The sequence below is a fragment of the Bos taurus genome, chromosome 6, assembly GCF_002263795.3.
Source record: "Bos taurus isolate L1 Dominette 01449 registration number 42190680 breed Hereford chromosome 6, ARS-UCD2.0, whole genome shotgun sequence".
Classification (NCBI taxonomy): domain Eukaryota; kingdom Metazoa; phylum Chordata; class Mammalia; order Artiodactyla; family Bovidae; genus Bos; species Bos taurus.
The window spans coordinates 29905552-30193909 of NC_037333.1; the positions used below are offsets into that span (position 1 = coordinate 29905552).

The window sequence follows — 288358 nt, forward strand, 5'->3', positions numbered from 1 at the left end:
GTTGATAAAGCCAGAATTAATTTAACTTATATTTCAAATTTCATACTTGAAAAAACACCATGGATTCTTCTGCTTTTCATTTCAAAACACAAAAATTAATATTGGTAGAAAAAGTCATTGGAATTAGTTTACTTTCCTACTTACCAAGGGAACAATTCGATATATCAGTGATACACTAGGGGGAAAAAAGTCAAGACACCTCTAAAGATTACTACAGTCTACTAAAATACCTTAAACAAACAACGCTATTTTTGAGCAAGTGTGTCTACTCAACTACAGCACCAGTTGTATCCTTTACAAGCAAAAGAAACAAAAAAAAAGAGAGAAAAATAAAAACAAACTTAAGTATATTGGAACTAGAGCACAAATGTGACAATTTAGAACACAAAGATGAAAACCTAATTTGGAACCCAGTTATTAAACAGAAAACTTTGTCCTTTGAAACATGGATGCATTAGAGAACATGTCAGTCAATTCATGGAGCTGGCACAGAAGTCATTTTCTTTGGGAGCTGAAGAGAAATTGACAAATTATACTCTGGGAATTCTCAACTGTGTTATTTTTCTCCCTGAGGTCGGTGATCTGTGCTTTTCTCACATGGAAATGTTTTCTTCTTTTACATTAAGCAAACGTTCCGAGCTTTATTATATATGATTAACAGTTACAGACACAGGAAAAAAATTCCTTCTTGGCAAACCTTCATTTAATAAGGGCCGCCCCAGTGTTTTGCCACTAGTGCCAATCACTAAACACACCTTACTTTCCCCCAACTTTGCGTTTAAGGTGTGGAAGCCAATCTTTCTTATTAATCATTGATACAATCTTGCCACCTACTCAGTCAGCTTCTAAATCATGGACTAAGAAGTTCAGTGATACACTACTACAGACAAATAGTTGGCTCTAAATTCTGTTCTTCATAAAATGAGCAGCCAAGCCAATCAGACACTCGCCACATTAAAAACACTGTCCATATCTCCTTAGAATGATTAACATACACTACTTTTGACTTTGGGAGGGAAAGGTGCTCTTTCACAAACTTTTGGATTTGGTGCTTCCTGAGTTAAATGCTCTCATTCATAAACACAACACAAACTGTATCAGTCTTGGGATTTCTGTGGGGTAGCCCTGTGTCCTGGTCCCTTTCCTCTTTAAAATTTTAAATGCTGCAAAGGAACCATTTTCCTTCTGAGGCTCCCACACCGGGGATGAAACCTCCTCTGCAGAATTTTGGCACCTTATTAATTAGTGGTTATGAGTGGGAGCTGCTCTCTCTCACCAACTCCTATTCTGCCATCAGTCAAGTGTGATTCTGTAATAAATTCCCATGAAGCAAACTATTTCTGGTAATTCTCCCTAATTAACACCAGGCCCACTAATAATACATCAGGTCCTATGTGTTTCTGATATAACCAAGATCTTGTCTGAGAGGACTCAAAAAGGGAAACCGCCAACCTAAATTAAGCTTTTCTGGCAAAAAAAGATTTTATATGTAGTTCTGTAAGAAAACCTTTGATAATCTTATATGGGGGACATTTTGAGCAGAAAACACGGAACGACAGGGAGGCTTGTTCTGATTTGAGCACTGAATGGGGATTTATTGTGAACACACACTGTTGAGTCTTAAGCCTATAAATCTTGTACTGGATTACTGTTTCTTAACGAAGGAATGACAGATCTCTTATTTTGTCGGTGTATTTTAATGTGCAATGACGTGACTGATAGAAACCAAACAGCAGCTATTAAAATGTCACATGCAGACTTGATGCCCTTATAAGTTTGGCTTCTGCAGTTTAATATACTGTGAGCAAATAGACTTGAATTTGTCTTTTATTTCCAATATATAGCCTGCAATAGAAACATTCCTCTCAACTTTATACAGTTGGAAAAAAATCTTAAAGCAATAAACAAACAAGGAATAGGTAAGCCGACCTAGTTACAGAAAAGTTAGTTAATGAGATCAGGATGAGTTAAGAATGAAGTAATGTACCCTGGCCAATGAAAGACATGAAAATGCAGATGACTGATGTTGTTTGAATATATGACACAGTATAATGTTTGATATGACAGGTTATTCCAATAAATTACCTCAACAATAAATTTAAAACTTTTAAAAATTACTTGGCTGTGTCGGGTCCTCGTTGCAGCATGTGGGATCTCTGTTGCATTATGTGCCATCCTTTGTTGCGGGGCGTGGACTCTCTAGTTGTGGCACGAGGACTACAGAGTGTGTGGGCCTCAGCAGTTGTGGCACGGGGACCTACTTGTGTCACACGGGCTCTGGTGGTTGCAGCATGTGGGCTCTCCAGTTGTGGCACATGGACTCCAAAGTGTGTGGGCTCAGTTGTTGTTGTTTGCAGGCTTAGTTGCTCGGCTTGTGGGATTTTAGTTCCCCAACCAGGGAGTAAACCCATGTCTCCTGCATTACAAGGCGAGTTCTTAACCACTGGACCACCAAGGAAGTCCCAACAGTAAGTATTTTTTAAAAGAAAGACAATAGAGTTTACTTATCTATTCATACCATTTATTGTGTACATGCTACATGCAAAGCATAAATATGGATTAAAATAAAATAATTGTGACAATATTTTCAAATATATTATGTTTCCGGGACATTCTGATAGGCAAATACCATAAAGGAGGGATTCTCCTGAGAATCAGCCTATCCCATGAACATTATTTTTTCCCTTGATGACTTAATAGAAACCTCTTGTCCCCCAAAAAGAAAAACCAAGAGAACTTGTTTGTATCACTGCAGCCATTTATTTATTATGTGCACATTAAGGTTTATATACTGATTATATTTCTCATGTGGTTTTTAATTAGAAAATGTATCCAAAAGCAAAATAGCATGGACATATACAAACTGAAAAATGCACAGAAACAGAAGGTAGAGACTAATGCATACGGTAAATGATATATTGAGAATCCAAACCCATAACCTTAAAACATCTGGGGGTTGAAGGAGGACAAACTGAAGACACATCAAATTGTGTAAAATCAGTGTGTTTTCCCTTCCCTTATGTCTGAAAAGCCTCTCCTTTCAATAGCAATAACTAAACCCCAAATATCACCAAAATGTTAACATAACTCTAGATTCACACTTGAACAGGGAAGAGTATTTTCTATAGTAACAGTCCTTGAAAACGGTACCACGGATACTGTTTTTGTTATAATCATTTTTAAACATAATGCTGTTTTGAAGATTTAAACTCTAATTTCTGCTTGTCTTTTGCACAGTGACGAATGATCAGGTTTTAATTTTAGTTGCTAACTATAACGTGAATCAATAGGAAATACGAATGCGACAAGCACATGTAGAGGGCATTATTTTTAGACAGCTTCTTCAGTGAGCAACATTTTGTCCTTGTAGACATGCTGAACATTTAGAAACTGGGGAACCAAGTAGGGGATGTTTTAGAATCATATACTGTGATTTTAATCTGTATTATTCTAAGCATAACATTCCAAAATATACATCGAGAGAGATTAAAAGTAATGCTCTACAATAAGGAGGTAACAATTCAAAAATGCTACTGACATGGAATATTTATAATCAGAAAAATAAATATTCTGGGAGCTCACCAAAAGAATAAAGTGCTCTGCCAGTTATTAAAAGATTAATGCTGGTGTATTAAATATGGCATTCCCCACTATAAAATACAGAGATTCTTCTGGGTTATAGTCAGTACTTATTTCACAGGATTAACTGTTTTAAAAATAGACAGAAGAAGGCTTTGCCATAGAAGCAAAGGACAAAAGACAGGACAAAGCCATAGACAAAATCATGTTAGGAAGTGACATTATTCTTTTAGGGATAAAATTTAGAGAAATGCAACATTATGCTCCATGAATAATATGCAGAAAGCAAAGTGTAATTAAAAACAAAATCCTTAATATAACTTTATAAGAAATCCAGATCAAATAAAATTCTTTGAACAAAATACCCAAATGCCATTCCAATGCTGCTGACTTATCAAATATCTGGGCATATAATCTGTAAAGTGAAGTCGCTCAGTCATGTCCGACTCTTAGCAACCTCATGGGCTGTAGCCTGCCAGGCCCCTTTGTCCATGAGGTTTTCCAGGGAAGAATACAGGAGTGGGTTGCCATTTCCTTCTCCAGGGGATCTTCTGGATCTGAGTCTAGGGATGCAAGTCTCCTGCACTGCAGGCAGACTCTTTACTATGTAGAAGCAAAACTAAAAAACAACAAAAAAATCTCTACCACACTAAAACAAAACCATCACCTTATTTTATGTCATGTAAAGCCAAGGACTGACATTAAGATACATGACAATGCAGCGTGTCTTCTATGGGTGGTTTCAGCAGCAATTGGAAATATGGCACGATTCAGTTCCAGCTTTTAAAACACAACAGAAAAAGCTCCCTGCGTCCCTACAAGATGCAGGGGAAGGGGACAGTTCTGGGTTGCCGTTGGTGAAGCATTCAGTTTGCTACTCTGTGTCATACTTCTCATTCTTTTTATTCCCAGTTAATTACTATCTGCATATAATGTAAGTCTGCTAGACCATGAATTGGCAGCTTTCAGGACAGATACCTTGAACAGTTCTTAGGGAGGTTAAACAAATATTGTAGCCTAACACCCTGCTCTCTAACAAACACGCACACAATGGAAGCGAAGTCTCAAGTGATGGATGAGTCAGGCAGGGGGTGGGGCTCAGTCTCAACTATAAAAGCACCCTTCCCCAAACAAATCCAAGTGATAACTTAGTGTGATCATGGGCTTTTGTCCATTCTGGAAACAAACAAAAAAACTATCAAATGCCATAATCTCTTTTCTCACTGGGCAAATATCAACAGGATTCACGATCTTACCACAATTATTTCTGTCTTCACATGGTATCTACATAATTTTTTTCCCTAAAATGAAGAAAACAAAGAACAGGCTGGTCTGAGTAATTAATCATGTTCCTCTCTATACTATCAAACCTCTGTGAACAAAAGCTTCCCAAACTTCATGATTACTTTTAGAAGTGGTTCATTTATTATTGAGAAAGAACTACCAAAAGAAAAAAAAAAATCTAAATTTTTATCATATTCCCAAACCAATATTTTTCTAATGTAGAACTGAACAACAACAAAAAAATTATTCTGCAAAGAGAACTTTCAAACCTTCATCAGTCAATAGTATAAAGCGAACTGATCAAATTGACTCACTGTCTAAAAAGGGGGAATTTTAAAAAATTTCTGATCCAATCTTGTGATTCACCATCGCTCCCAACCACATTCTTTTCTATTTATTCTCTTTAAAGAAAGGGACAACTTTCAGAGTCCAAAGTTATTCAACAAGTTCTTTACCTCAGCATAAGGGAAGGGAAAAAAAATAGTTTGACTGACATAGGTGGTGAAACATACACAATTAATAGAAAATGGTCATATTCTAATAAAAGGCAAAAAACTGAAATTTATAAGCTATGTGGTGGCTTTTTTGGGGTGGAGGGAAACCAGACAAAAATATAACACCTCCTATTGGCAAGACATGTTTTGATCAAAATCTCATTGGCCTTTCCTATTGGAATCATGAACTGTAAAGACAAAAAAAGGTATACAGTTTAAAAAAACCTGACACCTACTACTGATAAACTTCTCTGTTTAAACTCCTATTTACTGTTTTAAAGATAAATGCTATTTTTTTTTTAAGAAAAACACAATATTTCATTTAAGTGTAAGGCATTTCATTGTCTTTTTATAGATTTACTCAAAACTGCCTAACAAGGAAAGTTTAGTTATTTTAGCATAGAAGTTGAAGGTTTTTATTCTAAAATTTAATTCTTCACTAATTTATTCTAAGATGTATTTAATAGTCAACCAGGAAATTGATTTTTATAAAAGTTACTTTATGGGCAGAAAATACAGGGAAAAAAATAATAATAAACACCAAACTGTTTCTTTACTTTATGAAGCCAAATATTTCCTCATAGACTTGGTTTTCAAAGCTTGGAATTTATCCCCTGAGGGCCACTATTATTTTTCAAAACTTCATATAAATATTAAATCTAAAATTTAATTGGTAATTTAAATTCTCCTCTTTCTCTTCAAATTTCTTCTCTTCCCCTGGACAGTTGACTTTTAAAAATTCACAGAATGAGCATGTTTCTTGCAAAGTGGCTTGTCCTTCTTAGAGAAAAAGGTCTGACCTTCCAAACTTTCACAACACACCTGAAAAAGAAGCATTATTTGAGAGAATGTCATTATCTTATCAAGTATGCCTAAAAAGGGGAAATGATAGTATGACAAAACACTTCAGTTGGTTGTATCAGACCTTCTAACATTTCACGATTACTGTAACATTCCATGTCATCTTTCAGAAGCAATGAAGAATGACTTTTCTCTGGAATGCATTTTAGTTTATTTAAACTTATTGATCATTATTTTTCTTAATTGGGAATGAATATTTGGCCATAGTGAAAAAATTAACACATAAAGTGGTCACGTTAAATGTAATTTCTATTCTCAAATTCTTATCAATGTTTTAAACCTGCCTCCTGTTGTAGAGACCTAAGGCATTAAGAAAAACAAACCCAAAAAATCCAACACAGGTGTTTTGACACACATTCCTAGGTCCCTAAATATACAGGCACAGAAAACCCGAGTGTGCTATGCTTTGTCACTTCAATCATGTCTGATTCTTTGCAACCCCATGGACTGTAGCCCGCCAGGCCCATGGATTGTAGCCCGCCAGGCTCCTCTTCCATGGGGTTTCTTCAGGCAAGAATACTGGAGTGGGTTTCCATTTCCTTCTCCAGGGCACTTTCCCAACCCAGAGATCGAACCCAGGTCTCCTGCATTGCAGGCAGATTCTTTACTGTCTGAGCCACCAGAGAATACCTGAGAGTTCTTTTTAATTCATTTCTATGTCTCTTTTCTTGTTTGTTTCTTATTAAGCAAACTGTAGTCCACATCTGGCTGCATCCTGGATGTTATACTGTCAGTTAGCTATTCACATTTATGTCTTCTTATCTTTCCCACTGTCTTTGCTAATTTTAATGCTCCTGAGTGGGCTTCCCGGAGAAGGCAATGGCACCCCACTCCAGTTCTCTTGCCTGGAAAATCCCATGGACGGAGGAGCCTGGTAGGCTGCAGTCCATGGGGTTGCTAAGAGTTGGACACAACTGAGTGACTTCACTTTGACTTTTCACTTTCATGCATTGGAGAAGGAAATGGCAACCCACTCCAGTGTTCTTGCCTGGAGAATCCCAGGGGCGGGGGAGTCTGGTGGGCTGCCGTCTATGGGGTCGCACAGAGTCGGACACGACTGAAGTGACTTAGCAGTAGCAGAGTGGGTTTCCAGGTGGCTTGGTGGTAAAGAATCCGCCTGCTAATGCAGGAGATGCGAGTTTGGTCCCTGAATCTGAAATACCCCCTGGAGAAGGAAATGGCAACCCACTCCAGTATTTTTGCCTGGAAAATCCCTTGGACAAAGGAGCCTGGCAGGTTACAGTCCATGGGGTTGCAAAGAGTCAGACATGACTGAGCAACTAAAAACAACAACAACAATGCTCCTGAGCAGATCGGCCAGAGGACAGGAGGAGGCACATCTGCTAAAATTGCTGCTTTTTACAGATTTTATGACATCTAAGAGATGGATGAAGTAAACAAGACAGGGTTCAATAGTAACGTTTAGGGAAATTATGTGACTTCAATTAACTAGTCATTTCCCCCTTCATACAATGTTATTAAAAACTATTAAAAATATTAAATATAATTTTTAAAAATCAACCATCTGAATAGAGTACCTTTATTAAATATTTACTTCTAAATTTAAAAAATACATATCTGAGGTTAAAGTTAACTCTGAATCAATCTTCATCAATAACAATAAAACCAAAAATACTATAATATGAAATGAGACAGGTAAATATATTACTACAAGTTTATTTTAGTCTCAAAAAGAAAAGAATATTCATAGACTATTGCTAAGGAAGGAGATGGATCAACATATAGTTTACTTCCAGTATTGAGTCAATAACAGATATTTATAAAAGTTTACCTCTATTTTAAGAACTACCTGTTTTCATAAATTACTAAAGACACTCCAATAAAACATAGTTTAAAAAACGTAACAGAATCTTACTGTTTTTAAGAAATTCATATCTTCTCCTTATAAACAAAAATGTATTAAGACTGTTTCTCTAAAGGCGTAAGCATCTTATTCTGTGCCAAACAATTTTGAAAAGTACAAAAAATTTTAATGAACTTGACTTTCCAAACCACTGTAAAACATTTCTAGGTTTGAGGGACTGATAGATATAAAAACTGTTATTTCCATTTAGTGCTCAGGCTAGAACTGGCCATACTGTGCTCCTCTGAATGGGAAACAGGAGTTTACTTACTGAGCATACAAAACAAGTGTCATGCCAGGTATAGCCCAGAGCTTCCAGGAACATGTCGCCAGCTTCTATGGGAAATTCACATCCACGGCATATAGTACCAAAGAGGGCATAATAATCTGTATTGGGGCAGGGGTGGGGCAGAGGTAATTGAAACATGACAAAGATGTAGAATGAGAGCTTTCAGAGAACAGCAACAAAATGAGAATTAAATGAGATGATAAAGATACAGTTACTAGTAACAGAAAAATTTTCAGATGGCATAACACCTGACCTAAGCATTAGGTGTAGTTTATTTCAGTTTACCCTTGGAAAACGTTATATATACAACTTAACATTCTTTATTATGTTTTTCCATATGTTACTTCTCAGTTCTGTCCAACTTATTTAAGGCCCAAATGTATATGAACATCACTGTTCTCTGATAAGTTATCAATAGACATGATTGTTTCAATAAAAGAGAACGTCCAATAACTAGAAACAATAAGACTAATGAACATAAATCATGAAAAACGTATGAAAAAACCTTCTTTCCCGCAACCCCACTATTAGCAAATTTCACAGCACATCTACTTGGTAAGGAAGAGAAAAAAGTCACAGGAAACCTTCTTGAATAAATGCTGTGACTGAGTTTCTAGCTGAACTGTATCACAACAATATTAGCCACTTTTTCTTCTGCTATCTTTTCCTTCCCATTTTACGACTTCATGCTAAAAATCCTTATCCAGAGAACACCTCTTACTTGACACGGAGTTATAAAGTATTAATGTCTTCCTTCTGAAGAAAGCCGTTTTGACAAGATGTTTATCATGACTAAATTAGAACTTATTGGCAATTTTCTTTTATGCAGCTACTCTTACTATGTGTTTTCACTCATGGTTCACTCTTTGACACTTCTAATCCCATCTGGGCTAGAGGAGAAAGTAGGCTGCCATCTGCACCCTTCTCAGCAATCCTCAATACTCCTTGGTGCCATCTGCTCTGCACACACCCATAGAGTCCTACTGTGTGCTGGGTGCTGGTCTAGGCACTGGTTAGAGGCACAATGGTGGCGAAGATAGATGCGGCTGTTCTTCACATGGGGATTATATTCTCACTGGGATCAGGATGCCATCATTTATTATGTTTTAAAAATAAATGATAGCAAACAACTTCAGATTGTGATTGGAGTGATGCAATAAAGAATAACTGGGGGAGGTGTTTAACACTATATTACAGAGGGGTTAGGAAAGACCTCCATGAGGAGATAATACCTGAGCTGAGACTTGAAAATAAAAGAGGGGGAGGAACCATTTCAGAAAACCTGGGAAAGAAAATTCCAGTCAAAAGAGACAAGTACAAAAGCCTTGAGGCAGGATGGATCTCAGTAGGTTCAGAAACAACACAGGGGCCAGGTATGGCTAAGAATCCAGTGACATTCTCTAGAACCCAAACAATCAGGTGGAGGAGACGGGGTTGGCAAAGCCGGCCTCAGGTGGGAATACAGTTTTCCCTCTAGTGGAAGCCATGAAGTATCAACCACAATCCGATCCACATTCAAAAAAATATTACTACAGCTATCTGAGGGTTGGGGGAAAGAAGATAAACCATTTTAGCTGGCAATTATAATGCCCAGGCAAAGGGTAAGAGAGAACTGGATTTAGTGGGGACAGTTGAGGTGAGAGAAATGAGTCAATTCAATATCCACTGGGGATAGAACTGTTAGAATTTATTAATTAGATTGGGCAAAGAAGGGTCAAGTCGTGGTCAACAGCCTCAAATTAGAAGCTCACTGCTTCTTTAACTTGAGTATTGTGGAATATTCCCTTCATCCAGTACCACCCTTTGAACTGCAAGGTAGAACAACAATAAAACCCCATGGGGGAATGCAGTGGTACTAAGTGGAGGCATAATAAGGGGAAAATATTTTATTTTTTTGAAAGATGTATGTGTTATAGTAATATCTAAGTAAGAATAACATTAATAAATAAGTGCTATGAAAGCTCACTTACAGCCTTTGGGAAGGAAAAGGAAGTGTTTAGAGTTTAGGTAACAGCACAAATGCAGTAGATTGGCATTAATATTTAGAGCTTGTTTTCTTAAAAATAATCTCACCAAGGGAGCAAACCATGATTACCTTCCCATTCAGTAAAATTAACAAACGATTCCAATTTGCTGTCAAGGCAGTTGCCTTCAAGAGCGTATCAATATCCTATTCAAAAGCTGGACACTTCTCATGTTTATAATCACTCAAAATTCACTAGTGGAGTGTAGAAGAAGGCTTTAAGCTATACAATTTCATATGATTTATATCCATAACTTATAGGAGGTTCAAGAAAAATAGTCTAAGTAACTGCCTACATATGCACTTTTCTTAATGAAATTGGTAATATCTGATTTTGACAAGGTCTATAAAAATTTTATACACTTTTTGCTATATATTTACAGTAACATCAAGTGCTCCTCAAATCTTTAGCAAAACTATACTATTTTGCTTAGCATTTCCTTTCAAATTGATAGCAATATAGGGGTTTTACCTTCACTTACAACTTAAGAAACTACGGGCTTAAAGATCTTACCAGTCTCACAGTAGGGCTCACCGTCCTCCAAGTGAAAAACATTATTACGAATAGGCTTTCCACAGGCCACACACACAAAACAGGAAACGTGCCAAGTTTGTTTCAAAGCATTGATGACTTCCTGTTACAGAAAGGTAATTGGATGTAAAGAAAGATGGTACGTATTTTACCAGCTGTACCAATACAGTCCTTTTAAATTGACCCCAAAGTAGACACACGTGCTTTGTTTTTACCTAAGCTTTTCATCTAAGGAACTGGAGATATTTAAGGACAGACTCACAGATCATCTAAACTGATGCACTATATAAAATATACATTTTTCATCAATAAACTTAAAGAATGATTAGTGTTATTTAAACATATAAATGTGGTGAATAAAAGCAAGTCTTTCATAAGCGTTTGCTACACTACGTTTGCTGCTGCTGCTGCTGCTAAGTCGCTTCAGTCGCGTCCAACTCTGGGTGACCCCATAGACAGCAGCCTACCCGGCTCTCCCGTCCCTGGGATTCTCCAGGCAAACACACTGGAGTGGGTTGCCATTTCCTTCTCCAATGCATGAAAGTGAAAAGTGAAAGTGAAGTCGCTTAGTCGTGTCGGACCCTCAGCGACCCCATAGACTGAAGCCTACCAGGCTCCTCTGTCTATGGGATTTTCCAGGCAAGAGTACTGGAGTGGGGTGCCATTGCCTTGTCCGTGCTACACTACTGCTTTTCCTCAAAGGGTGTCAGGAAACGTTAACTTGTAATGGTTTCACAATATTATCTTGAAAATGTCATTAAGGAAGGGCAAAACATTTAAAAACTAAAACAAACCTATACATTGTCCCATGTTGGAAGCAACAACTTAATCAACTTAATCCAATCATGTTTAACATGCTTAGGATTTTGAAAATCAGCTATGACTATACTAAGCACATACTGAAATGAGTGTCTAAAATTTGAACCATAGAGCATGGATTCTAGTGAACAACAGCCCTATGGTTATATATACCAAATATCAAAGACTTGGACCAGATTTTAATTAGTAAAAGAAAGTTTGAGAATTTTGCTTTGCAAAGAATCATTTCTTTGAATTGAGAGAAAGAGATGGAGCTATTAGAAATCATTTTTGAAGAGTAGTTAGTAATACAGGAACTTACTCTTTCCATAATAATTATCACAAAAACGGGATGCTATAAGTAAAGTATGGTTACAGTTCTGTAAATGAATTACTTATCAGGAGCAAACTGGAAAAAAACACATCCTACAGGTTAAGAGGATCTATCTGGGACTGATAAATACATAGGTCATTTTAATTTTATTCTTTACATTTTTGTATTTTTTAATTGCTGTGGTGTGAAATATTTTCTAATAAAAAACTCAAAATGATACCGCGAAGTCATTAGCCATAGAAAATGCCCCAGTTCACTACAGAAGAACAATGGGAAAAAACAGCAGTTATCTAGACCCAAAGAGATCACAATGAGCATGGACAACAAGTGAAACATTCAACCAAATAATAACCAAGGCTTCTAGCATCTACTCAACTTTATATTCTGAGACAGATTACTATCCCATCTTTAACAGGTTCAGTTCAGTTCAGTCCCTCAGTTGTGTGCGACTCTTTGCAACCCATGGACTGCAGCATGCCAGGCTTCCCTGTCCATCACCAACTCCTGGAACTTGCTCAAACTCATGTCCATCAAGTCAGTGATGCCATCCAACCATCTCATCCTCTGTCGTCCCCTTCTCCTCCTGCCTTCAATCTTTCCCAGCATCAGGGTCTTCTCTAAGGAGTCAGTTTTTCGCATTGGGTGGCCAAAGTATTAGAGTTTCAGCTTCAACATCAGTCCTTCCAATGAATATTCAGGACTGATTTCCTTTCACATTGACTGATTTCATCTCCTTGTAGTCCATGGGACTCTCAAGATTCTTCTCCAACATCACAGTTCAAAAGCATCAATTCTTAGGTGCTCAGCTTTCTTTATAGTCCAACTCTCACATTCATACATGACCACTGGAAAAACTATAGCCTTGACTAGACAGACCTTTGTTGTCAAAGTAATGTCTCTGCTTTTTAATAAGCTGTCTAGGTTGATCATAACTTTCCTTCCAAGGAGTAAGCGTCTTTTAATTTCATGGCTGCAGTCACCATCTGCAGTGATTTTGGAGCCCAGAAAAATAAAGTCAGCCACTGTTTCCCCATCTATTTTCCATGAAGTGATGGGACGAGATGCCATGATCTTCGTTTTCTGAATGTTGAGCTTTAACCCAACTTTTTCACTCTCCTTTTTCACTTTCATCAAGAGGCTCTTTAGTTCTTCTTTGCTTTCTGCCATAAGGGTGGTGTCGTCTGCATATATGAGGTTATTGATTATTTCTCCCGGCAATCTTGATTCCAGCTTGTGCTTCCTTTAGCCCAGCGTTTCTCATGATGTACTCTGCATATAAGTTAAATAAGCAGGGTGACAATATACAGCCTTGACGTACTCCTTTTCCTATTTGGAACCAGTCTGTTGTTCCATGTCCAGTTCTAACTGTTGCTTTCTGACCTGCATAAAGGTGTCTCAAGAGGCAGACCATAACGTAAGACTATCAAACAACTAAAACACAATCCAGAAAACGTGTCCCTTTAGTACAGTTCTGGTGCATGTCTAAAGCAACGAGCTGAAGATTTCATTTCTTAGAACCTCATTTGGTGCTAAAACTCTTACTTGATTTTGTTTTATTAATTATTCTAGAATCCATAGAACACTTTTATATACTAAAACAGTATTAATGTAGTCTACTTATTGTCATTTGAAAAGGAATAGCCTGAATTATCCTCCTGTTTTCCTCTCTACATATTGTACAAATTAATAATACAGAAATATTTCACATAGTATATTTATAATTTTAAAGTGTCTTGAAAGTTTTAGACTCATTTAAAGATGTATTCTAAAATTTGTTGCTGTTGTCCATTCGATAAGTTGTGTCCAACTCTTTGTAACACCATGAACTATAGCACACCAGGCTTCCCTATCCTTCACTATCTCCCGGAGTTTGCTCAAACTCATGTCTGTTGAGTCAGTGATGCCATCCAACCATCTCATCCTCTGCTGTCCTCTTCTCCTCCTGCCCTCAACCTTTCCCAGCATCAGGGTCTTTTCTAATGAGTCAATTCTTCACGTTAGGTGGCCAAAGTATTGGAGCTTCAGCTTCAGCATCAGTCCTTCCAATGAATACTCAGGGTTGATTTCCTTCAGGATTAACTGGTTTGATCTCCTTGCTGGCCAAGGAATTCTCAAGAGTCTTTCCAGCACCACAATTCAAAAGCATCAATTCTTTGGCGCTCAGACTTCTTTGTGCTCCAACTCTCACATCTGTACATGATTGCCATAGCTTTGGCTATAGGGACCTTGGTCAGTAAAGTGTTTTTTCTGCTTTTTAATTTGCTGCCAAGTTTGTCATAGCTTTTATTTCCAAGCGGCAAGCATCTTTCAATTTCATGACTACAGTCAGTATCCACAGTGATTTTCGAACCCAAGAAAATAAAATCTATTGCTGTTTCATACTCTCTTCTCTCAATGGGAATGAATTAGAGCTTCATTATTACACTGTCATATTGGGAATATTAGAACTCAGCAATGTAATTTCCAAATTTTGTATGAGTTGTATGTAGGTGTTTTGTATGAGTCCAGTCACCTTGGCTACTTCTACAGTAAAACTTCAACTGCTGGTCACCCATAGGAAATGCCTTACCCTTACTTCACAACTGCAAATTGGGTATTCCAGAATAGAAAATTCATTCATTCATCATTATTTACTATGTATCCGAATCCTAAATTACTACCTTTTTGTAAAAAAAAAAAAAAGGTGTGGTTTGATTATTTTTCTATCACATGTATACCCTCATAAACCTGAGGTTATATTTTTAAACATTAAATGAATTCAAGAAAAATGTATCACTTATAAGCCTCATGTTTTATACATTTCACGAAATCTGTGTCCCGTGCTTGAACCCTGACAAATGGGGAAATGCTGCTCTTATAAAAGCGATGGAATTTAATTTAAAACAGTGAAGGTGTCAGTTCTGAGAACTCAGATGTGTGTGGTCCTGTGCGACCTCTTCATTCCTGAGCAAACAGGGTCCCGTTGAGGCAGCACACCCACAGTAAATTATTTTTTCCCCACAGTGGCTAGACTTTCACCAGACAACCCAGCACTCAGTAAGACAAAACCAAAGACAACTTAACCCCATGAGTCCAATATACTTCTACAGAGGTCTATTTAGTTTTGCTTTACAAAAATAAATAGTGATGAAAGCAGAGAGGGGATCAAGCAAGAAAAAAATAAAAAGTAAAAATGATGGAAGGGTTTCATACCAAAAAATTGTTCTGCTTTAAAACTCACTCAGAGTGAAAAGGTTTCCAATACTCACTCCAAGGATCTTCCTTTGGCATCGACCACATTCGGGAGCAAAGAATTTCTCATAGCAGAGCTCACAATACAGGGCTCCCTGTTCCTCTACAAATCCAATGTAGGCCATCGTATTTTTGCAGTGAGCACAGTTAAATTCTTCTGGGTGCCAAGATTTCCCCAATGCCACTAGGAATGGTCCCCTGCCAAAAGAAAAGAGATCAAGTTGGCTCTGGAATAAAAGTTTCTAGTTAGCCTGAATAGGAACTCTTATTTGCAATGTCCAAACAATTAAATACTTGCTCAATTCTCCTTCTCAAGGACTTAACACGTGGGTGCTGGCGGTTTACACAGAACTCTCTGTGCACTGAAGTCAAAAGGACAGGTGAGAGGAATAAGCACTTAAGGAACTCCTTCAAGAAAGGCCCTGGTTTTCTGTCTTCAAGGGATCTAGTAATTAGGTTTTTTGAGCTGCAATGACTGAGTGTGTCATGATAACAACTGATAATGAGAATATTAACTGTGACAGAAAAAGAAGTAACCAGGAAAACATATATACGTTAGGCAGAAATGAGAGCTTGAGATTTCTATAAAATAAACAAAAATTTTAAAATCTCAATTTGTAATGTCAGTGTCTTAAAAACAGTAACAATTATTACTGGGAAAAAAAACCATTCTAGTCAATTTCTCTTCCCCATACATTGTTTCATATACTTATTTCACAACTTTATTAAACATATCAAATCCTCACCCTCCGAAATGACTACAGAAATTATAAACTGGATATTAGAGGTGACTTAAAGCTACTTAGAAAGGTTTTATTTAATTCAAACATGACTGATTTTTAATGCACATTTGTATCAAGGTAAAAAAATGTTTGTAAAGAGATTTCTTTTCCATTAAATACTATACAGCCATGAACTGATAAGATGGGTTTCGTTTGCCTGACAAGAATCCATTATGAAGCTTTATCTAGCCATGAAGCCTGTGGAGATTAACTATTCTAGGTTCTGCAACACACTTTTCAGTAGCTACATCACACTAATTTTTATTTATAGAGTGGCTTTACCTCCAAGGCACTTTTACACTTATCTAATTTGTCCATGCAACATTCCTGTGAGACAGACCAGGACAGTTATTATGAACTCAGTTTAACAGATGGAGAAGCTGAGATATAGAATGTTCAAAGATAATGACATATATCATAAAATCATTGACTGAATCAAGGCCAGAGGCTGAACTTCCTGATTTCTATTACACTGCTCTAGTCAACTGATATTCTGCCTCTCATTATATTACCATCAATTATCATCACTGAGCGACCACAGGGTAACTAATTCTCAGTAAGCATTGGATATTCCACCTTTAGGCAGACAATTAATGGGAAAAGTCACAGCAATGAGCATCATTTTTTAGCCTTTGGCAATAACCTTTGTATTCAGTAACCATCTCCTGCTGGGAAATTCTTTGCAAATATATTGTTTTCTCCGAACCAGCACCTAATTCTGAGAATCAAGCAAGTTGAAAGGCTTTTGATGAATGATTAAAATGTGTTCTGCGGGGTGTAAGAAAGTAACTTTTACCCTGTGTGTGTGCTTAGTCGCTCAGTTGTGTTGACTCTTTGTGACCTCATGGATTATAGCCAACCAGACCACTGTCACGGGATTCTTCAGGCAAGAATACTGGGAGTGGACTGCCATTCCCTTCTCCAGGGGATCTTCCTGACCCAGAGATCGAACGTGGGTCTCCTGCATAGCAGGTGGATTCTTTACCATCCAAGCCACCAGGGAAGCCCCATTTTTTACCCTACTTTTTGTTAGTGAAGGGAAGTTGCTCAGTCGTGTCTGACTCTTTGCAACCCTAACTCTTTGCGACCCCATGGACTGCAACCTTCTAGGCTCCTCAGTCCATGGAATTTTCCAGGCAAAATTACTGGAGTGGGTTGCCACTTCCTTTTCCAGGGGATCTTCCCGACCCAGGGACTGAACCCAGGTCTCCGGCGTTGCAGGCAGACGCTTTACCATCTGAGCCTTGTTTTGTATTGCTATTATGATGCCATTTTGCATAAGCAGCTTTCACCATTTGAGAAAAGTAGTTTATTATTGTTATTATTTTTAAACTTTAGGGTATCATTTTTGTTACCACTAGTAAGGAATGCCTTTTGTTAATTAATTCTCACCAGAAAATAAAAGATCTATAGATCACTTACAATGTAACAATATGGCACTTTTGGTATGCTTTCCCTCTATTTTCAACTGGTTTATAAACAGTCCTACTTAACCCTTCATTCATTTTCTCAATATATATCTGGCAAGTAGTTTACCTTCAAAGATAAGCTTGAGTCACAAGCTCAAAGGACAAGCACAAAGCGACAGAGTTTTAGGAGTGCGCTGCACTTTTCACCAGGTGGGTGTCTTCTTATGTTCGTCTGAAAAATCTGCCACGCTAAATTGACTATGACCATAACACGGCAGGAGAGGATGGTGGAACTTCAAGGTTTTATGCTACCATTTGTCTGGACATTAAAGCAGATTCAAACCTATTTACTATGTAGTATCTATCAGGCACGTCTTCAGCTCATCCAGAAGGGTGGATGGCCCCTTGAGGCCAGTATCCTTATTGTATCTTTATCCGATTCCTCAGTTTGCAAAATAAGTCAGTTCAATTTCGATTTCCACTTTCTGTTGAAGCGTAAGTATTAGTATGCACTTGAAAGAAAGTTTTCATCTTGAAACAAGCCTATCAGTGCTACCAATTATTTAACAAACTTCACCCGAGGGGGTAAGAAAAAAGACATTTGAGAACAGCCGATTGAGGAACATACAATCTCTTTTCTAGACTTTCTAAGATATGTACTGAGATCACCTCAGACCAGCAAACAACTCCATTCTGTGAATTTGAGCAGACTGGGCCACAAAAGAGTTTGAAATGCAGTATTTGGAGGCAATCTAAAACATGACAGAATGATCTCTGTTCGTTTCCAAGGCAAACCATTCAATATCACAGTAATCCACGTCTATGTCCAAGTAACGCTGAAGAAGCTGAAGTTGAACGGTTCTATGAAGACCTACAAGACCTTTTAGAACTAACACCCAAAAAACATGTCCTTTTCATTATAGGGGACTGGAATGCAAAAGTAGGAAGTCAAGAAACACCTGGAGTAACAGGCAAATTTGGCCTTGGAGTATGGAATGAAGCAGGGCAAAGGCTAATAGAATTTTGCCAAGAAAACGCACTGGTCATAGCAAACACCCTCTTCCAACAACACAAGAGAAGACTCTACACATGGACATCACCAGATGGTCAACACCGAAATCAGATTGATTATATTCTCTGCAGCCAAAGATGGATAAGCTCTAGGCAGTCAGCAAAATCAAGACCAGGAGCTGACTGTGGCTCAGATCATGAGCTCCTTATTGCCAAATTCAGACTTAAAATGAAGAAAGTAGGGAAAACCACTGGGCCATTCAGGTATGACCTAAATCAAATCCTTTATGATTATACAGTGAAAGTGAGAAATAGATTTAAGGGACTAGATCTGATAGAGTGCTTGATGAACTATGGACTGAGGTTCGTGACACTGTACAGGAGACAGGGATCAAGACCATCCCCATGGAAAAGAAATGCAAAAAAGCAAAATGGCTGTCTGGGGAGGCCTTACAAATAGCTGTGAAAAGAAGAGAAGCAAAAAGCAAAGGAGAAAAGGAAAGATATAAGCATCTGAATGCAGAGTTCCAAAGAATAGCAAGAAGAGATAAGAAAGCCTTCCTCAGCGATCAATGCAAAGAAAAGGAGGAAAACAACAGAAACGGAAACACTAGAGATCTCTTCAAGAAAATTAGAGACACCAAGGGAACATTTCATTCAAAGATGGGCACAATAAAGGACAGAAATGGTATGGACCTAACAGAAGCAGAAGATATTAAGAAGAGGTGGCAAGAATACACAGAAGAACTGTACAAAAAAGATCTTCACGACCAAGATAATCACAATGGTGTGATCACTCATCTAGAGCCAGACATCCTGGAATGTGAAGTCAAGTGGGCCTTAGAAACCATCACTACGAACAAAGCTAGTGGAGGTGACGGAATTCCAGTTGAGCTATTCCAAATCCTGAAAGATGATGCTGTGAAAGTGCTGCACTCAATATGCCAGCAAATTTGGAAAACTCAGCAGTGGTCATGGTACTGGAAAAGGTCAGTTTTCATTCCAATCCCAAACAAAGGCAATGCCAAAGAATGCTCAAACTACCACACAATTGCACTCATCTCACACGCTAGTAAAGTAATGCGCAAAATTCTCTCAGCCAGGCTTCAGCAATATGTGAACCGTGAACTTCCAGATGTTCAAGCTGGTTTTAGAAAAGGCAGAGGGACCAGAGATCAAATTGCCAACATCCACTGGATCATCGAAAAAGCAAGAGAGTTCCAGAAAAACATCTATTTCTGCTTTATGGACTATGCCAAAGCCTTTGACTGTGTGGATCATAATAAACTGTGGAAAATTCTGAAAGACCACTTGACCTGCCTCTTGAGAAATCTGTATGCAGGTCAGGAAGCAACAGTTAGAACTGGACATGGAACAACAGACTGGTTCCAAATAGGAAAAGGAGTATGTCAAGGCTGTATATTGTCACCTTGCTTATTTAACTTATATGCAGAGTACATCATGAGAAAGGCTGGGCTGGAAGAAGCACAAGCTGGAATCAAGATTTCAGGGAGAAATATCAATAACCTCAGACATGCAGATGACACAACCTTATGGCAGAAAGTGAAGAAGAACTAAAGAGACTCTTGATGAAAGTGAAAGAGGAGAGTGAAAAAGTTGGCTTAAAGCTCAACATTGAGAAAACGAAGATCATGGCATCTGGTCCCATCACTTCATGGGAAATAGATGGGGAAACAGTGGAAACAGTGTCAGACTTTATTTTTGGGGGCTCCAAAATCACTGCAGATGGTGACTGCAGCCATGAAATTAAAAGATGCTTACTCCTTGGAAGGAAGGTTATGACCAACCTAGATAGCATATTCAAAAGCAGAGACATTACTTTGCCAACAAAGGTCCATCTAGTCAAGGCTATGGTTCTTCCAGTAGTCATGTATGGATGCGAGAGTTGGACTGCACAGAAAACTGAGTGCCGAAGAATTGATGCTTTTGAACTGTGGTACTGGAGAAGACTCTTGAGAGTCCCTTGGACTGCAAGGAGATCCAACCAGTCCATTCTAAAGGAGATCAGCCCTGGGTGTTCTTTGGAAGGAATGATGCTAAAGCTGAAACTCCAATATTTTGGCCACCTCATGCAAAGAGTTGACTCATTGGAAAAGACTCTGATGCTGGGAGGGATTGAGGGCAGGAGGAAAAGGGGACGACAGAGGATGAGATGGCTGGATGGTATCACCAACTCGATGGACTTAAGTTAGAGTGAACTCCAGGAGTTGGTGATAGACAGGGAGGCCTGGCATACTCCGATTCATGGGGTCACAAGGAGTCGGACGTGACTGAGCGACTGTAGTGCACTGAACTGAACTGGGCCTGGTCCCCTGCACAGGATGGTTCTGTAACGATGGGCGCTGTGTGTGACACCTTCAGTCTTCACTGACACTGGGAGAGGAGACAGCCCCACAAAGTCTACTCCCACTCTTCCTGGAAGCAGCTGTGCAAAGTGCTGCTTATAGATGATACAGGGCCATTTTTACATGGACTCCTTGGAGAAATTCCTTTCAAGGTTTTGTAACAAGAACAATTTTGCTTCTTCTGAGCAAGAGATTTATTTTTTATCTCACTAAACATTAATTTGAAAAATTTACTTTTTTTGGTCAACTGCCACGCTAATGGTAAAGAACCCACCTGCCAAGGCAGGAGACGTTAAAAGACACAGGTTCAATCCCTGAGTCGGGAAGATCCCCTGGAGAAGGGCGGAGCGACTCTTTCCAGTATTCATGCCTGGAGAATCCCATGGATAGAGCAGCCTGGTGGGCTACAGTCCACAGGGTCATAAAGAGTTAGACAGGACTGAAGCGACTTAGCACAGGAGGCTCACAGCCAAATTCTAACCACAGGCAAAGATGTACGTATGTCATTACTATCCAGATTCAATGACAAACTTCTTTTCACTCTTCATTTTTAATAGCCTCATCCATGATTTTCATTCTTCTTTTGCTTTCTTTTGTATATTTCATAACGTTTTCTTACATTTCAGCTATTCTTAAAGAGTCGTTTCGAAAGCCTTCTGGGATAGAGTCCACTATAAATAAACAGTCCATCAAAAGGGCCATCTTAAGGTATTTACTTAAGTTTCTTTATCAAATCTGAATAGTGAATGATCTTAACGACACTAGAGAAAATCCTTCCGCACCTTTAAAAATTGAGTTGACAGTGACCCTGCTCCTGCCACACCTCCATTCTAATATGGACAGGCTCCTATAGATTCTCCTTGGCTAAGCTGAAAGAGCATCTTCCCTGTCAGTGCCCTTGAAGTTATGTATAAATAAGAAAATTTCTTACATATAACAAAGTCCACTCTTCTCTGTTTCAGCAGAAACTAATTTAACAAATTTATTAACACAGGATTAACACTGAATATATTCTTCTTGTCCTAGGTAGGACTGGGTTTCCATCTGGGAACTGGAACGAAAGGCTTAGCTAACTGTGCAGTGGAATGAAGGATTCGGTTCCCTCTCAGAGTCCTCTGCCACCGTGAGCCTCACTGAATGCCTGCTGACTGACAAGGGAAGGGAGGGGACTCAGGGGCAGCACTGACTGAGAGAGAAGAGCTGTGCTGTGTTCGTCTTCTTGGTGTGATATTTATGCCAAAAAAAGGAAGCAAAGGTAGGTAAGAATCCAGAGAAAAAGAACAGCTTAGTCAGAAAGATGAAAGGAACTGTAAATTTCAACAGGTACAAGCTAGTTGGGATATGGGTTGAATACAAACGCTTCTTTTTTTGTTTACCACAACAGGTATCATCTCATACAGATACAAAATTAAAGAAATAGGAAAAAAAATTCTTCCTTGTGATGAGAACTCAGGATTTACTCTCTTAACAACTTTCACATGTAACCCATGTGCTAAATTGCTCAGTTGTGTCCAACACTTTGTGACCCTATGGACTGTAGCCCACCAGTTTCCTCTGTCCATGGAATTCTCCAGGCAAGAATACTGGAGTGGGTTGCCATTTCCTTCTCCAGGAGATCTTCCTGACCCAGGGATTGAACCCACATCTGCACTGGTAGATGATTACTACTGAGCCACTAGGGAAGCCCACCTTACCATTAGCTAACACTTGGTAAGCTTTCAACGTATATTTGTTGTATAAAAGTACTGCTTTATAAGTAGACTACTGAACTTTATTGCTGGCAATTTCTTTCAATTAAAAGTAACTGGCTGTTGAAGCTAGATAATACCCATCTCTCCTCTTTGCATCAAAAGGTTCTGGATGTATCTCTGTTAAGACTTACTACACTCATACAGCTGTTGCTTTGCCTGTCTAGTATAACTGTATTCATTTGCTAGAACTACCTTAAAAAAGCACCACAGATGGGGTGGCTTAAACAACAGGAATAATTTTCTCAATTTTGGAAGTTAGAAGTCTAAACTTAAGATGCTGGCAGGGTTCATTTCTTCTAAGGCTTCTCTCTTTGGCTTCTAGATGGCCGTCTTCACCTGGTCTTCCTTCTGTGTATGTCTGTGTCCTAACCTCTTCTTATTAAGAACATCGGTGATACTGGATTAGGACCCATTCTAATGACCCCATTTTACCTCTTAAAGACCCTATCTCCAAATACAGTCTGAAATACTGGGGGTTAGGATTTCAACATATGAATTTGGGAAGGGACTCAACTCAGTTTATAAGAGCAACCTCCTTAAAGAAAGGGAGTATGTCTTTGATTTCTGTATCACTGGTATCTACAGGAAGTGGCACATAAAATACTCAGTGAGCACTGTGTATAGAATGACTATATTTCCACATTAGATGAGAAACTGGAAAAGTAAACCCCTCACTCCCTGGGTCATCTCTATGAGTCTAAGAATGTATGTACATGGTACAAAGTCATTTGGAGGGGAAGTAAGAACTTGTAACTCTTCAATCTGTTATTTATTCACTTCTTTCTCACTCACCCACTCTAACATTATGAAAAAGAGTACACTGCCACATACTTAAGATATGGCAGGTCTGCTTAAGTTGTTTCTTTTTTCCTGATTTATACAGCAGTATATATGGTTACATGTATATGTAGTCACAATATTTATATATATTATAATACATGAACCGTGAATTTCCAGATGTTCAAGCTGGTTTTAGAAAAGGCAGAGGGACCAGAGATCAAATTGCCAACATCCACTGGATCATCAAAAAAGCAACAGAGTTCCAGAAAAACATCTATTTCTGCTTTATTGACTATGCCAAAGCCTTTAACTGTGTGGATCACAATAAACTGTGGAAAATTCTGAAAGAGATGGGAATACCAGACCACCTGACCTGCCTCTTGAGAAACCTAAATGCAGGTCAGGAAGCAACAGTTAGCCCTGGACATGGAACAACAGACTGGTTCCAAATAGGAAAAGGAGTACGTCAAGGCTGTATACTGTCACCCTCCTTATTTAACTCATATGCAGAGTACATCACGAGAAAGGCTGGGCTGGAAGAAGCACAAGCTGGAATCAAGATTGCTGGGAGAAATATCAATAATATCAGATATGCATATGACACCATTCTTATGGCAGAAAGTGAAGAGGAATTAAAGAGCCTCTTGATGAAAGTGAAAGAGGAGAGTGAAAAAGTTGGCTTAAAGCTCAACATTCAGAAAACGAAGATCATGGCATCCGGTCCCATCACTTCATGGGAAATAGATGGGGAAACAGTGGAAATAGTGGCTGACAATTTTGGGGGGCTCCAAAATCACTGCAGATGGTGACTGCAGCCATGAAATTAAAAGATGCTTATCCCTTGGGAGGAAAGTTATGACCAACCTAGATAGCATATTCAAAAGCAGAGCATTACTTTGACAACAAAGGTCTGTCTAATCAAGGCTATAGTTTTTCCAGTAGTTATGTATGGATATGAGAGTTGGCTGAGTACCTAATAATTAATGCTTTTGAAATGTGGTGTCGGAGAAGACTCTTGAGAGTCTCTTGGACTGCAAGGAGATCCAACCAGTCCATCCTAAAGGAGATCAGTCCTGGATGTTCATTGGAAGGACTGATGTTGAAGCTGAAACTGCAATACTTTGGCCACTTGATGCGAAGAGCTTAATATTTTGAAAAGACCCTGATGCTAGGAAAGATTGAGGGCGGGAGGAGAAAGGGGACAACAGAGGATGAGATGGTTGGATGGCATCACCAACTCAATGGACATGAGTCTGGGTAAACTCTGGGAGTTGGTGATGGACAGGGAGGCCTGGTGTGCTGCAGTTCATGAGGTCGCAGAGAGTCAGACACAACTGAGCGACTGAACTGAAACAGAAATGCATTAATATATCTTGGTATGTATTTTAAAGACATTCATTTAAGTTCTATAGTTCTTAGTTATCATAATATAATACTATAACATTTTCCTAAGTAGTGCAAGTTAAAAGCATGAATATAAAGTTACACAGATCTGGGCTCAAATGCAGGTTTTACCATTTACTATCTATGTAACGTCAGGAAATATGTAAGCTTTCTGTGCCTTGGTTTTCTCATCTGTGAAACTGAGGCAATTATAATAACTGCCTTACAAGGTTATGAGAATTTAATAAGAATTCAAGTAAAATGATAATACAGTATTTGGCAGATGCTAAGAATATATTAAGGGCTTCCTGGGTGGCTCAGTAGTAAAGAATCCGCCTATCAATGCAGGAGATGCAGAAGATGTGGGTTTAATCCCTGGGTTGAGAAGATTCCCTAGAGTAGGAAATGGCAACCTGCTCCAGTATTCTTGCCTGGAAAATTCCATGAACAGCAGAGCCTAGCAGGCTACAGTCCAAAGGGTTGCATACAACTGAATGACTAAGCATGCACTCAAGAATACATAAAACAATTATTATCCAAAAACAGGATAAGAACAGCACCATAATATCACATAAATGCTGAACATTTTGTTCTTCCCATTTTCCCCCTATAATAGGTCTGAAATCTTGGTCTCTTCCTTGATCATAACATCTATGTCTTTGCTGTTTCCATAAATTGAGGAACTAACACATTAAGTCAAGAAGTCTTTTATTTTCAAGTAAAATCTTAACCAGAAGGGAAAATAAATAAAACCTATTAATTATGGAGTTCTCAGAGATAGAAATGGATGCTAAGGCAAAAACTTTTCTGGCTTCTCTCCAGGGTAACTGAGATGGCCCTCCTTATGAGAAAAGTTTGAAAACAAGTAAGAAACAAATCAATACTGTAAAAATGTTCTCTGCCATCGGAAGAAACAATGAGTTGTTTCAATGTGATTTTCTGGTGCTGGACTGTAAGCAAAGATGGGACAATAGCATCATGGCTCCTTGTTTTTTTAAAGCATTCCATATCAAGGAAGAAATTCAAGCACCATGAAACCCTTATTTCTTTTATCAAAATGCTGAGCAGCTAAATGTGAATGGTCTATTTAACTCCATATAATACAAGTAGATTTTTAATGTCACTAGATATAACACTCCAAAAATAAGCTAGTATTTTCATAAGCCTATTCTACCAGAGAAATTAAATATGGCTTTGGCTGTACTAGTATTCTGATTTTCTGTTCTATTGTATCAACACTCCAAATAGTTAATCTGTTCACCTGTATGAATCAAAAAACGGTACTTCTATCATAAATGGATTGGAAATGTTCTAGAGCAAACTTAATCAGATCTTCAGTAGAATTTCCCAAAATGTAACAATCTATCCATCTGTAAGAAGCAACTAGCTAATCAAAGTTTTGGTTAAGTTCAGTTCAGTCTCTCAGTCGTGTCTGACTCTTTGCAACCCCATGAACCACAGCACGCCAGGCCTCCTTGTCCATCACCAACTGTCAGAGTCTACCCAAACCCGTGTCCGTTGAGTCAGTCATGTCATCCAACCATCTCATCCTCTGTCGTCCCATTCTTCTCAGGCCCTCAATCTTTCCCAGCATCAAATGAGTCAGCTTTTCAAATGACTTTTCAAATGAGTCAGCTCTTTGCATCACGTGGCCAAAGAATTGGAGTTTCAGCTTCAACATCAGTCCTTCCAATGAACACCCAGGACTGATCTCCTTTAGGATGGACTAGTTGGATCTCTTTGCAGTCCAAGGGACTCTCAAGAGTCTTCTCCAACACCACAGTTCAAAAGCATCAATTCTTCGGTGCTCAGCTTTCTTCACAGTCCAACTCTCACATCCATACATGACCATTGAAAAAATCATAGCCTTCACTAGATGGACCTTTGTTGACAAAGTAATGTCTCTGCTTTTTAATATGCTGTCTCAGGTTGGTCATAACTTTCCTTCCAAGGAGTAAGCGCGTCTTTTAATTTCATGGCTGCAATCACCATCTGCAGTGATTCTGGAGCCCTCCAAAATAAAGTCAGCCACTATTCCCACTGTCTCCCAATCTACTTGCCATGAAATAATACAATTTAGGAAAAAATTCATAATCTTTCCCAGATTCAAAAAAACAAAAAATACTAATATTAGATGAAAATGATCTATGGAGTTTTAAGCTAAAAATATGTTCAATAAGAGATAATCAGTTCAGTACTAATATCAGAGATCCAGGTTTCTGAAACTGTCCAAATTTTTTTCTAAGAAAACAATAAAACATAAAATTTGCCTTAGTTTGTGTTTACTTAAAAATATTTTTGAAAATTTGAAACATTTAGAAAATAAATATTAAAAAATATAAATTATAAAAACATAATATAAATGACACTGAGGAAAACAAATAAAACAAATTTAAATTACAAATAATCTTAAACTACCAGGTTGCAATATTCTATACTGTAAGTGTCAAGCCTGCAACTGCAGCCGGTTTCTAAAACAGGTGTCCAAGAGAATGTCACTTAATCTGATGTCTCCTAGGTTTGGTAAGTGATACTGACACTGCAGCCAAGAAGTGGAAAATCTTCTCTGCCTAGGTCTCTGAACTGACCACACTCTATTCAAGCTGCTTCAGCATTTGCACACCAAGCAAATATGCTATGTTAATTATTGTAATAGGATCTTGACATGAGCTAATCCCTGTTCCTATTAACTTCTCTAGTAAATGAAGCTCTAATGCTTAACTGATAACAAGTGCTGGGATAATCCAGAGCAATATAAAATTTAACAGATGAGGGGGCAATAAGTGATGGCCATTCATGTTTTTAATATAATATTTATTTTACTTGGCAGAAGATAGTGCATAACACCACATTCTGGTGTAGCATTAAAAACTGAAACCAAGGCAGTCAGGGGTGGGGAAGGTAATTTCTATTTTGATCTTCATATTTTCTCCATACTAAGTTTTTCAGATGTGCTGGCAGTGGTGATCATAGGATATTACAGAATTTGATGATCAGACAACAAGAATCAGAAACTGATATGGTTTCACATTTTGTTAACCCATCCAGTACTTATTTGCTTACAACAGCACACTAACAGCATTGACTCCTATCTCCATAAAAGGTGTTTTTATCTAAATCATGTTATCCTCATATACCAGTCTAGGAAACCAAAGTATCATAATTTATAGAAACAATGTTACAAGTCAAAACTTATTTTTACTAACATTAACTCTAAAAACATAACCCTACATAGAGTTAGTAATTTAAAACACTGTTTCATTTATTGAGAAAAAGCAGTAGCACACTAGATTCTATACTAGTTTAAATATTTCTGTAAGACCCATTGATAGTAGTACTTAAAAAAAAAAAAGACTGTAACCACGATACTAAGACCAAATGATGAGTGGGTCTAGAGTCATGCATGATCTGTTCAGGTTAGACATTCACCAAATGCCTTTAGTGTGTCAGATATTACACTAGACTTCAAAAACCACTACAGATTTCCTCCTTCTCACCACAACCATTATTACTCCTGCCACGGCTGCTGGTTAATTCTCATACAACAGGTACTCACTGTGGAAAATACAAACTAATTGAAAAATAACAGCTTATAAAATAGCATGTTATGATTCCATTTCTAGAAAACAATATCTGTCCTTGTGTGTTTGTGTGTAAGTGTGTTTTAAACTATGAACTAAAATACTAATAGTGGGTATCCTGGGAGGTGTAATTATATATTAATTTTTATTTTTGCTTTCTGTTTTCCTATAGTTTGGAAATGTCACAATGAATGTGGACTACCTTTAAGAGGCAAAAGCTACTTTAAAAAAAAAAATCACATACTCTGTGTTGTGTTCTTGACACATTTATTATTTAATAGTGGGTTAAGGGGAAAGGTATTTATATTTGGTTCTTAAATAAGATATTGAGACTCCCTGAGCTCCATTTTAAGTAGTAACTAGAAACATTACCCTAAGCAATAATTATGTAAGAAAAGAGGGGAAAATGCAAGTAAGTCTAAACCTTATTCAACTTTAGAGACACTGTTGTTTCAACTATTACAAAACAGAGTAAATTAAAAACAAGGAGAGAGCTTGAGCAGTCATTTCAAGTAATTATCTGTTATGGCCAGCAAGCAACTCACAGAGGCAGCAAGGTCCTTTGGTCAGATCCCTGTATTAACATTCACACCTAAACCTCATAACATTTTAAAAGTCACTTGTTCAGAAACGCTGAGATTTAATAAGTGCTAGTGTAGTACACTCACTTAAGAGCTTAGCCTTTTCTGCTTTTTGGAATTTAAGAAACAATAAAATACATTTGGATCAAAAATATTTTAAAGAAGCATGCTATGACCTAATCCAAAAAGCAAAGCATTTATGAATAGATCCGAAGGTAATTATATCTTTTAAGACTTAGTGTGAAAATGCAATCTTTTCTCTAGGGCTCAAAGTTCTTTGTTTTACATCATTAGTTACTTTTCATCTAAATAAGAGTCCTCACTTTTCTAATTTGTGAAATAATGAAGTTCTTTGGGGCCCCTTTGAGTCTTCATATTTCATTATTCTCTGAAATGCCACATTAATCATTATTTTTCTTAGCTCTGATAGTAATTAATAACTGACTAAATTGGTATTTTTAGTTATATTTTCACAGAGCCCAGTATTACTTTTCATTAAAATAGGTTCTAACAAATATATCTAATTTATCTACCTCCATAATATTACACAGAAATAAATATTCTCATTAATAAAATTTCTAAAATTTCAAAATATTAAAAAAAAAAAAAACATTGGGACTAAGCCTTTTCAATAAGAACTTTAAATCAAATGACCAACCTGATAACCTGGTTGCAGTGGGCACACATCGGAGTTCTTTTCCCTGCGGGAATATGCTCGGCCCTTTGCACCAAAGTGTCCTCGTCACTGGGCTGAGGCTGCCCTCTGGCTGAGTTGGCTGGTGCCACGGCTCCTGTGGATGGCCCACTGCTTACGACTCTTCCAGTGGAAGGTGCTAGGAGTTAAAACAAGGGAATCAGAATGAGAATAAACCAAATATAAGCTTTTCCTAATAACCAAATGATAACATTGCATGCATGCATGCTCAGTCATCTCGGACTCAGTGACCCCATGGACTGTAGCCTGCCAGGCTCCTCTGTCCATGGAACTTTTCAAGCAAGAATACTGGAGTGAGTTACCATTTCCTCCTCCAGGGGATCTTCCCAACCCAGGGATCAAATCCATAGTCTCTTCAGTCTCCTGCACTGGGAGGCAGATTCTTTACCACTAGCGCTACCTGGGAAGCTCCTCCCCTCCTCAAAAAAAAAACTTCACTTTAAAAAATAATCTATCCACTCACTTCTTCACTCATTCACTCACACTTTATGGAGAGATTATGGATCAAATGCTGGACTGAAACTACAGAGTTAAGTAGAAAAATTCAAAGACTGTAATCCAGTGAAAGAGTTATGATAGACGATGGGAGAGAATGTTTTCCAGAGGAGATGTGGTTAATACTGAATATGGATGGTGAAGTATTTCTAGTCATCCAGATGTCTCTGCTAACCATTAATTATATTTAACTCAAAATGTATCAGAGGTACATTACAGATGCCAACGAACTCCCTATATTCTCTCCTGTCCTGTACTGCCTAAGAATACTGTGAAATTGGTCACCAGTCATATAAGGGAGATAACAAAAGAATCATCCTAGGGCTTTCCTCTCCCTCACCTGTGGTTATAATGGGCTCTGCTGATTCTTCATTCCTGGTTCCTGATTTCGCCCCCTCATATCTATCCCTGCAATACTGTCCTGGTTTATGTACTCAAGGCCTCCCACCGGGACTAACCACCAAATGTCTTATCCTCCTGCTGCCACTGGGGACTGAAATCTTACTTGATCAGAACTCTGCATAAATCATTCCAAGGATCTTCCTCTTCTTCCAAGCTTCTAAGCGCCACATATAGGTCCCTCCAGTGGTCTCCACCTTCCCCGCAGCCTCACTTGTCACCATCCTCTGCCTTTCTCTTTACTACAGTGAATACCAGACTGCCTCACTGTCCCTGTGAGGCATCTGTCCACTCACAGCCTGTCCTCACTCTCATCTCTACTTTCCCCTGGTCACCTAGCAACCACTACTCAGTACAATGCAACCCAGGAGTCAACTGCTCTAAAGTCTTCCCCAACTACCTCTCCCCACAATCCAGATTCATGTCTCTTTTCCATGTTCCCATAATTTTCTGTGAATGACTTTACAGAGGATGCCCCCTGAGGGCAGGAACTAGGTTTTATTCCTCGCCCCAGCAACTAACACAATGTCTAGAATAAATGAATGCATAAACTGGAATCAATACATAAATGAACAACTGCAACAAATGTAAAGGATTAAAACCAACAGAAGGCCTGTTCTTCACCCTCAGGCAATTAAAACATGGTGGAAGAGAAAAGGCTTATAAATTCTAATGGTTTAAAAGGAACAATTATTAAGAAAGCGTATAAATAATACAAACTAACAGGATGTGTGTATGTGTATACAGTTATATATGCATGTGTGTATATCAACAGGATTCACATTAAAGGTGTGGTTAGAATTGGATAAACTTAATTAGGATAATTGAAAGACTAATTCTTCCTCATGAAAATAAAGCCTATTTGCAATGATGTGCAATTTCAGATCCAGAAAGTCAGCGTTTATAAACACCTAACACATCTCCTCCAGTGCTCTGCCTGGCACCTGAGCTGTGAAATGGCATTTTATAGGTTGGGAGCTCAACTAGTATCCATGTTTCAAGGGATTCAACTGAACTAGGAACATGTTTTAGACTCACACTTTCTCTTACAGAATGGGAAAGAAAATTACTGTAATACCCATACTGTCTATGTTCTTCCTTGTTTCCTAACTTACACTTTCTCTTACAGAAATGGGGGAAAGTTACTGCAATATCCATACTGTAATCCATACTGTGGAAAGAATATCCTTTCTTCCTGTTCTCTCACAACTCTCCTTCAGTTTCTATATGCAGGCCTGACTGCTCTAGGAGAAATGCAGATAAGCATTTTCAAAGCCAAATCGTGTTCTTGTCATTGGCTTCAAGATACACAACACAGGTTTCATCTGCTATGATGCGTTACCAGCTCATCCTGAGAAATCGAGGTGTCTGAATTCTCCCACTTACTCAGGAATGGTCCTCTGGCTCCTCTATCCCTGTCAGTTCCCAGACCCTACCAGCTGGTCCACTGGAAATATGTTCAAGGTCTGTTCATTAATCCAAACCCATGCTTTGACATTTGAGTCCTGGGCTTCCCTGCTGGCCCAGATGGTAAAGAATCTACCTACAACGTGGGATACCTGGGTTTGATTCCTGGGTTGGGAAGATCCCCTGGAGAAGAGCATGGCAACCCACTCCAATATTCTTGCCTGGAGAATCCCTTGGATTGAGGAGCCTGGTGGGCTACAGTCCATGGGGTCACAAAGAGTTAGACATGACAGCGACTAACACTTGAATCCCTCAAGTCTGGACAATTATACATCTCCTAACCAGTCTGTCTGCTGCCATCTCTCTTTTCAACCTAATCTGCTAGATTATTTTTCCAAAAACACTACTCTGCTCATGTTTTCTTGCTTACAAAGCTTTCATAACCCCTCCCTGCAAGCTACATGCACCACTCACAGTCTAGTCCCTCCACGAGTTCATGCCAGTCTTCTTTACAATCTTGTCTTTCATGCTCAGCCAAATACCCACTATTATCAACAAACTCAATTATCTTTATTTAACATTTAACTTGTGCCATCCTTACCTGAGGGCACTACTCTCAAATCCTTATAACAGCCCTATGATGTAGGCATGATCAATACCATGTTTTCACTCTAGCTGAGGCAAAGAGAGGTTAAGAAACCAGCCTAACATCACACAGCAAATAAAGGGCAACCCTAAAGCAGGCAGTCTGGTTCCAGAATCTGTGCTCTTAAACACTGTGCAATTGTCTGCTCATTGTCCCTTCCCTGAATGTGCTGTGCTGGGCCCTGCTTCTATGACCCGTGCCCAGTGAAATGTCCCTTTCTCCACAGCTGTTCATGGTTTTCCCATTCTGCAAGGCTCATAGAAATTCTGTTTTCTTCCCCATTATTCCCTGACCATCCTAGCCAGAAGTGTTCTCTCGTCCCTCTTAACGTATTTAACACGCCCATCTATGTAATATATTTGCTATTTATCAATATCCTATAATATTTTCTCCTTCCTATGTCAATGATAAACTCGGTGAAATGAGAACTTTCTACTAACTTCTTTCTAACATTACCAGAAAACTGCCTTAAAAACAGAAGGTAAAAAATTAATATTTAATCAAGTAAACTTAAGGGAGGGTTCCAAATCACTTTCATTTTGCCTTTTTAAAGACCAGGATTGAGATAGTTTTAAAATGTGGATTAGGTTCAGGATTTCAAACAGTGGGAAAGTTACCAATTGAAAAATCTCAAAATCAGACCTCAAAGTGAGTCAAACCCTTTCATCTACCACATGCCTTTATTTTATCACATTATCTATGCATAAGCCCTAAAGTACTGAGTCACTGAGGCATTTTTAGCAATAAAAGAGTGTAGTAATTTTCCATCGGTCATTGTAAAATGGGACATAATCCATCTGGGCCATGCCTCAGGGAGAAGATACACGGAGAAACTAAGTTATTTAACATGAGAAGCCATTTCTGAATACGAAACATGTGATTGTGTCTTAAACACATATAAAGAGGCTCTAAGCTCACAGCTGTACCTTCCTTGGGAAGAAAAGCCTTGCTTTTTGTTACTGCTCCATTTTAGCCACTTGGGATGAGACATAAATTCTCACACCTCTGTTTGTTGCTGTGTTGCTAGTGCATTGGCCCGCACACAGAGCTACACAAGCTTATTAATTACCAAGCCCCAAACATTCCCAAGGAACAGTTATTTCCCATATGAATAAAGTGATGTTTCATTTCTTCAGACTGAATTTCTCACTACTCCAGCAAGAAGTAGGCAACTTTTGAGGCATCAAGTACCAAGCCCCTGGCCTCTGCTCATCCGGCTTACTGGGGAGAGGAAAGTGTGAGAAGGTGAGGTTTTGGAAAAGGAGAAGCACCACAAATGAGTCCATCTTCCTTTAAAATTCTGTAGAAAACTGCACTGCTACACAGACAAAAACAGTCTTCCATGAGGAGTGCAGAGACCAAAATATCTCAAATTTATTGACCCTGCCATAAAAATCAATTTTATGTAGGAAAAAATATACATCTCTTTAGGGATAGCAGTTTAAAGATCTCAATCTACTGATCTGTAATAAAACCAGATTTTTCTTTTAAGTTCTAATAAAAGTATTAAATGGGAGCTCTGAATTAGCTCCATTTCATAATCTAGAAATGTAAGTCACAAAAATATAAGTGACTTAAACTGAATAATGAGTGAGTCACAATGAGAACATTAAAAGGAGGTTAGTTTTTGACTCAAGCTTTCCTTTTTAACCTTAATCTTGAATGACTTCCATTAAATTAGGCTTGTTTTGTGGCTGATCTCTACCCAATGGAACCAAGTTTAAAAGTTAATTTTTTTCTTTTGTATCAAAAACATTTCAGCACCATAAAACTCATCTAGAAATTTAAAGCCAGTAGCTATTCTCCAAACTAACAATGTTAATGAGATGTCTTTTATTAATTTTAGAGTGCTTACTTATGAGTTTTCTAAAGGTTTGGAATGAAATACATTCTAAGCTTTTATTTTCAGCACTATGATAGTCAAGCCTAAGATTACAAAGACTAACATTAAATAAGTTAATGTAAAGTAATTGGAAAACCCAGCAGCACACTAGAATATTTTCTCAGTATTTAATATGTAAATTGTCAAATTAATCAAGTAAAGTATAACTAATGCACAAAATGTTAAGTTCTTCATTTTTAAAATATCTGTCATAGTCATATATCTGAGTATTCTAAGGGGCAATACTTTTTAAAAAAGCAAATAAACTGACTTACTAATCATGAGTCTTACTTTACTGCAAAGAAATTAAGTCATCTCTTTTGGACTACAGATAATAAATTGGAGATAAAGAATTTTAAAAAATTGAACCACGTAATATTAATTTAGTAGAAAACACCTCCTGTTATTGGGGAAATCTCTGTGATATATCATTTGGAAAGATAAAGTGAAAACTCTTTACTCTAGAAAGATCTTAACTGCATTCTTCCCCAAGCAGATGATTCAAGTTTGAATTATTTAGCAAATCAGTTAAGTTTTAAGCACTCTTATCCTGAGTTTTAATTTTCTTTTCTAACCATTGCAAGGTCCTAACCAAGTGATTTTTCAAGTTGATCCAAGTAAATCCTCAGTAATGGGGCACATAAGAATATAACTGGGGATTTGTATAATATTATAAAAGACTATGCAATATATATGGAATTAGAAATTATCTAATTATTTACTATGTGGTTCAAATATGCCTAAGCTCACTAAAAGGCAGTTGTTTATATAAAAAGAGTTTCTGGAGAGAAAACACAGATTAAGACCTTCAGAACTCCAGGTAGTTCAATGTGTGAATTCTCTGAAAACAGATGTTTTCCAACTGTAATAAGATAGGTTATATGACATTTTTGCTTTCTATCTCTGTTAAAAAAAAAAGCTGTTAGCTCTAAACCAATATTCTTAAAAACAAAGAGTAGTGAAGATTATAATGTACACATTAAATACCTGGCCAGGCTGTACCTGAAAAAACATGAAATTCATCTGTTAATTCCTCTGGTTCAAGTCAAATCATTCAACTACCAGTAAAATCTTATTACTGGCATCTATTAGGTGAAAAAATACTATATTATGTCAGACTTTATTTGGAAACTTAACCTAAGTCAACTGGGGCTGGGGGACAATATCCCCCCAAACAAACAGACGTTGCTATTGTCTTTCAAGGTAGGTTTCTCTTACTAAACATAGTGCTTTCAAACTGCTGAACATATCATTCAATAGGAGAGCAAGCTGGTGTTGAAAGATGAACTGCCCACAATATAAGAAATACATAACCTAACTTCTTACCACATCCAGAGTATGTCCCGGTTCAAGAGGTCATTATCTCTTCTTTGGCTTATTGCAGCAATGGCCTAAGCTCTTGCTCTGTCCTTCCCAAGACATGGAAGCCAAGAAAAACTAAACTGGCTCATCTCAAGCTACTCCTCTGATCCAACAACTCACCTCTAGCTCAAAACTGAAACCAAAGCTCCTACAGACTCTGACTCCAGCCACCTCTCTGGCCCAATCCGCCATGCTTCCTTTGCTCACTAGCCACAGGGCACACTGTCTTCCTACAGTTCAGTTCAGTTGCTCTGTCATGTCCAACTCTTTGCGACCCCATGAACTGCAGCACACCAGGCCTCCCCGTCCATTACCAACTCCTGGAGTCCACTCAAACTCATGTCCATTCGAGTTGATGATGCCATCCAACTGTCTTATCCTTTGTTACCCGCTTCTCCTGCCCTCAATCTTTCCCAGCATCAGGGTCTTTTCAAAAGAGTCAGCTCTTCGCATCAGGTGGCCAAAGTATTGGAGTTTCAGCTTCAACATCAGTCCTTCCAATGAACACCAGGACTGATCTCCTTTAGGATGGACTGGTTGGATCTCCTTACTATCTCCTGTCTTACTTAGTATTTCTCTAAATGGCCAGTATGCTTCTGATTCAGGCCCTTTGTAGTTTCTATTCCCTCTGCCTAGAAATATTTTCCCCAGATGTTTCCATGGCTTCCTCCCTCATTTCCTTCCTGTCCTCTGCTCAGAGGTCATTTTACCAATGTGGCTCTTTCTGATCACCCTATATAAAGGAGCAACCCTCTCCCTTCAAACCAGCATTCCCATACTCCCTAACCGGTTTATCATCCCCATCTAATGAATTTATATTCTTCTTATTGCTTTTTATTAACTCTCTCTCCATACCTTGAGGCCAGAGATGCTGTCTAATTTATTCACTGCTGTATCTCTAGCACCTAGAACAGTTCCTGGCATTTTGCTTAACAAATCTTTGTTTCAAGAATGACTCCAGCACCAAAATTATTGTCTTCCCATGGAAAGGAAACAGATTCCTTAGAGAAACTACTGTTTCTAGGATTGGGACAAAAAAGTCAACATGGAAAGTCTAGAATATTTGTCAGAAAGCCAAAACGCTAGCAAAGAACTAGAGTTGTATCAAGTGACTTGAAGCAGATGAGACCTTCTGAGTATTAATAATAACTACAAAGACTGAAATACTTCAAATAAATTTACATGCACTCACAATGGTTTTGTAATTTAAAAAACCACATTGATCACCTTTAGAGGATGCTAAGGAAAAATTCATTTATTTGAAAAACCTGTAAAATTTAGTAAAGAGGAAAAAAATCAAGCTTTATAATTTATTACCTGATAGCCAATCATGTTTCAACTAGATCTCATTCATTCCTCTGCTGTCTCTGAACTATTTGAAGCAAATTCAAGATCAATCCTTTATTTCATAATATTTCAATATCACTTTTAGAGTACTTTTTTAAAAAATCTACCCAATAATACCATTATCACATCTAAAATAAAACAAAAATTTCCTTAACCTCCCCAAATGATCAATTTTCAATTTACTTCTGATTATCCTCTATAGTTTCCTCTCACTGCTGCAACATATGACTAAACATGTACTGGCTTAAACACAGCACAGGTGCACTATTTTACAGTTCTCCTCCATGGATATTACCAGGCCAGATTCAAGGCGTTGGCAGGACTGTTCCTTCCTAAAAGCTCTAGGGAAAATCCATTTCCTTGCTTTTACCATCTTTTAGAGCTGTCCAAATTCCATGGTTCAGGGCCCTCTTATACCATCTTAAAACCAGCAGATTGAGTCCTTCTCACACTACAGCACTCTAGATTTTCTCTTTGCTTCCCTCTTCCACTTTTAAAGGTCCTGGTGATTACGATGGGCCCACCAGGATAATTATTTTATTTTGAGCTCAGCTAATGAACAATTGTAATTCCATCAGCATCCCAAATTCCCCTGTGACATGAAATATAACATATTCACAGGTTTTGGATATTAGGACATGGACATCTTTGTGGGGACATTATTCTACTTACCACATATACCCTAACACAGTATTAATCAAGATCCAAATAAGAAAGGTCCACATACTACATTTGGTGTCTCTTAAATTTTTTAGTTTATAATCTCTTCCAACTCCCTACTCCTTGCAAAATACCTATAGAAGAAACTAAGTCTCCAGTTATATGTTCGTGTGTGTATTTGAACTTTTTCTATAGTAAAAAGCTAAAGAAAAGTTTTATACCTATTAAACTGAATCGTTTATTTACAAAAACAATATAAGGTATTATTATTACTACTTGATGGATCAGTAATACAAAACTCAGAAAGGGTAAGTGATCTGTCTGAAGACATTCCCTGTGATTCAGATGGTAAAGAATCCACCTGCAATGCAGCAGACCCAGGTTTGATCCCTGGGTCGGGAAGATAGCCTGGAGAAGGGAATGGCTACCCACTCCAGTATTCTTGCTTGGAGAATTCCACGGACAGAGGAACTTAGTAAATGGGATCACTTGAAGAGTCAGGCGCAACTGATTGACTAACACTTTTCTTTCATGCATAGCAATAAAATGAAGCAAATGTTTTTTGAATTTAACTATTATGTATCAAATAATGCACTAGGCTTCACTGCTACAAACAAGACAGACATGATTTCTGCCCTCTCTGAGTTTAAAGGTTATAGACCAGAAGAACTGATTCATTTGAAAAGACCCTGATGCTGGGAAAGATTGAAGGCGGGAGGAGAAGGGGACAACAGAGGATGAGATGGCTGGATGGCATCACCGACTCAATGGACATGAGTTCGAGTAAACTCTGGGAGTTGGTGATGGACAGGGAGGCCTGGTGTGCTGCAGTGCATGGGGTCACAGAGAGTCAGAAACAACTGAGCAACTGAACTGAACAGACCAGAAATCAGTCAGTTATGTTATAGTGGGGTCAGTGCTAGAATGATGGAAAGATAATGAGTTTAACTATAGATATTCAGCCAGTCACAAGTGCACACTGACAGCCTACAGTGTAGCAGGCACTACATTACATGAAGGTACCCAGTTGGAGGATAAAACATATTTCGTCCTTTCTTTCATAGAGCTAAGGACTTCCTTTTTTGTTTGTTTTTGAGTTGGAGGTTCTTGTGGTTTATCTAAGTATAGACAGTCTACTGAATGTATGAACTCAGGAAAAAGATCTGATCTAGAATTATTCAAGAGTTATCAGCATATTGATGGCAACTGAGGCTGTGGGAATTAATGAGATTGTTCAGGGAAAGAGTAGCATGAAATAGAAGCGCTCTTAAGGTATAAGACAAATAACAGAAATACTCTGGGGACAGAGAGAGAGGCAGGAGAAGAACCAGGAGAGTACATCATGGAAGCCAAAGAAGCAGAGTAGAGAATATACGGGATCCAAAATCATTTCTATATAACTCCAGAGCCTATGACCCTAAGCATTCATTCATCAAATATTTACTACATGCTTCCTGTGTGCCAAGCTCTTTGCCAGGCACTACCTTGACCCATGAAAATATGAAAGCAGATCTTCTCGAATGCATCTCAACCTGGAAGTACTAACTTCTACACCAGTTGAGAAGAAGGGGCCAGTGATAACTGAGGTGATTAATTTCTGCTATTTTAATTTCCTTAATAAGCCTGCTAGGGTAAATTTTGGAATAATGTATGAAAGCATTATTTTTTATTTGCCCTGCTACACTTCACATCTTAGATTATCACTTTTAAGCCCTTCATGTATTCTGTAAAAGATATATTTCCTACAGAGATGTAACTTTCTTTCCTTCCACCTGGCTGCACATTCTTTCCAGCCATTATAATTAATGGCTTCAAAGTTCTTGAAATATAACATATGGATATAAAGCTAGATTCTTCATGTTTTGAGAAATATTTCAGAGAATTTATATAAGCTGCTTCAGAAAGGGAAATATAATTATAAATCTACCGCTTTCTCTAAGGACAAAGAAGCTTGAAGCATTAAGTGCTGAATCCATTTTTGTGCAAACTCTACTGATGTAAGTATTTCAACTACTGCATCTGAATTAAAACAACAGAGAAAGTCATGGTGGTCAATCTGCAAATAACCATAAAATATGTTTAAGTATCCTATAATATTTCATTCTCAGTGAGTCAGAAATAAGGCTGATACCAAGAATATTAATATTATCCCTCAAAAGAAAAAAGACAAATGTTTACAGCTTGGATAAGACAGAGAGAAGTCATATGTGAGGTTTATGGTGTGAAAAACAACTGGCTCTTCCACAAGGGGTAATCCTGTTATAAACACTGAGGCTAATGTTGTCCTCATATAAATAACTGGGCTACATCAAAGTGACACTCTGGCTCTCTTGAGGAGATGAAGTATTGTAATTCAACATCTCAGAAAATGTGTCCACAAAGGTATGGTAGAAATTTTACACATACTAAATTGAGTAGCAGCGACAGTAACGCACTTGCATATTATCATAGAAGGCAAACGCGTTCTTTTCTGTCCCTTCCCCAACCGCCTCAAACAGATGGTGGCCATGAGAAATGTAGAATCTGTGCGTTTTGTCTGTCAAGCCCCTTATGTTGAAAGCATAAACAACAGCCTACTCTTCATAATCCAGGCATGAAATCATATCCAGTAGAAATAGAAAAGGTTTAAAGTTGAGCCAAGATCTAGGATCAGAGGAAAGTACATTCTAGAGAGGTTTGCACAACTTTTATTAAGTGAAATCAAACATTTTTTTAATTCAATGATTAAAAGCAAAATTGGACAGATTAAACTATTATCATTTCCCTAAGCAGTGGAGAATGTTGGTATGTATGTCATAAAGAATTGGAACAGGTGCGCCCAAGGCTAAGTATCAAATATTTCTGCAACTTCAGGAGGTTAGTTTCTTCCATTAGCAACCAGCCTTTCAACTCTTAAGAACCCAGATTAAACTGGATCTCAAGTGTCTTAATTAAAGTGAGTGTGGGGACTTGAATTAGATTTTCTCTTCTTTTTTAGTTTTTGAATCACACATCATCAAAATTTGAGATATACAGACTTGCCTTTTTCTCCCTACTAACCTTACATTGAAAACTTCTATTTGGTTAAAGCTGCAAGTAAAACAAACCCAGTCTGTAACTTGCAGATAAAAATAAGATAAGATAAAATATAAAATACTGCAGATGAAATATGTTTTCCCAACAAATTATTTATCACTTATAGAGGTTCTAAATAATCTCAATACCACTGCTCTAATTTCAAAGTTTTGAAGACAAGCTCAAGCTATATATAATCTTGGATGCTTAATGTGCTTCATCCTGAAGGGGGTAGAGGGGTGGATAAAGAAAAAGAACAAAATCAGATAAAATATTTTAAAAAAACAAACACAAATCTGAAGCCTGATTCATGACCTCAGGATACTAAAGAGGATCACTGTTAAACTCATTCAGACCTCTGTAAGCTACAGATTTATCTAAAATATTAAATTTGTAGATTTTCGTTCATATTTGAATGAGAAAACCATAAGGACATATCTTAAAATTATTTGTACTCACATTATATCTGGAGTTCTCACATGTTATTTCCAAAGTAATGTGAAATCCAAATGAGCATGGGTTTCACCATTTTCCCACCAACTTTCATCTATGTACATATGTGAGAAAGCAACCTAGTCTCAGAAATCAAGGAGAAAGCTACCTAGGATTTGAGTGATTATATAAATAGAATTCTTTTAAGGTTGGCAACAACTGAAGCAGAAAGGGAAAGAAAATTTAATTGAAAAAGACATCATAGAGAATTTGTAGTAGTAATAGAAATGTAAGGAGTATCCCAGCTTTTAGTTTCAGATAAATTGTATTCATCATTAGAGACATGTTTGGTATTGTTTGACATGGGGAACTCTTCTTAAAGTCATTAGATCTCTAAAATAAACAAAACCTCATTTCATTATCCAAATTTATGTTTGAATTTCATATCATTTAAAAGCAGAGAACACGATAGGCTATTTTATCCTGGAGGAAACAGTATCTCGAGCACAATGTCTAATGTTAAGGTACACTTGGGATCCTTGTTTTTTAAACTTTTAGTTGTATGAACTTAGAAATGCCAGCACTTTGGGTCTTAGTTTCTTCATTTGTAAAACAGCAAAAATAACAACTAACTCAAAGTGTGAGAGAGTTAAACAAAGTAGTCTAAGTAAAGTGTTTTACTTATAGATCCTTGAATGTGTAAGAAATGCTTCATTAATGTGATTTTTATACTCTGACATAAGGTCCTAACATGCTTAAAAAAATAAAGTATACACTCATTCAGCAGCTACCTGCTGAGCACATTCAATGGTTTAGACCTAGGAACTCTTCTGGTACGAAAGATACACCCAAGAAAAAGAAACTGGTGCCCAAAAGAAGTAACCTGCTTCTTACGGGAGATGGTCACAAGCAAAGTGAACAGAGCGCCTTAGGATTAGGGCCTCTCAAAGCTGCTCATGACCCCCAACAAAGTTTGTATCTGCTATGCAGAATTATCCAGCATAGTCTTGGGCCATATAGTTTATTTTGCAACTACTCAATTCTATAACTGGAACATGATAGGAGCCACGGACATGTAAATGAATGAGCATGTCTGTGCTCCAATAAAACTATTTACAAAGACAGGTGGTGGGCCGGATGTGGTCAGTGGCCATAGCTTGCCATCTCCTGGTTTAAACCATATGCATTAATTAATAAGAAGTAATAATTCTTTTTAAAAATATTACTGAAGTATAATTGATTTACAATGTTGTTAATTTCTTCTGTACAGCAAAATTATACATATATATATACATTCCACTCCATTACATTTATCACAGGATACAACAGTGGGACCTTGTTGCTTATCCATTTTACATATACTAGTTTGCATCTGCTAATCCCAAACTCCCAATCGTTCCTTCTCCCACTCTCAGCCCCCACTGGTAACCAAAGTCTGATTTCTGTATCTGTGAGGCTGTTGTTTCCTAGGTAAGTTCATTAGTGTCATATTTTAGACTCCACATATAGTGATGTCATATGTATTTGTCTTTTCCTTTCTGACTTAGGAAACAGTAATTCTTTGTGAAAAGCATATGTGAATAAATCCAGGTATCTTCCCTTATTAAAGATGTAATATTTTAATCTCAGGATGAGAGGAAATGGGAAAAAAGAACCTTCACCACAGTGTACTTGAAACAGCACTGGGAAGCCTCCAACATGGAAATAAATTTCAATAAAAGAACACTTAAAAGAAAAGAAAGAGGGCAGTGTATGGCTGCTACTTTTATTTTTTCCTATATGAAAGCATGTGTATACCTATGACTGATTCATGTCGATGTTTAGCAGAAACCAAAAAAATTCTATAAACCAATTATCCATCAATAAAAAATAAATTTAAAAAACATAATTCTAAACAAAAATGTATCTGTTACATAGAGCATATTTACATGCTTCACACTGTGGTTTTGACAAAGGACAGCTCCAGTAGGCCTTTACGGCAGTGGACTGTTTAATGACGTCAAAATGTAGGGGAGCAGATGGCAATAAAGCATTATTAGAAGAGATGAAACATACGCAACTGGTAGCAGTTTACTTATTCATATCAAAATTTAAAAATGGAACCAATAAATCTATCCATCTTAGCTAAGTAAATCTAGTTATCTCGATTTATTACTGCAGCGTAAAGCCCACAATGAAATTTGGGATGGTTGAAAAAACAGTAATTTCCTTTCTCACTCCTATCTCCTTTAGACTTCAAGTAAAATATAGAATTTATATCCACTTATAACTGAGATGCACATCATTCAGTTTTTGATCTAATCAGATCTCACAAATACATTCAAGTCTTCCTTGGAAAAAAAAAAAACATCAGATCTCCCCAAAGCTCTGTCCATAGTGAATAAAGAAACTTTTCTTTTAAATTGCTAAAATGTTGCATAAAGCAAAGGCAGGGTATGATAAAGGGTCAGGTTAACTAGAATCCTAGCTAAATTTTTTGAAATGAAGTGGAGAGGCAATGAAAATGTTACTGGAAACAGATCTTAGTAATTGCTAGTTACCTACTTTATCCACTCAATGCAGGGCAAGAATCCTTTCTAGACTATCCCTAAGAGAGTTCAGTTCACTTCAGCTCAGTCCCTCAGTCGTGTCCAACTCTTTGCAACCCCATGAACTGCAGCACGCCAGGCCTCCCTGTCCATCACCAACTCCTGGAGTTCACCCAAACTCATGTCCATCAAGTCAGTGATGCCATCCAGCCATCTCATCCTCTGTCGTCCCCTTCTCCTCCTGCCCTCGATCCCTCCCAGCATCAGGGTCTTTTCCAATGAGTCAACTCTTCGCATGAGGTGGCCAAAGTATTAGAGTTTCAGCTTTAGCATCAGTCCTTCCAAAGAACACCTAGTTCTCCCTAAATATAGTCACTGATGTTATCTTGTGATACAGAGAATTGAATTAAATCAAAATAACTAGGTTCAAATCACTACAGGACTCTGAACAATTCTTTCAACATTTCTCAGACTCTGTCACCTCACTGGGAAAATAATGGCCCATTAAAAATTTAATGACATTCTATTACTATAATCTTGAATAAAAAGATACTTTTAAAGCTGAAAGTATTATAAAAACATAATTATTACTATTCATATTAATCAATGATACCCACCCATTTTACTATTGAAAGAGGACGTTGCTCCCCTTTGAGTCTACCAACTATACTCTTGAGTTCCAAAAGGCTGATGGGGATGATGAATACTCCCCATCACTCCCCAGGATGTGACAGAAGCTAAAAGTAACTAAATATTCATTTTGAAAGCAAGTTTGTGTCTCTTTCCCTTTTCATTTGACTAAATTTACTGTGTCACTAAAAGATATTCTAATGAATATCTTTTTCAATTGATAGCTTACTCTCACTGTATTTCTTCAAAACATAATCCATATTTTTAAAAAGAACCACCAATTTTTACATCTCATTGTCAATTATAAGCCTTGCCTTTACTACATGTATTAAAATTGCTTCATAAAGAGAAAAGCAACTCACTAGTAAAAAGTCTATATACATATTACAGCTATCTCCAGCTTTTAGAAAGTTTGTTTTAACATCACTTTACTTTTATGGAAGACCTGCACTGGTACCCATTTTCACTAACCCAACAGAAATCCAACTTTTCACTTTTTCAAAAAAAGGCAAACTCTTCGCTTTACACGATTTTGACTTGACAAAAGGTTTCACAAGAACCTCTGCTTTTGGACAGGAGAAAACTAAATTTGGTGCATGTAAAGGGAATGATGCTATGAGCAGAACACAGGGAGGCACCTGTTCAATTAGCACAATGTCTGATGTGCTATGTGCTAAGTCACTTCAGTTGTGTCTGACTCTATGGACTGCAGTCTGCCAGGCTCCTCTGTCCATGGGATTTTCCAGGCAAGAATACTGGAGCTGGTTGCCATTTCCTTCTCCAGGGGATCTTCCCAACCCAGGGACTGAGCCAGCGTCTCCTGCTTGGCAGACAGATTCTTTACCCCTGAGCCACCAGGGAAGCCCAGTGTATTGAGTACTTTATCATAATAGTCACTAAACACCTTTACTTTCCTCTGTAGAATGTCTGTCTCCACTGGACACATTTAATGATTAAAAAAAAAAAAAGAATGAAATCCAATAATTCCTTGCCAACATCAGGGAACAGAAGAATAAACAGGGAGTTGTGTTTAATTAAAGCACGAATGGGGCATTATTCTAAAATGCTATACGAACTACTAATGAAAACAGAAAAAGGAAAATTTCAGCACAGCCAGACAACACGAACCACTGTGAAAGAAAGCATAGCAAAGTTTTTAATTTTCAATGGCTGTATAAAATAAGGTGACATTGCTTTCTATAGAAAATGGTGATTAGAGTATTAGCCAAGACTGTATATTTCAATGATTTTTTAATAAATTACAATTTATTTATTAAAAACATCAAAATGTTAATACATTGAAGTTTTATTACAAATGCTCTCAAGATCAACACATTTTTAAAGTGTGAAAGAAGGAAAAAACCTGTATGAAAAATAATTGAAAAGCCTATTTATGGAGTTAAAGCTTTCTGAACCACATACAAATAATAACATGAGTATTTAATTTTTGATCAGTGGGACTCTATAGAATTTTTCTTCTATAAAGAAGAAAAATGGCTATCTTGGAAGAAACCCCTTTTCCAGTTTATAATGTTTATCTCCCTGACAACATGTAGTACAAGAGCTTCCTACAAAGGTAAACAATGCCGTGAAGATCATGCCAAAGTCATCAATCTCATATTTGCAACTATAAATAAACAAAAAACACCCAATGTTTAGAAAATGCTGATTTAGGGGAAGTCAATGCACTCACCTGAGGAAATGCTACAAAAATAGACTCGCTATACTATGAAAGTTAACTCTAACTTATTTCTCAAGTACAATACAACATGTAACTATACACATAACATAAAGACATATTCACCCAAATTTTTGTGCTGTAGTCTGACTTAGAACAAAGTAGTCTCTTCAAGCTGAGTACAATTCCCTACCAGGGTTTTAACTGAGGATATATGAATATTCTATAAAGAATAAAGCTTCTTATGGGAGCACTGGTTAGAACTTACCTCCCAGGCAGGTTTACATGTAAGTACTCTACATTCTCTTGCTGTTGGAATTCTCTGGGTTTATACTGCCAAAGCTCAGGGTGATATTCATTATCACCACCCCTACACTGGATTACCTCAACAACCTCTCATAGTCTCTAAGATTCCAGTCTTAATCTCTACATTGAGGTCCTAATAATCTTTTAAACACATTAACACTATCATGATCTCTTAATAATGCAAATCTGATTAGTTATTTTCCAACTTACAAATCTAGTAACAGCTTTCTTGAGGCATTAGTCTGCACTTTTTTACTTTCAAAGCCCTTTCTGATTGGCCCCCCACTAACCCATCCAACTTTCCTCCCCGGCCACTGTACTGTCCTAGAAGTACTGAGCTACTTGTCCTTCTTCCAAGATGCCAAGTCCTCTGAGAGCTTTGGCATATGTTGTTCCCTCTCTAACTTGGCCACTTCCTAAAAATATTCAACGGGCATCGACTCATATGATCTTACTTTAGGTACAAACATGAACACTGTGTTCTTGCATAAAATATGACTCCAGTATAAACAAACATATATTCCCTTAGGACCGTGTCTCTGGAACTTTATTGGTCTCTTTTTCCCCTTTACATCAATCTAGACCTCCAAATCTTCTGACCTGGATCTTATAATCAGATTTCACTCTTTGGATCTTGTTTTTTGTGTTTGTTTGTTTGTTTGTTTTTTTTAATGGATTTCTGTTACTGGTATTTTGCATTGAAGTTAATTCATCCACAGTGACATGGTGGGTGAATACCTCTAATATTTCCTCTGCACTCCAATGCTTGGTACCCTATATGCCATAAATTTCTAAATTTTTTGACTAAAAATTCCTAATACACAGCTATAGATCTATTACACTTTTTTAATCACTGGAAAATAATAACAGAGTACTAATTACAGGACTGGAAAAGGTCAGTTTTCATTCCAATCCCAAAGAAAGGCAATGCCAAAGAATGCTCAAACTATTGCACAATTGCACTTCTCTCACATGCTAGTAAAGTAATGCTCAAAATTCTCCAAGCCAGGCTTCAGCAATATGTGAACCGTGAACTTCCAGATGTTCAAGCTGGTTTTAGAAAAGGCAGAGGGGCCAGAGATCAAATTGCCAACATCCGCTGGATCATCGAAAAAGCAAGAGAGTTTCAGAAAAACATCTGTTTCTGCTTTACTGACCGACTATGCCAAAGCCTTTGACTGTGTGGATCACAAGAAACTGTGGAAAATTCTTCAAGAGATGGGAATGCCAGACCACCTGACCTGCCTCTTGAGAAATCTGTATGCAGGTCAGGAAGCAAGAGTTAGAACTGGACATGGAACAACAGACTGGTTCCAAATAGGAAAAGGAGTACGTCAAGGCTGTATATTGTCACCCTGTTTATTTAACTTATATGCAGAGTACATCATGAGAAATGCTGGACTGGAAGAAACACAAGCTGGAATCAAGATTGCCAGGAGAAATATCAATAACCTCAGATATGCAGATGACACCACCCTTATGGCAGAAAGTGAAGAGGAATTCAAAAGCCTCTTGATGAAGGTGAAAGAGGAGAGTGAAAAAGTTGGCTTAAAGCTCAACATTCAGAAAACGAAGATCATGGCAACCGGTCCCATCACTTCATGGGAAATAGATGGGGAAACAGTGGAAACAGTGTCAGACTTTATTTTTTTGGGCTCCAAAATCACTGCAGATGGTGACTGCAGCCATGAAATTAAAAGACGCTTACTCCTTGGAAGAAAAGTTATGACCAACCTAGATAGCATATTGAAAAGCAAACATTACTTTGCCAACAAAGGTCCGTCTAGTCAAGGCTATGGTTTTTCCTGTGGTCATGTATGGATGTGAGAGTTGGACTGTGAAGAAGGCTGAGCGCTGAAGAATTGATGCTTTTGAACTGTGGTGTTGGAGAAGACTCTTGAGAGTCCCTTGGACTGCAAGGAGATCCAACCAGTCCATTCTGAAGGAGACCAGCCCTGGGATTTCTTTGAAAGGAATGATGCTAGAGCTGAAACTCCAATACTTTGGCCACCTCATGCGAAGAGTTGACTCCTTGGAAAAGACTCTGATGCTGGGAGGGACTGGGGGCAGGAGGAGAAGAGGACGACAGAGGATGAGATGGCTGGATGGCATCACTGACTTGATGGACATGAATCTGAGTGAACTCTGGGAGTTGGTGATGGACAGGGAGGCTTGGCGTGCTGCGATTCTTGGGGTTGCAAAGAGTCGGACACGACTGAATGACTGAACTGAACTGAACTGAATTACAGTATCATTTATGTTCAAAACTTTGAAGCTTTCTGGAAGTCTAAAGCTACAAGGGCAATGGAGCGCCTTCTCCTTTGTGGATATGTGCAGTGTTTACTGGCAGCCTATGGCAGACAGCACGTCCACCTTTGTTCAAGGACCGTTGAGGGAATTTCAAGTCTGTTAGGAGGAAAGAATAGGTTCCCTGGTAGCTCAGGTGGTAAAGAATCTGCCTGCGATGCAGGAGACCTGGGTTGATCCCTGGGTCAGGAAGATCCCGTGCAGAAGGAAATGGCAACCCACTCCAGTATTCCTGCCTACAGAACCCCATGGACAGAGGAGCCTGGCAGGCTACAGTCCATGGGATTGCAAAGAGTAGACACGACTGAGCGACTAACACCCACCAGGAGGAAAGAACAATGTCTGGAGAATCCCTCACATCATAAGATGATGTCTAAAATAAGACAAAAGAACCTGTCCGCCACTCATCACTCACTGACATTTACTGAGGGCCTAGAAACGGTGCGTGCCAGCTACTGGTTTTGTGCTGTAAAACAAAGATTAGTAAGACCCAATCCCTGTCCTTTAGGGGATCTAAAAATGATGATAAAATACACATATGCAAATAATCAAAATAAACATGATGAATGCTATAATAAAGCCATAATCAAAATTTTGTAGAACACAGAGAAAGAATAGGCAACTATTTCCAGGGTTCAACAAAGGTTCACAAAGGAAAGGACACCTGGTCTTAAAGAGTGAAGAAAAGTTTTTCAGGGATAAAAGGGTAGGGAAGCATTTCAAATAAAAAGAGCCTCTTGTACAAAGCACTGAGGTATGTGTCCAAGGAACAGGATGAACTCATGAACTTGAGTGTGACTGGACTGGAGGGGCCATGAGGAACAATATTACATACTGGGGCTGGAGGCGAGGCTGGCACGAGGTGTGAGAGGACTGTAAGCCCTGGTAAGAAGCCAAACATTTAGTGGGTGGCAGAGCTCCCAAAACATTTTTAAGCAAGGAAGTCACGTGAGGAGAAGTGTTTTACTAGATGGTAACAGCGTAAGTTTTAAATACTATCATTAAAAGTAATAAAAGGCTAAAAACTTACCCTTTCTCGAGTGCCCTCTATGTACCAAACACTTCCATATATATCATTGGAACTTCCCAACAATGCTACAGGGGACCTTTTTAGACTCTTCTTTTAATAGATAAAGAAACCAAAGCCCCAGAATTCTCTACCTGGGGAATATCTCTGGTCTTGTGAAATTCCTACAGCAGAGGGCAGGAACTCCTATGCTTCAGGGCCCTCCCGTCAATAAACAGTGATGAACAATGGCCCAATCTAAGAAATTACGGTTTATATTCTAAGGAACTGGTCATTCTCATTTTGCAAATAATTGAAGTTAGAAAACTGATGTGCATCCAACATTTAGTCCTAAGACTGGATTTGTGAAAAAACATCTGACTGTATTTGGTAAGACAGTAAGATTATATATATATATATATATACACACACACACACACACACACACACACACACACACATACACTTGCATCAAATGAATTAATTTACCTAATCTGGTATCTATTCCCTGCAGGAGTAAATGGCAACCCACTCCAGTATTCTTGCCTAGAAAATCCCATGGACAAAGGAGCCTAGTGGGCTACAGTCCCCAGGGTTGCAAGGAGTCAGACACGACTGAGCAACTCAGGACACAATCTGGTATTTATAACCTACACAGAATCTAGAAAAAATATTACACAGCAAATTAGGGCACTTACATAAACACAAGAACATATTTTTAAACTTACACCATTACCTTTATGAAGGTTTTAAGAATATCTATCTAACTACTTATGAATACACAATATGAAGGTTTTGAGCATTAAAATACCTATTAGACATACAAATACATGCATGTATTAAAATATTAGTGTAAAAAGTACAAATCTTCAATTCTGAAAAATATCAAGAATCTCATCTTTTATATATTTTTATAGATCAATAAACAGTTCTAAAGGGACTACTGCATCTGAATTCTGGAAGTATACCAACGTACAGGGCAAGCAGGCAGCAGTATTGCTAGCTTACATAAAAACTCAACCATGGGTTCACCTTTCTTTTGTATCTTGATATTTTCACGCAGACTATGAACTCTTTAACATTTTGCATCCTAAAATATTTATTTCTTTGTCAGTCATTGGCAAGCTTGTGTATGTATGGTGATGTATGTTAAAGAATATGCCTGAGAAAACGGAGAAGACCCAGTCTAAACCATAATGCTGTTCCATACACACCTAGTTCCTATTTATCCACTGGACAGAAGAGCCTGGTGGGTTACAGTCCTTGGGGTCAAAAAGAGTTAAACGTGACTCAGCGAACAACACCTATGGACTTCCTTGGTGGCTCAGAGGGAAAAGAATCTGCCTGCAATGCAGAAGATCCAGGTTCGATTCCTGGGTGATCCCTGGAGAAGGGAATGGCTACCCATTCCAGTAATCTTGCCTGGAGAATTCCATGGACAGAGGAGCCTGGCAGGCTACAGTATATGAGGTAGTAAAGAGTCAGACACGACTGAGCAACTAACACTTAATGCTTTACTGTCTTCCTGAAAGACTTCTGGATAACACAGGCTATATTATACCACCAGTGCAATGATCTAAGATTTAAAGTCAGAATGTTAATGGAGGTAGTATTATAGAAACCCATGACGGGTTCAGAATACACTAGTAAGGCTTAAGATTTCAATTACCCTTTCAATGCAATCTTTTTTCTTCTTTTTGGCTATCATTTCAAACCTCATGACTAAAATACTTCTTTAAATAAATGACTTTCAAACTTTTTCTAAACTATAAAAAAATAAGAAATACACTTTTCCTGTTGTACACTTTATCTGCTGATCCAAAATATATGTTTGTATATAATTATGTACATACATATACACATACATACATATATATGTAAACTAAAACCACATTTTCATAACATGATACCTACCCATAATATGTTAAAATACTTCATATAGTAAAATATTCTCAATTTTTCTATTCTATTTCCTTTTTTAATGAAAATACTGGCTATGATCCATTAAACTGTCTCATTATCAACTAAATGGGCCACAGACTGCATTTTAGTGATTCTGATCCCATCCTTCCTACCCCACTGTAGGAATTATTTTAAAATGACATCACTGGTGATAGGAACTCTTTGGTGATGGTGGGAGGGCAGGGGGATTAAAAAATCTTTTTTTCCTCTTTTCTTAACCCACACTAGAGCACAGCTGTGAACTATCAAGAAAAAGACACCTGAAGTTCTCCGTGTGAGAGAAGCAATGCCACCTGCCAATGCTCTATCTGAGTCCAAAGGAGTGCAGTGACTTGCCTCTGCAGCTTTTGCAACCTTTGGTGGAAACTGTCCTTTTCACAGGTCAGTTGTGAAGAACATTAAGAATACATCATGCGACAACTTTTGTTGTTCAATCACCTAGTCGTGTCCAACTCTTTGCGACCCCATGGACTGCGGCACGCCAGGCCTCCCTGTCCCTCACCATCTCCCAGAACTTGTCCAAGTTCACGTTCACTGAATCGGTAATGCCACCCAGCCATCTCATCCTCTTATGCCCTCTTCTCCTTCTGCCCTCAATCTATTCCAGCATCAGGGACTTTTCCAATGAGTCAACTGTTCGCATCAGATGACCAAAATACTGGAGCTTCAGCATCAGTCCTTCCAGTGAATATTTAGGGTTGATCTCCCTTAAGATTGACTGGCTTGATCTCCTTGCTGTCCAAGGGACTTTCAGGAGTCTTCTCCAGCACCACAGTTCAAAGGCATCAATTCTTTGGCATTCTGCCTTTTTTACAGTCCAGCTCTCATAACCATAACGATACCACTGGGAAGACCATAGCCTTGACTATACGGACCTTAGTTGGCAGAGTAATGTCTCTGCTTTTCAACACACTGTCTAGGCTTGCCACCCCTTTCCTGCCAAGAAGCAACTGTCTTCTGATTTCATGGCTGCAGTCACTGTCCGCAGTGATTTTAGAGCCCAAGAAGAGGAAATCTCTACTTCCTCCTTTTACCCTTCTATTTGCCATGCAGCAATGGGGCAGGATGCCATGATCTTAGTTTTTTTAATATTAGTTTTAAGCCGGCTCTTTCACTCTCCTCCTTCACCCTCAACAAGAGTAGAGTGGTATCATCTGCATATCTGAGGCTGTTGATATTTCTCCTACCTATCTTGATTTCTTCTTGTAACTTATCCAGCCCAGCATTTCTCACAATGTGCTCAGCATATAGGTTAAACAAACAGGGTGACAGCAGACAGCCCTGTCGTACTCCTTTCTTGATCTCGAACCAATCAGTTGTTCCATACAGGGTTCCAACTGTTGCTTCTTGACCTGCATACAGGTTTCTCAGGAGACGGGTAAGAGGGTCTGGTATTCCCATCTCTCTAAGAGCTTTCCAGTTTGTCATGATCCACACAGTCAAATGTGACAGTTAAAACCTTCTAAATCAAAAGAACAAATGGGAAACATTTGCATAAGGAAGTCCTTCAAACTATTTATGAGAGACTAAGAGTAGATCCTGAGGTATTGTTTTACTTTGTTTGAAATACGGTATACTGTTAGAGTAGAATAAAAGAACTTGAGTGGCTAGGAATTTTGTATTTATTTTACAATTTTTACAAAGTAACATAAAATAAGTAATTTTAACATAACATAAACTCACTAAGTGCCAGTATAGTACCTAGAGCAAGATAAACAGCAGGAGTTCTGCAAATATTTTCTGATTTAAGCATCAAGATGTAATTCAACTAACACTTCACAATGGCAAAACATACTTCCTTTTAATAATAATTAATGCTTTATACTATATAACATACAGTTTTCTATCCTGTTATAGTTTTGCTCAGATTAAATTCAGCTACACCTTCTGTAAAAGGGTTAATATTTTAAATACTAACCATGTGAATCATGATTATATTTATTTGCCTGTTTTGATTATTAAATTATATTAGAATGAGAGAAAAAAAGGATTCTATCGCCCTCTTGTGGTAATTTTGCTGTAGTGTATCCTCCAAGAGTTTGACATCAATTGGAAGTTTTCTTTTTATTCTAACAGGCTGAGTAGTATTTTGCCCACAGTTTCTGATTTTCCAAAAGCGGTACACATAGCTTCCTGAGCTTCACAGCATGTATACTCTGTACCCTCCTTTCAGTTCTACCTCTGAAATTTAGTCTTTTCCTTGCTCTTTTAGGAAACATTCTCCTGTTTGCTTCCAATGACTATACCCCCCAAATTTTTTGTGAAAGTTACTTTTTGTATTCTAATCATATATAAAATAAATACAGCAATTCTTCATTGTCATAAATAAGTTCTAAATAAGTGGAAATAATTAAAAATGTGTAGGGCCCTTGGACTGCAAGGAGATCCAACCAGTCCATTCTAAACAAGATCAGCCCTGGCTGTTCATTGGAGGGACTGATGCTAAAGCTGAAACTCTAGTACTTTGGCCACCTCATGCAAAGAATTGACTCATTGGAAAAGATCCTGATGCTGGGAGGGATTGGGGGCAGGAGGAGAAGGAGATGACAGAGGATGAAATGGCTGGATGGCATCACCGACTTAATGGACATGAGTCTGAGTGAACTCCGGGAGTTGGTGATGGACAGAGAGGCCTGGTGTACTGTGATTCATGGGGTCGCAAAGAGTCGAACATGACTGAGCGACTGAACTGAACTGAACTGAGGGCTGAGGTGTCAGCATTTTTTCCAAGAAAATAGGTCTTGCTAATGATATTATTCTAAATCTTTTAAGTTTTCAAAAGTAATAAAATAGTCTTTTGTTTCAAATAGTCTCAATCAGGGGATCTCTTGGCAGTCAAGTGGTTAGGACCCTGCACTTCCACTGTAGTGGGCACAGGTTTGATGCCTGGTTGGGGAACTAAGATCCTACCCGCTGAGCAGCTCAGTCAAATTAAAAAAAAATTTTTTTAATTAAGATAATAATAATAAACAAGCAAACAAAATAGCCCAGGTCATGTGTAATGGCCTTTCCTCTTTCTTCCACACAATGCTTTTAGCTTTAAAAATGAGTAATGGTAATTCAAAAACATGAAAATGACACTATGAAATAAATTTTAACTATATAAATAATTAGTAATTTACTAAAGATAATTTACTTACAGTATATGAAGTTAGCGTTAATATATTTAAATGTTATGGAAAATACGAAACACAAAGATGGATTCCTAATTAACTAAAAATTCATTCTTTCCACTCTTATCAACTAAAAAAAAAATAATAAATGACCTATTTTTATATAGAAAGTTATAAAGTTATCATATTTTCCAAAGCAGCCCCTTGTATATTCAATTAATACCCATCCCAAAACTGATGAAGGAAGACTAGAAATATACAAGGGATAAGTTAAAAAAGTGTCTTCTTTGCAGAAGAACCTGAACTTTCAAAAGCAAATTAACATGGCAAGTCTCAGTAACTGAAGAAGTTTTAGTAAAACCAGAGCAGTTACAAAGTGTGAGCAGCAGGAGATGAGACTGAAAAGTTAGCAGAGGTCAGAGGGAAAAGGTCTTAATGATTAGTGAAGGAAGGGGGAAACAGTCCAGCCTGTGCAGCAGGAGAGTAACATGGGCAAATGAGTTTTAGAAATATCCCTTGCAGTAAGGAGGACAGACTTCCAGGCTGAGAAGGAGATGGGGAAATTAGTTAGGAGTTGTCTGCAAAGACCAGGGCCTGAACCAAGGCAGTTGCTGAGACCACAAAGAGAAGAAAAGAAATTTGAGAAATACTAAGTAAGAGATGGAATCATTACGTGTTAGTAACTGTGAGAGCGTGGGAATGGAGTCTCAAGCTTTCACTCTCGCTCTGGTGCCTGGTTATCATCCCCAGAGACAGGTAGGGTATTCTCAGACACATAGCGTTGGAGGTACCACTTGGAGGTCAACAAGGTTGAGGGTGAGAAGTGAAGTGAAAGTCACTTGGTCAAGTCAGACTCTTTGTGACCTCCAAGGACTATACAGTCCATGTGATTCTCTAGGCCAGAATGCTGGAGTGGGTAGCCTTTCCCTTCTCCAGGGGATCTTCCCAACCCAGGGATCAATCCCAGGTCTCCTGCATTGCAGGTGGACCCTTTACCAACTGAGCCACAAGGGAAGCTCAAGAATACTGGAGTGGGTAGCCTGTCCCTTCTCCAGCAGATCTTCCTGACCCAGGAATCGAACCAGGGTCTCTGACACTGCAGGCAGATTCTTCCCTATCAGGGAAGCCTGATAGGAAGTAAATTACCAGTGGCTGGGTAGTAAAGGGAATCTTGATGACATATCTGCTGCTGCTAAGTCGCTTCAGTTGTGTCCGACTCTGTGCAACCCCACAGACGGCAGCCCACCAGGCTCCCCCATCCCTGGGATTCTCCAGGCAAGATTTATCTATAGAAGTGAATGTAAAGTCAGGTTTCCAGATGGAGCCCAAAGACGGGAAGTAAAAGACTCTTTCTTTCTTCAATAACTGATGGCAGCAAGTGTATCTGTCCCTGTTATTCTGTGTATATGATCAAAACCAGGATGTTGTATGTCCAAGGCTAATCTTCAAACAACATAGTTTGTTAATAAGACCCCAAATTTACAATTCAACCCATGCTTCTTGGGTAATCTGGAAAACCAGGAAATGCTCTCAATTCTATAATTATAAATAGCAAGTAGCAGCTGTGTCACACACACACAGAATGTTAATCAGACACTTCAGAGGAAAAAATAGCTGCAACTACTCTTCCCGGTCTTTTGTAAATCTCAGATGATTGAGAAGGGTTTCAGCAGTGAATTCTAGCTGAAATATATCCCAGAACACATTTTCATAGTTACATTTAAATGTAAAAAAGCAAGAGATTTATCTGGCGAAGTACCTGCTTGGCTGGGCCGTTGCCAGCTTGGTGACTTGATCCCACTGGACCCCAGAGGCTTGAAGGCAGCAGCAGTGGTGAGTCCGGCTACCCCTGGTCTGGCCAAGCCTGGGCTTCCCGGCCTCTCGGGGGAGCTCCAAGCTGCACCTGCTGATGGGGCAGACTGCAGAGAAGACTCCTGGGCATTGCTGGAGAGAAAAGGAGGAGACGTTTTTGGTAAAGTGATAGTAATCTAACTTAGTAGTGATTTGTCCTTTTCTCAGCCTATTAAATCTCTAAGAAAAACAAAAATATTGATTAATTGATATTTTAAAGAAAACTCTAATACCATGACAGGGGACTGACTCTCTTTAAAACAGAAAAAAGAAAAGGAAAGGAAAACAATTGGGTTGCATTTGTTCAATCTTTGGAAATTCCCTTTAAAAGGTCTACTCTGAGAAATTGTTGTTTTTGTCGTTTAGTTGCTAAGCCATGTCTGACTCTTTTGCAACTCTGTTTACTATAACCCAGACTCCTCTGTCCACGGGATTATCCAAGCAAGAGAACTGGAGTGGGTTGCCATTTCCTTCTCCAGGGGATCTTCCTGGCCCAGGAATCAAACCACCTCTTCTGCATTGGCAGGCAAATTCTCTACCACTGAGCCACCAGGGAAGCCCAAACCTGAGAAATTAGGCACTGGAAAAGTTACACAGCCAATTCTTTTAAATAAGCAGCTAATTTCCTCTATCTCAACATTCCAGAAGGGTCATGTAGAATACAACAATTAATTATTGGAGAGTCCTTGATTATCTGTGAAATGGCAGACGCGGCTTTTTCTTTACCACATTCTTGTGGTATCTCATGGACTAAGTTTCCCTGACATCTCACCAGTCACTCATTTCACTCACACACTCACTCAGTTACTCATTCATTCAGTAAATACTTAAGCACCTACTATAACACATGCCAGACACTGTGTTACATAGTGGAAAACAGGAGACAAAATCTGCAGCCTAACACAGCATCCAGTGTTCAGTGTTCATGATACAAGAAAACAAGAGACAAGTCTGCCACTGTCCTCTCTCAATCAGAGCTATTTGCTTAACAGGAGGTCTTATTTACACTGGTTCCAGTTTGATATAGAAGATGATATGGTTTTATTACCCCAGTCATTTGTTATTTATACTTACATATCATCATTAAAAAAATAATTCTAGGTAGTCCAAATTCTAAAGTAGGCACTTCTGGAATGATGTAATACTATAAACAGTTTCTCTCAAATGAAGTATAATAAAAATGGTAACAATGACCACAAGAATACTTCCTAGTGGCTTGTCAACAGAAACTGAGCTACCACTTCCTAAATAATTCTATGCACAGAAACTCAATTCCTTCAATACCTGAAATCAACAGCTAGACAAAATAAATACCCTTAGTTATACTCTTAGGCTGAAGTTTCAACTGTAATCATGCCCACCATATTACTGTAAATGACTGTATTACCTAATTTCCCCAATGCCTCTTGAACCCTGCACAGCCTAACAGAGCGGGCTGACACTACCTACCCTTAGGAAGGCTGCTGCAAGGCTGCCCTGTGACTGGCTTTTGGGAACTTGGCTGGTAAACAGTTCCCTACAGTCATATAAAAGTTTCTCTAAAAGACAAAGAGTGCTCACTGCACCTAAACTTTATCAACAGTGTGGTTTATGATAAACACCTGCTGTCCTTCTGCAAGCTGGAGACTGGGTACGAATGAGGCACAGCATGCCTACGTGATGAGCCCCAACGAAACCCGTCTCAGGAACTTAGTTTCTAAAGAGCTTCTCTGGTAGAGAACACTTTGCATGTCTTGTAACTCCTTGCCATAGGCATCCACACATCACGGGTGACCTCACGAGGAGGTTTGGAAACTACAGCCTCCTTTCTTCTCGACTTGGCCCCATGCACCTTTCTCCGTGCTGATTCTGCTTTGTAATCTTTCACTGGAATGACTCTCAATCATGAGCACTACTAGAGACTATAAGTTCTGCTAAGTCCTCCCAGGAGTCATCCAAACCTGATGGTGGGTTTAGGGCACTTGTGACAACAGGTAGTTTTGAAGAACCACATTAGAGCTATTTTAACTACCTTGAAATACTATTCCCTATTATTGTTCCCTCACATTCAAGTGTAGCAGAGCTATCATCTTCTTCTATCATTTCTAATGAGTTTAATGAAAACTCAAATCTGCTTGATGTTAAAAAAATATGAAAAACTTAAGCAGTTTAATAATTTTATCATAAATAAAAAGTGAAAGACAGTTTACCTAATGGCCATGCTGAACACAATTATCAGCAAAGACACAATAAAGAATATTAATGGAAACCAAATTTAAGCATTAAGTACCTTTTAAAAGATTTGTGATGGACAAATTATTTTATTTTACAAAAACTCTAATTCAAAAAGATACACACACCCCAGTGTTTATAGCAGCACTATTTATAATAGCCAAAACATGGAAGCAACCTAAGTGTCCATCAACAGAATGGATTCCCATGGATAAAGAAGATGTGGCACATATATACAATGGAATATTACTCAGCCATAAAAAGAATGAAATAATGCCATTTACAGCAACAAGGATAAACCTAGAAATTATATACTGAGTCACACAGAGAAAGACAAATATCATATGCCATCACTCACATGTGGAATCTAAAAAAAAAAATACAAATGAACTTATTTACAAGACAAATATCATATGCCATCACTCACGTGTGGAATCTAAAAAAAAAAAAAAATACAAATGAACTTATTTACAAGACAGAAGTAGACTCACAGATATAGAAAACAAACTTGTGGGTTACCAAAGGGGAAAGGGGGCATAAATCAGCAATTTGGGATTAACAGATACATACTACTGTATATAAAACAGATAAACAAAGGCCTACTGTATAGCAGGGAACTATACTCAGTATCTTGTAATAACCTATAATGGAACTTCAAGAATATGAAAAATATTGTTGACTTACAATGTTTCAGGCATACAGTAAAGCAATTCACTTATATTGTATACCTGAAACACTGTGATTCAGTTTAGTTCAGTCGCTCAGTCGTGTCCGACTCTTTGCGATCCAATGAACTGCAGCACGCCGGGCCTCCCTGTCCTGTCCATCACCAACTCCCAGAGTCTACCCAAATTCATGTCCATTGAGTCGGTGGTACCATTCAACCACCTCAACCTCTGTCATCCCTTTCTCCTCCCGCCCTCAATCTTTTCCAGTGTCAGGGTCTTTTCAAATGAGTCAGCTCTTTGCATCAGGTGGCCAAAGTATTGGAGTTTCGGCTTCAACATCAGTCCTTCCAATGAACACCCAGGACTGATCTCCTTTAGAATGGACTGGTTGGATCTCCTTGCAGTCCAAAGGACTCTCAAGAGTCTTCTCCAACACCACAGTTCAAAAGCATCAATTCTTCGGTGCTCAGCCTTCTTTATAGTCCAATTCTCACATCCATACATGACCACTGGAAAAACCACAGCCTTGACTAGATGGACCTTTGCTGACAAAGTAATGTCTCTGCTTTTCAATATGCTGTTTAGGTTGGTCATAACTTTTCTCCCAAAGAGTAAGCGTCTTTTAATTTCATGGCTGCAATCACCATCTGCAGTGATTTTGGAGCCCAGAAAAATAAGTTAAATAAGCAGGGTGACAATATACAGCCTTGACGTACTCTTTTTCCTATTCGGAACCAGTCTGTTGTTCCATGTCCAGTTCTAACATTTGCTTCCCGACCTGCATACAGGTTTCTCAAGAGGCAGGTCAGGTGGTCTGGTATTCCTATCTCTTTCAGAATTTTCCACAGTTTATTGTGATCCACACAGTCAAAGGCTTTGGTGTAGTCAATAAAGCAGAAATAGATGTTTTTCTGGAACTCTCTTGCTTTTTTGATGACCCAGCAGATGTTGGCAATTTGATCTCTGGTTCCTCTGCCTTTTCTAAAACCAGGTTGAACATCTGGAAGTTCACAGTTCACGTATTGCTGAAGCCTGGCTTGGAGAATTTTGAGCATTACTTTACTAGCATGACTCAACCTACTTCAAAAAAATGCTACTGTTATTCCAAGGTTATTGCTAGGATTAAATGAAATACAATGAGATAACACATGTAACACACATCAAGTACTGAACACACTGCTGAGCACAGAGTGTATGTTCCAGAAATGCTACATCCTGTAATATGTAGCTCAGACATCTAGAGATAAGCACATTTAGCAAATAAACATCCTTCATCTGCACTAGTAATTCTGCTTCTAAATGTAGTTTGTAGATAGTTCTGATCCAGGATTTTGAGGTCAGGTATAATCTCATCTCCTCAACTCAGTTTTAAATGACACACAGTATCTCATAAGCAAAAAATGTTTTCATAATTTTTGTAACCTTTGTACACAGTTCTGTATATATTTTCTTCCAAAGACTCTGAGATGTTTAAATCTTTAATAGTACTCTTTAGATACAAAGGGTGTGCAGATTATAAAGAATTTTAAAAATCTAAGTTATAAGCAAGGGAGTTTTATTTATATCAGGATTGATCAGCAGAGCTGAAAAATCTCTAGGGGAATAGATCTCTATTAACTTAAAATATTTAATGTATTAATGGGAGAAAATTAAGTTTTATCTAGACAATCATGTTGAAATATATGATGTCCAAGCCCCTAAAAATCAAACATCTTTTTTTCCCTAATTTTTAACTATTACTTATTACTTAAAGAAATATATGAACATTATGTAAAGATTAAAAAATTAATAAAGCCATTGGGTATATAATTCTATATTTGGGGAAAATGCTATCAATAATCACTAACAGCAAAATATTTCAAACTAATGACTAACATTAATATAATAGTCATGAACACTTAGATTGGTATATTCTAAAATCACAACTCATATACATATTTTTCTAAACTTAAATGGTGTAAGGTATACCTAAATTCTAAACAAATTAAACTTCTTTCTAAAGATGCTGTTTCGTATTTCAAAACCTTAAAATGGAGAAAAATGTATACTGATAGACCAAAGGTTTCAAAACTGAGCTAATGAGGACAAAAGAAAAAGGAAGAAAAGTTAATTTTCAGTGTCAGCAATCTGATTTATCTTAAATTTATATTCTTTCCCCACATTCATGTAACTATTGTAACAAATAAATTTCAGCTGCAGATGGGGAAGAATTGGAAATTTCTAGTCTATTTTCAAAAGAGAATCTCTGCTCAAAGAATAATCTTGAGGTAACTTTTATTCTAATTTTCATAATTATATGTTTAAATTTTTTAAAAGCCAATTGTACATCACAGATTTAAACATCAATGTTTAAACTAAGCAGTTGTTAGCTAAACTCTTACAAAAATTGATATAGGAATACACACATTCTGAAGTGGTAAGAAAGGAGTATTTCTGGAATATCATAATTATAAGTATTCTTATAGAATGCTATTAAGAATTCTTAATTCTTTAAGAACTTTATAAAAGGATTGAGACATATAGAGCAATCATGAGTCTCCTTTGTTTCAGAATTCTGTTTACAAGAAAATTTTTTGTATTTTCCTAAGCAAAATTCTTAAACTTTTTGTATTAAAATTCAACTTGTTAAATATAAATACTATAATGACGACACATCTTGTATTGTACTACACTTTATTATAATTTTAAAGATTTGTTGCTGTTTAGTTGCTCACTTGTGTCTGACCCTTTGCCACTCCAGGGACTGCAGCATGCCAGGCTTCCCTGTCCTTCACCATCTCCCGGAGCTTGCTCAAACTCATGTCCACTGAGTTGGTGATGCCATCCAACCATCTCATCCTCTGTCCTCTCCTTCTCCTCCTGTCTTCAATCTTTCCCAGCATCAGGGTCTTTTCCAATGAGTCAGCTCTTCGCATCAGGTGCCCAAAGTGTTGGAGCTTCAGCTTTAGCATCAGTCCTTCCAATGAATATTCAGGATTGATTTCCTTCAGGACTGACTGGTTTGATTTCCTTCCAGTCCAAGGGACTCTCAAGAGTCTTCTCCAACACCACAGTTCAAAAGCATCAATCCTTCGGCGTTCAGCCTTCTTTATGGTCCAACTCTCACATCCATACATGACTATTGGAAAAGCCATAGCTTTGACTATACAGACCTCTGTTTTAATTTTAAAGATTACTGTTAAACAAAAGCAAAAATCAGAGATAAAATACCTCTGACATTATCCCAACTGCTCTTTCTAGTACACGTCTCATTGAAGTGGCAAGGTCTCTTCAGGAAACCCTGCACTCTTGCTTTGCAGAATGCCAGCTAGCTTACCTTCTCAAGAACCATTTTCCTTCTCTGGATATCAAACATATTTAGATTGTGTCTACAACTGTTAATAAAAAGTAATGAAAATTACTACTAACACTTCCTTTAGAAGTAGGTCCATGGATAAACAGTCAGTTCATAACTTCAGGCATATTTAAATAAAAAAAAAAGTTCATTTAAACAATAAGGAGACTAATTTGAAAGGAAATCAGGGATGCATTTTTTTAGAGTAACTTTTCCTGCTTAAAAACAGACTGACCTACCATGTAACAACTCCATACCAAAAAATTATAAAACTGTTCTCAGTTTTGCAATGATAAATGAAAAACATTAATTCTTCAAACAAGGTATATAAGGATTTTTATGTTGTTCTTTTTCTGTTAAACAGTGAGAACAAAACTTACTGGAATAAAAAATCAAAAGCTGAATGAACATGGCACAAATGGAGAAATGGGGTATTTTCTCATAACCAGTGCTTTTCCTCATTCCATCTCCATCTGATGTCAGCCAAAACATACCATAAGCCATTGAGTTAAAAATAAAGACAGAAAGAAAGCAATAGAGGATTTAGAGATTCTATTGTGTTCTCAAAGGAATTTTTATTCCAAGGGTAGTCAGCACCTGTCTTTGTATAAACTTAGCCCTAACAATGTTATATTTCTGCTCATTTAATGATCACAATTCCACAAATAATTTTGGGTATTTTTTTTTCCTTAGAGCAAAACGTACAATGATATATCTTCCCCCTGTTTAAACATCTCCCTTAAGTTATCCAGAGTTACACAGACACAGCTTATTTAAGCACTTTACTGTGCTTCATACATATTGTTTCTTTTCACAAACTGAAGGTTTGTGGCAACCTTGTATCAAGCAAGTCTATCAGGACCATTTTTCCAAATGCATGTGCTGCCCACTTTGTGTCATATTTTGGTAACCCTCACAAGATTTCAGAATTTTTCATTATTATTACATTTGTTGATAGTGATCTGTGATCAGTGATCTTTGGTATTACTACTGCAAAAAGATTATGACTCTCTGAAGGTTCCGATAATGGTCAGCATCTTTAAGCAATAACGTAGTTTTAAATTAAGGTATATACATTAATTTTTTAGACATAATGCTATTGTACACTTAACGGAATACAATATAGGGTAAATATAATTTTTATATGCACTGGAAAACAAAAAAATGTGTGACTTGCTTTATTGCACTATTTACTTTATGGCAGTGGTTTGGAACCAAACCTGTAATATCTCCAAGGGATGTCTGTAACTAAGTTTATTGAGTGCATCCATAACACTGTGGGTAGGACACAAACATATGATCAACAGGCAGCCTGTGTCACATCAGGCTTTTACGAATTACAGTCATACTCTCTGCCATTAATTTTATGTTCTTTCAGAAATAATATAGTCATTTCATTAAGATTATACCTTTAGGAAACATTTGGGATTTTTTATTTTTACATTATACCTAATAATTTTTGGCATAATTGTTAAGTCTGGGAGAAAAATTCATTTTTGCATTTCAGCATTTCCCAAATATGGTGAAAATTAAGTTGTCTGCCAAAGTAAAACTCTCATATCTAAGAACAATAAGATAGCAGCCAATCAAAAGCAATTATTATTCTTTTTCATTTTTTTGAAAAGTATAAAGGTATGTCTTATTAAACAATTCTTCTCATATAGCAATATCCATGCAATAAAAAACAGGGTCCTATTTCATACCAAATATCAAGTGTGCTAATAAGAGATGTCACAAAGGATTAAAAGTCAAGTTAATAATCATACAAAATAATGTGCTCATGCATTATTGCTGCATTGAAATTACAGTTAATTTAAAACTGGACACAAATCAGCTCTAGGATTTTCTCATTTGGGCTGTTAATGCAGTGTTTCAGTGTCAGAGAAAGTAGTACCTTTCACAGCAAGCCCCCCTTGTGACATCCACTCCCCCCGTACCTGGTTTTCTTAACATGAACAGAGCCAGTTGATTTCCTCAAGGGCTGGAGATAAGAAAAAGCTAAAGGCTTGGATACAGGGCTGATGCAAAGTGCATCCAGGAGTGAGTGATATTTTTCAGGACTGGAGAGCCTGGTGAGCATTCAGAAAGAGTTTTAAGTCGAAAAATCACACTACCGATAGCAGGAAGTATGTAGTTTTTATAGTTTGTGATTTGAAAACATTCCCAAAGCGGGGGGGGGGGGGGGGGGACAGAAACAGAACAAAGCAGCAGAAAGAGGATGAAGTGTCTACTATGTTATTCTACTCATTAATACAGAATTGAGTAAATTCTCATCAAAGTTGATTAAGGCAATCTTTTGGAAAGCATCAAAAGCTATAAAAACTACTAGAAATTATGTAAAAACAAAACCTTACAACAATAAAAAGGTTTACTCTTTCTACAGGATGAATGGACATTAGAATAGTTAGGCTTTAGATCAACTTCAAACATACCCAGCTTGTGGGAGAAGGTAAAACCAACAGAAACCTAAAATACCTATTTATGCTTGATTCTGTTTCACAAAAATGATAAAAACTCAAAAGTCAATAGGCACACAACATGCAACAATCCACGTAACTGAGAAGTATCACAGATAAATGGTGGTGATGGAAAGAGATAAAAGGATTATTTTAGGAAAAATCAGTAATACACTCTGTGGGATATAGCCACAACCTAGAAAAAATGTCCCCAATACAATTAAGATCTCCTAACAGGGCTGTGGCCGATTCACACGGGAATGCTGTCTCAGAGGTGAGTTGTAAGACAGTGAAAAGCGCTGGGTTCACATCAGATGCACACCGTACATGGAGTTCTACCTGGTTCTCGCAGCAAGAACAGCAGACACAGTAGCGGCTGCGCTGCTCAGAACGGCAGCACTGTATCTAGCAGGAGAAGACAAGGTAGACAAGTTTCGAGAAGCTTCCAAAGAACTTGTTGCCACATTTCTCGTGGAGCTGCTTAAATTGGTCAGCAGAAAAACAGAGAAGAGGAACAAAAAGGAAAGTGAGAAGGGTAGCATAATAAAGATAAGATAGCAACCATGCCATGTTAATATTTAGACTTTTAAAGGTGTGACATGTCACAAGCGTAAAAGGAGCTCAGATCCTTTATTTACTGTTACTATGATTTCTCTCAGAAATTAAAATCTGATATGTAATCCTCCATAAAACTGGTTTAAATACTATACAAACATTTTTGAATGTTTTTAAGCTCACAGTCTCTAATCCTACTTAAAGCGAAATCAGTATCATATGACAATACACATTTGAAGACTGATTTCTCAACAACTTCCTTTCTTTTTCTTTGTCAACAACTAAGTAGAAAATAAATCCAAACATGAAGTGTGACTTTTAGTAAGCAGAAAAAGAAGGAAGGTTACACCAACTTTTCCAAAAAGTTTCTATGTAACGAGAATGTAGAGATGATATACACCTTAGAGATGATATACACCCAGAGCCTGACATTTTAATGAGACTCGAGTTTTCAAGAGAAGCAGGTACAATCGCCTGCTTATTCAGAAGCTACAATACATATTAATACAGACAAGAAATAACCTTTAAATATTAAGAGTAAAACTATTTCGGGAGGGCAAACACCTTTGCAGAAATAAACAGTAGTTACAGTGAATATGACCAAAAAGACCACCTTCTCTAATGATGCTCTGTATTTCTATTTTCAGTTAGCTCTGTAAAGATTCAAATATGCTGCTATGAAATTTTACCTTCAAAATTCGAATTATTTAAACTAATGGTTTCCTTTGGTCTTTTAGAAAAGGTCATATACCTAGATAGGAATTAACATTCCATCATTAGGACTGTAATGACTTTCAAATCTGGTGGCTGCTGTTCCTTAGTTTCTCAGTCGTGTCTGATTCTTTGCAACCCTATGGACTGTATGTAGCCCTTCAGGCTCCTCTGTCCATGGTGATTCTACACGCAAGAATACTGGAGTGGGTTGCCATGCCCTTCTCTCAAATCTGGTTATCAAGCTGGAATTGAGAACTTCTTTTTTTTATTAGGTAAAAAGAAAGTTTAAAATGCATGGGATGAAATCTATGTCTCTCTTCTTTAATTATGCATATAAGTTCTTAATGAATAGCCTCACTATACTATGATTGCCTTTTCCAAAATTGGTGACAATGGCCACCTCTAACACAACATAATTATGTACCAAACTCAACTCGAGCGAATAAGAGCTCAGATGCCCAAAACTGTGAGGGTTGATATAAGTCTCTTCTCCCTGTCTCCTCTTCTCCCTTCTAGAAGAATTTGATAATTCATTATTCCTAGTTCCACTGGCTCTAATTTTACAAAATATTAGAAGACAAACTAAGAAAACCGTGGTAAGTCATTTATCTATTATATATATATGCATACACAGAGAGAGAATTGCTTAAGTATAATTTTTGATAAGTCTATAATTTAATTGAACTGTGTAGATATGTTTTAACTGTTGTGAATGGCTAGAAAAGAAAAAATGGGGTCTGAGAAAAAGAAAAGAAAAATGTGATAAGCAGCAGAGGAATATGAGTGTCATAAGTGGAAGAATAAAGTTACCAACTGACTCAACTTTGAGTTTTTCAATTACTCTGCATCTTTGGGACAATGGCTTCTATTTCAGGGAAATAATGGCAAATAATGACAAGACACTTAAGTCTACAAAAAAGTCATCTAAAAAAATCAATCAGCTAAATTATCCTTCTTCTATAAGAAGAAAAGGAAATTATAATGAATTTCTTTCATCATATTGTACCACAATTAATAGTATAAAAGATTGAGTATGAGCAGAGTCCTTCAAAATCTTAGGAAAATTAACCTCAATACATTTAGAATATATCTGGGCACCTAGAACATAAAATTTCTATCAGTTCTTTTTTAGATGGGAATGCTCTAATTCAATAGACTTATGACAAACTCAAGAAAGATGACTTTCCAAATCACACTGAATAGAGAAAAGGCACAGATTTCCTGACTCTAAATTAGAACTCAGAATCAAAACAAAAAATGAAAAATTTAAAAGTAGTGTAAAGCAGTGTTCCACCAAGGCTGAGTGCCAAGCTCTGTCTATATATTAATGTCAGTTCTGTAATCTATGATCAGCTTTTCCTTTTTATTAATACTCAAACAGTTTTAGTACCTATCACCACCAGCATTAAAATTTAGACAGACAAGAGGAAAAAAACTCTACCTAGAATATGTAGTTACTTTAGAAACTGTGGCTACTTGGCCACCAATATGTAAAACCTGAGCAGTTGTAGGTGGGTGAGGTCCAGTCTGAGGTAGGTCTTCCAGAGAACTGTCAAACCTGAGTTTTCAGAAGTAAAATAAACAAGGCAGAGGAAATATTAATGAAAAGAACAGACTTTAATCATGTATACCACCTTAAAAGCACATTGGTTCCATTTTGGAATACCGCTAGATTTTTTTTTAAACTTTATATCTGCAGAAGGTTAAAACTAACACCAAACACCCTCACAATCACCAAATATAGGCCGTTTTTTAACATAGCAACTTTTATGTGATAAACTGTCATGCTTACAGGGGGAAGAAAGGTGGGTGGGAATTTCCATCACTGACTATGTATTTTGCATGCTTCAGAGAAACTTAAGCTCCAAGAAATTAATTAAGTTGCCCAATATCATATCATATCATATACCTCGTAAGGCTCAGATGGATGTTGAACCAAGTCTGTATATACTCTTTCCAAAACCTTATGCTTTCCAGCATCCTGTGGGGCTGAAGAGCACAATACACAAAAGTAACTAGGAATTTCCCTTTAAGTCAGAATAATTATTTGCAGATCTGAAATAACATGGATGTCGTTTACCTTGATGTAAAGAAACTATTTCATCTAATCAGAAACAAACATTTGCAAGCAATTGTGTTGTTTGAATAGGATGCATTTTGTTTTCTTGATGTCTCTACCATTTTTTCTTTTGAATGTCAGAATTAAATTTAAGAGTTATTACCAGGTAAAGAGAAGATGAAAAAATTCGGTGTGAGGTCTGAAAGAAGAAAGCACCAAGTGTAACACTTTGGGGGAAAAAAATAAACAGGAAAAACAAAAAATTATTCATTTTTTTAAAAGCCTGTGGAAAAAAGTAGAATGGGTCAGTCATGTCAATTGATTTTCAAATGGAAAATGTAACACTAAGATAAAAATAGAAGAGGTTATATTCCCATTTTTTATTTAGTACTGGTCATATCTTTACCAGAGTGTTGGAAAAAAGTGTAGATAACTTAAGAAAAATGTCAAGGTAGAAGTAAACATCATTTAAGAGGCAGAGGAAAAAAAAAGTTGGACAAATAAGAAAATAAGCGCTGTAACAGGAGTCAGCAAACCCCAGCTCCCAGGTCAAAGTCAGCCTGCCTCCTATCTTCACGTGGCCTGGGAACTAATAATGGCTTTCATATCTTTAAATGATTTAAAAAATAAAAAAGACTATTTCACAACACGTAAAATCTATATGAAATTCAAATGTCAGCATCTATGAATAAGTTTTCTAGAACACAGCCAGGTTCAGTCACTTACATAATGTCTATGGCTACTTCCATAAAACATGGAGAGCTGGGTAGCTGCAACAGACCCAAGTGACTCACAAAATCTAGTATATTTACTATCTCATTTCTTACAGAAAAAGTTTGTTGACCCCCTGCCACAGAGAATAATGTCTCCACACAGCTACCGGAGTGAACTTTTAAAAACATAAATCTGATCCTGTCTGGTTCTTGGATGCTGCCAGCACTGCTCCATGGATAGCTGTACTCCTGGGCTCCCCACTCACCAGCCTTTCTCACAGAGCTTTCTCTCTGTCTGGCTTGCTCCCGTCCAGGGGTCTTCCACCTCTTCTTAAACAGGCCAAACTTCTTCCCACCTCAAGGCCACTGTGCAGCTATTCCATGTCACTTTCTATACCCAGCTGTCTGCCACACCTTTATCACACTAATTCTTAAGTATCCTTCTGGCCTCAATTTAAATGTCACCTCCTCAGGGAGGTCTCCCTAATTTCCCAAACTGCCAAAATGCTGCCTGTGTCATATGGTTTTATACCACCTTGTACTTTTTCTTCACGTAATTTGTTACTATATTAATTATACAATTTATGTGGTTATTTGTTTGAATCTGGACTCCCTCACTAGACTAGAAGCTCCCTGAGGTCAGGGACAGTTACGTTCACTGGTATAAGTAAAACAAAGCACTTACAACATAGAAAACAACAAACAAGTATTTGTTGAATAAATGCATTGGAGAAATTTATTGTTTTCAAGTACAAACTCACTATGTGCACATTATTTTTCCACAGAATATATCTTGTACCTTCTGGAGACTGTTTCCCAATTCAGGTGAAACAGGTATTACTGTTTAAGAACTGTTCTTTGATACAAGAACAACCTCAAAGAAATGACTAGAACGCCAAAAAAAAAAAACCTTTCAAAATGTCCTTTAAAACATAAAGAATTATCAATATCCTAGAAAAAATAAAATATTATTAATACCTATATATTGATACATAATGTATATATTACATAGTATGTAATATATATCAATACCTATATATTAATATATAATACATAATGAAGACAGGTAATAAAAAAAGAGTGAATTGAAGGAGTTGAGTTTTCCAACACCTCCACAAACTCTGTTGACTGGAAAAATGAATACCATTTGAAAATAAAGTTCATATAACTCATAAAATACCCTTTAAAGCCAGATTTCTAAGTTTCCAAACAAATGTACTCAGGAGGTTTCCCATGTGTCATACACACTGATTATCTATTCCTTTGCTTAGCCAATGTCTGAAGATAATAGACTTAAGAAAATTTTAAACTATCTCATTTAGTATGGGGTACAGACATCAATATCTATTCTCATTCTGTCATTCCCCAATACATATTCTTTTTTGGGTTGGAAGAAGCTTTAATTAATAGCACCTCTGAAGCAGCAAGACTTTCGGCTCGGTCTGTTACTTAAGTCACTTTTCATTTCTCACTGGAGACAGGTATGAGCACTTCCCAGATATGGCTGGAGAGCTGGGCTTGCAGACTTTTGGCTTGCTTTTCTCAGGGAAAATGAACAAAGAGCTATTTGTGCATTATCTTTCTTTGCAATTGTGCCTTTCTTTGTATAATCTCTGTACTGGGCCTTTCTACGCTTTTCAATGGGGACCCATGTAAACCGTCTGCTCAGGCAAAGCAGGAGTGAGGATGCCCATCTCATTAACTTATCAACCTGACCATACCTGTAGGAGCAGCCAGAGGAACTCTATCCACCAGTCCTGGCAACTCTCAAATTGCTAATTCCTTATGCTGTAGACTCTAGCTCCTCCCCTTTTCTCAGCGGCCTCAATCAATCTCTGGCCTCAGTCAATTTCTCTCACATTTTCTACTTGCCCCCTACAGGCTTTGCATCCCCATTCAAAAATGCTATGCTGCTGCTACTGCTGCTAAGTCGCTTCAGTCGTGTCTGACTCTGTGCGACCACATAGGTGGCAGCCCACCAGGCTCCCCCGTCCCTGGGATTCTCCAGGCAAGAACACTGGAGTGGGTTGCCATTTCCTTCTCCAATGCATGAAAGTGAAAAGTGAAAGTGAAATCGCTCAGTCATGTCCAACTCTTAGTGACCCCATGGACTGCAGCCTACCAGGCTTTATTTATGGTGGTTTAGTCGCTGTCGTGTCCGACTCTTTGAGACTACACAGGTTGTTACCCACCAGGCTTCTATGTCCATGGGATTTTCCAGGCAAGAGTACTGGAGTGGGGTGCCATTGCCTTCTCCACAAAAATGCTATAGTTTCTCTTAAAACAACAATAACAACAAAAACACCTTCACCTTCTATTTCCCCCATGTACCTTTTAACATCCAAACACTATGAAGTAAGTTTACTTACATAATCTCCGTTTCCTCAGCTGCCAGCCCCTCTTCCACTGCCTCAAGTGGGCTCACTCTCCAACCTCCAGAAAACCATATTCTTGCTGAGGTCCCAAATGACCTCTCTGTGGCTAAATTCAATTGACAATTTGCATTCCTCGCTTTCTTTTTATTGTGGTTAAAAAAAAAAAAAAAAACATAAGATTTACTGTCCTAACTATGATAGAAAATAATCTGAAAAAGAATAACTTGAATCACTTTGCTGTACACCTGAAACACAACACTGTAAGTCAACTACACTTCAATTGTAAAAAAAAAAAAAAATTACCATCTTCACCATTTGTAAGTGTATAGTTTAGTAATGTTAAAATGTTTCATTACTAACATTTAGTAATGTTAGCAATGTTTACTAATGCTTCCCTGGTGGCTCAGAGGTTAAAGCGTCTTGCCTGCAATGCAAGAGACCCGGGTTCGATCTCTGGGTTGGGAAGATCCCTGGAGAAGGAAATGGCAACCCACTCCAGTATTCTTGCCTGGAGAATCCCTTGGATTGAGGAGCCTGGTGGCCTACAGTCCACGGGATCGCAGAGAGTCAGACACGACTGAGCAACCTCACTTCTTCACTTTAGAAATGTTAGGTACAGCTACTGTTGTGAAACAGATTTCCAGAGCTCCATGGCTTTTTTATCTTATAAATCTGAAACTATGTATCGATTAAATAACAACTTCCCTTTCCCCAATCCCGCTAGCTCCTGGTAACCACCATTCTATTTCTGTTTCTGTGAATTTGACCACTGTAGATACCTCACACAGCTGGAATCATACATTCTTGTCTTTTGGGGTGCATTCCTAATTTAGTCTCATCATAGGATCCAACTGACCACTTCTCTTCCGTCTTCTGTGCTCCGACCTTATCTAATACACTTACCTGTTTTTAGTACTATTTCACTAGTGATTTCTGGTGGAAGGATGTTAAAATGCACCTCAGTTACAAAGTATCAAAATGTTAATTTGGCTCATCCATATTTTAATGGAATGACATCCAAACTATATAAGAATAAATTCTTCACAAAGACTAACCTTGAAAAAGAATACAGAAACTTTCCTTTGCAGTATGAAAACTTTCAGTCTCCAAACACAGATTTCAATCCTCCTCACTCTCCACATGAGTGTCACAAAATAATCAGACAGAATGATTTATTAATCCCGACATGGCAGGTTTTCATTAAGAAAAAAAAATCAGAAACCTTTTATAGCAGGTAAAAGAGGAAAATGACAATAAATTGTTGCTAGTATATTCAGTCTTCTACAAAGCAAGCATTCACAGAATACTGTGAAAGCAGAAAATGGAAAAAAAAAGTGAGCTATGCCAACATTGTAGCTGCATTCTGTACTTTTGGGGTTCACTGGAGGAGCAAAGTTATTTATTTTAGCCAAGGAAACTGTCTGTCATCAGGAAAAATGGGAATCTTCTGCCGGCTTCCCAACAACAAATATGCATTCATCTGTAATTATGATTTCCCCTCTGGTAAGTTAAATTAACAAAACCTCAGGTGGAAATTTCTGACGCCCTTAATCACAAGCTAAATGTATTAATTTCAACTGCCTTTGGTTTTTTTTTTATCAGCCTAAAAACATTATTTGAGCCTGTTAATTCTACATTTATTATAATTTCATCTTGAAGATAATTTAAAAATAAGCAAATAGGGAATCCTTGATTTGCACATGGAAGGGCTGAGGGGACTGACTGTCAGAAGCTAAAAGAAGATTATGAAATAAAGAATAACATGATCCAAAATGAGGTTTGATTTTTTGTGAGAGCAAATAAAAGAAACTGGGTCAAAGAAATTTTACTTGGAGCTTTGTACTTCACCGAAACAAGGAAAAGAAGGAAATACAAATGGAGACCTTGAAAGAACTGGAACTTATTTGCATGGGGAAAGAATTTGTTCTTTGTTGTTTTATCTCATTCTCTCTCTCTCTCTTTTTAATGGGGTTTAGTTGCTTTACAATGTTGTAGTAGTTTCTGCTGTACAGCCAAGTGAATCAGCTATGTGTATATTCATACCCCTCCTTTTTGGATTTCCTTCCCATTTACGTCACCACAGAGTATGAAGCAAAGCTTTCTTCAGCACCTTTCAAATTCTGCCTTAGCTTTCATGCATTTCTCTGATCTTCCTTTTCTGTAATGGATGCTACATTATTAAATGTCCAGTCTTAGTATTATATGAACTCTTTTTGTTGTGTTCAGTTACCCAGTCGCGTCTGACTCTTTGTGACCCCATGGACAGCAGCATGCCAGGCCTTCCTGTCCTTTACCATATCCCGGAGTCTGCCCAAGTTCATGTCCATTGCATCAGTGATGCCATTGAGCCATCTCATCCTCTGACACCCTCTTTTTCTTCTGCCCTCAATCTTTCCCGGCATCAGGGACTTTTCCAATGAGTCGGCTGTTAGCATCAGATAACCAAAATACTGGAGCTTCAGCTTCAGCACCAGTCCTTCCAACAAGTATTCAGGGTTGATTTCCCTTAAGATTAACTGGTTTGATCTCCTTCCTTTCCAAGAGATTTTCAGGAGTCTTCTCCAGCACCACAGTTCCAAGGCATCAATTCTCTGACATTCTGCCTTCTTGATGGTACAGCTCTCATAATCATACCTGACCACTGGGAAGACCATAGCCTTGATTTTACAGACCTTAGTTGGCAGAGTAATGTCTCTGCTTTCCAACACGCTGTTATATTTGTTTTAGCTTTCCTGCCAAGAAGCAATCATCTTCTGATTTCATGGCTGCAGTCACCATCCGCAGTGATTTTAGAGTCCAGGAAGAGGAAATGTCACTACTTCCACCTTTCCCCCTTCTATTTGCCAGGAAGTAATGGGGCCAGATGCCGTGATGTTAGGTTTTTTAATATTTAGTTTTGAGCTGGCTCTTTCACTCTCCTCCTTCACCCTCATCAAGAGGCTCTTTAGTTCTTCTTCGCTTTCTGCCATTTGAATAGCATCATCGCATGTCTGAGGTTGTGGCTGTTTCTCCCGTGTATCTTGATTCCAGTATGTAACTCATCCAGCCCAGCATTTCTCATGATGTGCTCAGTGTATAGGTTAAACAAACAGGGTGACAGCAGACAGCCCTGTCGTACTCTTTTCTCCATCTTGAACCAATCATTTGTTCTATAAAGGGTTCTAACTGTTGCTTCTTGACCCGTATACAGGTTTCTCAGGAGACAAGTAAGGTGGTCTGGTATTTCCATCTCTTTATGAGCTTTCCCCAGTTTGTTATGATCCACACAGTCAAAAACTTTAGCGTAATCGATGAAACAAGAAATAGCTGTTTTTCTGGAATTCCTTGCTTTCTCTATGATCCAGCGCATGTCGGCAATTTGATCTCTGGTTTCTCTTCCTTTTCTAAACCCAACTTGGACAACTGGAAGTTCTTGGTTTGCATAATGCTGAAGCCTAGCATGCAAGATCTTAAGCATGACCTTACTAGCATGGCAGATAAGTGCGACTGTCCGATGCTTAGCACATTCTTTAGTACTACCTTTCTTGGGAACTGGGAAGAGGATTAACCTTTTCCAGTCCTGTGGCCACTGCTGGGTCTCCGGGATTTGCTGACATATTGAATGCAACACGTTGACAGCACTATTCTTTAGGATTTTGAAGTCTTTAGTTATCTATATTTCTTGATCTCTTTAGAGAAAATATAGCATGGGGTCTAAAGATAACATAGATAAAGAATGAGTATATATTTATACTGTGTCTATAAAAATACCAATATAATATAAAGATTTTAAGGTATAATACCAACTTGAAAATCACTTGTAATTATTCCTGATAAAAGTCCATCTCCCTCACTAACAGCAGGGTACTTTGCACTAACCTTAGCTCCTCTCACTGCACATCATCAATGTCATCACTGAATCATTTCTATTAGTGATTTCAATGATTTCTACCATATAGTTAGGAACAGTTTCTTGTATGGGGCAAAAATCTGCCATTTTGTAGTGGTAATGTAATCCTAATATTATAAAAAGAATTTATGATGAAAGTATTTTTCCAAATTCAGATTAAAATAATGTATTATTCGATAGTATTGAGTCAATCTGTTATCTATTTGAAAATATAAATAAATCTTTCTGAATGCCATGTTGAACAGCCACCCAGTGTGAGTCCTTGGAAAAGCCAGGTATCCTGGGAAAGTCACTATACCGCCCCATGTCCAGCGAGAATGTTCTTCCAGCATTAGAGAACAGAAGCCACTGGCCACGTGCTCTCTGGCTAAATATTCTGGATCATACATCCTGAGCTCTCCCATTCAACCATTCATTGCATCCATTCATTCATTCAACAACAGAATCTTATTTGAAGTCCCATTTCACACCGTGCATGCTGCCCACTGTAATTTCCGGTTCTCATGGAATTTATGGTCTAAAGTCCACTTTTCTGCAACAGACCCCAAGGATCAAGTCCATCGTACTTCCCATCTCTATTTATCTGCCACAAATACTACCCATTGAGTCATCCATCCATCATCTTCTGAACTCTTATTTCTTTACTGTTTTATGTCTCTTGGTCTGATCCATTTCCCATATCTCTCAGACCTCACAAACCCTCTGCCATTCTAGATCTTCCTTGCTGTCCCTCAGAGGTCCCTTTTTTCTCACACTGCTAAGTTTATAAACCTAGAGATGGAGCAAGTGTCCTTCTCCTTACTTTTTACACCATCAATCATCTTTGATCCTGCAATATGCTGAGTGCTTCGGGGCCTGGGTCATTAGACTACACCGCTGACTCCGCACCCACTCACTGTCTGGCCTTAACCCTGCCCACTGTCGGCTTTAGCCCCGGGCTCACTGTCTTTCTCTTTACCCCATTCCAACAATCTTCCTGATGACCTCAATGTCATCATGCTGAATCACTAAATAATCAGACTGCTGCATTCTTTAACTTCTTCAGTTCAGTGATAATCCCTCTACAGTTAGGTCACAGGCCTGGAATGCCACAACCACGCACTCCGGAATTCATAACCTTTACTTTTTCATCAGCAAGTCTAACATGTCCAAAATCTATATTTAAAATACCCTTTTCCCCAACTCATTCCTCTACATTTTGACTCCCTTAGCTTTTTCACTGTACTGAGTTGATTTGTCAATTTCACTGACTTTTACCAACTGAATTAATGCTTACCAAATTCACTGACTCAGCAATTTTCCATTATCTATCAACAACCCCCCTTATTTCTAAACTCCTGCCAGTTCTTCCTCTAAAATATAAACCAGTTCAAGTCTCTACAGCTCTATTAGAACTTTCATGGCCTGAGTGACTATCATCTCTTGACTGAATGAAGAAAATACACAGAACTAGCCTTCTGTTTTCATTATTTCTCCTTTATAATTAAGTTTCCATAGTATTCAGAATGATCTTTTAAAAAACTGACATCAGATGTTACTCCCATGATTAAAATCCTATATTTGGTTTCTTATTTGTGATAAGAATCTAAATCCCTTAATGTTATACACAAGGCAATAAATGCTCTGGCATTTATTTACTCAGTTGCTTATCAATCTCCACAGCCATCTATGAGGCCTGAGACTAAGGGAGAGTGTTTGTGGAAGAAGATGGAGCTATGGATTTTAGTCAAGGAACTAGCTCATATTATCCGCTAAAAACAAGCACTTATATAATTGCCTCTGACCCAAAGACCACTCAAATGTCCCATGATTTTTCAGTTGATTTTGTTGGGGTTAGCTATATAACTGTCAAAGACTAAACATAATAAACATTAAACATAATATGCTCATGAGAGTTTACTAGCACAGAACAGAACTATTACTTGCTTATAATTTTAGAGGCCATGTGACGTGACAAACTCATATTGGGTTCATTTTCCTCCAAAATCCCTAGTTTTTCAGATATTTGTTTTTGATAACTTTATCCCACTCCTCCCAATATGTTCAAGAGGAGCAAATGATTTGATCTAAACTGCACATAACCATATCAAATTTCTTTCCTTCCTTTAAAAAAAAAACAAAAAACTAGATTTGGTCCATTTTCCTACATGTCAATATATTATTGAGGAGGATCTGGTATGAAACATACTTGCTATACCTTCCTGCTTCATATTAGCTACAAATTAAGGCAGTCAGCCGTAGAAGGGGTCTTCATCCAAGCCACTGACTCATCTCCAAACAATGTCCTTTCATTAAACTCCTTCAACCTGTTATGAATCTACTTGATAATCATTAGCCTCATTTTATCATTAAATTCAAGACGATCATAAAAGCTTTTGATAACTGTTAAAATTAAGATCTCCCCCAATCTATCCAAAATGGGTTAATTGGGTGTGATCTGTTTCTTCAGAACTTAATTCTGGGTCACAGCAATCCTGCCCTCCTCGTCTCAGTGCTCACTAGATGGTTGTTAAGAATGCTTTCGAGGCCTTTTTTTTCATGTGACCTCAAGCTCAAACTAATTTATAGTTTAGAAGCAGACCTTTTTCCTTTTTAAAACCTAGCACCATATTTTCTGTTACCAGTGTTCTACTTTCTTCTCCATCCTCCAGACTTTAAAAAAAAAATTATATTACTTAGCAAATCCATAAGTTCTCTAAATACTTAGTCTTTTTCTCTCAGTGATTTATAGCCTATTTGTTGTTCAGTCACTCAGTCGTGTCCAACTCTTTGTAACCCCAAGGACTATAGCATGCCAGGCTTCCCTGTCCTTCACCATCTCCCGGAGTTTGCTCAAACTCATATCCATTGAGTCAGTGATACCATCCAACCATCTCATCCTCTGTCATCCCCTTCTCCTCCTGCCTTCAATCTTTCCCAGCATCAGGGTCTTTTCTAATCAATCAGTTCTTCGCATGAGGTAGCCGAAGTATTGGAGCTTTAGCTTCAGCATCAGTCCTTCCAATGAATATTCAGGACTGATTTCCTTTAGGATGAACTGGTTGGATCTCCTTGCTGTCCAAGGGACTTTTAAGAGTCTTCTCCAACACCACACCACAGTTTAAAAGCATCAATTCTTTGGCGCTCTGCCTTTCTTATGGTCCAACTCTCACATGATACATGACTACTGGAAAAATCATAGCTTTGACTAGACAGACCTTTGTCAGTAAAGTAATGTCTCTGTTTTTTGATACGCTGTTAGGTTTGTCACAGCTTTTCTTCCAAGGAGCAAATGACTTTTTACCCTTCATGACTGCATTCACTATCTGCAGTGATTTTGGAGCCCAAGAAAAGAAAGTCTGTCCCTGTTTCCATTGTCTCCCCATCTATATGCCATGAAGTGATGGTGCCATGACCTTAGTTTTTTGAATACTGAGTTTTAAGCCCATTTTAGGGATTAGGGAGTACCTTAAGAAAAACTTCCTACCTGGGCTTCAATCTTCTCCAGAACATAAACAAACATAAACTTCTTCGGTATTTATTTCTGGGTTTGAGTGATTTTTGTTTGCCTATTAATATTTTTCAACAACCAGCATTTATTATTTTAATAATAATCCTTGACAATGTTTTATATGTATATATATATATATATATACATTAAACATTTTTTAATCTCTTAAATTAACACTGTCTGGTTGTTTTATCTTTCACATTTAAATGACTATTATGTGTATGTACATTTTCTTAACATGTTTGTGGTACTGCTTCAATATCCCTACTTGTATCACTGCTAAGAGATCTGATGATATTAACAAGAGATATTTGATTCCATTGTTGTAAGCAAAGGGTAAGTTTGAGTACACCAACTTCGCTTAAAAGTCTTGCTTCTTTGTATCAAAACTTCCAGTTTACCCATTATCTGAACAGTGACATACAACTACCTGAAGCCATTAAAATCTTTCAGAAATTTATCCTCAAACATTTTTCCTATCCTAGAATTATTAGGATATTAGAGTAATAAATATGTGAAAAGATAAAATACATATGTAACACTAACTCAAAAATTGTTGAGGTGTTGTCCTAGCTTGAACATAACTTTAAAGAAATGATTACAGACTCTTCAGAAGTATTAGATTAGATGTATTGGGAGATGAACTCATATCAAAATTGGACAAAGAAGCAGCACTCAATGTATACCTGTTAATAGATATAAAAAAGAGAAATACAACAGAGAAAATATAGACAATTAAGATTGCTCATAAGAATAATGTAACTTGAAAACAGAGTTCTTTAATTTGACTAGGAAGAAGAAAATTAAGACATACGTGAATGTTCATACCTATCATATGTTTTATGCTATACTATGCAACAAATTATTTCAATTTCCTTTTATAAAATCCCTGGTAGCTCAGCTGGTAAAGAATCTGCCTGCAATGCAGGAGACACCAGTTAGATTTCTGGGTCACGAAGATCCACTGGAGAAGGGCTAGGTTACCCATTCCAATAGTCTTGCCTGGAGAATTCCATGGCAGAGAAGCCTGGCAGGCCACAGTCCATGGGGTCACAAAGAGTTGGACACAACTGAGAGACTAACACATACCCATTCCAGTATTCTTGGGCTTCCCTGGTGGTTCAGACAGTAAAGAATCTGCTTGCAATGCGGGAGACCTAGGTTTGATCCTGGGTTGGGAAGATCCCCTGGAAAAGGGAATGGCTACCCACTCCAATATTCTGGTCTGGAGAATTCCAGGGACTGAATATGTATAGTCCATGGGGTCACAAAGAGATAGACACGACTAAGCTATTTTCACTTCACCATCATAATAAACACACCTTCACATAAAGGTAGAAAAACTTGGGGTTTTGAAACTTTCAATGCGATGGAAACATGTAAAACTGAATGGCAGTCAAAGATAGAATATTAAGTCTTCCATCATGGGGAAGACTATTATCATTACCCCTAATCTTTTTAAATTATAATTTCTTTTGAATTAAAAAAAGTAAGCTGCAGGAAGTGTCTTTAACACTGAATTTTAAGAAAATAAGTTCCTTATATTTTCTTATTTAATTCAATAAAATAATTTTGAACTATTTAAGGTTAAGAGAAAAGAATTTATTGAAACAGCATCATAATAGAAGCACTGCTAGTCTGATAAAACTTCTAAAGAACTTAGTGCACATTCTGTACTTTGAAAGTCAATGCTTGCTTATTACAAACACTGATTTTCATGAAACAACTTCATAAATATTAGTCTTCACAGTTAAATTTGGAAAAAGTATTCAAGTATTTCCATAATTATATAGAAAATTAAACAATCTGTGTGTGAAAACAGAGTACATGGAACTATGTTTCTTGCTTCAATAATATACTTTTCTCACAAGGAGCTCAAGTGTAGTAATTACTTATGTTCAATAGATGGCGACTTTTACATTATAGTCATCAAACCAGTATTTGCATGTGTGCTGTGCTGTGCTTAGTCATTCAGTCGTGTCTGACTCTTTCCAACCCCATGGACTATAGCCCGCCAGGTTCCTCTATCCATCGGATTCTCCAGGCAAGAATACTGGTGTGGCTTGCCATGCCCTCCTCCAGGGGATCTTCCTGACCCAGGGATCAAACCCAGGTCTCCCGCATTGCAGGTGGGTTCTTTACTGTCTGAGCCACCAGGGAAGCCCGTAGGACAATATAACCAACTAGTAGAAAATGAAAGGAGATAAATAAATTACAAACATCCCATATTTTGCAATAGACAATAATTACCATTTGGTTATATACCCATTTTTGAACCTGTGGTCTTTTTTTCCAGGTTAACACAATACTTTGCAGGAATGCATATGATAATATTATCAGCTAAGCAATTCTATCTGGTTATTAACGTTCCATTTTTGCTTTTAAAAATTAGACTGTGCTGTGAAAGTCTTTGTGTTCTGCGTTTTGGGACAAACCTGATTTTAACCTCATGAAAACATGTGAGATTATGAGCCAAGGAAATGATTCCTAATTTCTTTGTGTAGTTTTTAAATAATAATTTTAGGTAATTTACTCAAATGACACATGTCCTAATAAGAATATACAACAGAGTCCAGCATATTTGTGAAACAGCAATAATGAAGACATGCCCAGGTTAGCAAACTGTGTTTCTTCATTAATCTATTTCTACACTTTCACTGCTGAGGGCTGCGGTTTAATCCCTGATCAAGGAACTAAGATCCCACAAGCTGAGAGGCTAAATAAATAAATAAATTTTTAAAAATCTGTTTTATGTGGATCCTGTGAATATCTGTGAACAACCTAGAATGTTTCAAAAACTTGCTGTAAATTGAGCCTGTTTGGAAAAATGTATGTAGGTTCTGCTGTCTAAATTTTCAATGAATGTACAAAGCTGACAAGTTTCTGTTTAAGAAGTAACATCTGTTCTGATGGCCTTCAACTGAAAATCACAGGGATGTAGTTAGTACCAAGGGACAGTCTGGAAGATTTTTTCCCCCCATAACCACTTCAGTTCTGTGTAATATAACTGGTGACTGGAGTTTGAACTGTTTTCTATCTAAAGGGAGAGGCAGTCACTCTTCCCTTGGCGAGTACATTTAAGTCTTTAGAATCTGGGAAACTACATCACACATTAATTCTTCAGCATAATCTGTGAAAAATCAGAACCCATCATTACCTGAACAAGAGAGAGAGAAAAAACAAAGACTAATGAAAGTATGTTTTGGTCATGATAATTTTAGAAATCTTTTTCGCTAAACTAAAAATACTACTTGGGTGGTGGTTTGGTGGTTTAGTCGCTAAGTCGTGTCTGACTCTTGCGACCCCATGGATTGTAACCTACCCGGCTCCTTTGTCCATGGGATTCTCCAGGCAAAAATACTGGAGTGGGTTGCCACTACCTTCTCCAAGGGATCTTCCTGATCCAGGAATAGAACTTGGGTCTCCTGCACTGCAGGCAGATACTTCACTGACCGAGCTAGGAGGGAAGCCCTCAAAATACTACTTTGTACTTATTTATGTAGACCTATGAGAGTGAAAGTATTAGTCCCTCACTCTTGTTGGAAGCTTTACCACGCTATGGACTAGCCTGGCAGGCTCCTCTGTCCATGGAGTTCTCCCGGTAAGAATAATGGAGTAGGTAGCCATTCCCTTCTCCGGGGGATCTTCTATACATGCATAAAAAATTTTTAATTTTTAGAAAAATATTTTACTACATATAGTAGAAACTGAGAAAATAGTGAGTCAAGAAAAATCATCCTTTGTATGGTGCTTGACACAATGTATTTTAGGTATATGATTCTAAAAGAATTAACTTTAAATAAAATTTTCTATGGCCTTCAATAATTCTCTATTATGGTCAGCCACATATTAATATTAGCTTTCAGTACATCTGATAATATGGAGGCTGAATTTTTTTTTTAATTAGTGTTTTAGATTATACTTTTAACTTGAAACATTTCCTTCATAATGATAAAATTTCTGTTGGCTTTTCCAATCAGAGCATTAAGCATTTCACATGCCTATTTCTAACATTAGTCATGTATTGTCACCTCACAGGAGTCATGGAGTTATTCATGTTAAAACAGACCAAAACCAGAAGGGAACATGGATTAACAAACAAATGTTCATTTAATATCTTCCACAACTATTCAACAGATAATAACAAGGGAAGAGCATCTACTTTTGCCAGTTAGATTGCCCATAGCAAAACAATTCTCCTTCCGAGCAGCTTAGGTATGGCTCTCCCTTATCCTCACTATAGATATTAATTCCTTGATATTTTTATGAAGCTTTGACCTTATTCTGAATTTTCACGCAAGTAAAAGTTACGTAAAACCTGTTGCAAACAATTTCTCTAAAACTGAACAGAGAATTGGAGGAATATGCAATTATATATAATTGGTACCATTAGTTATTGCTAATTAGAGCCAAATACGGGGGTGGTGAGGAACACAAAAAGCTTGTGTTCAAGGAGCTTACACTCTAGTTATGGATATAGGACATGGAGACAAACACTTAGTATGCCGGTCAGAAAAGGACGATCACAACAGAGGTAACAACAGTACTTCAACTGGGTCTAAGTCAGTGACTCTACTTTAGAATAGCTTTTTCTAAATGCTAATTCGTCAAAATGAATATTCGTATAGAAAGGCAGCTGGTGTGTATTATGGACTGAATTGTGTCCTTCCTCTAAATTCACGTTGAAGCCCTAACACCTAATGCAACAGTATTTTTGAGACAGGGTTTATAAGGAGGTAATTAAGGTTAAATGAGGTCACGACAGTTGAGGTTCTAATCCAAGATGACTGGTCTCCTTAAAGAAACACAAGAGACAGGCACCCAGAGCTCGCGCTTTTCACTAGTCCACAGAGTAAAGGCCATGCAAGGACAAGAGACACGCTGGCCAGCTTTCAGCCGGACATGGCATGCGGCAGCAGACACCTACCCTGGAGCACCTTGGTCTCGGACTTCTAGCTTTTGAAACTGTGAGAAAATTAATTTCTGTTGTTTAAGTCATCAGGTCTGGATATTTTCTTATGGCAGCCTCAGCGGACTAAGTAGTTCACTAGAGATGACGTTTACACTGTAAACACCCACTTGCAAATAGAATTTGTTTATTTATATACAGTTGCCCTTGAACACACAAATCTGAACTGCACTGGTCCACTTACAAGTGGATTTTTTTTTTTTTTAACTAAATACATACTGTAGTACTACCCAATCTATCTTGGCTGAATCCAAGAATGCAGAACCACAGAAAAGGAGGGCTGACTGTAAAGTTATCTGTGTATTTTTTACTGTACAGGAGGTTGGCACCCCTAACTCCCTACACTGTTCAGAGAACAACTATATTTATATACTTAAATATTTATATTTACATATACATTTATGTATAAATGTCTAGGAAGAAACAGCATGCCTATTAGAATGCCTATTCCCTTCAATTTATGTTTCACTAAGACTTTTGTATTCAAGGAGCTCAAATTCTGGTTGGAGATGTAGGATATGTAGACAAATATCCATAACACAAATTAGAAAAGGAAGTGGGGTGGGGGGGCACTGTGGGTTAGAACCTGTGGCTACAGCGGCAGGTAGAATAAGATCTTGGAAGAGAAACATTTGCACTCGCCCCACTGTTCTCAGTGGCATTCCACTGGTCTTTTGGGAAGATGATGCTTGGTTCTGTGGAATTATTCACAGCACTAGAAGACACTTCTTCCCTTGGCCCCCCAGTAGCACCCTCCTGTCCTTGTGAGATCTCCATTTATCTCATACATTTCCAAAGGCCATTCAGCTGCAGTATCCCTCCCAGGAGAGAAGAATTAGAGGTAAATTTTTAAAGATGTCCCTTGTGGCTCAGCTGGTAAAGAATCTGCCTGGGCTGGTCCGAAGGTAGTGAGTTATCTCAATTGATTGTTCACAGTCAGTTACAGATCGAACTCCTCATTCTACTCTTCCCCCCTTCTCACTACTGCACTTGACTAGTCTAAAAAAAAAAAGAAAGAAAGAATCTGCCTGTAATGCAGGAGACCTGGGTTCGATCCTTGGGTTGGGAAAATTCCCTGGAGAAGGGAAGGCTACCCACTCCAGTATTCTGGCCTAGAGAACTCCATAGACCGTATAATCCATGGGGTCGCAAAGAGTCGGACACGACCAAGTGACTTTCACTTTCACACCTTAAAGACGTAAAGGAAACAGCAGAAGTGTTCAAATAAAACGTATTATGTGGCTAATACATTTGATTCTAAAATGTTCCATATGGAAAATTATAAAAAATTTATTAAGTACTGTTTATTAGTTACAAGATCTTATCACATTTATTCAGTTAATATTTTTTTGTTTTGAAGCTTATTTCACTAATTCATTCCTATAGTCCTGATTATATCTGATTACTTTCTCCTTTTTTTTTTTTTGCCAGTAAACCTGCTTTATTTCAAGGATAAAAAATAAAACACTACAAACACTAAGGTAGGAAATAAAAGTTATTTATAATAGAAATACCTTTACCTACTTATTACTCCCAGGGTATTTCTGATGCAACTGGCAAATAGACATCCTTTCCTCAAGGCAGAGAAAAGTAAACATATCTTTGTTTTGAATTCCACACGTTTCAGGCTGCCCTAAACTGATCTTTCACTAATGATTTCCCTAAATGGTGTTTGTAATATGGTCTGTGATGTAAAGAGAAGCAATGAGAAGTGTCCCAGAACGAACGATGAGAAGGTGAAGACCAGAACCACACTGAAGAGAACAGATACAAGTGAGGTTCAACCTGAGATGTAACAGAGCTAGCATGTACCCTCCAGTTCAGCCCTACCTGTGCTGCGACGGCCAGGCTTCCTTCCCACCCTCCCTCCAATCGCTTCACTGCCGGTGGGCAGCTCCAGGAAGGCTTGGAACAAGCGATGTCTGCAGCTGCAATGATGTGTGAAAACCAAGACAGTTTTTCACAGAGGACTAAGCTGTCAAAGTCATCACTAAAGTATGAACAGAGCATTATATGCCACATTTCTATACATAAAAGTTCTGTTTTTAAGTGACTTTATGTGTGTTCTGGGGCATTCTGTTCCCTACAAATACGTTACAAGATACATTAGTGTCTCCCTTTTTTCATCTTCAATAGATCTCAATGGGAAATGCATTACATTGATCAGGGCTGGCACTAAGTATGTGGAGTAAACTTTATTTAGAAAGTTGATTACCTCCCTGATTCTTCATTTCCTAATTTTACTTGAAAGTGTTCAGGTATGATAATCACCTTTAAACTTCCCATATAAAATGCTGTGGGCAAAACAAACAAACAAACAAACAAACAAAAAAATAAAATGCTATGGACAGTATTGGGAACACATTTTATTTGTCTATATGGATTAAGAGTTATGTTTTGTATCATGCTTCCCCCCTCACATACCACATTCTGGCCACACCGTTCTTTCTGTTTTGTATACTTGCTCTGCTTCCTTCCACTTTGGGGTTCTCACACTTGTTTCCTCTGTCTTGAGCACTCATCCCAAGTCAAAAAATCACCTGGCTGACACCTTTTTCCCCTTCAGGGAATGCCATTAAGGTCATCTCCTCAATGTGTACATGTGTGATAAGGCGCTCAAGTCACGTCCAACTCTTTGCCAGGCTCCCCTGTCCATCCAAACAATTTAAGTGATCCCACCCTGCCTAAACCAGATTTCCTTTATATTAACTTACTATCTTGGTAACTTAATTATCACAGATGATCTTGTTTACATATTTATCTGCTATTGACTCCTAAATCCCTAGCACAGGGTGCTATGTGCTAGGGATTCAAGTATTCAGTAACTACTCATGTGAAAGAATGAAAGTAGGCAACAAATAAATATTTAAAATTTATAATATTTTAAATATACACTGGCAACTATAACAATTGCAAAATTATTTGGGGAAATCAATTCATCCCACATTTCTGAAAAACAAAAACATGAATAAAAGAAAACTCTCTTAACATCACAACTTTTACTAAACAAGCTCTCTAGGACTGTTTTTATCTGAGTTTTCCCAAAGGGCATAAGAATGTACAAAATGAGTAGGTTTCTGTTTCCACAAATAATTGTTTTTCAAGGTATTAACAACAAAAAAAAGATTGACTATGTGGGACTCATTCTAGCTTCTGGCTGTTAAAATATTAAAAGAAAAAAATGGTGAAAATTCTTAAAAGTAACATTTCCAATTTTACATGAAAAACAAGCCTGTTGATAAAGAAAGTCTGTTGAAGAGAGGCAAACAAAAACAAGCTATAAATTAGGTCACTAGACTTACAACAATATTTTTGCAAGACGTTTTTATAATTTTTGGCTAGCTTTTAAGCTTGGAATATAAGATGTCCCAGGAGATTAACTGAGCACAGGAATTCAACCTCTGACAGGGTCAAACAGAATGTCCTTTGCGATCCTGGCTGAACATTTACCCGCATACTCATGGATCATTCCATTTATCTAAATCTATGGTTTCAATGAGACATTATTTTATTTTTAATTAGGTATGGTATTAAAACTCTAATTTTCAATGGTACCTATTTCAAGTTATATGGTTTTACATACACATGTTCTCTTTTTTTTTATTAAGGGAAAATTATTTTATTTACATAAAACTCTCTTTCTAGTAGCTCTTTCTCTAAACTCTGAAGTTTATTCTAGAAATCTGATTCTTTTAAGATACCATGTTTACTCTAGCCAAGACCATTCACTTTCACAAGAATTTTTTTTTCAAGCATCATCTCCTGAGATTAGTGAAGAATTATAGGGTATATGAAAACATGGCCTAAGAAAATATGTTTTCTTATAGAAGCCAGAGACACAGTAGCAACTGGGACTGATGTCAGAGACATAAAATCATAAGCAGTATCTGAAGAACTGATACAATTAAAAGAAAGAAAAGTACTGTAGTACAAATGAACACAGATAAATCCTAGAATTATTTTTAAAAACACATTTGGCATGCCAAATTTTAAACAGTAATCACTAACTGAAATTAATGTTAGTTTCTCCAAATTATGAGGCAGTTTCTCTACCCTACAATGACATTAAAATCAAGAATACCTGGAAAAATAAAAATGGAACCTTGATTGAAGACAAAGATGCTTCAGCAATAATTTTCACACAAAGCCTAATTCTATGTTGTGCCCCAACCTATTCTTACGTGTTTCTCACAAAAGATGTTATATAAAATAATGTAACAATGCACAGAAAAAATATGTATCTTTGTCATATTCTATGCTCACATTTTAGCAATCTCAAAAAATTAAAAAAAATATTCCAAATTAAATCAAGAGAAATATTTATTTTACCCAAGTGGTACTGTAAAGTCTAGAGAGTTTGTTACTGACTTCAAGGAAACAGAAAACAACTACAAAGCTAAGTTAAAGGCAACTTTATTACAATACTTTTCCAAACTTCAAAACGCATTCATTATTGAATTTAATCTAATATATAATACATTATATTACAAGATAGAAAGCATTTCTGGTCAGATATTTAGCGTGCATGTTATCTCCCAAAACAGAGATTCCTAGAAAGAGCAACAACGCACAATTATTTATATCACTAAGGAAACTATTTCTCTGATGTCATGTAAAGAATCATTCATATTGCAATTTATTTTATGTTCATTTACCCTGTTTTAGAAATAAAGCAAAGCTATCTTGTCTACATGTTACTAGTTAATACCTAGAAGTTGTTTATACCCTAAATGTATCCACCAGCTTAGAGATACTTCCTTTGGTAGAAAATAGGATTTTTAAACTAACCAACCAAAAGAGCACTTTATTTCCCCACTGCAAATAGAAGCAGAAATCTCTTCTTTCCTTTTTTTAGGAGCCAAATCTGGGCCTCCTGCTCTTCAGACAGCCATCCTCAATAGCTCTTCCTTTAAAACATACCCAAATTATAACAAACTCTATTTATTCTAATAAAGTCATTTCTATTTATCTTGCCTCTGTATTTGCTTACTTAGAAGCGTTTACAACCTACTCTGAACATTACATAATAATGAACTTTAAAGTAACCTTGGGAAATGTAATAAGATAAAGAAAATATTTTCCCAGTTACACAAGGACATTATTTTCACTTAAGCTTCAACCAACCAACCCAACTGCACTTACGAAAAGAATTCCTTTTCCAAGGTTACTCCCATAAAAACAATAAAAACACATGTAAATCCATTGAATCAGTCTAGCTCCTTACTGTTCTCTCTTGGTTTAACATTTGTGGGCTACCAAATAGCACAAAACATGTTCATCCTCCTCGTTTTCGAAATAGCAGGAAATGGTTAGAAAAGTATAGAAAGGTTCTATTTTTTCTTTCATAAGGCAAATTTAATACAGATTTGGCTAAGAAGTTGGAGAAAAAGAACAAGTGAATGAAAAGGTATGTGCTGCCTGCTGGGGGAGGGGGGGCAAGCCTCAGAAATCACTGTACGTTAAGAGCACGTGCTGAAACTTCATGGTGCCAGTCACGTAATTTTGTGTATTTGGGACTAAAGACGTGAAGGGGTATCTTTTCCCTGTGGAAATAAAAAGAAAAGAAAAAAGAAAAAGAGATTGATAGAAGAGTTGTAAGAAAGAGAAAGAAAAGTTTCTACATTTAGATCACCATGCAGAAAACATGCCTTCTAAAAGCTTAGTCTCACAGAGCTGTTTGATTTAATAGCAAAGATTTTAAGGGTAGAGCATTTTTAGAAATATGGAAATTAATCTATAGAGCCCTCTTGGAAACTTCAATCTTTGTTCCCCAAATGAAGCAACTGCAAGACACATGAACTCATTCACAGAGATCTGCAGTGTTAGCAAAGCACCCCCAAATATACCCTTCTGCCCACTTACTTCAATACTGAAGAAAACAGGCCGCAAACAAAAAATTCAGACATTATCAACTAAATTAAAAACCTCTAAATCGTGTATTTAAGTACCACAAAAGGCACCCAAGTTAAGCCCCTAGTTGTAAAGACAAAACGCCATACTATTCCTTTGAAAAGGTGGAAAACAAAAACAGAGACCATTCATAAAAGGAAAGCATTCAATTTACCAAAAAATGCACCACTTACTTTGCTTTCTTTGTATTATCAGCTTCAGACTCTTTCACTGAAATAAAATAAGCAATGTCCAATATCAGTTAGCTTTTTTAACTTTTACGCAATTACCTTTATCAATTAATATCAAACGGTTAAGTTACCAGAGCCACTAAAAAATTCCTATATCACTCTACTGTTATTGACTGTACTGTAGTACAGTTGTACTACAACTATTAATATTTCTATACTTTTTTAACATAACTCTTCTAGGCTGGTTACTTATTTACAGTACCACTAGGCATAATTTAAAAGCAAACTGTTTCAGGAGTATTACTATTTCCCAGTAACTGTCCAGCAGTCTAAATGCTACGCTCTGTGGCAAAAAAAAATATTCATCCAATAGAATCCCTAGCTATTTACTTACGATGTTCAGTCCCAGTGATCTGGGCAAGGATTCGGAAAGAACGAGACTGAGTCGTTCCAGTCCTCGGACGCCAGTCTTCAGTATCCTCAATCAGTCTCTTCTTGCTGGCATCGCTGTGAGTAGGTATGTGATAAAACTCGGTATTACGATCCATAATGTGTTTTCTTGGTGGGCTAGGGTGAAGAAGGAAAAAAAAAAAAGTAAATATTTTTAATTACATTAAGGCTAAAATATCCTCTCCCATATTATTTACAAGTTATACATTTAAGCCTCAATGTTCCTTTTGTATATTTTGCTTTTTTCAAGTACATGCGACATACATGTATATGCTCAGTCATGTCTTTCAGGCATACTCACATCTTTTTCTTAAAAAAAAAAAAAGCATCCTTTTAAAAAGTATACTAGGCTTTTTAAGTTTTAAAAAAAGGTACTTATATGATATCATAAAATTATAGTATAAATATCTATTCAACAGAAAGGTTACCGTTTGGGTGGGATTTTCCTTTTAATTGACAGAAGAAGGCAGCAGAAGAGAGATTTCCAACATGAAGAAAAGGAAAAGAAAAGAATAAGAAAAGAAGAAAAATAATAAGAAATTGCAAAGTCCACAGTAATTAAAATCAAACAATTCAAAATTACTTGTATTATTCATCTTCTGGCTAACAAAACAGATGTGAATTATATTCCCAAGCATGGTTAAATACCCCTATGCTGCTAAAATGTGTTGGCTTTCACAAAATTAAATGATCATTTCCTCACTAGGCCCAAGAGCCAGGAATAATTTAATTTAGTACAGGCCGAATCAGCAATTCAAAACACAATTTTGAAAAGGGTCAGAACTGTTATTTTCTATAGTATTCTCATTTATGTGTACAGATATCCCTCACCCTAAACAAAGTTAGGTGCAGGATCATCAATGTGAAGAGATGTAGTGTTACACAAATGAAATGGAAACAAACGAAATATTTATCAAAAGACCAAGATACAAATCATGGCTCTGTGACTTTTCAAATACATAATTTTGGACAAGTCAATCTCACTGAGTCTCAATTTTTTCATTTATAAAATAAAAATATGAACAAAGTAGCACTGTCTTCAGGGTTAAATGAAATAATATATATGAAAGGGATTTGCAAACTACAGAGTTCAAGAACCTTAGGTTTGCTAAGAATATTCATTTTTCTATTAAGAAAGCATAAATATTAAGGAATTTACAATGTACATTATTATAACACTTTAAGATCTAGGTAACTTTATAAATACTCCCCCTTCTCAACATCTCCAGGCAACGTAGGATAAATACTAATGAGTTTCGAGTTTCAATTCAGAAGAGAAATAGGAACCTGAGTATGGACTAGCAGACACCCAGCACAAGATCCAAGCAGAAAAAGTACCCTCAGAGTGTCAGATATGCATGGAAACACCTGTTAGATTAACTCACTGCTAGAAAATCCTACTGCTATCAGAATGCCACACGACTGCTGTCGTTTTAACAGGGATACGATCAAAACCTGTCACAGTACACATTTCTGCCCCAGTGACATGACAGAATTAACGTTAACACTAGCTGTGCGGTCAGACAATAGTTCTAAGCATAATCTTCTACTCAGTGTACATTTTATGCAAGTCATTTAACTTCTACAAGTTTCAATATTTCCCTTCTAAGAAATGGGGATTTTATCTACCTTAAAGGGTTGTTTTGAGAAATAATAAGATAGGTAAAGTAGGTAAAATGTTTCCCGGAGTAGGTAACAAAAAGTAATCACATAATGGTGTTCTTTTATGATTACAAAAAAATTATCTGCAATGCATATTCTAAGACTATAAGTCATCTAGGGCTTCCCTGATGGCTCAGATGGTAAAGAATCTGCCTGCAATGCAGGAGACCCTGGTTCCATCCCTGGGTTGGGAAGGGAATGGCTACCCATTCCAACATTCTTGCCTGGAGAATTCTGTGGACAGAAGAGCCTGGTGGGCTATGGGAATATATATATTTATGGATGTATATAAATCATCTATATATACGTAACAAAATAGTATTATATATCATACTAATAATAGCATTTTAATACTATTAATATTTAATGATTATGTTTAATAGTAATTCAAATTATTTATGATAAAATTTCAATAACCTGGAAGTGAAATACCTGAAACACCTTTTACTAATAGTGAATAAAATCTCCTAGTTCTTTTACAAATAATTTTTTAAATTAGAAAATAACATTATTTCATAAATACATTGACAGATTCCTAAACAGGCAATACTTTATCTTATGCAATTATTTGAAAAACTATTTTTAAGCTACTAAACTTACAGTTTTAAATTTCTCTATAATCAGTAAGTGTTGTTTACTCTTAAATGGTGCCAGCTGCAGGTATTTTAATCCTCTATAAAAGGTTTGGGTTATAAACATACAAAAGAAAAAAATGTCTAACTAAGACACTAAGATTAATAGAATGACACCACTTAAGAATATTTTCTAGCTACGACACACTTGGAAAAGTATACCACATCTCAGACTCTGTGACATTCACCATGGCTTACATTCTATGTCAAGTGATAGAAAGTTTCTAAACATTTACTGGCTTTGACACTCTAGACTCTTATGATTATGATTAAATAAGGGAATAATATGAGTTTTATTTTTAAAATTCATTTGGGATAGAACATACTATCAAGAGCAAGTAATTTATTTCAAAATAGACATTAAAAGTAGCAAGTTTATTCAAATTTTTAAAAAAATATTAAACCTACATCTCTGACTCCAGTATCTGCTGTCTATAATACCTATCCATCTTTCTGAAGACAAGTTTTTCCACTGCAGAAGTGTGGATTTGCTAAACACACCCACTAATTCATATGAAGTTCTCTGACATGAAAAACAAGTTTCCTAGTTTCCTCAGCATATCTGAAAATGCTAAGCAATGAGAAGAAACTGATAAAATTTGCTGATGGTGTTAAGTTGAAAGCCAGATGAAAAGTTACAGAGACAATGATGAAAATTAGAAAGAAACCAGTGATTAGGTACTTACACGGTGCCAGGGTTACTGAAGGAGGAATAATACACACAAAAAAAGATGTGACAGAAGGGAAAAGACATTGAAGTTCCCAGGATGATGGAAAACACAGATGAGGCCAAAAAAGAAGAAAAAAATGAAATAACAAAATTCAAAACACTGAATTTACATGAAAATTAAGATGCTACACCAAACATCATGCTTCAAAATAATTATGTAAAAGGCAGACAAACAAAAATGAACAAGTGTTAGTTGAAATTCTATCACATTGTTATTATTTGGTTAACAGTTTTATCTATGCTGCTTGTTTCCAAAAACACTGAAAAATAATTTGTGTATTAATGCTAGATCAAGCAATGGCACCCCACTCCAGTACTCTTGCCTGGAAAATCCCATGGACAGAGGAGCCTGGTGGGCTGCAGTCCATGAGGTCGCTAAGAGTCGGACACGACTGAGCAACTTCACTTTGACTTTTCACTTTCATGCATTGGACAAGGAAATGGCAACCCACTCCAGTGTTCTTGTCTGGAGAATCCCAGGGACGGGGGAGCCTGGTGGGCTTCCGTCTATGGGGTCGCACAGAGTCGGACACGACTGAAGCGACTTAGCAGCAGCAGCAAGCCTCAAGTTACTAATACCAAGAGAGAAAGATCTAATATTTAAAATATTTTCTTTGCTGTTGTTGTTTAGTTGCTAAGTCGTGTCTGAGTCTTTGGCAATCCCATGGACTGTAGCCTGCCAGGCTCCTCTGTCCATGGGATTTCCCAGGCAAGAATACTGGAGTCAATTGCCATTTCTTTCTCCAAGGGATTTTGCTGACCCAGGGATCAAACCTGCATCTCTTGCATTGCAGGCAGATGCTTTACCACTGAGCTACCAGGAAGCCTCGAATATTTTTTTCTAGGTTTCTATAAAATGTATTTTATCCTACAATGTGGCTAACAAAAGTCAGAGATTAAAATATAAATTAGATGTCAGATATAGAAACAGATCATTTTAAAATCACTTTAAAAATTAGAGCAGACTAAGAAAATCTGTCATTCTCACATAATATAACAAGTATATATTAACAAGTATAGTCTTCTCAGATGAATTATTCTGAACTATACATTACAAGTGAATGATACACTTTTGAAAATTTCCTCTTATTTTTTAAAATGTAGTGATTGTGATGAAAGACATATGAAGCAGTGGGTCATTAATAATGGGCTATTACTCAATTTTCATACTCTCCCCTGTTATTACCACAGCCCTCATGCACAAGCAAATCCCAGGAAGTTTAGAAGTGATTTGTAGGAACTCCAGAGTACTATATTAGCAGCAGCATAATTACTGCCCAGAAAGACATGTCTGATATATGGTAAAAGAACTAGGTTAATAACATCTAAAGAGGGAAAATAAAATTCATTCACATAGCCTATTAAGTATCGGATCATTAAAAACAAATATATTCATATTCCATTATATATAAAGAAGACAAGTATTAACTCTATACAGTTTCTCAACACATTGTTCAATCAATTCTACTACAATAAAGTTTAGTCAGAGTAAGTAAAAATTCATTATAAATATAGTAAGAAAAAGTGCCTACCACTTTGAATGCTAAGACTGTACAGTGAAGCTAAGCTGTATTTCCACATCAAAGTCAGTGTCATAAACTCAATAGAGGGCTGAGTTTTGCTGAGTGGGGGGTGAGACACAGGATTAAGTTAATCTCAGTAATTTATGGGTATTTACTCTTCTCTAAGCCTTCTTATTCAATGAAAAGTACTCTCTCCTCTGCCTTGACACTTCAAATAGCAGAGAAACAGTCCTGGAAAATAACCTCCTCTGACCAGAATAAAATCTTAGAAATATATTTGAACATTGCAAAGTTTGAGAAAGAAGGTTTATGTCAAAATGAAGTTGTGGGGGTGGAGGTATTCTATGATGTGGTGAGGGGTAAGCAGAAGAGGGTTGATTGGTTAAAGTCTAAAGATGTCAATTTTAATATGCTGAAAGGGTATTTTCATGAATTTTAAAAGTGTGTCCAAGTGGAATAGCCCATCATACAACACAGTGGCATCTGTGCCAATGGGGCAGTCAGACTGACATGGCTTTTCACCCTGACTATGCTGCCCACTCCCTCTATGCCTGGACAAGCTGCAACCCCCAGGAGCTTCTTTTCCCTCAACAGTGAACCAGACTACATTCTCTATTTTTGGATAGAGATATGTCTATCCAATGGATACTTCTCTATCTTTCAGACTTCCTATAGGGGCATATGTTTACATGCTCTTGAAAGCACTTTGATAACTATACAAATACAAATTTGTTGTTAGAATAGATCCTCCAGCTGCTCTATATAAAAAAAGCACCGTTAAACCCAACTGTAGTTTATGCACATTATTCATTCATGTAGTTTCAATTCACTCAATTTATCAAGACTATAACCATTAAAAACAAATACCAATTCAAAGTAACAGAAATAAGTTCAGGTCACAAACAGGTGACAGAGTAAGCCACACCAAAATTTGGCTTCAAAAGTCCCTAGGCTCCAATCTTGGCTCTATCACTTTCAAGCTGCATGCTTAGAAATTTAAGTAACTTCTCAAGGTCCAAAGTTTAAATGCAAATTCAATCACATACTGCAGTTAAAAACATATAGCACAGTGCATACTAATATTTAGTAATTTAATGAATATTATCCTTGAATTTTAAAAAATATGCATTTAACCTAAATGTGGTTATTTTTTCAAGTCCCATTTTCCCCCCTTACAAGTCAAATTATTACACTGGCATCTTATAACTAGTGAAAGCCTTTGTGTAATAAGAATTTAACTTTAAGTAGACAATCAATAAATCAGGGTTTGGGGATGTTTCTCTAGTGCACTGGTGTATAATATTCTTATATGACTGTAACATGTTCCTTGAAGTGAAGTGAAAGTTGCTCAGTCATGTCCAACTTTTTCCAACCCCATGGACTATACAGTCCATGGAATTCTCCAGGCCAAAATACTGGAGTGGGTAGCCTTTCCCTTCTCCAGGGGATCTTCCCAGCCCAGGGATCAAACCCAGGTCTCCCACATTGCAGGCGGATTCTTCACCAGCTGAGCCACAAGGGAAGCCCTATTCAATCAGTGAGATCATAACCATACTGGAATAAAGTTCTCTAATTTAACAATAATAATAATTATTATTATTCAATAGCTAATTCCCTCAAGTGTGTCTAAGATATTCCATATTTTCAATTCTACTCTAGAGTATGATGAGGAAATTTCAGCATATGCTCAGAATAATCATAACACAAAATTAAGTTCTTGTCTAATGTGATTTTTATCAACTTTAAAGCTAGTAATCACTAGTTTATCATCAATACCAATAGACACAAAGTTTTGACGTGGCGATTTCCAATGTCTATGCCAACTACCTGTGATACTTAACTAATTGCAAAGGTGTACAGACCTTCTATCAGCCAATGACACACAACTGCATACATAGAGTTCTACATCTTTCAGCAACACTGGCTGAAAAATCAAAAAGGTTCTTAGAGATTCTACCTGGGAAATACTGGGTTTTGATATGAATTTGGAAGTCAACTCAGTTTTATAATATAGACTATTCACTAGTGGCACATGTATTTATGCTTTCTCTTCTGTCTTTCTCGTCTAACAGTCTTGACTGCTACAGATTACCTGCAACATAACCTCTTTTAAACTGTTATACAGCAAACCCCACATATACTTCATGACGAAAGTTAAACACTACTATTTATTACCATAAAGCAATTCACCACAACATAGCGATGCAAACAAAACTTATTGAAAAGACTAAATGTGGTTATTCTAAATTACAGCTCTTTTGCAAAATTTAACTTAATTTTGCAAAAATCGGGCATTCATGCTGTTTACTCATATATAAATCACCATATTTCCTCTCCAGTAATGTAGATACTAACTTTGTCACTTTTGTTTTCTGCAAAGAGAAAAGCATTTAAAAATATTACTACCATATCATATTTTGTATCTTTCAAGGCCAGGTTCATCAAAATACCACATACGAACTGTTAGAAGAGACTGCAGTCCAATGAAATTAAAATTAATAAAGAATACATGAAAGACTTACCTCTTGAACGCAGTGGCACATTATAATGCAAGAGCATATGGAAAGGAAGAAGGTAAATTACTTAAACTACGTGATTCAAAATGGATTCCCTTCCAGTTTGGAATATAAAACTCCATTTTGCTCTAAGTAGAGTAAGTGAAAAGTGAAGCAGCTCAGTCATGTCTGTGTACATGAAATGTCCAGACCCCATGGACTGTAGCGTAACCAGGCTCCTCCCTCCATGGGATTCTCCAGGCAAGAGTACTGGTGGGGGTTGCTATTTCCTTCTCCAGGGGATCTTCTCAACCCAGGGATTGAACCGGGTCTCCCACATTGCAGGCAGACGCTTTAACCTCTGAGCCACCAGGGAAGCTGCGGCTTCCCCTCAAAGTAGAGTAAGGAGAGTAGTAAAGAAAATAGTAAGCCAAGACTACAAATTCATATATGAAGAAGGTGGACTAAAAATTTCTAAAAAGTGCCTCGTTCCATTATTATTTGTAAGAAGGAACAAGAATGCTAGCATAGTATTATTAATATTCTAAAAATATCAATAGTTGTTAGATTTCATACTATTAGGATAACTATTTCTCAGTAATGATGCATAATTCATAAGTACTCGTTGTGTCTTATGTTTATTATAAAACTACATAAATTTGAGTGGGACACCTATAAAAACTAATAGTCCTCCTGCTTTGAATAAAAACATAATCTATCCATTTAACTTTACATCCTTATAAACTCCTAAGTTTTTGGTTACTGGCAATTAGGTTTTAAAATAAAGAGTAATAAAAAGTAACAACTCTCAACTGTGAAAGACATTTGTTGCAATCATTTGTAACACTATAAAAATATGGAAAATTCAATAATCACACATTTAGTAAAAAGGCTGACAGTGATTTCAGGAAAAGAGTTTGACACCTGATGCAGGAAATATATTCATTAATACCACAAAACACCTGCTTTTCAAAATGACATCACTGACTAGTAAATAGTAAAATGTGAGATTTATTTTTTGATTTCTCTGATCTAAACGTAGTAAGAGAAACAGCAGAAAGAGCACTGCAAATTTGTCTATAGAATTTCACAAAAACCACACTTTTGTTTTCATAGTAATCAAGTTTTCATTGTGCTAACACATCGGGTCAACACCTAAAATTAAGCTACTTTTAAATGCAATCAATTTACAAATGCAAAGCAGTAACTTGCTTGTTAATGATGCAAAACATATAACAGTCCCTTTTGTCCTGAATCTTGGACAGTGCAGGACACCAGACGTGTGCTCAATAACTACATGTCAACTGACTAAGAAACCACTGTAAAGTCCCTGTAACTGTATCACTGCCTACAAAGTTGAAAATAATAAGTCATTTCAGGAATCACCAAAGCTACACCCATAAAACACAAAGTTTCAGCTTAGTGTTTTCAATATAATAGTTTTCTGTAACCTCAGTTTTGCTTTTATCTCTACAATTTTCTTTTTTTTTTAGCTTTTTTTTTTTAATTTTTATTTTATTTTTAAACTTTACAATATTGTATTAGTTTTGCCAAATATAGAAGCCTTCCTTATAAAATTTTATGAAATGTTAGGAAGGAGAAAAGATTTTAACTTAAACACTTCCTTCAAAAGAAGTATTTTTTTCCTACTGAACCTGGAATTTAATAAACAAAATAAACTTCTGCTTTTAGTCTTCCATGAGACTGCATTTGATAGGCAGCATCTGTCTTTTCAGGGGGCTTCCCAGATGGGTCAGCAGTAAAGAATCCGCCTGCAATGCAGGAGACACAGGCTCAATCCCTACATTGGGAAGATCCCCTGGAGAAGGAAATGGCAACCCTCTCCAGTTTCTTGCCTGGGAAATCCCATGGACAGAGGAGCCTGGCGGGCTACAGTCCACAGGTTTGCAAAGAGTTAGACACAATTCAGCACACACACATATGTCTTTTCAAGATATCTACTTTGATTACTCTAAAATCTATCATCTTAAAATAGACAAATCAGAAAAATGACAACCAAATGCACCTCAACACTACATACTATTTATCTTCCTCATAAGAGAGAAATAACTTTCTTTGAAAGGCACTAGTTTTCCTCAGTATATACATCAAAACTTTCAAAAGTCACCCACAACCACAAAACCACACATAGGGCCCAGGAGCTGTCCTTCCAGACTTGCTCCTGGAACCCTGCCACCTTCTTTTTCAAAGCCCCCAAGTTACCATGGGAGCAGTCCTATGAAAGCACAGCCCCTACATTACATGAATTAACATTCAGAAGGGATTATCTCAGAAAGGACCTAACTACACAATTATTTTAATTATATTTTCCTGGGACCTGACATTGGTTAAAAACAATCATGCATGCAGATTATTTCCTTTTAAAAGACACTTTTGTCACAATAAATCTGATCAAAATGACTTTACAGAAGTGACTTTGGTTTACATGATAGTCACTGGATTCCAAAAATAAAATACCCATCTATAAATGATGGCTACTGAAAACAGACTTCAATTTTTTAAAACATCTGTGCCACAAAAAAAGAGGAAAATTATAAGGAATGGATTCTCAGAAAATTATTATAACATTATATATTTAGTGTCCACTGCTTTAAATCTACTCATTTTAGAAAAATGTTTACAATGAAAATATTCTCTAATTTGCTTCTGATGTGTTTAAGCATCCGTTAATGTTACTGTCCTCTCATTACTGTCTGCTTTTAAAGACTAAATTTCAGTGTAAGTTTATCTGAAAAGAATGTGGCTTAGCCAGCTGACCTAAGCTAATGCATCATACATAGACATGAGTCAAAACTAAATTTATTTTCTGTCTTCAAAATACTTCCTAGAAAAACAGCTTCTTACAAGCTTCTCATTTCCTCTCTCTTTAGCATGAGATACATAAGCTGACACAACTGCAACCATTCTATTTCAACTTTTGGTGATTCACAAAAGAATGGAAAAATTGAGACAGAAAGATTCAAGATTTGCCTTGCATTATAAGGGCCAGCTGCTCCACGCTGTTCCAGACTTGGAGAAAAAGGGTTACAGAGTCCGTTACATGATTCATAACAGGTCAAGATGCATAATTAGGTTTGGATTAACCTATAATTGCCTTGCACAGAGTGCTGTATTGTATATAACATAAAGCTACATCACATGTTAATGAAGCAAATAAAACTTCATTTCCCTTCTCTCAGAGAACAACTGATTTTGGGGGTGGGTGGAAATTAAGTGTTGCCTGGAAATTGCCTGAAAGAAGAGTTTGATAAGAGCAGAAAGCACCCTCGGCCACCTACCCATTTTGCTGTTTACTGTCACCCTGGGATCCTCTTCTCTGTCCCTCCGCTAGCTCCTGGGCAGTCTCGGCACACACGCTGGTGACTGTGGGCTGCCGTGGGACATTAACTGCAGGTTTACCAGCGCTCAGCGCAGATGACCGCTGGTCAGCACTAACATTGGTATTAGCATGCGGTCCAGATGCAGCGAATGGGGGAGAAGTGACAGCGGCCACGGGTGGAGGGGAAGCATGTGATGAAGTGGTCGCGTGGGCTGGGGTGAAGGCAGACGATGGTGATGGGATGGATGTGACTTTTGGTGAAGACACAGAACCAAAGGGCCGCGGGGCCTTATTGTAGGCCATGTTGGTGGTGGAAGTGACTTTGGACACAGCAGGAGATGGAATGGGCACAGGTTTAACTACTTCTTTAGGTTCTCCCTATGTAAAATAAAAATAAACATACACAAAACACGGCAAAGACATGCAAAATAGATCCACTGAAAAGAACACACAGCTAGTTTGTAAAAAGACAAACACAATTATGTTAGCAGGTCAAACTTTACACGTTTCCAGATAAAAATAATGAGCTGATAAAATATTAGCATGCATGCTAACTGGTCTCAACATGCATAACACAGATGCACATACTGAGTAAATATATGTTTTTTAAAAAATGAAAGGAGTTAAAAATATTTAGGAAATAGATTAGGAAAGTTATCAAAAAGCCTAAAGGCCAACATAAGTGTCAATTTAGACATACTCCAAAAGAAAATTTTTTCAATACTCCACAGTAAACAAAACATCACTAATCAAAACATTTATTTTAAAATATCCAGAGTCTCAACTACAATTCCATCTTTTAAACACGTTTAATTACTCTCCAGAGCACAATTATTTGATTCATGCAGAAGCAGCTGGACATTTCTAATTCTTCAATCAAAAAAAAAAAGAAGGAATGTTCATTTCCATCTAATTCAGAAATGTGAACATTCTAATTACTTTGATCTCCTTAAAAATAAAACACAAAACAAATGAAACAAAATCAATCCTTTCCCTTTTCTACAGTCCACCTATTTCTCTCTCTGGAATGTTTTGAGATATCGCTAAAGATGGAATAAAATTCTTCCCTTTTCCAAAATAAATATTCAAAAGTAACATGAGGAAAAAAAAAAGATCTTAAATGTTTCTTCACAGACATCAAAGAAAAAAAAAACTAAGATCAATTCCACCTAAAATTAACAGAATTTGTGTTTGCAAACCCCTATCGCAAAGTAAGTGTGAATTTAAAAATAAACCCAGCTTAATCTTCTATGATATTCAAGAATAAGTCCTTATCATCTCAAAAGAAAAACAATCGAATTCTTTAAAAAGTACATAATGGTAGCTCTATTATGTTTAATTTAAAGGAAGAAAAAGTAATCTAATCTTACAGAAATAATAAAGCTGAGGGGGATAAAGTAACTTAATGCCTCAGGGAATCAATATGAGCAAATTCACTGAAAAGGCACGAGTAAAATTAAGGAGAAAACCCCCCAAAGCACAAAACCAGATGTAAATGAACAATGGTTTGGGACAATTTGAAGATATATATATATATAAAAATAGGGTACTTGCCAAAAACCTAATCCAAGAATACTCTGAAAATATAATTTAATATTACCAGTAAACTGTCATTAAAGATTAACTGTGACATTCATTTTTGTAACTACTTATTTAATCTGTTTAGATTATTTGAATAAAGAGGCAAATTAAAAGTGAAGGTAAGACATCTGGAAATGAGTTACCGATAATATATGACACTGGAAATACTATTTAAATAATAAGGAATAATTACATTGTTTAAATAGTAAGGAATAATTACATGATAATTCTGTTATGTGTTGATTTTCACTATCCCTCATCATCTTTAAAGAACTGTGAGGAAAAACTATATGAGATCTATAAATTGTCAGTATGGCTGCAAACAGGAATGGAAGTTAGAGTGGTTCAGGAGGGACAATCAAATATTATCCCAGTAATGCTGGATTAGAAACACACCTTTTGAACAGGAACTGGCTCAAGCTTGGGTGTAGCAGATGCTCTGAGGAAAAAACAGAAAAAGGAAGAAAACATGAATTTTTGCAAACTTATTAATGAAATTTTTATTATTATGTACCTTAACATACTAAATCATCAGAATTTATAGTTTCATAATTCATGCTTTCAATTATTCACAATCTACTAATTAGTTCATGAAACTCAAATGCTGTAAGATCTAATAACTCATACACTAAGTATTCAACAGTTCTCTACACATTTAAATGAAGAAAGACAAACATCAATCCTGTTTGCTAATTAACCCATGATTAACCTTTAAATTAAGGTTATATCCCTCACCAAAAAGGGTAAAGTAAAATAAACAAGACTTTCAGTAGTTCCTGAAACAAGTAACTGATCTCTTTGTCCAACAGTATCTGCCTTCTCTCTTACTATCCATGAATATGCCCAAAGAACATGTGGATCTTTGTGTGAAGATACTAAATAAATTCTGTTTGAACTGGCTCACTGAGTATTAATTTTGTATTTATATTTTAAGTGCAGATTAATGGATCTGTTCTGCTAAAACCAAACTGTAAGTTCTTCCACTAGGCTAAAATTTCAGTGAAGGCAATAATCATGGCCTACTTGAGTCTCTGTATCACCACGGCCTGGCATGTATTAATAACAGGTTATCAGTACTGAGCATAGAAAGAAGACAAAAAGGAAAAGAGGACAAAAATCCATGCATAAAACTATTCTCATATACAAATTCATTATTTTCAATCTATACTTTTTTGTATTATTACTGTCAGTTTGGTTAGCATGGACTAATAGTAACGATAATTGATTTGGAGCAATTATCTCTTATAATCATGACAAATAACCAAAGCAGCAGCAATCATTACCCCCATTCTTCACAGGAGGAACTTCAGAGTTAAAGTAAATTACTTCTAGAATGGAGCTAAAGCCAACCATCCTTATGTATTACAATACACTGGCTGCAGTCAAGGACAGTAAATGATTGGAGAGCTCCTAATGACTTAAAGCTATTTTCCCAGCATTAAGGGACACGACTGAGTGACTGAACTGAACTGAACTGAAGGTATACATTAAGTTTAATAATGTCAGAAGCAGTCTAACTCCTCTTATATCACACAAGCCTGAGGATACGACAGCAAGTGCAGAATTCAAGAAATGTAACCACAGTAGGTAAATAATAAGTGATAAATTTTAAGCTGCAAATCATGAGATCATTTTACTTACAGAGAAGCTAACATAGGATATTTGGTCTCTACAGTCATAACCTAGTAATGAACTCTGATCAACATTTTTAGGAGCAACTGAATTTTCCAATAACAACTAATTTGGTTAGCCAGGGCAAGCACAGCCTGAATAATTGACTAACATAATGAGAGACAACAATGGATGCTAACATTCAGTTACTGCTATGGAGAATTACACTCTGCAATTGCACAACTTTCCATGTGTGCTATCAATCAATTTCTCTTTTAGCTCATAGGCTTATTATAACAAGCAAAGGAAACAAGTTCAAGAACAGAACACTGGAATCTTTCTTTCACTGAAATTTCACAGTAAGATGCAATCACAAACGATCTACTTATTAAAACCACCCAAGACACGATTGAAATTTTGCCGTAACAGAGAGGACAGAATCCTTTTTCATCTGGACACTTAAAGGTATATGGAGCTCTTCTACTAACACAAAAACAATATAAACAAAAGATGATGTTTAACCTGAACAGAATAAAATGGTTTCCAAGAAGAATAAAATGTATATATCCCATGTCTATGAAAACAAACCCCTTAGTTTTTTCTGGGTGTTAGTTCTTACTTGAATAGCATTAGAAACAACAACAAAAACCCCAGAATGGTTAGTTTTCACTAACTTTGTAGAGTCCAACCTCTTAATCTGTTCAGAACTTAAAGAACGAGTCTTACCATATTTTATGGATTGAAAGTTCTACAAAACTATTTCTTAAAATATAGGATTCACAAAAAAATTTAAACTGAATATTTACTATCTAGCCTGCTCACCTTCTGATAAAGGCCCACAAGTACAATGACATGAAATAAGAAAAGCAGTCAAAGAAAAGTGGAAAACCTGTCCTCAAAATTCCAGGATCAAGTCCATTACACATGAAAATTACAAGCATTATGTTGTAGGTGGAAAAAAAAAGACTGGCTTATAATTAAATATCAAACGAAACAGCTGACATTATATGCAATAAAAATTAGTTATGCTGGTTTAAATACTTAAATAATTACCAAATGAATCATAGAATCATTGAAACTTAGACGGTTCCTTGAAGTGAAATGTAAGTCGCTCAGTCATGTCCAACTCTTTGCAACCCCATGGACTATACAGTCCATGGAATTCTCCAGGCTAGAATACTGGAGTGGGTAGCCTTTCCCTTCTCCAGGGGATCTTCCCGACCCAGGGATCAAACCCAGGTCTGCTGGATTGCAGGTGGATTCTTTACCAGCTGATCCACAAGGGAAGCCCAAGAATACTGGAGTGGGCAGATTATCCCTTCTCCAGAGGATCTTCCTGACCCAAGAATCGAACAGGGGTCTCCTGCATTGCAGGCAGATTCTTTATCAACTGATCTATCAAGGAAGCCTTAGAGTTACTCTATCACATGCCAATCAGATATATGTTTGACCTCTGTTTGAATATTTACAAGAGCTCACAGTTTAAGCCATGTAATTTTTGAATATTTCTGTTAAAATGGCCTTCATTTTAGTATATTATTTTTTTAATAAACAGAACAAGTCAACTTGCCCACATTAAAAATATTAGGAAAAGCATTTTTAATGCACAGAATACATATATAAAATCTGTAACATATATGAGTTACATTTTTAAAGATCAATAGAGTACATAAATCTTACATTTAAGCATGATTACACACTCTTACAACACTAAAACTATTGTGGTTTGGGAAATTTTGAAAGCATGACAAAAGAAATCTGAAAAATTAACGAATAGCAGTAACACCAGTTTTAAAAAAATCAAACTTCACTATAACAAAATAGCCAAAAAAAAGTTACAATGTCTTTTATTTTCAATAGTGTCAAGATTTTTAAACATATTAATACATAATGATTCTGAGGATACGCTGTATTTTGTTGGAAGGATGACATATTATTACAGCTCTTATGGAAAATAATTTGGCATTTATTTATAAAAAGACTTGAAGAAATCTCAGGCCTCTTGACTTATTAAATCAATTTCTTTGAGTCTATCACAAGGAACTAATCTAAAATAAGAAAATGACTTTATGGATAAATATATTCATTCCCTATATTGTATAGGAGGCAGTGATCAAGACCTTCCCCAAGAAAATGAAATGCAAAATGAAAAAATGGCCATCTGAGGAGGCCTTACAAATAGCTGAGAAAAGAAGAGAAGCAAAAGGCAAATGAGAAACAGAACACCCACTTGAATGCAGAGTTCCAAAGAATAGCAAGGAGAGATAAGAAAGCCTTCCTCAGTGATCAATGCAAAGAAATAGAGGAAAAAAACAGAATGGGAAAGACTAGAGATCTCTTCAAGAAAATCAGACATACCAAGGAAACATTTCACCAAGGAAACATTTCATGCAAACATGGGCACAATAAAGGACAGAAATGGTATAGACCTAATAGAAGCAGAAGATATTGAGAAGAGGTTGTAAGAATACACAGAAGAACTGTACAAAAAAGAACTTCATGACCCGGATAACCACAATGGTGTGATCACTCACCTAGAATGAGACACCCTGGCAAACAAAGTCAAGAAGGCCTTAGAAAGTATCTGTGGGAGAGGGAGAGGGTGGGAAGATTTGGGAGAATGGCATTGAAACATGTATAATATCATGTATGAAACGAGTTGCCAGTCCAGGTTCGATGCACGATACTAGATGCTTGGGGCTGGTGCACTGGGATGACCCAGAGGGATGGTATGGGGAGGGAGGAGGGAGGAGGGTTCAGGATGGGGAACACATGTATACCTGTGATGGATTCATTTCGGTATTTGGCAAAACTAATACAATATTGTAAAGTTTAAAAATAAAATCAAAATTAAAAAAAAAAAGTATCACTACGAACAAAGTTAGTGGAGGTGATGGAATTCCAGTTAAGCTATTTCAAATCCTAAAAGATGATGCTGTGAAAGTGCTGCACTCAATATGCCAGCAAGTTTGGAAAACTCAGTAGTGGACACAAGACGGAAAAGGTCAGTTTTCATTCCAATCCCAAAGAAAGGCAATGCCAAAGAATACTCAAACTACTGTACAATTGAACTCATCTTAGACGCTAGCAAAGAAAAGTGCAAAATTCTCCAAGCTAGGCTTCAACAGAACCTGAACCAAAAATTTCCAGATGTTAAGCTGGATTTAGAAAAGGCAGAGGAACCAAACATCAAATTGCCAACATCCGTTGGATGACTGAGAAAGCAAGAGTTCCAGAAAAACATCTACTTCTGCTTTATTGACTATGCCAAAGCCTTTGACTGTGTGGATCACAATAAACTGTGGAAAATTCTGAAAGAGATGGGAATACCAGACCACCTGACCTGCCTCCTGAGAAATATGTATGCAGGTCAGGAAGCAACAGTTAGAACTGGACATGGAACAACAGACTGGTTCCAAATTGGGAAAGGAATATGTCAAGGCTGTATATTGTCACCCTGCTTATTTAACTTATATGCAGAGTGAAAGTGAAAGTTGCTCAGTCGTATCTGACTCTTTGCAACCCCATAGACTGTACAGTCTATGGAATTCTCCAGGCCAGAATACTGGAGTGGGTAGCCTCTTCCTTCTCCAGAGGATCTTCCCAACCTAGGAATCAAACCCCGGTCTCCTGCATTGCAGGCGGATTCTTTACCAGCTGAGCCACAAGGGAAGCCCAAGAATACTGGAGTGGGTAGCCTATCCCTTCTGCAGTGGATCTTCCCGACCTAGGAATAGAACTGGGGTCTCCTGCATTGCAGGCAGATTTTTTACCAACTGAGCTATGAGGGTACATCATGGAAACGTCGGACTGGATGAACACAAGGTGGAATCAAGATTGCCAGGCGAAATATCAATAACCTCAGATATGCAGACAACACCTCCCTTATGACATAAAGCAAAGAAAAACTAAAGAGCCTCTTGATGAAAGTGAAAGAGGAGAGTGGAAAAGTTGGCTTAAAACTCAACATCCAGAAAACTAAGATAATGACATCCAGTCCCATCACTTCACGGCAAATGGATGGGAAAACAATGGAAACAGTGAGAGACTTTATTTTGGGGGCTCGAGAATCACTGCAGATGGTGACTGCAGCCAGGAAATGAAAAGACGCTTGCTCCTTGGAAGAAAAGTTATGACCAACCTAGACAGCATATTAAAAAGCAGAGACATTACTTTGCTGACAAAGGTCCATCTAGTCAAAGCTATGGTTTTTCCAGTAGTCATGTATGGATGTGAGAGTTGCACTTTAATAAAGAAAGCTGAGTGCCGAAGAATTGATGCTTTTGAACTGTGGTGTTGGAGAAGACTCTTGAGAGTCCCTTGGACTGCAAGGAGATCCACCCAGTCCATCCTAAAGGAGATCAGTCCTGAATATTCATTGGAAGGACTGATGCTGAAGCTGAAACTCCAATACTTTGGCCACCTGGTGCAAAGAACTGACTCATTGGAAAAGACCCTGATGCTGGGAAAGATTTAGGGCAGGAGGAGAAGGTGACGACAGAGGATGAGATGGATGGATGGCATCACCGATTCGATGGACATGAGTTTGAGCAAGCTCTGGGATTTGGTGATGTACAGGGAAGCCTGGCGTGCTGCACTTCATGGGGTCGCAAAGAGTCAGACATGACCGAGCAACTGTACTGAACTGAACAGTGTAACTTACAACAGTGAAAACTAGGAAACAACTAATTAAATATACAATGAGGAAGTGGCTGTTGTATAACCAAATGATGAAACACTATACAACAATTAGAATAATTTTTAGAAAGAATTCTGAATTACATGCTAACATGCTTACTTTATGATATTAAGTGAAAAAAGAAAAATATAAAATAGCATATATGGAGCATGATTAACACATGGAAAAAACTGGAAACACACCAACATTTTAGTAGAAGTTCTCTATGAATGATATGCTTTCTCCTTTCTTGTATTTTCCACATTTTATGCACTGTACATGTTCTACTTCTTATGATAAGTAAGGCTATTTCTCAAAGTAGGCTTCACAGAAAACTACTTTTCAAAACACCCTCCCCCCAAAAAAGGTTCTGTTATCAGAGAAATGTAGAAAATTTAAAGTTACATAAGCATTGTAACCATGGGACTATTCAAAGCCTTTAAATGCCTAAAGAAGAAAACACTGTGGATCATGGTTCATACCCATGAGCTTGAAATACTCATTTCTGGAACTCATGTTTAGTATATTCATTTACTTAGGAAACCTTTCTCAAGGTTGGAATTATGAAAGGGAAAAACCCTCTGAGCAATGTTATTTTAAATAAAGAGAGTAAATCTCTGTCAGTCTGAAAAGTTTTCTTAAGTCTGCTTCAGGTGGCTAAAATTAAGAGAAAGAAACATTACAATCCACAAACCCCTCAAAACCTTTTGTTATACAGCGTATCTTTCTTGACAAGCTGGTGCTTTCTTGAACGTTGTTAAGTAAGATACCCAAATACTCCGAGCATAATTTAATCAATGTTTAAGGAGAAAATCTCATTTCCTCCACCAAACTGAAATACACATTTCTCATATTCCCTGAGGAGAAAATCCTAAAAAATGAATAAGGAGATTACTTCCCCAAATTAAAATTTTTATAGTTGCCTTTCTTTCAAGAACAGTATTATTCTGAGAATCTGCTCCTTTACTTTAGAAATGTTATAGATTACATATAAGCAAACAATTTTGCAAAGACAAAGTTTTAAAAACTGATGTATAATTGCTAATAATTATTCCTACATTTTTATGTTCAAATCCTGGGAAATAAGCAATGTGTAATATATAGATCTCCCATTCAACCACAGTGATCGTCACAAGTCACTTTTGTGCAGTGTGTGTGTCTGAAACCAGCAGAGATCCTGGCAATGGCTCGGTGCCACAGACAGAACAATCCACTTATTGTTCTCTCTTCCCTTGGTGCAACACTTCTGTAGGGCAGTAAGCCATGACGGGGAGAGAGGCTAGTGCCTTGGCCCTGTACTATGCTCAGCTTGTGGAATCCAAAGAACAAAGCCCACAGTGTGGTTAGAACAATCTATGTTGAAAGCTGATTGATTTTTATAAGCACAGTATCCAAAATAAAAATCCCTGAAGCATTACAACCAGTTTCAGAACTTCTGGCTGAATGGTTGAAAGGAGTTCCAAGTTACAACATTGTATTTGAAATCACAATTTTGATGCCCTGGTTAAAATAATGTATAGGAAAAATAATACCCCAAATAATCGATAGATCTAATAAAGATTAAATCAAAGGGATCATGAAAAACTTCACTGAACACTCAATGAATTTTCTCATACTGCTGTATAAAGTAAAACTTTTTTAGCTAATAAAAATCACCAATGAATGTTCACATTAGTGTTTAAAAATAAGGAATTATGCAACAGAACTGGACTGATAAAGATTACTCACATTATTTATTATGTCTTGGTGATGCCTTCAACCATATCTAATACACTTAATTCATAAACAATCATACAGAAAAGAGAAGGAATTTCAGTTCATCTTCCGTGAGATGAGCTCTATCTAAGTTTCCCACAGCATGGCCATCTTTGGGCTCACTGACCTCAGGACCCATAAACACTAGGGCACATCATTAATCACTTTAATTGCAAAGTTGTCAATTTGCAATAACAAAGCAACTCCAGAGGGGAAAAAAGTGAGCACTCAAGTGTGTAGAGGGATGTCTCTTTAAACCATTTCCCCATATTTAATTGTACTTCTAGTTAGTCGGCTTTCCTAAAACTCAAACCTTAAACATTTAAATCACTTATGGCAATGCATCAGTGGTTTTTTTCCAAATGATTTGAGAACATATAAGGATTATTTTTTCTACAAACAAGAGTACAAAATAGCTATGTATCAGTGTGCTGTATATACAGTAGTAGTTATATATCAGGGCTTCCCAGGCAGCTCGGTGGTAAAGAGTCCACCTGCCTATAGAGGAGACACAGGTTCAATCCCTGGGTTGCAAAGATCCCCAGGAGGAGGAAATGGCAACCCCCTCTGGTATTCTTGTCTGGAAAATTTTATGGACAGAAGAGCCTGGCCAGCTACAGTCCATGGGGTTGCAAAGAATCAGATACAACTGAGCATGCACACATGCAGCATATTATTAACACAATACCTTTCAGCTTATAAAAGATTATACTCATCACATACACATGTATTCATTTTCATACACATAGTCTCAGTTTCTTTCTCTCTCTTTGCATTTTCTCTATTACCATCTGAACCACCAGGAAGCCCCTCTCTATTACTACGAGTACTAAATATAGACAGACAGAAATAATAACCCAAAGTCCAACAGACTTAGTAGAGAAAGAAGGAAAAGAGAGAAGCAATGGAATTGCTAGAAGCCCTCTGAGTACCTGGGGCCTCCTCTGCTGAGGCTTGGCTCAAGGGGCACTGAGAAATTCACAACAGGCAATTAACCACTTGATATTAATAATTACCTCTCTGTGTAAGGAAATGGCTTTTGTTGTAAAAATTCTTTTCAGGTCGTTACAAGAGTTGATGGGGCTTGAGAAGAAATCTTCAGCAACCAAGTTCTAAATCAAGCCACAAAGGAGACAGGGAGGGACTGAGGGAGTAAGGCAGGGAAGGAAAGGACTTCTACTGACCTTCCCCGACCAAATCGGTTACAGCGTTTTCAAGAAGGAATATAAGGGGCTTGTGAGAGAAAGGAGCATTAGGCTGAACTTAAAATGACAACATAATTCCCTATTATACAAACAACGAGAGGATCACGGTCAACATTACATTTATTGGGGTCTTATTAGGAGCTCCACACTAAATGAAAGGCCTTATACACAATGTATTGCTTAAGTTTCAGAAATAAAGTCTACAAATGTTAAAGAACTTGGATCACTAAAAAGTTTAATGCCAATATCTACATTATCCTTCCTCTGATATATCCATCTCACATAGCAGGAATCAGCAAATTGACAAATATTTCTTCATCTCTTGATGTGCTGCTTTATTTTCTATGGTTGAAGTTCACCAATTTAATGCTATTAAGATCTTTAGAATTGCAAACTGAATACTGATCAGTTTAAATAACTAGTTTGGATGAGAGTTTTATATATTACTTGATATCCTTCACTTGAAATCACCCTTTCATCTGCCCAGCCTTCAATAATTTTGAGCTGGAAGAGGCATATAATAAGCCAATAAATAAGAGTTTCACATAGTGATAAATGCAAAATTTCCCATTATTCTACTTGATTCTATATGGAAAAAATTTATTTTTTAACACTATATTTATTTCCACAAAAGCATTTTTATCAGGGAAGAAAGTTTTATCTGTTTATTGTGCCTCATGTCCACACTCCAAATAATCTCAGCATCATTTAAGGGGAAAAATGCACTTTTCTAACTAGTGTTTATAAAATAATTTCTATAAACAATAAAGTTGAAGAGATTATATAACATCACAGGTATGTTCAAGTTTCAATAAAAGGCTCAGTGTTCAGGATAATTATCAGTGTTCAGGATAATTCATTCTTATTAAAAATAAAATTTTTATCAAGTAAAAATACTATTTCAATAAAGGGTTTATATAATACAAGGAGGCTATTTTGTATGCCCCATTGTTAAAAAACAGCAAACTTTTCTGGAAAGGGTGAGACAGTCAATATTTTATTTATTTATTTATTTTCTAATTTTATTTTATTTTTAAACTTTACATAATTGTATTAGTTTTGCCAAATGTCAAAATGAATCCACCACAGGTATACATGTCAATATTTTAAACTTTGTGGGCCACAGGATATAGATTCAACTGCTCTGTTCTGCCGTTATAGCAAGAAAGATGATTCAGACAAAATGTAAGTGAGTATGACTGTGTTCCAACAAAACTTCATTTATAAAAACAGTAGGGGGATGGACTGTAGGCCATAGTTCGCTAACCCCTAGTTTAGATTATTTCATGGTTTTGACTATAACAAACATTCTAGGAAATAATCCTACATGACTGTGGCTCTTTTGGAGTCTAAACCTCATAATCATTTTGTATAAAGGGAAACCTCGAATTACAATTTGTTCAGACACTGACTGGCATAAGATATGAGAGTTGAGCTTCTCATTATTCTTTCTGCAAGACACCACCTTTCACTCTCTCTTAATTCCTCTACTTCAAACCTTCATACTACTTGCCACTGAATGATCCATCTAAACTACCAAACCACCTGTTCAAATAAAATTCATACCACAGGGGACTGATATTGAAGCTTGGAGAAGGGACAGGTTTAATATTCTTGGATTAAGGGTGACATTTTAAGTATTATTTTTAACTTTGCACCTCGGTTCCTTTGCTAATACAAGATAAAGTCTACTAAAGACCTCTCTCACCTTCTGCTTCTATGTATTACAAATGCAACTGTGCAAGTGATGTAATGGTGTTCATTTTTTCATTCTTAAAAAAAAAAAAAAAAAAAGGTGCCCCATGCTTTCTGTGAGAGAAGCTGAAGAGTATAATTTCCTTCTTTTCCAATTTTTCACCAAAATTCCATATTTTATTTCATATCAGACATGATTATAATACTTTTAGGACTGATATAAACAAGCAATCTGTAGCAGAGTTTCATTCACTCAAAACCTATTAGGTCTCTATCTTCCTTATGGCACAATGGTAATTACTTTTATTCAATATACCTTCTCTTCCAGCTCCAATCAAGTAGAGAAAACAAATTTTTATCAAAATAGTAAGTACTTCATTATTAATAAGAAACTAATAGGATTTGCAAAGCAAATAACCCACCTGTGAAACATTAGGAATTCCATTTATACATTTATTCCATTTAATCTTGGCTTTTTCATGACATTATTAATACCCTTAACAAATGTGCTTAAAATTCAGTAAGCCCATTTAGAGAAGGAATTCTAAAAATCTCTTAAAATTCAGTAAGAGAGAAGGAATCAATAACAAATCATATGCACACATGGATTTTCACAGACATCTAGCAATACATAAGGGTCAGATGCTGAAGAAGAGGATAAAAGCAGCATCAGTTCAGTTCAGTTCAAGAGCTCAGTTGTGTCCGACTCTTTGCAACCCCATGGACTGCAGCATGCCAGGCTTCCCTGTCCATCACCAACTCTCAGAGCTTGCTCAAACTCATGTCCATCAAATCAGTGATGCTATCCAACCATCTCATCCTCTGTCGTCCCCTTCTCCTCCCACCTTCAATCTTTCCTAGCATCAGGGTCTTTTCCAATGAGTCAATTCTTCACATCAGGTGGCCAAAGTATTGGAGTTCAGCGGCATAAGCAGGCACAGTTCATACCCTGATGTTTCTCTACCTATTTTTTTTCTTCCTTTTAGGAAAAGCTTAGGGCCTTAAAGAGACAGAGAGATCCTCTTATCTTTCATACTCAGCCTTTTCTCTCATCAAGCTCTTCATTGATAGAGGAATACTTTGAAAAACAACTGAAACACTAAATAAAGGTTGCAAGTCTGTGCCACCAACAAAATTAAAAGCTATAGTTTCTTTGTTAGCATAAGGACAGTATCCTTCCCCTATAAAACTGTTCTGAGGGTGGAATGAGGTCATGCATGTAGCACACCTAGCAGTGACTGGCACGAAGTTAGCAGTGACAGGCATTCATTTCCTACCCCTCATGCAGAAAATACGAGCCTGGATTTCTGGAAATATTCCCTTTGGATTATATACTGTTAGAGCCAAGCCAAATTATCTACCAGGGTATGTTTCAAGAGAAAACAACAACAAACTAGAAATTAATAAGAAAATATCATTTAAGTGAATACATACCAAATGCCAATAATTTCATTTTGCCCATTACATAAATTATCTCATTTATTTTTTCTAAGAAAATAATATTGTTCTCATTTTAATTACAGGAAGAAGCAACTGAACTAGGTTCAATAATTTGACCATAACTTAGAATTTTAAAATGGTAGAGCCAAGATTTGAACCCAAGATGCTTCCAGATGCTTTAAATGCAACTCCAACAGTCTGCCTTCTAGGAATAATACCAAAGTGAAAGCCACAAAAGTAACTTTGGTGAAGAACTACAGAGAGAAATGCTTTCAAACAATGAATAACTATTAATTTTCTACTAACTAAAAACTATTCTATTTTCAATCATGTTATTTACAGAATGCCATCTTTGTTTTAATTCATATAAAAACAGAAGTTACTCATAGTAAACCACACATATATGTATGGACATTAGTTAACGTACAGATACACAGAGACAGATGATATATATATATACAGATATCTATCTACCTATCTGATTCTCGACCTTTAGAAAGTACGCATTTTACAGCTTGAACAATACACACATTAAAAAAAAGTTTAAGTTCTTCAGAAGATTCCCAGTTAAGGATTTATAAACATGCAAAAACAAAGAAACAAGCACCTTCAGTCCACTCTTCCGTATTTTTCCAGAGAAAGAGGGCTATTTTTCGCATAGGAATTCTCTAAACTTCATTTCCCAGCAGGATGGAGCTGGAGGTTCCTTAATAAACATCACTAACCTGGGTGCTAAACTAAACTGGGTTTCTGATTAAAATAGCAGCTGGCTTCTGGGGCAGGGGTCATGCAGATCCCAAGATACATATCTTCTTGTGGGTCTGTGTCAAGAACCTTACATTTCTATCTCTTCTTCCTGGTGAACTTGAGAACATAAAGCACTGGCATCATAGTCCCCATCACACCTACTGACGATGATGTGCTACCAGTATCCCTGAATGAGTAAGACTGCCAGTCTGACGAGTGCCCTGTGCTGCACGTGCAAGATTACAGAAATAACTATGAGGCCTCCTTTTCAATTTGGTTTAGCTACATATATTCATGGCAAATAGATGGGGAAACAATGGAAACAGTGACAGACTTTATTTTGGGGGGCTCCAAAATCACTGCAGATGGTGACCGCAGCCCCATGAAATTAAAAGACGCTTGCTCCTTGGAAGAAAAGCTGTGACAAACCTAGACAGCATATTAAAAAGCAGAGATATTACTTTGCCAACAAACGTCTATTTAGTCAAAGCTATGGTTTTTCCAGTAGTCATGTATGGATGTGAGAGTTGGACTATAAGGCGGCTGAGTACCTAATAATTAATGCTTTTGAAATGTGGTGTCGGAGAAGACTCTTAAGAGTCTCTTGGACTGCAAAGAGATCCAACCAGTCAATTGTAAAGGAAATCAGTCCTGAATATTCATTGCAAGGACTGATGTTGAAGCTGAAACTTCAATACTTTGGCCACCTGATACAAAGAACTGACTCACTGGAAAAGACCCTGATGAAAGTAAAGATTGAAGGCAGGAGGAGAAAGGGACAACAGAGGATGAGATAGTTGGATGGCATCACCGACTTGACAGACATGAGTTTGAGCAAGCTCTGAGAGTTGGTGATGGACGAGGAAGCCTGGCATGCTGCAGTCTATGGGGTCACAAAGAGTCGGACACTACTGAGCGACTGAACATATATTCATATATTCCTAGTCACTTAGTAATACATTTTTAACAGTGTTCAATTCTTTTTGAATCAGCCTATACTTTTATAAACAAACACATACCCTTATATTATGGTCAGAACCTAACTTCTGTTTATACTACCGATCTGTTGTAATTATTATGGGCTTCTCTATTACCATAAATTACTTTAACCTAGCATCTTCTCATTTCTGACCTATATGTATTACACCTAATGTCACGTCAAGTGCAGGGCAATACCCGTGTTATATCTTTTCCTTGATTATTTCATTGATTAATTCCCCAAATATTTATTGAGCCCCTAAAGAGTAGGTTCCGTTGTAGGAGATGGCACAACAGCTATGAATAACACAGACATGATCCCTACTCTGAAGTTGCTTATGTTCTACTTGGAAGAAGCAGGCTAAACATAAACAAGCAAGGTATGTCACATGGCAATGATGTAATACAGTAGAGTAAAGCAAAACAGGGGCATGCTAAGTCACCTCGGTTGTGTTCAACTCTTTGTGACGCTATGGACTGTATCCCACCAGGCTCTCTGTCCATGGGTTTCTCCAGGCAAGAATACTGGAGTGGGTTGCCATTCCCTTCTCCAAAAACAGGGGCAGGGATACATTATTTTATATGAAGGAGCCAGAGTAGGTCTCCAGAAGATGAAATCTGAGCAGAGACCTGAAGCAGAGAATTCCAGGCAGACCGGAATATAGCAAGTGTTAAATCTTGGAGTCAGCAATGTGCCAATGGGCTGGAATGAGAGTAAAAACAGAAAGAGCAGTGAGAGAAAGCCAGAAAGCCAACTAGGAGGCAGAACACATAAGCTACTTCATACCACTATAAGGACCGTGTCTTTTTACCCCTCTAAGTCAGATGAAAACGTATTCCTAAATATAGTACTTCATTTTGTAAGAAAGCTAAATCCAAATCTCACATCAAAGAAGAGTAAATCTCAACACAATGCCAAGCAATAAAGTAGCCCATGAGTATGCTTGAACTATATGAGCTGCTACTTAAGGAAGGAGAAGAGAGAGGAACTAAAACTTGCCCCAGATCTTAAATATATAAAGACAAACAGAATACAGATGGAAAAGAACAAAATAACTAATTTGTTCTTCAAAAATCCAAAGTGTAAGATAATGCTCTTTGAGGCTCACTTCTATATGCTCTCTTGCCCTATGTTAATACTGGAGGCATAATTTTGCCACTAACTTTTTCCAGATACATCACTTTTTCTATTCTTGTCTAGGCTAAACAAATTAAATTGTGAAATTTTTCGGTAAAGTGAGTATTTTTAGGTATTTCAGTAAAATTCAAGGGGATAAGCATTCCAACATTTAGCACAGCCTTATTAGGAAAACAAAGTCAGGCTGCTGTCTCGTGGAAAGCACAGAAATGAAAACCTTTCATTCTTTATAGTCTAAACTTAGGTTTTTCCATTTATTTAACACTTAAAAAATAACTTGGGGTGGATTTAGGTTTCTTAAAAATCTGGAGTACTCAGAGTCTAGGAATTTAAAAATTAATGATCAAATGTGGCTATTTTAGTCGTAGATAAGCCAGATCTATCCTTAATAACTTTAAGATGAGCCCTAAATTTCACACTTATCAGTTCAGAAGTACAATCATCCTCATCACTGAATCTTATTAAAGTAATTCAAAGTAGTCTATATGATAATAATATCTAAATCTGAAAAAAGGAAAATTTAAAGCTGATTAAGTGTTCAAATATTTGTTCTTCTTTTAAAATTCTTATTTGTGATTAACGTCACAATTATTCTATCACAAAGAAAGGACTGGAACACAGTCAGTTGTTTCTTTTATTCCAGAAACTTTATTTCTGTTTATAGAAACTAAACTTTGTTTATAAAATAAGGATGTATTGCATATATTTCTGATTGATGATTTAATGGATATTGTTGTAAAATATACCTATATTAGAATTTCAAAGTTGTCCAGTGTTAACAAAGTTTTTTTTTTAAGCAAAGAGATTATAAAACATTGTATATTCTTTAATGCCTCTGTCATTACAGAAAGAAAATTTGAAACTCTAGCAAATTAGAAGCACATTCAGCCTATGTTACCAAAAGGTGTAATAAGCTTATTATTCTGAGACAATTCATTCTCTCCACCATGCTGTGAATCTCACATATAAAAAAATCCTCAAATAGTGCTTCTTAACAGTAAACAACTCAAAACAGATGTCTCTCATCATGCAAGTTCAACACCCAAACTGGTCTACACCTTTTAATGGGACAAATCCACTGATCAAAACCTTGAAAACTGGCAATGTCAAATTGCTACAAAAACTTGTAAATGCTTCTTCTCAATTTCAGTACGTATCCCATTGCAGACCAGGAACAAACGACCTGGCAGCAGTGTCCAGGGGCTGCAAATTGAGTAGCACCAAAGTAGACCCCTGTTTTCAAACTCTTCATCACAATACACAGTGAAAAGTATACTTTATTTCATGACCTAACTGGTACAGATCTGAACCAATAAAAACACGTAGTTTCACATGCAATCCATTGTAATATATTCTGTTGTAGTCCATTTTATTTACAAAACAAAAAAGGGGGATGGGAAATGCTGGCCCTGACTCAAACTGAATGCATATGAGCCTCAGTTTGATGAACAGTACTTTGAATCTTGACTAGGCGCAGGTCGGGGAGGGGAAGGGGAAGGAGGGCAGAGAACTCAGAAGGGTTTGGAAGCTCGATAATAAACATGATGGTTGCCTAACAGAGGCCACACAAAAATACTCATTGAACTGAAACAGCCAATTCACAAAACAATATTAGGCTAGTTTTAACTTGCAGCAAGTATTGCATTCAATAATATCCTTAAAGGCACAAAATGAACAGATGTAGCAACAACAATTAACATGAGTCTGGCTCGGACATGTCTTAAAGCTCCATCTCACCAAATTTGCTTTTGACACAATTACAATCACTGAAAAGAACAGAACTGCTGACCATAGGCTACCATATGTATTATATTGTTCCAACAACTTAAAAGCTTAACTGGATGATGAACGTTTTCCCTATTTGAAAATGTGTGAAAATTTAGAGAAGCCAAACACCAATCCTTAACTCTCAAGACAAGCAACTTGAAATGTATAGGGGTTTTTAGTGAGAGAAAAATGCATCCTCACTGTTTCCCATACACTGGCGGTAAGCACAGGGCTTCCCAGGCGGTGTCAGTGGTTAAGAACCCGTCTGCCAATTAAAGAGAGATAAGAGACATGGGTTCGACTCCTGGGTCAGGAACATCCCCTGGAGTAGGAAATGGCAACCCACTCCAGTATTCTTGCCTGGAGAATACCACGGACAGAGGAGCCTGGCAGGCTACAGTCCATAGGGTCACAGAATCAGACATGACTGAAGTGACTGAGCATGCACACACGATGTTAAGCACCACCTAAAAAATCTCTAGAGAATAGAAATAGGAGATTCCTGTCGTATTTACTTCCTCTTTTCAAAGATTGACAGAAGGACCTGAGACCTCACAAAAGATTAGAACCAATTCAGAAACAAACGCACAATGCGCTCTATCCTGTGATCCTTAGAAAATCATTTACAATAAAGCAAAATGCATTTTTGTAACTCATACCAAAGCTCCCAATTCCTTTCAAGACAACAATGCTTTTTTTCTTCCGTAACTATTCTGATATTTAATTCTTTTGGCTGCTTTTCTAAAGTGCTCTTGTTAAATACTGATCGTGAGCTTTTAGTGAAAAGGACTTTCTCTTAATTTGAGCTGTCTAACTGGAAAGGGCTGTCCAGTGGTGATGTTCACACAGGACCTGTGACACTGTTATAGGGGTCCTTTCGTAGGAGAAGATGAGGCCAATTGCCTACAAGGTGCCTTCAAGCTCAGGGGAACATCAACACCTCTGTGACACAGCTTGCATCATACAGTGTTCTTTTTCTTTCAGAAAAACTGTGTACATTAGCTAATTCTTTCATTTCTCTAAGCACTTATTACTTATAACAAGATGTGAGACTCAGGACAGATTGGCAAATAAGCCCAACATTAATACCGGCCTCAAAGACAAGCAAACTATATGTAAATTTAAAAAATTCTTAGCCTGGTCACTTTAATAAGCAATGTAGTCCCTAGAATGTCCAGTATCTCACAGAGTTGAAAGCAGATGTCCCAGAATCAAACCTTAGCATTAGTAGATATGGTAGGGAGTCCCCAGAAAGAGAATAAGGCATGGTTTTCTTGACATAAGAGAAGCCATTTTTGGCCCAAGCTGTTTTGTGATCTCAGCCTGGCCACAATGCTTGCTCTTGAAAGATCTCAGTAATTAATGATTGTAAAGGAATTAAGGGAATTCAGGAACAAATGAAAAGCTGTCAAGAAACACTAGTTCAATGATAAAACAATGTCCTAGTTCCTTCTCAAGGGATGTGAATGCTGCTGCTGCATCGCTTCAGTCGTGTCCGACTCTGTGCGATCCCATAGACGGCAGCCCACCAGGCTCCTCCATCCCTGGGATTCTCCAGGCAAGAATACTGGAGGGTTGCCATTTCCCTCTCCAATGCATGCGTGCATGCAAAGTTGCTTCAGTCTTGTCCGACTCCATGTGACCCCATAGACAGCAGCCTACCAGGCTCCTCTGTCCACAGGATTCTCCAGGCAAGAATACTGGAGTGGGCTGCCATTTCCTTCTCCAAAGTGCATAATCATCTGATAACATATCTTTGAGTTCTGCGGGAACCAGGGCCCTAACCCAGGTACAGATGCAAAACCCCAGACCGGTGAGAACCTAAGGGAGGGTGATGTGGACCTTTTCTGACCCTCGTGACTTCAGTCAACTAAAGCTTGGCAACTGCTGCCCCAATTCTATGCTGAATTCTCCTCTGTTCAGACCCCCTTCATGAATCTGCATACATGCTTAGCTTAAAAGGTCCCCGATTTTGCTGTTCAGGGAGACACTGCTTTGATAAAGATCCCCAGTGTTCTCCTTATTTGCTGCAAGTCATAAATCTTTCCTTCTCCAGATTTTTGGCTTGGTTGTGTCTTTTGGCTTGACCAAGAGGCAAACCTGGTTTTCAAGTAACACTAATTCCTCCATCCACTAGTTACTTGAACTACAACTAGTTACTTAGGCACTCTCTTTTAGTTTCTTCACATGTAAGTTAAGAATAATAACAATACTAATCCATCTTATAGGGCTTTGTGAAAACTAAAGGAAAAATGTCTATAAGATATTCAGAATAGTGCTTGCCCCACAAATCCACACTCTTATAGTGTCAGCCATGATATTTCTCATTCTCCATGATATGAAAGCCGAACATAAACTTTGTAACCTTCCAGGCTCTAGGATTTTGTAAGAGTCTAACATTAAACACAATATAGTTTTGTGAAAGCCAGTTCACAGGTCCCATTTGGGAAAATGTCCATTCTTGGCTGCCGTAAGAATGAGAAAGTATTGGGGGAGTTCTGGCAGCAATGGGAAAGAGAACTCACGTCCAAATCGTCCATAATATACAGTCATCCCTAAATCCCAGAATGAAACTAAGGTCTACTGATTTTCTAAACAATTCTTTCACCTGACAACAATGCAGGGCTTGGTGATGATACATTGGTTCTTATAAAGTTAGATGGAGGAGAAAGGTGAGGTCAGTGACTCTCCTTTTCTGCAATCCCCTTGTGCACTTCCCTGAACACAAGGTACAATCCTGAGGCTCACCACGGCAGGTGATTATGTGCACCTGCCTGCAGAGGTCATGTAAGGGACAGTGCAGGCCTTGGATACCTCTGAAATCATCACCGTGATCTGCAATGGATCGGCACAGATAAGAAACTACCACAAACCGGCCAGAGAGCATGCTCTGCTCCCAATCCCCAAGAAAAAAATCCAGCATATTAAACTTTTTCCACAAGTGCTTCCAAGTACTAAGGTTCTATGAACACAAAAATTCTGATGACACAAACACCAAAGCCAAAAAATATGTATGTTGCTGTATGTGTTCTTCCCTTTCATTTGCATCAAGGGTTACAAACCCAAAGGCCCCATCATACAGGGTGAAAAATAAATAAAAATTACAGATCAGAGTTTGCAGCTGTGTTCACGGGCCACACCCAAGGCTGTGTGTGAGCTGCATACCTCAATTAATGTTGGGATCCATATTTAAGGAAATTAAAACTTGCATTTTAATCTTTGTTCCCGTTTTGACATGCACAAAATCTAAGGGTTCGCCTACTCTCACACATGGCCTTGTTTTCAGCTGTCTGTCACATAAAATTGCAATTTAGCACCTCACCAATCTCCCATTTTCTAGGTAACCTACGCCAAAGCAGACAGGATGTATGCTTATGCTTTGGTACTCCTATGAAAACAAGATACAGCATGACTCACTGCACCTTCTAGTCGAATTATGTGTCTTAATGTTAGTTCTGAAGAAAGGAGACTAGCAGTTAAATGTGCTGGAACACTGATGCATATGGTTATAAGAACCAGTTTTTTAGAAGGCACATTCATCGAGGTAGAGCAGACTTGCACTAAAAAGAAGGTCCAGTTGAGATCGTTATAAGAAGGAGGATTAAGTGATGTCATATATGTAAACCATCTGGCACGATACCTGTAACTTGTAGCCAGCAAATAAAACAGTCTAGAATTTGTATGGCATTTCCCTGTATTTATAAAATAAATCTACTTCACCATAATTATCTGATACTTCCATAGGCAGATTCAGTGTAAGCAGTGTATCTCACTACCCTGGCACTTCAGCAGTGACTGAAATAAAAGATTCAAATGAAAAAGTTTATTATATGAAAGGAAAAGTAAAAAGCAGAAGGATTCTTCACACTAATATTCAATCCTGCTGCTGCTGCTGAGTCGCTTCAGTGACCCCATGGACAGCAGCCCACCAGGCTTCTCTGTCCACAGGATTCTCCAGGCAAGAATACTGGAGTGGGCTGCCATTTCCTTCTCCAAAGTGCATAATCATCTGATAACATATCTTTGAGTTCTACAGGAACCAGGGCCCTAACCCAGGTACGGATGCAAAACCCCAGACCGGTAAGAACCTAAGGGAGGGTGATGTGGACCTTTTCTGACCCTCATGACTTCAGTCAACTAAAGCTTGGAATGGGTTGCCATTTCCTTCTCCAATATTCAATTCTACTAGGCCACAATTCTATATCTCCTAAAAAGAAGTAACATTTAAAAAATTTATAAACACTGGAGACTAAATATATATAATGCGGCATGTTACAGAGGCATTTAATTACATATTGTGACAATTTTTTTAATGATAAAACCTGCTCACAAATTTGATAATGCTATGCCCTTTCTTAAAACTGTGTTCTCTGAATCACTATGCTATATACCCAACATTAATATAAGTCAACTGTACTTCAATTTAAAAAAACTGTGTTCCTATACCATGTGCATTTGTCAAAATAACAATTAAAGAATTATGTTAATATATGTTGATTATTTTATTAGCCAGTGTAGCAGGTCCATGATGGCGGGTACCATATCTATCTTGTTCACCTCTATATTCCTGAAGTATGTGTTGGGAGAAGGCATTATCTGTGTGTGCATACAGTCTGACTAGAGGAGCACATACCAAATATGTTTGTCTTCTTTGGATGGCACATAAGTTTCTCATTTTCTTCATCTTCCAAACGATTTTCAAGAAAGGTGTAACTATTTTAGAAATAGGAAGAAGCCACTAAATACTTTCTTAAAGAGAAAAGTGCTTGAAATAAAAGATAACAGAGAACAAAGAACACAACAGACCTAATTTGAAAGCCACTTAAACTCAAATGATTTTGTAATCTCTTAATAGAAGATACTCTAAAGGGATTACACATCATGTACCCACATAAAGAAGGAAATGGCAACCCACTCCAGTATTCTTGCCTGGAGAATCCCAGGGACGGGGAGCCTGGTGGGCTGCCGTCTATGGTGTCGCACAGAGTCGGACACGACTGAAGCGACTCAGCAGCAGCAGCAGCACCCACATAAAGGGACACAGAGAAGCAATTAACTAACTTTAAGTAATCAAATGGTGAAAACTGTATAAAGACGATAGAAAGATGCTAAGTCCAATAATAAAAGGGAAGATGAATGTCTCATCTATAGCAAAGAGAATGTGATTGTGAAGACATTATCTGTGGAGATAACCTTGTGGAACAATATAAATAAATATATAAAGTGAAAGAAGGGTGTTTTTTTTTAGAAAATTGTTTTCTGAAAATATTTTCCCATTTCCCACAAACTTACTTAATCCATTTATCCTCCAATGCCACATCTATATATACTCTCTGAAATGCTAAATGTATATATGTGTATATATATGGAAATGAAGAGCCTGAAGTCACTGGCCTAGCACACCAAGCTAATTCACAGAGCGGGAGGGCCATAGTTCACATGCGTCTTTAGCACCCACAATACCTGAAAATGGTCTCTGTGGGACACTGTTGGTGTTCTTGATACACTGTAATTGATACACTGAATTCTCCAAAACTGAGCATTTATATTCTATGAATGAAAAGACTAGATACAGATTTTTAAAAATATATTTCTAAATAATCTTCCCAAAATAATGATATTGACTAATCAGCTAGAAAAATAGAGCTAGAAGGTAAAATTCTTACCTACTGAAAGAAGTTAGTGAATAATAATTAAAACTGATGATTCAAGAGCCAGCATTTAAAGATTATTTAGAAATACAAAGGTAAATACCAAAAGAAATAATTGATTGCCTGTGATACAAGAGAACAGAGAGGTGGAGGTGCAAAACAGGGACTGCTGGAGAGTTTTTCTGTAAACAAGCCTTTTAAATTCTTATACTATTTGCATAAAACATTTTTTTAATTATTTTTTAAATTTTATTTTATTTTTAAACTACATAATTGTATTAGTTTTGCCAAATATCAAAATGAATCCCCCACAGGTATACATGTGTTCCCCATCCTGAACCCTCCTCCCTCCTCCCTCCCCATACCATCCCTCTGGGTCGTCCCAGTGCACTAGCCCCAAGCATCCAGTATCGTGCATCGAACCTGGACTGGCATCTCATTTCATACATGATATTTTACACGTTTCAATGCCATTCTCCCAAATCTCCCCACCCTCTCCCTCTCCCATAGAGTCCATAAGACTGTTCTATACATCAGTGTCTCTTTTGCTCTCTCGTACACAGGGTTATTGTTACCATCTTTCTAAATTCCATATATATGCGTTAGTATACTGTATTGGTGTTTTTCCTTCTGGCTTACTTCACTCTGTATAATAGGCTCCAGTTTCATCCACCTCATTAGAACTGATTCAAATGTTTTCTTTTTAATGGCTGAGTAATACTCCATTGTGTATATGTACCATAGCTTTCTTATCCATTCATCTGCTGATGGACATCTAGGTTGCTTCCATGTCCTGGCTATTTTTATTAAAAATAAAGTTTTAAAAATACATTTGGTGATTCAAAATGTAAAATAAGGTAGAAACATTAGGAATATTTATAAAGAGTGGATTTATGCCTAAGACTTTCAAATATCACATAAGAAAATTGTTTACTAAAAAACAAAAGAAACCCATATCTACCAACATACATACCTTCACTACATTTTCAGCTACTCTCCTTCTGCTCCAAAAGCACTAGGTAAACCAGATGACCCAAAGTTACCCAGTGCTGCCCTGGGCTTTCCAGATTCTATGACCATGTATATCACCAATGGGCCTAAAGTTTCCCTAATGGGCCTTTTTTCCTATTTACACCATATGAAATTCGAGCAATCATTGTTTAGCCCATAGCAAATATCCACTGTTTTATCAAGCAAAACTAGAGGGAAAAAAATCTTTTCCTTCTCTATGTTCTCTATTTTATTTTACTTATTTATTTTGCTTAGGGAAAACTTTATACATTAAAATGAGATTTCACCTTTAGAGAAAACTTTGTCATATTTAAGACCTTTATATCTATTTTCATTCACTTAGTCAACAAACATTCTACTGAGGTCACAAAATGCATTATGAGAAGTTAATACTGTCTCTACGTGACTCCTACTTAGAAGAGACTTGCAGAGTTAGAATTTAGTCTGTTCGAGACTTAGAGAATGAACTATGGTTACCAGGGGGGAAGGGTGGAAGAAAGGGATAGTTAAGGAGTTTGAAATCAACATGAACACACTACTATATTTAAAAGAGACAACTAACATGGACCTACTGTAAAGCACAAGGTCGCTCAATTTTATGTGGCAGCCTGGATGGAAGGGGGGTTTGGAAGAGAATGGATACACATATGTGTGTATGGTTGAGTGGTTTTGCTGTCCACCTGAAACCATCACAACATTGTCAATTAACTGGCTATCAGATCAGATCAGATCAGTCGCTCAGTCGTGTCCGACTCTTTGTGACCCCATGAATTGCAGCACGCCAGGCCTCCCTGTCCATCACCAACTCCCGGAGTTCACTCAAACTCACGTCCATCGAGTTGGTGATGCCATCCAGCCATCTCATCCCCTGTCATCCCCTTTTCCTCTTGCCCCCAATCCCTCCCAGCATCAGAGTCTTTTCCAATGAGTCAACTCTTCGCATGAGGTGGCCAAAGTACTGGAGTTTCAGCTTTAGCATCATTCCTTCCAAAGAAATCCCAGGGCTGATCTCCTTCAGAATGGACTGGTTGGATCTCCTTGCAGTCCAAGGGACTCTCAAGAGTCTTCTCCAACACCACAGTTCAAAAGCATCAATTCTTCAGCGCTCAGCCTTCTTCACAGTCCAACACTCACATCCATACATGACCACTGGAAAAACCATAGCCTTGACTAGACAAACCTTTGTTGGCAAATAATGTCCCTGCTTTTGAAATGCTATCTAGGTTGGTCATAATTTTCCTTCCAAGGAGTAAGCGTCTTCTAATTTCATGGCTGCAGTCACCATCTGTAGTGATTTTGGAGCCCAGAAAAATAAAGTCTGACACTGTTTCCACTGTTTCCCCATCTATTTCCCATGAAGTGGTGGGACCAGATGCCATGATCTTTGTTTTCTGAATGTTGAGCTTTAAGCCAACTTTTTCACTCTTCACTTTCACTTTCATCAAGAGGCTTTTGAGTTCCTCTTCACTTTCTGCCATAAGAGTGGTGTCATCTGCATATCTGAGGTTATTGATATTTCTCCCGGCAATCTTGATTCCAGCTTGTGTTTCTTCCAGTCCAGCGTTTCTCATGATGTACTCTGCATAGAAGTTAAATCAACAGGGTGACAACATACAGCCTTGACGAACTCCTTTTACTATTTGGAACCAGTCTGTTGTTCCATGTCCAGTTCTAACTGTTGCTTCCTGACCCACATACAAATTTCTCAAGAGGCAGATCAGGTGGTCTGGTATTCCCATCTCTTTCAGAATTTTCCATTAACTGGCTATACTCCAATATAAAATAAAAGGCTTAAAAAATAAAATAAAACATCATAAACCTCAAAAAAAGAATGCAGTCTGTTCTAATTTTTATTTTAAAAACAGATTCTAAGTCTCAGATATAATCCATTTCATAATAGAGCTTTAAAAACAGCTTTTAAACAATAATTTCACTTTCTCCCTATTTTTTCCCAACCACAAGAATGTTGTCCACATTTCTTCAAACAAATCTCTCAGCCACTCAACCTGACAACTTGTGGTATCTTTAAATTATACTAGAGTATATCTTACACTGTCATGGAACAGTTGCCACTAAATGGAATATATGACTTATAAAGGATACTGAGCTCCTCAGATTCTGAAAATAGTGAACTGCGATAATACATAAAAAAGAATGTCCATAGTATGTGTTTTTCACAGCAGTAAAACAAACACACATCCATGCCCATGTCATTTCAGCTAGAGAAGCATACTCTTATGAGCTAACAGGCAGCTCCTAAGGATTGCTTTAGCAAGCTTTAAAATCATTTGGTAGAGCCAAAAAACCTACCTTATTTAAGTGAACTTTACAATACCTTTGCCTATTTAATATACAAGAAATAATTGGTCCATATATTGGTAAAAAAAAAAAAAAGTCAATCAGTCCTTCTTCAGAGAATTAATGTCATTTCCTAAAGCAAAAAGAAAGGAAGCTTCTTCCACTCCTCCATATCCTCCTAGAGAACAATTTATACTGCAGCTGCACTGGAAGACTTTCCTTTCTGAGTTGACCTCAGTTGTTTTTAGTTTTTCCTTTATGGGTCATATACTGGACATAGAGACTGGTTAGGTAAACCACTACCTGGATTCCTCATGCTTATGCATATTTTAGCACCTCTTGTGTATTAAGACTCTGTTACAGGTTTGTAGGGGCTTCCCTAGTGGCTCAGTGGTAATCCACTAGCCAATGCAGAAGACATGAGTTTGATACCTGGGTTGGTAGAAGATCCCCTGGAGAAGGGTGTGGTAACCCACTCCAGTGTTCTTGCCTGGATAATCCCATGGAAAGAAGAGCCCACTGGGCTACAGTCCACGGGGTCCCAAGAGTTGGACATGACTTAGTGACTAAGCAACAACAACAGGTCTGTAGGAGATATTATGGAGCTGAATAAGAAATGAATTCTTTTTTCAAGGATCTTAACATTTACTGGGGGAGATAAATAAACACAGCATAAGGGCCAGAGGTTAACTACATGGGCTCTGGAGGGAGAGAAACTTCATTCTAGCATCAAAATCTCTGGGGATAGAACCCAGTAATCTGCCTCGAGCTTTTTAAGTTCAGTAAGTTTAATAAAGTTTCAGGACCTCAATTTTGGAAGAGCTAAGGGTTACCCTTTGATATACTGCACACTCATAAATTCACTAGGCCACCTTGAGTACAAGCAGCTCACAGGGCTCTGTGCAAACAGTAAATCCACTAGCCTTCACTCAGATTATCATTTTTTCTCTCCTTATATTTTGGCAGAATGGTTGATATGAAACAGGTACACAATAAATTTACTAAATAAATGCTAATTAATAAATGAAATAGTTTCACAGCAGGGGGGACTTGTGGATTTAACTGAGCCAGAGACAGACTAGCCAGAAAAGTCTGAGACGAGAATGACCTTTTCCAGCAGAAGCTGAGAACAATTTTTTTAAAAATTAAAATCACTTTGCAGCCTCACCGCACTTGTCTTTACATTGTGACTTACTGTAAGGCAACCTCTCCCTTCGTTCTTTAAAATTTTCTAAACTCAAGTATCTCAGCTATTTGCTCTTTCATTTGAATTTTTAAATAGGCATGTTTAAAGTTCGAGTTTCTATTCTTTCTGCTTTTGTTGGCATTTCTTCTCTTAGTCCTTTCTATATTTAATTTTATTCTGATAAGGATCTTGATTTCATAGTTCAGGTAGAATGTATTTTCAAGAAAGGTAACACATTATTTTCATGGACTTCTTTCTAGTAATTCTTGTACAAATAAAATGCCAAGATATTTTTGGTGGGTAATTTTTAATAAGAGAGGTAATTTTTAAAGTCATTAATTACAAATATCAGAACTATTCCCCTTTGCCCTTCAAATAGAAAGAACTGTTGTCAGATATGGCAGAATTTCAAAATTAGAGTTTCCAAATTCCAAACTTTGAGGGTTCCAAAATTAGATTTGTATGGAGCCACAAGTCTTCAAAGTTTAAGTCAATCTTTGGTGTCTCTGATGGACATTTTGAAGTGGACCAACGAAGCTAAAATGCCACTAAAGATAATACACCAAAGTTATTCTGAGCAGTGATAAGCTCCAGCCAAAGCCACATTGTTCCCTTCATCCTTCAGTGTGTGACAACAAATAGAGCTTAAAATGAGTTTACAAGGACAACAGCACATGTTAAATGATTGCTAACAAGTCTTTCATATTCCTTATCTTCTGTGATTTAGTCTTTATATACTAGAAAGTAATTGAAAGGTTTCTACTAAATAGATAATACATAAATCTTTCTGAAATGTTGTAGTTTTGAATCCAGAAGGTGAGAATAAAATATACTTCATATAGAAATATAATTCATATGTACTCACAGATTAGGACAAAAATGATATTTAAGATTAGAGATGTCTTAAATCAAATTTTGTAAATAAGCAAATTAATAAAATGTGTTCAGATGATAATTCTATTCAATCATTATATAATTTTATAATACTCTATTATTATAAAATTAATATGAGCATATTTGTGTATATGCCAGATACTGTATCACTGACTTCAGCAAGGAAGCATATAAATAGAAGCTTTATATTCTGCAAACCATTTTAAAGACATGAGGTACAGGTGTGTACATGCTAAGTCACTTTAGTTGTGTCCAGCTCTTTGTGACCCTATGAACTGTAGCCCACCAGGCGCCTCTGTCCATGGGGGTTCTCCAGACAAGAATACTGGAATGCCTTGCTATGCCCTCCTCCGGGGGATCTTCCTACCCCAGGGATTGAACCCGTGTCTCTTATGTCTTCTGCGTTGGCATCTGGGTTCTTTACCACTAGCACCAGTATCATTATCATTTTCCTGAAGATTTACTGAAGAATTTTAGAATCATGGTATTCTAGACTCCAAGCCTCTGATCATGCTATAATTCACCAATCTCCGTTCTCCTAACAGTTGTAAAGAACTTGGCCCAGGGATGCCTAATAAGCGGTTAAGAATAAATGAAGAAAGAAGCTGGCAAAACACCCCTTCTTCAGTAATAAAGAAGCCACTTCTGACTAACAGAGCAAGTAAATGTGGCTGGGGAAAGTGACTGCTTCATTCGTTGTGCCAAAAGAGAGGGTGTGCTTTTTGGTTTACAGCTTTTATACAATGCTGACTTCAGAGAAAAGAATCAGAAAATAGAACGGTGAGTCAAAATACAATCTAAATTTAGTAGCACAGTTAACACTTTGGCCATAGGTTATTTTTGCAGGGTGTGAGGGATGTGTATGTGTGGAGGAAGGGGTAAGTAGAGATAGGTGACAGGAGGAAGCTAAGCTGACAGTCATTTAGATTTCAGCAGTCCCTAAGAGCACCAAAATGTCACACTAAAGATGTATCTATTAAACTAAGGGTAGGATATGACAGAAGGAAACCCACCATGGCGCTGCCATTTACTAAAAGGATGGTTTCAGGCAAGTTACCTAATCCTTCTGTGCTTTACTTGGCTATATAAAGTACTGAATAAGACTACCATGTACTTCACAGGAAAGCTGCTGTGTTATATGAGTTAATATACATACATCAGTAGAACAATGATTTAGATACTATTAATTATGTGACAGGTGTTCTCATACCTGGCTCTTGTTCTGATTGTCACCACTTCCTATGTACCCAGTAGCAAGGTGGGTTCATTCAAGAACTGATCTGTCATACAGATAAAATACAAAACTCTCAGAGTATTACAAAAGGTTAATGAGCCTAATACTCAGAATTCAGTTCAAACTAGAGAATTCAGTTAGAACTTCATATAAACTTCTGTTTATAAAGAAGAAAGAGTAAAAACGCTCAAGATCTTTGTGGTATGGTCATATGTCAAAGACAGAAGATGATGCAACGTCTTCATGAAGCCTGAGGAAAACTTGGAAGCACTGGAATAAATAAAGGTCAGCTAGAATTCTTCTTCTTGTCAGGGATGGTCTCTCACACTCCATGACACAGAAGAGCAGGAGGACAAGAGAGTGCCTGCTTTCTACTCTGCTGAGTGAGAGTGAGTGAGTGAGTGAAAGTCACTCAGGCATGTCCGATTCTTTGTGACCCCATGGACTACAGTCCATGGAATTCTCCAGGACAGAATACTGGAGTGAGTGGGTAACCTTTCTCTTCTCCAGGGGATCTTCCCAACCCAGGGATCAAACCCAGGTCTCCCACATTGCAGGCAGATTCTTTACCAGCTGAGCCACAAGGGAAGCCCAAGAATACTGAAGTGGGTAGCCTATCCCTTCTCCAGCAGATCTTTCCAACCCAGGAATGGAACTGGGGTCTCCTGCACTGCAGGCAGATTCTGTACCAACTGATCTATCAGGGAAACCCTTTCTCCTCTGCTAGTCTTTTTTTTTTTTTTTTATAATAACTTTTTTTATTACAGCATGTCACTACTTACAATGGCATCTTTGGCCCCTTACAATAAATGCTGGTTATTCTGATCTCCTAGAAAAGCCAAACCTGCATTTTCTAATACAGAAATCAAGTAAATGCTATCCAGATAAACTTCAGCTCTGACACTCAGCTAGAGAGAATAACTCATATATCCAGGAGATTCAGATAGAAGTAATTTGTTATAGCCAAGACATTTTAACTGAACATTCCCAGCTCCAAATTATCATATATATAGCTTTAAACATTTTTTCTAGAGGCAGTAGTTACTTTCAAGAATAATGACTTAAATATTTTGAACTACTGAGATGCCAAATCTCTTTAAGGAACTCCAAACATTCTTATGGTTTAATCAATAAGGCATAAAAGATTTCTAGATCTGCCAAGTTGACAATAGAAGCAAACAGGGTGAATCCTTATTTCTAGTACAGTCTCCAATTATGGATCCTGATTTCTAGTACATTTTTCAATATAGAGAATGATTATTATGCATTCTCTCCCTCTAAAAGAAAAATTCAAAACTAAAGAAATATAAATATGTTAAAATATAAATTCCAACTGTCAGAGGTCATGTCCATCAAGGGCCTTTTCTGGGAATGCATACAAACAGGTAATCTAACAAGAGAAAAGAATGCATAAAATAAGATAGAAATTAAGGAGAGAGAGAGGGGAAGGAAAGAAGGAAGAAAAGAAATTAAGGAGTACAGAAGTCATGTAGCAACTAACTATATACTCTTTGGGCTTCCCTAGTGGCTCCGATGGTAAAGAATCCACCTGCAATGCAGGAAACCTGGGTTTGATTTCTAGGTCAGGAAGATCCTTTGGAGAAGTGAATGGCTAAGCATGCCAGTATTCTTACCTGGAGAATTCCATGAACAGAGGAGCCTGGTGGGCTACAGTCCATGTGGTTGCAAAGAGTCGGACACAACTGACTGACTAACACTTTCACTTCTTTAATATACTCTGTATAGAATTTCATAATATGAAACTTCAGGCATTATATTGGCCCAAACAGAGGATAGGCATGCAAATGAAGGAAAATTAACACTGCATATAGTATCCTAAACTTTAGGACAGAGAGCGGATATGCATAAAATAGATGCTTTCTGCAAATAATCACTTGTGGAAACAAAGGAGGTAGGAAATAATAAGAGTAGTCAAATAAAGCAAAACATGACTTAGAGGACAAAGTGACCATCACTATGTACTTAGTACCTTAGTTGGCTTTTTCAACTTACAGAAATCCTGCCAAGGCAATGGAACATTTAGGATTAGATAAAGTATTTGTTAGTCAGGTACTCATTTATATAAGGAAGAAACTGAGAACAGGAAGTTTGGCCAGCTGCAGGACGTCAAATCTCCGCTGGCAAGGTAACTGCATAGCAAAAAGCGGTGAGCTGAGAAAGACCAATTTATCTGTGAACTATACTGGGCTTAGAGGGAAGTGGGTGTGCCCTGAAGAAGATTAGATGAATTCCTAACATGTTTTTAACTAGAATAATGTGAGTGACTCACAGGGAGTAAACAGGCACTTCATATCTGATGTCTTTTGGTTCACCCCTTTATTTCCTGTCTTATCTTCCCTTATAAGGCTGTCACAAAAACAGCCCAATTCCTTATCTCTTCCCAAGTTGAGAACTGGGGTATATGAACTGTTTCTACTGAATCTACTAAAATATAGGCATCATACCTTAGATTTCATATTTCAGCCTTCAAAAGGGGTAAGGCAGAGTGAAAGTATCAGTCCATCTTATTTCTATCTTCCTGGTGATAAATGAAATTATTAACGTTCTCTTTTCTAGTTGCAACACCTTCTTTATTAAAAAGTCACGATAAATGGATTTCAGAAGAAAAAGCTCAGGGTCTGGAATGAATATGGGATAGCAATTCAGTGAAGCCATAAGCCTGGGCTCTCCTGGACTAAGGAACCTTAGGGTCAAACCCTTAATCAGCCACTGATGCGTAACTGTGTGCAAGTTACTCAAACTTCCATTTCAACTTTAAAAAAAAATGTACTCCTGTACACAAAGGGAAAAAATATGAAGAACAAAGGGTGCAGCAGACAGCAAAAAGACCAGGGTAAGACTAGAATCTAATAAAGACCAGACGTCTTAAAAAACTGGCATGCTAAGACACCAGATGTCAAATACATCAAGTGGGGTAATGTTGAGAGATGTGACAATAAGGATGGGAATGGGCTTTTCAGTAAAATAAAGAGTGAACAACTGAAAGATTATTTAATACCATTGTTACTCCCAGGAGCAAGAAGGGGTGTCCAAACACTGATCAGTATCCCAACAAACACTGATCTGTATCCCAATGGTACCCCTTAGTGACTCTGGTAGAAAAAATCCCTACCATCCCTACCATGTTTGCAGAAGTACAGTCAACCTACAAAACGTACCAGTGAACCACAGAGAAGGCCCTACAACCAAGCTGAGAAAGCCTGGAAGCAACTTTTAATCACTCTAAGGTAGAAGATGGTGATAAGATAAATCAGTCAGACCTCCTACCTCATGCAATCTACATAATCAGTCAACTCCCCACACATTATTCAATACTTTAAGAAGGCAAAAATGCCTTATTATATCATATACCATGTGAAATGCCAGGCTGGATGAAGCACAATTTGGAATCAAGATTGCTGGGAGAAATATCAATAACCTCAGATATGCATATGACACCACACTTATGGCAGAAAGCAAAGGAGAACTAAAGAGCCTCTTGATGAAAGTGAAAGAGAAGAATGAGAAAGTTGGCTTAAAACTCAACATTCAGAAAACTAAGGTCATGGCATCTGGTCCCATCACTTCATGGCAAATAGGTAGGAAACAACAGAAACAGTGGCAGACTATTTTAAAAGACACTAAAGACTAAATTAAAAGACACTTGCTCCTTGGAAGAAAAACTATGACCAACCTAGACAGCATATTAAAAAGCAGAGATATTACTTTCCCAACAAAGTTCCATCTAGTCAAAACTATGGTTTTTCCAGTAGTCATGTATGGATGTGAGAGTTGGACTCCAAAGAAAGCTGAGCGCCGAAGAATTGATGGTTTTGAACTGTGGTGTTGGAGAAGACTCTTGAGAGTCCCTTGGACTGCAAGGAGATCCAGCCAATCCATCCTAAAGAAAATCAGTCCTGAATATTCATTGCAAGGACTGATGTTGAAGCTGAAACTCCAACACTTTGGCCATCTGATGCAAAGAACTGACTCATTGGAAAAGATCCTGATACTGGGAAAGATTGAAGGTGGGAGGAGAAGGGGATGACACAGGAGGAGATGGTTGGATGGCATCACCAACTCAACGGATGTGAGTGTGAGCAAGCTTCGGGAGTTGGGGGGTAGACAGGAAAGCCTGGCATGATGCAGTCCATAGGGTTGCAAAATGTCGGACACGACTGAGCAGCTGAACTGAAGAAAGCAAAATGTGGTAGGCAGAAAAATGGCCCAAATGGACAATCCAAGGGTGTCCCCTGTTAACAATGTTAAATTACATGGCAATGGGAATTAAGGTACTTGTAAGGTGAAGTTTAAACTGTTCATCAGCTGACGTCAAAATAGGGAGATTACCCAGGATTATCCAGGGGGCCGGATGTAATGACAAGGGTCCTTAAATATGGAAGAGGAAGGCTGAAGAGTCAGTGCTAGATGTGAGGTGAGAGGCTCTGTAGTGTCTGCTGCCTTGAAGATGGAAATAATGGGAGCCAAAGAAAGGAGGCAACCCCCGGAAGACTGAAAACCAGAGAACAGATTCGCCCCTAGAGCCTCCAGAATCCCGGCAACCCTGCCAACACTCTGATTTCAGCTCAGGGAGACCCACTGGGACTTCTGACCTCCAGAATTGTAAGACAATACATCTGTGACTTTTTTAAGCCACGACGCTTGTGGTAGTTTGTTATAGCTGCAATAAGAAACTAATACACAAAGAAATCATTCTGAAAGACTTTTATGAAAATTTTACAGTAAACATTTTAAAGAATTGAGCTATTTAATGTCAATGTATCTAGAAAATCCAGTTATTCAGAATTAGCTATGCCTTGAGGTTTTAGGGATAACTTCAGTTTACCACTAACTATAGAAAAATGCTTCCTTAAGCTTAAAATCACTAACAGTTACTATAAAACTTTGTTATGATGCTAATTGAGATAACCACAATATAACCCAAATGCAATTTCAAATATGTTAAATCTATTACATATTTAGATTTGAAAAAGGAATGACCTATTGCCAAAAGGAATGCTAGGGTTGAATATAATTAAGTAAATATTATGTTACATATATATATTATGTATGTATAATAGATCCTAAAACATTATAGTTTAAAAAATTTTACATGCCTTATGCTTTCATACTTATTTCCATAGATTAAATTTAGCTTTATACTTCAAAAGTTACTTCAAATTATAGATGAGATGCTAAAAAAAAAATCAAGAACACCTATGTTTCAGACATTTTCTATTGATAACAGAAGTTTTCATTTATACTTAATATCAGATAAATAGTAAACACATTAATGTATTTCCTAAGAGTAAAAGTACAGAAAAACAATACACCTGGAACCTTTTCAGAGTAAACTCCAAAAGATTTCCAAATACAGGCAGATCCTGTCTCGCATTTACCACACTTCACTTTATTGTGATTTTTTTTTTTTTTTTACAAATTGAAGATTTGTCACAGCTCTGCATCCATTAAGCCCATTGGTACATTTTTCCAACAGCGTTTGCCCCTTTCAAGTCTCTGCATCACATTTTGGCAATTCTCACAATTTTCAAACTTCTTCATTATTATTATATTTGTCATGGTGATCTGTGAACTTTAATGTTACTACTATGATTCCCTGAAAGCTCAAATGACAGTTTCCATATTTTGGCAATAAAGTACTTTTTAATTAAGGTATGTACATTGCTTTCTGGACATAATGCTATTGCACACTTAACAGACCACAAAATAGTGTGAATATAAATTTTATATTCACTGAGAAATCGAAAACTTCATGTTCCTCACTTTATTGTGATACTCACTTTATTGTGGTGCTCTAGGGCCAAACTGACAGTATTTCCAAGGCATGCCTGTAGCTTTTGTTTGATATCAACTTAAAAAAGAAGTAAGTGCAAAGGGGAACTGCTACTTACATAATACTTCTCTAAGTGGAACTTCTTTTTCTACATTGCTACTTCCACCTTGAAACCATTCTGCTTTGCAAAGAAACACGGGCGTGTGCACACGGATGTGTGTACACCTATGTGAGAAGGAGCTGGTGAGCATCTTTAAACGGGCTGTGCTAGGAACAAACCATGTTCTACTCCAGGAAAAGATTAACAGCAAGAGCTGCATGAGTAATGCAGCATCATTTGGGTCAGAATTTTTAAAAACCCATCACTCCATTCAATTCTGTGATAATATACTCTTCTGGAAGCAAGCATCATAAATACCAATGGTCAAAAACTTTGCATCTGTTATTGTTTACACATATTATTATCTGCACAAAAGTGGAAAATAAATATTTACAAATACGACTCAACTGGGCCTACAACTTCACAGGGTTTTGCATTCTCTAAATAACAGTTCTATTCAAGACAGATTATGTTAAGACTACAGTCTAACAAGTTTTTATAAAATACCAAAAAACAAGACATATTTCAAAAAATGCTGTTTTCCAAAACATATATTTTTGAAAATGCCTCAGTTGTCAGGAATTTAGTAGGGTAAGACAAGACAATATTGAAAAGACTGAAAAAAGTCAGTCTTTTCATCAGAAAAATAGATTAAAAATATATCTGCACAACTGGACCTTATTATCAAGCAGGCTTATGCAACTGTGAAAAACAAGAATAAGAACAACTAGACTAGGGCTGTTTGTTTTATTCAGCATCCAGTATTCTCAATAAACATCTACTTAAAAAGGGCAATAAGTAAAAGATGGTCATGTTTCCCATCTAGGAATTGTTTAGAATTGGAACATTAAAGACTCTTAAAAAGAAACACTGACCTCCAACCTTAACAAGAATGTTTCCTTAGGAAGAAGCTAGCACTCACAAAATGCTGAGAGTACAATAATCCAATATTGTGATCTCAGGAACATTCTTTCTTAGAATTTTTCCCTTTTTGGTATGTGTGTCAGGAACAGAGTAAGAGGAACAATCTTATAAAAAAAGCATAAACAATAAAACCAAAGTGTACTGAGGGAGATGCCGCAAATAGGCAAAGCAAATATTATCTAGGCTTTTAAAAATATACCACATATGTACATGGATAATCAAAGATGCTGATGCGTTGCTTTTACTGCTGAGAGCTGGAGTTCAATCCCTGGTTGGGAAACTAAAATCTCAAAAGACACAGGGTATAGCTAAAAAAAAAATTTTTTTTAAAGCAAAATTTGTAATATAGAGAACTATTTTAAAAGTATAGCTTTTGGCCGCCTAATCTATGACAAAGGAGGCAAGAATATACAATGGAGAAAAGACCGTCTCTTCAATAAGTGGTGCTGGGAAAACTGGACAACTACATGTAAAAAAATGAAATTAGGACACTCCTTAAAACTATACACAAAAATAAACTCAAAATGGCTTAACGACCTAAAGGTAAGGCCAGGTATTATAAAACTCTTGATGACAAACGTAGGCAGAACAACTTTTTAACATAAATCACAGGAAGCTCATCTTCGATCCACTGCCTAGACTAATGAAAATAAAAATGAAAACAAATAATGGGACCTAATGAAACTTAAAAGGTTTTGCACAGCAAAGGAAACCATAAACAGAGTAAAAAGACAACCCACAGAATGGGAGAAAGTATTTGCAAACGAAGCAACTGACAACGGGTTAATCTCCAAAATATAATAACAACTCAAGCAGCTCAACATCAACAAACAACTCAATCAAAAAATGGGGGGAAGACCTAAACAGACATTTCTGCAAAGAAGACATACAGATGGCCAAAACACACATGAAAAGATGCTCAACATCACTAATTATTAGAGAAATGCAAACCAAAACTACAATGAGGTATCATCTCACTCCAGTCAGAATGACCACCATCAAAAAGTCAACAAACAATAAATGCTGAATAGGATGTGAAGAAAATGGAACCTTCCCACACTATTGGTGGGAATGTAAATTGGTATAGCTACTATCCAGAAGAGTATGCACATTCCTTAAGAAACTAAAAATAGAATTAACATGACCCAGCAATCCCATTCCTGGGCATATATCCAGGTGTTGTCGTTGTTCAGTGGCTCAGTTGTGTCAGACTCTTTGCGACCCCATGGACTGCAGCACACCAGGCTTCCCTGACCTTCACCATCTCCCAGAGCTTGCTCAAACTCATGTCCATTGAGTCAGTGATGCCATCCAACCATCTTATCCTCTGTCATCCCCTTCTCCTCCTGCCTTCTAGCTCCCTCAGCATCAGGGTCTTTTGCAATGAGTTGGCTTTTCACATCAGGTAGCCAAAGTATTGGAGTTTCAGCTTCAGCATCAGTCCTTGCGATGAATATTCAGGATTGATTTTAGGATTGACTGGTTTGATCTCCTTGCTGTCCAAGGGACTCTCAAGAGTCTTCTCCAACACCACAGTTTGGAAGCATCAATTCTTCAGTGCTCAGTCTTCTTCTTTTATCCAGAGAAAATGATAATTCCAAAAGACACATGCACCCCAATGTTCACTGCAGCACTATTTACAACAGCCAGGACATGGAAGCAACCTAAACGTCCATCAACAGGATGGATAAAGAAGATGTGGTCCATATATACGATGGAATATTATCCAATCATAAAAAAGAATGGAATAATGCCATTTACAGCAACATGGATGGACCCAGAGATAGTCCTACAGAGTGAAGTAAGTCATAAAGAGAAAAAAAATCACTTAACACATACGTGTGGAATCTAGAAAAATGGTATGGATGAACTTATCTGCAAAGCAGGAAGAGAGACACAAATGTAGAAAACAAACTTATGGTTAACAATGGGAGGAAGGGAAAAAAAAAAAACAATGGGAGGAAGGGGGAGTGGGATGAATTGGGAAATTAGGATTGATATATATATACTACTATAAAGTAGATAGCTAATGAGAATCTACTGTATACCACAGGGAACTCTACTCAACACTCTGTGGTGACCTCAATGGGAAGGAAATCTAAAAAAAGAGTGGATATATGTATAACTGATTCACTTTGCTGTACAGCAGAAACCAACACACTCTTGAAACACAGCTCTACTCCAATAAGAATTAATTTTTAAAAATCTATAAAAATAAATTTTAAAAATCATGACTTATTAAAAGAAGATTAAATAAAACATTCATATACACTGAAACTATAGTTTTTAAAAACTTATATGCTTAATGTAGGTAAACTAATTTTAATTGAAGTACAGTTGATTTGGCAATGAAATGAAATGAAATACAGTCACTCAGCTGTGTCCAACCCTGTGGACTGTAGCCCTCGGGCTCTTCTGTCCATGGAATTTCCCAGGCAAGAATACTGGAGTGGGTTCCCATTTCTTTCTCCAGGAGATCTTCCCAACCCAGGGATTGAACCCAGGTCTCTTGCATTGCAGGCAGATTCTTTACCGTTTGAGCCATGGGGAAGCCCTGATTTGGCAAACTACTTATTAAATACTGAGGTTTAATTTTTCAACTAATCTAACTACGCTACAAAATTGAAGTTCCTTATTTATGAGTAAATAAACTGAGGCTTTAAGAACTGAAGTAACTTGCTCATAGTCCTGAAGTTAGGAAGCAATGAAGTCAGGATTAGAATCTGATGTTTCTGATTGGTCTCACTGAATCAGGAAAGGTAGTCTATGCTGCTTTTGTTCTGCTGGAGTTAATCATGGCACAGTAACTCCCATCTTTTTCAAGAGAATTCATCAATGAATCTTATGCATATACAGCCCAAAATAGACACTATGCAACAAGTAGAAAAAATTGTTCCTAATTAAATAATTAAAAATTAAAAAATAATTAAAAATTTAAAATTAATTCCTAATTAAATAAAGGACTAGCTATCATACAGGTGCCTCAAAACAGACTATCTACAGACTAAGCAGAATAAATTAGCATTGACAGCTCAGTGTGGTGGTGGAAAGGCACAGCTTCTGGTCACAACAGATTAACCCCTGCTCAATCAGTGCCTCCCTGGAAAATTTGGGGAATAAGAGTATGTAACTGTAATGGATTGAATGGTGGTCCTCAAAAAGATAAGTCCATACACTAACACCCAGACCCTGTGAATGCTACGTATTGAGAAAAGGGGTCTTTTCAGATGTAATTAAGCTAAAGATCTTGCTATGAGATCACCCTGTACTACCCAAGTAGACCCTCTGCTGCTGCTGCTGCTGCTAAATCGCTTCAGTCATGTCCGACTCTGTACGACCCCAGAGACAGCAGCCCACCAGGCTCCCCCGTCCCTGGGATTCTCCAGGCAAGAACACTGGAGTGGGTTGCCATTTCCTTCTCCAATGCATGAAAGTGAGAAGTGAAAGTGAAGTCACTCAGTCGTGTCTGACTCTTAGGACCCCATGGACTGCAGCCCACCAGGCTCCTCCATCCATGGGATTTTCCAGGCAAGAGTACTGGAGTGGGGTGCCACTGCCTTCTCCGAGTAGACTCTCTATCCAACGGCAAATCTCCTGTAAGAGACAGAAAAGTAGAAGACACAGACATGCAGAGGAGGAGAGAAAATGACCATGGAGGCAGAGACTGGAGTGATGCAGCCATAAGGAATGCAAACAGCCACTTGAAGGTGGAAGAAGCAAGGAACGATTCTCCCCTGGAGCTTCCAAAGGGACTGCAGTCCTTCTGCCACTTTGATTTCAGACTCCCAGCCTCCAAAACAGTGAGAGAATACATTTCTATTGTTTTAAGCCACTCAGTTTTTGGTAATCTGTTATATCAGCTACCAGAAACCATTAAATACAGGACCAAAAAAGACTGCTGAAAAGATCTGATGAGTGAGTGTATTCAAAGCACCCTAATCTGTAAGTATACAGTAAATATTGGTGATTACTATTAATGAATGAATATATGTGAAAGATAGCTATTCTACATGCAAATATCTGTTTTGAATTTTTCCAGGGATGTTTGATGTTTTCCAGAAAAACATCACAAATTTCTTTTCTCACTGTGAAATGAATTGCCACTGTATACTTGGTACCCCAGTAAATATATGTTTTAAAATTAGCAACTGTAATCATTAAGCTCTGTTTCAAGGAAAGACAAGTAACTTTTAAATGATTTTCTCACTTATATCACTAACTTAGGCTAAAGCTAAATTTACCAGTAGGCTTGATAACATGCTATTCACTCCCAATCTATTAAATAGATGAAATAAAAGGAATCTGAATTCATTGGGAATAGACGGAATTATAAAAACAGAGTGAATGGTTTAACAAAAAAAAGGAGAACTACTCATTGCCCAACAAGTGAAATACTGCTTCAGTCAGTGTATCGACATTAAATACAATGACTTCCAACCGGAAAAGACACACAGTCACTTAAACAGCCCATGAAATGCAGTGGGCCCCCAAACCTTCCTTCACCTTCAAGGTACATGTATTACTGAAACCTCCCTTCTCTGCAGGGCCATGGCCTACAAAGACTTGGTGAACAAAATGAGAAGTAAATGTAAACCCTTTAAAAATGCAAGACCCCATTAAGACCCCAAACACTACCTCCTTGACTCCATTCACTTAGCAAGGGAATGGAGAACAGCAATCCTCTCCTCTGCCCAGGATACCTGTCACACCTGAGGACAGAGGTAAAGGGGCAGAATTTTCCTAATTCTTGGTAAAAGCTTCACCCTCGGATGAACAGTATTCAACAAATATTTCAGCACACATCATGGGCCAATGCTATACAAGGAAGGTCAGAACGTAAGTATTACAAACAAGAGAGGCCTGGCTCTGCCCTTAGGAACTTACAGTCCAGCAGCAGATAAGAATGAGGTTTTACATGAATGAGGATTTTTTTTCTCTAAGGCTAAAATACTGGGAAAGTTGGGAAGAGCTTGAGTTTGTCAGGGACAGTAAGTAGTCTATACCTCTAAAAACAGACTACATAATGGCCCTGTGAGGGGCCCGGCTCTGACTTTTGAGGTGCCAGGGAGCTGCGGATCTCGCCAGACCAGATGAAGCTCTCTCAAATCACTTGAGAAATACAAATGGAAGATGAAGTATACACATGAACATGTCTGACCAGAAGTTTGTGTCATTCTCATGGCCTCTCTCACACTGACTTGAATTACAAGTTCTGCACTTATCTGACCTGTATACAGCCGGTTAAGACAGGGACTATGTTTCTCTATTTTTTTTTTTTTCTTTTTTGTAACTGCACAGTAATTAATGTAGCCTCACACCAACTAAAAAACTGACAAATATTTGTTAAAATTATGAGTAAATAAGCATTATTAATGGGAGAGAAGAAAACCGAAACAAAAGTAACAGAATGAATCTTAAATGGGAGATAAAAGCAAGAGCAAGGAAGCAGGAAGACCGGAATCAGCAAGGCTGCTCACCAGAAACTTACCCAACCAGTTCTGGAACTTTCTGGCCTCACCATCAAAAGAATTCTCACCACTGGGCCTTCACTAGCTGCCACCTACACGTACACCTGTGAAGCAGTCTGCGACCTTGTCTCCTCCTCCCCAGGCCTCACACACACTACACACGGCCCCAGTACCTAGGCCCTGACCTCACAGTTGATTGCAGGCATAGTTCCCCTCCGTTTCCTTATATCTGACAGAAGAAGAAGAACTGCATCCATGTCTCACAGAAATCTTGACAGGAGTAAACGAATTACACATAAAGCATTTAAAAGAATGCCCTGACACACAGTATCTGCTCAGTAAGTATTGTTTTAAAACCTGTTATTCCCAAGGAACTCTTCCACAGTTTCCCATTAACTAAGAACCAAAATTCAAAATGTGATTTATGACAACTGGGAACCTTTTAGAATAATCTGAACCCTCTAACTCTATTCTGTTCCTTTCCATTAGGGGCTTCTTGAACAAAGAGGTGCATTTTTTTTTCTCTACCCAGTCCCTGATTCTAGCATAGTCATTGCTCATACATTTAACTATAGTTAAACATGCTTTCAGAAGAAAGGGAGAAAGGGAGGGAGAAAAAGAGGGTGCCTTCTCTCCCATACATCATGGCCTCAGGGGCCCCAATCTTCCCTGACATTTCTCCATACTCCATTAAAGTCTTCTTTAGCCAAAACATTCAGTCAGCAGCCTAAAGCACACATGCAGTTTTCCACACTACAGAGGAACTGGGGCTATGAATTGTATATTATATCTAGATACACATGCGTATGTACAAGTTACAGAAAAACTCGGTTCATCTTGTCACTCATTCACATCTTGCTAAAGTGTTTACAGGGCTTTTAAGGACAGCCCATCTCATTTGATTCTTGGGAAAACGAAGTTCTTTCTGCACCAACCTATAACTTGCCCCATATTCTAATCATGGAATCACTCTGAACTAGGATCTCTCTTCTCTGGGATATCCCTGCAACTCTCTCACTGCCCTCAGTCTAAACAATTCTTCCTTTTCAGAATTCAGAACTTCGGGTGATGGAACAATCCTACTCTGCTCCTTCCTGCCATGTCCAGTCATCCCACCTGTGATTGTGTGTGTGTGTGTGTGTATCGCAGGGGAGTGAGTGATAGGGTGGGGGCGGCAGCTGTGCTCTAGTATTTTTAAGGTCTCTATGTCCAGCAAAACTAACATAAACAGTTTTCTTATTTCTGTAATTCAACTGCATATGGATTATTCAAGCTTCAGACACGTATAATTCAGGGAGAACATCTGGACCCCTCAGAGTCAAGAGGAGGGATTTTAAGGCTCTAAAGAAAGAAATGCAGGAAGATGAGCAACTTAAAGAAAGTAGGAGAAAAGACAAAAGATGTTGGCTTCTTTAACAATTATGGTATTTCCTATAAACACTTTACTACTAAATCCAACATACTTCCCATACCTGGGTTAAGATACTGATGAGATAAAATCCAGCATATTTCCCACACCTGAGTTAGGATATTGATGAGATACCAGAAGAACACTGTATTGAATAGTTAGAACACAAAACAGGAGGAGGAAAGAGTAGAACCAGGTGAAAAGTGTTGGAGTGAGAAGGTTCAGGTCACAGGCTGGCCTCTGTGACCCTCCTCTGCTGTACTAATCCAATCCAGTGTCAAAGAGTGGTCACTATCGGTATTTTTTTACAGATCACAAAGAAATTTTGAAGTACAAATAGAGACAAATGGTGTAGGTAGACTAAGAAGAGCTGTGGCTGCTTCAAACTCTTAAAATGCTATGAATCTATGAAGCCTGTCTCTATACTTGAACTTAGCCATGCATTTTAATTCAACTGAAAAACTGTTCTATAGCTTTATTATTAATGCTACTTTAATTTATCCAGAGAATGTATACATTGGAGCTGCTAAAGGAATGGATGAGGTAGTATTACTGCTAGACTATTTTGTGAGCTTCTAAAAAGCAAATTTTTCAGAAAGCATTGACTACTTGCTAGTATTTTCAATGGGATTTGAAATTTACTGGAATATTAAACAAATGTCTCCATCACTGCCTGTTTCTGCACCTCCTATGGAACAAATTTAATAGCATGTGGTGTATCTGAAAAAGTAAAATGAACTTTTAGACAACGGGTACTACAATAACTATACAATTAAAAATATTTTTTAATTCCTTTGTTTAAAGAGTCTGTGACTGTAGAAAAATCATTATATTAGGAGGAAAACAGATTTGAGCTTGACTTCTGGCTTACTTACAACTTGTGTGACTTTGAAGTTTTTATTTTCCTGTAAAGTGGAGGGTTAATATCAGTATCTGCCACAATAACAGCTGTGACAATTAAACGACTAAAGTACATACAGTTCCTAGCTCAGTAACTTGCTGGAGTAAGAATTTAAAATCTCAGTTTCTTTTTTTTTTTAATATGCTTTACTTACTAAATTCTTACTATGTACGAAGAAATAAGACAGTAATTGCATACCTAGGAACTTTTTTTTAAGTGTTTGGTATTTTATTTTACTTTCTCATACTATAATGCTTTACAGTTTTCAAAAGTTTCACATATGTGATTTCACATAATCCATAACAATCCTTTTGTCATCCCCTACTGTATACTGTCGCTCTGCCTTTTCTTCTCCCACTGGTAAGCACCAGTTTCTCTCTGTATTTGTGTGCCTACTTCTTTTTTGTTTTTTTCACTAGTTCATTAGTTCATTTTTTTTTATTCCACATATAAGTTATATCATACAGTGTCTATTTCTTGGGCTTATTTAGCTTTAGCATCATGTTCTCCAAGTCCATCCATGTTGCTGCAAATGGCAAAAATTGCATTCTTTTTTTGTGACTGAGTAGTATTCCATTGTGTACATACGCTACATCTTCTTTATCCATTACCTGTAGATGGACTCTTAGGTTGGTTCCACACCCTGGCAACTGTAAATAATGCTGCTATTAACAATGGCATCCATAGCAACTTTAACACTTTTTCCATCAACTAATTCAGAAGAAAAACTATTATCTAAAGTCCTTGGAAACATAAATATTGCTATAACCAATATAATCGATTATTAAAAATAAATACTTTTCTGTATAATACAACTGTAAAAACTATATAGCAACAAAAATTACATGTACAAATCAAAAATATCGCAGTAAAGTTTGAAAGTTTCAATAAAGAAACAATTTACTTTGATCCCTCAGAGATAATTCTTTGCCTTACTAAGCGAACAAGTTTCTCATTAGAAAATGAAATCTACATAAATCTTATAGAATCTATGGAATCTGGAAAAGAGATATTTCTATTGTTCTATATTTCAATGTGTCAAAGAGATTAAAATCCAGTTTGAAAGAGGCAGTTAAATAGCTTATCTTTCATACAAAAATATTTCTCTTAGTTTTAAGAATCACTTAGTAATCAGATACATCTTCAGGATAACAAAAACATTCTGGACAAATAAATAATCCATTATTTCAAAACACAGTCTATAGAACAAAATTCCAGTAAAACAAAAGAACCTGGAAAGCCCCTTGTACTCATTGTAACAGGATGAATTACACAGGAAAAGAATGCTATAAACTTCAGCCAAAGGAGTCAAGATAAAGGCAGAGTAAATTGTAAGAGAGGTCACTGAATTCAAGATTATCATCTATGGATTTTTATTGTAGTACAGAAAGGAATTCTTACTATATTACACAATATATTAAAACTCATACATACAAAAAAATAGGTGAATGAAAGATTATTTTTATGTGCTTTAAATTTCAGACAAAGACTGCTACTAGGGAGCATAGCTGATAAAACAAATTATTGGGTCTAGCAACATTTAGAAATCTATTTATAAAGCTAGTTTACTAGAACAATACAGCCTTTGAAATACATGAAAGAAAAAGTAAGCTGCAAAGCTGAACAGAATAAATACTGTATGCTTGTGTTCTGCACAGTCCATCACTCCCATTTACTTACCAACTCATATAAAGCCTAAAGCTATTTCAGCCTTTGAGCCCTTAAATAGCAACAACAGCCACTGGAGACAGTTGGGAATGACTTGAATTTCAGTCCTTTCAAAAGCTCTCAATGCTGTGGAAGGCAATGTTTATTTGGAATTCCAAAGAGACTACTGCCATCAAAACACAAGAATGAGCAGTTAGTCTCTCTGTCTCACTAATAAAACTTTAAGAATTATTTCTAAATTTACCAGGCAAAAGTAGCAAAAAAACCATTATAATTTTAAAAGCAGCTATCTCTACAATTCACGCCAGTAACTATTTACTGAGTATCTCCTATGTCCAAGTCATGGTGATAGGCACTGGAGGGTGTAAAAAGAGAACACTATTTCTTCCCTTCAAAAGTTGGGTGTGATATTCTTGCCACTTAGGGTGCATGTTACATCTTTCTTAGCTATTTTCTTTTTACACAAGGAAGTATTATATGCTTCCTCCTTTTAAACTCTGAAATTAGCTTTTTTCTTAAAATGAAAATGAAGGTAAATGTGGTAGAATCCAATGCTGTGGAACCATGGTCTTTTTTCAATCTCCCAGAAGTCGATGTGACCAGGAGAATCGTCTCCTGTTACTCCACTCCTTCAGTGGTTCTGCTGTCTGTGTTTGTCTTTGTTTCCCTCCCCAGCCTCATGCTGTCTAAGTCTCGCCTTCCCTGTAGACGTCTCTGCTCCTCTTTCTCTACTTCCAGATGGCTTAAATGTTTCTTGACCAGTGGTTCACAATCTGTGAATCACACGCGAAGCAGCTGGAGGTAAAGGGCATGCAATTCTAAGTTTTCACAAATGATTCATGAATTTTTCTGGTACTAAACACTGTTTAAAGTCTGCTTAATCTGTTTAAATCATGTATATATTCGGATTTTTAAAGAAATGTAGATGCTTGAACATAAAATTAAAAAACCTTCCTGTTCATTTAAAACCGCAATACAATATTTAAAAACGTGCAGTTTACAATTATTACCTTAACGTGTAAGGGAAGGATTACCCAAGAAATATTTGACAATGAAAAAATAGGTCTTTATTTAAGGTTAGAAATCAGTGCCCCACTCTATTAACTCCTTGAGGGCAGGTGTGAAGACTTCCTTTCTATTCACAGTGATCAGCACTGCAAATGTTCGATTAGTATATACCAAACAGATGGATATTAAACTTTCTGTTTAAGATACAGGCATTGTGACTAGGAGCTGAACCTCTCTTCACCACCACACCCTGTGGCTATGCAAATTTATTCTATATCATAGTCTGTTTTGGTTGGTTGTTAGTTAGTCCTGTCCGACTCTTTGTGACCCCATGAAGTGTAGCCCACCGGGCTCCTCTGGCCACAGGATTCTCCAGGCACAAATACTGGAGTGGGTTGCCATTCCCTTCTCCAGGGCATCTTCCCGATCCAGGGATCGAACCCAGGTCTCCCACATTGCAGGCAGATTCTTTACCAGCTGAGCCACAAGGGAAGTCCAAGAATACTGGAGTGGGTAGCCCACTCCTTCTCCAGCAGATCTTCCCGACCAAGGAATTGAACCAGGGTTTCCTGAACTGCAGGCAGATTCTTTACCAACTGAGTTATCAGGGAAGATAACTTCCCTGTTATCTTCCCTGTTTTGAGACCTATATAAACTGCACTGAACAGAGTAGAATGTGGGAGGTTCAGACAAGGAAAGAGTCTTTCTGAGCTGGGTAATGGGGAGAATGGCAGGCCCTTCATCAATTTAAGTGGCAGGAGATGCTAATTGCTGAGAAGTATAGAGTATAGAGCTCAGTTTTGAGTCTGAGGAACCTGTGAGAACATAGTTTCAGAGACGTGACAGCAGCAGAAGCAGACGCCAGAGAGGAGAGGAAAAAGGAGAAGGTGAAAGGAGAATGGAGCCTGGGTAAAGCAGACTGGACACCTGAGCAGTCTTTGGTTCGCCCCTCTTTCTTCACATCCACACTGTTATTGTGGCTTTCAGAATTACTCTTCACAAGTTCTCATTTCTTACATTTCTCCTCTGTTTTCCATTCCAAGCCCTCAAGCAGCCATATTACTGCAACACTGCCTGATCAGTCTCCCTGTTTCTCTCTCCACCTTTTTACAAGCAGTCTCACTAAACATTATCCTGAAACTGTCACTTTTTTAAACAAAACTGCTAATATCTCAATGTCTAAAAATCTGCAAAGCACTATTCAAATCTAACTTCTATTCTTATCTCCACTGCAAAATAGCCCACGCGCTCCTCCCAAGAGATGTCTGGGGACTGGCCCCCTCTACGAGATGGCCTTCTCATCAAGGTCTTGCCCAGGATTCAGCACCTCCAGGAAGCCTTTTCATTTCAATTGGGTCTTGCCCTCTTTGAATCTATGTAGCACCTCTGTCTCTTCTTGTCTCAATGAATGTCTTAATGAATAGATACAAATTCTTTAAAGGCAGAAATCATAAATCATTCTCTTTATATCTACCCTTTATGGCTTCCGGTCATAAGGTAAATATAGAAAAGTACAATTGTCAAAAATTTAGAACACTATGAAATTTTCCAACTAAACTTAAGTAATGATAGTGTTGATGAAAACTTGGAAAATTATTTCAAGTATCATAAAAACACAGTCCAAAAGTTTGCAATTTAACTTGATTTTAATGTTACTCAGGAAATTAAAGGGAATACACATGAATTTGGTTGAGTGTCAGAAAAAAAAATTATTTTGCTTGTCTTTCTGGGTTAACTCACAATAAAAAGGAATTACATCTGCATTGTTCCTATAAGGATAACAAGAGGAATTAGCCAAATAAACAAGTCTAGGTGTATACTGATTTCTCTTCGCTGCCATAAATTATTGGTTGAGACAATTTTTTAGCCAAAGCAGTAGTTAGCTGGCACTCAGCATAATGTTTATATATCCTCATGCTTTTAAAAAGCTTTAATTACAGCTGTATGATCAAAAACCACTCACTTAACTAAAGAATCCTTTCTTCTAACACTTGGCATCATCATCTTTCTGACTTTCGAAGATAACTACTTACCCGACTGCCCTCTCATTTTCTCCCTATTTCCCTCTAGTCACACCCATTTTGTTGCTAAGAAACAAAATAAATATGACCTCCTGGAAGTAACCTTACAATGGGTACTGTATTAATAGTTACTTACACTGAAGCGAGAAACAGGAAGAAAGGAGACAAAACTTATCTCTGTCATGTTCTAGGTTCTTTACATGTGTTTTTCATCTAATCTTTATAAGAGCTCTGCTGCTGCTGCTAAGTCGCGTCGGTCGTGTTCGACTCTGTGCGACCCCATAGACGGCGGCCCACCAGGCTCCCCCGTCCCTGGGATTCTCCAGGCAAGAACACTGGAGTGGGTTGCCATTTCCTTCTCTGTTATAAGAGCTCTGCTGCTGCTGCTGCTAAGTCGCGTCAGTCATGTCCGACTCTGTGCGACCCCAGAGACGGCAGCCCACCAGGCTCCCCAGTCCCTGGGATTCTCCAGGCAAGAACACTGGAGTGGGTTGCTGTTTCCTTCTCCAATGCATGAAAGTGAAAAGTGAAAGTGTCGCTCAGTCGTGTCCGACTCTTAGCAACCCCATGGACTGCAGCCCACCAGGCTCCTCCATCCATGGGATTTTTCCAGGCAAGAGTCCTGGAGTGGGGTGCCATTGCCTTGAAGGCAATTATTACAATGCTATGCCCATTTACAAATGGTTAACTGAACTCAGTAATATGCCTAAGGTCACACAGCTAGGAAGTGGTGGGATCAAGATTTATACCAAACCAAACCAAAGCCAGTTTTATTACCAGTCCCCTTCTTTATAACTCTACTTCATGGCCTTGTTTTAAAACTGTGCATATGAAATATTCTATAAATTAAAAACTTACAATAAAGCTTTAAACAGGTCTTTTAATATATTATTTTTTAGAATTATTACTGAAGTAATTTTTTTCCTTCAGAAAAGTAAATAAGACTTTTATCCTTAAAAATAACTGCGTGCTTTCAAGAGGCAAAGTTCAGGTAAGAATTTCAAAATGCAAAATACAACCTGATGAACTCATATTTAGCAAATCTGCTACTGTCAAATTGCTACTATCAAGAGAGATGCACTAACTTGAGACTTCAAGTTCATTTTCAACAGTCTTTATCCCTACTGAAATGAAGAAAAGAGAAATACCTCTCTTTCATGTCTGCTGATTGATTTGTTAATTGACAGTTACGGTATCTTTTCCTGTCAGTGTCAGATTGAGCAAAAAGTCTTTAAAACATATTTTTTTTTAAAATTCTTGAACCCTGAGTTATTCATGGGATACATACAGAAGCCTGTTGAAGAGGTATTAATACATAAATAATTTAGCAAATATAGTCAACAGGCTGATAAACTTGAGAGAGAAAAAGAAAGATGATATTCTGATTTAGGACAGGCAACTTACGTATACAAATCAGTACCCAAATGAATGTTCCTGTCTAGTGACCCACCAACCTATTTAGCCTCCTTTATCTCTTTTAGTTTTGTTCTACCATATAGGATCTATGAAGCATATAGGAAATAATTTAAGCATAATATTTACTACAGAACACAAAAAGGTTAGAGTGAAAAGAGACACTGTTGTTTTCAATTAAAAGAGTCAAAGAGTTACCCTAACTGAATCCTATCTTATCACATTTTATAAGGTGACCATAGTCACTAAGTCCTAGTATAAAAAAAGTAGAGAGGGCACAGTCTTTGACATAACCTAAGTTTGTTAGGCAAGTCACATAAACTCTTGATACCATAAAACAAATCATCTGGAAAATGGGTATACTAACTCATTCTTCAGTGGACAGATGGGAGGATTTAATGATATATGTGAAAAGATTTGCACAAAAGAAGCAAATTTGCAAATTTGCGCAAAAGCCTTCACCCCCTTTCCTAAGCAGCACTTCTAATTTTAACGATGAGGTGGAGGAAAGTTTAATCACAGTCCTGCAAATGTTATACTCCAAACAAAAAGAGAACCTAAAACCAATATAAATGACCATACAAACAGTAAAATCTAAACTGCAGAAAACACATTCAAAAAGCATATGAAGGGCTTCCCTGGTGGCTCAGTGGTGCCAATGTAGAGGACAGGGGTTCCATCCCTGGTCCAGGAAAATCCCACATACTGACAAGCAACTAAGCCCATTCACCACAACTACAGAGCCTGTGCTCTGTAGAGTCCGGGAGTCGCAACTACGAGCTCCACAACAAGAGAAGCCACAGCAAAGAGAAACCCGGGTACTGCGACGAAGAGCAGCCCCTGTGCTCTGCAACTAGAGAAAGCCCCTGCAGCAATAAGACCCAGCACAGCCAAAAAAAAGAAATAAACAAAAAGCATGTGCAACACCAAAGGTCAAAAAGGAACCCGAGGTGGGTGGGATAATGTGCAACTCCAACTAAAAGAAAAGATGATCAAACTAAATGCCTTTTAATTCACAGGAACTGAAGTATCCGAGAGAACTGAAAACTTGGATAAAAAAAAAAAAAAAACTTTTTAAAATCTTGTCTCTATGCTCATAGTGAAAGAACAGAGCTGAACTCATTAAATTTAACAGTAACAGGATGTTAAGCAATCCATTAAAATGAACAAAAGATGGCCAACAGCTTCAGTGTGGTACCAAAGTGACTTCTTTTTTCTTGAAATTCAATGTGCCTATTAAATTATTCCAATGTGTCATTCATTAGTAGTAGTTACTGGATGTCTGACAATTTTTTTGTTGTTTGAAGGATGAGGAAAAAGGAGGAGACAGTAAGAGAGTATATCAATATTTTTCAATACTCAATCCTTCTAGATCTCTCACTTCCAATCATAACAAGCTATATACTAAATGAAGTCTAAGGAACCAAAGTAAATTAGTAAACAAACCCACAGACATGCCACTACTAATAATGTAAAAACAAAAAACAAGGAAGATTAGAAAAGTTACATATATTTTCTGTGATTCTGAGGATTAATTTTAAAATATAAAATAGGGGAAAATGTATATAAGTATTTTTTTTTAATGATTAAGTGCTGTTTGAATCTCCGTCTGACCTACCTTTCACCTTAAAGTCGGCAGGGTAGTACAAGTGACTTTGCTAACCTGGCACAGTTTAAGATAACTCCAAAGAAGAAAGTCCAATTTCCCGATTCTCTCAGCCAAAACAAGCAAACTTAAGTTAGTTTGATCTAATAGCAAGCTCTAGGGAACTTATCCATTTACAGTTGAAAAACCAGAACAAGAAACAGAATTTAGGGAACACAGAAATACTCATGACCTCATTTTATAGTCAAGAAAATTAAGGCCCAGAAATTTAGCAATTTATCCCAATTCACACAGTAAGTCAGTAGCAAGTTTATCTATGTTATGCAAAGAATTACTGAAATGAAATAGTTAAAAATCTTATTCATAGGCTCCAACTCTAATATAGCTCATAGAGTTATTTGACATCAAAGCTTCAGAAAATAGTTTTCTTTTATTAGCTAAAATAACATAATTTTTTAAATGATCCACTTTGATGTGAATCAAACACATAGGCAAAAAGCACTTGATGGTTAAAAACAGCACAATACAATTTGCCTGATTCTCACAAGAGGAAAAATAATTTGAAATATAATTTTTCATTGTCTAGTTTCTAGTGCTCTTAGAATCAGTGCCAGTTTCAGGGGAAAAAAAATATTTTCTAATCCTATGCAAAGGTAAAAAACAAATCGAAATGAAATCTTTCACACCTTTATATTCATTAGATACTAGAATATACTGAGTTATCGTATTATTTTAGGATATCAATGGAAATAGTATATGAACTTTATTACCGTGCCGAAGAATTAATGCTTTTGAACTGTGGTGTTGGAGAAGACTCTTGAGAGTCCCTTGGACAGCAAGGGAACTCTCCACCATGACCCATCTGTCCTGGGTGGCCCTACACGGCATGGCTCATAGTTTCATTGAGTTAGACAAGGCTGTGGTCCATGTGATCAGATTGGTTAGTTTCCTGTGATTGTGGTTTTCAGTCTGTCTGCCCTCTGATGGAGAAGGATAAGAGGCTTATGGAAGCTTCCTGATGGGAGAGACTGACTGAGGGGGAAAGTGGGTCTTGTTCTGATAGGCAGGGCCATGCTCAGTAAATCCAGCTTTAATCCAACTTTCTGTTGATGGGCGGGGCTGTGTTTCCTCTCTGTTATTTGACCCAAGGCCAAACTATGGTGGAGACAATGAAGATAATGGCGGTCTCTCTCAAAAGGTCCCATGCACACACTGCTACACTCAGTGCCCCCAGCCCTGCAGCAGGCCACTGCTGACCCATACCTCCACCGGAGACTCCTGGACACTCACGGGCAAGTTTGGGTCAGTCTCTTGTGAGGTCACTGCTCCTTTCTCCTGGGTCCTGGTGTGCACAAGGTTTGTTTGTACCCTCCAAGAGTCTGCTTCCCCAGTCCTGTATAAGTTCTGTGGTGGGGTTAAGGCCACCTCCTCCAAGAGGGCTTATGTCATACCCAGGTCTACTGCACCCAGAGCCCCTACCCCTGCAGCAGTCCACTGCTGACCTGTACTTCTGCAGGAGACACTCAAACACAGTTCTGTCTCATTCTCTGTGGGGTCTGGGTCCTGGTACGCACAAGGTTTGTTTCAGACCTCTGGAAAACTTAAACTTGATTACAAACATTAGAGTGACCCACGGGTCCTACAAGTCCTGTCTCATCTCCATGAACTTCCTACTACCTCTCTGACCTCACTTCTGACTCTTCTGCCTTCATTCACTCTCTCCAAGCCCTCTGGCCTCCCGACAGGGCCACTGTACCAACTTGCCCTCTGCCTGGGGCACTCATGATCCAGGTATCCAATAATTTTCTCCCTGGGGCTCTCCTGACCACCTCTATTTTAAATTGCAATTTTCCGCTCCTGTGTCCCCTATGCCTCTTACATGTTTTGCTTTTCTCCATGACATAGTATATCATCATGTAATATATTACACACTTTTACTTGTTTATTGTCTGTCTCTGCTCACTAAAAGATCAGCACAATGAGAACAGGGATTTTTGCTTGTTTTGCTCACTGCTCAATGTTCTTAGCATCTATAACAGTGCCTGGCATATAGTAATGGCTCAAATATACTTATGGAATAAATAAATAATGCCAAGTTTGAGAAATAATGCTGGTACCAATCAAATGACACTGAAAACACCAAACTATACAAGATGTTGTCAAACACTGACAGTCTAAATAAATATGGTCTTTGCTTTCAAGGAGTCTAGTTGCTTTCAAGAAAATAGAACTAATGTACGTGAATTAATTACATAGGCAGTATAAAGTATGACTATTAACCAATTAGGCTTCCTTGTATATGATTCATGGAATCTGTCTTGACAGTCCTGGTTATATCTAGTATACAATTAAATGCTAAGTCAAACAGTATAAACTTGTCACAGGAGTTTAGAGGGGGGAAAGGAACAAACTGCAAGTTAGAAAAGACTATGTCGGGATGATGAGCTTCAATATGGGGTCTGAGGATGTGGAAGCACTCACTGGCAGTGAAGATATGGGAAGGCATTCCACATGAAGCCAAGTTTGTAAGAGGACAAAAAGGCATGTGAGGGACAGTAAGAAACCTGTCTTAAATGGAAAGATGGTATCTGCTGATGAGTAGTGATGATCTGAGGAGGACACCCAGATTGGGCCTGGGTCACAGAAAGCCTAATCCTCTGAGCAAAGGTCTTCAGTCTGGATGCAGTCTCACAGCACATGATGCTAGCACCCAGCGTGGGTCCTCTGGAACCAGTCTACTGGTTTGGTACACATAGCTCCAAGCTGCTCCCTATATTGCTACTAATGATTCACACAGCAACTTTCTGTGGAAGCCACAGAAGCTCCTAGCCCTCCCCTACATACACACACACACACACACACTTCCAGGACAATGGTGGCCAATGACTAACAAATGCAGGAGAGAGGGGACAAAAACCCAGTTCCCTCAAGACAAGACTCACTCCATGGTACAGTGTTGTTCCCAAGTTCTCTCCTGGGGCAAGCTGAAGATAGACATCCCCTGAAACCATATCCTTGCTCATCTCAGTTTCTTCTTCCCAGTCCTGCTTCATCCACTCCCTTGTAAGTAACATATGAAACAACTCTCTTGATAAATCACTTGTACATGAATCCCATCTCAGGTTCTGCTTCTAGGGAAACCAGACTAAAGACAAGTCTGTAAAGGTGAGTACTAATCAGGAAGAAAACAGAGAAAGCGCTATTGTAGGTTATTCAATTTGGAAGAATCCTGAGCAGACTAGTTGGTGAGAGGTGGAATAAAGAGGGTAAGCTGACTGGAAGCCAAGTAAGGATGTTGTTGTTCAAATTCATAAATGAGTGGGGAAAAAATTTTGCTTTGATATAAAAAAGAGAACTTAGGAAGAAAATAGCCTTAGTATAGGGAAAGATTAAAGATAACTCTTCAAAGTTTTATTTTTTTCATAAAAAAGCAAAAAGTGTTTCTTCAGTAGCATTGTGAGGGTTATACCATGAATTCTCTTAAATGCAAATCTCTTTCAGGTTGACATAACCTAACACAAGAGGTGTTCGAAAAATTGAGAATAATAACAATGAAAAACAGGACTCTAAAATTCTCTCTCATATTGTAGGTCTCTGAATATCCATACTCAGATATATGAAGATAAGATTAAGTAGTATCTCCAAGTATTTGTAACAAGTTGGCTTGTGACATTCTGCATTTAAGTAGCTTAAAACAATCTATATTAAAATCAGTAGCAGATTACTCAAACTAGAAACCCATCCAAACAGGGTAACATCTGGTTTTCATCTACTCTCATGGAACCTAGAGTCTTTTCAACAGAAAATAAGATACTGTACTAGGTCATAAAATAGTGAACACAATATGAGAACAAGTAGGCTACTATGAAAGAAACCATATACAGCCCAGAAAAAAAGTTTATACCACACATAAACTTTAACTTGTGAATAGGAGAAACAACCTAACAATGTACTTGCTTTGTTGTGTTGATATCTCATGACACATTAAGCTTCTTAACTTCTTGGTTCCCTTACAAAATTCATACTTAGTAAAAATGCCTGTCATTAAAAATGCCTATTTTCTCTTAATTAGTAACAATTTTTGTGTTACATGTCTCAATATATAGAACAGAGACTATCAAAATAGAACTTTTTAGCAAGGTTATTTTTTCTCATTGATTACTTTTGTATCCAATGAAATGTACAGCTACTAGCTTTCAAAATTTAAATACACATTAACTTTGATTCAACAGTCCCACTGAAAGGAATTCCACACACAGAAACACACAAAGACATACAGATAGACATACACATGCTCCCAAACGGGAACTGGTCAGAAAGTCATGATATAGTAGAGTAAATCTCTAAGTTTTTCTAGATTTCTCCTATTCACTTTTAAGACAAAATTGATACTCATCCAGAAAATTACATATAATTTACCCTGTATATATCCTTTAAATCCTCCCAGGAGAGACTCCAAGAATAAAAAGGTTTCATAGTTAAAAATAATAGGAAGATATAGCATACGTTATTTCCCTCATAAAGACTCATAATAAAAACAATTTATGGAAGACTATGAGATGTTTTGGAGAAAGAAATGGCAACCCACTCCAGTATTTTTGCCTGGGAAATCCCATGGACACGGTAGCCTGGTTGGCACAGTCCATGGGGTCACAAGAGGGTTGGACACAACTTACCAACTAAACAATGACAACGACATGAAATGTTTTAGGGGGAAACGGCATTTTCCAAATTTTATAGAACACAGAACCTTTCCATTAATATAATTATCAAAAGCAAGACTTGCTTAAAACCCTTCATGACCACCTGGTAAACAGTAGCTCACAGTTCAGTTCAGTTCAGTCGTTCAGTCGTGTCCGACTCTTTGAGAGCCCATGAATCGCAGCACGCCAGGCCTCCCTATCCATCACCATCTCCCGGTGTTCACTTAAACTCGCGTCCATCGAGTCGGTGATGCCATCCAGCCATCTCATCCTCTGCTGTCCCCTTCTCCTCCTGCCCCCAATCCCTCCCAGCATCAGAGTCTTTTCTAATGAGTCAACTCTTCGCATGAGGTGGCCAAAGTACTGGAGTTTCAGCTTTAGCATCATTCCTTCCAAAGAAATCCCAGGGCTGATCTCCTTCAGAATGGACTGGTTGGATCTCCTTGCAGTCCAAGGGACTCTCAAGAGTCTTCTCCAACACCACAGTTCAAAAGCATCAATTTTTTGTGCTCAGCTTTCTTCACAGTCCAACTCTCACATCCATACATGACCACTGGGAAAACCATAGCCTTGACTAGATGGACCTTTGTTGGCAAAGAAATGTCTCTGCTTTTGAATATGCTATCTAGGTTGGTCATAACTTTCCTTCCAAGGAATAAGTGTCTTTTAATTTCATGACTACCTTCCTTATAAATCTACAAGTTCACAGCCATTATTCAAGAACACTCCTTCTATTCTCTCTTTCCTCTACCTTCCCCCCTCAACCTAAGACACTGAAGTGGTTCTAACTTTGTATTTAATAACAATCAAACAAAACTGATTAATATATAATTCTTGGTCCTTACTTCCAGGTAGTCTAATTCCTAGCAGTATTTTTTTTTCTTTTTTATTTATTTATTTTAATTGGAGGCTAATTACTTCACAATATTGTAGTGGTTTTTGCCATACATTGACATGATACAGCCATGGGTGTACATGAGTTCCCCATCCTGAACCTCCCTCCCCATGCCATCCCTCAGGGTCATCCCAGTGCACCAGCCCTGAGCACCCTGTCTCATGCATCGAACCTGGACTGGTGATCTACTTCACATATGATAACATACATGTTTCACTGCTATTCTCTCAAATCATCCCACTCTCGCCTTCTCCCACAGAGTCCAAAAATCTATTCTCTACATCTGTGTCTCTTCTTCTGTCTCACATATAGGGTCACCATTACCATCTTTCTAAATTCCATATGTATGCATTAGTATACTGTATTGGTGCTTTTCTTTCTGGCTTACTTCACTCTGTATAATAGGCTCCAGTTTCATCCACCTCATTAGAACTGATTCAAATGCATTCTTTTTAATAGCTGAGTAATATTCCATTGTGTATATGTACCACAGCTTTCTTATCCACTCATCTGCTGATGGACATCTAGGTTGCTTCCATGTCCTGGCTATTATAAACAGTGCTGTGATGAACATTGGAGTACACGTGTCTTTCAATTCTGGTTTCCTCGGTGTGTATGCCCAGCAGTGGGATTGCTGGGTCGTATGGCAGTTCTATTTCCAGTTTTTTAAGAAATCTCCACACTGTTCTCCATAGTACAAGTTTCCTAGCAGTATTTTTAAGCAGCAATCCAAGTGATCTCAATACAGTTCAAATGTTGGGATGCTGAAAAGACCTGATATCATATAATCAACAAGATGTTTATCTATTTTAAAATTGAAGCCAAACTAAGTTCAGAAAATTTGGACCTCAAATAAATATATTAAAGTTATATTTTTCTATCCAGGGGTATAAAGACAAAAAACATACTTATGGTAAAAGAAAAGCCAAATATTTTAAAAGAATACCTTCTAATACCCTGCCTAAAATATTAAGGTCAAGAGTTTTACCCTATAACAAGAATCCTTAGGCTGCATTCTACTGAGAAATTGCAGAAATTCTTAAACTCTCTGAAACTGTACACACAATAGTTACAAGTATGTGAATACATGCCTTATAACCAAAGCTTTCACCAGTTCTCATACTGCTCAATAGCCAATTTAAAAGTCATTCTATTTCTTATTTATCTACCTGAAACAATGGCAGTAGAAAATGCTTCTTACTTAACACATGAATCAGACACAAGAAACACATTCGTCAGTGTTGTTTTCTCTATCAGAACCAAATGAAAAACATTTACCTTTGAAGAGTCATATTCAAAGAGCCTGTACAACCCTTAATCTTGTTTTGGGCTTCCAGATGAGTCATGCCATGGGCACTTATTCCATCAATGCTGAGAACCACGTCGCCTATTCTTACGTTTGCCTGGGATGCTTTCCCACCATCTTTTAGCTGTAAAAAATATATTTCATTAGGACTGTCATTCTTTAAAAATAAACAAAAATGAAAATTATACTGTTGTCATATCAAAAGAAAAATATACTCATATACTACCAGACAAAATAATACAAATTTTCTTAATTAACAGGTAAAGTAAAAATTCAAATGACTTTCATACTTATTTTCTTAAATTTTTATTTGCTGTCTAAAACTCTAAAATAATTGTCTGAGAAAGAGTCTTTGGTAATTTCTCCATTTCTTTATTGTGTAACAGGAGTGTGTGATTGTTACAAATGAGGAAGAGAAGTAGCCAAGGAAACCACATTTTAGGGGGAAAAAGGTAATCTGAATAGGGTATTTAATACTCTTTCAGAAATAATTTTTAAAACTCTTTTAAACAGCTGTATTTTTGTTTCAGCACAAAGATTAATACAGATGGAGGATGTACTGAACAATCCTTCCTATTGAGTCCAACTCATGACCAGTGTTTGAGGGACTGAACTCTTTTAGATCACAGGCCTAAATATCTTTTATGTTGGACGGGCTTCTTGTTCCAGGCATTTAGCAGGAGGGGAAGAAAACCAGTTGTGTCTGAGACTGTCAGACTTTATCGTGTACCACAGTCTTTAATTCCCAATCTTTCTTCCCTTCCTTATGAAACGTGATACATGTTTACATTTAGTTTGATCTCCTTTAAACTTCATGTGGATCTATTTCATTGCTCCAAAAGGAGCAAACAAATATAAAATGACAGTCAAATGGAAGATGATGCATTTTTAATAGATATTCAGAAATAAGGAACACGTACAAATCAAAAGGAACCATTCTAATTAAAATGACAAGTTCAGAATTCAGTTAAATACAAGTAGATCACACTAAATATGGGTTGCTGGAAGAATTCATATTCTTGAGACTAGACCTGAAAAAGGAAGAAAATAAGCAGTATTTCTCTAATGTTGTTGTCATTTCTCTAATGTTGTTGTCATTTCTCTAATGTTGTTGTTGTTTAGTTGCTAAATCATGTCTGACTCTTTGTGACCTCACAGACTATAGCCCACCAGGCTCCTCTGTCCATGGGAGTTACCAGGCAAGAATACTGGAGTGAGTGAGTGAAGTCGCTCAGTCGCGTCCGACTCTTTGCGACCCAGTGGACTATAGCCCACCAGGCTTCTCCGTCCATGGGATTCTCCAGACTAGAATACTAGAGTGGGTTGACATGCCCTTCTCCAGAGAATTTTCCCAACCCAGGGATCGAACCCGCATGTTTTACATTTCCTGCATTAGCAGGGGAGTTCTTTACGAACACAACACTGTAAAAGCAATTAATGAATTGTGCACTTTAAAAATGGCTAAAATGTCTTTTATGATAAGTACATTTTACCACAACTTTTTAAAAACTAAATGTTTTAGAGCACATTTTACTAAAATTACTATTCGATTCAAAGAAAAACATCCCTCAGCAAACTGAACCAATGGCTGAGTGCTGGAATTCATAACTTGGAAGCAAAGCAATAATACAAATGAATGTTGTATGTTCCGTAGGTTTTGATTAGCATCAATTCTCTAATTCTTTCCTTAAAAATAATGATCAAGGCAGATAAATCCTAGTGTACAAGAACAACTATTTGGATCTAAAATCAAGGAAACAGCACTGACTATTAGATCCATCCGGGCAGGCCCATGCCTGTGTTTCTCTCCCACTGCCCTAAAGCTAGAAGTGTGCCTGACACCAGAGACCTTCATAAAATATATGCTGAATCAATGGATGCCATTGGTCATCTAACACGGGCAAAATCTATTGCTTGTTATAAATTGTGAAGTCAGGAAAAACTAAAATTTTCGATTTGAAATCTATTTCATTTAACATATAAATAGCAAATGATGGACAAAGTTTTTGAAATTAGTAAGAAAAAATATCTATTTGAGCCAGGATATGTAAAGTCTAGGCTGCCCAGATGGCACTAGTGGCAAAGAACCTGCCTGCCAATGCAGGAGTTGATGTAAGAGACTCAGGTCCGATCCCTGGGTCAGGAAAATCCCCTAGAGTAGGAAATGGCAACCCACTCTAGTATTCTTGCCTGCAGAATTCCATGGACAGAGGAGCCTGGCAGGCTATAGTCCATGGAGTCTCAAAGATGGGACATGACTGCAGCAACTTACTACATACAGAACAGAGATAAAATCCAACAAAGTATAAAAAAAGATTTCAAGCCTTTCAATGAAATATTCTCTATTATAATATAAATGTAGTACATAGAGTTGACACTTGATCAACGTGAGTTTGAACTGCATGGGTCTACTTCTACGTGGATTTTTTTCAATAGTGAATACAACAATACTACACAATCCATGATTGGTTGAATCCAGGTATGCAGAACCATAGATATGGAGGAACCAAACTGTATATACAGAGGACAGACTATAAATTACAGGCAGATTTTCAATTTCACAGAGGGTCAGTGTCTTTACTCTCTAAGAGTTCAAGGGTCAACTGTAGTGATTGTTTTCATCATTGTACTAATGTAAACAAACAACTCCTCTCAGCTGCCCAGATATTTAAAGGTAACAAAAATTAATGAAATGCAGACAATAAAGAAATAACATTTCCAGAGTAGTAAAACATTAAAATTTAACACATATCTAATTTATCAACATAGCTATACTACATATACACGTGTATATATATATATATATAGACACATACATATAGACACACATTTTATTATATACTATATGACTGACAAAGTAATACCAAAATTCAATAAAAATTAAATGAATCTAATTTGAATTCCAGGATCACAGAATCAAGAAGAAAAAAATAAGATAGAATTTTATTAAGTATGTTTTAAAATACTGTATAGACAGAAACATTTATTAAAATGTGTATGTGTCAAGAGTAAGAAAACGTCTTTAAAAATAATAATACCTACATTAAATACTACAGTTTTACTGTATTGAATAGTAGATGTGAAATGTCTTTTAATAATCAGTATTTTATTAATATAAATATTAATTATTTAATTAAATAACAAATACTGTTACTCTCTCCTGCACAGAACTAAACTGTTTAAACTATGAAGGACATTTACCAAGAAAACAATTCCTAAAGCTATAATAGTGATGCCACTGCTTTCCATGGGACTTACTTGTAGGGTTTTATAAAGATTATGTGAGATAATAGCTTAATAAATGTTATCTGTTATTATTTTCTCTTGATCCCAGATGACTAACCCAAGAAATGTGGAGGCTGTGCTGCTGCTGCTGCTGCTGCTAAGTCGCTTTAGTCGTGTCTAACTCTGTGCGACCCCACAGACAGCAGCCTACCAGGCTCCTCCGTCCCTGGGGTTCTCCAGGCAAGAATACTGGAGTGGGTTACCATTTCCTTCTCCAATGCATGAAAGTGAAAAGTGAAAGTGAAGTCTTCAATCCTGTCCGACTCTTAGCGACCCCATGGACTGCAGCCTACCAGGCTCCTCCGTCCATGGGATTTTCCAAGCAAGAGTGCTGGAGTGGGGTGCCATTGCCTTCTCCAGAGGCTGTACTAGATGATGTTAAAGGCCTTTTATGGTTCCTTCCAGTCTTAAATGGTTATCTATCTATGAACTATCTGTACAAAGGTATAACTCTAATTCTAAAACAAAAGTCATATCTGAACAATTTTGTTGGTAGGACAAAGGAACATCTATTCCCTACTAAAATAAATGAACTGAAATTTGAATCCTGATAAAGAGGAAAAATTATGGAAACAATTATGTTTACATTATTTAGCCTAGATATTCTAACCAAGAAGAGTAAGCATAAAAAAAAATTTTTTTTAACCACAAATAGAACGTAGCTAAATTACCTACTTCACAATTCCTAACATAAGATGTAGACTTAAAAAAGAAAGACAAATCTATGGGCATTTGCTCAAAGTGTACCCAACAAAAGCAATTTAAATATCCCCAGTCCAATAGTAACATAAAGGTAATGAACAATTAAGTAAGTAATTTAATCAAATGTCACACACTGTATAACATTTTTCTCCCTCCTTTGATCCAGTAGCCTTCTGAGATGCTATGATCTCAAGATGTTTAGATCCAATGTCTGAGAATTACCTATCTTTTTTGGACCGCTTTTACTCTGCCACCCTTCTTTTTAAAACATGCAGCATAGAAATCATATAGCCCTTGTGAATTCTGCCTTTGCCTTGGGTACCACATCCAGGGAAATTGCTAAATTTTGTTGATTCTTCCTTTCCCCTCTCATGCCAGTCCATATACCCTGGTCATCTGTCACCTTGATCTTGCCTGCTGCCTAAAGCAAGAGTTTTCTAAAGACATTCCTACTGTCAAATTCTCCAAATTCCGTGCCATTTCCTTCATCTTATTTCCATAATGGTGGCCCAACTACCATCTCACACTGAAGAGTTCCATCATGTCAACTATTTATAAAATGAGGGTGAAAAGGCTTCAAATATTTTCTGCTTCCTACAATGGAGAATGAAGTTGAAGCCTGATATACAAGCAATTTATATTCTGTAGTCAACCTGTTTACAACTTCAAAACAAGCTCCTCAGGGATCATATTTTACACTATGTCTTCTCAAGAGCCTTGAATATTGTAGGTATTAGAAAAATACCTGATTAAATCATAGTAAATAAGGAATCAATAAATCCATCCATCAGATTAATATGCCAAATTCTGACAAAATATACTTAATTCATCAAAGAGAAAAAAATCTGAAAATGAGAATCTTCAGTTGAACATTAGGCTGAGCTAACCTAAGAAAGGTCAAAAATCAAACTACCTTTCCAACAGAAACAAGTAAACACATTTCGGATACATAGCTAATATATTTTCCCTAGAATTCCCAAAGAGATGTCACAACTCCCCTTAGTAACTTTAAGTGTTGTTGTACAATCGCTAAGCTGTGTCCGACTCTTTGTGATTCCATGAACTGCAGTACACTAGGCTTCCCTGTTCACTATTTTCCGGAGTTTGTTCAAACTCACGTCTATTGAGTCAGTGATGCCATCCATTCATTTCATCCTCTGCCACTCCCTTCTCTTGTCATCAATCTTTCCCAGCATCAGGAAATTTTCCAATGAGTCGGCACTTCACATCAGGTGGCCAAAGTAATGGAGTTTCAGCTTAGAAAGAATTTAATTGTATTTAATCTCAAACCTTTCTCAATTATCAGAAATGTACAAATGTCCATCGCCATCTGTACTTTTCATGTTATTTAAACTGTCAAACTCCTTTTTGCCTACAGTTTTTTTTGAGCTTAGTAATATTAATTATTTTGAGTTTCTGACATGAATGTATTTTCTAAATCTCTAACCATCTTTATTATTCAATGTTTAAGCTTTCTACTCACTAATTTAAAGAGCAGAAAGAGCCTAGACTAATGCCAGTGGAAAAGGCCCAATGCATAGAAACAAATGTAAAACTTGTTAAAAAGATAGCATCTCATTGAAAACTCCCATGACCTTTTATTTATCCCCAGAACTACTTCCTCAAGGCAGCCACTCAACAGAAAGATGAAATTTCCCCCTTAATTGGGTAGGATGTATCACTATTATAAATTGTGAGCAGCTAAGAAAAGACTACAAGGTCACTTGTTATTTGCATAGTTCATTTCTTCTTTGTTGTGGAAAGTCTAAATAGCCTGCATTTGTTCGAGGCAGTCAGTAACAACTTTCCGTCACCAATAAATCTTGTCCATATTGTATGACAGCTATAAGTATGTGTGTATCTCATAAATGCACAATGTGTAGGAAGGAAGCAGTCAAGGGAGGCTCCTGGGTCCAGTCCAGAATAAATCAAATTAATCACAAACAAATGCTTCTCTTTTGATCTTTAAATACATTTTTCAGTACTGTTGTCCAATTTTCCATAAACTTAATTGTAGCTGTACGCTTCTTTAAAAACACTGCTTTGTGGTCTCACTTAAGTTGCAAGCAGACATGGTTGCAGATGTTGGAACAACCTCTGAGCTTTGGTTTACTGATGCAGAAAGCAGGATAACTACCTGCTCTTCAAGAGAGAATGGAATCTTTACTGAGCTTCCCCGTTAACTCAGATAAGAAAGGATCTAATATTAATCACCTGCTGCTGCTGCTGCTAAGTCACTTCAGTCGTGTCCGACTCTGTGAGACCCCACTGACGGCAGCCCACCAGGCTCCCCCGTCCCTGGGATTCTCCAGGCAAGAACACTGGAGTGGGTTGCCATATCCTTCTCCAATGCGTGAAAGTGAAAAGTGGAAGTGAAGTCACTCAGTCGTGTCCGACTCTAGCGACCCCATGGTCTGCAGCCTACCAGCCTCCTCTGTCCATGGGATTTTCTAGGCAAAAGTACTGGAGTGGGGTGCCACTGCCTTCTCCAATTAATCACCTGCACTTGGATCTAAACCTCAGCCCTAGCGCTACACTTTAACCCTTTTAAGTATGGATTATAAGAAGGCCTCTCTTGAAAAACAGCCCAGTCTTCAGTAAGCAGATGGATAGACCGTGTGTGTACGTGTGACTGTGTGTCTGTGTGTCGTGTGCACCCACGTGTGTGTGATGTGGGGAGGAAGATATAAGAGAAAATGGCATCACAGACTTGGGCTTCCCTCATCTTGCTGTGACTGGGAAATACCCAAAAGTAAATTTTCTTCAGCTGTTTTAGATGGATAGTTCCTCTCACATAGTTTCTTTCTGTCCTGAGAAAGAGATGACCCATAAAAAGTAAATAAAACTATTTACTGGGCACCAACAGTAAGCGGAGGATCCTGGGAGACCCATCATCGTCCCTCACCACTATCAGGTGGTTTTACTCTGCTCGGCAGATGGGAAAAGAGAACTCCACAGCAAGAACACAGTTTCAAGAAAAGATTCTGAAGTTAAGCAAACATAAGTTCATACTATGCTTGGTCCTCTATTAAAGTGTGCACCATGAGTTTACCAGGCTTCTCTAGGCTTCAGGTATTTCTTCCTGAAAATGGGGACTAGGATTTCACTTGCCTCACAGAGCTACTGAGCAGATTAAATGAAGCACCAGCACAGTACATGGGTTTCCCTGGTGGCTAAGATGGTAAAGAATCTGCCTGTGATGCAGGAGACGAAGGTTCGATTCCCGGGTCAAGAGGATCCCCTGGAGAAGAGAATGGCTACCCACTCCAGTATTCTTGCCTGGAGAATTCCATGGACAGAGGAGCCCGGTGGGCTACAGTCCATGGGGTGGAAAAGAGTCAGACACAACCGAGCAACACACACACACACACACACACACACACACACAGTACACAGCGCGCACAGTAAATGCTCACTGCCATTATCATAATATGCCATCAATTCGCATATGCTGGACACCTACTTCAAGGACCTACAGGGCAGAAAAGACAGCTTTTCAAGCTGATCAGTCAGGCTTATTTTTCCCTTTCCTACTTAAAGGAAGACCAAACACCCCTCTTCTCTTCCCTCTGCTCCTCTAAGCCTAAATTTTCTCTTCACTTAGCCAAAGAGCTTGATACAATGCCGAATCAGAACCCCAGCTCACAGGCCCTCCCTCCCTGCTTACTACTATTCAAGTCTGAATTTTTCAAACTCTATTCCCACAGGATGGTGGCCTCATGATCAGCACCCAGGACAGTCTGGCACTGTACCAAAAGGCAAAAGAACAAGAATCAATAAGGTGATATTGGTGAAGAAATCTTGAGTTAGGGGTCAGGGAAGGAGAGGAAGGAAAGCAAACAAAAGAACACGTAACAAGGGAGGGCACTGGGAAGAAGGCAGAACAAAGAACCAAGGGCATGAATGGAGACAGTTATCAGACGTCCCAGGTTTGGGGTCCAGGCCTTCTCTCTGAGTGTGCTGTACATCACTGCATTTGTACAAAATAATATGCAAACTGAATACAATAGCAAAATAGTAATTAATTAAAGAAGCAAGAAGGTCTTATACTTTGAACAATTATGATAAAATAACCTACACGACTATAATTAATAACTATGATGCAGAGCCAATTAACTCAGAGTAATATTTATGTATGCTATTAAACGTGTCATTAACTTGATCGGACTCAAGTAAAATTTACAACTAAACTTCTCCCAAATGCTTAGCCTCTATACAAATTTGTAGTTCCAAAAGTATTTCTTCTTTAAACTTTTTAACAGAAGAAGAAAGTAGCACCACATCCTTAGAAAACCACATCAAAATTAAATATTATCTCAAGAGAACATATCACTTAGATGAGAACCTCCAACATACACTGAAGAGAAAATCTGTTTTATCCACAGAGCAGTAAACTACTTGGGATTCTTAGGCATTATAGACATACCTTTTAAACTAATCCTTCCCCATAGCTATCACCTCTTAAGAGTATATCATAGAAACAAACCAATCATTGAATTCATAGTAAAAAAACAAACAAACAAAATCAAAGAAAGCATTATAGGGCTTTCATTTTTAAAAATTAGAAGCCAACATGGCAGATAACATTTTAAATAAATCTACCTAAGATTTCTATATAAAATGTACATTTAATACAGCTGCTATATTGCACAAAGATTTTTCATAAAAAGGCAAAATGTATAAGCAAAGCAGTGACTCCAGTACTACCTTAGAATTCTCTAGTGAAAAGTATCCTTCCAAATCATAGGGAATTCTCAGTATATACAAAAAAATCTCTTGTCTTCCCTTGAAAATAAGTCAGTTACAAACCTCAGAAAACAGGTGCCAGCAATAAAAATGACTCTTTGAAAATATATGTGCCCAAGAATATTACAAAGATCATTTTACAATACAGATAACATAAGTCAGTTGTTTACTGACAACAATTCATGCTGGTTCAAAAGAAATTTACTTTAGTATTGATCCTATTACATGCTACAGGTAACAAGTAGGAAATAGGTACCTATGTAATGAGTTATTGCCAATGTGCCAATTTCAACCTTCTGCATATTTTCAACAAATACAGAATGTTTGGAAATATGTGACCTTAAAACCATGGGTATGACAGGAATGCCATCAGGCTAGTAAATGTAAAAAAGGAACATAAATATGACAGCTAGAGAAAGAAACACTAACAGAAATTTCCCATGTCCAAAAGCCATGGGAACTAAGTCCTGGGAAAATAAAAGCTATTGTTTTTCTAAGGGCCATTACCAAAATTCAGAGAAATACATATACTAAGAAAAAATTATATCAATCTGACCAAAGGATCTTCATGAGACAGAAGAAAGCATAGAGAAAAATCTCATTTTAAAAAATACCTAATTAGTGGACAATACTTAATTTTGTTTTAAAATTTATTTTCTGGTAGTACCAACTGTAGAATAAATAATCTGAATCCAGATAGAAACCTATGGTTGAAAGCACCTAGGTATTTATCTCCCACATGCTTCCCAGAATACTGAGAATGTGATTCTTTACACTACCGTACCCCATAAAAACCTAAGACTGAATGAACACAACTCCAAATGAGAATTCGCAGAACTTGCTTTCCTGCCAAATCATGAATGCTACTCAATCACCAAGAAATATCACAAATAAACAAAAATGGTCAGTTTTCAGCCACTCAAGTGAGCAGAACATTTGAGAAGTACTTTTTTTTTCAAATCCCAGTTTATTCACTACCACTCCAGTCTTGCTAATCTGCTCTACATTACTCAGCACTCAAAGATGTTCTGTCTTGCACTGTTTATTGTTACAGTGCTGGCGCCTCGACCAGACTACAAATGCAACTCGACAACACACAAAATGTCAATCTCCAGCCTGAACGTGTAATATGAACATACCCCTTTAAAACTGGAGATTACTTTGAATTCACTTTAACATCTTTCGTTTGCAATAAAATGATTTTGCTTTCTGCAGGTTAGAATGGTGAAATAAAGCAAGCAATCACTGATGTCTCTCTTAAGTCTATAAAATCCTGACTCTGTGAGCACTGGTTATTTTAACCATGGACTTTATTTTGGCTTATGAGTCAAACTGTAATCAATTTTACCCAAAAGTCTGAGAATCCACCTTATATGGTAGCAATGAAGAGAATACCTCAAAGTATGTGTCATTATGTCTTACAAAACCAAACGGAAGAAAGGAAGTGATTACGCCTCTTTCCTTATGTAGCCACTGAGCCACCTAGTTCGAACATGTTTGTTTTAGCAGTCTAAATGTATGTCCACAGTGATTCCTTCTTAATTGAAATAATGTCTTTATTATTCTCTACAGAGTGACCTAACAAAACAGAAACATGCCTTCTTAAACTGTAATTCACTATTAATATGCCACAAAGCATTTTCATTTTACAGTTAATCCATATGTATTTTAAAAAGTCCTGTGCCTTGTAGTTAACATGTAAATATAATTCTACCAAAAATGTGAAACGCAGGGTGGTTTGTTAAAAAAAGAGTACGTCCACAAATATCTCAAAATCAAACAAATGTTACTTACAGAGAAATCAATGTTTCTATGTAGTCCACTCTACAATAATAAGGAACACGATAAGCAATGTCACAGAGAGCTAAAAAGGTTCAAAACCATTTTAGTCAACTGAAAGTTTACCTGAGGACAGATTAACTGAAATTCACACATTTCAACCCTCCCTTCTCATAAGGTTCTTCTCAATGATGAGATGAATCCCCCTCAAAATTGTATGCAAACTGTGTTTAAGTATACATGTATTTTCCACTGAGATTGGTCCATGGTTTTCCCCAAATTCTCAAAGGCATCTATGACCAAATGTTAAGAACTAATGATTTAATGAAACCTCAGAACAGTGTTTCTCAAAGTGTGGTTCCTAAACCACCAGTGTTAGCGTATTTCCATGACAGGGGAAACAAATCACAAGCTTTCAAAACCCACAAGCTAAACATGTTTCAAAACAAAACAAAAAAATCTGTCAGCATCAAGAAAATTTAATAACTCAGAACAGAATTATTAATATTTAAGCAAAGTGGTGCAAAATCATGATTTCATGTGCTAATATCAAGTAAGTTAAAGAGTTAGTCACTCCGTCGTGTCCGACTCTTGAGATCCCATGGACTGTAGCCCGCCAGTCTCCTTTGTCCATGGGGATTTCCCAGACATACATACTAGAGTGGGTAGCCATTTCCTTTTACAGGGGATCTTCCTGACCCAAGGATCAAACCCAGGTCTCCTGCTTTGCAGGCGGATTCTTTACTGCCTCAAGCCACCAGGGAAGTCTAAGTGGCAGGTAAGTATAGCTTAAAAAAATGGGGACTCGCTTTTAAACTTTTAAAATCTTCATAGCATAAATCACTAGCATTTAATAAGGGTCTATTTCAATGAGGCACTACCTTCAATACTGAATTCTGAGAACAGGCATGGCCCTTCCCCTCATCTACTGGTTTCTATTATTTCACTTTTCCCACCGGTATGCAGCTCTCCAGAGAGCAGTGCTCCTCGAACCATCCGTGGTGGAGGACACCACTTATGGGGAAGTCCCCTCCCACCCACATTTGCCTTTACCAATTCTTCTGTAATCTACAATAAAGTACTGAAAAAACAAACTCAAAGAAATCACTCAAAATAAAAGAAAATTTTTTATCATCAGACTCAACAGACATAAAATTGCTCTGTCCAACTATGACAGTTCCTAGATACTTACTCTTCATTTCTAACCTTATTTCATTTCAGTCTATAACTGACAGTTGGCAGGTGAGCAGATCAGCAAGGATGCTCCTTCTAGGCAAGGACTGTATCTTTTATTTCTTTTTATTCCTTGTAGCAAGACTTAAATGTAACATATAACATACATCTGATAAGTCACCACACAGGAAATTAAAGGTATTTTGTAAATAGGCTATTATTTAATAATTCAACCTACTTCTACTTTGCGGGCTCATGTTAAAGTGATGAATAATACTGCACCTTTATTTTGGCACACTTCTGACTTTTTCTTTAGGAATTATTTCTAAAAAGGTATGCACATTAAGATGTTTGATCCATGACTCTAGACTGGCAGCAAGAATATTTGCAGACATTTACAATTCTGCAAACTTCGTATGATAGTGTCCATTATCCACACCCTTGCAATCCTTAGTTTTGTAAAAGAAACCTGAGGGTAATTCTAATTCTACTACTAACAAACCCTGTGACCTTTGCCAAATCACTTACCCCTCCGGCCTCATTCTGCTCAGTTGTAAAGAGAGTTGGATCAAATGTTCTAGGGTCCCTTTCAACTATAAATCATAATAAATATTTACAAAGACTTAACAACCTCTCATTAGTCTAAAGTAATTACAATTAGTATCCATTACTCAGGCACTAAAATAAATTTTGTGCTTTTCTCCAATTACTTCACACATATTATTCTTTACTCTTATTTCTCTATTATAAAACACTAAAACGGCAAACATGGGTGCTTTTCAAAAACACCCATGTTGTTGACATGTTGAAACTGTGTCAACAACAAAAACTCAAAAGGCTCAATTTTGGAGCTAATTAGGAGAGAAGAGAATCTAGTTTTATCTACTTTTTCAGATCCCAAATGAGTTTTCCTTTCAGAATGAATTAGTCTCAACAAGAATCTTCTTCCCACTGGTAGCAGTTGAGCCCTCTGGCATTTAATGCTGAATTATGCCTTCATTCATTCATCATACATCTACTGAGTGAGGACGTATGGAGCAGATGCTAACGACAACAAGAATAAATTATTAGATTAATGGGGAAAGCAAATACTCATTTATTCCATCATTTAACAAATACTTGTCAGGCATCTACCGTGTCCAGGCTATTCTAGACATGGTGATACAACAAACAAAACGAGTCCTTGCCCTCATGGAACTTCACTTCAGTCAACAGGAAAGAGAGAATCAACATATAAACATGCAGATAAACTAATCACATGTCAAGCATACAATAGACGGAACAGTATGTGACGATAAATAACTTCAGAAGAATTGAAGCCTACAAGTTGCTTCCACATCAACTCATGTGGGTCTTCTTGGAAGACTGCTTACATTTACAACTATCACTCCTGGATACCATGCTGCTTCCAAGAAATCCATGCCTGTCAACTCCTGGTTCCTTTCTGGGCTTTTTCTACCATGCACTTTATCTCATCCCTCAAAGAAGACGGGTAAGTCTTCACCCCATTTCCATCCCTGAAAGTGCAATCTCAGCTTCCTTGGTACAGCTGTAGCCTTTCAGAACTAAGACTCATCAACGCTTAGACCCAGGGATTTAACATTTCTGTACATGGAATTATTTTATTTACCCTTCTTGGGATTTGTTGAGGGAAACAAAAAATCCTGGGAATCCTTTCCTTCCATCTCACTTTGTTTAGGTCAGAACTACCATCAACACCCCTTTATGGGTCTCCTGTGCCTTTTCATACCATCCCAGGTTTATTTTTCTAGCCCAGCTATCCAGCCTGCACAGTTGGCTTCTATGGAGATAGCACCATATGATGGTGTATCACTTCCAGCAGGTCTGTAGCCACAAAACATTGATTTACCCTAGATGTTTTATTCCCTCCACAGAAAGCAAACACATGATCACAAACAGCAGCTAGACATGGAAAGGAAATGTTCTCATGTCAGCACCACTATTTTTTTTTTCCTTTTTTAAACTAAGAGTAAAAGAAATTAGAGCAACACTGAAGGATTCTTGTTCCAGTGCAACTGAAATACTGTGTCTTAGCTCTGGTTGCGACTTGGCAGGGGGCACAGTGCTGACAGCAGTCAGGGAAAGTCTATTAAGCAGTGTCACCGTTCCCAGTGGTGCAGTCTGCACAGAGGTGGGCGAGAGTGAGCAGAGGGGACTAAGGTCTGGTCTGCCTGTAGAATACGCCTCAAGCACACTGTCTGCCGTGCCATCTTCACCTGTTTCCTGAATACTACATCAGGACTTCAGAGTAAGAGCCCAGGGTCACTTAAACATAAGGATTAAGACTGAGCCATTATTGTTAAAGAAAGGAAGAATTTTCTGGTGAATCTAGAAAGGTGGAGGTAGAGGTTAAAAATCTGTATAGAGTTTTTTTTGTATAAATCAAAAATATCAATACTACCACTATTGAATGATAGAAGATCAATGTATTACTTAAAAGACTTTGAGTTAGATTATTAACAAGAATTCACAAAAAGTCCATTCTTTCAGCAAATAGTGAGTACATGATATATATCAGGACATAAGATATCTTGCATGCATGCCTCTGTGTGTGTGTGTGTGTGTGTGTGTGTGTGTGTGTGAGATGCGTGTGACACAGAGAAACTATGTGGAGGAGAGGGGACAGGTAAGGGGAGGTAACAGAGTTATATCATTAATTGTTAAAAGTATATGTAATTAACACAATACTTACAAGACTACCATTTATTGACTATTCACCACATGCCAGGCACTATGCTAGGCACTTTTTTTTACAAGTTTTACAAAAGTTTCCATTCCACATGCAAAACGACAAAGATAGCAAATGAAAAAAGCAACATTTGCTCTTCCATCTCTTCCAAAACACATTTGCCTTAACATTACCTCCATATACCCTGGAGAAGGAAATGGCAATCCACTCCAGTACTATTGCCTGGAAAACCCCATGGACAGAGGAGCCTGGTAGGCTATAGTCCATGGCGTTGCAAAGAGTCAGACACAACTGAGCAACTTCACTTTCACTACCTCCATATATGCAAATATCCACTCAAAAAGTTAAATATTTGCCCAGGGGAAAAAAAAAAGTTAAATATTAAGAATACATTTCCAAGAAAATCTATCTGGCAACCCTCTGGTTAGTTATTCTTCTTCACTGGCAATTACTGTAAGCCATGTCCCCAATTTCCAAGCAAGATGGAAAATAGCACACTACGTTACAATATTATTTGAGTTAGAAAATTATTTCTCCAGGAGCAAAAACCTGTAAACTAGTCCACTAAGTTCCCCAGAAACACTATTCAACATTATAGACTTAAACTAGAAACCAATGTGCTCACATGTGATGTCTAATAACTCGGAAACACTCAGGTAAGAAACATATTCTTTGCAACAGATTCTTTGCAACAGATTCTTCAATCAAAGGCACACTACATGGACTAAAAATGGTTCTGGCAAAAAACAATGGGATGGAAACAATTTTTTACTGAGAATTCTCTGAAGAGTTATAGCAAATTTCAAGAGTAAAGATATTTTGAATAAATGGGGGGGTTTTTTGTTATATTTTATTTTGTATGGAAGCAACAAGTGATGGAGAGACACTAGGCATTCTGCCCTACCAAAGAAATTCTCAAACCAAAAACGTTCCTCCTTAAAGCATATAAAACACACAAAAACACTAAAAACTGGAAGACATGACCCAGACCTAGTTGAAAAAATTATTTTCTTCACTCAAAATCTACAACTATATTTAGGTATTTGATGAAATGAATGAACTCTTTCTGATTTTCACTTGATAATTATTCCACAATCATAAAAAATGTCAGCAACAATTTGTTGGAGTAGTTTGAAAAGGACAGGTATTATTAGTGGGGATGTGGAGAAAAGGTAATCCTCATGCACTGCTGGTGGGAACGTAAATAAAGTGGTAAACGTGCAATGGAGAACAGTATGGAGGCTTCGCAAAGCATTAAGAGCATAACTGCTACACAATCCAGTAATTCCACTTTGACTATTTATCCAAGGAAAATGAAAACACTGATTTGAAAACATATATGCGTCCCCATGTTCATTGCAGCACTGTTTACAGTAACCAAAATATGTCCATCAACAGATTAATGGATAAAGGAGAAGTGGGGTGTGTGTGTGTGTGTGTGTGTGTGTGCGTACATAAAATAGATTATTACTCTGCATTTGCAACAACATGGATGAACCAAGAGGGTACTGTGCTAAGTGAATAAGTTAAACAGAGAAAGCCAAATACTGTATATGTGTTTTCACTTCTATGTGGAATCTAAAAAACAAAACTAGTGAACAAATATAATAAGACTGAAACAGACTCATAAATACAGAGAATTAACTAGTCACTGCAAGAGGGGATGGGTGTAGGAAGATGCGCAAAATGGCTGATGGCGACTACAAGGTACAAAATACCAGTTATAAAAGAAGTAAGTCGTGGGGATGTAACGTATAGGATAGGGGACACAGTTTATGATAACACTCATAACTCTGCACGGTATGTGAAGCTGTTGCTGTTGTTCAGTCACTCAGTTGTGCCCAACTCTTTGTGACCCATGGGCTGCAGCATGCCAGGCTTCCCTGTCTTTCTCCATCTCCTAGAGCTTGCTCAAACTTCTTAAGTATTAATGTAATACTTATAAAAATATCAAGTCACTATGCTGTACAACTGAAAGTAATGGAACATTGTAAGTCAACTATACTTCAAATAAAAAAAGAATCAATACGCAGAAAACAAGCTTATGGTTACCAGGGGATAAGGAAGGGGCAGGGATAAACTGGGAGACTGGAATTAACATATACACATTGCTATATGTAAAATAGATAACTAATAAGGACCTATTGTAGAGCACAGGGAACTCTGCTCAATATTCTGTAACAGCCTATATGGGGGAAAAAAATCTAAAAACAAGTAGATATATGAATATGCACAACTGATTCACTTTGCTGTACACTTGAAACTAACAAATAGCAAATCAACTAAACTTCAATAAAAATTTAAAAGAATAACACTAGCTCCATTTCTCAGAGCCGACTGAATATCTGTTTCCAACAACTTTTTATAGACTTAATATGTGTGTATACCAATTCATAAATGTTTAAAAAAAACAGGTAGAAAGAAGAGTAGTATGCTGGATTGTGGAAAGAAGACTTAAAAGCTCTTTCTTAACGTGAAGATACAGAAATGTAAAAGAATAAATCTATAACCCAGTATTCAAAAGCAAAAAAAATTCTAAGAGAAATTCAATAGAATTTGGAAGGCTTAACAAGGAGTTCAGAAAAAAGATTTTAGAAGGCCATGTCACAACTTTGAGTCAACAAAGTTACAGTTTGTTAGGGGTTTTATTATTTTTAAGTAGTAACGTATTCTTGGTTGCTGTTCAGTTGCTCAGTCATCTCTGACTCTCTGCAACCCCATAGACTGTGGCACTCCAGGTTTCCTTGCCCTTTACCATCTCTCAGAGTTTACTCAAACTCATGTCTATTGAGGGAGAAGGAAATGGCAACCAACTCCAGTATTCTTGCCTGGAGAATCCTAGGAACAGAGGAGCCTGGTGGGCTGCCATCTACGGGGTCGCACAGAGTCGGACACGACTGAAGCGACTTAGCAGCAGCAGCAGCATGTTCATGGACTGAGTTGTCCATTGAGTTGATGATGCCATCCAACCATCTCATCCTGTGTCGCCCCCTTCTCCTCCTGCCCTCAATCTTTGCCAGCATCAGGGTCTTTTCCAATGAGTCGGCTCTTTGCATCAAGCCGAATTATTGATGCATCAAGTGGCCAAATTATTGAAGACTCAGCTTCAGCATCAGTCCTTCCAATGAATATTCAGGACTGATCTCCTTTAGAATGGACTGGTTGGATCTCCTTGCAGTCCAAGGGACTCTCAAGAGTGTTCTCCAATACCACAGTTCAAAAGCATCAATTCTCTGGTGCTCAGCTTTCTTCACAGTCCAACTCTCACATCCGTACACGATTACTGGAAAAACCATAGCTTTGACTAGACAGACCTTTGTGGGCAGAGTAATGTCTCTGCTTTTTAATACGCTGCCTAGGTTTGTCACAGCTTTTCTTCCAAGGAGCAAGCGTCTTTTAATTTCATGGCTGCAGTCATCATCCACTGTAATTTTGGAACCCAAGAAAATAAAGTCTGTCACTGTTTCCATTTTTTCCCCATCTATTTGCCATGAAGTGATGGGACCTGATGTCATGATCTTAGTTTTTTGAAGCTGATTTTTAAGCCAGCTTTTTCACCCTCCTCTTTCACCTTCATCAAGATGCTCCTTAGTTCCTCTTCGCTTTCTGCCATTAGGGTGGACATAATCTTGGACTGCATAACAAAAAAATTACTATCCACTATAGGGAAAGTGTTAGACCTATTATACTTTGTATGTTTAAATGGTATAAGGAATATTATGTATAATTCAAGAATAGAGAAATAACCACAGTCAGAAAAGTACAAGATCCAGAAGTTACAGCATACCAGGAATTACTTATGAAAAAAATGGATGGTATTGAAAAGATTGGGTGTATATAATAGTATACTAGAATTACTGTGTTTTACAAAGCAGTGACTCCTACCTTTGGCTGATCAAAATCTCTCAGGGCACTTTTGTAAAGTGTAGGTTATAGAGACTCATTACAAGAGATTCTGATTTATAAGGTCTGAGTGATGACCCAAGAATCTAAAAATCCTCTAGGCAGGAACAAGAGTCTACAGGTGCATGTTCCAAAAAGAGAAATTTCAGTTCTCAGCACAGATAAGGACCTGAAAACATTCAGAACATTCCAGAATAAGATGATTTCCTTGCAAAGTAATAAAATTTCTATTCCCGGGTATGTCTAAGCATAAGGTAGATAGCCACATGCCATGGGTACTACACAAGAGATATATGAATCTGAAAAGGAGAAGCAAAGTACACAATAAATTACTGGTGAGGAAATAGCCAGATGCAAGAAACCATTATACAATTTTAGTCACACATTGTAAATGGTCTTTCTCCATGGGAGTAATCTAATCATCAAGTTCTGGTTCTCATTACACATCAGTCATCTCAATCAGATTGCAAACGTTTTTTGTGTTACCACAGCAGATGCTAAATAATATATGAGTTTCAATCTAGCTAGAGCTCAGAGAAACTGAATTTATTGATATATTATCAAAATAAATAGTAATCAGAGCTTCAAAATAATTTCAAAAAGAAGTAAAATAACTTTCTTTTAAACTGTGATGATACTGGTAAATGGAAGAACCAAGAGTGGAGGAGGTCTCTCAGGCCAGAAAGAACTGACTGATATACAGGGGACTGTATATCATCCCTACATGGATATTTAAATTGTCCCCTAATGATGTAACAGTAATCACTTCAAATAGGAATAAAGAGATGCTGTGTGAGCTAAATGCAGCTAACTTCCTATCATTCCATATACGATAAATATAAACTCTCACATTAAGTAACTAGATGTTAGACAGCCAAAGTCACAACCTGCAGCTTAGGAGCTCACAGAAACAAGAGTAAAAGAAAAAAGGGGGAGGACACCAAGCAGTCTGGAGTTAGCTGTTTTAATAACTTTCCTGGAGGGTTTGACAGATGAGAAGCAAGTCTCAGATACTGAAACAGGTACACATAAGCAGATGTTTGGGCCTCTTAAAACAGGATTATCATCAGAGTTTGAGTGGTTTAACTGGTTAAGAAAAAAATTCCTTCTGGTGGCCAAGTGACAGATACAAATACCTAGAGGAGAAACTTGGCAGATCTCTAAAATATATTCACACATAACCTGGATAATATTACTGCTATTTTTGTTGCAATGTGAAGTTGTATCATCAAAAACATCTTCCTTCTATTGATACATGATGAAAAGCTATTATAAAACAATATTATTTGGGGAGAGATCAGTGGAAAATAACCATCTTAATTAAAAATTCTACTGCCTAAGAAAGGTTAAGGAATCCTCTTGTAGTAATAATTTAAATACTGAATTAACACTCAAGAAAGTTATTTTCAAAACAAGTACACGCACACTGAGCACATCTGTCTCGAGTCTGTTGAGCTATTTAAGAAAATAAGTGGTGGGGGAGAGGAGAGAGTTTGAATTGTATAAGGCAAGGTGTCTTGCCACTCTAACAATATATTTTCCTATGCCTGTTTTGTGACTATTGGTTCCATGGAGATACAGAAAATAATTTCGGAAATATCTAACATCTAATACCTCTAATTTTGAAAACACAAAGATAGTCACTATCACAAACTTCTGTCTGTTGATTTAAAAATCAACAAAACTTTCAAAATGGTAAACTAGGAAGGAAGAAATCTGACTATGTGCCCATCCCGCACCAGCGGCAACACCCACAGAAATCTATTGCAACATGTTGCCTGGTATAGGCTTGATGCTAATAATACAGAAGAGGAGTAGGAGGAAAGGGGAAGCAACATTGCAGAGTTAGATGGCATTTATTTATTTAGCCTCACAAAGATGCGATAAAGTACTACCATTCTTAATCTATAAGTGAGGAAACTAAGACACAGAGAGCTTAAGTTACTAGTCTAAGGTCACAGTGCTGAGGCCTAAACCCAGACAGTGTGATTCCAAAGTCCATCCTGTGACCCTGCTGGGCTGCCCTCCCACCTGGCACATCGTCTGCCACTCTCCCTCCTGAGATAACACATGGCACACTCCAGCCAAATGCACATGTTGCACTCTCAGAGTACTTCCTAAGTCCCATCTATCTGTCCCTACTATTCAGATAAACTAGACCAGATAAAGCAGGAGGGAAATCTCTCTCCCTTAAAGCTTAGCTCTAAATTGCTACCCTGGTAACCAACAACTATACATCGCACACAAACACACACACATTCAACAGGCATCCATACATCACACACACACACACACACACACACTCCTCCATCAAAATTTCTAGCCATCCAGACCAAAAAGGAAGGAAGACAAAGGAAGTAGAAGACGAGGAGGCAGGAAGAAAAAAGAAGAGAAGTAGGAAAGAGGAAGTAAAGGAAGAGAGGGAAAGTGGCAGAAAACACAAGATCACCACCACCTCCCTGGCCCCTAATTTCCTTTCATTTTAAAATCCCTGCAATTCTCCTACTGAACTAAGCTCACTCCAGAGTCCAACTCAAAGGCTCATCTGGGAGCAGAGTAGACTGCCCAGTTCCTGCCTTCCAAGATAGGGGAATACCCTGCTTCCTCCCAACATTTTAATTTTGGTATGATTGTCTCGGGAGCCCTTGATAAATGATGACTGGACTTTCTCTCTAAGGAGGCTAGTAAGACAGGAATATGACTGATCAATGAAATATAAATGATCAATAAACTAACATAGAGCATGGCTCCTCAAAAGATTTGCAGAGAGCCAGTTTTTTAAAACTTCCAATCTGTTTCAGATCAATACGTTCATAAAAATACAACAAATTATCAGAAAAATAATTTTTAAAATATATAAAATATAAGCACCAAATTTTCATTGTTAGATCCAACAGACATAAAATTACTAACTCAAAATGCTATAAAAATTTCTAAATACTCTCAATGTCTGAACTTACATTACCACAAACTGACAACTCTCTAGAACAACACTTTGAATAATACTGTATTAGAACATCAAAGACCAATTTTTGTGTCTTAAGTATTATGATATCTGAAAGAATTAAAATTTTTTTAACAAATTTAGAAAATATGTTTTTCTAAGTGTCAACAGGAATTACCAGGAGGGATTAGATGTGACTATGAGCAACTTCATGATTTTTTTTCTTTATATTTTATATTTTCAAAATTAGTAGAAGCAAATAAAAAAATTAAAAAATAAATGTAATTTCATAACTTATTTTATGGCATATAAAAGCCTGAGTATCCAAAACATCATTTCTACCTTTTTATCTTCTATAGATATAGCTTCTTTTTCCAGAAACATCTATTATATACATTTTGGTTAACATTTGCTCTAATCAATCTTACCTCAAATCATTTTTACAGTGTTCAAGCTCTCATTTATATGAATAAAATTCCTTTACCTACTCAAGTAGACCACAATGCTCAATCCTAAACAATTCCATGAAATAATCTGCAATTAAAAACCTATGAGTAAAGTTTCTTCTCTCAGTATTTATACCATTAACAGCTTTTACAGTTGTTGTTTTAGCTAAATGCTAAATGAGTGTAAAATATTAGACAGTTAATAAGATCACATAGTTAAGTGAAAAGAGCTTTGATCAAAAACATAACCATTTTGTGACGAGTCACACACTAAGTGTGAAGAATCTATTTCCAAAATAGCTGAAGAGGGGGAAAAAAACACTCAAAACTTTATGTATTATTCAGAGATCTTCCCTCCTGCTTCAGTTTCCCCTTCCTCATCTTGCAATAGATGCAAGCCATATTTATTCTGTACATATCCATTTATACACCAAGAAAGCAGTGGGAAATAGGCAATATGGCAGTGAACAGGAAAAACACAGTATCTGCCTTGGTGAAGTTAGCATAGAAAGTAGACACTAATTTAATAATTATTGTAACTACAGTACTTAAATATAATTCTCATAAGTGTCCTACCTTTTTTTAAAGCAAGGCATTATGAGAGAGAATAATACAGGTATCTCCACCAGTCTAGGGGTCAACTAGGTGACTCAGAAAGCCCAGGGGTTAACTAGGCAGAAAGAATGCCAAAAAGTCATCAGTATGAGTGAAGATCCTGAGCTGGGAATACATACACAATAGTTTACTACATACACAATATTTTACTACAACAATAAAAAGTCAAAAAGATTGTCTTTAATCCGTTGTACATTCTTGCCTCCTTTGTCAAAGATGTCCATATGTGCGTGGATTTATCTCTGGGCTTTCTATTTTGTTCCATTGATCTATATTTCTGTCTTTGTGCCAGTACCTTACTGTCTTGATAACTGTGGCTTTGTAGTAGAGCCTGAAGTCAGGCAGGTTGATTCCTCCAGTTCCATTCTTCTTTCTCAAGGTCGCTTTGGCTCTTCGAGGTTTTTTGTATTTCCATACAAATTGTGAGATTATTTGTTCTAGCTCTGTGAAGAATACCGTTGGTAGCTTGATAGGGATTGCATTGAATCTATAAATTGCTTTGGGTAGTATACTCATTTTCACTATATTGATTCTTCCAATCCATGAACATGGTATATTTCTCCATCTATTAGTGTCCTCTTTGATTTCTTTCACCAGTGTTTTATAGTTTTCTATATATAGGTCTTTAGTTTCTTTAGGTAGATATATTCCTAAGTATTTTATTCTTTCTGTTGCAATGGTGAATGGAATTGTTTCCTTAATTTCTCTTTCTGTTTTCTCATTATTAGTGTATAGGAATGCAAGGGATTTCTGTGTGTTGATTTTATATCCTGCAACTTTACTATAGTCATTGATTAGTTCTAGTAATTTTCTGGTGGAGTCTTTAGGGTTTTCTATGTAGAGGATCATGTCATCTGCAAATAGTGAGAGTTTTACTTGTTCTTTTCCAATTTAGATTCCTTTTATTTCTTTTTCTGCTCTGATTGCTGTGGCCAAAACTTCCAAAACTATGTTGAATAGTAATGGTGAAAGTGGGCACCCTTGTCTTATTCCTGACTTTAGAGGAAACTATAAAACTCCTAGAGGAGAACATAGGCAAAACACTCTCTGACATACATCACAGAAGGATCCTCTATGACCCACCTCCCAGAATATTGGAAATAAAAGCAAAAATAAACAAATGGGACCTAATTAAACTTAAAAGCTTCTGCACATCAAAGGAAACTATTAGCAAGGTGAAAAGACAGCCTTCAGAATGGGAGAAAATAATAGCAAATGAAGCAACTGACAAACAACTAATCTCAAAAATATACAAGCAACTCCTCCAGCTCAACTCCAGAAAAATAAATGACCCAATCAAAAAATGGGCCAAAGAACTAAATAGACATTTCTCCAAAGATGACATACAGATGGCTAACAAACACATGAAAAGATGCTCAACATCACTCGTTATCAGAGAAATGCAAATCAAAACCACTATGAGGTACCATTTCACACCAGTCAGAATGGCTGCGATCCAAAAGTCTACAAGCAATAAATGCTGGAGAGGGTGTGGAGAAAAGGGAACCCTCTTACACTGTTGGTGGGAATGCAAACTAGTACAGCCACTATGGAGAACAGTGTGGAGATGCCTTAAAAAACTGGAAATAGAACTGCCTTATGATCCAGCAATCCCACTGCTGGGCATACACACTGAGGAAACCAGAAGGGAAAGAGACACGTGTACCCCAATGTTCATCGCAGCACTGTTTATAACAGCCAGGACATGGAAGCAACCTAGATGTCCATCAGCAGACGAATGGATAAGAAAGCTGTGGTACATATACACAATGGAGTATTACTCAGCCATTAAAAAGAATACATTTGAATCAGTTCTAATGAGGTGGATGAAACTGGAGCCTATTATACAGAGTGGAGTAAGCCAGAAAGAAAAACACCAATACAGTATACTAACGCATATATATGGAATTTAGAAAGATGGTAACAATAACCCTGTGTATGAGACAGCAAAAGAGACACTGATGTATAGAACAGTCTTATGGACTCTTGGAGAGGGACAGGGTGGGAAGATTTGGGAGAATGGCATTGAAACATGTATAATATCAAGTATGAAATGAGTTGCCAGTCTAGGTTCGGTGCACGATACTGGATGCTTGGGGCTAGTGCACTGGGACGACCCAGAGGGATGGTATGGGGAGGGAGGAGGGAGGAGGGTTCAGGATGGGGAACACATGTATATCTGTGGCGGATTCATCTTGATATTTGGCAAAACTAATACAATTTGTAAAGTTTAAAAATAAAATTTAAAAATTAAAAAATAAATAAATAAAACCATATCATGCAAAAAAAATAAAAATAAAAAGTCAATGAAAATATGAAAACACAAAAGCATCTCTGATAAATATATTTTATTTTCATTTTTAGTCATGAGCAAAAAGACCTCTGAAATCACTAATTGGAGTACTCAATTTTAAATTTTGTGACTGAATTTGAGTGAGGAATAAAGGTAACTATAATATCATTTGCAATCCAAATGAGCCTGCTTTTTAAAGCACACACGCATTTGATTTCTCAGTGCTTAGCCCTGACCTCAAAGGCCGGGTCACTCCTCATTTGGATTACTGGCTGAACATTTAGGTTTCACTAAGCAGTGGCAAATAGTTTCTCCAAGGATTCTCCAATAACAGAACAATGAACATAGTTTCTCCTCTCAGGCTATCTAGCAAGTTAAAACTCTGTCACAGTAGCTCTACCCTCAGTCTGGCAGCTTTGGAGAGAAAAGTGCTGATGGCAAACAGTGATTCAGAACCCGTGATCTGACACTGGACGACGGCACACTGGATACACACTCTCCTATGCTGCAATAACATACACAGTTAGCACAAGAGTGCCCACTCTATTAAACGAAGTTGTTTCACCATCTCTACGTAAGTCTCTGTGACGCTCTACAGACAAGTCACATAAGCCTGAACTCCAGAGTAATGTCCTAAGATGCTTTTCCCACTTTATCTCTCTAATTAGAAATGTTAAAGTCCTCAAAAAGGTATGTTAACAAATCAGCGCAATTTGTTTTTTCAAAATGAATTCTGTGTAACTGGTAACCATACTTCTATCATCATTATACCATCTTTTATACAGTTCATTGGGAATAAACTGTTCCTTTACTTTTTAACTTTCATTAGGATACTGGTCGGAGAAGGCGATGGCACCCCACTCCAGTACTCTTGCCTGGAAAATCCCATGGACAGAGGAGCCTGGTGGGCTGCAGTCCATGAGGTCGTTAAGAGTCGAACACGACTGAGCGACTTCACTTTGACTTTTCACTTTCATGCATTGGAGAAGGAAATGGCAACCCACTCCAGTGTTCTTGCCTGGAGAATCCCAGAGAAGGGGGAGCCTGATGGGCTGCCGTCTATGGGGTCGCACAGAGTCGGACACGACTGAAGTGACTTAGCAGCAGCAGGATACTGGTATTAAGTGTGTGAATTACTATTTTCACTCTTTTAAATAAAAGGTAGTCATTACCAGTAAGGTAAAAAAAAATATCTTTTCCACTTTAAAATACTAAACAGAAACATTTTACTGACACTAAATACATTTTTGTTAAGACATGCTCTCATAATGTTCAGCACTATCACCAGGAACGCAAAATCATCATCAAATTTAATTTAGATAATTTAAAATTTTAATTTAAATTTAGTTCAACTAAATCCACTGACAATACCTCTCTTTGAGGGAAACAACACATATGACAAAGACTCAAACACAAAGCATAGGCTTGCCAGATGGCACTAGTGGTAAAGAATCTGCCTGCAACTGCAGGAGATGAGATGCAAGAGATGCAGGTTCGATCCCTGGGTTGGGAAGATCCCGTGTAGTAGGGAATGGCACCCCACTCCAGTATTCTTTCCTGGAAAATTTCATAGGCAGAGGAGCCTGGCGGGCTACAATCCATCGGACCACAAAGAGTAGGACACGACTGAGCCACTGACCACACTGTCCCTTCATAGTGGGTCTATAAAGCAGTCTTCCAAGACAGAAACCTACGCAGGAGGACAGTATTAGGCAATTCTTAAATCACAGCTCACACATTTGGTGTGAGCTTGAAAGTGTCACACCTGCTGGGCATAAACCTTCGGAAATCAGAAAGACTCAAACTTTAATCCCTTTTTATTTACTACCATCAGTAAAAATGTACAGAACTATACTACAATAAGAAATATAATTTTAGATAAATCTGCATTTTCTCTAAATAATTGAATTTGTAGACTGTTATCTATTTATGCTCTAGTTTTTAGAATTAAGTCCAACGGAAACTGAAATTGGCAGTGAATGGTTGGTCACTTTAGTTTCTCCTTTATTAGGTCAAATGTGCATCTGGCAAGGAGTCAGCCCAGACATTTTCTGGGCATCAGTGTGCTGGCCAAGCCCCCAAATAGCTCAAATTGCTGCATTAGTGCTGTTCAAGTTGCAAAAATACTTCCCCAGACTTTCTTTGAAAAACAGCCTGCACTGATCTTCATAAAAATGTCCTCTTACATATTCATCAATTCTGAAGGACTACTTCAAGAATTCTAATACTGGCAGTAGAATAGTCATTTCTGCTTTTACATAAAAGTAAGTAATACATTTACTTACTAATTTGAATTTAACATTAGTTCAATTCAGTCATTCAGTTGTGTCCGACTCTTTAAGAAGATTCTAATTTTTTAAAATTTCCTAGATATCTGGTTACATGAAACATGTCTTCACTGTTTGATGGACAAATCTGTAAGTCTAAAGGCAACAGATAAACTATTTTTGAAAGAAATAACTAAGTTCCATTTTAATTTTGGCCGGCTACCTAATAGATGTTGTTAAAGTCAACTTATAACACAATCTTAATTGAACCATACTTACAGTTACTACAACTTAATGGAAAAATCTTTTTTTTTAAATCTTGAGCTAAAGTTCAATAAAATATTTCATTCTGTAATTCTAGACATTAAAAACAATCAGGCTTATATAGTTGTGCATTTGAGATCACAAAATTGTGAAAGACACAAAAAGTTATTTTAACATATGTGTTGATGACATCTAGATTTCAGACACAACTTGGATCTCTCATTTAATGCTAGAAGTTAGGGATATAATCAGACCAATAAACTATTTAAATTGAAATTAGCATTAATATGAAAAATACACTATAGAATATAACATAGACAAGAAATCTGATTTGATCCACGGATAATTTAACTAGTCAGTACTGATGCCAGGCACAGTGGGAGGTTCTGTAATTCAAAGACGGATATATAAAATGTAGTGCATGCTTAGAATAAATTTACACTCTCGTGCTGGAAGATTTCATTGAGGAGGGCCACATTAGCTTCAGCCTTAAAAGATGTGGGATTTACAGATACACAGAGCAGAAATGCACTAAGTAATGCAGCTCTAAATCTCAGCAATATTAAGAAATATGAATCAGAAGGAAAAAAAAAGCTACCATGTTCTTAGAGACATGAAAGTTAGTCAAGAAATAAGTGTGATCTAGTCAAGATCTATGCTTCCACAGGTTTTTCTAACCCTTTCAAATGCTCCCACTATTGGAGTATGATCTTTCTTGAAGGCAATTTAGCAATAATTATCAAAAACCTTAAGAACACATACTTTTGGCCCCAATACTTAGACTTCTAAGTACTTTATAGATATATAGAAGTCGCTCAGTCGTGTCCGACTCTTTGCGACCCCATGGACTGTAGCCCACGGGGCTCCTCAGTTCATGGGATTTTCCAGGCATGAATACTGGAGTGGGTAGCCATTTCCTTCTCCAGGGGATCTTCCCGACCGAGGGATCGAACCCGGGTCTCCCGCATTGTAGGCAGATGCTTTACCGTCCAAGCTACCAGGGAAACCTAAGTACTTACTTCTGTCAAATAAGAGTACAGGGTAATAGCTTTTTTAATAGTAAATAACCACCTTCAAGGTATAACATTTAAAAATTATAATATATTCATGAAATTAAATACTATTCCATCATTAAAAGGATTATGAAATGAGACCTCTTTCTATGTCAATAACTGAATGATCTACATACTTAAGATTTCAGTCCATGACATATTAAATGAAAAAGTAGAAGATATATCACTAAAGAAAATACACAGATGGCAAAAAAGCAAACAAAAGATACTCAATACAGTTATAAGATGAAATGGCTCTGGGGATCTAATACATACATCATGGTGACTACAGTTAACAATAGTGTATTATATACTTGAAAGTTGCTAGGGCAGTAGAATTTAAACGTTCTCACTACAAAAAAAAAAAAAATTACAATTAGATGAAGTGATGGATGTGTTAATTAAATTTATCGTGGTGATCATTTCAAAATATATACATTATATACTTTAATATAGATTGCACACTTTAAACCTACATGTTATATGCAAATTATATTTCAGTAAAGCTGGAAAGAATTTTAATTAAAAAAAGATACTCAACAACATCAGTCTTTAAGGAAATAAATTAAAACCAAAAGACAGTTTTCCACAACTGCATATCCACATGCAAAAGCATGAAACTGGACTTCTCCCTCACACCACACACAAAAATAAAACAGATCATCAGCTTAAATGCAATAGCTAAAACTATGAAACTCTTGGAACAAAATACTGGAGTAAATCTTTGAGACTCTGAATTTGGCAAAGCTTTCTTAGATGTCACACTGAAGGTGCAACAAAAGAAAAAATATATAAACTGGACTTCATCAAGATTAAAAACACTTGTGCTTCAAATGTCCATAAAGCACTATCCATCAAGGAAATGCGGATCAACACAACAGTGACACCAGTTCATACCCACTTTAGATGACTACAGACAGTAACAAGTGTTGAACAGACTGTGGAGAAGTGGAATCCTTATAACTCAGCTGTTAGGAAATAAAACTGTGCAGCCTCTTTGGAAAACAGTCTCACACTTCCTAATGGTTAAACATAGATTTACCATATAACCCAGACATTCCACTCACAGGTATATACCCAAAGCAATGAAAACATATGTCCACACAAAAAACGTGTACATGAATGTCTACAGCATCTACATTCACAATAGCCAAATATTAAAAACAACCTAAATATCCATCAACTAATGAATGGACAAAAAATATGTGATACAGCCATACAACAGACTATTCCAAAATAAAAAGGAATGAAGTACTAATATCTGCTAATATGGATGAACCTCAAAAACACTACAGTAAGTTCAAGAAGTTGAACACCAAAGATCACATATCGTATCATTCCATTCATATGAAATACTCAGACTAGGTAAATGTAAGAGACAGAAAGCATGTTGATAGTTGCCAAAGGCTGAGGGGAAAGGGAAGTGGGGAGTAACTAATTAATGGGGATGGGATTTCCTCTTGGGATAATGGAAAGTTTTGAAACTAAATAAAGGTGGTAGTTATACAATACTGTGAATGTACTGAACTGCAACTGAATTTTTCACCTTAACATGGTTACTTTTGTTAAGTGATTTCATTTCAGTAAAAAAAAAAAAAAAGACTTAAAGAGTACACCATATGTTGAAGACTCTAACAATTCATCCTTGATTTAACAAAATCAAAATATACTACATACCTATTAGAACGGCTAAAATTAAAAATACCGATCCTACCAAAGTGTTGGTAGGATGCACAAAAACTAAAGGCTCATACACTGCTGATGGAAACGTAAAATGGTACAACCGCTTAGGAAAACTGTTCGGAAACTTCTTAAAAAGTTAAACATATACCTTCCAGATAATCTACCATTTCACTGCTAGGTATCTTAACCAAGAAAAATGAGAGCACACATCTTTACCACGACTTGTAGATGAATGTTCACTGCAGCTTTCTTTGTAAATTAACAGAAATTGGGAAATAATCCAAACATCCAACAACAGGCAAATAAACAAACAATGCTGTATCTACACAAAGATATACTACTCAGTACTATAAGGTAATGAACTACTCTTAGCTATAGCATGCAAGAATCCGCAAAATTATCATGCTGAGTGAAAAAATTCACACCAAAAAAATGTATACTATATAGTTCTATTTATACAAAATTCTAGAAAACACAAACTAATCTATAGTGATGGAAAGCATACCTGTGGATGCCTGGGATGAGGAGATGAGGGTGGGGGAAGTGGAGGGAAGGGACCACAAGAGCTTCCAAGAAATATATAGGAGTGATCAATATATTGTGATCATTCTCTTGATTCTGGTGCCAGTAGTTTTAGCAGTCTATAAATGTGTCCAAAGTTATTAAATTTTACACTTTAAATATGAGCAGTATATTGCATGCCAATTAAATATCAATAAATCTAAAAATTTAGGCTACAACAGTGATTCCATTTCTGAATTTTAAAATAAACATTTATATGCACAGAAAATAATATTTTGGTAGTATATACTTCCTACTGGGATTATAAGGCTATTTTTCTTCTTCATTTCCATAATGGAAACACGAAGATGTATTTGAATACTGTCTGTAATGCACCAAAAATGAGCTAAACTTCTACTAGGTAAGAAAGCACAGTTTACCTCAATTCAGTCGCTCAGTCGTGTCCGACTCTTTGCGACCCCATGAATCACAGCACGCCAGGCTTCCCTGTCCATCACCAACTCCCGGAGCTTACTCAAACTCACATCCATCGAGTCAGTGATGCCACCCAGCCATCTCATTCTCTGTCATCCCCTTCTCCTCCTGCCCCCAATCCCTCCCAGCATCAGAGTCTTTTCCAATGAGTCAACTCTTCACAGGAGGTGGCCAAAGTACTGGAGTTTCAGCTTTAGCATCAGTCCTTCCAATGAATATTCAGGACTGATCTCCTTTAGAACGGACTGGTTGGATCTCCTTGCAGTCCAAGGGACTCTCAAGAGTCTTCTCCAACACCACAGTTCAAAAGCATCAATTCTTCGGCACTCAGCTTTCTTCACAGTCCAACTCTCACGTCCATACATGACTACTCGAAAAACCATAGCCTTGACTAGACAGACCTTTGTTGGCAAAGTAATGTCTCTGCTTTTGAATATGCTATCTAGGTTGGTCATAACCCTCCTTCCAAGGAGGAAGTGTCTTTTAATTTCATGGCTGCAGTCACCATCTGCAGTGATTTTGGAGACCCCCAAAATAAAGTCTGACACTGTTTCCACTGTTTCCCCATCTATTTCCCATGAAGTGATGGGACCAGATGCCATGATCTTTGTTTTCTGAATGCTGAGCTTTAAGCCAATTTTTTCACTCTCCTCTTTCACTTTCATCAAGAGACTCTTTAGTTCTTCTTCACTTTCTGCCATAAGGGTGGTATCATCTGCATATCTGAGGTTACTGATATTTCTCCCAGCAATCTTGATTCCAGCTTGTGCTTCTTCCAGCTCAGCATTTCTCATGATGTACTCTGCATATAAGTTAAAAAAGCAGGGTGACAATATACAGCCTTGACATACTCCTTTTCCTATTTGGAACCAGTCTGTTGTTCCATGTCCAGTTCTAACTGTTGCTTCCTGACCTGCATATAGGTTCTCAAGAGGCAGGTCAGGTGGTCTGGTATTCCCATCTCTTGAAGAATTTTCCACAATTTATTGTGATCCACACAGTCAAAGGCTTTGGCATAGTCAATAAAGCAGAAATAGATGTTTTTATGGAACTCTCTTGCTTTTTTGATGATACAGCAAATGTTGGCAATTCGATTTCTGGTTCCTTTGTCTTTTCTAAAACCAGCTTGAACATCTGGAAGTTCATAGTTCACATATTGCTGAAGCCCGGCTTGGAGAATTTAGAGCATTACTTTACTAGCATGTGAGATGAGTGCAATTGTGTGGTAGTGTGAGCATTCTTTGGCATTGCCTTTCTTTGGGATTGGAATGAAAACTGACCTTTTCCAGTCTTGTTTGGCCACTGCTGAGTTTTCCAAATTTGCTGGTATATATTGAGTGCAGCACAGTTTATCGTAAAAATCAGTGATTCCAACATACTGTGCTGTAATAAAAATCTACAGTGTCTTTTAATCTACAAAGCACATATAGGACAGTCTGCTTCGTAAATTTAATTTGGTCATACTATCTCTTCAGTTCAGTTCAGTCACTCAGTCGTGTCAGACTCTTTGTGACCCCATGAATCGCAGCACGCCAGGCCTCCTTGTCCATCACAAACTCCTGGAGTTCACTCAAACTCATATCCATCGAGTCAGTGATGCCATCCAGCCATCTCATCCTCTGTCATCCCCTTCTCCTCCTGCCCCCAATCCCTCCCAGCATCAGAGTCTTTTTCAATGAGTCAACTCTTCACATGAGGTGGCCAAAGTACTGGAGTTTCAGCTTTAGCATCATTCCTTCCAATGAACACCCAGGACTGATCTCCTTTAGAATGGACTGGTTGGATCTCCTTGCAGTCCAAGGGACTCTCAAGAGTCTTCTCCAACACCACAGTTCAAAAGCATCAATTCTTTGGCACTCAGCTTTCTTCACAGTCCAACTCTCACATCCATACATGACTAAAATCCCATGGATGGAGGAGCCTGGTAGGCTGCAGTCCATGGGGTCACTAAGAGTCGGGCACGACTGAGCGACTTCACTTTGACTTTTCACTTTGATGCATTGGAGAAGGAAATGGCAACCCACTCCAGTGTTCTTGCCTGGAGAATCCCAGGGACAGGGGAGCCTGATGGGCTGCCATCTATGGGGTCGCACAGAGTCGGACACGACTGAAGCGACTTAGCAGCAGCAGCAAACTAGACGGACCTTTGTTGGCAAAGTAATGTCTCTGCTTTTGAATAACCAGGAGGGTTATGGAGGGTCATAACCCTCCTTCCAAGGAGGAAGTGTCTTTTAATTTCATGGCTGCAGTCACCATCTGCAGTGATTTTGGAGCCCAAAAACATAAAGTCTGACACTGTTTCCACTGTTTCCCCATCTATTTCCCATGAAGTGATGGGACCAGATGCCATGATCTTCATTTTCTGAATGTTGAGCTTTAAGCCAACTTTTTCACTGTCCTCTTTCACTTTCATCAAGAGACACTTAGTTCTTCTTCACTTTCTGCCATAAGGGTGGTGTTATCTGCATTATCTGAGGTTATTGGTATTTTTCCCAACAATCTTGATTCCAGCTTGTGATTCTTCCAACCCAGCATTTCTCATGATGTACTCTGCCAATGGGAAATGGGGGAGAGGGGAAGCAACTCTTAAAACTAAACAGCTCCTCTGGAATTAGTTCAGGATCTTAAAGCTGAAAAAAGTACATCAATATCGACAATTTTGTAATTATTTTTAGAGCACATTTTAAAAGTAGGTTAAAGTTCTGTATCATACTATAAAAATTATTTTCTTTCTCTTATCTGATTCTGGCATAAGAAACCTCTAACTTAAATGAGGTAGAGATGATGAAATGGATATTCATCTTATTGATGCTATGAAAGAGTAAAGCACAGTTTATACATCTCAGTTGTAAAGATTATGACCCCTGGTTGTCACTGAAAACTTCCAAAGGCATAAAGGAATAGCAATATAATGTGCAAGTGATGTATTCTGCAGGTCAGCCAAACACTGAAAATACATTCTGAAGAGATTATTCAATATCCAGTTTGTTCTCAGTCCAAAACAAAAGGAAATTGTCCCAGGACTTCAGTATGAACCAGTCCCAGGACTTTAATATGATCATGCTGCTGCTGCTGCTAAGTCGCTTCAGTCGTGTCCGACTCTGTGCGACCCCATAGATGGCAGCCCACCAGGCTCTGCCGTCCCTGGGATTCTCCAGGCAAGAACACTGGAGTGGGTTGCCATTGCCTTCTCCACTGTGTGAAAGTGAAAAGTGAAAGTGAAGTCGCTCAGTCGCGTCCGACTCGTAGCGACCCCATGAACTGCAGCCTACCAGGCTCCTCCATCCATGGGATTTTCTAGGCATTGTCTTCTCCATAATATGATCATACTAACCCTAAAATATCAAAATCAATGTCAGAATTAAGAAGATATGGAATTGTTAGGGAGGAAGTTAGGCCATGAGCAAGAACGCTCACAGATTCACTACAAAAATAACCACAGAGACATTTTCAACCCCTGCACATGCGCCATAGGCACACAGTGGACACAAACCAAATACAGGGGCTTCTCCAAGCAGCCTTAGGCAGCTAGGAGCCCATTAAGGGTTCATATACAATCTACACATATGTACATCTGATTATAACAGACTAAATTACGGGAAGACATATACAACAGAGCCTGTTGTTCTGTAACTTGTAATTGTCAATAGACCTTGAGCGTATGCCCATTTGCATTTCCCTTTCTTGACTGGGGGTGGGTATAAGCCCTATTTTGCACAGGGTACAACCAAAAGGTTGTATAAAAAGGAGGAAGCCAAGAGGGAGTAGGAAGACAATGAGTCCTTTGGGATTAGCCTGCTCCCATGTCTTGGGAGTGTCCAATAAAAGATCTGTCTGCTTGAGCTGAATTGAGCTGTAACTGGTTTGTCGTTTTAAACTCTTTAGTCCATCGTTGCAAATTTTTGTTGCAATGAGACAAGAACCAAGGAAGAGAAACAAACTGACCTGTCAGAAAGAAGATCTAATCAAATATCCAATGAGCTAAAGAGCTTGAAAGAGGGTTGTTTCTCATCTCAAATGCAAATATTAGATGCCAATTAAACCAAAGTCAGAATCCGTTTCTGGCTTTTATTCCAAATAAGGTGATGATCACTGCATTTTCCACAATGAGCATGTGGCCACACCCTTAGATCAAAATATCAAGAATCTCTGTTAGGTAACACAAGCAAAGTTCACACTAGTGTATAAAAATTCCCACTGGGAATAGATAGTGCTGCTTTGTGACAGAGATGGAGAATAAAGAGCTCCTGAAAGATAAAGTTGTATAAAAAACAATAGTATATGGTCATTTAATATTCTAGTACAAAATTTATTGTCACATATAATACAAAAAGAACCAAACACGGAACTGAAAGGTATATTTAGAATCCACTCCTACCTTCTTCCAGATAGAACCAAATTAACTTACTGAATTACTTAACACTTCGACGTTGGCTATTCAGTAAAATGCTAGTCTAAAAGAATCATTTACCTACCTGCATCATCACGAATCATCTCTCAGATTCTCACATTTGGACCATATTTTTTTTCCATCCTAAATTGGCTTCTGCTGCCACTTACCATTTGCACAATTATCAGAAACACTGACTTATTTTAATAGCAGCCTCCATAAAGTAAAATTATAAATATCAAACTAAAGAGAAATTTTACAAAGACAATACATGCAATATACAAAATAATTTTGACCATTTACTCCTCTGGGTCATCTCACTAACTTTTTATCCACTGTTATATGGAAGGATATGGTCAGGAATTTTAAGCACTATGGATAAATAATACATAGCATATGGACTGTAATTCTAGCTACTTTATTTATAAATCTTGAAATAAACATTTTCAGAGATACAATGCATTAGTTACATATTTTTGAGAAAAACTGAATGGAATGCATATTAGAAGATATCAAAGTTTCAAAGATTTTTTTTTAATCTAAAAATCATTTTACACAGTATCAAATATACAGAAAAATATTCATAAAGAGTTTACAATATTTTATAGTTTCCTTGTTGACAAAAATGTTTAGGTCATTTTCCAATTGTTTAATTAATTTTAATGGGAAATCTTCATAAAACTCATCATAACACTCATCAGTAAGATTATATACTCTTTATATTTAATTTTTTTCTGTTATTAACAGCCACATAAAGATATGTATCAGGTGAAAATAAATAAGCAAACATTTATTTTAAAAATCTGTATATAAAAAACAATTCAAAAACAATGATGTATAAATCATGTACATCAATAATAAATATCTATATGTACTGGCCTGGAAACATATTCATGATATGTATTAAAGAAAAAAGGAAAGTTGAATAGCAATGTGTATTAGTGGAGGAAGGTGATGAACATTAGAACACAGAAAAAAAGAGTAAAAAGCCAAAAAGATTACACCTGGGAAGAACGGAGGATATAAGACACAGGAAATTTTACTTTACACTCTGTATACCTTTATATTATTTGAATATTTTACAAACGGCATTAAACTTTAACTTTGAGATAACAATACATGTTTTAAAAGATGTTACCAAATACTAGTCAACATTCTTGACACTCTACACCTAATTAGTAAGGTTCATATCATGATGAAAACCACAAAAGCAGTAAATTTTAACTACCTGATAATCAAACTGTAGACTGACTTCACCACGTATGTGATGTTTACCATTCATATACAAGTGTCTACCTAAAGTATGTTTAACTTACATGCATTCATAGGAACTGCATGTCATGTAACCTAAGATGATCAAACATTCCCAATCGGCCTGTAAAATTTTAGAACCAGGAACAGAGTGTCCCAGACTGACGTGTGCCTGCCTCACAGCTGCTAGGATAACTACTTTCCATCGACCATTCTATTCCCCCAGGACTAAAAAGAGCCCACATACTATCTGAGACTGAAGAACTGCCAAATCTTCTAGGCTACTTGCATTTCATGAACAGAAGAAAACACACAGTTCATGACCATTCCAAAAGAGGCATCTTCTGAACTGCCTCACCCTTCGTGGGTGGTGTACAAAGCAATTCTTCCTGCAAAACTGCTTTCCATAAAAGGAGACAAGCTGTACTCTGTTTACTGCACTTCCTTAGTACTCTTACTCCACCTGAACTCACGGAGAAATAATTGCCCCTGAGGCAAATCCTTTATGGCATTTGCTTCAGCAAAGGGTAAAGCCTTTTATGACAACTGAAACAGCTCAGTAAGGAAGGAGTTGGTAAGGGGGAATGCAAAACACACGCTCAGACAGGAGGTCTCAAAAACACCTATAGCTAAACTGAACTTGCCCTGGCTAAGGAACCAACTCAAAAAGTACAAACACTTTAAAAGGTGTTAAGTGTTTTATTTTACAGATGTACAGATTCAAGTTTAGAGAAAAGTTTTGTTTGCTTATAAAGTTTACCTGGAAGTGAAATTTTTGTACAAAAAAATAAGACTTTTTTTCATGGCCACTTATAGTATGCATTTAATGGCCAAAATATGATTAAGAACAGGCACTGCCATTTTTCAAAACAATTCAAGGGTATAAGTAAATTTTTTAAGGACAGCACCAATTGTTAAAAATTTCCATTTTAAAGGACTTTGGGCAAGAGTGACTAAAAAACTAACACCTGAGAAAGAAAAGAAAACACACGTTGCCTCAATAAAATGAAGGTAATAGGAATTTCTGGAAAAATTCATTCTGATTGAACTGGAATCTTGCAAGTCAGATGTGCGGGCTGTACTTAGTCGCTCAGTTGTGTCCGACTCTGCGACTCCATGGACTGTAGCCTGCCAGGCTCTATCCATGGGGATTCTTCAGGCAAGAATACTGGAGTGTGTTGCCATGCCCTCTTCCGGGGGCTCTTCCCAACCCAGGGATTGAACCCAAGTCTCCTGCATAGCAGGCAGATTCTTTACTGTCTGAGCCACCAGGGAAGTCTTGCAAGTCAGATAAGCACCATTAAATGAAAAACAGTTCCCTGGCTATTTGTAGACAAAAGTTGATTTCAATTCAAGAATAGTATCAATTACTCCAAGACAAAGATATGTTTCGTCAAACATTAAACACTCTGGAAAAACCAATGGAAAAGTTGATTTCACACAGATGGGAGAGCCACCATCCCACAAGCTGGAAGGCATCGACAACAGATGCCCAGAGTGAAGGATGCACTCACCGATTGAACAGGTTAATTCAGCTTCGTAATACAAACACACAAATCAAGGGACTTGTAACAGAAGGTTGGGGGAATCTGCTGCTGCTGCCGCTGCTAAGTCACTTCAGTCGTGTCCGACTCTGTGCGACCCCATAGACGGCAGCCCACCAGGCTCCCCCGTCCCTGGGATTCTCCAGGCAAGAACACTGGAGTGGGTTGGGGGAATCTAGGAAGGCTTGAAAACAGTATTTCTCAAATATCTGTGTCCTGAAATCATACTGCTCATTAAAAACACAAATTTCTACTCTCTACTCCCACAGATTTTAATTCAGTAAGTCTAGAGTGAGGCACAGAAATGTGTACTTTTATCAACAGCTTCAGGTAATTCTGATACAGGTGGGCCAAGAAACACTGTTCCAGAGACTCCCCTACACTCTCTGTATGTGGTTTAAGAAACATACAGCCATCCTCAAGTACCCAAAGGAAAATCTAAATACTCCCACCACACTACGGGAATAACTCGTGTTATTCACAGTGCATGATGAGATTCCTGACCATCTGAAGCACGATAAAGTCTCCATTCCTAAAGAAGTTTTAAAAGAGTACTGACAGCCTAAAATCAGCAAGAAGAAACAGCCACTTTTGGGGTATGTTCATGTGCCATCATCTTAGAGGCTCTATCTTTTAAGGAACGGCCAGGCTGCAAGAGGTAAGAAAACTGCAAACAACTTACAAAAAACAAACTGCAAGAACTCGCCCAGATTCAAAATTTTCAACATCCTATTCAGAAGAATGGTCTTGAATCACATGACTCTTGATGAAATAGTAATTTCAAACTACATTGAAATACATGCTTTTTTTCTCATAACCTCTCCATCCTAGCTGCTGCTGCTGCTACTGCTGCTAAGTCGCTTCAGTCGTGTCCAACTCTGTGCGACCCCACAGATGGCAGCCCATGAGGCTCCCCCATCCCTGGGATTCTCCAGGCAAGAACACTGGAGTGGGTTGCCATTTCCTTCTCCAATGCATGAAAGTGAAAAGTCAAAGTGAAGTCACTCAGTCATGCCCGACTCTTAGTGACCCCGTGGACTGCAGCCTACCAGGCTCCTCCGTCCATGGGATTTTTCAGGCAAGAGTACTGGAGTGGGGTGCCATTGCCATCCTAGCTAGTCAAATTCTACTCTAGTTGACGTTCACTGACAAAATCTGTATCCGGCAGGTACTAACAGCTTTTAGCAACAAAGGTCCTGGTGTAAAAGTAAAACAAAATGTTACTTATGCTGCAAAGTTAGGATTATATTCCGCAGCACAGATCACAAAATACTTCTATAATGGTTTCAATAAAAAGGAAAGTTATTTTCTTCATGTAAAGAGAAGTATTGGAGAAGGAAATGGCAACTCATTCCAGTATTCTTGCCTGGAGAATTCTATGAACAGAGGAGCCTGGCGGGCTACAGTCCACAGGTTGCAAAGAGTCAGACTCGACTTAGGAATTAAACAACAACAAAAGAGAAGTATAAAGGTGGGAATCCAAAACCACCACTGCCCTAGGCTCCCATTCTTTCTCCTCAGTTCAGTTCAGTTGCTCAATTATGTTCAACTCTTTGCCCCATGGACTGCAGCATGCCAGGCCTCCCTGTCCATCACCAACTCTTGGAGCTTGCTCAAACTCATATCCCATCGAGTCGGTGATGCCATCCAACAATCTCATCCTCTGTTGTCCCCTTCTCCTCCCGCCTTCAATCTTTCCCAGCATCAGGGTCTTTTCCAGTGAGTCAGTTCTTCAGATCAGGAGACCAAAGTATTGGAGTTTCAGCTTCAGCATCAGTCCTTCCAATGAATATTCAGGACTGATTTCCTATAGGATGGACTGATTGGATCTCCTTGCAGTCCAAGGGACTCTCAAGAGTCTTCTCCAACACCACAGTTCAAAAGCTTCAATTCTTTGGTGCTCGGCTTTCTTTATAGTCCAACTCTCACATCCATACATGACTGCTGGACAAACCAAACCTCTGACTAGATGGGCCTTTGTCGGCAGAGTAATATCTCTGCTTTTTAATATGCTGTCTAGGTTGGTCATAGCTTTTCTTCCAAGGAGGAAGTGTCTTTTAATTTCATGGCTGCAGTCACCATCTGCAGTGATTCTGGAGCCCAAGAAAATAAAGGCTTGCTTTCTCCTCAGCCACCCACGTACACAGACCTCATCTACTTTTTAACTGCTACAAATAACAGCAAGCAAGCACCATGTCCACTTTCCGGGTGAGAAGAAAATCAGTGGGGAATGGAGGGCATCCCACTCAGGCAAATGGAAACGTACTCTAACAAACATCCACTGAGACAGCTGCAATGAGTCTACAGAGAGCAATCTCTCAGCTGGGTACACTGCCACCCCAAAAAGCACTTATGGTATGGAAAAGTGTTGATGAAAAGTAGTAAACAGGCAAATGGCAGTGTGTATCACCCAAAAGTTTCTTACGAGAAAAGTCATCTCACAGCTTACCATGAGGTCTAACATACCAGCCTATCCTACTCACAAAAGATCTTTATCTCCTACAACCTTAATGCTACAAGTATAGTGTTTTTATCTGGAAATGCCATGCAAGCTTTACCTAATTTATCAAAAGCAAAAGGATCCTTATTGAATAGTACCCTTTACTATTTGGTTATATTTCCAAATGCAAAAAAAAATTTTAATTAAAATTATTTTTAAGGAAAGAAATGCTAGTGCTAAGCTAGATACTTAGGTAGTAACCTACAGATCTGCCCTGAATGGTTGGAGCATAAGAACTAACACCAAAGTGGCAGAACTTAAATGTATAGGATTCACCTGAGAGGTGAATCTAAGCAATCTAGAGAAGCACAATGACTCCCCAGTTCTGCCTTCCTGACTGTGAGGGAGACCTTTGAGACCTCCTACCATCCTTAGCCCAGATTTATAATGTATTCACTTTTTACCACACAGCTATCACATGGTTTATGATTCTTTGCTACCCCATGGACTGGAGCCCTCCAGGCTCTTCTGTCCATGGGATTCTCCAGGCAAGAATACTGGAGTGGATAGCCATACCCTTCTCCAGGGGATCTTCCCGACCTAGAGATCAAACCTGGGTCTTCTGCATTGCAGGCAGATTCTTTACCATCTGAGCCACTAGGGAAGCCCTTTTAAGAGACAGAAGAGGTTATATCATTCCTTAAGCATAAGGGGTATGCACTAGCTCACCTCACTTTAATCACATAATTTCCCAATTGCATATATATTATATTGGTCATGCAGTGTGTGAAACAAATGCTTGTTTGTAGAATATTTTATTACATCACTTGATGACACAGTCCTAGCACAATAATAATATATAACCAAAAGGAGACATATTATGGTTGTAATCCTACAGTGCTATCATGACTAAACGGTTAAGATTAAGAGAAATAAACCTGGAAACTAGCAAAGACAGATGAACAAGAGAGAAACAGAATTTGGCCACGTTCAAACAGACAGAGTAGAGATTTGTACCTTCTTCTGTCCATCTATTGAGTAGGAGATACCCATTAAGGCATGTACACTCGCCTTGTGGTTCTGTTCTCAAAACATCAGCTTCTTTTTCCCTTTCCACTTCCTTCCTTCATGACACCCCTCCTCTTAATAACAGAGGTACTCCTGGTTGGGACAGGGGAAAGTCCTCATCTGACTAATCACATGAGGTTTCACCAAAGCTACTCATTATAATTTATTGTCCAACAGCTTCCTATGGGCATAAACTCCTTGTGCCTAGATAAATAACAGAAATATAAGTCTTGTCCTGTACATAATATCATACAATTGTAACTAATCCCTCCCCCAAAACTTTCATGGCACTCTTTCATCTTCTAATAAAGCATTTTCATGTTCTGCTGAAATTCTCTTGTTTTCTTAAGTATGTATCCCTCACATCACTGCAAAATGAAATATCTTATACATTTTTGTATCCCCAGAGCCTTTCAAAATTCATGAAATGAATGAAATGTATACTGAATTTCCCAATTATAGAAAAAGGAAATCTAGAGGAAATAAATTGTATTAAAAAACATATATGAATGCCTTCCAGTTATTGTTTTATTACTTAGACTTCTATGAAAACTTTTTAAAAAAGGCAACAAATATGTATTTCTAAGTACTTATTAAAGATTATATTACTAAGATGGAAAATGTCATTATAATGAACTCAAAACATTTTGTAAATTAAGTAATAAAGCTACTTTTTTCTACTCCAAAAAAAAAAAAATAAATAAAAATAAAAAATTTTATATTGCTTTTTAATGTAATATGTAATGTAATGCAATGTAATATGTAAAAACTTATATATTTTTCAACTTTGTTCTCAAGAAAGTTCTACAGCAAATTATCCCAACTGATAATTAGAATGTTACTTAGTGACTTGAAATTATCCAAGTCTATATAATTTAGCTTATAAATAATACAAGATCCAGAACATGATTTCAAATCCTGTAGCCTTTCATTATGGTATAAGACAGATCTTCACAGGGTTCTCAGTGTGTACTCCGACCAGCTGTGTGTCTAGGGGCAAATCACATGATTTCTCTGGGTGTCCCTCAACTTCCTAGCCCATTAAATAACTCGTTGTAAGGTAACATGACATACAACTAAGGATGTGAATGAAAAACCTTTGCAAGTCATTTGCACCTCATTATTTTGACACATAAATAAGGATAATCTTTAAATACAGAAGAGTTAAATGTAGCAATCTACACAAATTAAATTAATAAATTCTATTTTTCCCAAGGCTAATATATCCAAACAAATTATTTTACTACAATGCCTTCTCCACAAATTTTTTAGAAACTTTAAAAAAAATCATCACTGTGCTTTCTTCTTAATTTATGATACTCAAATTTAACTTTCCCTAAAAGTTAAATCCTATTCAAGAGAAAGAAAAATGTTTTCAGCCATCACCTAATTCCATTTATCAGTAATAAACTGAAGATTTCAATGAAAATCCAGAAGCAGGTTCCTGCCTTTTATTTTTTTGCCTTCCTCTGTAAAATTATAGCTCACACATAAGGGAATTTGAACCAGAAAATGCTGAGCTGTCTAGACCATGATCTCAGACTGGTAACACAACTCACTAGCAGCACGCTAGTAAAATCACACTTTGCACAGAATGTACCTTGTCTCTGGACACAGGCAGGAAACACATCTAAGGTTTCAAACTGGTCCCTCCTGGGGTAACCTAGATGTCAACCCAGAAAGTGAGTGGAGGGAATAGGAGAAAAACAGTATTAAAGCGATGTTTCCTAAATTGTGGTATTCAACATGATTTTTTTTTTAACATGATTTTTGATGATATATGAATGAAGAGTTTTATCCATAATAGTTACACTGACCTTAACAAGTATTTTAAAATATAACAAAGACATTAAAACCATGATTCCATAAATGTGAATAATTAGAATAAGAATAAATTATGAATTCTGGCTTTAAAAGCAGGGCAACAATCATGAAAATAGTAAGTAAACCTGTGCATGCCAAGTCACTTCAGTCGTGTCCAGCTCTTTGCAAGCCCATGGACTGTAGCCTACCAGTTAGGCTCCTCTGTCCACGGGATTCTCCAGGCAAGAATACTGGAGTGGTTTGCCATTCCCTTCTCCAGGGGATCTTCCTGACCGAGGGATCAAACCCGGTCTCCTGCATTGCAGGCAGATTCTTTACCATCTGAGCCACCAGAGAAGACAAGAAAACTTGGAATATAGCAAAAAGTCATCAACATGGTAGGTACACTAAAGACAAATCCGGGAAACTTGTTGAACCAGCTCTACTTTTCTACAGGAAAGTTTCTCTCAAAAAAATGTTTTATATAAAAATGATTCCGTCTTTTTAGCATAAAATTGAAAGCAAAAAAAAAAAAAAAAGAGTATGGAAGAGGAGTGTACAGATTAAAGTGGATATAAGAAACGTATAAAACCAATCCCAAAGAATGGACCTTATCTGGATCTTGATTCAAACAGAAAAAATAATAATTACTATACAGACACACATATATACTTGTGGATGACAATCAGGGAAATAAAAGCTTTGCTGATAAAGGGAAATCACTGTCAATTTTTCAGGTATCATAAACATTGGTTATGTTTTTTCAAAAGTTCTTACTTTTTGAGATACATACTGAAATATCTAGATGAAATGATATAACTAGGATTTGATTCAAAAGAATCTGGAAGTAAGGGGAGAAGTCAATGAGAATATAGATAAAATGAAATTGATTACATGCTTAGTTGAAGTCAATGAGAATACAGATAAAATGAAATTGACTGCAGGCTTAGCTGAACCTCAGTGACAGATAGAGTAGGCTCATGATATTGTTTATGTATAAAGTTGAAAATCTCCACACTAAAAATTCACATTTATATAAGTTTTTGATTAATACTAATTATACCAAAATGTAAAACTGTGATCATAAAGTAATTGAAAGCAAAAACCTCTTACTTCAAAATCAAACATGAGGGGTTTGTTTTTCAGAATCTATTCTGAAGAAATAATACATTTTAAACATATTCTCTCTCCTCATTATAACTCAAATTTTTTTAAATGCTAAGTTAACCATTCTGTCACTACACAAATACTTAATATACTACATTTCAGAAACAAATAAAATAACTAATGATCTCTCTACTTAGAGATTTTCAGAGTTCCAATATCCTCATCATAAGTCAGTAATTTATCTAGAAAAAAGGTAAGGAGTTAATAATTAAGTAACCTACCCTTCCTCTCACTTCATACTTTTACTTCCCTGTCTACTAAATTTAGACAATGTTCCATACCACAAATACCACATTGATATGATTACAGCAATTAATTGTAAAAAGCCAAGTTCAAGACACTTTAGACAATTATTACTTGAGACAGTCGCTTTACTCTCCCATGATTAAACTAAATAAAAAGTGAAAATTATGACAGTCTTCTATGGACCTGCACATAAAAAGCAATTAACAAAGATGCATGAATCAATACTGAACTTGTACCTATTTGTCAGTTAACATTAAAAGAACTTGGGTTCGATCCCTGTGTCGGGAAGACCCCCTAGGGAAGGAAATGGCAACCCACTCCAGTATTTCCTCCCTGAAAAATCCCATGGATAGAGGAGCCTGGTGGACTACAGTCCATGGGGTCACAAAGAATCAAGATACAACTGAGTGACTAAGCGTAATTAAAAGACCAATCTCAACATGACATCTTAAGATTTTTTCTTAATTTACAAAGGAGGTAAAAAGTCTTTGGCCAGCCACTTAAAAGGCGATTAAACATAGACGTACATTTTACAGTCAATAAATTTAAAAATCAGCAAGGATGACACTTCAAATAAAATCTAGAATATAACTGTAGATCAGTATCTACCAAATTTAAAGAAAGCCAACATAAACAAGACAATTTAAAGAGAAAATATCAAGGCTCTCCAAGTACAGGTAATCTTTAAAAATGAAACAACTATCTTAAATGACATTAAAATAAATATCAACCCCATACAAAAATTAATTCCAGATGGATTACAGAGTTTTAAAATGTTGAAAACCTAGAAAAAGCAGATGACAGGATAGAATACTTATTAAATATCTCAAGGGAACTAACTGTCTATTCTTTGAAAAAGAAAAAAGGAAAAGATACAAACAAATGAAAATGATAAATTTCTATCTCTCATATACATGTACAACAAAAATGAAAAGAGACTGGCAGAAATATATGCAGCAAATGTAATTAACAGTTTAATACAACTAAATATAAATGGTTCCTGAAAACTGACACTACATACATTGTAATTATATCCATCTTACAGTACAAGGATCCTGGGCCACAGAGGAGGCGCAGTGTCTCAGAATATGCAAAGCACTCACAGCATTTGGGGGCGGGGGGGGAGAATACATTTTTTGGTATAATCTCCACTGATCATTTGTCTATTTGTTCTCGAATCAATGTCCTGTCCTTCTTTGTCCCCCTCTGTATGACAGGGAACTGCAGTCCCAGGCTGCCTTGGTCTGGCTTCTAGATAGAGTCCACCAATAAGAGAGGCAAAGGCAGAGGCCTGGAGGGCAGAAGAGAAGCCTTGGTATTTCTCCTCTTTCTACATCACACTATGGTTCCAACTCCAGTTCTTTGGCCCCAGGTTCTGTGGTCCCAGCTCTGGGTTTGAGCCCTCTTCGGGGTTTTTAACCCATGCCACACAGTCCCAACATCCAGGCTAGCTTGGTGACACTGCATCTTCCCACTGTCTCTCTCTGTCCGAAAGACGCCAATGGTTTCCTGCTGTTGCTCATCTCTAGAATTCCCCGCCATAGTGTTTGGCTTCTCTACTTTACCAAAACTGATTTACCAATTCCATGAAATAAAATTTCCTGTTCAAAATTCCTATAGTGGGAATTCCCTGGCAGTCCAGTGGTTAGAACACCACACTTCCACTGCAGTGGGCACAGCTTCAATCTCTGGTCAGGAACTAAGATTCCACATGCCAAGCTGCCAAAATAATAAAAGAACACCTAGAGTGTTTTTATTTTCCTAAATGCACTCTGACTCTTTTGGTTCCTAAAATCAAGACCTTTAAATATAACAAGTAATGCTTACTTTTTAGGAAGAAAAAGAAAACATATTAAACCAGAAAACTGAGATTATAAATTACCCACGATCCAGAATTTCTCAACACTAATGATTCTAACACTAAGGCATATCCTCTGTGGCCCACATTTACCTAAAAAGTCATCACATTAAATAAAAGAAGTAGTGTTTTAAAGAATGAATTAAATAAAAAGATCGTTTCTGATTTAGTAATGCACTATGAACTAATCTTTAGCTCTAGCCTCCTCTCAAACTCTCAACTTTTTCCTTTTTTCCCTTCCTCCTAATGACATTTTCTCCAGGAAGAAGAAAAATGCAAAAGCTGGTGAAAGGCAGTGGGAAGTTTTATTCAGAAGCTTGAAAATTAGACTGATAACAACTCTGTCACCATATTTCTGCCAAAACTAAAAAATCAGAATAAAAGCAAACACAAATACCATAAATTGATGATGATATAGGTAAGAGTAGATAAATAGCTTGTATGTGAAAAACATCACAAGATATGATAGAATATTTTATTTATACCTTTTCCATGAGAAACGCTGGGCTGGAAGAAGCACAAGCTGGAATCAAGATTGCCGGGAGAAATATCAATAACCTCAGATATGCAGATGACACCACCCTTATGGCAGAAAGCGAAGAGGAACTAAAAAGCCTCTTGATGAAAGTGAAAGTGGAGAATGAAAAAGTTGGCTTAAAGCTCAACATTCAGAAAACGAAGATCATGGCATCTGGTCCCATCACTTCATGGGAAATAGATGGGGAAACAGTGGAAACAGTGTCAGACTTTATTTTTGGGGGGCTCCAAAATCACTGCAGATGGTGATTGCAGCCATGAAATTAAAAGATGCTTATTCCTTGGAAGGAAAGTTATGACCAACCTAGATAGCATATTCAAAAGCAGAGATATTACTTTGCCAACAAAGGTCCATCTAGTCAAGGCTATGGTTTTTACAGTGGTCATGTATGGATGTGAGAGTTGGACTATGAAGAAAGCTGAGTGCTGAAGAATTGATGCTTTTGAACTGTGGTGTTGGAGAAGACTCTTGAGAGTCCCTTGGACTGCAAGGAGATCCAACCAGTCCATTCTGAAGGAGATCAGCCCTGGGATTTCTTTGGAAGGAATGATGCTAAAGCTGAAACTCCAGTACTTTGGCCACCTCATGAGAAGAGTTGACTCACTGGAAAAGACTCTGATGCTGGGAGGGATTGGGGGCAGGAGGAGAAGGGGACGACAGAGGATGAGATGGCTGGATGGCATCACTGACTTGATGGACGTGAGTCTCAGTGAACTCCAGGAGTTGGTGATGGACAGGGAGGCCTGGCATGCTGGAATTCATGGGGTCGCAAAGAGTCGGACAGAACTGAGCGACTGAACTGAACTGAACTGATATCTTAAGATAAGATAATCTAAGAACAGTTTCACTTCTCACCATGGTTTGCCTTGAAAAAAATCCAATATACAAAGACATCCTCATCAAACTCTCTTAAAGGGCCATTCTGACTAACCAATAATGGGAAGGAAATTGAGTAAGAAAAGCGTAACAAAAAAAAAAATTTATTGAAAGAGCGGTTTGGGTGTGTTTTACAGAATAAAAGATCTCACTGTCTCTAGAAATCACTGATATTATAAATCTCAACCAGTGCCCTAATATTCCTGCTCATAGCCAAACACGTCTAGTCAGCCTGAGCTTCGCTGTCACCAGGTATAATCATTATCCATTAGTAAGAAGGGGGTTGAGATTGGCTCCAGGAGCGCCTGCAAATATAAAATTCAAGGATGCTTGAGTTCCTTATAGTAGTATTTGCATATAATATATATAGTATAGTATTTGCATATAACTTACCATACATGTTCCATATAATTTAAATCTCTAGATTACTTATAATAATCACCTGCTTATAACACCTAATATAAAGTAAATGCTATGTAAATACAATGTAAATGCCATATAAATAGCTGCCAATATGGCAAATTCAAGTTTTGCTTTTTGGAACTTACTGGAATTTTTTACAAATATTTTCAATTCACAGTTGGTAGAACCCACAGAACTTGCAAATATGGAATCCCCAGAAATGAGGGCTGACTACACTAATTGTAATACTACACTAACCCATATTCTACACGTCCCAGTAAGTTTCTTTAACTTCTTATGTGCCTAACTTGCTATCAAAGTGAAATATACATAAAAATTAGTAGTCATAAATCAAATATTATTTTAAATGTATACTTACCACAAAAAATGATGATTTGATTAATAAGTTTTCATTGATTTTAAGGAGGTTCATAGAAGACTACACTAAAATAAGTTTATAAATCCATGAACCCACAGGCCAAATTTTCTTAAATTTTTTGTTTCATTACATTTCATCTATTCCAGGTCATTTATAAAAACCTTTTTAATATGGAAAACTACTGAACAGAAATCCCAGTTTCACTCTTTTTCTCCAATTTCAACCTTAAAAAAATTACATAATGGGGAAGTCAAAAAGGCAAATTCCAAAAGAAGAGTCTTTCAAATAACACCTGGCATTTTAATGCTTTAAGAATGCACTGTGTGCAAAGACAGAAATATAGATCAATGGAACAAATAGAAAGCTCAGAGATAAACCCACGCACCTATGGACACCTTATCTTTAACAAAGGAGGCGAGAATGTACAATGGAGAAAAGATAATCTCTTTAACAAGTGGTGCTGGGAAAACTGGTCAACCACTTGTAAAAGAATGAAACTAGAACACTTTCTAACACCATACACAAAAATAAACTCAAAATGGATTAAACATCTAAATGTAAGACCAGAAACTATAAAACTCCTAGAGGAGAACATAGGCAAAACACTCTCCGACATACATCACAGCAGGATCCTCTATGACCCACCTCCCAGAATATTGGAAATAAAAGCAAAAATAAACGTGGGACCTAATTAAAATTAAAAGCTTCTGTACAACAAAGGAAACTATAAGCAAGGTGAAAAGACAGCCTTCAGAATGGGAGTAAATAATAGCAAATGAAGCAATGGACAAAGAATTAATCTCAAAAATATACAAACAACTCCTGCAGCTCACTTCCAGAAAAATAAAAGACCCAATCAAAAAAATGGGCCAAAGAACTAAACAGACTTTTCTCCAAAGAAGATATACAGATGGCTAATACATGAAAAGATGCTCAACATCACTCATTATCAGAGAAATGCAAATCAAAACCACTATGAGGTACCATTTCACGCCAGTCAGAATGGCTGCGATCCAAAAGTCTGCAAGCAATAAATGCTGGAGAGGGTGTGGAGAAAAGGGAACCCTCTTACACTGTTGGTGGGAATGCAAACTAGTACAGCCACTATGGAGAACAGTGTGGAGATGCCTTAAAAAACTGGAAATAGAACTGCCATATGACCCAGCAATCCCACTGCTGGGCATACACACTGAGGAAACCAGAAGGGAAAGAGACACGTGTACCCCAATGTTCATCGCAGCACTGTTTATAACAGCCAGGACATGGAAGCAACCTAGATGTCCATCAGCAGACGAATGGATAAGAAAGCTGTGGTACATATACACAATGGAGTATTACTCAGCCATTAAAAAGAATACATTTGAATCAGTTCTAATGAGGTGGATGAAACTGGAGCCTATTATACAGAGTGGAGTAAGCCAGAAAGAAAAACACCAATACAGTATACTAACGCATATATATGGAATTTAGAAAGATGGTAACAATAACCCTGTATCAGAGATACCAAAAGAGACACAGATGTATAGAACAGTCTTTTGGACTCTGTGGAAGAGGGAGAGGGTGGGATGATTTGGGAGAATGGCACTGAAACATGTATAATATCATACGTGAAATGAATCGCCAGTCCAGGTTCAATGCAGGATACAGGATGCTCAGGGCTGGTGCACTGGGATGACCCCGAGGGATGGTACGGGGAGGGAGGTGGAAGGGGGGGTCAGAATGGGGAACACAAGTACACCCGTGGCAGATTCATGTTGATGTATGGCAAAACCAATAAAATACTGTAAAGTAAAAAAAATTAAAAAAAAAAAAAAAGAATGTGCTGTGTGTTGTGCTTAGTTTAGTCATGTGACTCTTTGCGACCCCGTGGACTGTAGCCCACCAAGCTCCTCTGTCCATGGGGATTCTCCAGGCAAGAATACTGGAATGGGTTGCCATGCCCTCCTCCAGGGGATCTTCCCAACCCACGTCTCCCGCATTACAGGTAGATTATTTACTGTTTGAGCCACCAGGGAAGCTGCTTTAAGAAGACTTAAACACAAAAAATAAAGAAAATGGTCAGTAAGTGCACCTCCAGGCTAGACTACATGCCAAAATTCACTAACTCATATTAACTTAAGTTGCTTTTTACTGGCTCTGGGTTGAGAATCTCTAAAACTATTCCCTAGATTCCAAGATACAGCAAGTACAGCTGGCTCTACCTAAAGGAGCTCTAGTCAAAGGCCACCCAAGATAAAGGCAGTATGGCTAGAAAAGCATGGATAACTGCCAACAATAATTCTATCCAGGTCTCTGAAACTCAAAACCTCCTTTCTAATCACCCTCCCCTCATCCTCCTCCATCCAACAGATACCTAATATACCATGTACAGACTTTTGAAGAGATAGGGAACTGGCAAGAGGATATGTGCTGATGCCTAAAGATCTAAAACCATTTGAAATCCATCTCTCCCTAAAATTTAACAACCATAATACCCCTACCAATAGCAAAAATAGTTTATATTTATATTGCATGCACTCTTTGTCAGGTATTTCAAGTACCTGTGGGTCTGCTGGTAAAGAATCCACCGGCAATGTGGAAGACCTGGGTTCAATCCCTGGGTTGGGAAGATCCCCTGGAGAAGGGAAAGGCTACCCACTCCAGTATTCTGGCCTAGAGAATTCCATGGACGTGGGGTCACAAAGAGTCAGACACGACTGAGTGACCTTCATTTTCACTTTCAACTACTTAAAAGCCATGAACCCAACCTTCACACTAATCTAATAAGTACACTCTTAATAATCTCAGTTTACAAATGAGAAAGGAGAGACTCAGAAGCTTTGTGATTTGCTTGAGGTCACACAGCAGAAAATGTTAAGTACTAGGATTCAAACACTTAAGAGTCCATACTGTTGCACACACCATGCTGTCCTGTTTCTCCTTACCCTCACTGCATCTTTTAAATTAGCAACATAAAAACCCAAACTGTTTAAGTATGGCACTCAAACAAGATACAACCAAACGCAATGATAAAAGTCTTTATATATTGATGGTGGAAGAAGATCAGAGACGGACTGTTCATGAAGAATGTTGGTAAAAGTGTCTGTTTTTAAGAATACTTATGAAAATGTCCACAGTTTTCTAGGTAGCTGGATTTCAAGTTTGGTGAGGTGTTTTGGTTTTGCTTTTTCTTCATTAACTATGCATTTTTAACTAGAATGTATATATATAATTTTTATAATCAAAAGTAAACAAAAATTTTTCCTCTTGAAAAATCAGACTATGATAAATTATTCTCTACAAATAAAAGAGACAATGACAGAGAACAACCTTTAATTAAAATATAAGTTCATCACAACAATTCCCCAGACTATATTTTTAGGCAGTAAGAAGTGGGAAGTGGTTTGAGTTACCTAAAGTACAAAGTGACACTCTTATCCACTACACTAAAATGTTCAAAATATCAGAATTACAAATAATATCCAATCAAAAATAACATGTGCTACAAAACTATAAAGGAAACAAGGGGAATGATTCCAGACCACCAGAGCTAAAACAGGACACTCGCTTCCTTATGCATATTTAAGCTTTGCATTATTTGGTGTATTTGCACCAAAATGTTAATCAGTTAATACTAAAATATCAAACACATTCATACTCAGGAGATACAAAGGCATATTTACAACATATTTTGTTTTAGTTATGATGCAACTTTAAGAGTTACTATTTAATAGTTTAAAAGACCTAGGAACTAGATACATATAATATTTGTGATATATACATGTGTTTAAAGGGAAGGCAGAAAGGAATTGCCTTAGAGTTACTAAACTGGGAGTGATTTGCAAATTTGGATAAACTTTTCACTTTCCTTAAATATAGAGGTTATTCCCTGGTAAATCTGTTCAATTTTGTTAAGAAATCATGTTACCATAACCACACTAATCCCTGAAGTTAAATTTTAGTTCCCACAACTTCAAGTAAAAGTTAGTGATAATCTGCTATCTACTCATTCCTATCTAAATGCTAATTACTATTTCTTTGGCACTTCAAGGACAAAAATCTTTTTCTTTTAAAACATGTGTCTGTAATATTGTACTTATAAGAACTAGCAAGGGCTTATATAATAGTATTTTTTATGTATCAAATAAATGTCACAATATTCATATTGTTGTACAGTAGATCTCCAAAACTGAATGTGAGGGTGATCTGGTTGCAAGACCTATCACCCCACTGATCACCAGTGCTGATTCAGCTGATCTGCCTGGCTAGGCAATATCCCTCCTCCCTCACCCCTCCATGTGCATTCCTCCTGAAGCTGTGTGCTCGGTCAAAGAGACAACCATCCCTGATAGAGGAGGACTGGTCTTCGGTCAAGGGTAGCTGTGCTAACTACCCTACTAGAACATCCAAACAAACTCTCAAGATCTCCAGGACTTTTTCAAGTTGCAAAAATGAAACTCTACACCCAGTGAACAACTCTCCATCTCCCTCTCCCTCCAACCCCTTTAACCACCATTCTACTTTTCTGCTATCATTTTTAATTTTTGTCTTCCCCTTCAAAGAAAGACTATGATTTTATTGAGGTTATATAAAGTTAACATCAATACAAATAACAATTTCTGGTGAAGGCCATATCTGCCCATGAAACTCAAATCAATTGCATTTGCAAAAATGTGAATCATCAAAACCAGACAAGCACAAGACCCAATTATCTAAACAACCTGCTAAATCAACTTCCAAATGTTGCTGAAGAAAACACTTGTTTCACAAGTTACTGAGGAGAAATCAGCTTAAATTGTACCAACTTAAATTGTACCAACCAATTTGTTTGAAAAACAAATTACCTGGATTAATCTGGGGCTTTACCATTAGTTTAGAATGCAGCTGTCCATTAGAATAAACCTGTCCTTTAATACAGCAATCTTCTTGGAAATTTTCTGTTTATAACATTTCTTGCACCTCCTTTAGACAAACTGAAAAAGGGTGGGGTTCACTGATACAAAAGGTAAAACAACTGATTACAAAATTTTTAACTTGGTTTTTAACTGGGATAACAAGTAAACTGTCTACAATAATAAAACTTAAGTCTTAAAAAAATGAAGGCTAACAGTGATGATAATAAAGCACCTGTGTGAAAACAGACCATCCCCAAGAAAATATTTAGCTATTTTTATTTTAAATTTCAACAGAAACACAGTTCTGTTCTGACTGTAACAGAAGTGAAAACAACTAGCCAATGATTACCCATACACCTGGGCAGCTAGCTAACTTCAAAAGGTCATTCCTGCCATGTGTAAATGAAATGTTTTAATGATCATCCATTGTAATGAGACCAAATCTTCCCAGGAAATGTTTCTGAAAGTAAAACTTAAAAGGAGATTTCACATATTATTTGACAAATCCCTAAGTAGACTGAATCATTTTACGTACTAATATGCCTTTAATAACCAGCCTGTTAGTGATTACCCAACAGATAACAACATTTCTCAATGTCTATTATAAAGCTGAAAAATAAGAGTAAAACCAAAATCTTGGAGAAAAAAGACAAAAATAATTTTTTGTTTCACCTTATGTTTCCAACTAAGTATTCCTGTAAGAGTGAAGGCAATGAAATTAATGAGCAATCACCATCTGACAAAAGTTACTATCACTGAACTATACATGAAATATGACCCTATTTCTTGTTTATAACTACGTGCCTCATTGGTAAAGAATCTGCCTGACAATGCAGGAGAAACAGGAGACGCGGGTTCAATCCCTGGGTTTGGAAGGATCCCCTGGAGAAGGAAATGGCAAACCACTCCAGTATTCTTGCCTGAAAAATCCCATGGACAGAGGAGACTGACAGGCTACAGTCCATGGGGTCGCAGAGAGTCAAACAGGACTTAGCGACTAAGCAGACACATATACAGTAGCACTAAGGATACAAATATCAATACTTATAACCTTTTAAACCTTAAATAGCATTAAAATTAGTATCAATCCTGAATGAAATAACACTGCAATCAGAATTCAGAGAAAATATTTACTGTGTACCACAGTACTATGTTCCAAAACCAAACCAAAAACAAAAAAAAACAACTTTCATTTTGTTGACAAGGTCTTATTTTAAACTAGCAGCAAAATGCCACTGTCCTATCAACTAACCTGCTGCAGATTTTAATACCAACTGATCTTAGGAAATAACTACCTTCAACTCTCTAAAATCATCTTCTACCACTCTCCCCCTCAGTCTGCTCCAGCCACTCAAATACTGCTGTTTCTGAAACATGCAAAGCAAATGTTCATGTTGTGGCCTTTACCCTTTGTCCAAAATGCTCTTCCTACTTCATCCAAGTCTCTGTTCAGTGTCACCTTATCTATGAGGCCTTATTTACTCAACTTCTATAAATCAGTAACCTGCATTCAACCATCATTCCTTTTCCCTATACTCCTTTGCTTGGCCCCATACTATTTATCACCAACTATTTTTATGTATTTATGTCTCTTCTTCACTTCCCTAAAACATCAGTCTGGGAGGGCAGACTTTGCTTTATTCACAGCACTGTATCCCCAGTGCCTAGCATGTAGGAAGGGATACAGGTGCCTAGAAGGCATATAGGTCTAGGACAGTGCCTGGCATATAACAATGTTCAATAAATATTTATGGAGTAGGTAAATAAGTTAATGAATGAATAGCAATGATTTACATTTATCTGTATGGCTGAATTTCAGAATAGTTAAATTTTATATTTCATAAAACTCATAAGGCTTGTAAATAGTATGACCACATATAAATCATTCAACTTTGTCTATTAGATGGCTGTATCACCTATACATAGATGGTCAGGCACCCAACCCAGGTCCAGCTAGCTATGGTCAGAAAAGCAGGAGGGCCAGGTAAGGAGCACAGAGACCAATACACAAAGGCTGATGATACGCCAGCACACTCTTAGAAACAGATGCTACAAATGGCAGAAACATTGCTAAGCTTACCTTGTCTACATTCCACTACATATTCTCTCTTATAATCAAATCTATCCTTCACTGGAGGGCTTCCCTAGTGGCTCAGGGGTAAAGAATCTGCCTGCCAGTGCAGAAGTCATGGGTTTAGTTCCTTGAAAGGGAAGATCCCCTCAAGAAGGAAATGGCAAACCACTCCAGTATTCTTCCCTGGGAAATCCCACTGACAGAGGAGCTTGGAGGGTTAAAGTCAATGCGTTGGACACAACTTAGCAAGTAAACAACAACATCCTTCACTGGAGAGAACATTACTCTCTAGAATAACTGTATCTCATCAGCAATATAGCTTATCATGCCTCTTTAAAAGAAAAAAAGCCAGAGTGAAAGGCAATCATTAAGGGAAGAACGTCTAATTGGAGGTTATTACTGGTGCTAACCATCCCTTTCTGAAGGAGATCAGCCCTGGGATTTCTTTGGAGGGAATGATTCTGAAGCTGAAACTCTAGCACTTTGGCCACCTCATGCGAAGAGTTGACTCATTGGAAAAGACTCTGATGCTGGGAGGGATTGGGGGCAGGAGAAGAAGGGGACGACAGAGGATGAGATGGCTGGATGGCACACTGACTCGATGGACGTGAGTCTGAGTGAACTCCGGGAGTTGGTGATGAACAGGGAGGCCTGGCGTGCTGCAATCCATGGGGTGGCGAAGAGTTGGACACGACTGAGCGATTGAACTGAACTGAACCATCCCTTCAGATCTCTGACAGCGTATGGCAGACCATAACAGACAGAAGGAAATGGGCTATTCATTCAACTAACATTTATTAAGAACCTTCTATAAAAAATGTTTCATGAAATAATTCAAAGCATGTATGTCTGTGTGTGTGTGTGTAGGTACTGAGAAGAATGCTTCTAAGGAATCTTCTATAAAAATCTATGAAAAAGAAAACCAGAATTGATTTGGAAGATGATGTTATTTAAGAAGTGATGGATCTAGAAACATTATTTCAATAGTGTCAAAACTGCTTCAACCAGATACTACTAGTAAATAGTAATATACTAATCTTACTAATATAAGATAATCTTTGTTATTATTAGGTAAACTTCACTGAGTTCTTACTATGTGCCAGGCACTTTACAGGTATTAATTTATTCAATTCAACAACCCTATGATGTAAATATTACTTTTCCCCCATTTGACAGTTAGGACCTGGGACACAGTCAAGTAATTTGTCCAGATGTGTACAGCTGGTAAATTACAGAGCCAGAATTCAAAGCCAGGCATTGTGCTCCAGAACCTGCACTGGTATTAACTACACAAAACAGTATGTACAACATTGTCCACTAAAATTAAAAAAGTATATTTTGGGAGAACATATAAACACCAAAGTGTGCATTAGTCGCTCAGTTGTGTCCGACTCTTTGCAATCCCGTGGACTGCAGTTCACCTGGCTCCTCTGTCCATGGAATTCTCCAGGCAGGAATACTAGAGTAGGTAGCCATGCCCTTCTCCAGGGGATCTTCCCAACCCAGGGATTGAACCCAGGTCTCCAGTATTGTAGGCAGATTCTTTAAAGTCTAAGCCACCAGGGAAGCCCAAACCCCAAAGGATTGCAGTTAAAAAAAAAAAAAATTATTCCATTAGCTTTGGTATAATCACAACTGCCTCTAGTGTTCTTTTAAGGCTGGAAATTAATTACTATTGTTGTCACTGTTGTTCAGTGGCTAAGTCATGTCTGACTCCCTGAGACTCCATGGACTGCAGCACATCAGACTTCCCTGTCCTCTAATGTCTCCCAGATTTTGCTCAAGTTCATGTCCTTTGAGTCAGTGATACTATCTAACCATCTCATCCTCTGCTGCCCTCTTCTCCTTTTGCCTTCAGTCCTTCCCAGCATCAAAGTCTTTTCCAATAAGTCACCTCTTCACATCAGGTGGCCAAAGTATTGGAGCTTCAGCATCAGTCCTTCCAATGAATATTCAGGACTGATTTCCTTTAGGATTGACTGGTTTGATTTCCTTGAAGTTCAGGGGACTCACGGCAGTCTTCTCCAGCACCACAGTTTGAAGGCATCAATTCTTCAGTGCTCAGCCTTCTTTATGGTCCAACTTTCACATACATACATGACTACTGGAAAAACCATAGCTTTGACTATATGGACCTTTATAGGCAAAATGATGTGTCTTCTTTTTAATATGCTGTCGAGGTTTCTCACAGCCTTCAAGAAGCAAGCATCTTCTAATCCCATGGCTACAGTCACCATCTGCAGTGACACTGGAGTTCAAGAAAAGAAAATGTGTCACTGCTTTTGCTTTTTCCCCTTCTATTTTCCAAGAATGGGACCAGATGCCATAATCTTAGTTTCTGAATGTTGAATTTTAAGCCAGCTTTTTCACTCTCCTCTTTCACCCTCATCAAGAGGCTCTTTAGTTCCTCTTCGCCTTCTGTCATCAGAGTGGTATCGTCTGCACATCTGAAGTTATTGGTTTCTCCCCTGCAATCTTGATTCCAGCTTGTGACTCATCCAGCCTGGCATTTCATATGATGTACTCTGTACATAAGTTAAATAAACAGGGTGACAATACATAGTCCTGTCGTACTCCTTTCACAATCTGACCCAGTCTGTTGTTCCACGTAAGGTTCTAACTGTTGAGTCTTGACCCACCTACAAGTTTCTCAGGAGACAGGTAGGTGGTCTGGTATTCCCATTTCTTTAAGAACTTTTCATAGTTTGTTGTGACTCATACAATTAAAGGCTGTCTCACAGTCAAAGGAGCAGAAGTTTTTCTGGAGTTCCTTTGCTTTCTCTATGATCCAAAAAATGCTGGCAATTTGATCTCTGGTTCTTCTGCCTCTAATTACTATTAGATTACTTTCAATCTTAAAGATAAAATCATTAAGAAAACTATATCTAAAATGATATTTACATTAATATGTTATTTTGTTATACCTAATGTAACACAGTATTTAAGTTGGTTGTAAAGTATATTTTTCAAATATACCCCAAAACTCATAACAAGGCTCATTTTCTCCTGAATTTACAAAAAGTTGACCTTGAACATGAAGTACGAAGTTTCATCATTTGCTAAGACGTTATGATCAATGCAGACCTATAACTACATGATAGTGACAGCACTTTTATCCATTAACAATGCATTTAAGACATGAAATTCTGAATTTAGTTAGGTATCAACTGTCAGCCTTCTCTTAGGAGATTTTAATCCTGTCATGCGACCTCTCCGAAAGGTTCAGAAATGAAAAACATTAACTTTCATAAACTCCCTCCACTTGAAATAATAAAAGGGCTACAAAACATAATTTTTGGCATTGGGCATATTAACCAACAGACTAAAATATTCTTTTTAAAAATAGACACTATTAAAATCTTTCTCAGCTCAACATATCTGTCTTAGAATAAATACCCTAACACTCACTTTATCTTTGAGGCAGACTCTAACAAAAGTGTTACCAGCATAATTTGTAAACAACTCCTGAATCCATATGCAACATTTCCTTATTAAAATAGAAGAGGTCATAACATCACAAGGAAATGAAAACAGAAGCCATCTGGGAAACAAGCTGCTTCTTACAGTGATAATAATAAAAGAGCACAAAATAGGAAAACTGTCATCAGTGTGCAAATAACAATGAGAAAACAATAATGTATTTGTTATAACATAAATAACTTTTCCAAATCAACATAATAAAACATAAGATATTTCCAAGTAACCACCTTGGAAGGTTGTATGGTTATTTCTTTGCTTAAAAAATCTTTGGAATTTTTCCCCTGAAATTTCTATCAAAACCAGTTTAAAAACACACTAGCTTGCAGATATGGTAAAATCACAGTAACAGGAGCCCACTCTCCCTAGCTCAGCACCAATCCAGAGGAGTCAGAATCCCTCTCAAATCCCCGCTGTCCCATCACCCCCAGTGTCATCTCTCTGCACTATGTTAAACCTTCCTATCTCTCATTCTGACACTAGGCTCCCCTCCCCACCCCCATCTCACTCCCCTTGCCTCCTTGCTCACTGCACTCCTGCCACACTGGCCTCCTTTTCTTCTTGAACACACCAACATCCTTCCTGTCTCCAGGCCTTTGCACTTACTGTTCTCTATGCCTGCAAAGCTGTTCTCCTTCGTCTTCCCATGACTGGCTTCTTACTCTTAAGTCAATGCTGCTTCCTCAGGCAGGAGAGCCTGTCTTGACTGTTGAACTTAAAGTAAGACCCTTTCCCCTTATACCATTCCCCCAATTATTCCCTGGGCTTCCCTCATGGCTCAGCTGGTAAACAATCCACCTGCAATGTGGGAGACCTGGGTTCAATCCCTGGGTTGGGAAGATTCCCTGGAGAAGGGAAAGGCTACCCACTCCTATTCTGACCTGGGAAATTCCATGGACTGTAGAGTCCATGGGGTGCAAAGAGTTGGACACAACCGAGTGACACTTATTCCCTAGCACACCACCTTATTAAGTTACATTGCTCATTTATCTATACACTTGAGACTTAACAGTCTCTTTTACTAGCCTATAAGGTTCCTAACAATAATGACTCTGTTTGTGTACTTTCAGCTCCTAGACCAGTACTGAGCACACATTAGGTGTTCAATAATGATACTAAATAAATGGCTCCATGCCTCGAGGTAGGATAGCAAATTCTGACTACTGCTGCTACTTCTGTCTCCTCTAGGGATTCTACAGATCCTAATCCAGAAGTTCCCTGCTATCCTGACTAGGCTGTATGGTCAATGCACATATTATCATGGTCCTTTCCCAAGTTTCATTCCATATATGTCCTCTTCTACTTCCAAGCTTCTTCATATATTCCGTATCTTGTTCTATGCACCTTTCTGTCAGGAAATAGAGAACCACCCTCTCTACCCCAGCCTGGTACACAGTAGGAGATCAACAAATATGTGTTAATTAACACCTTCTCCTCTTAGGGTTCTGGCATGAGTCATTCAGGAAAAAGGCAGCACCAGAAGACAATACCAAGAGGACTGTACTCTGGTCTACCAAAAATTTACCCATCTCTCCTAAAAAATAATAAATAATAATAATAAAATCTCCAAGGACTCAGCTTTGAATATGCCTCAATTACATGTTTCTTGGATTCCTTGCCATGAAGCCCCTTGGTTTTTCATGTAAACAGCACGTGCACACACACACACACACACACACCTGCTCCTTTTTAGGCTCTCCTAAGCTCCATATATGTCCAGGCAAGTCTGAGTTTGCACGTGAACAAACTATAGGCCAATTTACCTTTCTTTCACTTTTTAGACAAAAGACACGAATACATTTCAAACAGTACAAAAGTATACGGAGAAAATAGTGAAAATTCTATCAAGCCCACTGCCCAAAGCAGTTCTAAACTCTGCACTATCCAGTCATAAAAAAATCAGTTTCCTTGTTTAATAACTATACTTTTGCATTTGTCTTACTATATCTTAGGGGTGGGGTTCAGTTCTGGGATTCACACATAAGAGACATCTAAAACCTGAACTACTTTTAAAGGCAAATGCTCAGGGTTGTGAAGAGAGGCAACTGTCAAGAAAGAAACATTTGAAGAAATGGTTTCCAACGGAATATCCACAAGACTTAAAGGGAAATATAACTCAGTCACCTAGAAGGCTATGTGAGCAAGGGTTTTCCTTTGTTGTGCATGACACCAAGGGACAGAAATAGAACCACTGGGTCAAATACAGAGAAAACAAATACAGGCTGACACACAGGCAGACTCTACAGGGAGGCAGAGGGCTATTACAGTAAGGAACCTCTGGGGCATTTTGTAGGAACAAAACCTGACTAGGATTAAAAACAAAGAAAACCAAAATGTCTCACCAGTTAATAATAACTATCAATCATATTCATTAACAAAACAATTCTAGAAGAAATGATTGTAATGGCAACTAGGCTTTCCATTTGTCCCCATCATCATTATAATCATCAGTCAACAATCACTGAACACATACTGGGAATTTTAACATGATTTTGAGTAAATAAGACCCAGAGTTGTAGGAATTTTTTTTTTCCGGGTGAGAGGGGTTCACAATTTAACAAAGTATATGACCTATTTATGTATACTTGAACTGTATTGCTATGAAACATAACATGACAACTGATCTCTGGCTATTGGCCTTAAAAAGACTATCCTCAATTCCTTTAACTTCAATGTTACCACTTTAGCTTAACAAAGAGGCATGAAAAAAACCAACTATACTTGTTACATACTTGGTGAAATTTACCAAAGATTCCTCCAGAAGTCTCTGGTAAATTTAACATTCATTATTAAATTGTATAGTATTAAAATATTATAAGTAATGTACCAACTTCAAGGTGCTCCAAACCTTTTTGTCACAAAGATACTTTTAGCATCATAAACAGAACTAAAACCTGATATCATGTATTATTAAAACTGGCATTTATTTCCAAAAAACAATTTGACCTATGGTGACTGAACTCTGAAAAAAAGTGAAGACTATGATTTGGAGACAAGCAGATCCGTCACAGTATTTAGTTGGTGGCAATTTCACTGCAATTTAGCCTTAATCTTTTTGTTGAAGTGATCTAAATAACAAAAGATCCATACTAAAAATATTAAAAAAAATTAAATAAATAAAAGCTACATTTGGTTCCCAAACATGAGTATACAAAATGTGATTCAATGGTACATGAGAAACATCCATAAAGCATTTGAGAATCCCTAAACATCCTGAATTCAAAGTCTGGGTCTAGAAGCTACATTTGAAAAATCCCACTGATGCTGTTAATAATCAGTTTAGAAAATAATCATATTTTTAAAATATAATCTGTTACTCCCATTTATACAAGTCTTTGATTTTATAGCATGTATTCTCTCTTTAGGAGACATACACACAAAGTTGGCTGTCAGTGCTGAAAGCTGTTAGCTATTCCCAGAAAACAGAGAACGCTGGTTAAAACCATCACAGTATACTTCTACTCAGTGTATCTGGTTCCAAATCCTAAGCCTAACCAATTACTAGCTGTGTTACTTTGGGCATGTTATTTAACTTTTGTTTCCTCTTCTGAAGATCAGAGATTTTAAATTATACTTCCTCAGAGGGTTGTTACGAGGATTAAATAATCAAACATGTGCAAAATATCTAGAGCAAGGCCTAGACAATAACACAGGCTCAATAAATGTTAATGCATATTCATTATTATTTAACAGAGGAAAGAAAGGAGACCCAGTGAGTTGCAGCAGTCAAACATTCCAAACAGCACCTGGTATAAAATGTGCCTTAATGGATGGGCAGGGCTTCAGAGCTCAGAAACAAAGGTATTGTGCATGAAGAACAAAGAGACTAAGGACTTCAGGGTTCAAAATATTCTGGACTATAAACTCAGTTCTGTTAAATGGGCCCACTGACATGCAGCCTAAATGGTAGGCAGAGGAGTTGAGGAATAAGTAACAGGAAGCCCTGCAGTTCTTAAATAGGGCAGTGATACATTAAATGCAGGATTTCAGAATTCCTGCCTGGGCAAGATGCCAGCCTGAAGATGAGGAAGAGCCTAGGGGGGAACAAGCCAGTGATGAAGTTTAGAAACACCTTTGTCTGCGAAACTATCAAAATGCCACTCCGAGAACTGGATATCAACTAACTAGAGTCTTCCAGAATGAATAAAGGTACATATAAACAGAAATGTCTGACTTAAAAAGATCAAAAGAACCATTCCTAGAATATTTTGGAAGTCAGCACCATGGAGATACTTCAGGAGAATGTCCACAGTCATGAAAATTACATGTGTAACAATGCTTGTATTTAACTTCTCTCTCCAGAACATCTATTTCTAAGGTTTGCTAGTTAAGGAATAATGCATTTGCTTTCTAAAGGATATCTGTCCTCCAGTATCTTAAGAAGAAAATATTTTCAGAATATATGCACAACCTCCTCTAGCTAGCATTTTACAACCTGACTAAACTTTTAAATTTCACCATCTCTAAAAGTTAATATCTCAGAAATCATTAAAGAAATACTGGTTTAACAACTGGATACTTAATGGAACCAATCACAACGCTTAAGCCCCTGACAGAATCAACAGTAAATGGAATTCAGTTATTACTACCATTTAAAAAAAAAAACACAAACTTTCTTTTGGTAAATCAAATTTCACCCAAGATAATTATCACGAAGAGCAGTGATCACTGTTAAATCAATTTCTGAATCCTAGGGAAACGGTTAACAAGTCGCAGAATTCAAATAACAAATGGTGCACATTCTTCTGTAGTTCCCAACCCTTCTCATCATATTTAAAATTTTGCAGCAACAGACTAAAAGGAAATTCCTACTTCCCTCAACTTTAAGCACATAAAATACAAACAGCCCTGGCATCCCGACCCTTCTTGTCATCAAGGTTACCAGCACTTATATTCTCTGCTGCTTCACTCAGGTAAAACAAAGAAATGCACTGTGCCACATGCTAGAATGCCTTCACGATGCCTGACTCACTAGGCCATGAGACATTAGAAGCTGTTGGGACCTGTTATACTCCACTGGCTAATAAAGGCTGATATGCAAACAGTGAGGGTCCTAAGGCTGAATTTTACTATGTCCAAGGACCAGGCCAAAAACCTCATTATGGTCAGTCTCTCTGTCACATCCTTTGAAGGGAGATCGAGAAGAGTAGGATTTGATATTACACAATATATCAAGCTACTGGAAAAACTCCAAAGTAACAACCTGAAATCTATTAAATGTAATTTGCTTAATTTTTTAGAAAGTCTATCACAGGGCACTATGCCAAAAACTATTTCACAAAAGACAAAAAATTATTTCACCATATATTTGGAAGTAATATGTTAACAGAGAGGGGAAATTCATTTGGAAATAGGAAGCAAATGATAAGAGGATAATTATTCATCTGAGCTCTAAATGAAAAAATTCAAACAAACAGCGTCCCTCCAAAGTTAATGAAATAATTTAAAGAAAACCAGGACATTTTCATTCTGTATATTCTCACACAAATGGGGGAAAAAATGAGCCACTTTAAAAACATACAGAATCCTCTGTAGAATACTAGTGATTAAGCTCTGTAAAAAAGGAGAACGATGGAAATAGGCCCATCTGATTGGAAAAGATCAAAGTCTGTCAAAACATGTGCTAGCACAGGTATGAGGAAACTGGCATTCTCATTTTGTGGGGAGGAGTGTCTCCACAGAGATATTTGGCAGTATCAGTGAAAATGTAGACAACCTTTGACTCAGCAATCCCATTTCTAGGAATCTATCTCACAGATGTACTCATATATGTGCCTAAAATAAATAGATATAGATACAGATACAAAAATTACACCACAGTATCACTAAAAGAAAAAGATTAGAAACAACCAAATTGTCCATCCATAGGAACTGGCTAAATAAATTATGATAAATCCAAATACAATGCAGCTATACAAAAAGAATGAAGCCATAGTTACTGATTTGGGGTTAAGTTAAAAAAGGCAAAATGCCAAAAAAAAGGACACTATTTGTGTTGACAAGGAGGGTAGAGAGGATATCTATGTACTTTCACACATCTGTGTAGACTACCCCTGACACTACACACACGAAACTGCAAACACCGGGGGCTTGCAGGCAAAGGGAACGAATGACAGGGCAACAGGCGCTCTTTCCTCTAAACTCTAACGAGTCCTTGGACTTTCAACTCACATGAATGTCTTACCTAAAGAAAAGCATAAATTAAACTTTAAAAGGGAGGAAAGAGTGAAGGGTTAAGATTTCTTGAGTACCATATTTGATCCAGTAAATAACTGTTCCCACTGTGACCTTTCTAAAACTGCCTGTTTCTTTGCACTCCCCTTCTGACTTGTTCTTTTTCATTTCGTCCCGTCAAGTTTCCCAGCTCATTTCATCCCCCTGCATTTAAGCTGGACAGGGACACCTGCTGCAACTGCTTAGACTCTACTGGGCGGACTAAGTGCCAGTGGGGTTGAGGAACTTGTTCCAGTAATTATCACACAAAACGGGTAACAATAAGCTGTAAAAGAAAACTGAGTATTGACAGATGAAAGATAACTCCAATTAAGCCACAAGAAAGAAATGATAAAAATGTGACAAAAAATAGGGAACTGATAATTTGAGAGATTCCATTTTAATACTATAAAAAATTCTTCCAAATCTGACTTTAAACACTCATTCAATATTGTCTGTTCTGTCCATAGCTAAATATTTTATTACCTTTAAAAAAAAGTCTGTGCTACAAAAGTGATTTTCCTACTCTGTAATTAAAACACAAATCTGAATCCCCAGCAGGGCTATACAGTGACTCTGTACCCAGAATACCCAAATGAGGGACCACCGTGGTCACTGCTCATTACTTTCTTAAACTGGTGTTTGCTTTTCAGTCCCATTATTGTGTCATTTATTTGCAAATCCACACATATATTAATATTTCACATGTGAGGATCTTGTTTTGTGAAGTTTTATATGATATAAAACTTCACAAGTATTAAATATTTTAATACTTCACAATTGAAGTATTAAAACTTCAATGAAGTATTTCTTCATCTTAAAAATTCAAAGGCCTAGAGTCTTACCTCCTAAAGCTGAAATGCAACTATCTCTTCTAAGATGCCAAAGAAGCAATCCCTTGTCAGCGAGAGCTATGGGTGTTTCTAGACTAATAAAGTTGTATCAGATTTCTCTTCTGTGAAGTTGTAGCTGCGGGGAAAGGTCATGAAGGGCCTTGCAGTACACGGGAATCTGGGTAAGAACTACTACAAACAGGATGTTTCAGACAAAGGTATCTGGTTAACTGTATATTCACACTGCAGCCTAATCAGCAACCATCATAAAGACAAGCTCTCTGCATTGAAAATTCTCAAAAATGACTGAAAATGAGTCTATAGGCTTTGGTTATTCTCAGTTTAAGTAAGTAAATATTAGCCCTAACTCAAGAGTAAATGAGTATCTTGTATGAAAATCTCCTTTACTTAGGTCTAAAGTGCTATTCTTACTTGATTCAATCTCTACAATATTGTTTTTTCCATCAGATACAAAAATCCTGCATAGCAGTAAAATTCCTATGTTAACAAATAACTTTCTAAAATGCCCAATATTCATTAAAAACTAAAAAAAAAAAAAGCCTTTTTTCTCTAACTACTAACTTAACAATAAAACTGATTTAAGATTTTCATTTTTTTACAAATAACAGACCAGAAAAAATCTTCAGAATTACCTTGAGATTCTTGACCCTCGCAATCACCAATGGCAGAAAACTGCCATGTAGTAAAGGCAAGTCTCTGAGTCTTCCACATAAGGTAATTAATATTTTAAAGCAAAGGGTGAACACACATGTGAAATATACATTATACAGTTAAGCAAGCTAAATTATTAACTTTCTAACTTGGCATAATGACAGGGTAGTTGGAAGGGAATGTAAAAGAAAATACTCAACAGCTTAAAATTAACAATGGACCCATTTATTCAAGGTAGGATGGTTCTCTCGTTTCAGCTTGAGGACTGTAAGTCTCTTTCTACCCGCCTCTTGGAGGGAACTCTGCAGCTGGCCTGTCTGGAGAATCACTCAGCTTTATTCACAGTTTCACCCAGAATCAAGCAATAGCAAAATAAGTCTTCATTTTCACTGGCACTGAAAACCATTACAGAGAAACACTTACTCTGAGGTGTTCAAAGTTCATCCTTCAAGGACCAATTCAATTAATTTCTCCTGTAGGTAATTTCTCTACCCTAAACAAATACAAAAGGTCTGTGTCCACTGAAACCAAGAAACACTTATCTGTATCTCTGTCATTTCATCAAACACTGTCTTGTGACAGGTCTTATGACACTGTCTAGTACTCTATTTTTCTCCCCAGCTTTGTATTCCCTAATACTTTGTCTCTTCCTCTATGGCTTCCACGAAATGTCCCTTTAACTACTGAATGAATGAATTCACAGCAAAGCATTTTCACTGTTCTTTCTCTGTTCTATGTATCAATAATACTTCTAAACAGGGCTCCATACTCCAAGAAATGATACATTTCTTCTGCTTTTCAAAACCAACTAAAATCCTATCTGACCTGGTGACAACTGATCCTCCTCTAACTCTTGGAATCAAAATCTCTATTATTTGGGTATTGAAATGTCTGACCTCATTTTATCTGCTAAAGAAACACCATAGATGTGTTTATAAAGAATTGGGAGATAACCTTCAGGAAATCCAAATATTGAGAGTTAAGGGAAAATTCTAATATCATGTATCAGAAAATAACATAAGCAAAGTGTTTGAATTTTAGGATGCTGCAGTTAAAATGTTATTCACAAATACACTATCTTTCTTTTAATTCCATGGTGAGGGTCATCAACTTGCCAAAATACAGCCTTGAATTGTGCAACAAGTCTCCTATTTCTTCTTATAAAATATATTGGCAAAGACCAACAAACCCACACTGCTACAATGAAACCATCCCTACATTCCATGGCTTCAAGGCAATTTCATAAATACAGGGTCATAAAAAGACAGCCTACAAACTTCAGTAGCCGACACACCACTTTAAGGATAGGAAATTGAAGACAATGATATGTAATCAGGCAGTTACAGCAATTTGAGGATCTTTTCAAAAAGTTTGCAAGAATTACCAATCCTACCTTAGAAACCTACCAACTAAAGAAGTATGCAAAACTCATACAAAAGAGATGGAAAACAAAATCTGAGCATAATGCTAAAATTTTATAGTTTTTATGCTTTAAGAAACAAGTCATAGTCAATATATTCCTACACTGATTAACAACAAAATCTTAAGGAAACAGAATGTTCAAGTCCCAGCCAATGACTTCTTTATCTCAAATACATTTGATATCTGAGTTCCAATAGTATAAGGAAACCATAAATAGCACTTTGAAGTACAACACAATAATACATGACCAGAGGAAAAACTGTAGACTTTTGAACTCTATATAGATGTAGGTTCCTAGCTAAGCACAAACTTGTACATTTTTTCCTTTTTCAATTTCAACAGACAGTAAATTTACAAACATGCAACTGTTCCCTACAATCATGGTGGATTTGATGTTTCAAGTCTCCAAATAATTTTTTCTTTTTAATTTCATATTATTGTAAAAGATAACTGAGCAATTATCACACCAGACCTTGTTAAGAATTCCATACACATTATCCAAATAAGAGAATCACTAAATTATATGTTTTAAGGCATGCTTTCAGGTTTTAATTGCTTCTTGATAGTATTAATTAAATAATCTGGTGACTACTGAAATACACCCCGATAATTTTACATAATGAAGGCAGAATAAATATAACCAGAGAACTAATTAAGATGAGGTATAATATTAATCATCTTACTACCACAATATAAATTAGTTATTAGGCACCCATGTTTATTAGGCAATGTTACTGCACATGTTTAAACTTAACCACACAAGGGGTTAAAAATAACTACAATGAAAGGCCAACAGCCTAACAGCAAAGTTGCGCCAACATTCCCTCTCCTTCCCCTCCCCCTCCATCCTCTCCAGTCCAGAATGAATTGCATGCCCCACTGCACAAGACCCAAAAAGGTCACAGGAGATGGCAGAGACTTTTGTAAGAGAACAGAAATAACTCAGCAGCTTTGTTACCATAGTCTCTTTTAATCAGTATGTTCAAAACCCTTTAATTAGCACTCTGTCTACACAAGGAAAGCATTTCTTCTGTGCCAAGAGAGGGCACATATGTATGTACACAGCGTTCTGTTACAGCAGCATCACAACATGGAGCTCAGACTGTCTGCCAGAAGACAAGCACAGACAACTGTTTTAAAGGAATGGCACCACAATATCTACATACTCCATTTGCATTTCCATAATCAAACAACAAAGTATGTTCCACTAGGTGTTCATTTGTCTCCGGATTTTTTTTAGCGAAAAATGGGAGTATTTAAACAACAATTTTCTTTAGTCCATTATCACAAAGGAGGATATTCAAAAGTAATATAGAATGATGTTAACAGAATGTGAAAGAAGACAATATTCAAATATTGTTCCTTTCTGCATAATAGCTCTTTGGTAGGAGGCAAAAAGACACTGTTCCCCTCAAACAGGAATAAATCACAAGACACATTTTCACAAGGATGTTTTACAGTTAAAATTTCATCCAATCATGCAAAGCCTTAAAACTTGCAGACTGCATTACATACATGTGTTTCCTTGTAAAACCTGAGTAGCTAAAATCAAGACAGAATTTGGAGATAAAGATAGCTATTTAAAAATTCAAAGCCAAAAAACAAGGAAAACTTCATTAGTAAACTGGATTAAGCATTTTAATTGAGATACACAACTGTTACAAACGTATTTTCAATCTTTTAAAATCAAGTAGTATATAATACTGTAAGAAGCAGTGTGTATATATATATACAGTATGTATTTATACCCAAGTAGGCGTGCTGCGATTCATGGGGTCGCAAAGAGTCGGACACAACTAAGCGACTGAACTGAACTGAACTGAACATATATAATTAAACCAAAAAGTAATCCTCTAAATATCTAACTAGAGAAAGAATCTACCTAAATTTATGATAAAGCTTATTGAGCAGGCAGCAGAGTATACCTGCTTGAAAGCCAGCTCTTCCACGTTAGCCACAGGAGCTCACAGCACAGTTCTATATAATGAGAATAATACCACTATGTCACAGCCTGGTGTGAGAATTACCTAAGATGAGGAAGGTAAAGAACTTGGCAAAAGTCCAAAAGTTTGCTGGTAATGTTTTTTGGGGGATAGGTTTTTTCACGTATTGCACAAAAGTGCAAATTGGCACAACCTATCAAAAATTACATATATAATCATGTATATATGATATCCACTGCAGCATTACTTGTAAAAGTAATACTGGAAACAGTACAAACGCACTTCAATAGGGGATTGCCTAAAAAAATGTTACTTCCCTACAAAAGAATTCTATACATCTGTTAAAAAGAAAAAGAAAAACTCTACATATTAATCAGGAAAATTCTCCACGGTAAGCTGTTGAGGAAAAATGGAATGTGTGGAACAGTGTGTATATTATGCTACCATGCAAATAAAAAGGGAACAGATATTCATATTTATTTGAATATTCAAAAAATCCTTTAAATGTCATACAACTCCTGCTGCTGCTGCTGCTGCTGCTAAGTCACTTCAGTCGTGTCCGACTCTGTTCAACCCCACAGACAGCAGCCCACCAGGCCCCGCCGTCCCTGGGATTCTCCAGGCAAGAACACTGGAGTGGGTTGCCATTTCCTCCTCCAATGCATGAAAGTGAAAAGTGAAAGTGAAGTCTCTCAGTCGTGTCCGACTCTAGCGACCCCATGGACTGCAGCCTACCAGGCTCCTCCGTCCGTGGGATTTTGCAGGCAAGAGTACTGGAGTGGGGTGCCATTGCTTTCTCCTGTCATACAACTAATTAATAGCAAAAATTACCTAGTTGGAGATGAAAGTGAAATAGTGCCTGATACCCAGTCCAGCCTCAATAAATGAAAGCTATTATTACTCCCCTCATAAGTATCATTAGCATCATGAAACGTATCTTTACAATATATATACAGAATATATTCAAACTAAATCCATAATGATGTAAACAGTCAAATCACAATTATTCAAAAATTGACTATCTATTCTGTATCATCTTATGGAAAACCCCCAACGAAAATTTTGGCCAACCCAATAGCCCTTCATTTCCTCTTCAAAGGTAAGTAGCTTTTGGCCATTTTACTGTAGGCTATCACCTTCATCAGAGAGCAAGTTGAGGAAATAACACCAAAACAGTTATTTTACCCAATACTGATCAACAGTTTCTAAGAAACAGCTTTTGGAGCTGAAGGTGACAGTGAACACCCCACAGTTACAACCTTCTATTATATATGAAGAGTCTAAGGTCCAGATCAGTGACAGTTCAAAGATCTGGAGTCTGTCCCCCAGTTAAACGCTTTCCATTTTTGTATTAAGAGGGAGGGAAATATGCTTAATTGAAATCAATTATCCAATTTCCTTCCCCAACAGATCCTTTACGACAATTAACTAAATCTGCTCAGATCATATTCCAAAAGCAATTCTATTAAGTAGAGCACAGGACATTCAGAGATTTCAACAACTCAGCCGTGATGTTTCTAGGATTATGCATTGAGTGAACATCTACAACAAAATCTGTAAAGTTTGCTTACACTTGAGATTGTCAAAGGCATGTTGAAATCCTTGCCACCTTGCAGCCGGAAACCCCAGGGAGCTGGGCCAACCAAGGACACACTGTAGTTGCTCATGGTTCTAATGACGCAAAATCCAATCCCTCAAAATGAAAGAAACTGAAAGAAAATCAGATGGTTAACAAAGACGTTTATCTGAAAAGCTATTACATATTTAAATGTATTGAATATAAACCCAACTAAATTATCTTCAGTATTTTGTTTGGGGGGAAAGAGGGGATATGCAGAGTAAGTTTATATTAAGTTCTCATTTCAGTCTAGGAAAAGGAATCTATGAGCTAATATGCAATCTCTAAACTTATGCCAATTTCCATAGTCTAAAAATCCCATATCAGAGTATATTTCTAGACATTTGATCAATCTTACAACTTGCTAGAATACAATTTGTGGCTTCTTGCATACAAACTTTAATTCAAGGTACCTTACAATACTTTGTTTTATATGAAAAAAAGAACAAAACTGTATTTCAGGTTTAATTCAAAATGATTTTCCCCAACCTCTTCTGTCTGCAATTGGCAAGGGTCCATTTCACTTACCTAAATTCTGAGTTATTTTAACATATGAAGAGAACTACAAATGGTAGACTCTCATTCATGCTTTCCAAACAATAAATTCTTTAAATGAGAAGTTGTTTCTTGATGCATAAAAACTATTTTCTCTAATCATAAACTACAACTTGTATTTTCTCATATAGGGACATGGTATTTTCCACACTTAAATTATTCACTTTTCTAACAAAAAACTTAAAAAAAAAATTATTCACTTTTCCTTCAGACAGGCGATGATTGGCAATACTCTGGTGGTGGTGGTTTAGTTGCCAAGTCATGTCCAACTCTTTTGCAATCCCATGGACTGTGTGTAGCCTGCCAGACTCCTCTATCCACAGCATTTTCCAGGCAAGAATACTGGAGTGGGTGGCAATATTCTAGCACAGTGAGATTTGAGTCAGAACCTGCTTTTTGTTTTACATACACACCTAATCAGGCAAAGTGGAGTGAGCATTTACCACACAGTGTATAAGACTGACTAAACATGGTAGGAATATAGGGTTAATCTTATTGCATGAGAGGGAATTAGAGCTTTAGAAAAGAACCAGTGCTTTGATGCTTTCTTTTTTCTATGTTTTGCTCGAAGGGAGCTCAAAATGACTCTCATGGTACCATGTACTTTTATATAACAAAGAAAAACTGAAGGAAAAGAAGCATGATTCAGAGCTTGGTATTGATTGTTATGGTGATTATGTGGGAGAAATTAGGAGGAATAGGGATTTTCTAAAATGTAATACTAAGAAATGTACTATTTTCTTCTTTAAAATATTAATAATATAACAATAAATAATTTAAAACCACATTAAAAAAAAAAAGCTGCTTAAGACCCACTTCCTTGGAAAAATCTGTGTTGTTTAACCAAATCATTACCTGTCCTAAAATATTTCATTTTTTTTAACATATTCAAAATTTCTACTCCACACATCAATTAATAGTGGCAGATATAGATATTTGAACAACTGGGAGTATTAAAAGCAGGCAGATTCCATCTTCTCCTATGGGGAAAACGAGGCAAAATTTTCAAGTAAGTCTAAGTTCTTAAAGAAAATTCAGTGAAAATCTGCACTACATCTACCAGAGAAAAAGAGAAAGCTTCTCCCCAAGCATAGTAGTTCACTGAACTACTAGGCAACAAAACTAGTACTAATGTAACAGGCACCAAAAAGATGAAAAGGCCAAACCAGACATCAAACTATTAGATACAGGTGAAAAATGGACATTAAGGAGGTAATAAGGAGCCACAATCCATGGGGTCTCAAGAGCGGGACACGACGGGACTTAGCGACTAAACCACCCAATATACATAATTGCTTTCTCCCTATAATAAAAGCGTTTCTGAGAACTTGTAGAGAAGGACTATTTGGATGATGGCACACAATATTTATCAAAAGTGTATAGAGCCAACAGATATTTCACAGGCAATATGCCCATCCTTTTTTTTTTAATCTTTAACTTTTCCTCAAAAGAAGAACGTGAAAGTTAGGCTCAACTTTCCTAATCCCATTGTTCCCTACAAGAAAATGTATTTAATTCATATATTAATCCATGTACCTGCAACTCTCTTTACTTGGGAGTTCCTTTCCTGCTTTCCCCCATTTGTTATTAAAATCTCTAGAACTGGCAAGTTCACACCCACACTACAGAACCAGTGTCAGTTCATTTCCAGTCGGTGCCGTTTCCCTCCCTTTGCTAGTTTCATGTGACTTGAAATAGAAGTCAAAGCAACAGTTATATTATTGGCCTTTTCCAGGTCTGGTTATTAGTGCCCAAACTCTTCCTAAATTACCAAGGAGGCAGGAAATATTGAGCAGCCTTTCTTCTTTCAAATAAGTAGGAAATGTTAGAACTTCTGTATAGTGTTGGAGTTTCTTTTAGGGAAAGTCCAAACAATGTTTTCGCTCTAGGAAGCTTGGTATTTCCCACACTTCTATCCTAACTTCTTCAGTGAATGGGAAGACTGGAAAGAAGAATTCGTGATGAATTGCTCAGAGATGGGTCTGAAATTAAAGATGTATCTTGAGATTCTTTTTCTCCCCAGATTGAGAGACTGTGGAGGTAGAGTGAAAGAAATAAAGCCACAAGCAGCGGATGAAAGTAGCCGACGAGACAGTTTCCCAGCAGAGAGGTTCACGCCTAGCCCTGTTTGCCAAATAAGGTTCCCGAGCCGGCTGTTTCCGAGGCAGGCGGGTTCCAACGTCCTCGTGGTCAGGAAGGCGGACTTGGGATAGGATCTGGCGATCACACCCTAGACCTGCCCTGCCCAGCGCAGCCACCAATTTTCTTTCCAAGCTCTGCCCTATCCATACGCCCTTCCTTTTTCCACTTATTGTCAAACGAATTAGAGGCACTGCCTAAAAAAGCCCCAGCAAGTACGCAAGCATTAATAAATCTGGCGTTTACGACAGATCTGTTTTTTAAACAAACTTTATTCCCCTAACAGGTTACACAATCCTAAATGTTGGGGGGGGGGGGGGAGCGTGAAATAAATGCTTCTCAGTAGAGTGAGCGCAAATAAAAATTAGCCCCGCTTCCTCTCCACACCTCCAGGAGATTGCGCAGGACGCAAGTATCCCCAGACTCCAAGGTGGGTACCCAGACGCGCTCGGCACCCGGATGGTGGCCCGCCCTCGCCCGACTCCTGCGCCCCTGCCTTAGCCGTGCTAGTCCCAGCCCGTCCCCGCTCTAGTGCCCCTTCTCCGGCCTGGAGCCCGCTTCCGCACCGCCGTTTCCCTGGTAGTCCTCTTCCCACGCCACTCTCCACCTCCGCAGATCCGCGTCCAGCAAACACCTGAGAAGCTTCCCAGCGCTAGGCGCACCACCGTCTCTCCCTAAGCAGGACTTCTGGCCAAGCTCTCAGTGCACGGCGATTCCTTCTTTCCCTCCTCCCTACCCAGGTTCCGAGACGCGCATCCCCTGCAGGCAGCGGCCACTCACCTCGGGTGCGGCGCCGCGATGCCTCCGAATCAGACGAGCGCTGACAAGTGACTCGCGGTGCTTGCGCCTTCTCCACGGCCCGCGGGAACTTCCGCCTCCTGGCTCCCGCCCCGCCCCCCCCCCTCCAGCCCCAACACACACACACACCGGCCCCGCCCCCGAACCAGGACACACCCCCTCCGCTCCTGGCCACGCCCCGGACCCGCAGAGCTGCGGGGAGCTGAGAGAAGGCTGCGGGTGAACCTAGCTGAGGGCTAACTGCAGCGAGTCGGAGCTGCTGCGGAAAGACAATTGCAGTACGGAGTTTCGGTGGGACCAGTCTTAGGGGGTTTTGAGCAGTACCTGACAATGGTCCGCTCTGCCTGTTTGTTCTGTCGTGGATGCATTTTTCTCTCCAGAAACTGAATTGGCAAGCAGTTGCTTTGGCTAAAAATAGGAGAGGGCTTTGGATAAATCCGTATCTATGCAAGTTCAGCGGCCACTGCCTGGTTTTTTGAGCAAGCTTTATGTGCCCGGAGAAGTGAAGACTTTAAAGTTGACCTGTTAGGAAAGGGAAAATCAGCAACTTTAATATCTAGAAGTTAAATCCTCTAGTCAAACCAGAAGACCGTGTTTAAGAGCAGCGGCCAAAGGTGGTTCAACCATTATAACCTCAGCTTATTTTTCTAAGTCCAGATCAATAGTCCACTTTCCAGTTTCTATAAAGGTGCTTGATTTAGCCCAAGGGATTTATTCATGAGCAAATTTGAATAACGTTCAGTGAACATAAGAGAAAGTAACTTTTAGGCTTGTTTTGAACTGTAAATTGGCTTATAACATGTGAAAAGGACAGTTCTTAACCATGGAACTTGTAAAGCAAGGCTGATGGAGTCCGTGGGTCCCCAAGAAGTGCAAACAAAATTCTAGAGAACACCCAAAACTGCTCTGTCCAAACTGGTAAACACTTATCACATGTAGCTACTGATATTTGAAATTTATTTACAGCGACTGAAGCACTGAATTTTTTGTTTTATGTATGTTTAATTTAAATTTAAAAACTGAAGTAGGGTAACATGCCTCCGTTAAAAACAACTTTGGTGTTTGGATAGGAGTACATTTCTCTTTATCACTGAAAACATCGTGTCCAAATTGTGCTACAATGGAAATGGATTTTGAAGACTTATTATGACAAATATAATATAAAATGTCATTAATAATTTTATGTTGATTACATGTTGAAGTGGTAAAATTTTTATATTTGTTAAACATGCAATTAAACTTAATTTTGCTGTTTTTTAATGTGGATACTAAGATATTTTGAATTACCAATGTTGACTGACATTATTATATATTCACTGGACAGCACTAGTCCATAGTTTTCATCACATTCTCTGGAAGATTATATTGGAGGGAAGGGTTTTCTAGTGTGAACTGGTTTACAGAGTGCTTTAATATTTGTTGTCATGTTTGACATCTCCCTCCCAAAATATATAAATAAATAAACAATAACAATAGCTGCCACTTACAAATACCTACCATACGCTGCTGCTACTGCTACTGCTAAGTCGCTTCAGTCGTGTCCGACTCTGTGCGACCCCATAGACGGCAGCCCACCAGGCTCCCCGGTCCCTGGGATTCTCCAGGCAAGAACACTGGAGTGGGTTGCCATACGCTAGACAGTGTTGCCAATGGCACAGGCAACTTGTTAAAACTGTAAAAATTCTTACTACACTTAATAATTCTTCTAACTTTATAAGACAAATGTCATATATATAGTCAAGAAAACTGAGGTTTCAAGAGATTGCAGCTGGTAACACTTCCACAGGGCAATGGCTAGAATTACCCTGTAAGGGTCCTCTCTCTGCTCCTCCTCATCTCTTTGCTGCTAATACAATTAATTTGATCCTGAATGAAACCAGGTTGACTAAAGACATCAAGAAATGCAGACAATGTGTAGAGGTATCACTATAAGATAAGCATCTTGAGGCGGTGAAGAGCTGGGAGTGTTACCTACCTATGCAAATCAGTGTTAGCCTATAGATAGCCTACCTCTGAATCCTCTTTCTCCTCCTACCACAGTTTAAAGTCTGGGGTGTTGTGGAAATGAACCAAATTCAAGTAGAATACATAGGCTGATATTTATCCAAGTGTTCTCCAAAGTGCCAACTGCATCAAAATGGCACAGGCAACTTGTTAAAACTGGCCTCCAGACCCAGGATCCTTGCCAGTGGGCCCCAAGAGTCTGTTTTTTTTCACAAACAAAAAATTTTTCGTGAAATGATTACCTGGATGTTTTTTTTTCATATCCAGGTAGTCATTCAACTATAATACTTAAAAATCACTTCCCTAGAAATATCCCTGTACACCCAATTTACTGTAAACTGTGCTTTGGTGATAACCATGCACCCCAGATAGCAACTCATCACAGTTTCTTCATTTTAAAAGAAATAATTATAAATTACATTTTGAAGTTATCATGAGAAGTAGAGATTATATGTATATACTACATATACATATTATATATATAAACTATATACACACATATATAAACTGCATATATATACAGCATGCTTGGCATCAAGAAAGTGTTAAATAACTGGTAACTATATAAAACTTTCCTGACTGACTAGATTTTATGTATCACAAAAGATAAATAGAGAACTTTAGCATTTATTATGCATATACTATTTCTTGCCTTATGTATATTATTTAATACTTACAACCATATAGTTATTTTTTTCAAAGAAAGAAAGTTGGAGATTCAGAATAACCAAGGGCACACAACTAATTAGTGAAAGAAGTAGAGCAGAGGGGTCTGACTTGAAAAACTATGTCCTTTTCATCTCAACACACTGCATCTCAGTAAATTCAGTAAACCATCCAACTTAAAGACCAGAGAAAGAAGATGGAAAACTATAGCAACTAACACTGTTGAGGGCCATAGAGGTGTAATCTGTAGCAAATTATGGTAGCGCCACCTGGGAAGCCCTGAATAAAGGCTGAATTACTTTTAAATAAAAGAAGGCAAAACTCCTGAACCGCATCTGGTAGGGCATGTGCCTTAATTTGTTTTAGAATGAATTGACACTGAGCCATCCCAACTCCCCTTTTCTGTCTCCCTCATGACTAACATCTATGAAATGGTTGGTCATGGTTTGGAGGACAGTCCATGACTACAGACTACAGGAAGATTACTGAACCATTGGGAAATCAGACCAATGTCCTTAACCGCATTAACACTGTGGGCTAAGCAATGAAGCACTCACCACACACACAAAAAAAAAATATTAACAGCCTCACTCTTTCAAAACCAGTACACAAAAAGCTAAAATTAGAAAAGGAAATTAGATCAAAAGATGAATTTAGCAGGAAGAGTTTTTAAGAATATTCCATCTGAACACAGTATTTACCTCCATGTATAAATGTTTGCTCTAACATTTTAATTATCCAATATATGACTCAGAATTCCTCTTGCAGTACTTCAAAAATAACAGAAACTTTAAATTACAAGATGGCATGGCCGTGATGAGTTTTTATAGTTGCACCCCATAAAGTGCCAGTATTTAAAAAATTCCTATATTACTCTAAGTCAATTTATCTTCTAAGTCCTAATTCTGAAAGGTAAATAAACCACTCATAGGTATGAGTATTTAATGTTTAAAATCTGGGATGGAGAGGAAGTATTAACTATTCTAATAGCTAAAGAAACACTGGGTAATCTAGGGAGAGAGGCATACTGTCTTCTAAAGCTTACTACAGAGCCCTGGGAGAAGGGCCAGAACTAAAACAGCCACAGAGAGTGGAAAGAAGTTAATGGATGAGAAGGACTCTAAGAACTCTAATATCCATGAAGCTTAGGTAACTGAGTAAACATGTGCTTGAGGAAGATGTTATAAACAAGTTTAAACTTTTTAAAAATAGCTCCCAAGTTTCAAGTCTGGGTTCGGGGGGTAGTATTAATAACTTACTGATTAATGAAGGAAGAGTGGCCAAGTTTGTGAAGTGACTATGCATTTCACTGACAATTTGCCGTAAGCAAAAAGATCCAATTGCTCAATGAAGGGTATCAATAAGAAGAGTAGATAGTAAGCATACTGAAAAAAGTACTCAGGAGCTTCAAGTTTGAGATTTCAAAAGGGGAGGAATAGTCCTCATGATCAGATCCAGGTTTAGCTAGTCTGAGGTTTTGCCCAGAGAAAATCAATTCTTTGAGGAGTCTGGAGTAGTCAGAAAGATAAACCAATATGTGATTTGGAGATAAATGAGAAAAAAACATGTAGGTCAATCACTGAAAAAACTTAATATCTGGGGATGTCCCTGGTGGTCCAGTGGTTAAGAATCTGCCATCCAAGGCAGGCGGTGCAGGTTTGATCCCTGGCATGGAGTCACGAAAAGTCGGACAGGACTGAGCAGCTTCACTTTCACTTTCCACTTTCATGCGTTGGAGAAGGAAATGGCAACCCACTCCAGTGTTCTTGCCTGGAGAATCTCAGGGACTCGGGAGCCTGGTGGGCTGCCATCTATGGGGTCGCACAGAGTCGGACATGACTGAAGCGACTTAGCCCAGCAGCAGCAGCAGCAGCAGGGAAGGTAAGATCCCACATGCCAGAGAGCAACTAATCCTGCGTGCTGCAACTAAAAGATCCCACATAGCGCAACAGAGATCCAATGCAGCCAAAATTAAAAACAACAACAACAACAAAACAAACTTGGTGTCTGAAGAAAACATTATTTGAAGAAAGTCAAGAAAGTAAGAAATGGGCCTGGAGCATAGCTTCCCAATTAGTTGGTAGTGCCAAGAAAACAATCTCCCCAGCCTGGGAGGCAAGACCTTGTTCATTTTCCTGTTTCCAAATTTACATTCATGTAAAACGATTAAAACGCAGTGTGTTAGGAAACCAAAAAGAGAGAAATTTAAAAATGGTCAGCTATCCATGTAAAAACATCTCACAGTTTTATACTAAAAAAGTTAAGGAAAATGTGAAGAAAGAAAATTTAGATTTTATTTATAAAATAAATAATTAAAAGATGCTTACTCCTTGGAAGGAAAATTATGACCAACCTAGATAGCATATTCAAAAGGAGAGACATTACTTTGCCAACAAAGGTCCGTCTAGTCAAGGAGAGTTGGACTGTGAAGAAGGCTGAGTGCCGAAGAATTGATGCTTTTGAACTGTGGTGTTGGAGAAGACTCTTGAGAGTCCCTTGGACTGCAAGGAGATCAAACCAGTCCATTCTGAAGGAGATCAGCCCTGGGATTTCTTTGAAAGGAACGATGCTAAAGCTGAAACTCCAGTACTTTGGCCACCTCATGTGAAGAGTTGACTCTTTGGAAAAGACTCTGATGCTGGGAGGGATTGGGGGCAAGAGGAGAAGGGGATGACAGAGGATGAGATGGCTGGATGGCATCACTGACTCGATGGATGTGAGTCTGGGTGAACTCCGGGAGTTGGTGATGGACAGGGAGGCCTGGCGTGCTGCAATTCATGGGGTCGCAAAGAGTCGGACATGACTGAGCGACTTCACTTTCACTTTTCACTTTCATGCATTGGAGAAGGAAATGGCAGCCTACTCCAGCGTTCTTGCCTGGAGAATCCCAGAGACGGGGGAGTGTGGTGGGCTGCCGTCTATGGGGTCACACAGAGTCGGACATGACTGAAGTGACTTAGCAGCAGCAGCAGCAGTGAGAATAAGGCAACTCATATATGTTTTTATAAAACTACATGCATTGACCAAGTTCACCATAAAATATAAGCTTATGTTAGCCCCAAATTAATTTAAATTTAATTGGTTTATAAATCTCAATTTCTTTAAGAAATTGTGGTTTTGTCCCAATCCATCAATGTAATCTTTACTTAGCCTTTAAGTAGTTTTTCACATTATCTGGGTTTAGAATTTCTCAGGCTTTTCCATGTGTCTCTCCGTCAATGGTAGAGCTATGAAGACATAATTATTAATAAGACTAGTATACAAATAAGGTCATTTAAGCAAATGGTATTTGGATTGGAAAGATCCTTGGGGAAAATCTAATTCTAACAAGCTTTATTTACAGTAAAATCTCTCCACCCAAAAGACAGTACCTCTACTAAATGTTTTTAAAATTCATTTACATACTCTGGGAATAGCAAAGAAACTAATATTTTCATTGGAAGATATCCACATGTGTAGTCATAGTGGAATGTATTAAGGCATGTCATTCCCAGCCAAAGTGTAAGAGATGCTGAAAAGAATGATGAATCAATTCATCAAAAATCTGATTATAGCTTAGAATTATTTTTAAGATATAGAAAGATATGAAGAAACAAATATGGATCAATAACATAAACCAAAACTATACTTAACTCTACCGAAGGTGTGATACATATCACATCAAATTCAGCCAGCATGTAATGTGCATACATTTATTGGCATTTAATTTCATTAAACTAATTCTGGGAAATTCCTCAAAGCCATTTTCTGCCAGCTATGAAAAGGTTAACTAATGAAGAAAGTGAACAGGATGTATTTTTTTAATCTATGAGATGTGAAAATGGAATCTTTAAATATTGTCATAATCTCATTATTTCATATGACAGCATATTTTTAAATTATTCTTTAGCCAAAGTTTGATGCTTGCTCCTTCTCACAATTTAAAAACTTTAACAAAATAACTGTAGTTTTTTGATAATAACAAAATCCATCCATTTTTACTTGAATATTATTACCTTAGACATTAAATCTTACATTTTAAAATTTATAGAAAAAGTCTAGATATGAATGCTATCAATGGTTACCTCTGAGTAGTGAAACTCTTTATAATTTTATTTTACTCATATTCACTTTTTTACTTTTAAATTCTTTTCTGAAAACAGTTTACATTTATATTAAAGGCTTTCCTAGTGGCTCAGATGGTAAAGAATCTGCCTGCAGTGCCGGAGACCCAGGTTCAATCCTGGAGAAGGGAATGGCTACCCACGCCAGTATTCTTGCCTGGAGAATCCCATGGACAGAGGAGCCTGGCGGGCAACAGTCCATGGCATGGCAAAAATTTGGACATGACTGAGCAACTAACACTTCTATAATAAACTGAAATTAAGAGTAATGATTTTTATATACATTATTATACATAACACTGACATATACATTAGTACACATTGTTCATACACATTGTTATAAGTATAGAAACATTGTGTTAATACACATAACATTGTCACATACATTTGTTATATATACATAACAAATGTCTTTTTTTTTTTTCTTGTACAGGTTGTTGTTTAGTCACTGAGACTCTTTGTGACCCCATGGTCTGTAGCCCTCAAGGCTCCTCTGTCCATGGGATTTCCCAGGCAAGAATACTGGAGTGGGTTGTCATTTCCTTCTCCAGGAACAAATGTCTTTGAAAAATATTTAAATTATGAGTAATAATTCTTACTTATAAAATACTTACTAGTAGCTATATGGGCTTCTGTCATAGCTCAGTTGGTAAAGAATCTGCCTGCAATGCAGGAGACCCAGGTTCAATTCCTGGGTTGGGAAGATCTGCTGGAGAAGGGATAGGCTACCCACTCCAGTATTCTTGGGCTTCCCTGGTGGCTCAGCTGGTAAAGAATCCGCCTGAAATGTGGGAAGCCTGGGTTCAATCCCTGAGTTGGGAAGATCCCCTGGAGAAGGGAAAGGCTACCTACTCCAGTATTCTGGCCTGGCAAATCCTTGGGGCCACAAAGAGTCAGACACGACTGAGCAACTTTCACTTTCTGTGGCTAGACACTCTTCTGAATCCTTTTTACATATTTCATCCTCAGAGCAGAGCTAAATTTTGAGACCAAAACTTTGGCTATAGAGCATATGTACTTAACTAAAATAAGTGGGTACTTTTACAGAGTATATTGTGATAATTTGTATCTCTGAAAATTCTTTTCAACAAGTCCGATTCAGCTCAATATGGGTCTAATTCAATTGTAAACTTGATGATTTTTATGTTTTTGTATAACTAAGAATTAGGTGAATAAGCTAAAATAAAATTAAAAGATTGATTGAAATAAAAAACACTTCAGGATTAAGAGATAAACCTTTAAATTTGATCATAGGAAAAATGTTCTTCAAATATTTTAGTCTGAAACCATTATTTCTATTGAGTCATAGCTTTCCCTACAGAAAAGGGCCTCATAATAATAATATATGTTTTAGTATGTGAAAAAGAGAAAAAAAATCAAATTAAAATTTCATTAGAATATTTGGTCTTCTCTATGAAAATCTACTTGGAAGGAAAATTTGAGAACATGTATATGGTTATTCCATCAATACAAATTCAAACATCCAAGTTAAATCTGAAAAACAAAATATTCACAGATTAGGTTTAGATAAAGCAAAACTGTTAGATATTTTTAATGTTTAATTTTTTATTTAACCAAGTTACTTGATATCAGTTCAGTTCATTTCAGTCACTCAGTCATGTCTGACTCTGTGACCCGATGAATTGAGGAACACCAGGGCTCCCTGTCCATCACCAACTCCCAGATTCCACCCAAACTCATGTCCATTGAGTCCGTGATGCCATCCAACCATCTCATCCTCTGTCATCCCCTTCTCCTCCTGCCTTCAATCTTTCCCTGCATCAGAGTCTTTTCAAACGAGTCAGCTCTTCACATCAGGTGGCCAAAAGTATTGGAGTTTCAGCTTCAGTATCAGTCCTTCCAATGAACACTCAGGACTGACCTCCTTTAGGATGGACTAGTTGGATCTCCTTGCAGTCCAAGGGACTCTCAAGAGTCTTCTTCAACACCACAGTTCAAAAGCATCAATTCTTCGGTGCTCAGCTTTCTTCACAGTCCAACTCTCACATCCATACATGACCACTGGGAAAACCATAGCCTTGACTAGATGGACCTTTGTTGGCAAAGTAATGTCTCTGCTTTTTAAATATGCTGTCTAGGTTGGTCATAACTTTCCTTCCAAGGAGTAAGCATCTTTTAATTTCATGGCTGCAGTCACTGTCTGCAGTGATTTTGGAGACCCCCAAAAATAAAGTCAGCCACTGTTTCTACTGTTTCCCCATCTATTTCCCACAAAGTGATGGGACCAGATGCAATGATCTTAGTTTTCTGAATGTTGAGCTTTAAGCCAACTTTTTCACTCTCCACTTTCACTTTCATCAAGAGGATTTTTAGTTCTTCTTCCCTTTCTGCCATAAGGGTGATATCATCTGCATACCTGAGGTTATTGATATTTCTCCCGGCAATCTTGATTCCAGCTTGTGCTTCTTCCAGCCCAGCGTTTCTCATGATGTACTCTGCATAGAAGTTAAATAAGCAGGGTGACAATATACAGCCTTGATGTACTCCTTTTTATATTTAGAACCAGTCTGTTGTTCCATGTCCAGTTCTAACTGTTGCTTCTTGACCTGCATACAGGTTTCTCAAGAAGCAGGTCAGGTGGTCTGATGTTTCCATCTCTTTCAGAATTTTCTATAGTTTATTGTGATCCACACAGTCAAAGGCTTTGGAATAGTCAATAAAGCAGAAATAGATGTTTTTCTGGAACTCTCTTGCTTTTTCGATGATCCAGCAGATGTTGACAGTTTGATCTCTGGTTCCTCTGCCTTTTCTAAAACCAGCTTGAACATCTGGAATTTCATGGTTCACGTATTGCTGAAGCCTGGCTTGGAGAATTTTGAGCATTACTTTACTAGCATGCAAGATGAGTGCGATTGTGCGGTATTCTGAACATTCTCTGGCATTGCCTTTCTTTGGGCCTGGAATGAAAACTGACCTTTTCCAGTCCTGTGGCCACTGCTGAGTTTTCCAAATTTGATATAAATACTCCTTAATCAATTTTAAAAGGACAGTCCTAATCAAAGCTACATAAAACATTAAAGGAAAATATTGCTAATTTCTTTAAACAAAGACATTCAACATATTGTATTATTAAAGTAATATGACAAAAAGTACTACAAAAACATAGGCAAAATGAATACATTAGTGAGATAAATGAGGCAAATTTTCCAAATTAACATCAATTGAATATCTCCTTTAATGAAATATATTAGGCTGATAAGCCTTTCTATGTAGGATTTAATCTTTAAGGGAAATAAACAAGGCATTTCTAGTTTTCTATCTGGTCAGATTACTTGAAAACTTCTTATAGCCTTATTGTTATATTTTATATAATTTTATAATACTTATAAATTATATTTATACTATTTATTAAATTTATAATATTTTATATTTTATTTATACTAAATTGATATTATATTACATGATATATGAATTACATATAATTCATTTATTCACCATAATAATTAGTGTCATTATTTCAGAACTTAGTCTCTGAAACACTTATGTGTTTCTGGTAAAGACAAAAGCATGTATCAATTTTGAACAAGGGATCCTGTTGGTATTCAAGGGAACACAAAGCTTTAGAGTACAAGGAGGACATCTATTATTTTAAAAGAAAGCAGAAACACACCTAGGAAAATCAAAATCTTGACTGTTTCACAGATATTTCAATATGTTCAGCAGGAGCAAACAAGTATCCAAACGCTCTTAGGAAAGAAATGAGTTGGTTCATTACAACTTGAACCAAAGTGTCAAGTGTTAAACATAGATCCAAATATAGTACCTTCTGGCAAAGAAACCGCAGAGGCAGAGCTGGTAGACACCTGATAGCATTGCCCCAGCAACCTGAGCTCAAGTTTTGCTTGTTGTGGAGACAAATACACTGGAAATCCAGGCAGTGAACAAATCACATTACCTCAATTCCAGAAAGTTCTTTGAAGATGAATTTTAAACCTCCTGATATGTCTTTTTGCTTGTTTCTGTTTTAATATTTATTGTAGAATTTTTAAATATATACAAAATAGAAAGAATAAGTTAATGAATCCCCAATGGATCCATTACCCAGCCTCAATCATCATCATCAATAATGTAATTTTAAAGTGTAACCCATAATTTTAAACAAAAAATAAGTTTTATACATGACATGCATGCATGCTCAGTTGCTTCAGTCATGTCTGACTCTTTGCGCCCCTATAGACTGTAGCCCACCAGGCTTCTCTGTCCATGGGATTCTCCAGGCAAGAATACTACAGTGGTAGCCATTTCCTCCTCTGGGGATTTTCCTGATCCAGGGACTGAATTCCGGTATCCTGCATTGCAGGCAGATTTTTTTTATCACTGAGCCACGGGGGAAGCCAGTGGCAAAATTTCACAAACTATTTTCCAGGTTCAGTGAAAGAATGTGGGTTTTAGTTCATCTATGTTGCTCTTAAAGAGTTAGAAAACAATTGGCAGGTTTTTTCAGATTTAAATTCTCAGGGTAAATAAATCTTTATGAGATCGCCATTAATGAAAACCAAGCGTGTTCAGAAATTCACTTTTATTAGACCACCTGCAGAATGAATATAGGGCTTCCAGGTGGCACTAGTGGTAAAGAAACCACCTGCTAATGCAGGAGACATAAGAGATGTGAGTTGGATCCCTGGATCAAAAAGACCCTCTGGAGTAGGAAATGTCAACCCACTCCAGTATTCTTCCCTGGAAAATCCCACAGACAGAGTAGCCTGGCAGGCTACAGTCCATAGGGCCACAAAGGTTCAGATACGGCTGAGAAACTGAGCGCAGCAAAAGAATGAACAGACTTTCAGGATACATTCAATACTAAAGCTCACCAGAAGCTAATGAAAAACACAGATGTTCAATTTATCAATTTAAAAGATACTTGTGAAGCAATCTGAAAGGTTCAGGGCATTTCACTTCCAGAAAAGTCTAATTGAAAAAATAAAATTTAGGTTAGAAATTTGAGAACAAGAATAGGATCAGAGCAAGATGAGGTGGATGAAGTTAAAGAGAAACTCACCCTATTGGAGTAACCAGATGGGCTCTTGCTGGGAACTACTTCAGTGGGTCAGTTAGGATGCTCGTAACACATCTTCCTCCGCACAGGGTGGGAGAGTACTAACAAGGGTTTGCCTTCAAACTTTTCCTCATTTAAGTACCTAATTTCCACTTTTTCCCCATTACTAAAACACTTCACTCTGAAGATACCGAATTTCTAAGCTTCTATTTTACCTACTTGAGGAACATTTTAAATTAAGGTCTTCCTGATGTTTAGGAAGCAGTCTACTTGGAAACTACTGACTCCTGGGCGAGCTATCTGCCATCCCTCAGGTCATTTAGAATTCACTACTGGCAAAACACAAATACAGATTTTTCCTGTTTTTCCAGCTTCCAAAAAAAGGATTCTGGCTTTTTCTGGGATTGTTAAAGAAAAACTATCCTATAATCCAGTCTCTAGAGGATGGCTCCCTTAATAAGTTCTGCTTACATTTTCAACTCAAACACACAAAAAAATTTTTCTCATCTTTTTGCAAGCATGCTGATTCTCTTAATATTTATTTCTAAGAGTAATAAAACATATTCTTTGTTTCTTCTTTATGCATGCACTTGTTACAAGTTTATTATTACTACCTTAACTTCTCCTTATCAAAGGGTTGAGAATCGAAATGATTTGAAAAGCTCCCAGTTTAGAATTTTTGTTTCTTCAGCTCTCTCTCGCTCTCTCATATTAACTAACAAATGAGACACTCTAGTTAACAGAGCCAGAAGTTTTGGACTTCTTTCATTTGTTCTAAGTGGCTTCCTTTCTAACCCAACCCTAGGCAATCTGTAAGAATTTGACTTGATCAAACAGCCTATCTACTGACAAGAATTTTTCAAAATCAATTCCAGCCCAAAGAATAATGTTGGAGAGCACGCCATTGTACCTGCAAGGACTCTCGTATTTAAAAAGAGCAGTTTCCTTCTCTGCCAATCTGTTCCAAAACGGTTGGCTAGTAGACCCTGTAGTAATAAATGGCAGAGATGCTGAGGAATTTTCTAGGCTGTAGCAGTACCATTTCCAGAATAATGACGTTTGGTTACTTTTATGTATCAATAAATGTAATATTGTATATAAATTATTTCACCAAAAATAATTTGCCTCTTGGGTTTTGAAGATAAAAAATACCCTGGTGAGTTCTATAAAATTTAAGGCAATCTACTCTTTTTTTTTTTCCCGTCAGATTTGCCTGTGTTTGTTTTATCTATATAACTATAATCACTCTTTGGATTGGATTGACAAATAATTTCTTTGGAGGGCCCACCTGCAAAATGACAATAACATTATCTGACAATATCAGAGCATAATATATTCAACTCAGAGAGGCCTACACACTGGGCATAAATGCTGTGCTTACTCGTCACATTTTTCCCCTTAAAAAACGTGTAAGTGCCACCATGTGACTGGGAGGATGCCTGCGTGCTCAGTCACTAAGTTGTGTCTGACTCTTTGTGACCCCATGGACTGTAGCCTCCCCCAACCCCTGCCAGGCTCCTCTGTCTATAAGATTTCCTGGAACTAGTTGCCATGTTCTCCTCCAGGGGCTCTTTCCACCCTAGGGACTGAACTTCATCTTCTGTGTCTCCTGCATTGCAGGTGGATTCTCTACCACTGAGTCACCTGGGAAGCTCTGAGTGCAAGGATACTATGTTTCAAATGGAGACTTGCAGGGGTACTGGGCTACTTGAGGAATGACCTTTCAATGTTATTTGTTTGACAATATGCAGTTGTAATGGCTTCCCTGGTGACTCAGATGGTAAAGAATATGCCCAGGTTTGATCCCTGGGTCAGGAAGATCCCCTGGAGGAGTGCATGGCAACCCACTCCAGTCTTCCAGCCTGGAGAATTCCATGGACAGAGGAGCCTAGTGGGCTTCAGTCTATGGAGTCGCGGAGTCTAACACGACTGCACGACCAACACTCTCACTTTCATGTAGTTATAACAACTGAGTATAATTTTTAAAGTTTTTATTGAAATGCATTTTTGCTTCACTGAATTTTCATTGATGATTATGTTTTTGTGGGATGAAACAATAGAAAGAGGAAAGTAGAAGGAGTAGGGAAAAGAGTATAAGAGAGAAAGCAAAGAAAACAAAGGAGAAGTGATAAGGAAACTGAAGAAGAAAATGCAGGATGGGGAAAGGCAGAAAGTTGCTTAGGAAGAAGAGCAAGATGGAGAAGAAAGCTTTCTGAGAGAATGAGAATAGTTTGGTTGGTTCGCATGGTAGTGTGATTATTCTACTCCAAGCACCACTGAGAAGTTACAAGACTCCCATGTAGCTGCAGTGATCAATTTTCAATTCCCATCGTGTTCTCTTTACTTTTAACTTTTGCTCTTATTAGTTATTCGTTCCAATACTGTTATCAAAAGCTGCTAATCTTATCTCTCTCTTTCCTTTCAATCTTAAGGTAATGAGACACCTGACCCTTTCCCGTCACAAAGCCAGAAAAAAAGGAGCAAACATATGTTTAGGGGAAAGAAGAACAGGGTTTCAGGAACCTTTTGACCCCAATCCATACCAACACGTCATCTCCTAGGCTAGCAGTGCTCCTCTGCTAAGCTTCCGTCATGCTTTTGTAACTAACATATCCTTTTACAAAAGAGGAAACTGTAGTTTAAATGTCTTGCCTATGGCTCCCCAGTGAGCAAGTGTCAGAAATAAAACCCAGGCCTCCTGACGTCAAAGTTCTTTCCACTTCACGATGCCTAAAAATACAAACAAATAACTCCCCAAGGCAAATAAAACCTTATCCACTGCTATACTGCATCTTGCTAAACTTGAAGTTTAGCAAGGTTGATTTTTAAAATCTACCTTTTAAATAAAAAGCTAAAAATCTAGCTTTTTAATACACAACACCTGACTTTGTAACACATTAATCCACTTAAACGTATTTTACTAAATAAAATGTTCTTAATATTTATATTGAGTCTAATAATCTAGTAGTATCCCATAATAATAGTTTCTAACTGTAAGAACCCTCAGGAAATTTCTCCTATCACTTAAATAAAAAATCTTTAGCTGAATGGAGATCTTTTTGTGACTTTACTTATGCATTTGAATGACTTCACTGTTCCTGTGAGTGCCAACCCTACAAATCTGTCTTGGTGACTAGATCTCACCATAGAAGTCACTTTCCTGGGTCAGCCTTCTGACTCTTCAGAGTAAGTTATCCACCTCTGCATATTGCATTTATACAGTGAATAAATACTTTATACAGTAAAGTTAAAAAAAAAAAAGGGGGTAAAGCATCAGCACTTACCTTCAAAGCCTTTGTTATGACAGTAGTTACACAGTAATTTGAGTAATCACTATTTAATGCCACTGTTGCCTTCCAGACCTTAAGCACCATCAGGGTAGAATTTGTCTTAAGCACTAATATATCCCTAGCACCTATCACAGGGATGGGCACAGAGTAGGTGTTCAATAAATATTTATATAGTAAGTGAATTTCTCTCACAGGATGGAGCAATAGAAAGGGGAAAAGTGTGTTTCTCTGAATAACTGCATGACGTTATGCTTATCTAACTTAAGAAGAATAACACATAATAATGTCCTCTTTCTTCTGTGCTACTGTTCACAATTCGCTAGGTTAAGTGTTTTGTGTACATATTCTCACAACAACCGTATGAGGTAGCAACAATTTTAAACCACTTCTCCTGAGGACGCTGAAGTTTACAAAGATTAAGTATCTTGTCCAAGGTTACCCAGCTAGTGGTTGAAGTTTGGCTGATACATGAATTTAGGAAATAAAAACGCAAAGAAAATATTATGCTTTTTTTCCAAAGACTAATTTCTCCTTCTGTCTTTTGTTTGTTTTATTTTTTTATTAAAATATAGTTTCTTTATCTCCTGTTTTTTCATTAACATTATACCAGCACCAGGGGGAGGTGAGAAAGGGAAATGCCCACTTCCCCTAATAATTATTTATTGTCAGACTTTTCCACTTTGATTCTCATTTAACAAATCCTGATTGTAGAACGTTGGCTTTTATGTCTGTAAGTCTAAAAGATTCCAAATATTTCATTCACATGTCCATGTGTTACATACATAACTATTCAAAATGGTATCTGAAAGATGTGATATACATATATAATGGAATACTACTCAGCCATAATAAAAAAATGAAATAATGCTGTTTGCAGCCACATGAATGGGACTAGAGATTATCATACTAAGTGAAGAAAGTCAAAAAGAGAAAGACAAATACCATATGATATTAATTACACATGGAATCTAAAATACGACACAAATGAACTTATTTATGAAACAGGCTCACAGACACAGAGAGCAGACTTGGGGTTGCCAGTGGGCATGGGACGGCGTGGGATTTGGGGTTAGCAGAGGCAAACTATTATGTGTAGAATGGATAAGCAACAATATCCTACTGTATAGCATAGGGAACTACATTAATATCCTATAATAAGCCACAATGGAAAAGGATATGAAAAAAGATTCAGTTTTATATATATATATATATATATGTATCTGAATCACTTTGCTGTAACCAGAAACTAAAACAATATTGTAAATCAAATATACTTCAATAAAAAATAAATTAAAAAAATAATATCTGATGTTGGCAACCCGCAGACTTGTAAGTGAAGGTACCTCCAGATGATTCAGCCCCCAGCCATCAAGCCCTCCCAGCTGAGGCCTCAGACGTGGTAGAGCAATGACAGGCCAACTCCACAATGCCCTGTCTGAATTCCTAACTCACAAAATCCATGAGTGTAACAAGATGACTGTTATTGTAAGTCACTAAACTTTAGCTTGAGAGAGTTTATTATGCAACAGTAATCAGAACAGATGGATTGCTAAATGGTTAGAAGCCTGGAGAAATAAGGCTTCCCTGGTGGCTCAGAGGTTAAAGTGTCTGCCTCTAATGAGGGCCACCCAAGTTCGATCCGTGGGTTGGGAAGATCCCCTGGAGAAGGAAATGGCAACCCACTCCAGTATTCTTGCCTGGAGAATCCCATGGATGGAGGAGCGTGGTAGGCCACAATCCACGGGATCACAAAGAGTCGGACACAACTGAAGTCACTTTCACTGGAGAAATAAATAGATATGTGATAAAGCAAGTATGGTAAAATATTAATTGCAGCATAAAGGTGGACATGTATGGGTGTTCGATGTAAAATTTTTTGTTTTTCTATATATTTGAAATTTTTTGCCATAAAATGTTGGTAAGGAAGAAAAGAATAGGAACTGTTGTGGATAACAGAAAAACTGCTAACTAGCATTTATCATGTATTACAACGTGTAGGGCCTTGTGCCAAGAGTTTTTATATTTATTACATCATTTAATTTTCTCAGCCCTACTTTCTGATGCTATTATTTCTCCACTCTATAGATGAAAAATCCAAGGCTCAGAGAGGTTAAGTCATTTATCTATGCTTCATTTCAGTTCAGTTCAGTCGCTCAGTCGTGTCCGACTCTTTGCGACCCCATGAATTGCAGCACGCCAGGCCTCCCTGTCCATCACCAACTCCCAGAGTTCACTCAGACTCACGTCCATCAAGTCAGTGATGCCATCCAGCCATCTCATCCTCTGTCGTCCCCTTCTCCTCCTGCCCCCAATCCCTCCCAGCATCAGAGTCTTTTCCAATGAGTCAACTCTTCGCATGAGGTGGCCAAAGTACTGGAGTTTCAGCTTTAGCATCATTCCTTCCAAAGAAATCCCAGGGCTGATCTCCTTCAGAATGGACTGGTTGGATCTCCTTGCAGTCCAAGGGACTCTCACGAGTCTTCTCCAACACCACAGTTCAAAAGCATTAATTCTTCAGCACTCAGCCTTCTTCACAGTCCAACTCTCACATCCATACATGACCACTGGAAAAACCATAGCCTTGACTAAATGGACCTTTGTTGGCAAAGTAATGTCTCTGCTTTTCAATATGCTGTCTAGGTTGGTCATAACTTACCTTCCAAGGAGTAAGCGTCTTTTAATTTCATGGCTGCAGTAACGATCTGCAGTGATTTTGGAGCCCAAAAAGATAAAGTCTGACACTGTTTCCACTGTTTCCCCATCTATTATCTATGGTAAATGTTTGTAAATAGTAGAGATGGGATTCCAATCCAGGTATATGTGATTCCATAATTGATGTCCTAACTCCCTCAGACTTATAGCACTACTGTTCCTGTCCACCCTCAGTCCATTTCTTTGGTTAAAAGGTAAAGTAAAAACTCCTCACAATAAACAAATAAATTGGTATCTGAATTTCTTCAAAAATATAAATATTTTTCCTTTTTGTTTTTTCCTGAGAGTGCAAAGATGGGAAAGAAAGTAACAGGGTATGAGGTTATAAGGAGAACCAAGAAGGCAATTAGAAACTAAGGAAAGTGCTGTGTTTTGTTTTATATTTTCTTGATCATGAAGCAAGGCATGTGGGATCTTAGTTCCTCAACCAGGGATTGCCCATTGCGTTGGTAGTGCAGAGTCGCAACCACTGGACAGCCAGGGAAGTCCCGTGTAGTGTATTTTTTAACAGTTATATATCAAAATACATCAATGGTGATTGGTTTATAAAAATTAGTTTATAGTGCAATTACATTTACACAGAAGAAGCAGATTTCATGTTTGCCCATAGGTTCCTAAATAAACAATAGTAAATACAATCAAAGTTTTCTTTATCCTTCAGACTGATTCCTTTTTGGGGGATCTGCCCAAGAATTCCAAGTGGTACCCACTACTTGATCTTTGTAAACTGTGAGATCCCTTGAGATATAATCTTGATATCAAGGGATATCAACAAGTATAATCTTGTTGAAAGAGAGGTAATGTGCTCGATAGTGCAAAGTAGCAAGAGGGTTTTTCTGTATGAAATTATTCCTTATTTTTGGTTTGGAATTATTTTTGTTCGCCAAAATAACACTGCCAACAATCCTTTAATTATAACTCTACCACTCCACAACTCACATTTTTCCTTTTATTTCCCTTGAAAATTATAAACAAGTTCTTAATGAAGGCTGTATGTGCACTAACAGATACTCAAAGGTAAAAGCTTTTCTATATGTTCTATTTATTTCATAGTCCTGTCTGCTGCTACTGCTGCTGCTAAGTCGCTTCAGTCGTGTCCGACTCTGTGCGACCCCATAGACGGCAGCCCACAAGGCTCCCCTGTCCCTGGGATTTTCCAGGCAAGAACACTGGAGTGGGTTGCCATTTCCTTCTCCAATGCATGAAAGTGAAAAGTCAAAGTGAAGTCACTCAGTCCTGTCCAACTCTTAGCGATCCCATAGACTGCAGCCCACCGGGCTCCACCATCCATGGGGTTTAGCAACTATTAAATAATATGTCAATACAATACACAATCCAAACCTGAAAGCAAGCATCATTTTAGAAATTAGACAAGATGGCATATAAAAATGAAACAAAGTCTGATTCACTGAGTGCCTATTGCATGCTTAGCTCAGGGAGATGCCCTTAGTTTTATCACAGTTTCATCAAAACCCTAGAATCTTTTCCAAGTTAAAGAACAGTCTGCATATGTCGCTACTAAGAGAAAGATGGATTAAAGAAGACATCCAAGCTGATCTCATTACAAATGTGAGGACTAAAGAAGTAAAAAGAACTTAGCTCTAATAAAACCTATTATTACTTGGATCAATTGACAATTCCACAAATACAACAACTATATACGCATGCATGTGTGCTAAGTTTCTTCAGTTGTGTCTGACTCTTTGCTAACCTATGGACTGTAGCCCACCAGGCGTATCTGTCCATGGGATTCTCCAGGCAAGAATACTGGACTAGGCTGCCATTTCCTTTTCCAGATGATCTTCCCAACTCAGGGATCAAATCTGCATCACTTATGTCTCCTGCAATTGGCAGGCTGGTTCTTTACCAGTAGCGCCACCTGGCAAGACCATAACAATTATACTTGGGAAATATTCTGGTATTTTTAAATTAATTTTTAAGTCTATTATGAGGAATCCCCATGGATTTTTCAACTATGTCCCCCCTTTTTCCCATTAGTATCATCACCTTTACCACTTTAGACAGATTTCATCACATTTTAAACTCAAGTTTTACAATCCAGTTTTTGGTAAGTCCATTCTTTCTGTTCTAGTCGCTTCCTAAGGGTTTCAACTATTATAGATTTATGTCAATAACTGATTACTAGATTAAATTACTAGCATATTTGAGACTTACATTGTTTTCCTTGTTGAGGATCACTGGAGTGTGTGAAACCTACAAACAACATTCAAATCAAGACATGTTTTCATTAAGGCAGACAGTGATATTTTAGACTGATACTCTAAATTTATTTTAATATAATCTAGAATCCCAGGGATGGGGGAGCCTAGTGGGCTGCCATCTGTGGGGTCGCACAGAGTCGGACACAACTGAAGCGACTTAGCAGCAGCAGCAGCATGCTTCACTGGAAACCATGAACAGAGTAAAATTTTCCCCTTAACTGGCTTTTTTTACTTGATTACTAGATACTCTCTTGTCAAATGTATGATGAAAGTGAAAGTGAAGTCGCTCAGTCGTGTCTGACTCTTTGCAACCCCATGGACTGTAGCCTACCAGGTTCCTCCATCCATGGGATTTTCCATGCAAGAGTTCTGGAGTGGGTTGCCATTTCCTTCTCCAGGAGGTCTTCCCAACCCAGGGATTGAACCCAGGTCTCTTGCATTGTAGGTAGACGCTTTATCATCTGAGCCATCAGAGAAGTCCCTAATGTATGATGGGACCAGAGAAATGGATTAAATTGTTATTAATACATATTCTGGGGGGGCAAATTGGGGGTGCTTTGACTCTCATATCTTATTGTTTAAACTGAGAGAATAGTGGTTCAAATTTTTCTTTCTTAGCTGTGTTTTGCATTCTTGTAGATATAAATACATGAAAACCATATGTTAACAAGATTGTTCAAAGCTGGGAAAGATCATCACCACCATCATAAAGAACATGTACTCTTAGAGAACACAGTTCTATTCTGAAACTTTAAAAAGGCCTTTGAAGGGACTTCCCTGGTGGTCCATTTGGCTGGGACTCTGTGCTCCCAGGGCAGGGGACCTAGGTTTGATCCCTGGTCAGGGAACTAGATCCTACATGCCGAAACTAAGAGTTTGCATGCCACTACTAAGAGATCCTGCATGCCGCAACTAATACCTGGGGCAGCCAAATAAATAATTAATTTAAAAGGCCTTTGAAGATGTCCCTCACGTTGGCAGTATTCCAGAATCAGCTGGATCAGAGTGATACAGCTTAATATAGAACACTGCAACCCTGAAGACTTGTGAAAGCCAAAATAGTGTCTACAGCAAATGAACGTATGATTAATGCTGATGGATCCAACCTTCACTGGGTGACATCTGGCGAGATTTCTTGAGGAATGAGATGTAGTTCCAAAAAGAAAAAATCAAATAACTAGTCTCTGAAATACACAAATGTTAACGCTATTTTTAAATTTTTTTTCTTTACCTGGAAGCAAAGATTCTGAAGACGTAACTAATCTTCAGTCTAATGTGTTTGACTATTGATTATATATTTTTAAAAAAAACTAGCAAGGGACTTGGTTCATTTTTTTTAGTTAGCTTTTATTTTGCCTTTCAGATAGAAAAAGAGACATACTTTGAATTGATCTGTGCTTGGTGATCACAGTAATGACTATAGATTAATGAAGCAGGAAGCACTTCATAAAACTATCTAGATAGCTAAAATGCTGAGGGTTCATTCAATCATTCAAAAAACATTTATTGTTTGTTCTATGATAGACACCATTCTCTGGAGGGATGTAACTATTGTTAAAAATAAACTAAGTCTGTTTCCTTCTAGAGTTAATATTTTAGTGTGTCTGATAGGCAATAAAATAGGTACAATATTTCAAGTGGTGATAAATGCCATAAAGACTGATAAAGCAGGTAAGGATAAGTGAGTAATGACATGATGGAATGGGATGGTGTTTCAGGATAAGAGCTTTTGGAGGAGGTGATATTTAAGCAGAATGTTGAATGAGCCACACAAGTACATGAGGAAGAGCATTTCAGGTGAAATTAAAGGCAGAAAACAAACAAAAAGATCTTGAGAACAAAATGCATTGAATTTGTTTTCAAATCAGCAAGGAAGCAGGTTTTATGGGAGTGAAGTGTACTAGAGAGAGACAGGTGAGATCAGAGAAATAGCCAAAGGCAAGTTGGCAGGCTTTGTAGCCCACGAAGTCTAGATTTCATTCCAGTGTCCACAATGTCATTGGAGGTTTTCTAATAGGGGTAGGACATAATTCCATAAATTGCCCAGACTTTAAAAGGTAAAAGTAGACTCAGGGAAACTAGTTAGGAGAGGATGGTGGCTTGAATCTAGATGTGGTAATGGTAGATAAAGTAAGAAGTTGTGAAATACTGCAATAACTTAGAAGTGGATATGAAGATATTTGCTAGTGGCTTAAATATGGGATGTGATTTTTTATTTAGGCCATATTTTTCAGTATGCCAAATTTTAGTTCCCTGACAGGGATGAACCCACTCCAGTACTCTTGCATCAAACCTATGGCCCCTGCATTGTGAGCATGAAGTCTTAACCACTGAACTGCCAGGGAAGTACCTGGAGTGTAATGTTTAAGATAAAAAGGAATAAAGAGGGATCTTATATTTTTGCCTTGAATGAGAAGACTGTTAACTGAGGTGCAGACTCAGATCAAGGTAAATGGAAGATCAAAGGTTTTTAAGGGAAAATCAGAGTTAGATTTATGATATAAATATGTGTAAGTATTAGAAAAAAAGAAATCTCAAACTCCTAAGTGCCACAGCATAAAGATCAGATTTACACAAAAATTAGGAGATTCTAACATTACTTATGTTTCTAGAAGGGAATAGACTTGGGTATTGGGAAGAGATGTATCCATTAAAAAAAAAAAATGCATTTCTATGCTTGTTCAAGGCTTTAAAAAAAATCTTGTTCATGTATTACTTTTATTTAAAAAGTTTTAATATATCAGTAAGAATTAAGTAGTTAAAAGAGAGATTATATAGTAAACAGAATGAAAAATCAATAGCATTTAGCTGCTTAGAGAGATTTTAAAACTATCCAACCTCTAAAATCTTTAATGAGCCTTAGAAGCAGACAGGTGCATCTTTGGCCCTCTCCTCTAACGTGACATTTGGCATCAACATCAACTTGCTCTTAGTTTAAAGTTTGCTTTCTTTCCCCAGCTATGCCTTCTGCTGCTCCACTTGTAGCATGATATGCCCTGCCTCAGGCTCTAAAATGGCTTATATGCATCTATCTCAAAAGCATTTGTCATCTGTCCTAATCCAGTGCCTGCTAAAGACCAAAACCAGTTGGCCTCGATTAGTCAAATGAAGCCTGTTTGTTTGCTCTTTGAAGCTAGGTAGCAAATACAAGAGTTTTCCAGCTTGCCATATTACCTGATGCTTCTGACATGAAATCAGTTAGCATAGTAGCTGTCATGAAGTCATTCTTTCTGTTTAGATAAGAAAGTAGCCAAAGCTCTCAGGTTGATTTTAACAGACTCCTATAGAGAAAGGATTAGAGTCTCTATTAATACACTCAGTCCCAGGATTCCTAGAATACGGGCTATTCTACTGATCTTCTCCCCTCACATTCTTCCAATGAATTATTCTTCTCTCCACAGTGGGGTCTTATTTCAAGGGCGTTCACTAGCTCACTTATAATGTCAACTTGCTATTTTTAAAATGAGATCATCAAATCATTAATTCACTTTAATGTCAGCTTTATTGAGGGCCGATTTTGAAAGTACAATTCAACAAGTCTTGACAAATGTACACGGTTGTGAAATCTTCATCACAGTCAAGCTGTAATCAACTCCAGCACTCTCCAACAGGTCACCACTGCCCTTTTGCAGTCATTCCTCTTCCTGACCTTCCAGCTTCTGGCAACCACTAGTCTGCTTTCTGTTACTATATTTTTGCCTTTTCTAGAACTTCATACAAGTGGAATCATACAGTGTATAGTGTTTTTGTGGATGACTTCTTTCTCTTAGCATAATATGTTAAGATTCATCCATGTCTTTGCATGATTTAAGTCGTTTGCTCCTTTTTATTGCTGTATCTCATTATATGGATATGCTATATTCTATTCATTCATTCACAAGTTGATGGGTATTTGAGTTGTTTGGCTTATATAAACTTATAAAAAGGTGCTTACAAATTTTTGTGTGCATATATCTTTTATTTCATTTGGGTAGATACCAAGAAGTAGGGTTGCTGAGAGTTGGATTTAAGTCTACTATTACTATCTGCTATTATTAATCTACACCTTACTATTTGTTTTTTATTGTGTCCATGTGTTTCCAGCTCTTTCACCCCATCCTCTGCCCTTATTCTGAATCTTTTGTAGTAATTATTTTTAGCATTCCATTTTGTCTCAACTACTGGTTTGAGAACTCCATGAACAGTATGAAAAGGCAAAAAGATAGGACACTGAAGTCAGTCAGTGCCCAACATGCTACTGGAGATCAGTGGAGAAATAACTCCAGAAAGAATGGAGAGACAGAACCAAAGCAAAAACAATACCCAGTTGTGGATGTAACTGGTGATAGAAGTAAAGTCCAATGCTGTAAAGTGCAATACTGCATAGGAACCTGGAATATTACGTCCATGAATCAAGGCAAACTGGAAGTGGTCAAACAGGAGATGGCAAGAGTGAACACTGACATTTTAGGAATCAGCAAACTGATGGACTGGAATGGGTGAATTTAACTCAGATGACCATTATATCTACTACTGTGGGCAAGAATCCCTTAGAAGAAATTGAGTAGCCATCATAGTCGACAAGAGAGTCTGAAATGGAGTACTTGGATGCAATCTCAGAAACGACAGAATGATCTCTGTTCATTTCCAAGGCAAAGCATTCAATATCACGGTAATCCAAGTCTATGCCCTGACCAATAATGCTGAAGAAGCTGAACAGTTCTATGAAGACCTACAAGACCTTCTAGAACTAACACCCCAAAAAAGATGTCCTTTTTGTTATAGGGGACTAGAATGCAAAAGTAGGAATTCAAGAAACAACTGGAGTAAGAGGCAAATTTGTTCCTGAAGTACAGAATGAAGCAAAGCAAAGGCTAATAGAGTTTTGCCAAGAGAATGCACTGGTCATAGCAAACACCCTCTTCCAACAACACAAGAGAAAACTCACACGTGGACATCACCAAATAGTCAACATCAAAATCAGATTGATTACATTCTTTGCAGCCAAAGATGGAGAAGCTCTATACAGTTAGCAAAAACAAGACCAGGAGCTGACTGTGGCTCAGATCATGAACTCCTTATTGCCAAATTCGGCCTTGAATTAAAGAAAGTAGGGAAAACCACTAGACTGTTCAGGTATGACCTAAATCAAATCCCTAACGATTATACAGCAGAAGTGAGAAATAGATTTAGGGGACTATATCTGATAAAGAGAGTGCCTGATGAACTATCAATGGAGGTTTATGACATTGTACAGGAGACAGGTGTCAAGACCATCCCCAAGGAAAAAAAATGCAAAAAAGCAAACTGGCTGTCTGGGGAGGCCTTACAAATAGCTGTGAAAAGAAGAGAAGCAAAAAGCAAAGAAGAAAAGGAAAGATATACCCATTTGAATGCAGAGTTCCAAAGAATAGCAAGGAAAGATAAGAAAGCCTTCCTCAGCAATCAATGCAATAAATAAAGGGAAACAATAGAGTGGAAAAGACTAGAGATCTCTTCAAGAAAATTAGAGATACCAAGGGAACATTTCATGCAAAGATGGGCACAATACAAGACAGAAATAATATGGACCTAACAGAAGCAAAAGATATTAAGAGGAGGTGGCAAAAATACACAGAAGAACTATACAAAAAAGATCTTCAAGACCCAGATAATCACGATGGTGTGATCACTGACCTAGAGCCAGACATCCTGGAATGTGATGCCTCAAGTGGGCCTTAGGAAGCATCACTACGAGCAAAGCTAGTGGAGGTGATGGAATTCCAGTTGAGTTATTTCAAATCCTAAAAGATGATGCTGTGAAAGTGCTGCACTCAATAAGCCAGCAAATTGGAAAACTCAGCAGTGGCCACAGGACTGAAAAAGGTCAGTTTTCATTCCAAACCCAAAGAATGCCAAAGAATGCTCAAACTACCACACAATTGCACTCATGTCACACGAAAGCAAAGTAATGCTCAAAATTCACCAAGCCAGGCTTCAACAATACATGAACCATGAACTTCCAGATGTTTTAAGCTGGTTTTAGAAAAGGCAGAGGAACCAGAGATCAAATTGCCAACATCCACTGGATCATTGAAAAAGCAAGAGAGTTCCAGAAAAACATCTATTTCTGCTTTATTGACTATGCCAAAGCCTTTGACTGTGTGGATCACAACAACTGTGGAAAATTCTGAAAGAGATGGGAATACCAGCCCACCTGACCTGACTCTTGAGAAGCTATATGCAGGTCAGGAAGCAACAGTTAGAACTGGACATGGAACAACAGACTGGTTCCATATAGGAAAAGGAGTGCGTCAAGGCTGTATATTGTCACCCTGCTTATTTAACTTATATGCAGAATACATAATGAGAAACACTGAGCTGGAAGAAGCACAAGCTGGAATCAAGATTGCCAGGAGAAATATCAATAACTTCAGATATCCAGATGACACCACCCTTATGGCAGAAAGTGAAGAAGAACTAAAGAGCCTCTTGATGAAAGTAAAAGAAAGTGAAAGAAGAGAATTAAAAACCTGGCTTAAAGCTCAGCATTCAGAAAACAAAGATCATGGCATCCAGTCCCATCACTTTGTGGCAAATAGATGGAGAAACAGTGGAAACAGATGCAGACTTTATTTCTGGGGGCTCCAAAATAACTGCAGATGGTGACTGCAGCCATGAAATTAAAAGATGCTTCCTCCTTGGAAGAAAAGCTATGTCCAACCTAGACAGCATATTAAAAAGCAGAGACATTACTTTGCCAACAAAGGTCCATCTAGTCAAGGCTATGGTTTTTCCAGTGGTCATGTATGGATGTGAGAGTTGGACTGAGGAAAAAGCTGAGTGCCGAAGAATTGATACTTTTGAACTGTGGTGTTGGAGAAGACTCTTGAGAGTCCCTTGGACTACAAGGAGATCCAACCAGTCCATCCTAAAGGAGATCAGTCCTGGGTGTTCATTGGAAGGACTGATGTTGAAGCTAAAACTCCAATACTTTGGCCACCTCTTGTGAAGAGCAGACTTATTTGAAAGGACCCAGATGCTGGAAGAGATTGAAGGCGGGAGGAGAAGGGGATGACAGAGGATGAGATGGTTGGATGTCATCACCTACTCAATAGGCATGAGTATGAGAGTTGGGGAGTTGGTGATGGACAGGGAGGCCTGGCGTGCTGCAGTCCATGGGGTCGCAAAGAGTCAGACATGATTGAGCGAATAACAACTGATCTATTGGTTTATTAACCTAAGCTTTCTGCTTTATTTTCTCATGGTTTCTCAAAGTATCTACAATATGCATATTTTAAATCTTATCACAGTGCTCATTCCAATAAGAATATATCCTTTCACACCTCAGTAATTAATAGTATTCTTCCATTTCCCCTCCTCTTTTGTGCTATTTTTGTCATATACCTTACTTTTATATATGTTATACACTCTACAATGCACTATTATTATTTTTTGCTTTAAACAGTCAATAGTCTTCAGAAGGGATTTTAAAATATAAGAAAAACACCTTTCATAATTTCACATTTTTTGCCTGTGTTTAGGCATCTTTATTTTTTGTGTGGGTCCATATTTCCATCTGGTATTGTTTTCCCTTTGTTCTTCCCGTAACATTTCTTTTGTAGAGCAGGTCTACTGATAATGAATTTTAAGGTTTTATTTGTCTGCACTTCACCTTTATTTTTTGAAAGAGGCTTTCACTGAGTACCAATTCCATGTTGGCAGGGTTTTGTTTTTTCCTTTTTCAATATTTTAAAGATGTTGTTCCATGTCTTCTGGCTTGCATAGTTTCTGACAATAAGTTCCTGCAGTCCTTTTTTTTGTCGCCCTGAATTTTCTTTTTTTCCCCCCTCTCTCTCAGGCTGCTTTTAAGATTTTTATCTTCATCAGTCTTGTCATCTAGGCATTTATGATGTGTTTTGGAGTGGTTTTCTTCGTGTTTATTTTACTTGGGTTTTGTTTATATTCTTCAATCCATGTGTTTATATTTTTAATGAACTTTGGAAATTTCTCAGCCCTTGCTTCTCCAGTTTTTTGTGCTTCTCTACCCACTCTGGCACTCCACATACATGTACATCAGAACACTTGATACTGTCCTTCCTGTCATGTTGCTCTGTTCATTATTTTCTGATCTTTTTTCCCTCTGTGTTTGTCATTTTGGGTAATTTCTATTGCTGTGTCTTCAAGTTTGCTAATTTTTTCCTGCAGGGTCTAATTTCCTTTTAATCACATCTAGTATAATTTCTACTCATATATTATATATTTCACCTCTAGAAATTTCATATGGATCTTTAAAAATATCTTCCACTTCTCTCTGCATCATGTTCATGTTTTCTTTTACCTCCTTGAACAATTTTCTTATCTCCTAATTCCATCACCTCTGTTATTTCTGGCCTGTTTCTATTGACTGAATTTTCTCCTGGTTATAGGTCTGGTTATAGGTCTCTTTTTCATGCCTCTTTGCATGCCTAGTAATTTTTTATTGAATTCTGAACACTGAGAATTTTACACTGATGGGAGTTAAATGTAGTTGAATTCTTTTAAATAGTAATTTGCTCTGAGACTCAGTTAAATTTCTGGGAATTAATTTAATCCTTACAAGCTTGCTTTAAAACCTTGTAAGGATGTGTCCAGAGAAGCCTTTAGTCTGTGTTCTGAGTTATCTCATGCCTAAGGTGATATCTTTCCAATCACTCTCTCCAGTGTCTATATATTAAAAGGTTTTTCTGCTCTGGCTGGTGGGAACACAAATTATACCCAACTCTTTCTAAATCACAGGAATTATTTAGTTTGCTGCCTCCTGATGGTTCTGTCCCAAGCTATGAGTAATTAGTATCTCTCACACATGTGCAGATCAGTACCCAGCCAAAAAGTTCAGGAGAGCTTTCTGCATATCTCTGGAGCTCTCTCTTCCTCTGTGCAGCTGACTCCTGTCTTGTAAATTTAACTGCCTTGACCTCCCAGAATTCTGATCCCTGTCTCTTCAATGAATTGAGAACTCTGGGCTCTCCTTGGGTTTCATTCCCTGGGCTACGGTTTGGAAAATTCTTTCAGACCTTAGTCTGGGGCAGTTATAGAGCTCTCTTTATTTGTTTTCCTCTATCAAAGATGACAATGTTACTCTGCCAGTTGTCCAATGTTGAAAGGCATTGTTTCATATAGAGTGTTCATTTCTTAGTTACAATGGAAAGTAAATTTGGTCTCTGTTACTCCATCATATTAAGAAGCCTAAATCCCATGCATCCTTTTATGGCTATAAAATAAAACCTACAAAGATAAAATACAAAACAGGTCTTTATACTCTTTGCAAAACTCTGAAAAACTCAAATATACAAGCCTGCACACATATGCATGGCCCTTGTGCATTTCATTATTTTGAAATTAGTATGTGGTTCCCTCTTAGTGTTTAAAAAGCAAAAATTAAGTGCTGTAAAAGATGAGAGCATGAATAAGTAAAGAGAATCCAAGATAATGGTGACTTATGGTTACCAGGAGGGAAAGGGGAGAAAGGGATAAGCTGGGAGACTGGGACTGATATATACATGCTGCTATATAACATAAAATAGATAACTGATAAGGACCTACTGTACAGCACAGGGAACTCTTCTCAATACTCTGTAATGGTCTACATGGGAAAATAATCTGATTCACTTTTCTATACGGTAGAAACTAACAGAAGACTTTAAATCAACTATACTCCAATAAAAATTTTTAAGAAAGGGATAATGAAGTAAGCCAGAAAGAAAAACACCAATACAGTATACTAACGCATATATATGGAATTTAGAAAAATGGTAACAATAACCCTGTATACGAGACAGCAAAAGAGACATTGATGTATAGAACAGTCTTTTGGACTCTGTGGGAGAGGGAGAGGGTGAGATGATTTGGGAGAATGGCATTGAAATATGTATAATATCATATATGAAACGAGTCGCCAGTCCAGGTTCGATGCACGATACTGGATGCTTGGGGCTGGTGCACTGGGATGACCCAGAGGGATGGTATGGGGAGGGAGGAGGGAGGAGGGTTCAGGATGGGGAGCACGTGTATGCCTGTGGTGGATTCATTTCCATATATGGCAGAACCAATACAATATTGTAAAGTTTAAAAATAAAATAAAATAAAAATAAAGAAAGGGATAATGGTGACTTAACTGTGCAAATGGTTAATAGTTTTTCATTACTGAATAGCTGTTTACATTTCTATAGTGCTCATCTCCAGAATACCAAGCCATAGCACCAAACCTGGTCTTTTTTCTTTTTTCTGATCACATGATTAGACTATTTCTCAGCCTCCTTCAAGTTACATGGGACTGTTTGCCAGTAGAAAATGAGAGGAAGAGGTAAGTACCACTACTAAGCCTAGGTCATGCAAACCTCCCATACACAACCCACTGTGTTTTTCCATCTATTGGGGTGTCTCTGAAAGTCACATATGAAAGATGGCAAAGCCACAGGAAGGAAGGAACTGAATTAGCACTTGCAGTAAAGTTATTCACCTCAGAAATTCCTGTTTTGACTTTATGTGAGCAAGAAAATAAAAACAAAATCCCTCATGTTAGATACTGATTTTGGGGAGAATTTATCTTGCTTAAAAAGCGATCTATTATACCTCAGACATGCCATCACTTAAGAGTAATCGTGGGCTTCCAAGGTGGTGCTCATGGTAAAGAACCCACTTACCAATGCAGGAGATGTAAGAGACGCAAATTCGATCCCTGGGTGGGGAAGACCACTCCAGTATTCTTGCCTGGAGAATCCCATGGACAGAGGTGCCTGGCGAGCTACAGTCCATGGGGTCCCAAAGAGTCAGACACAACTATAACGACTTAGCACATACAAAGAGCAATTGTAGTTTAAAATGTTTTTATTAATCAATCATTACTTACTGAAGATAAACAAGAATATTTTCTACACAAATTATAACAGGGTTAATTTTAGATGAATCATTAATAACGTAAAGAAATAAAATCCTCCTTTCCATAGAAACCCCTAGGTATTATCAATTTTAAAATAAACAGGAAAATTCAGATATATTCATAATCCTGTGGTTTGCAATCTGACTTGTGGTTCAAGGCAGAGGATAATTTTAAGCCCCCAAAGGCCCTCCTAATCTTGGCAGAGAAGAGATAAACAGAGAGAAGAGTGTTTTTTTCTTTGCTTCCCCATTTAAGTTACATTGCTACTAATGTGTCTTATCTTACAAATGGTATGCCAAAGCACCTCGTGTTTAAGATTAAAATCCTATTGCATGTTTGAAAACTCCAAATTAGAGTTTAAGCGGTCCTAATATTTTTCTAAACTCTCTCACCAATTGAGCTTTGTGTCTAGGCCTCTGGTCCCACATTTTAAAAATGTTTTTGCAATATCAAGCGTCTGTGTGTTTCTCTTAATTATATAGTAAAAGGCTCATTTCATTTTCAATATTGGATCCATTCCTCAGTAACTAGAAGAGACATCAAATTCTAAGCTAATGAACTACAGTAATTATGTAAGCCACTTTCTTACTCATACTGAACACCACAAAAGACAACTTAGAAGAAAAATTACAGCCTTATAGTTGGCACACACATACATGCACATAAGTGCTTTTAAATGTTGTTATAAGTTTTTTATCTAACTATTCCTTGGGACTTACAAGTGAAAACCAACTTAGGTACATAGGTTATAAAGTAAACATATCACACCAAAAGGAAAACACAGCTTTGAAAAGATATGCTTTGTAGATAAGGTTAAGTTCAGGATGTGACCTTTTTCTTTTCAGGGGTTGGGAGGAAAGAGGTTGGAGGGAGAAAATGAGAGAATATGAATAAATTATAAAGGAATCACATGGATATATATTACAGAAATATATTTGTTATATATTACATATATATAATATGTATGTATATATATACACATTTTGTAATATATATATTATAAAAGTATATTACAGAAAGAAAGAAAGAGCACACTGAAAATTCTATCCTAGATATTGAACTCAAATTTTCTACAACTCCCATATGGAGAGACTGAAATGCTAAATTAATCAACTGGTAACAATATAAAATTATATAATTTGGATTCTTTGTAGTACATGATAATTAGCAAGGCTGAATAAGATACTCCTTCCCCAAATAACTGTGGACTCATTCATATAAATCAGCAGTTAAGTAGATTTTTAAATTTTAATAATTATATTTTTATTGAAATAGAGCTCATCTATTTTCAAATATCAATTAAACAGTAGTATATGTTTATAATCTTATAAGGTAGTTCAGACAGGTGAGTATAAGAGTAAAAAAACTCACCAGTCCAAGATGGGACCAACCACCCTGGATGTTGCTATTTAGCAGCATAGAAACAAGATTTTATTTCTTTCTACATTTTCAGGCATTAAAGAAATTAAAATAATTCTATTGACTGAGTCTAACTGCTTTAACCTCTACTTTATACTGTCAAGCAATTCTTTCACTGTGAATACATTCTGTTATTAGAGGAGATCTAAATGTTTCAAAATCTATTTTATTTCATTTAAAAAACACAAAAATGAGAGTAAACAGAGCTAATGAGTTTCCCTATTTATGAATATTATTGTTTTCAGTTCATTTCAGTCATTCAGTCATGTTCAAGTCTTTGCGACCCCATGGATTGCAGCACGCTAGGGTTCCCTGTCCATCAACAACTCTCAGAGCTTGCTCAAACTCACATCCATTGAGTCAGTGATGCCATCCAACCATCTCATCCTCTGTCGCCCCCTTTTCTTCCTGCCTTCAATCTTTCCCAGCATCAGGGTCTTTTCCAGTGAGTCAGTTCTTCACATCAGGTGGCCAAAGTATTGGAGTTTCAGCTTCAGCATCAGTCTTTCCAGTGACTATTCAGGACTGATTTCCTTTAGGATTGACTGGTTTGATCTCCTTGCAGTCCAAGGGACTCTCAAGAGTCCAGCACCACAGTTCAAAAGATCCATTCAATTGTTGTTTTAGAGATCGACCAAATCAACTATTATTTTAGAGAAATAAAAACTTTAGGAAACCGTAAATATATTATCTTAAATTCTTGAAGAGTTCCGTTTTTTAATTTTTTGGTTGGGGTTTATCTAGTCATTATGTTCCAAACAGCAATCTTTAATAAGCCATAGTGTAAAGGAAATAACATATCTTTTATTTAATTTGGACTTCAGAATGCTCTCCATGGAAGAACAAATTCCATGTCAAAGCTTTCTTATCAGTAGAAGGAGCTCATTACCTTGAAATAACTACAAAAAGTAATAAATCATGGGTTGTTGAAATTGGAGATGCTATTTCCAGTTGTACTGTATTGATCAATTATCAGCACAATTGTATTTCTGGGATTGTATTTTTGATTAATTATCTGCATGAATGCACAACTCCCAAGTAAAAGATATCTAATTTGAAAAATTAACTACAAAATTCATGTGGCAATCAAGCCTGGAAATAAAAACTGCAAAGTGGGTGGAAATAGTTGAAACTTGCACAAGAAGGAAAAAACTGAGTGCAATATTTCCATTTGGGACAAGGAGCAAACTCAAAATACAGACAAATAGATGAACCATTTTAGAGGAAGAACATAGTAAATGAAAAGAGAACTTTTCCTTTTAAAATGGACTGTGTATATTGGCAGCTAAAGACCCTAAATTATTTCTTTATTTTAGTAGATTGAGGTCACAACAGATAAGTACTAAAATTGGATTTCCAGAGTATACATTATGTGACTAAATTCAAACATGAATATCCATTGCTTAACTGCTAAGTATTGAGGTTGACAACTTGAAAACTGAAGTTCAAAGACATTGTTTCTGTGAACATCTAAGACCTTTCATCTCAAGCATTAAGTTATATCATAAAGGTAATGTAAACAATGTCTTTACATTTTAAAGGAATAATTATGAAATAGTTTCCTCATGAGAAAATCCAAGGATCTCAAAAAAGAACCTCAGTTCTTCACAGAAACACATAGATGCAGTATTGTGTTAATCAAGGTTCCTCAGACAAACAGAACTATTAGGGTGTGTGTGTGGGTGTGTTTATCAAAAAGGAATGGTTCACGTGATTATGGCCCCATGGAACGTTATAACATGGCCTAAGTGTCAAAGTGCCTGTGTCAGGATCCTGTCTCGACTTACTCCCTGGGTGACCCTGGATAAGACAATGCTAAGTGCTTCTGACTTTTGACTAGCAAATTAGGGATAATAACTTAAGTCCTTATTTCTACTGTTTTTATTGTTGTAAAGATTAAATGAAATGAGATTTCACATGTAAAATACCTAGAAGAATAACTAGCACATAGTAGGAACTCAGCAATAATACACTGTATTACACAAAATTCACTGAAACAAAATTCTTAAAAATCATTGTTTTGCATATTTTTTCTTTTCTACTTGATTTTTTTCAGTTTCATACACAAACCAATAGTTTTCACTTGCTTCACCCATTTTTCTAAGTGTTCAATAGCACATATAATAAAACTCATGTTAAAAGGTTTTAACACAATCATAATATGAATGTATCTTATATTGATTAACCAGCATGGAGTGGTTATTAACTGCCATCAAGAGAACACAAAGAAAAGTAAGAAGAGTAAAATATGTTCATTTTTCTCAAATAATCTTATCCCAATTGAAATAAGTTAATAAATGTGACTTAATAAATTAATAAAGAGAAACTAATCCTAGACATTATAATAGTACAATGGGGACAAGAATTCCTCATGGTATTAGAGGGGAACAAGGATTTCCAGCCTTCTCCTCTCCATCTCAGAAGAGCTAACCTGTTGGCAAAACTGAATTTTGGGTTTGTTTATGTACAGTAAGGAGAATGAGTAAAGCAAACAGAAAGTTAAAAAAAAAAAAAAAGGCAGACAAGTGGGTAGATCAGCATAATAAAGAGGAGGAAGAGGGGGAAAGAAAGAGGTGGGGAGAGAAACAAAATTCCTTGGGCTAAGTATCCTGGGTTAGTGGATGGTAGTGACCCAAAGTCTAGAGTTGCTATAAAGTGCAGGATATTAATATGGGTAGCTGGCTGTTCTTTTAAACTTCATCCCATCTTTTTCTGCTTTTGGTTCACCCCTTGTTTCATCCTACTGTTTGATTTTGCTGGAGCCTGAGCTCAAGTTTTGAGACCTTACTCTAATTGCATTTGTCCCCTTATTTCTTTGAGCAGGCTCATGGTCATACTCCCTTCTGGCCTAGCACTGTCACTGATCCGTGATACTGAGTGAGCCACCTGGCGTGACCCCAGAAACCATTTTCCTCCTATGGCTCCTTCTCTGGGGTGAACAGCCTGGGATGAAACAGAAGTGCTCAGACCTTACCAGCCAACCCCTGGCCCCTGGTGTTTGAGTGTCAGAGAGTAAGAACAAAGGTTAGCTGATGTTAATTACTTAATACACGAAATTGTTTTCTTACATATTACTATGAGACAAGTAGCATTCAGGGTAATTAAAGGGGAGAGAAGCCGAGGGGCAAGAGATTATAATAGTTAAGTGGTGAATTACAAAAGCTTGTAAAAGTAACTGCTCCCAGTCAAAAAGATGCCTATAAAGAGAACCAACAGACTGTGGCAACCACAGAAGGTAAGAGACGCAAAATATAATTGGGACAGTTACAGTGACTTTGAGGTCTCGTTATGGGATAACATCAAGACAGTCATGGAACTATCAAATACGATGATGGACTATTAGATTTGGTGGGTACTGACACTAAAGTGGAAAGTGAAAAAGTTGGCTTAAAGCTCAACATTCAGAAAACGAAGATCATGGCATCCGGTCCCATCACTTCATGGGAAATAGATGGGGAAACAGTGGAAACAGTGTCAGACTTTATTTTTCTGGGCTCCAAAATCACTGCAGATGGTGACTGCAGCCATGAAATTAAAGGACGCTTACTCCTTGGAAGGAAAGTTATGACCAACCTAGATAGCATATTCAAAAGCAGAGACATTACTTTGCCAACAAAGGTTTGTCTAGTCAAGGCTATGGTTTTTCCTGTGGTCATGTATGGATGTGAGAGTTGGACTGTGAAGAAGGCTGAGTGCTGAAGAATTAATGCTTTTGAACTGTGGTGTTGGAGAAGACTCTTGAGAGTCCCTTGGACCGCAAGGAGATCCAACCAGTCCATTCTGAAGGAGATCAGCCCTGGGATTTCTTTGGAAGAAATGATGCTAAAGCTGAAACTCCAGTACTTTGGCCACCTCATGTGAAGAGCTGACTCATTGGAAAAGACTCTGATGCTGGGAGGGATTGGGGGCAAGAGGAGAAGGGGACGATAGAGGATGAAATGGCTGGATGGCATCACTGACTCGATGGACGTGAGTCTGAGTGAACTCCGGGAGTTGGTGATGGACAGGGAGGCCTGGCGTGCTGCGATTCATGGGGTCCCAAACAGTCAGACAGAACTGAGCGACTGATCTGATCTGTTCTGATCTGACACTAATATAACCAAGTTTGTGTTTGCCAAGGTCAGCTTGTTTCAGAGATGGTAAATCTTGCTGTACTGGAGTTATGCTGGAGACGGAGAACAAGACAAGTTATTTGAGTCTCTCTAAATGTTTGCTGAAACCACAGGATGAAAACTGCTTCCTCAGTAGGGAGAAAATGAAAACAATCACATCAATGCCTCTAAAGAAACATCCAAACAAGTCCTGATTTATGAAGACCTACATGATGGTTTTAAAAAGGTATAATGGTTTCTAAAATTTCCATAAAGGGAAGAAAGTAAAATTAACTCTAAATTGACTCTTTTTCAGGTACTATCACATAAAGATATTTCTGGACTTCTTAGTTGAAGGCTGCTGCTGCTGCTGCTGCTAAGTCGCTTCAGTCGTGTCCTAATCTGTGTGACCCCATAGACGGCAGCCCACCAGGCTCCCCCGTCCCTGGGATTCTCCAGGCAAGAACACTGGAGTGGGCTGCCATTTCCTTCTCCAACGCATGACAGTGAAAAGTGAAAGTGAAGTAGCTCAGTCTTGTCGAACTCTTACTGACCCCATGGACCGCAGCCCACCAGGTTCCTCCGTCCATGGGATTTTCCAGGCAAGAGTACTGGAGTGGGGTGCCATTGCAAGACAGTTCTTTTTTTTTTTTTTTTTTTAATAAAGGAAATGGTTGCCAACTACTCTGTGAGTGAATATTTACTTTTTATAAACTCCTGCTCATGCCTAATAATGTCTCCTATGGAGTTCAGTAATCTAGATTGGGGGAGGATCAATTCCACAAACTAAGTCAAAGGTTCTGACGAATCAGGACCAGCTTTTCTGAAGTGTTGGTAATGCTTCAGTGTAACCTAGGATTCAATAACCTGTATGTTAGTTAAGGTAAAATCTTCAAGCGTTTAAATCTTACACCCGAGTTCCAGATCTCTGAGAGTAGCAATTTCATAATGGAAAGTCAGTTGCTGGGTTTAGCTTTGAGTTATTTCTTTCCATGATCTACGACATTCATAAAAGAATATCCACTCCAAAAGATTTTCAAAATGACATTTATTATGTGTCCCTATGCTCAAAGCTCTGTTGGGTTGTTTTGCTAAGGCATGTTTTTTAAAAATACCATTCTTCCACAGTGTAAACAGGAAAGATTTGGAGTGGGCGGATTAGTCAGAGGATGGAACCAGGGAAAGCATGTGGGGATGGAGACTTATTATGGAAGCATAAAGTGAGAGAAGTGACATTTCTTGGCTCCGTTCCCAGTATTGTTTGCCAGACATGTTTTGTGTGTGAAACAAGCAGCGTTAACACCCGATAGTACCATTTTCTAATCAACTGGTAGTACCTTTAAGGGAAATTAAAATTCCAAAGGATTAATTAAAATTAACCTTTGATATACTTGCCAAAGGCAAACCTAAAGAACAGAAGCAACACTGAGGAGCCTCACTAGTTTCACTTCTGTCATCTGTAATAAATGATTAAGCTTTGCCAAAAGCAAACCAGTTACTTGTCCTTACTGTGTTTAAAAGATTCATGTAACTCACTCTCAGATAGCAACTGTGTCCCAAAACAACTGGCAGTGAGTCGTGAAATGGTCTTCAACCGAATTTCAGTCATTTGAGCAGTGTGGCCAAATCATAAGGCTCATTTTCCATGTCCCTAAACCTCAATCCTGTTAAGTTAGGCTACAGGGAAAAAAAGGAGAATAAATTAAATCCAGCTGTGATCATTCTGCATCCCTCTACATAACCCTAGAGATGTTTATGCGACTGCAAGGTTTCAAGGAACATGTTATGAAAATCCCTGCAAACTCTTTGTTGTTTACACTGAAATTCCCAGGAAGAATTAGAAACTTCAATAACTGTGAGGAAAACAGGAAAAGGGGCCTTTGATCAACACTTAACCTCTATTGTAGCTTTCAGTGGTAGAGCATCAGAAGAAACAACACCAGTTATTTGTAGGAAGAATTTGGAGAAGGGTGTTTTTACACTAAAATTTAACGTATTCCCTAAAATTATTAGCTAAGTGACTAGTAAGGAAATGTGAGGGTGGAGGCACACAGGAGGCACATCTCCTCCTGGAGAAATGTAAGCGAGAAACTGCAAGTTTAATATGTTAAAGATTACGTTAGTAAGGACAAGAACGTACAGTTTTAGACATGCGGAAATATTGTCTGTGTCTAAAGAAAATCTACATGAAGTAGCTTTTAAAAATCTAAAAGCCTAGGAAGCTGGTTCAAGTGAAGCCCTGATCCTGATTCTGAGCTTCAACTCTGTTCTTTTACCTGTTCCTTGTTTTATTCGTAAGCCCAGGCATTAATGAAGGGTTGAAGTTTAAATTTAATTTACGTTTGAATTTAAATTCGTCTAAATTCATCACAGGAGGGAGCTGGAACACCTAAGATTTTGATTGAAGAAACTTTCTAATTCGTAAATTTATAGCCAGGCAGGTAACTGTTCAATTAATTGGTTCTTTGTGTGTATAAATGTTTCTCATTTTTAGTAAGTGAGAAGTCACCAAGAATCAGACTATCTTTCAGAAATGTTGTCAGAAATGTCTGAGATGTTTCCCTTCTAGCTTTTTCTCAAACTGAGGTGAGAGAAGGCTCTCAGAGAGAGGTCCCAAAGCCTCTCCCTTGCTCCCATGGTTGCTACTGAATTAGGAGGAGCTGCCGTAACCAAGGACCGTATTCCTTATATGGACTTAAGCAGTGTGCTCTTCAAAGATCTGTGCTTGCTTGTATTGTGCCAGCTCAGCATTGGCTGTTCTCAAGGGAAAAAATTGTGAAACTTCACAAACCTGAGTTAGAATTAGAGATCATAGCAGCCAAGTCATAGTTCATGGTCAAGTGCCAACAGTTTGACACTCAGGGGAGTCAGGATGAAGGGCATCTTATTAATATGGATTGACAGTGTCAGAAAGGTGAAGTTCTGCCTCCTAAACCACCATACCCATTTAAGAGTTTTTCCTTAAAAAGAAATTGACTGGCAGTGAAGATTTGAAATGCAGAAGGGAAAGTTAGTGGCATAAGGTTTAAAAAAAAATCTATACTTTGGAGCAGAAAAGAAATAAAGCAACTAATTCAGAGCTGAATGAAAATAGAATTTGGGATGAAGAAAATCATAGGATGTGAAAATGGGGGGAAAATGGAAAAATTAGAAAAATACAATATAACAGACCAGGTAATACTGCAAACTTAAAAACTGCAATAATTCAGTGTCTTACTATATTTGCCTTTTAAGTATTAACTAAATTTGAAGTATTTCTAATGATGGGCAATTTAATACTTTTGTTGGCAACTTAAGTTCTTGGCTGAACTTCCTAGTGCTATTAATGGACATTTTCCCTCGCCTGCCTGTAAAAATACATCACTGAAATATTTTTAACAGCAAACCTTGTATGAGACAGTTTACTTTCGTGACCTGTCAGATACCTGTGGTTGCTCCTAAGTAGCCTCACTTGTAAACACTTGTTTGTGGATTATTTCCCCTCAAATTGGTGTCATCTAAAAAAATAGTAGTAATAGTGTATTCATTGAGGATGCACTATATATGGCTAAAACTTCACTTTACAGGATTTCACACCACTGCAAGCACTTTGGTTGCTTCCAGGAATAATTTTTAGGTCTCAGTGGCCCTGAAGAAGGATCTGCTTCTTCTTTAATACAAACCAAAGCTGCTGCCGTGTTATTTTTCTTTAATCTTCAGCACTGTAAGTAACAAGAACCGGAGAGCATAAACAAAACAACAACAAAAAGAATTTATTTTTAAAATGAGCTATAGGGGTGAGGGTTTTAGACAAGTATAAAATACCATTCTCTACCAGGAATATACTCACATTATATAGATCAGAAATGGCAACTAAGTTTCCTTGCATGTGTTTATCATGGTCATTGATCACTTGCTATGGAGAATCACATTAAGAAGGGTTTAGAGGTTTAGTTCAGGCTCAACAAGAGAAAGTGTTCTGATTTGGAAATCTTCAAGAATTTTCTCAAAAATGTTAAGTTTAGAGGAATTATGGTTATATTTGGCAAGGAGAAATGTTCTAGCCAGTACACAGCACAGAGATATTTATCTCTACCCACCACTACTATTAGAATACTACTAGTATTCTGCTGAATGAATAAACTCATTTTCTAAAAAATTAAAGATCTCTGAGACATTTAGAAGAGCTGTTATTGTAGTTGTTTATAGTTTGGTAGTAGTTAATGAAATAATCTAACCCCTAGGTGAGATCAATTGAGCCATGGGAGTGAAATGGGAATTGATTATGGGAGAAGAGAAGAAGTAATAATTTGTGGGCAGGAGACACTAGAAGGCTTCCTAAAATGTAAAATTCTTTTGAGAGATTTTGGCTGTCTGGATTGCCAGTGTCTTATCTAGGTCACTGATGAAAATATCAAATGGAACAAGGCTTTGGTTTGACACCTGCTAAACATTATTTATGTCTTAAGGCTGACATCAAACCATTTGTAACCATTCTATTTATAAGTTTCCTGAGCACCCTTCTGAGTTTCCAGATATAAACTATAGTAGTGCTCTTGGCACTTGGCTGGTAGATTTGCCTGAAAATACAGATCTCTGAATTATCATAGGAATCTTCTTTCATAACTTTACTTTCCTCTGTAGCTCCAGGATGGTGGAAATTGTATGAGACAAAGATAGAAAGATTTTTATTTTAGCTCTAGAGTTCTAGCTTTAGTTAATTGTGTCATTTTGTACAAATTGGTTAATCTTTTTGGACCTCAGAAATGAAGGTAATCCAAGATCAGTATTTCCCAACCTATCGGCCTCAAATTCCAGAATGTCCTATCTACTGCCAAGGGCCCACAAATGCATGTGCACCTGAATTGTCTGACTAAGTACACTACCACATGTGAAAGATTGTGGTTACTGTCTCCAAAGAGGACTTTTGAAAATGGAGGAAAACATTGTCATAGTTTTGAACAAGCTTCTTTCTCTCTTAGCTTTTAACACATAGACTCCTTCCTCTATATTTGACAAGAGGAAGAATATTTGACAAGAGCTAAGAATAATCACTTCTGTTTTACAGTAAAATAACCTTGAGGCATAGAAAAGTATAATTAAGCTCTCAAAATTCTCCAAGCCAGGCTTCAGCAATATGTGAACCGTGAACTTCCTGATGTTCAAGCTGGTTTTAGAAAAGGCAGAGGAACCAGAGATCAAATTGCCAACATCTGCTGGATCATGGAAAAAGCAAGAGAGTTCCAGAAAAACATCTATTTCTGCCTTATTGACTATGCCAAAGCCTTTGACTGTGTGGATCACAACAAACTGTGGAAAATTCTGAAAGAGATGGGAATACCAGACCACCTGATCTGCCTCTTGAGAAATTTGTATGCAGGTCAGGAAGCAACAGTTAGAACTGGACATGGAACAACAGAGTGGTTCCAAATAGGAAAAGGAGTACGTCAAGGCTGTATATTGTCACCCTGCTTATTTAACCTATATACATAGTACATCATGAGAAACGCTGGACTGAAAGAAACACAAGCTGGAATCAAGAATACCGGGAGACATATCAATAACCTCAGATATGCAGATGACACCACCCTTATGGCAGAAAGTGAAGAGGAACTAAAAAGCCTCTTGATGAAAGTGGAAGAGGAGAGTGAAAAAGTTGGCTTAAAGCGCAACATTCAGAAAATGAAGATCATGGCATCCAGTCCCATCACTTCATGGGAAATAGATGGGGAAACAGTGGAAACAATGTCAGACTTTATTTTTCTGGGCTCCAAAATCACTACAGATGGTGACTGTAGCCATGAAATTAAAGGATGCTTACTCCTTGGAAGGAAAGTTATGACCAATCTAGACAGCATATTGAAAAGCAGAGACATTTCTTTGCCAACAAAGGTTCGTCTTGTCAAGGCTATGGTTTTTCCTGTGGTCATGTATGGATGTGAGAGTTGGACTGTGAAGAAGGCTGAGCGCCGAAGAATTGATGCTTTTGAACTGTGGTGTTGGAGAAGACTCTTGAGAGTCCCTTGGACTGCAAGGAGATCCAACCAGTCCATTCTGAAGGAGATCAGCCCTGGGATTTCTTTGGAAGGAATGATGCTAAAGCTGAAACTCCAGTACTTTGGTCACCTCATGTGAAGAGTTGACTCATTGGAAAAGACTCTGATGCTGGGAGGGATTGGGGGCAAGAGGAGAAGGGGACGACAGAGGATGAGATGGCTGGATGGCATCACTGACTTGATGGACGTGAGTCTGAGTGAACTCTGGGAGTTGGTGATGGACAGGGAGGCCTGGCGTGCTGCGATTCATGGGGTCGCAAAGAGTCGGACACGACTGAGTGACTGATCTGATCTGGTATTATATGATGGCTTCATCATTGTAGTAGGAATTGACTGCTATTGTTTGAGTACGTTTGTTTTCTTTAATTAAGTGCAATATATGATCTTTATTATATTTGGTTCCTTTCCCTGATAATTAAACAAGCATAAATGTGTGAGTACATAATTGATTTGATTAAAATGTCCTTTGAATAAGAGATTTCAATGAGAAACAGGAGCAGTGTTCAGTGAGCTACCTTTATAAAAGATGTAATTTGACTTTTGCCAGAAATGACTGGTGGAGTTTCACTGTCAGCTAACATGAGCTGCAGAATCTTGGCAGTCTGCAGGGCTAGCTACATGCCAGATACTCTTTTCACACTGCCAGAAGATACCTCACCTATGATGTCAAAACTCACAAGACAGTTGAGCTCAGAATGCAGGCTATGTATCCAGTAGGACACCAAAAAAAGTTGCTTGGGTCATACAAACAAACTGTATTTGGAACTGACGTCTTTGAGAGATCAAAATGCCATTGATATTTTAAAAACTTTATCTTAACAAATCTTCACAGGGACAACACATGGAGCTACAGACACACGTATGTCAGGTGTCTTAACTGATGAATGCCAGGAATTGAGGAATTTCTTAATTGTATCTAGGAAGATACACATTGTCCATTTCCAGGAGTTGGTAAGGTTAAAAAAATTCTAACCAGAAAGTATGATATTCCAGCTTAAAAGGGGAGGTTTAGCAGGATAACACATAAATTCAATGATTCTTTTCTTTCAGATCACAGACTTTATGCTGTAGGTGAGGGATACACTGTGAGTTTCCTTCGAGAGGTTCATGAACTTGTTTAGGCAAAGAGTCTTAGCCGTTGGCTGATTAAATAATATGTTTTATGTATTTGTACTGCTATCTGTTAAATGTACTATTAGCCACTATTGTGGCTAATATAATCTTAATTTGTCAAAAGGTACTAACAACATTAGTGGCTAACAGGTAAAGAAACCACCTGCCAATGCAGGAGACATGGTTCGATCCCTGGGTCAGGAAGATCCCCTGGAGAAGGAAATGGCAACCCACTCCAGTATTCTTGCCTGGGAAATACCTTCGACAGATGAGCCTGGTGGGCTACCATCCATGAGGTCACAAAAGCACTGGACATGACTTAGCAACTAAACAACAATGACAACAACAACATACATATATATTTGTTTAATCTACTGATCTTAAGAGTTTAAGAAGTATCACACAGGGGTCAATGAAATTTTGCTTGTAAAGGACCTTCACTGTGAAAAGGTTAGGATACAGTCTTAATGGATTTCAGGTGGACAGGCTGGTGGAGAGAAATTTTTGGCAAAGGAGTTTTCTTGCTGCAGCTGCCAATATGATAAAAAAAAGAGCAAAGCATATCCTGAGAAAAAGCAACCTTAACCAGCATTCTACATGCCACAGACTAAATTTTACTTGTAAGAATAAAGCTTAGTGTAAGAAGTGATTTCTCTCCCAAATCCAAGATGCCACCTTATTTCTAAGTTATTGGACCAAAATAATAACAAAAACAACAGATTCCAGGTATTATATGCCTCTAAATCACTGGTACTTTAAAGTTAGTGAAACTAGATAACACCTATTTGCTGTAAGAGGTAAAAAATGATAAAGTACTAGCTAGAGGAATATTAAACTGCTATGGGTATAAGAGTTGGGGTTTTCCAGGCGGCACAATGGTAAAGCATCCGCCTGCCAATGCAGGAGACGCAGGAGATGCAGGTTCAATCTCTGGGTCAGGAAGATCCCCTGGAGAAGGAAATGGCAATCCACTCCAGTATTCTTGCCTAAAAAATTCCATAGACAGAGGCTCCTATGGTCCATAGAGGCTATATGGATTATAGTCTATATGGACTATAGGCTATAGTCCATAGGGTTGCAGAGAGTCAAACATGACTGAGCGACTGAGCACACACCACACACAGCTTTAAGAGGCTCAAGAGAAGCTAGTTATGGCAAGCGAGGTGGCTACCGCCCTCTAGTGGTTAGTGGTTCTCACTCCCTCTCGCCTCCAGTACCCTAGACACTTTGCTAAGAAGTTTCCAGTTTCCTCTTATTCAATCAAGGCACCTCAAAAAAACAAAAAACAAACAAACAAACAAAAAAAACACGGAAAGATAGAAAAAAGAAGTTTGAAATCTATTGCCATTCTCATCTTCAAATCCTAAGAGATTTTATCTTCCCAGGTTAAAGGCACACATACATATTTATATAGTTGGGTTTTGCTGTTGCTCTCATAAATTTTTGCATTTAACAAAAAACATTTCTTGAACATCTACTACAAAACCAATTACACACAAAAAAATTATTCATTAAAAAGTATGACATAATCCTTACCCTGAAGAAACTTTTAATATAGGAGAGGATATGACAAACATATAGAAAGAAAGCTGAGTACCATAAAGAAAGCTGAGTGCTAAAGAATAGATGCCTTTGAACTGTGGTGTTGGAGAAGACTCTTGAGAGTCCCTTGGACTGCAAGGAGATCCAACCAGTCAATCCTAAAGGAAATCAGTCCTGAATATTCATTGGAAGGACTGATGCTGAAGTTGAAGCTCCAATACTTTGGCCACCTGATGCACAGAACTGACACATTAGAAATGACCCGGATGCTGGGAAAGATTGAAGGCAGGAGGAGAAGGGGGCGACAGAGGATGAAATGGTTGGATAGCATCACTGACTCGATGGATGTGAGTTTGAGCAAGCTCCAGGAGTTGGTGATGGACAGGGAAGCCTGGCTTGCTGCAGTCCGTGGGGTTGCAAAGAGTCAGACACTGAGTGACTGAACTGATACTGATATACAAACATGAATTTTTTTTTACAATAAAGCCGAAGAGTAATAGTGTTTTATTTACTAGAAAAGCAACTCTTTGATCTTACATACTTGACTCACTGGTCACTGAGATGATTTTCAGCATTGAGCAAAATTTTTTAAAAGAAAGTTGTAATGGAGAGGATGCCAGTGTTACAAAAATTGACACAGGTTTATGTGTGATGGGGGAGAATGAGGACACAGTCCTAGCTGTGTCTCTATTTAAACATGTTCTTAAACTGTTATATTAAATTGTTGCTTTGCTTGTAAGAAGACAAAAGGCTGGTAAGCCATTGTCAATAGTTTTCACTCCTTTTCCAGGTCAATAAAAGGACATTATAGGACTAATTGTCACCCTAATGCCATATTTAATAGTGAGCACCTTGTCTTGTGCATGAGTATCCAGAAAACACACAACCTCCTAGTACATTTATACTTCATGATTTCAGATTCCTTGCTCTCCAGGGATAAAGTTGTTTATTAAGAACAGAAATGGAGGTCTTATTGTTGTTGCTGTTCAGTCACTACGTCATGTCCGACTGTTTGCGACCCCGTGGACTACAGCAGGCCAGGATCTTCTGTCTTCCTCTATCTCTTGGGGCAAGCTCAAATTCATGTCCACTGAGTCGGTGATACTGTCTAACCATCTCATCCTCTGCCGTCCCTTTTCCTCCCGCCTTCAATCTTTCCCCAAATCAGGGTCTTTTCCAGTGAGTCAGTACTTCATGTCAGGTGGCCAAAGTATTGGAGCTTCCAGTTCAGCATCAGTCCTTCCAGTGAATATTCAGGACTGATTTCCTTTAGGATTGACTGGTTTGATCTCTTTGCTGTCCAAGGGGTTCTCAAGAGTCCTCTCCAGCACCACAATTCTAAAGCATCAATTCTTCCGCCTTCTTTAAGATCCAACTCTCACATTCCACACATGACTACTGGAAAACCATAGCTTTGACTATACAGACCTTTGTCAGCAAGTGATGTGACTGCTTTTTAATACGTTGCCTAGGTTTGTCATAACTTTTCTTCCAAGGAGCAAGCATCTTTTAACTTCATGAATGCAGTGATTTTTGGAGCCTAGGAAAATAAAATCTATCACTGCTTCCACTTTTTCCCTTTCTATTTGCCATGAAGTGATGGGACTGAATGTCATGATCTTAGTTTTTTGAATGTTGAGTTTTAAGCCAGTTTTTTACTCTCCTCTTTCACCATCATCAAGAGGCTCTTTAGTTCCTCTTCACTTAATAAATGTTTCTATAACCATGTTCAGTAAATTCCTATCACATAAGTAAAAGGATATAATTTATACTCAGCATTGCATTTGATTGTGGACCCACATGTTACAGTACTATGTAAAGGCAGTCAGATAATACTGATGAAAGGTACTCTTATAGTTTAAAATTATTCCTAAGGATTTTTTAAAGTTTGCCAATGTGTAGAATGAGTCTCTTTTAAATTTTAATAGGCATAAATTTTTTTTTAATTAAGACTATTTTTTAGCATACCTGTAAAAATATTGATTTAGAAGATAACATGACTTGAATGCTCTCATATAAAATTTCTGAAGAACTTAGTTGATTTTATAGGATAAGTATGAACAGATCATATGATATCACAGGAAAAATAACCAATGAAGACATTAATTGCATTAATATAAAGTTTGATATTCATATCAATATTGTTCTCTGTCCTGGGCAGGTATATATGAGATATTGTGCTCTTTTCTGGATATCAAAGTTTAATGATGTCAACTTAATCACAGAGTTGTCAGAAGCAGGAAACTTTGGAAGTTGTACTGAGAACAGCTGGACAAAGTGGGGCAAAATATTAAAGATGATATTTTAGCTCATTTTAAATATGTGTAAGACTACAGTATAGAAGAAAGGGGAATGGGAAAGGAAAGAGATATAGAGTCTAAACCTATAGCTTAAAAATCCCACTGTTTTCTATATAAAATAAGTCTCAAATTCATACTTTTCTTTCTTCTCATTTAACAAGTCTCCTAGATTTGTCCCAGTCTCTTTATTCTCAATGTTATTACTTTAATTTGGATTAAATTTTATAATTTATTTTCTTTTGGGCTTTGCTACGTCCCTGTTGCTGGGTGGGCTTTCCTGAAGTTGCGGTGCATAGGCCTCTCATTGTGGGGGCTTCTCTTATTGTGGTGCCCAGGCTCTAGGGCATGTGGGCTTCAGTAGCTGCGGCACAGGGGCTCAGCAGTTGCAGCTTGCGGGCTCTATGGCATAGGCTCAATAGTTGGGGTTTAGGGGCTTAGTTGCTCTGCAGTATGTGGGATCTTCCCGGATCAGGAATCCGATCTGTGTCTTCTGCATTGGCAGGTGGAGTCTTTACCACTGAGCCACGAGGGAAGCCCTTAATTTGGCTTATTATAATAAAAGTGTATCTCATTTTCATAGCACACCCTGACCTCACCCATCTTAATGTTGTTACTAAGCGTTTCTTCTTAAAATATTATTGATGCAGTGGAACTACAGCAATTCTAAATAATGGCTTTCAATGCCCCCATTCATAGTATATGCTGAATTCACCTAGGTCTTATTTTCTATTATTTCTGTACTCAAGTTTGTTCCTTCACTATCTGACAACTATGTCATGTTCTTTGTAAGTTCCACAACTTTGTTATATTTCTCATTTACCCACTCCAAACCCTTTGTCCATAAATTTCTCCCTATGCATCTAATTCTTATCCATTCTTTGAGAGACATTACAAGTCATTCTATCTTTGACATCTTCTTAAACTATTCTAACCATAATAATTTTGTACCATAGTTCCTATGGTGTATTTTGACTGACATTTAGTACATTTAAAATAATAAGGCAATTACAAAACAACACTTATTCCACAATACTATTCATCAATTTCACTCTAATAAAATTTTATACTTTTGGGATAGATTTTGCAGGGATGACCCTGATTTATCCATGCCTCTTTGTATCTGTGGCCTTGGAGAGACTGTCATATAATAACCCTGGACTTAGTTATTTGACATAATTTGGCCAAAGAGGCAGTAAGCAAGTGCAATGAAAGAAAAGATTTGAAAAATGTTGTACACTGGGGCTTGCCTTCTCTTGTTGCTCTTTGGAATCCCGAGACCAACCATGTGAGAGAGCTTAAGCTATCCTGGTGGAGACATGTGGCCCCAGTCATCCTTGCTCCCTGTTTCAGGGTTAATACCAACCGAAAGCCAGTATCAACTGCCAGACATATGAGTGTGACTGCCCTATAGCCACCAGCCCCTAACCAACCCAACCAACCTGTTGCAGCTGCGTGATTGAACCCAAGCAAGACCAACAGAAGAACTGGCCAATAGGCACTGCCAACTCACAGAACTGCTAGTTAAAAAAAAAAAAATGATTGTTGTCCTAAATCATTACTTTTAAGGGTAGCTTGTGTTGAAGCAAAAGCTGCTGGATACAATAGTTCTTTATCAGTCAATTTTTAATTGAGTATTAGATCTGCTTCAGCATCTATAGGACTTCCCTGGTGGGGTTAGTCGGTAAAGCGTCTGCCTACAATGCAGGAGATCCAGGTTCAATTCCTGGGTTGGGAAGATCTCCTGGAGAAGAAAATGGCAACCCACTCCAGTACTCTTGCCTGGAAAATCCCATGGATGGAGAAGCCTGGTAGATTACAGTCCATGGGGTCGCAATGAGTTGGACACGACTGAGAGACTTTACTTTCAGCATCTATACTGTGAATTATTTGAGAGCAAGAACCATGAAGTCTTTTCTGAAATCTTCAGTATTTTCACTAATTGATATTGCATAGACAATTTGATTAAAATTTTTCCTTAATAATTTAAATATTGTTTTGCTGGTACCATAAGGATGAAATTACCAATCCTTACAAATAACATCACTTGCATTTTCTAATTTTAGGTAGGATAAAATTGTTTTAAAATACAAAATTCATGATAAGTATAGTCTTTGATTGGAACTTAGATTTTTAAAAAATTTCTATAAAGAATGTTACTGAGACAATTGGCAAAATCTGAATATGGATTACATATTTGATAATAGCAATTTATCAATGCAAAATGTCCTCAAATTTATAATTACATTATGGTTATATAAGAAAATGATTCAGTAAAAATACTGGTACTAAATTTACCAGTACTAAACAAGTATATATGCAGAGAGGGGCAAGAAGGGGATGAGATAGAGAGACAGAGAAAACAGAGTATGGCAAATTGCCAAGAATCTGGTGAGTCTTAGGGAAAGGGTAAAATGGGATTCATTATACTACTCTTATACCTTTTTATATATTTGGAATTTTTATTCAAAATAAAAAGTAAGAAAAAAAGAGGTAGGAGCTACTGCTCACCAAGTAAACATTTTTACTTATAAAAGATGTAAGTCACTATTGTTTAAAATGGAAAGTCAGTTGGACACTAAGAATAAGCTGACAGTTACTCTATCAGCTCTGCTGTCATCATTCATTATCCTAAGGAATTTGTTCTTTAGTATGTGATGAAGGATTGGAGAAGGAACAGCAGGCCATGTTCAATGACTGCTGTAGATTGAGTGGCCAGAAATAAACTTGGGGATTTTAAGGCTTACCAGATCTTGTAACAAATGCAAAATTTACCAGTAGATTCTAAAAACAAATGCTTTCCAATAGTATTCCTAGAAGTAATGTAGAGTTATTCCTACCATTCCCCTCTAAAAGTATGTCTCACTGCAGTGAAGAGCTGTTTGCAATTAATAAATGATAAAAGAGGAGCGATTACATTAATTTTTTTTTTCCTTTGGGTAGGTGATCCAGGACTGAAACTCAAACCATTTACTGATTTCCTAAATGTTCAGTCTTTTTCTCTGCAGACTAAACTATGGAATCCCTAGGAATTTAACACAATGACCCCAGTTAAAATTTATCTGAAATTCTTTGACTTTTTTACTCTTGTGTATATGTACAAATAAGAAAAACCTTCATTTTCTGGAAAACTTCTGGAATGCTGCAGACTAATTTGATATATTTATTATTTACGGGAAATTTTTAAAAAAAGGACTTTAATCTTTAATTACAAATTGTTAAAGATACTGTTTTATTGAAATACAAATGAAAACAAGCAAAACAATCTGAAACTAAACTCCAAATGCTTAGTTCCAAATGCTGTAAGAGGGTGAATATTTACTTTAGGCATTTTAGGCATTTTTAAACTTTTTTTTTTTTCAAATTATTGATTTTAGTAAGAAGTATAGCTTAAAAGTCAAACTCATTTTATGCTTCTTCTAGATTGGACTTAGTTAAAAATAGTGGCCTTTTTCCTAGATATTCTTAAATACAAGCATTGAATTAAAGCATAGGAATGTTGAGCTTTGCTGCAATTGACAATTTTGGGAATAAGAGATAAACACATAGGCCGTTAACCAAAGTATTGGCTAAGTAAGGATCAAAGAGGGAAAACTCTGGTTGAAATAGAATTTTTTTTTAAAGTATGCTCAAACTTTTCATTACTGATGGGAAATAAGTCCACAGCCAAGATAAAATCTCCCTGTTCCTTCTCCATCTACACAGTATGCTTGAGTGCAAAGGCAAATGGCCCTAAAAATACTGGAATCATTACTTAGTATCTGTTAACAAAATCATGATCAAGACCTACTGACATGAGACTTTCTTTAACACAGACAAATCCAATGCATGTAACTCTAATAAGAATAAATCAGAGTTAGTATACAAAGAGTAAAGCTCTCTTAAGAAAAAAATAGTTTCCCATTTTTATTTTAAAAATATTTATCCTATAACTTGAATTGCAGCAGAGGAGAAAAACAATTTATCTTGAAATGCTCAAAAATCCAGCTTCTTATATGGTTTTGTGATTTGTTCTCCTTGTATAAATGAGATAACTGGGTCATAATGCTCATTATTTTAAAATACATTTTACCTTTTCTGACTGAGCCCAGATACCACATACTTAACTACCCCTGGTTTAGCTCCATTGCTTAGTACTTCATCCTGTCACTGGTTGGAAGTGATGAGGTATGTCCTAGTTTCTTCCTATTTATAGAACAGAGGCAATGACCAGAAATGACAGATGGGGCTTATGTTAGTTAGGGGTTAAGTGAAAGTCTTAAGTTCTAGGCTTGTATATAAACTTAATGAATGAGGAGTGGGCTCTTCACAAACTTCTCTTCTCCTTGCTTATCACTTTCAACTAACCAATCATATATATACTTAGAAACTGGCAAAGGCAAATTATC

General features: G+C 37.5%; 1 protein-coding gene and 1 long non-coding RNA gene across 19 annotated transcripts; one reads left to right on the forward strand and one right to left on the reverse strand.

Annotated features, from left to right (window-relative positions):
* Positions 1 to 2737: 2737 nt before the first annotated feature.
* On the reverse strand, positions 2738 to 236616 carry PDLIM5 (PDZ and LIM domain 5). 18 transcript variants are annotated; one of them, XM_015471537.3, is made up of 18 exons: positions 236563 to 236611; positions 233042 to 233179; positions 161115 to 161266; positions 103036 to 103078; positions 97579 to 97595; positions 93657 to 93671; positions 91105 to 91122; positions 90621 to 90793; positions 90230 to 90266; positions 68093 to 68209; positions 65722 to 65862; positions 64864 to 64995; positions 56622 to 56806; positions 29592 to 29766; positions 15307 to 15487; positions 10909 to 11029; positions 8354 to 8469; positions 2738 to 6179 (listed from the first exon to the last, which is right to left on the reverse strand). In XM_015471537.3, the coding sequence occupies exons 2-18, from the start codon at positions 233135 to 233137 to the stop codon at positions 6090 to 6092; spliced, it is 1809 nt and encodes a 602-aa protein (XP_015327023.1). In that variant the 5' UTR covers positions 233138 to 233179; positions 236563 to 236611; the 3' UTR covers positions 2738 to 6089. The 18 variants fall into 18 exon arrangements, with proteins under 18 accessions (XP_015327023.1, XP_015327022.1, XP_015327019.1 ...); XM_015471536.3 differs by lacking the exon at positions 97579 to 97595 and adding an exon at positions 101018 to 101109; XM_015471533.3 differs by lacking the exon at positions 97579 to 97595 and adding an exon at positions 101018 to 101436 and having other exon boundaries at positions 65722 to 65859.
* Positions 236103 to 237840, forward strand: LOC132345564 (uncharacterized). The gene is made up of 2 exons (XR_009495014.1): positions 236103 to 236212; positions 236523 to 237840. It is a non-coding gene; the product is annotated as an uncharacterized lncRNA (long non-coding RNA).
* Positions 237841 to 288358: the final 50518 nt, after the last annotated feature.

Bases quoted from the DNA above. Each gene is read 5' to 3' on its own strand.
- PDLIM5 (XM_015471532.3), bottom strand. From the start codon at position 233,137: ATGAGCAACTACAGTGTGTCCTTGGTTGGCCCAGCTCCCTGGGGTTTC. The intron at 103,079-161,114 runs GTAAATGTTTTT...TTTTTTCCTCAG, and splicing joins TTGAATATGACTCTTCAAAG to AGCATCTGCTACACCCAAGC. The intron at 90,267-90,620 runs GTAAGTAAATAG...ATTTTATTTCAG, and splicing joins GATCACTGGGACTGAACATC to TGAAAGAGTCTGAAGCTGAT.